At 44.4% G+C, this 288,358-nt stretch overlaps 4 protein-coding genes across 6 annotated transcripts in view; 1 reads left to right on the forward strand and 3 right to left on the reverse strand.

The window, feature by feature from the left end:
* Positions 1–35,226: 35,226 nt before the first annotated feature.
* Positions 35,227–37,732, reverse strand: LOC147462640 (uncharacterized). Of its 2 annotated transcripts, XM_086484698.1 has the most exons (2): positions 36,229–37,732; positions 35,824–36,070 (listed from the first exon to the last, which is right to left on the reverse strand). In XM_086484698.1, exons 1-2 carry the CDS (start codon positions 37,621–37,623, stop codon positions 35,963–35,965), a joined length of 1,503 nt encoding a protein of 500 aa, XP_086340824.1. In that variant the 5' UTR covers positions 37,624–37,732; the 3' UTR covers positions 35,824–35,962. The 2 variants fall into 2 exon arrangements, with proteins under 2 accessions (XP_086340816.1, XP_086340824.1); XM_086484690.1 differs by having other exon boundaries at positions 35,227–37,732.
* A 21,470-nt stretch (positions 37,733–59,202) lies between these two features.
* Positions 59,203–60,758, reverse strand: LOC147462641 (uncharacterized). The gene has a single exon (XM_086494243.1). The coding sequence runs from the start codon at positions 60,646–60,648 to the stop codon at positions 59,203–59,205; it is 1,446 nt and encodes a 481-aa protein (XP_086350369.1). The 5' UTR covers positions 60,649–60,758.
* Positions 60,759–79,965: 19,207 nt separating this feature from the next.
* Positions 79,966–206,644, reverse strand: LOC147462642 (Zn-dependent exopeptidases superfamily protein). Of its 2 annotated transcripts, XM_086484708.1 has the most exons (13): positions 206,291–206,644; positions 178,111–178,349; positions 177,866–178,022; positions 168,175–168,252; positions 166,928–167,002; positions 117,806–117,925; positions 117,554–117,721; positions 96,420–96,996; positions 96,168–96,324; positions 93,577–93,686; positions 81,153–81,265; positions 80,545–80,929; positions 79,966–80,461 (listed from the first exon to the last, which is right to left on the reverse strand). In XM_086484708.1, exons 1-13 carry the CDS (start codon positions 206,588–206,590, stop codon positions 80,130–80,132), a joined length of 2,811 nt encoding a protein of 936 aa, XP_086340834.1. In that variant the 5' UTR covers positions 206,591–206,644; the 3' UTR covers positions 79,966–80,129. The 2 variants fall into 2 exon arrangements, with proteins under 2 accessions (XP_086340834.1, XP_086340842.1); XM_086484716.1 differs by lacking the exon at positions 177,866–178,022 and having other exon boundaries at positions 178,221–178,349; positions 206,291–206,638.
* An 81,471-nt stretch (positions 206,645–288,115) lies between these two features.
* LOC147462643 (uncharacterized) overlaps positions 288,116–288,358 on the forward strand; it is a 348-nt gene continuing 105 nt past the window's right edge. The window contains exon 1 of the mRNA XM_086494253.1: positions 288,116–288,358. This exon is cut by the window's right edge and continues 105 nt beyond it. Within this exon, the coding sequence (XP_086350379.1) occupies positions 288,116–288,358 (243 nt within the window).

Below are 288,358 nucleotides of genomic sequence, written 5' to 3' on the forward strand. Positions count from 1 at the left end.
TCATGGGTATAACCTGCTGCTCCTTGGTGTCCTTGATAAAGGACCCAACTTGAAGGTGTGGTAAGCGGAGCTCCTCCAGATCAGGTTCCTCGCTCACCAAGAAGATAAATGTTGCGAGCCGAGAAAGGTACTCCACCCCCAACTTGCGCTTCTTGAGCGCTGACACCCCAAGGGCTTGCTCGTCCAAGTAATGGCCTGCATCGGTTGCAATTTCGTGGAATTGTTGCAACCGCTTGGAGAATGGGCGATCACCTTTGTGTATAAAGCGCAAAAGATCGCAAGGCACCCAGATCCCTGCATGTGGGGGTATAGATACAGAATACTTTATGATGTGCTCCTCCATGAACGCAAAAATCTCCTCAAATGCATCCATGTGAAGGGCAACTGTGGCGTCAAGGTCAGGGAGACGAGTAAAAAAGGTGTGGAGGTCCAACTTCCCTTTGCATTTGGTGTCCTCGAGGAAGAGGATGAAGCGTGACAAAGGGGTGGATGTGGGTGCAGATGCAGAGGCTGTGGCAGCATCCATGTCTAGCCTGGGGTGTAGATAGAGAGCGGAGGAGCTCAAGAGTTGCAAAAGTGAAAATAGTGAATGAGTTAGGTGGCCCGACTTTTATAATGGACCCTTTTTTTAAGACATTAAAAAAAAAAGGCACTTTCACCAAAAAATGATTTCTCATCCCAATGCAAAAAATTATATTCAAAGGCATGATTTGCCGAAGCAAATCATGTTAATTACAGCGGGGATCAATATGAAAATTGCAAGAGTTACAAAGTTATAAGATCGATAGAATAGTTCCATCTATCCCCCAATCCTCCTCGACCTTCAATTTGTCTTCCATTCTCTTCCCAATCTGCGGACATTCATTACAATAAGCATCCAATGATCGACAAACCATGATGTATTGAAAATGTGGTGGAAGTATTCTCACCTTGTGACCTTGTAAACAAAATTGTGCTTGTTGAAGGGCCTCAAAACCCATAATAACCAAATGTTCTCGAACATTACTGAGAGTCCAATGCTTGTTCACTTAACCTGCCTCCAAAGCCTCGTTGGTCATCTTCACTGCAATGTCAAAGCTTTCAATAGCGCCGTCTACACTCTGTAAGGGATTCCACACTCCAAGCTCGCACATCCAACGATCATAGTGAAATCGTATGTACAAGGAGGTGCAGGATTTCAAATAACGCATTCCAATACCTGAAGCTCCAACCTTACAACGGTACCGGTCCCCGTTGTGCATGCCCTCCACAAAACCCCACTCCTCTTCTAAAAGCCTTCCTAATTCCTCGTAATGCGTATCTTTACATACAAGCATTGTGGTAGTCTCCACAAATCCAAACTCTTTAAAAATGTGCACAAAACAATGAATAGGCAAACACCAACTCAAGCCCACAGACCTAGAAGCTTTAGAGTATTTCAAAGAGTTTTCGACATCCATTATCATCTTTTGCTTGAAAGATGCTACCGACCACAAATCTGGGACCGGCCACTCCATACTTAATAAGGAAGTTACTTTGATGGGTTCAAGCGTTCCAAACGCTTGTGTAGAAGTAGGGACAATATAGGAGTGAGAATAGAAGAAAATCCTTCTTTGAACGAGTTTGGTTGGGCAAAGATGTGGGAACATTATTGCTCCAATATCCGCATGTATAGCATTGAATGTGTCGGAGAGACTATGTAGTGGCTGCTCCTCCACCAACGTGGATGAAAATATGACTATAAATGCATGACAAATGTTAAGTATGAATCCATAATAACATTACACTGTGATTTCACACCTAGCTTTGTATTCTCAAAACATGTACTTACAATGTGTTGGAAATCGAGGTGGTTGTTGCAAGTGCATGGTTGACATTGAGAAAACATGTTGCACAATGGCTACGGTCCCCTTGTCTTTGCGGTTCTTGAAGCCAAGGAGCTTTCCTTTCCAATGAAGATCCAAGTTTGCACAATCCCGCACACGATGAGGGCCAATAGCAGATGGTTGCATGTATACCCAAGCACCTTTGGTGAACTCTTGTGGCACCCACTCATCATCTACACCTCTAGTGTTGTGGCATGCAACTGCTATGACCTCATCCTTTGGCCGCCTTTGCGAAGTAGAGTTGGCCATGGTTGAGCAAAGAAAACTAGGAGGAGGAGAAGGACCTTGCTTGTTGCTGCAATGTAGGTGGGATAAAGTGATATGAGAAGGTGGTTAACCCTTGTGGCAATGGGAGGAGAAGGTGGATAACCCTTGCTTAGTGTGGCAATGGAAGGTGGTAGGGGAGGAGAGAGGAGCTTCCTTGCTGCAGTAATGGAGATGGTATAGAGAGAGAGTGTTGGAGTAGAGGATGAGTGCGATGGTTGCAACCAAGGAGAGGTTGGAAAAGGGGTTCTAGAGAGAGAAAATCACTTTTTGCCTAAGAACTACTTTTGGGGTAGCTCTGGATAGCAAAAACATATTTTTCAAAAGTTTTTTTTAAAAATTGAATTTTAGGGTTTTTGGATGCACGTTTTGACTTTTTGAGATCAAAAAATGCTTTTTTGACCATAAAATAGTTTCAGAGGGGTTTTCAAAAGATAAAATTTGAGTTTTGAAAATTTTGAAAAATTTCAAATTTTTGGGATTTTTTCAAAACCGGATCAAAAAGGAGGGAAGTTAGAGATTCCATATGGCCCACTCACCCCCCCCCCCCCCCCCCCCCCCCCCACCTTCTCACTAGGTAAGAACCCATTTAAGAAGTGTAAGACTACTTTGTCCCCCTACATTTTTCAGGGCATAGAGTGTGTCCACCACCCTCTTCTTATTGGCTGGCCTCTAATTAACCTTAATCCCAAAGGGCCCTTAGAGGGTTCATATTTTTCCTAATGTTCATCTTCATTACACTAGCTAGTCTTGAAGAAACACAAAGAATTGTATTGTACAATGTCTCTCTTGACGGGAGAAACCATAATACAAAGCCTTTTGGAGGGGGGACCGGCTCCATGCAAATCCGGTCCTCAACTGTTGTCAATAGCTTAATTTCTCTCTCTTTTGAAAGTATTGTTATTTCTATCTAACTAGGTGTTATGCTTTTTGTTGCTCTCTCCACCCAAGCACTCTTGTAATTCTCATTAGGAATCTATTCTAATGAAATGCCCACTATGTTCATGCTAATTTCCGCTACACACAAGTTTTTAGGCCATTAAATGTTACATTGGTATCAGAGCACTGGGTTTCTCTTTTCTTGCTCAAGAAGGGAGGTCCTCAAGCTAGCTATAAATGGTTGGTATTATTAATTGCCTGTGAGTAAGTAGAATAGGGATTTTTCAGCCTTGCAGTGCTCCTGCCTTCGTGCAGTTAACGGGGCATCACCGTCGAGCGCTATGGTCTTAATAGTGGACTCCTACGGGGCTTGCCTACGGCTTAACCACTATTGAGCTATTAGAAGCTTGACAGGAGCCGGTGTTATTTTGGTGTTGAAAGACCCTCTCTTCTATTCCTTGCAATTAATGGTATTCGAGCCACGGGTACAGTAGCTTGAGTGCTTTTTCTAAAGGGGTAAAGAGGAGTAGCAACTAGGGCTTGAAGTGCCAAAGTACACCTAAAAGTTGTTAGAATGGCTGACAATAGTAAAGAGAGTGAAATTAATGTTGAAAACTTTGATTTTGCTAATGAGCAAGCTACTAATGATGCTCCGATGCTTGTTAACTATCTTGTTTCTAGGCTTCAACAAGCCATGGGCAATCCATCTCTCCAAAGTGAAGTGCAACGGCAGCTCCGTGCTCACGGGATTCTCCAAGCTCATCACCATGACGAGAGAACACCTAGGAACAGGGATTTTAATTACGCGATGACGCATTTTGTTAAATGTTAATTATTGTTGTTATTATCACTATTTTTTTCATGTTAATAACATATCTAATGTCATGACCTACGAAAACCGGTAGAAAACGTAGAACCGGCGGGGCAACCAACAAACCCCGGCAAGCCTGGCGGGCTTATTATGAAACCCGGCGGGCCCAACGGGCAAAGCAAGAATCCCGCCGGCCCCGTCATGTACCCCCTCCATATTTGGCGGCTCTATATAACCCTGTAGTAGACATCACATCACATCACATCACCGCTTCCTCTAAATTTGGTCATCCTAGAAGAAAAACTAAAGGTAAAAAAATAAATAGTCTTTAAAAAAAATTAAAACTTAATGAAACTCTGATCATGGATCATTAGTTCTTTTTTGGACTGAACTGATTCTTGAAAGGAGGTAGAAAGGTGAATCTTTGGGTCGGTATCTCTACATTTGGGATGGACTAATCTCATGTTTGGTTCACCATTATATTTGCTAAATTGATTTCTATATTGATTAGAACTTCTATCATGGGTCATTAGTTCTTTTTTGGACTGAACTGATTCTTGAAAAGAGATAGAAAGGTGAATCTTTGGGTCGATATCTCTACTTTTGGGATGGACTGATCACATGTTTGATTCACCATTGCATTTGCTTGCTATTTCGATTAGAGCTCCAATCATGGGTCATTAGTTCTTTTTTGGACTGGAGTGATTCATGAAAGGAGGGAGGAAGGTGAATCTTTGGGTCGATATCTCTACTTTTGGGATGGACTGATCACATGTTTGATTCACCGCTGTATTTGCTTGCTATTTCGATCAGAGCTCCAATCATGGGTCATTAGTTCTTTTTTGGACTGGATTGATTCATGAAAGGAGGTAGGAAGGTGAATCTTTGGGTCGATCTCTCTACTTTTGGGATGGACTGATCACATGTTTGATTCACCGTTGTATTTGCTTGCTATTTCGATTAGAGCTCCAATCATGGGTCATTAGTTCTTTTTTGGACTGGACTGATTCATGAAAGGGGTAGGAAGGTGAATCTTTGGGTCAATATCTCTACTTTTGGGATGGACTGATCACATATTTGATTCACCGTTGTATTTGCTTGCTCATGCTTGAGTAGATTGAGGTTTATTCCCTTCAGGCTTCACTACTACGCTTGTGTGTGATATTGATTATAACACTAATGTTTGGTTTGAATAATACTTGAAAGAAGAGATAGCATACTGAGCTATGTTTATTGGTATTACAGGCATCCAATAAGTATGTCTTCCACCGGGAATGTGAGCGGTGATGTTGGTGTCTCAAGCCTGGCTTCCTTGAGGAGACCTCCTACCTCGATGCCAGGTCTTGCTTCGCAGGGCACCACTTCGCAGGGCAAGCGAAAGGCAGGTGGAAAAAGTCCAGGACCCGAGTGGAATTTTGCCACAAATTTAAATAAGTATCAAGATTGGAATGTAACTTTTGTGGCGAAGAGAAATCTGGAGGAGCACCAAGAATAAGGGATCATTTGCTAGGTAGCAATACCAGAATCCAAGGAGGAAAGTGCAAGGGCTTAGGTGCAGAAGAAGCAACTATGCGCTTAAAAGCTTTAATTGGTAAGCTAATTTCCACGAGAAAAAGATCAAAACTGTCTACTTTCGACCATCACACCCCGGTATCGATAAGATCAAACCAGTATGAGGGATCATTGGGTGTAACGCCCACCAATGGAAGCACTCAAAGCAAGGAACCAACTTCTCATATCGATGGAACTACACCTCCAAACCATGGATCTTCTGACTTTCAGGTAGGATCGTCAAAAAGTAGACAAGTTATCTTACAGACGAGCTTCAAAACACTTGCCTTAGAATAAGCACAACTTGCACTAGCTAAAGCCGTCTATTTCACTGGAGGATCATTGGCCATTGTCACCCGTGATGCATGGAAGTCAGCTTGGAAACGCATTGGGGAGTATGGTGCTGGATTTACCCCTCCAACATATCACCATATGAGAAACCAACTGTTGGATAAGTGTTACACAAGCACACAACAGGATATTCAAAGGGTAATATTAAATGCAACAGAACAATCTGGATACACCATAGTTAGTGATGGTTGGTCCAACATTCAAAGGCGGACATTGATCAACATCATGCTTGTATGTCCTCGTGGTGAATGTTTTATCAAAGCTGTGGATAGCTCTGGTCAAATAAAGTCTGGCAGTTTTATAGCTGACATCATTGGCGACACAGTTGAGGAACTTGGAAAAGAAAATGTTGTCGAAGTAATCATGGACAATGCCAAAAATTGCAGGGCTGCAGGTAGGATACTTGAAAGTCGCTTCTCTCACCTATATAGTGCTGGTTGGAGTACACACAGCTTGAACTTGGTATTGCAAGATTGGTACAAGAGGGAGGACACAGAGTGGTTCAAATGGATAGTAGACAATGCTCGCTTAATAGTCAAGTTTGTTTTGAAGCGTCAGAGGGTTCTTGATATGTACCATCAGAGGATGTCTACTATGTTAAAATTGCCGTGCGAAACTAGATTTTTCACCAACTACTATACGGTAGAATCACTAATAAAAAATAAGAATGCTGTGATGGAGACATTTGTTTGTGCCACTTTTTCAGAATGGGAGGCTGATCAAAGGGAGAAGATAAAAATCAAAATAGGGGTGATCAGAGATCTACTAGCTGATCGCCACTTCTGGGATGATGTGGTGGATGTGCACAATGTCATGATGCCAATTATGCTCGCATTACGCCAACTGGATTCTGCCTTGCCTAACATAGGTAAGGTGTGGATGGCTTGGTGGACTGTTCAAGAAAGCCTTGCAAATCCAGAGGAGCCCCAGGAGCCAATTGTGAAGCCTTGGAAGACACCATTCACTCAAAAGAGGAGAGAAATTTTGAGAAAGTATGTGCATGGTCGATGGGTTGGAGCACATAGTCCACTACACAGCGTAGCTTTCTTATTGGATCCAGAGTATTGGGCAATGGAAATAGACAAACTTGATGAGGAGGTGCTGGAAGACTTTTATGATGTGATAGGAAGATTTTATGATGATCCTGATGAGCATGCATCAGCTGTTACTGATCTTACGAAGTTTAAACTCAAAGAGGGTAAGTTTGGTATAGAATTTGTGCAGAAACTTGCCACAGAGCAACCAGCGTGGAAGTGGTGGATGATGAATGGTGGTAGTGCACCCACCCTTAAACGCCTAGCTATTAGAATCCTAGCCCAATTTGCATCCAATTCAAGTTCTGAGAGAAACTGGAGTACATATAAATATGTACATTCCACCATCAGAAACCGCCTTCTAAATTCAAGAGCTGAAAAATTGGTGTATATGTACTGCAACCATCGACTATTGGCAAGAGTGCAAGCTGAGAACTACAAAGAGGAGATGCCGCCCTGGACTTATGATGTAACCAATGATGAGGTGGACGAAGACAGTGAGCTGCAAGGGGAATCTCATGAAGTAGAAACTACATGTACTTTAGAAGAGATTGAAGAGAATTTGGAAATTGAACCAACTTTGACCCGTCGATGGTTTAATTAATAGATTATCGGATCCATTGAGTGACTTCTGTTTAAGTTCAAAAATTGTTTATCTTATAAGCTTTTTTTTATATTTAGTTTAAGGTTTAGACATTTGCTTAATAATAAACGAAGCCCTTAAAAACCTTTACAATGCCACAAATCACTATTAAAGCTTCATAATATACAAAGCCCTAACAAATCTTTGCATTATCACATATCATAATTGAAGTTGAAGTGAAGACAATTCACAATTCACTAATAAATTCTCGCAAGACAACGAGTAAATGTTTTCAAATGTTACAAAAACTATCTAAGTGATAAAGAAATATTTGTGAGAATATCTTCATTCTCCTATTCACGCTGACCTTTAAGCTTATTATAGTCTTCAGAAATTTTGAACATTGCATATAGCTTTTTGGATATCTCAAACTCACATATAGCACAATGAAAGTTATTCATCATGCTTTGCATCAAGCATGATATATGATACATATGTCCGCATGGCAAGCTGAAGTGACCACACCACTCATGAAAGAATGATCTACATATGGGGCAAGGACCACCATGCTCACCAGAAGCTGGAGGGGCCTCAATAGATGTTGGGTGCTCAATCAATGTGGCAACATTTTGTTTTTTTATAGTCGCCTCTAACTCTTTTACGTGGCAAGATAGCACCTTCACCTCCCTTTGCAAGTCTCTATTTAGGGTTTCTTCTGCATGAGAGCTTTGTGTAGCTTGTGATGCTTGCCTGCGTTGAGTTTGAAGCTCCTCCTTAACTTGGTGCACTTCCATTGATGCACCTTCTAGTGCCAATGACATCTCTTGCCGTGTGACGGTGATTGCAGTACTGTGAATGTCCTCAACCGTCATGTGAGGTGTCCTTGAGCTAAAGTCCACTACTTCACCCAAGACATAATGCATGTATAACATCTTGGCAAACCACAATGGACAATCCATATGATGCATAGGATGACCCATAACATCGAGATATATGTTCTCTCCATTGTCTCGTATGTCTGCATTAATGCATTGTGATAGCTTGAGTCGGCTTTTCTTGATGTTGTCATCTGCAACGCCTGGCCATATGGATTTGACCATTTCTCGGTCAATCCTAGTGTTCATCTCTTTCCATTGTGTACCCACTGGGTTGGCCCACTGGGAGCAACGAGCTTCAATTCGAGCGGTGTCGTTCACTCCACTGCAACGCCTGGCCATATGGATTTGACCATTTTTTGGTCAATCCTAGTGTTCACCTCTTTCCATTGTGTACCCGCTGGGTTGGCCCACTGGGAGCAACGAGCTACAATTCGAGCGGTGCCGTTCACTCCACCGCCTTGACACATGGATCTGAGACGCTCAAAAGTGCACTTAGCCCTTTGATTATCATTATCCATATCTTGATTTAACACTATACTTCAGTTACGGCATACAAACTTAATGATAATCAATTGCTATAAGAGTAACCACCATTTTACGACAATCAATTGATATTAGAAGAACCACCATCTTATGACAATCAATTGATATAAGAGTAACCAGCATTTTTTAAATCAATGAATGACAATGAGTGACTCCACATGGCTTATTCCTTGAAACTTAAGAGAAAAAACAAAACTCATAGAAAATTTGGTGTCTATTGAGATATAACAAAGTGTTTTTATTACTCATACATCATCCATGGCGCATAGTACCCAATTTTTAAAAGTGCTTTTATAAGTCAAAAGTCTCAGAAAACCCTGCTTCATAAAGTACATCATATATCCATCAAAAAAAGGCTACACTCATTTCAGAGGGAGGGCGTAAGCATCGTTCTGGCTGGGCTTCAAATATTTCTAATTCTTCGTCCAAAAGTGCCAAGGTCTTTCTGTCTGTGGATTTCTTCCTCACCCAACCTTCCACAACAATCCTAGATATGGCTTGTACCTCCACTGAAACCTTATGTTTGAACCAATCTGTGTTGTAGTAGTCAGAGAACTCTTCACAAAACTTACAAAATTTCCATATCACCCATCCTATGGCATACACATATGTGGCCTTGGTCCATGGGCATAAATTCTTGACATCTAGTAACTCAAGAGCTCGCCAAGGATGAAGCTTTTGCCAGTTTTCATCGGTATTGTTGGTCTTTTGTGTCTCTAAGCCAACACGCAGAGCCAATCCCCAATCAATTATTCCAATACGGGGAGTGATATCCTTGGTAAAGTCCAACATGATGCTCCATGGATGGATCATTGCGTATCACTCCCTTGTCATGTGCGAATCGCAATGCCTTCACCAAGGCATGGATCAACAAGGGAGCATGATTGCACAGGCTCTTGATTCGTGTTTTCTTGTCTTCAGAGGTCTGCTCCCATTCAAAGTCTTTAGGGATCTTTCCTTTCCCCTCTTGATGCGCTACAAGCGTCGTGAAAGAGCCATGTGGAAGGGGCACTGTCTCCATAAGATCACCTAAAGTTCCCCCATTGAAGTAGGGGAATATCAGAAACCATGGCAACGTTACAGAGTGGGCAATACTCCTCACAATCCCTCTATGGTTGAGATCTACCCCACTTTCTGATGCAAAGCTTTTCCACTGATGCTTGGCCTGTCCTTTGAACTCCTTGGCACAATAAGTATTCGTTGCAGGAAGGAAACTGATCCCTTTGATTTGAACTTGCCACCCTGTGCCATAAGCCCCTGACCCAAGTTTCTTGATCTTCTTAATGGACTTATTTGGAATGCCCAAAGTCTACTACATTCAGAATTGTATATACTGTTCTCCAGGTGACTGACAGAAGCAGTAGAACCCGATGTTCCCTCAATGGCAGCCTCCTCAATAAACGGTTCTCCAACTTGGCTGCTCCCCATAACTTTGGTGATAGCCATTTGCATTTTCTTGCTTAGGCCAAACTGTGTGTCTATGTGAGATGCTCGCCTTGACCTCTCCTTTTCAGCTCTCCATCTCACATTCCAATTCTCTAGCTTACCCTTGTCTACTTCTTGAGGGCATTCCTCTTTCAAATCAGAGGCCACCTTGGGCAAATTGCCCACCCAACTGCTTAGTAATGAGATTATTGATTCGGTTGTTTTGTCTGGATATAACAACAACATTTTGCGGGCAATCTCACTGTATAATGATTGCAATCTAGACTCATCTGCAACAATCTGCGCTATATCGTTGGGATCTAGTGCACTGACGATTGTAATCAACAATTGTCTAATTTTCTTTTTGAACTCTATCATTGAAGTAGCAGAAGGATCCATTTTTCCTGCAATGGTATTATTGCAAACAACACATTGTGAAATATAACTATGTGCCACTGCATTTGGATCTTTTCTACATTAAAGAAAAAGTGTAGTACAGACCATAGATATCGTACGCTTTTGCAGTGACACACCTAATCGCAATTGCAACCATGTGCCAATGCCTCACCGTACAACAACTTACAAACAGATGCTCCTGTCATTCTAGCAGCAACACACCTAGTCGCAATTGCAACCATGTGCCGAAGCATGAATGACTGGGAGCAACATAAAACATAGTCACCCTACGCTTTTGCAATGACACACCTAGCTGCAATTTCAACCATGTGCCAGTGCATCCACGCACGGTGACTTCTTTCAAACAGATGCTCCTGTGATTCTAGCAGCAACACACCTAGTCGCAATTGCAACCATGGGCCGAAGCATGAATGACTGGGAGCAACATAAAACATACTTACCCTACTCTTTTGCAATGACACACCTAGCCACAATTGCAACCATGTGCCAGTGCATCCACGCACGGTGACTTCTTTCAAACAGATGCTCCTGTCATTCTAGCAGCAACACACCTAGTTGCAATTGCAACCATGTGCCGAAGCATGAATGAATGGGAGCAACATAAAACATAGTCATCCTACGCTTTTGCAATGATACACCTAGTCGCAATTGCAACCATGTGCCAGTGCATCCACGCACAATGTCGTCTTTCAAGATTCAAGCATATGAAACATTATGAAATTATTTGAGCACACATTCATGCATTAGATGCTACCGTCAATCTAGCAGCAACACACCTAGTCGCAATTGCAACCATGTGCCGAAGCATGAATGACGGGAAGCAACATAAAACATAGTCATCTTGCGTTTTTGCAACGACACACCTAGCCGCAATTGCAACCATGTGTCAGTGCATCCACGCACGATGACTTCTTTCAAACATATGCTCCTGTCATTCTAGCAGCAACACACCTAGTCTCATTTGCAACCATGTGCCGAAGCATGAATGATTGGGAGCAACATAAAACATAGTCACCCTACGCTTTTGCAATGACACACCTAGCCGCAATTGCAACCATGTGTCAGTGCATCCATGCACGGTGACTTCTTTCAAACAGATACCCCAGTCATTCTAGCAGCAACACACCTAGTCGCAATTGCAACCATGTGCCGAAGCATAAATGACTGGGAGCAATATAAAACATAATCATCGTACGCTTTTGCAATGACACACCTGCCACAATTGCAACCATATGCCAGTGCATCCACGTACGATGATTTGATAAAAAGAAATTTTATACCTTTAAGTTTTAACGCAAAAAACTCAAAAAAACATCAATAAAATAAGGAAGGGATTAAAAAATTACTGCTACACTGCTTTGAGAATGTGGAAAGCTGCCAGAAAGTTTGGTGAAGAAGACTTTTTAATGTAGCTCTCTTGTGAAAAAGACAAGCACCGGCGTCGCCTTTATATAGCCACGGTGGGCCGGGCGGGAAAATTGCTTTACCTGACGGGCCAACTACTTAGCCCGGCGGGCCTCGAGCCGGTCTCCAAGTCTCCTTGCAGGTCAAAAAAGATGAATGTCAATTAACATAATATTTGTTATTTTGCATTTCTATTGTTATTAACCTGAAATTATAGTGTGATCACGTCATTTTGAAATCCCTGCCTAAGAAGCCTCCTTGTGAGACTCCCAAAAGAGGTCTCTCTCCGATTCGGGAAGAAGAAGAGAATCCATATGAAGGGCTCAAGAATTTACTTCTTGATGATGTATCTCCTTCCCAAAGGAGAACTCAAGAGCCTCCACCGAAGGAACGAGAAAGAAGTGAGTCTCCCGCCACCTCGACGGAGATGGATCCACGAAGACGGCGGGCTAAACGCTCTCCATCACCACCAAAGCGGAGAAGACCATCACACTCTTCTCCACACCATAATTCAAAGAGGGATTATAAAAAACAAGACAAGAAAAAGGCGATAAAGAGTACACCCTCTTCTCCATCTTCTTCATCCTCTTCCGCTTATGAAAGTGATGGTGAAGACGACGAAGATCAAGACAAGAAAACGGCGAGAAAGAGGTCACCCTCTTCTCCACCTTCTTCAAATTCTTCACCTTCTGAAGAAAGTGATGGTGCAACCTTTGAACCATCAAAAAGAAGAGGCCATAAGAAATCCTATGCCGCATGGAAGAGGTCATCCAAGCTGAAGAAGTTCAAAGAGGGAGGGAAGAGCATCTCTTTCCTTACCTATGATGGCACCTTTGGTGCTACAGACAAAGTCTTGGCCTTTATCCACCAATTTGATGCGGCATTTGGAGATGAGGGCTTCACGGAGTCCTCTAAGCTACACCATGTAGTTATGCACTTTCAAAAGTCCGCCAGACAATGGTGGTCTAGCCTACGAGCCAACGGTGAAGCTCCGCGGACATGGAAAGCTTTAAGAGCTTCCATTATGAAGCAGTTTTCGGCCACCGATGCCAAAGACAAAGTACTCACCGAATGGCGAAGCTTAAAGCTCTCTCCCTATGAATCCATCCACAAATATGTAGACAAGTTTTGGGACCTACAACTCAAAGCCACTGTCTTCAAAAAGTTGGATTTTGGAGAGCAAAAGCAACAATTTTGTGCGGGCTTAACCGAAGAAATGGCGGAGTATGTCAACTCCCAAAGGCCACGTACCATATCGGCAATAATACACCATACTATGGTGGCCTCTCAAATCAATTTCCAAACGGGGGCTAAAAGAAATAATAAGCCCATGGAAAACAAGGGTTCCAATGCGCCTAAGGGGAAGGACAATGTCCAAAAGTCTCCTAAGGGCAACTCCAACAAAGCTAAAGAGAAGGGAGTTTACAAAGGTAAGAACAAACTCTCTCCTGAAGAGCTTGAGCGTTATCGTAAGGATAACCGGTGTTTCAAGTGCGGCGAACAAGGGCATGCGTACCGCGCTTGTCCCCAAAAGAACAACCGCCAAGATCCTCCTAGAGCTTCCTTCGTTGAAATCCAAGAGGAGGAGACTCACCAAACTCACCACAAAGGATCTCCTCTATGCCATGCTTGGGGAAAGGTAAGAGAACATGATGCTTTTATTCTCTTTGACCATGGTTCTACTCACAATTTTATATCTATAGAGTTGGCCACCAAGCTAGGCATACAAGCCTACGAGATGGGAGATGTCCTACCCGCAGACAGTGCTTTCAAGGGGCAAGAAGCTTCAGTCACTCCCTTAATCGAGAAATTGAGGCTTCATGTCCAAAGCTATGTGGACAAAGAGGACTTATTTATCTCTCCTCTCAAGCATGAGGATGTAATCCTAGGGGCACCATGGTTTGATCGTCTAGCTGCCAATGTTAAATTCCCTAAAAGGAGAATCTCCTTTAAGTTTAGGGAAAAAGACATTTATATAGATGCTAAGGAAATGGGTAACACTATCCCCATTGTACATACACCAGCTTTCAACAAGTCAATAAAGAGCTCTATTTCTGTGTACATGATTTTTGTTAAAGATTCTCAAAATGAACCTAATGCTTTAGCAAAAGAAAATAAAAGCAACCAAAAGGAATTAGAGTTATCCAATTTTCTCAAGGGGTTTCAAGATGTTTTTATTGACGACATCCCTTGTGATCTACCTCCTAAACGAGGTAATGATGACCATGCAATTGAACTTCTTCCAGGAAGTTCACCGCCTAACAAACCTCCTTATAGAGTTTCTCAAGCTCAACAAGAGGAGATTATGCGTCAAGTGCATGAGTTAGTTGAGAAGGGCATGGTTAGGCCTAGCTCATCTCCATTTTGCTCACCTGTGCTATTAGTGCAAAAGAAAGACGGCACATATCGTATGTGTGTCGACTATAGAGCACTAAATAGGATCACTATCAAGAGTAGGTTTCCCGTTCCACGAGTAGAAGACCTATTTGATAAGCTACAAGGATCAATCTACTTCAGTAGGATTGACCTAAAAAGTGGCTATCATCAAATAAGGATAGTTGATCAAGACATTGTAAAGACCGCATTTCGCACCACATTTGGTCTTTATGAATACATTGTCATGCCTTTTGGCTTGACCAATGCACCAGCCACATTCAACCGCTTGATGGAGAAGCTGTTGAGGCCTCATCGAACCTTCACTGGAGTGTTCTTTGATGATATTATCATCTACTCTAATTCATTAGACGAACACAAGCAACACCTCCAGGTAATATTTCAAGTTTTAAGAGAGAATAAACTTTATGTTAATCGAAAGAAAAGTGAATTTTTCTTGCAAGAGATTCAGTATTTAGGTCACATTATCTCTCAAGATGGCATCCAAATGGATCCATCAAAGTTAGAGTTAATAAAAGGATAGCCTAAACCAAGGAATCTTCATGAACTAAGAAGCTTTATAGGTATGTGTGCATACTATAGATGCTTCATAGAAAAGTTCTCACAAATTGCGGGACCATTACATGACCTAACAAAGAAAAGCGTTAGGTATACATGGTCTGCTAAGGAGAACAATGCTTTCAAAAAGCTTAAAGAAAATCTTATCTCTCAACCTGTGCTTACACTACCAGATCTCTCAAAACCATTTGAGGTCCAATGTGATGCTTGTGGTGATTGCCTTGGAGCTGTTTTGCTCCAAGAAGGGCACGCCATAGGCTATGAGAGTCAAAGGCTCGACCCTGTTGAGCAAGCTCTAGGCATATATGAAAGGAACTCCTTGCAGTTCTACATGCCTTAGACTCATGGAAGCACTATTTATTGGGGACTCCTTTCATTCTGCGAACGGATCACCAAAGTCTTAAGTACTTCATGATGCAGACCAAGCTCTCCGACAAACAAATGAGGTGGGCAAATTTCCTTTCGCAATTTCATTTTCATATTGCTCACATTGCTGGCAAGCATAATCAAGTAGCTGATTCACTCTCAAGACGGCCGAGAGTGAATGCGGTTTCTAACAATTCTCGATCTACTAAAAGCCTATGTAACGGAAGTAGATCAAAGATCCCAATGGGATAAGTACTTACCCTTAGTGGAGTATGCTTACAATAACATTGTACATACTTCCACGGGAAAAGCACCTTCCGAGGTAATTGAGGGAAGATCAAAAAGTCCCTTGCTATTTAAGGTACATGGGAAGATCTTCACTGCAGATGAGTATAGCCGAGACCTACAAGAATCTTTTCAAAAGATTAAGGATGCTATCTCTATCTCACAGCAGAGGAAAAAGGTTGTTGCTGACAAACACAGAAGATCCCAAGCCTTTAAAGAAAATGATTGGGTCTTATTAAAGTTTCCCAAGGCTCGATTAAGGCACACGATGGGCAAGAATCCTACAGGACACCAAAAGTACTATGCTAAACTAGCAAAAAGGTACTATGGTCCCTTCCAGATTTTTAGGCCAATCAATGAGATGGCCTATCAACTCAAGTTGCCCAATCATTGGCTCATACACAATGCTTTCCATGTGAGCCTATTAAAGCCTTACAAAGGAGAGCCACCTCAAGAACCAACTATTGAAGACCCACCGGAGATCGAGGACCAAGAGGAGGTGCTGCAGCCCGAGTCCATTCTCCGACATGAAGACAAGGTATTAAGAGGCGGTAAGACTATCCGACGATATCTTATCTAGTTTAAGAATTATCATTTTGAAGATGCTAGATGGATGCAAGGCATACAATTAAAGGATAACCTAAGAGGCGGTAAGACTATTCGACGATATCTTATCTAGTTTAAGAATTTTCATTTTGAAGATGCTAGATGGATGCAAGGCATACAATTAAAGGATAACCTAAACCTTGTCAATGCTTACAATGCTTCCCAAGAGTAAGAAAATGTACAAAATGTTAAAATGAACAAAGTTTTTGTCTTATAAGACTCTCTTTTTCTTTATTGTGCACAAAAATGAAGTAGTATGCATGCTTAGATCAAGTTTGTGGAGACGACGTCTCCCAAACACCAAGTAGAGCTTGTCACTCTACTATGGAAGATTGATAGGACTAATGTGCAGACATGCTTGCGGCAGCCTCAGGCTCTCAAGCGCCAAATGGACTAGTCATCCATTGTGGAATGATGTCGTAGGGTAACATAGGGATCCTGTACCCTCTAAGAAAAGGACTCATGAATATGCTTTATCTTCTCTACACCATAGTCGAGGACGACTATGATTTCAAGAGAGAGGTAATGTCATAATAATCAATATCTAATTCTCCTAAATGATTTTCTCATGTTAAACTGATCATTTAATATGGGAAAGTGCCAGGGGAGAAAAATCTAGAATATTGGTTAAGCTAGCAGACCGGCCATAGTAGGGATCCAAAGGAGGAAAAATAGGGATCCAAAGGGGGGACCATCTGCAAAAGATCCATGTGCAACAATGGGCTAAAAATACCCTAAGGTTCAGCCCATTAAAACTTGCAAAATGCTAAGGTTCCAAAATCCAAAGGTCAACCATAGGGGAATTGGATGCTTTGTGTGTGTCCAAAAAAGTCTTTGCACATCCCTACATAGGAGGGGGCGAGCCTAGCATGTAGGGGATGAGAGAGAAAGCCACACACACACACACACAATATCCCTTTACACAAAGGGAATGAGGGACACATGTCAGCTCCCTAGGCCAGATGCCCACAAGGTGTACCCAATTCCTATTGGATGGCCTTGGAGGTGGACCAATGAGAATTAGTCTAGAGTAAATCTAGTTTAATTAATTTAAAAACAATAAAAGAACCAATGATAATTAAGTCCTCTAGAAGACTATTGGACAGTCTCCCAAGGGGTCCAATGAGCATTCAGCAGCCCAATGGCTTGTTTGATTCCTATTGGCCAAGAGGCAAAGGGGTCCAATGAGAGTTTAGTTGAATTATTAAATTACCTAAAGCTCTCACAAAAGGGGAAAGGGGGACACATGTCAGAAGGCTATCACTTATGATGCTTAATAGTCATTGGCTAGCCCTAGGGAGGTCAAATGGGAGGATAGCGAGAGCAATTAGCAAGAGGGCTCGCCCAAGAGAGAGAGGGGGCTGATTTTTGCAAGGCATTATCACACACACACTATCACACAGTCTATGTGAGAAGCAAGAAAAAGACTATCTCTTCCCAAGCTTTAATGGAGAGCTCATCACCTACTCCAAGCTTGTGGGATAGAAGCCTACATCGACACACTCTTGGCATGTGGATGCAAATCCAACCAAGAGCCAAGCTTCAATGCATGCTCATCTCCTCTACAACGCTAATTACTAAGCTAAGCTATGCTAATATGAGTGATTATGTGAGGAGATGTACATCTTTCTCGTAAGATACTCCTTCTTCCTCTCAATCTACTCTCATACCCTGCTAGCTCTCACCATCTTCGAAGGTGTGTGAGGTCTTGGGTCTGAGACCGGGGATAATTGATGTTGTGTTTGCTAAGTGTTTTGCTTAGTGCATGAAGCTTTCATCTTCATTGCACTAGCTAGTCTTGAAGGAACACAAAAAATTGTATTGTACAATGTCTCTCTTGATGGGAGAAACCATAATACAAAGCCTTTTGGAGGGGGGACCGGCTCCATGCAAATCCGGTCCTCAACTGTTGTCAATAGCCTAATTTCTCTCTCTTTTGAAAGTATTGTTATTGCTATCTAACTAGGTGTTATGCTTTTTGTTGCTCTCTCCACCCAAGCACTCTTGTAATTCTCATTAGGAATCTATTCTAATGAAATGCCCACTATGTTCATGCTAATTTCCGCTACACACAAGTTTTTAGGCCATTAAATGTTACATGTTTCCCATAATCCAAGAGTTCATCTGGGTTTTGTTCCCTAAAGAGAATGCCATTGGTGTGAACGTGTAATAATCAGCCACACCACCACCTATGTACCCTGGAAAGTATCCAAAACATTCTCTCACAAAAACAATATCGACGATGATAACTTTGTCTGTATTTTGTGGTAGCATTGGTCAGCCTATGAAGCATGAGAGCGTTGTCATGTTGTGGCACGTACCTAGTGGGAACAAATGCTAGAAGATTTTTTTTGTGAATTTTAGATACATAAGTATATTTCCCATAATATAAATATGTACATGTAAGTATAATAATAAGATTTCTATCTCATCCTCTTATTTATCTCAAGGGTAACATATTCTTACTTTATCGTTAGAAAGTACTATGTGAAAAAGCGTTAATTGATAGCTTCGCCTCTTTAACTTGGGGCAAAAGCCATTGGTTATTTCTTTCTACTATCTCATTATCATCTCACACCCTAGCTAGATCCTATATCTGGGGTAACTTCCAATATATATATATTTTTTATTAATTTTTTATATTTCATTTTAATAGCTACTAGGAAGGAATCAAATCCTAGTGGACACTAGCATGGATGATTTTCAAAGATACACCTATTTTAATGAATTATTGTAAGGATGCTTACAAAAAAAATTCAAGGAGCAATGTCATGCTTTCATATTGCATTAGGTGTTCATTGGAATAAAATGAAAGTCTAGTTTAAGGGGACCAAAAAAAGACTTATTCTGCCAAAAAGGTATCATATTTTGATGACTTTTACACAAGGTTCCAATCTCAACTGGAAAAATTTTGTAGAATGTGGATCATAGCTTTATGAGCTGAATTTTGTGCCCCTAGTTTTACTTTTTTATTTGGATCCACTCACTGTTGAGGAGATATGATCAAAACGATGGAGCCTACTCTGCCCACATCATGCAAGGACAATCCATTTCAAAGTTTATCAATTCCTATTCACATTGGCTCTTCTCTTTCTTGTGTAACTCTTGGGGGTTCCCTTCACCCATAAAAGGGGACCTCGTCTTCCTTGAAAATCATTCATTATAGAGTGAGAGGTTTAACACTAGGTTGGTAACCTAACAGGACATAAAAGTGTCCTTTCAGGGTTTTGAAAAAAAACCTCCAAAACCATAGTAGATCCACTCATTTTGTAAAATCCTTTCATGAGCTTATAGTTCAAGGCCTACTACACATGTAAAAAATAAGAAACTTGTAAAATTTCTCATCTTTTGGTCACACCAAGCCTCCAAAGTTGATGGACCAGTACATTTTCATCAAAACAGTCATTTCTTACGTTTTGTTGCATAAAAATAAGACTAGGGATTTTTGTAGGACTTGAGATAAATTCCCTAGTTAACTTCAATGGGTTGGTGATCAGAACATATAATTGCTTATCACTCACTATTTTTTGTTTTGCCAAAAGAAATAGGTAGAAAAAAGCTGAATTTTTACCATTCTGCAAACCTATCATCAAATTTCTATAGCCATGCTCAATACAAATAATATATGCATGTTTTCTTAGTCCTTTAGGTTCATAAGGAGCCATGGAGCATGTCAAAAGAATAATACATCTCTTACCAAGGGGAATCTTGGGGACAAAGATGCAGTGCTAAATACAGCAAACATGAAAAAACTGGGTTCAACATTATGAGTTGTAGAATCCCATAGAAACTATTCAATATCTAGCCAAATTTGATCCTTATGACTAGATATGGTTACTACCTACAAAATGCATGTAGTTGTCACAAGAAACTAACAATATTGAAAAAGATATACTTGATATACTAGAATGTTTCGTTTTCTTCTATAATTGAAAAAATCAACCATCGTTGTCTACTATGCAAAATAGGGTATTAAGTGCCCCAAAACTCAAGGAATATTAGTTTTATTTTCCAATGTGGGACATAGAAAATCAAAACTGCATTTGGATATCATGAAAGCCACCAAAAAAATCATAGAAGAGCTCTAAAAAACAGGATTTGACAATTTTTGTAATTTGGTCATAACTTACAACTTTAACATTTATTTCTCCCTAGAAGCATCAGAACATGTTGAGGACTACTAAATATAGTTCTCTAGCATTATAGACCTCACAAACATGAATTCTAGAGTGGTATAGTTGCAAAAAGTTGAAAAAAGCACCCGTTTTTTCACACAGTTTAGGTTGTGAAATGTTGTGCAAGGACAAGGTTAAAGATGGAATTGATATTCCAAAAAAATGTCGAGTTTTTTTCAGCTCATGAGACAAATTTCTAGACAGATAGCACCTCAAAATCCATTTTGAAACTCTTGACATAATTCAAGGAAAATGGTCACTTAACAGGATATAAAAGTGTCCCAAGACACAAAAGTGTCCCATTACCAACCTAGTGTTAATGCCTAATTGTACTTAGCCATAATCATAAGCCTAAGCCTACACTTGCTCCTTGAGGAGGACTAGCCAATTTTGTAATCAATCCTTGTAAGATAAACTCTAATGAAAGAAGAATTTGGATTTGGTGCATCATTCCAAGTTGGAAGTATTCCCTCTCCTTATCTCTCCATCAAATTGGTAAATAAATCTTGAAGGATTATCAAACAAGGTGTGTTATTTATTTGTGATTTTGTTGGTTTCTTGATGTTTTGCTTTAAATCTCTAGCCAAAACCCTTACCACTATCTCTATTTCCAAATCTATCCCCTAAACTAGCTATTATCCACTTCTAATTATACACCTATCCTTATCTCTATCTCTACATATATTCTCTATCTCTATCCTTATCTCCATCTCTCTTGTGTCCTAATTACTGAAGGCATTCAAGCTACAACACTCCGCCAAAGCTATGATCAACCTTCTTGGAGAGCTATCCTAATACACAAGGTTACTAACCATATCTTTACACTCTCACAAATGTCTCTCTTGTAGAATCTCTCTCTCTATTCAAACTCTTGGTTCTCCTTGCTACATGTACATCTCTCCCCGCAGTATCCTTATTGCCTATGGGCAAGAATAGGGATTGGGAGGGAAATAAATTTGGGAGGGAAAAATTTATTCTCTTAACTTCTTTGATATCTACATTTTGCACATAATAGAATTATCATAGACAAGTAATCCACATGATTTGAATTTCTATCACTTTCACTCTATGCCATCTAATACAATTAACGTACGAATTAGCCATAAAATACGCTTCCAGCAACGTATAGTGTTTCTCTTTGGCCTAGAAAGGCTTAGTGAAATACTTCTTTCATCGGATCCCGTCATACGACCCCTTCTAGACTATAAATTTTCTTTTGATATAAATGTAGTTATTTTGCTATGAAGCAAGAGGATTTGTACACACAATTAATCCCAATCACTAGACAAAACATATATGAGCACGACAGCCACCACCACGGACCACTCAGAAGAAAAAGAGATGGATACAGAGAATTGTGGCTCTATAGAAGATACAAAAATTCCTAAAAGCACCCCTTTCACGAATAGTCGATGAAATCATGGATGAATATAGTGACACAATGACTAGAATACAAGCATTGTATTAATGGCCTTTTAGGATGCAAGGGAGGATATTTTGGTGAAGCTATTGTATTATGGAGTGTCTTGTACGGCCCATGCCAAGAGGGAGGTCACTTTGAAGGCCATTGATTTACGTCTAGCATTAGTTTGCAAAATGATGGCTGATGGCTACCTCCATAAGCTTTAGGCTTTTCCCTTGTAACCACATTCTTTTGAGAGATGTAATTATTTCATATATCATTGAAGATTGCCGTTCTTGTATTTTTTTTCTCAGCTCTTCTTGTGCTTGCTGCTCTTCAAGAGTTATATTGGCTTTTTTTTCTCTTTGCACATTTCTTTGGACTTGTGGGATCTTTTGGGAATTGAAGCTCCCAACTTTAGATTGTTGTGTAGCTCAAGCATGATCGTCAATGGCTTTTTACTCTACCTCTACCCTTGCTTGCAAATTGGCTTGGTGGCTCTCTTGTCCTCGGCCCTCACTTTTCCCTCCTCTTCCTGCTTCTCCTCTCCTCCTCCTCTTGAATCCTCTACTTCTCTTGCTATGCTTCTTGTTTCTCCTTTGTTTTTTCTTCCACTCTTTGTAATCTCTTTACTTTCCTCTTCTTTGAAATAGGGTCACTCTCAATGACCTTCCTCACCTTTTTCTTCATGCATGGAAGAAATTTTTTGGTTTCATTTGCTAATGTTGTTTGTGTTGTAGGTTGGGTTTCTTGTGATATTGACTCTACCTTTAGAAGAGGGTCATTGTGCTCTCGTTTCCCCTCATCCCTTCTTTCCTCCTCCTCCCTCCCTCTAGATCTCCAGCTACTCTTTCATTTGAAGTACATCGCGTGTGCGGAAGGGGGGGGGGGGGTCGCATAGCAAGGGCGTTTGTGTGGTTTGCATTAAACATGGGAGATGCCAAAAATTTGTTGCATAGTTAATGATTCATTGGGATTTGGTGGAGTAAAGGGTTTTCGTAGACTCAACATGTGACAAAGGTGGTGGGTTTTCAGGTGTATGTTCTGCCATCCATAATCCACACACTGCTACAAAAGTGCAACTGAATCATCAACCTGCTACCCATCGGATAGGTAGCTCCGTCGACAATTCCAAGAAAGATGCGCATTTGCAAAAGGCACAACAAATCTGTCAATCCAGCTCCTCAAAGGAAACAGAACCATAGAAACCTCCTCCAAAAGTGAGGAAGAAGATCCTATTGTTGTCCAAACACTTCTCTTAGAAAAAGAAGTTAGAAATGAATAGCTCCCCCTCTCATAGTTGCATGGAATGGCCAATTTCAGGTCTTCATTCCTTGTTCCCATCCCAATTTCCCGTTTCGGATCCCTGCTCTGTATTTCGGACATGAGTATCTAAAACAGGGAATGGCATTTCATGCATGTTGCCATTCCACGTTCCCCGTTCTAATTTCCCGTTTCGGGTAACTGCGCCCCTCTAGATCCAACAACCGCATGAATGCCCCGACGGTAAACGTTCTATGGCTCGGTGGACTCGATTAGTCGAGTAACTTTTCAAACATTCTAGTTAGGAATACCTCACCTTAGGGGAAGGAATTCTCAGCCGTACCTCATTCCTAATGAGGAAAAAGGCGACAAGTTCTATGAACCAAGGGTGGATCTTAGGGGAAAGAGTTCACAGCTGTAACCTGCATTTGATGGGGGGAAAGGCATGAATTCCATGAATCAAGGGTCATTTGGATGGGATATTTGACTATCTTAAGACCATAAGGCTGCTTAGATCTCTACGTTTCCCCTACAAGATAGGGCCAGGGTTCTCTCATGCACTCGCTTTCCAGCCTCCAACATGGGCCTGGGAAGTATTTGTGTGGGATCGGGTCGAGCCTTGGTTGTCTATCAACAAGTTTGAGTCTTTGGGGACTTGGGTACGTTACACATATAATCCCATGAGCACTTGATTGTGATGGCCCCTTCTGGATATTCCAACATAGAGCATGTGTTCCTTCAAATAACCATGTCCATGGGTGTTGTGTTTGCTCAATATCGGACATGGGTGTTGTGTTTGCTCAATATCATTGAAAATTTCAATTGTGGTGACTGTCATCTTCATAATTTTCACCATCATGATGCAAGAGAGATCTCGGATGCCACAAAACAAGTTAATGATGCTATCCACCATATATTTTCATGTTGGTTTTCTGTTCAAAGGCGATATGGCATCACCTTTTGATTGGGAAAAATGAAGGGTCATTTTGCAACTCTTGTGGTGCTGAGACATAAAAGATTTTATCTTTAGGTCATTTCTCTAGCCACCTTTTGTGACATGTAGGCTAATTCTCCATGATTTGTATTGCTTGCTAGTCCTCAATAGGCACATTGGCATAGCTTCCAAGCTCATTGGTTGTACACTCTGGCAAAAAGTCATTTTTCATCAACGTTATCTCTCTCTTGAGGAGGGGGTATGGCAAAGTTGACATGTGATAGTTAGATGTCGGCTTAGTGTGTGGGAGTGAGGTAAATGATGCATACCGAGTGTAAAATCCTCTTCTCCCACTCCATGCACTCCTTGACCGTCCCATTTACTTCAGCTTGTATCCTATGGATAAGCTCTTTTTCTTCATCTCTAACTACCTTGGATCTATCAGTGTGTGTCCCATGACTGAGAAGATTACATATTTGGAGGCTGTAGACCTAGCTGCACTTGTGCCTGCCATCTGTGTCTTGAGGTAGTGGATCAAAATCAAATGGCTTGTTGAGAGGTAGATCCATTGGAGTAGGAAGTGGCCTTTCTTGCAGCATCAAGTCTTTTTTCTTCCGACTCCTTCTTTAGCCTTGCCACTTCTGCTATGAGCTCTTCAATTTGTTTGTCCTTGGTCTTTTTGCATGAAGTACTAGAGGAGTGTGAGTCTTTGAAAATTATCCATATCCAGTTGTTGCTTAAGATCTTTGACTGAATTGATAAATGGAAGGGTAATACAAGAATATGATAGCATACTATATAAGCGACCTTATGAAATTTTGAATGTAAGAATGACATTTATGTAAGGACTAAAGTATGCATTTACCATGGTTTTTGCCCATGGTTTTGAGTTAGATTCCACCTTTGTTTACAATGATATTTACTCATGGTTTTAGCATATGGTATTTAAAATTTTCAAGATTCCATCTCTTTTTAAGAAATTCTTTATTCCAAGAAATATTATTATATATGTGTATTTACAATTCTATAAATGACTTGTCATCTTATAAACAGAGTTATTATTTTTTTCTTCTCCTATCAAATGTCCTCTTTGATAGTCTACATTGTTAACATGTCAATCATCTCTGATTTTGATCTTGCTAAATACTTGATGAATCTAGAGGTCTCCACCATTTTTGAAGAGGAGGATGCTTCCATGTCACATAATGAAAGGACATATAGACAAAATATATGCTCTCATCATGTAAGGTTTTAAAAAAATCTTAGCCAATGCATTGACCATACAACTATGGTGAGATTTGTTTTTGTTGGAAGAAAGAACAACATTACACACATTTTCTCTCTTAATGGTATTTTGTACTTCTTTGTAGTGGTGTGGTGCCAATAGAGCTCAATTTTCTTTGCATGTCCTTGGAAGACGTCGAGGTGATCCCACAATTCTCCCTAAAGATCATGCAATGGCCATGAGTTTTGCAAAGAACATTGAAAACCATCGTGCAAAGATAGTTGGAAGTGTTTTGAAGTCTCCCTTGCTGGATAACAACATTAAGACCGCTATTGCTATTTAAACATGTTTACTATGTAATGCCAAGTAAAAAAATTATATGTAATGCCAAGAAACTATGTTATTTTGCTATGATGTAAGCCTTTCTTGTCAAGTAATGTAAACCCTTGGTTTAGTTATGATTTTGTACGTGATTGCTTTTCAAGCAATCATATTAAATTTCTTGATATTTGAAATAGTGATTAATGAGAGTATAAGTTTTATAATTTTAAAGCATGGTTTGTGCTTGCTAATTATGTGTACAACCAAGTGATGAGGTCAGATACCCCCTACATGTTGATGCTGAAGGATTGCAATCCTTCAAGGTCTTCATACATGTATATTTTGACTTTCAACTATGTTCCCCACCTCATGGCCATGCTTTGGCTGAGTTTTTGGCTTCTTTGAAGCCAAATTGAGCAAGTTAATTTCTTTTTTAATGCTTTGTAGACTCGAAATCATGCAAATGAGCCTTTTGATAACAATTTTCTTGTTTACCTTGGTTGATACTTGCCCTTAGCATGTCTACCATATGTTTGATACGTGGATGAGGTTAGATACCCCCACTTAGAGGCAGTTGAAGGGTTGCGATCCTTCAAGGTCTTAACACTTGCAAATTTACAACTTCACAAATGTTGTATCTGCTATCTAGAGTCCCTTGAGTTGGTTTTCCTTCTTGTTTGTGCTCTTTTTCTTTTGGTTTTTTGCATGTTATTCATGTGTTTGTGTTTAGGGTTTTCCCGCCCCATGCGCATGTGATACAGCTAACGTAACATGAATTACATGAATACCACATGAAAAAAACTATTCTTTATATATAGTGTAGAAATACTGATCGCTCTAGGTCATGTTAAGTATGGAGCTTGATTTACCCCTTGTAATTTTTTGTGTTAAAAACGCACATTTGTAAGGCCCCCATTATGATGAGAAGCCATCGTGCTTAAGAAAAATAACTCACCGAAAAATAAAATCACTCGCCGGAAACCAAAATTTTTCATGCCCAAGCTCGAGATTGGCTTCGCCGGAATATTATGGCCAGACGACAGCCGGAAAGTGGTCGGAAAACAACCAGTCAGTTGGTCAGTTGGCCGGTGGTTGGAAGTCAATGGCCGGTGAGACCGGTGGTCGAATTCAATGGCTGGTGGCCGAATTCAAAAACGGATTTGTCTTCTCAAGGGCGACCACATATGGACGGATTGGAGGGTCCGATTTGGATTTATCTACACAAGGGTGGCTACACATGGCTGCCTCTCATGAGAGAGGGTAGCCCTTTTGGCCTATAAAAGAAGGCCTCTTCTACACACAAAAATGGAGTGTGAAGCATTGTGGTGCATTGTGAAGTTGGTGTGAGGTGGTGAGAGTGAAGCAAGACGGGAGCTCTATTAAGGGTAAAATCCCTTTGTAATCTACTTCTTGTTTGAAGTACTAAAGCCATTGAGCGGCTGCTTTCCCGTGGATGTAGCCCACATTGGGTGAACCACATATATCGTGTGTGCTCTCTCTCTCTCTATACTCTATAAACTTTCGTGTGTGAAAATTTCTCTCTTCCCATTAAGTAAGATACTCAAATGTCTATTTAGCTACGTCATATTTCCTAACAACTGGTATCAGAGCAAGGTTTCCTCGTAGCTAAATTATCTCAAGGAAAGGATTCCTTGAATTGAGTGGGAGTAATGGCGAAGGAAGGGAAGCTCAAGATCGAGAAGTTCAATGGAAAAAACTATCAACATTGGAAGATGCAGATTGAAAACTATCTCTACCAGAAGGACCTCTATTTGCCACTAAGCGGTCTTGCAAAGAAGCCCGCAACGATGGCAGATGAAGCATGGATTATGCTTGATTGAAAGGCACTGGAACAATCCTGTTAATCTTGGTGTCAACGGTGGCCTTCAACGTTTCGGAGATGAATACCACGGAGGACTTGATGAAGTCACTTGACGACTTCTACGAGAAACCATCGGCATCCAATAAGGTATTTCTCATAAAGCGCTTGTTCAATCTAAAGATGGCAGAGAATGGTTCAGTTGCAAAACACCTAAATGACTTTAACACAAACATAAGTCAGCTTCGATCAGTGAAAATCAATTTAGATGACGAATTGCAAGCTCTCCTTATACTATCATCTCTATCTCTGACACAAATACTCTTAAGTTTGATAATGTTGTGGGTGTTCTCCTAAGCAAGGAAATGCGAAGGAGAAGCACAAGAGAATCATCAAGTGTTGCACTGTCAGTGGAAACAAGAGGAAGGCCTAAGGAGAGGTTCAAAAATCAAAAGGGTCGTGATCGCTCAAGACGGAGCAAGTCACGCACAAAGTCGGTTATTGAATGTTGGAATTGCAGCAAGAAGGGCCACGTCAAGAAGGATTGTTGGTCCAAGAAGAAGAAGGAGTCGGACTCTCAAAATAACAAGCCAACATTAGAGACCAATGTGGCAGGTAAAGTAGAGCAAGATGCTCTAATTCTCTCATTAGGAAATGTGTCTAATTCCTGGATAGTAGATTCCGGGGCTTCATTCCATGCGACACCACACAATCAACATTTCCAAGATTACACCAAAGGTAATTTTGAGTATGTATACTTGGGAGATGATGAAGCTTATGAAATTGTCGGCAAAGGTACAGTTTGTATCAAAATTGCTAATGAAAATGAATGGAAGCTTAAAGATGTTAGGCATGTTCCTTCTTTTTTGCAAAAATTTGATCTCTACGGAACAATTGGACGATGAAGGTCACAACATTGCATTCGGAAGCAAACGATGGAAGATCTCAAAGGGATCTTTGGTGGTTGCCAAGGGAAAAAAGGTTGGTACACTTTACTTTTGTACTGTTATCTCGCAACCTTCAACTTGTGCAACAACTACAGAAGTCGACAGTGTGGTGTGGCACTATCGGCTTGGGCATATGAGTGCCAAAGGAATGCAAATTCTTCAAACAAAGAAGCTTCTACCAGGTTTGAAAGAAGTGGACTTAAAGTTTTGTGAAGATTGTGTTTATGGTAAACAAAAGAGGGTAAAATTTTAAAAATCTAGAAATGAAAGAAAAAATAAAAAACTTGAGTTGATTCATTCTGACGTTTGGAGTCCTACAAGTACACCATCACTTGGTGGCTCATTGTACTATGTAACATTCTAGACGATGCGACAAGGAAAACATGGGTTTATGTAATGAAGAATAAATCCGATGTGTTTTCCATATTTCAAAGGTGGAAAGCCTTTGTGGAGAACGAAATAGGTGCTAAGGTTAAATGCCTCAGATCCGACAATGGAGGTGAATATTGTAGCCAAGCTTTTGAAAACTTTTGTGTTAACAATGGCATTCGGAGGCAAAGAACAACCCCAAGGACACCTCAACAAAATGGCATTTTTGAAAGGATGAACAGAACAATCATGGAGCGAGCACGAAGCATGCGGCTACATGCAGGCCTACCGCTTGAGCTTTGGGCGGAAGCTGTAAGTACGTCTGTGAACTTAATCAACCGGTCACCCTCAACGGCATTGGATGGGGGAGTTCCAAGAGAGGCATGGACAGGTAAACCGGTGAATTTTGCATTTTTCAAAGTATTTGGGTGTGAGGCTTTCATGCACATAGATAGAATCTTAAGATCAAAGCTAGATGCAAAGTCCAAAAAGTGTTTCTTCATTGGCTATGGAGAAGGTGACTTTGGGTATCGCCTATAGAATCCTGAAGATGGTAAAATCTTAAGGAGTAGAGATGTAATTTTTAACGAACAAAATATGTACAAAGATTACTTGGAAAGGAAACAAACAAAAGAAACAAGTGATGAGTACATGGAGCTGAGGACAGTGAAGACTCAAGGACTGCAAAATGGTGACAATGTGCAACAACGTCAACCAAATGAGGAGCCTCAACCTATTCCCTAAAGATCTACAAGAGCAAGTAGACCTCCAGAAAGGTTCGTTCCTTCCTTCAACCATCTCTTGATCTCAGATTCTAGAGAGCCGGAATCATACGAAGAAGCTATGCAACATGAATCCAAAGAAGAATGGACGAAGAGCATGCAACTGGAGATGGACTCATTACATCGCAACCAAACATGGGAGTTGGTTGAGTTGCCTAAAGGTAAGCGGGCACTTCAGAACAAATGGGTGTATAAGTTGAAAAAAGAAGAATGTGAGAAGAAAAGGTACAAGTTTACGCTTGTGGTAAAAGGGTTTTCTCAAAAGAAAGGTATTGACTTCAATGAAATATTTTCTCCTGTTGTAAAAATGAACTCAATTACGCTTGTCTTAAGCCTTATAGTTGCTCATGATCTAAATCTTGAGCAAATGGATGTATATATGGCATTCCCTCACGGTGACTTAGAGGAGGAAATTTACATGCTTCAACCAAAGGGGTATGAAGTAAAAGGTAAGGAGAAAATGGTTTGCAGATTAAAGAAGACCTTGTATGGTTTAAAGCAAGCATCAAGACAATGGTACTTGAAGTTCGATCGATGGATGTTAGATCATGGATTCAAAAGATGCAACTCAGACCATTGCGTCTACACAAAGAATTTGCGAGATGGAAAGTTTATCATCCTAATGTTCTATGTTGATGACATGCTGATTGCAAGTGCTAACATGCAGAACATCAAAGACCTAAAAGAAGAGCTGTCTAAATATTTTTCAATGAAAGATTTAGGTGCTGCAAAGAGGATACTTGGTATGAAGATATCAAGGGAAAGGATGAAGAAGACAATCAAGCTATCTCAAGAGGATTACATCAAGAAGGTACTAGAAAGATTTGCAATGCAAAATGCAAAAATGGTCTCTATACCTTTGGCTGGTCACTTTAAACTAACCAAGGATATGTGTCCAAAGACACAAGAGGAGATAGCCTATATGTCTAAAGTTCCATATGCTGCAGCGGTAGGTTCTCTTATGTATGCTATGGTCTGGACAAGACCAGACATTGCACATACAGTAAGAGTTGTAAGTAGGTTCATGGACAACCCAGGTAAAGAGCACTGGCAAGCTCTGAAGTGGATACTTAGGTATCTAAAAGAGACAACAACAAATGCTTTGTATTTTAGAGGAACTGATATTTTTCTAGAAGGGTATGCTGATGCAAATATGGCAGGTGACAAAGATACTCGAAAGAGCACTACTGGCTATGTCTTCACGGTTGGAGGCACATCAATAATCTGGGTTTCAAAGCTGCAGAAAGTGGTCTCACTTTCTACCACGGAAGCAGAGTATGTAGCAATGACGGAGGCAACCAAAAAAATTCTATCTTGTACAGTGATAGCCAAAGCGTTATCCATCTTGCAAAGAACTCAGCCTTTCATTCAAGGACAAAGCACATTGAGATGAGATATCACTTCATACGTACTCTTTTGGAAGAGGGACAGCTAAAGCTAGGAAACGTGCATACAAGTGAAAATCTTGCAGCTATGTTTACAAAGGTGGTCAACAAGGAGAAGTTGAGTTTTTGCTCATCTTCAATCGGCATTCGAAGATAAGAAGCCACGAAGGAAAGCAGTCACAAGTTTGGTTTGGAGATCAGTCTTCAAGTGGGAGATTGTTAGTATGGAGCCTGATTTACCCCTTGTAATTTTTTGTGTTAAAATCGCCCATTTGGAAGGCTCTCATTATAAGGAGAAGCCATCGTGCGTGAAGAAAAATAACTCGTCGGAAAATAAAATCACTCGACGAAAACCAAAATTTTCACGCCCAGTTTCGAACCCAAGCTCGATACTGGCTTCGTCGGAATATTATGGCCGGACGATAGCCGAAAAGTGATCGAAAAACGACCGGTCGGTTGGCGGGTTCGCCGGTGGTCGGAAGTCAATGGCCGGTGATTTGGCCGGTGGCCGAATTCAAAAGCGGACTTGTCTTCTCAAGGGCGGCCACACATGGGCAAATTGGAGGGTCTGATTTAGATTTATCTACACAAGGACGGCTTCACATGGCTGCCTCTCATGAAAGAGGACAGCCCTTTTGACTTATAAAAGGAGGCTTCTTCTACACACAAAAATGGAGTGTGAAGCATTGTGGTGCATTGTGAAGTTGGTGTGAAGTGGTGAGAGTGAAGCAAGGCGGGAGCTCTATTAAGGGTATAACCCCTTTGTAATCTACTTTTTGTTTGAAGTACTAACGCCATTGAGTGACCGCTTTTCCGTGGATGTAGCTTACATTGGGTGAACCACGTATATCATGTGCTCTCTCTCTCTCTCTCTCTCTCTCTCTCTCTCTCTCTCTCTCTCTCTCTCTCTAATCTCGCGTGTGTGAAAATTTCTCTCTCCCCATTAAGTAAGCTACTCAAATATCTATTTAGCTACGTCATATTTCCAAACAGATCACACAAGCTCTCTCTCTCTCTCTCTCTCTCTCTATATATATATATATATATATATAGAGATATATATATATATATATATATATATATATATATATATATGCAAAAATCACACAATGAGCTAACCTAAATCACACAAGCCCTAGGATTCAAACATAGTCTATGCATGTCAGAATTTATGATATGCAAGAAAAGGGTCTTGGAGCAAATATGGTCCAAGGGATTCTACTATTGAGGCTCGGATATGGCCTATATTTTCTTTTGGGTTTTGTGCTTGCCAAATGTTTTCTCCATTGCTCTTCCAACTTCTTTCTATTAAGAAACATGAGTGTACAAGCAAGTTGGCAAAAGCACTATTTGAGATATCTATACTCGTAACATGATTGCGTGTCTTCTTTTGTTCCATTTTACCTATTTTAGTGGTTCTCATGGAAGTTAAAGCTCATGTGGTGAGTTGATTAGCTTTGGGTACCTGTGATTGGGACATAATTATTGGGGTTGCTTTGGGTTTGCTTGGTTTGTGTTCATGTCATTGCTTGTGCCAAACTTTGTGTATTGTTTCTAGCTTTCTAGTTCAAGTTGGAGATGGGATATGAAGTGATCATTTGTTGCTTTTGGGGATCCAAATTGATGTATGTTCTTTGTAGTAGCCCTGTTCTTGGAGTATCGCTCCTAACCCATCTACATCTGTGGGATTATTTAGCCTTAGACGAGCTCGGTTGGCCATCTGCTTCCTATTTCCTCCTTTAGATGTGGGTTGATCCACAGGTCTTGTTCTCTTTTCCCGTGGAGTATGTTGGGGTAAAGGCCAAAGTGGCCAACCGCCCATCTAACTCACTAACCCTAATAGATGTGTACACTGTATACTCATTCTTTAAGTGATAAGGCAATAAGTAGTGACTCATACATTGTGAGCTAGGGTACCACTAAACATCGCGTCTCCATCTCCTTCTTTGCACATACGCCAGGCACCGCACAACTCTCACAGCTGGTATCAGAGCAAGTGGGAGAATCTACACAGCGCTGTAGGGCCGCATAGGTGATTTTCCTTTACTTGCCCTGAAATTTGGTGTGCGCAAGGTGCAGCATAAGGTGTGCAGATTAGCCCAGAGGACTTTCCTACTGTCAAAATTGTGGTTTGAGCTCATGTCGGCCTCCGTTTGGGCCTGCGAAACTCAAAACATGTCATTTCGACACCTCGCTAACGGGTCAACTATCCGTAATTTCTGTATATTTGGGCGTTTTTATTGTTTAGAGCAGTATTTGGTGGCTGAATGCAATTCTTGTCTACACAGATTACAAGGCTCGACTTCGACATTCTAGGTTTTAGGTGTTGTAGGTTTCTTGCAGGGTGTGATTTGCAAGTTTTTTCAACATCTGTAGTCATATGCATTGACAGTTGATGTATGTGTTATTGTAGGTCCATTTATTGGACAAACCAATTATTGACAGTGAGGTATTGTGGAGATGTATGGACAATGTGGTCTATGTATGAGACATTTATGCAACCTTTGTGAGGGTCATGGTGGTGAGGTTTTGTGAAGCTAGCTGGTACCCAAGGTGCAGACCAGTTTGGTGGATTACGTACTAGAGCAATCCCTTGACTAGCCTCGCCAAAGACCTTGTATGCCTTTGTGTTGCAAGATGATGGGTGTATGATTTATGTGGTCAGGATAGCATATGGTGTGCATCTGCTTATTGCCATGTGGCATTGTTTAGAGATGCAATTTTAACATGCCTTTCAGCTTACTCGTCAGTGACATTTTTTGATGGTCACAGAGAGAGTTTTTTGTGTATATAGTCTATCAGTGATACATAATGTTTATGGTAAGAGATTTGTGACTTTTTTTATTTTTTCAGTGTTGATTTATTGCCAGGTTGTTGCCAAGACTTTTCTCATGCATTTGTGGTGAAACGGTCCACTTTGGGTTATGGCTTCTTCTTCAAGTGAACGCAAGCTCTTAAACATCAGGAAATTTGATGGAACAAATTTCAGTTCGTGGAAAGAGCAAATTCAAGACCTTTTGGTTTGAAGCAGTTCAAGCCTATTGCAGGTATTACTGCTAAACCAGCAAACATATCAAAGGCAGATTAGGTAGAACTAGATGCTTTGGCAAAGTCAACTATCAGATTACACCTTGCAGAATCTGTTTATTTCACAGTGGTGAATGAAACTACATCGCATAATCTTTGGAAGCAGCTGTGTAGCACATACGAGAAAGAGACTGCCTCAAACAAGGTGTACCTGATGAAAAGGCTATTTGAGCTTCAGATGAAGGTATACCTTTGCAACAGACAGCCGTAGCTGAAGCCTGGCATAGATAGTTATTGCAGCCTTTGCAGACACTATTGAGTGCCATAAGGGCTGCAACAAACGCATAACTATTGCAAAACCACAAGTACATAATTATGAGATTGTATACATGAAAAAGAGAAGAGAGCCCCATGTAGGAAGCTTGTATCAGCAACTCCCACTTAACAAGAGAGTTTGATCCATAAAGTCAAATCTTGTTCAGCTCCTTGCTGACTCGAGCTTCATTTCAGATGAGGTTAACATGAATGAGGAAACAAAGATTAAGATCAGACAATAAAGGGCTGCAGCAAACGGGTAACTACTACAAAACCACAGGAAGTACATAATTATGAGATGGTGTATTATAGGAAAAAGATAAGAGAGTTCCCTGTAGGAAGCTTGCGCCAGCGACTCCGGCTTACAAGCAAATTTTTCTATTTCAGCCCATAAAGTCAAGATGTACAGATCCTTGCTGACTCAAGCCTTGTTTCAGATGAGGCTGACATGAATAAGGAAACAGGAATTAAGATCAGACGATCTAGCCTAGTAAAAAGTGCTTTTGACATATATACAAGCCCTAGATCAAGTTCGCCTTGATTAGGGATCCTTGCCCGGAGTGAAAAATACGAATGAAAGAACCCACTTTGAGACACTTGTGTATTAGAACATGGCCTAAACATCGTTTTGAGTAGAGCGTCAGGCTACCTGGATATTTCCCAAAAATGGATCCTCCTATCTACACAAGTGTTGCTGAACACATGGGCATCTTGGGGGCTAGATCTGTATTCCTTGTGAGAGAGAGAGAGAGAGATTATATTACCATCTCTAAAAGGCCAGTGTGTCCTAAGGGACCAGAACTTTTAATACAATCAAGGTTTGGTCTGTTCTCCAAGAAATGAGAACAAAATAAAACATAGGCCTAATAACGAACTGTCTAGTAGTAGAAGCATCCAACTAGCAAACATGGCATTCATTTGAAGCATCTATAGTCATCTGTAACCAATAGCATAATTGTCCAAAACAGGGTGAACACACATGCAAAATTTAGATCACAGTGCACCAAACACAGTATTCAAAAAATGACAACACAAAGCCACCTGCAAATGTCTCATAACAGCAGTTAAAGCCGCACGCCAAAGCATTGCATCACGCTCTTCCACAATTATAACCAACCAACAGAATATAACTGGCAAAAAGCACAAGCACTCGGTATCTAGACCAAGACTGAATACTACACATAAGCACACACTGGCACAGACCAGCACGATATATCCTTTCTTGGCACATCATTTCTCAACCACAGCTGGCTGGATAATTAAGTATGCAAAACTCGGCACCACCATGTCACATCCTTTCACAGCACATTATTTCTCAACAGCTACTGGCTGAGCTCAGAACAAACCAAAGTGAGCATGCAGAAATTAAGACCCACAAAACTAACTGCTGAAGTCATAAAAACAGCAGCTACTGGCAAAGGTGTCCAGACAGTCATACCATGATAAATCATGGTACCAAGTCTGAAAGGCACATCTGGCCGCTCCAATGCTGGAGTTGCTGGACAAACACATCTCTTTGCCCTGTGAAATTCACAAACGTGACAGTCACTGAGCTGCTACTGGGCTGGAAGTTGACAGAACAGAATATTATGGAGTCATGCTTTGGGACGACTATGTGCTCATCAGCCATGTCCATGCAAAAATTGATGACAAATACTTGGGCTGAGTGCTGGTCGTGATACGTGATTGCTCTAAGTATGTGCTCTCTTATCTGATCCAGAGTACCATTAGCCAGAAGCTCTGCACCAAACTTGGAAAAACTGGGGCCATCCCTGATGAGAGTATCAAGACGCATCAAACTCCGCATTTCCCCAGGAACAACTACTTCCTTTACTTCTGGCAGCACTACAGCCCCAAGAAAAGGGTAAGCTTGTCTGAGGACCGCCTTCAACCTGCACATAAATAAGAACTGATGAGCATACTCTGAGGGGCCTTTTTCTCCAGCTCTCATGCATTCGGGCCAACACATGATTTGCCCATCAATAGTCTTGACTGCTTGCACAATAAGCCACTTGCGATCAAGAATGTGAGGGGACGGAGGTGGATCAACCTGACTTTCACTTGTGATCATGCAACCACGAAGTAAAGCCGTTCGCAACAGGGGTGTCGAAATGCATACATAGTGCATCCCATCCTCAATCTCATTCGCAATCAAGACACCATTTGCAATAAAGTCTCGCAACTTCACCAGCATACGGTCCTCATAGTAAAGCCCCTCTGATTCTAGCAATTTGAAGATTAAGGCATGGGCTTCAGAAATGCCTTCTTGGCCCTTGACGAATGCCAACATCCGACTATAAGTGGCCTGTCCAAATATGTATGTACCCAGCCGATAAGACTCTGCCCTGCGAATCCAGTCTTTGAAGGTCCATAGTTGCTCCTGGACTAGATATGCCAAGCATGTACCAGTCAAGCCCTTGTGCCCACCCGTCCACTGAAAGATGGAGGCGGCGATCTCCTTCACATCAATCCTCACACTTGGTCGATCTGCAGCAGCCAGTTGTAGCAGAGACTCTACATCCTCGAGGGTAAACCTTGTTGACGTAAGCACATGGTCATGCGGAAAAGGTGACAACATGGTTGGAGTTGATCCAGGCATGTATTCTCGCCCTTGTCCCAAGGCATCCTTCACTCGGCAGTGATATTGACCTTCCAAAAGATCACGTACCGTCTCCACTCCAACAAGTAAGAATCCAAAGAGATTGTAAGCACTGTTGTCATTCTTAAGCGACCTGACTGTGGCAAAGAACTCGCTGATACAAGATGGAGACAGATGCAGCAAGGAATCCGCTTCATCCAGGACAAGCGTAACTGGCATTTGCAATCTGTTTTTGAGAAAAAGTGACTTGAACTGTGCCGCACTACTAGCTAGAGAAGACCGGTCTGGAAAAAAAACGGGACACTTAGAGTGCAGACTGTCCCAAAGATAAGCCCAAAGGTCATTACTGTCCCACTTCCCTTTTGCACCCTCTAGTCCATCCAAGTAAACTATATGTGCTTCTGACACAGCTGACAGCTGTCTCATTGCAGCCATGACAGAGGTAGACTTTCCACTTTGCCTAGGGCCACAAAGCACACAGAACTTCCCTTGCCTTAGGTCTGCAACAAGCGAATCGACCACTGGATGAATGTAATAATAGGCGTTTGGCTCTACTGCAACACCTGCTCCAAAGCGTCTTTGTGGCATTGATTCCATCCTCACCCTCACAGAATAGCGGCAACCAGCAGCAAGGTTGGTGCTCTTTGACAAGATAAAGGGGGTTTGTCCATCATCCCTCGGCATCATCTCCAGAAACAGGAAGTCCAAACTTACCCCAATTTCACGAGAGATGTGTTCCATGACTTCAACAGCAGGGATGCCGCTGCCAAAAGTCCATTTCCTCCCTGCATTGTACACCTCCACAGCCTCCATATGCTGCTCAGCTCCTCCTGAGCACCGCTTCATGTTCAGTCGACACTGAAGATCCGCCCTCAAAACGCACGCGACCACTAGCTCGCTTCTCCATCTCCTGCGTCCAAGAACTAGGTCTACCGTATCGCCTACCCAAAAGCAAGAACTTTCATGCTACATACTTTTAAGGGGAAATTACCAAAATACGCCTTAAATTTCAAAATTTTCAAAAATTCCCAAAATACCCTTGTATCTATTTTAGCTGGATTGTTCACGATTTCCTAGTCTTTATTCTTTTTTGACAATGTATATCCGTTTTTTAGTGCTTAGCATGTAATTTGTCACAAATTACCTCCCAAAAAAAAGACAATTATGTCTAAAAATAATGAAGCAATTCATCTCCAAAGCCTACATAACCAACTCAAATTCTAGTTTTAGTATCTTGTATTCATAGACAATCAGTCTTCTTAAGAAAAGCTACAATTTTTTTTAATTTTTGGATAAATTTACTCTCACAACCAAGGGTATTTTGGAATTTTGGAAAATTTGAAGGGCATTTTGAGAAATTTTGACAAAATATGAGGGGTATATTGGGAATTTTTGAAATTTGAAGGGTATTTTGGGAATTTCCACAAATTAGAGGGGTATTTTGGTAATTTTCCCTACTTTTAATACATCTCTCTCTCTCTCTCTCTCTCTCTCTCTCTCTCTCTCTCTCTCTCTATATATATATATATATATATATATATATATATATATATATATTATCTACTAACATAATATGGCAGAAGGGGGAGCCCTTTACACGTGTCGCAATCTGCGACCTGAAGGCTAAAGTCCAAAACTAAAAAAAGCCCCTTTGCACGCGATAAAGAGGGAGAGAGAGGGAGAGAGAGAGAGGCCGCCGAAGGCGGTTGGCCGTACTAGTATATATTATGGGGAGAAGTTGGGGGCCATGTGGTTGCATATCCCCCCACACACTCTCTCTCTCTAACTAGGGGTGTGTGTGTGTGTGTGTGTGTGTGTGTGTGTGTGTGTGTGTGTGTGTGAGAGAGAGAGAGAGAGAGAGAGAGAGAGAGAAAATCTGATGTGCTGAAGAAGAGAGAGAGAGGGAAAAATTAGCGCAATGATGAGAGAGAGAAAGAGAGGGAAAAATCTTCTCACATCCAAAGGACGGATCACTCCACTCGTATTACTAATCAATATACTAAATATATATGTCTATTACCTTTTCACTTGATTATATGACATTGATTCGAAATATCGTTACACTTGATTATCTGACATTGATTCTTCGAAATATGAAAGGAGCTTAGGAGAGATATCCAGTTGGCAACCAACCATTGGTTTAAAGAGAGCAAAAGAAAGCCTCCTGCACCATAAACTAAGCCCAAAATATTTCACGCAAAGTTGCAAGTAGAGCTACTCACCTTGCTCTAGGAGCTACTATGATAAAATTGAGAATAATAGCATTGCCAGCAAGACAAGCAATTGCCAAGCCAGTTCTAATGCGATAAGATTCTATTGGACAAGATCCTTGTGTGGCTGATGGATTACGATGGGCTCATGGTTGTGCCAACTTTTGTTGAAGAGGCCTGCCGCATTCAAGTTAGTGCACAGTTCAGTTTAGCGAGTCAAGTTCTACTGCTAGATGCCTATCTCAAAGATTAAAAAAAATCCAGTGATAGAATATGTTCGTTTTCTTTTGTCGCTCCTCTCGGTTACCATTGCTCTTAGCTTGAATTTTTGTGTCACACACAGAGAAGCCGCAACCTTGTGTTCGTGATTAGAAGTCTCTCTCTCTCTCTCTCTCTCTCTCTCTCTCTCTCTCTCTCTCTCTCTCTCTCTCTCTCTCTCTCCCTGCTGGATTTAAATTGCACTGCATTTTCTCTCTTTTCCTCTCCTCCTCTTAACCTTCTTTGTCTCTTCTCTCTTCTCGTCCTTTCCATGTTTCTCTTCTTTTTCTTCATTTATTCTTGTCTTTCTCTTCATCCTTTCTTTTCTTCTCCAATATAAGTTAAGTGTTGTGTTTCTCTCCATAAGCAGTTCAACTTCGACCGATTACAAGGTTACGAGATAGATCAATTCTATGTGATTTTCTTCAAAGAATAATGGCATAGACTCGGGTTTTTAAATATAAGGAGAATGCTTAAATGGATCCCAATGCTCAGATTTTTCTTTGCAATATATAACACGGACTCGCGTTTTTAAATATAAGGAGAGTGCAAAAATGGATTTCAATGGTCAGATTTTTCTATGTGATATACAACACTTTATAGGTAGTGAAACTTAGCATCATAATACCACTAGGTCTACATCATAGATTTTCATTGCACCATGGAAAATTATGATACTACAAGATTTTGAATTTGAGGGTGGGGGTGTTAAGGTAGTGTTTTTTAGAGGTGGTAGAGATCAAGAAGCCTTAGAGCTAGGTCATAGAAGGGGAGAACGTATAGAGATAAGGTCAGTAGGTGAGTATATAAGTGTTACTAAAATGAAGGAAGATACTAGTTAGAAATGATATGTATGAGTATTACTAATGAAGGGAGGTACTAGTTGAAAATGAGATAGAGGAGGTGTAGAACTAGGTGTTGGATTTAGGGTTGCAAAAATGCACACACAAAGCTTGAAAAAGAAGAAGAAAAACTAAAGAGCACACAACACAGGAAGTGATATTGATAGTGTGTAAGTACAAAGATAAGTTAGCCCTAGAATGATGGGCGTATATACAATGCATGGGGGGAAAAACCTCCTAGTGAGGTAAAAAGTGCCCCGACAGTCCTAAGTGTGTTCACACACATCATTGCCTATATATGGAAACAAATCCCCCCTGGGAGTGATGGTGTGAACGAGAGTTGGCACTCATGTATACGGAAGTGACATGCCCTATGTAGATCAGTCCACAAAGGCGAGCAAGCCCAAAGCTTTGTGAAAAGCTTCGAACTTCTCACGAGGAAGCACCTTTGTGAAAAGATTGGCGAGGTTGTCCTGTGTTGGCACATAGGCCAAGCTGGTCTCTCCTATGTTGAGAGTCTCTCCTTGACATTGTGATAATGCACCTCAATGTGCTTTGTGCGAGCATGAAAATTTGGGTTTCTCGCAACTGCCAATGCGCTCTGACTGTCAACGTAGATAGTGGTGGCAGAATCCTATCCAACACTAAATCAGCCATAAGCCATCTAAGCCATACACACTCAACCATAGCTGTGAAAGTTACTCTGTACTTAGCTTCACAGCTAGAAGTGGCCATAGTAGGCTGCTTCTTGCTCAACCAAGATATGCATGAGCTACCAAGCATGAATAAAAAACCACTTGTGGACACTCTTGTGTCATAGCAACTAGCCCAATCAGAGTCTGAAAATGCATGTAAATTTGGCGGCAATGATCCCCCCTTGGGATAAAACAACCCAAGATGTATGATGCCACTCAAGTAGTGAAAGATCCATTTAAATGCCTTCCAATGCTGAGACCCTGGACTATGCATAAACCTGCTCACTTGTGAGACCAAAAATGCATACATAAATGAGGCAACCAACAGCTGTTTAATAGAGTGTGACATCAAAATGATCTCCAGCATCATGAGAACTAAGCTTTAAACCTGTCTCCATAGGAGTAGCAAGAGGCTTGCAGTCCTCAAGGCCGAATCTATGTAACAATGTCTCAATATACTTTGTTTGACACAAAGCAATACCTCTATCACATAGCTTAAACTCTATCCCTAAATAATGATGCAAATGCCCCAAATCTAACATCTCAAAAGAGGCATTCAATCAGCCTTAAAATCAGCAATATAACTCTCATTCGGTCCTGTGAGTAGCTGATTAGATGTACATCATCCTCACGTTTTACATACAAAGTGCTCTCAGCTGGACTATTCTGAAAACCATGCGCAGTCAACTACGCATGAATCTTCTCATACCAAGCTCGTGGAGCTTGCTTTAGACCATACAAAGCCCTTTTTAACCTGCACACTTTGTTTTCCTACCCTTTTTAAACAAAACCACGAGGCTGCATAACATACACCTCCTCATGTAAATCTCCATTCAAGAATGCAGTCTTTATGCCCAATTGATGTGCATTCCAACCTTTATGAGCTGCCAATGCACAAATACTACAAATGGTAGTCATACGACAAGTAGGTGCAAAAGTCTCATCAACATCAATGGCCTTTTCCTGAGCATAACCTTTTGCAACAACTCTCGCTATAATTCTTGCAACCCTAATTGATTTATGTGAGCTTTGGCGAGCGTCTGCAGGTTGACAAATATTTTTGGAAGAGCTCGTAGAGTTTGGTGTGCTCAGACTTTTGATGAGGGCTCATTTCGGCCTCCGTTTCCACTACAAATAGTACTGTGCAGGCTATTTTGTCGTTTTGTGAAAGTTTCTGTCAGTGCCGTTTTCTGCATAACAGGTCCCCTACAGTCTTCTACTGTGAGACCTAGGGAACTGAGACGTAGGATCCTCCTCCCTATCGCCCCTTATATAGGCCTAGCTCCTAGCTCTTGCCCTAAGCAGATCCCCAATCCACACTGGTCCAGTCCACGCCCTTGGCCTAGGTCCCTGACCCCCTAGGTTGGGCCTTGCCCCTTAGGACCCTTGTCGTGACATTACTCCCCCCTTAAGGAAGAGTTTTTGTCCTCGAAAACTAGAGTGAAAAGAATAAGTTTTCACAAAAGTTGTAAAGCAATAGACTTGACTGTAGACTACTCAAACCATCTTAAAACTGTACCCTAAGAATCATATCAAGGATACCATTGTGAGACCTAGGGAACTGAGACGTAGGATCCTCCTCCCTACCGCCCCTTATATAGGCCTAGCTCCTAGCTCTTTCCCTAAGCGGATCCCCAGTCCACACTGGTCTAGTCCAGGCCCTTAGCATAGGTCCCTGACCCCCTAGGTTGGGCCTTGCCCCGTGTGCGCTCCTTGCCGCACTGTCGAAGCAAGGGACTTGCCAATACACCGTATGCGAGCCACAAACGGCTCCAAGCACACAACAAGCCTAAACTAGCAAGCTCAAGAAAACAAAGGGTGTGTCACTCACCGCTCTACGCTCGCCTTCGTGGTGGATTCCTCGCCGCGATGAAGAAGAAGCTGCAGTCGTGCCGCGCTCAACCGCTTCGCCGCCGTCGTGCCTTCGTAATGCTCGATCGCACACACACTCTCCCTCTCTCTCTCTCTCTCTCACACACACACACAAGGAGGTGAAGAAGAAGAAGATGGAGATGGAGCAAGAGCACTCTTCAATTGCACAAATGAGAGAATGAGTAAAAATTAGGTTTAGTTGGCTTTTATAGGAGCTCACCCCATTCACACTTGGGCGCCCATGCTTAACCAACTAATCCCTTGAATGTCCAAGTTAAAGTGCGCCTCTCATCGGCGATCACTCTACCTTTCCCTATTGGTCCGACAAGCCCGGTACCTGACTCTACCAAATACATAATACGCGTCCATCGTAGGTGATGGGTGTCCGTGTGCCGTGAGGGTTAACATGCCCCCCTTCCTGATGTAGATTCCGTCCTCGGAAGCTATTGAGTTGAAGCTGTGTTGTGGGTTAGGTCAACACATGAACATCATACACAGCAATAATAACCATCTACTCCACCATACTTCATTAACAACAATTCAGACACAGTAAACATGACTACTCTAAATATCAGAGTAAGCAGAAAATACACTGAATAGTTGCTGCACTGCACCATCATCATCACATTCATATCAGAGAACAGATACCTCGTGCGCAGATACATTCCCCACTTTTATAGATAAATCCGACTTAACTACCCAGTCACAAGACATTCAGCAAACTGCAACTGAAAGACAGTTACATCCGACTTAGCAAAATACAGCTCAGTAAATATCCGATAAGTCAAAATCCGACTTAGCTATTCAGAGTCAGTTTCTAACATGTGCCTCTCAACACATGGCACGCCCCGGTGGTAGATTTCGCAGAAATCTGACCCGGATCCACATATCCCTTGATCACGAATCCACCCTCTGCTGCCTAGCTTCTTCCTTACTCTAGTCCTCAGCATTCACTTTATAATCCACCAGCTCTGCTTCCTTTACTGCATCTGATTCTGCTGCATCATCTTTTCCCATTTCCACCTCTTGTGCTCTATCTGCAATCTCAGTATCGATCTGCTCTTCTGCCACTTTCTCCTCAGCTACATCCTGCATCAAAAAACTATTAGTAAAATTCTCCTCTTTCTTTTCTGCCTCTGCAAGCTGCTGTCTCTTATTCTCTTCCATCTGCTGAACCTGCTGCTTCAAACAGTCTCTCTCCTTTTGCAATTCCTCCACTTCCTTCAACAATTGTGCTTCTACCTCATGCACTAACCCTGCCTTTAGCACCTCATATGGATACTTAATGACAAATCTCATTCTTTCCTTGGTCTTTTGCCACATCTCCTGTGCAACCAAAGCTAACTGCTGCTTGAGAATAGACACTTCTCCTTCTTTCATTAATACTGCACTCAAGCTAATTTCCTCTTGTGCCAACATCTATTGCTCTAGTATCTGCAAAGGTTCTAATCTCAACCTCTGCATCTCCACAGTGACCTGTAACTCTGCATTCCTCTTTGCCATGTCTTCCAATTCCAAAGCAACCGCTGCCTCCACTTTCTCAGTCCATTGCTTAAACTCCCCCAATGATCTCTTCACTTTTGCTAACTCCATCTTCTGTTTCCCCACTGTTTCCTCCATATCCTGCTCATACTTTACTTTCATCATAGCTATCTGCTCTTCAAACTCTTTCACCTGTGACACCTGTCCTTTAAACTCCATCAATTTTTCTGCATTCCTTTCAGCTTGCATACTCTGAACCTTCAGCATATTATTCTGCTGCCTCACAAATTCCTGCACCTGCTGCAGCATCTGAACTACTTTATCACTGTCCAATTTCCCAGTATCTACTGATACTCCAGAGACTTCCTCAGCACTAAAGTCTAATCTGGAAAACACTCTGCTGACTGGTTCAGACTTCTTCCTCTTGTTGGATAATGTGAAAGCCTTACCAAGCTTTATTGGTGTTTCCTCTGCCTTTACCTGCATTGGTGAATCAACATCCATGGTGCCAAATTCTGCAAATTGCATTTTTGCTGTGATTTCTTCAAAGGCCTCTCCTGGAGTATATTTGGCTTTCACCAAATCCTCATAAGCCTCCATATGCTTAGCATTAAACTTCACAAATCCTGTCTTTTCAGAATGCACCATGATGGGATGCTCAATCTGAACTGGCTGCTGCTTCTCCTGCACCAGTTTTTCTGCTTTCACAGGCCACCTTGCTTCACCATTCTGTACTCTCTGTGCAAAAAAAAATAATGCTGACAAGTAACCACATAACCTACTATTTGCCTGTGTCTTCCTCTTATCTGAAGAATGAATCTCTGCTGCCAACTTTTCATACACCCAGTGAGCCCAGCTCACTTCTCCTCCCTGCTCTGCATAGCTTAATGGTGCAAAGTTTTCTTTTGACATATAATCAAACTTCACAATAAAGCATAGCCTCTCCAAGTACCACTTAAGCTGCTCTCTCCTAGCATATGCCACATTCTTTAACATGTAATACTGCCTGCCTCCTTCTCTTGGACCAAACTCCTTTTTCAGTGCTTCCTCTGAACACTTTGGAATAGGTGTATTAGGATGCAAAGGCAGCTTGAACACCTCAGACACCAACTCCACATTGAGTACCACATGCGGTGACACTCTCCCCTTAGTCTTCCTAAGTATTTCCAACTGAGACTTTGCATATACATTGTTTTTACATTCTTCCCAAGGCAGAATGGCAAACTCATACAATCCTACCTGCTGCAACCATATGGCGTTGCGCTCTGCCTGACAATCTATGTCAACTTTGAAATCCATAAAAGGATCCATTAATGCTTGCATCACCTTACCTTCTGACACAGGAGTCGGCATTGGCGTTTCCTCTTCTGCAGAGTCACTGTTTTCGTCTGCACTGCTAACGTCAAGCCGCATAGGCAAAGCTTTGCTTCTCAAACGTTGCCCCGAACCTTCAGTCTGCTCCTCATCAGGCTGTGGTTGCATGGCCATCAATTGCTTTGCTTTCGGCATGGCAGGACTGAATAAAGCTTCTTCAAGCGAAAACCCGAATGCTCCGCGCTGCTGCATGTGTACTAAACTTTTGTTGCATGTATGATTATGCTCGCTGCACCATGCACACATATCTCCACCCAGTATCCTTGAAGTGCTACGAAACTTCTTTTCAGCACACTCCCCGAAGTTATTAGTCCAGCCTAATAATTTCTTATTAAAAATTCCGACTTGGTCAGTTCCGACACAGGTACTCTTCCAACATCTACAATGTTGAATCGGATGTGCACTTTGGAACTGCCTACTTCCTCCAACCCGTGAATTATATGGGATACTATGAAAAGACCTCCTCAAATCCATGCAAACCAGCATTTTTCCTTTTCCTTTTGCTGATTCTGAATCTCCTGGCTGTAGGGGTATTACAGTTATGCAGGCTACACTTGGCCAGTCCAAATGAGGTGGCTTTCCCTGAAATTTCTTCAGCCTGAAACCATTAACTGCCTTTTCCACTCTTGTACCAAACACATCAGCTATGATGAATGTCCCTTGTCCTTTATCCTGCACAATCTGATATGGTCCCTGATATCTCAATGACAATTTACCAGGATGTGGTCCTAGCTTAGAGTTGTACAACATTACCCAATCTCCAACCTGAAAGATCTTGAACTTCACATTCTTTGTCACCCATGCTTGTCTTCTTCTTTGTATGACTTCAGTAATGTAAGAGCTTACCAACCTATCCTCCTCCAGCTGCATCAGATATTTGTTCCTGTGTAGTACTGACAACTTGGGAGACTGCTTCTCTGCTGAGACTCTTAAACTTGGTACCACAAACTCCATAGGAACCACAGCTTCCAGCCCATACACCAGCTTGAATGGTGTCATACCAGTAGTGACCTTGAAAGCTGTTCTAAAGGACCATAAGGCAGAATCCAACTTATCATCCCAATCCTTCTGATTCTCTGTCACAATCTTTTTCAAAATCCTTACCAGTGTTTTGTTAGAGCTCTCAGCCTGACCATTAGCCTGTGGATGATATGCTGTAGACTTCTTGTGCATAATCATATGTGTCCTTGTTAGCTCTGAAATTACTTCATTCAGAAAATGAGTTTCTCTGTCACTTACCAGCTCCACTGGACACCCAAACCTTGTCATAATGTTATGATAAAGAAATCTGGCCACACTTGAAGCTTTATTATCCTTCAATGCTACTGCTTCTACCCACTTAGTGCAATAATCTGTAGCCACTAAAATGTATCTGCATCCCCTCTTGGAAGTTGGTTTGACAGGTCCTACAAAGTCCAAACCCCACTTTTGAAAAGGTTCCAAAGGCAAAATAGGATGATCCCCCATCCTATCCCTGTTTGAATCAGGTTGACCTGTTTTCTGACAAATTAAACATCTTTTGGCATAATCATGTGCATCCTTTAAAACTGTAGGCCACCATAATCCAGCCTGCAAAATCTTCTTCCCTGTAGTATCTCCAGAGAAATGCCCTCCTGCTGTGCCTGAATGTGCTTCCTGCAAGACTGCACTTTGCTCAAATTCTGGTACACATCTTCTTATCACTTGATCAATGCCTTTCTTATATAGTGCCCCTGCAATAACTAAATAGGGTCTGGTTTTCAGTGCAAATTTTCTTCTCTGATCAGCATTGAACTCCCTTGGTATAGTTCCATCAGTCAAAAACATCAGCAATTGATCATACCAAGACTCAGTCACAGCAGTCTGCACATCAAACAGCTGAGCATCAGGAAGTGCATCATCTACCCCAGTAGGTGCTTCACCTGTTTCAATCCTGCTTAGATAATCTGCAATTACATGCTCCTTCCCAGGAGTATGCTCAATCTGAAAGTCAAACTCCTGCAATAACAACATCCATCTTGCAAGCCTTCCAGTAAGAAGTGGCTTCTTGATCAAATACAACAAGGCCTGATGATCAACATGAAAAACTATCTTGTTCCCCAACAAGTAATGCCTGAACTTATTCAATGCATATACCATCCCTAAAGCTTCTCTTTCTGTCACAGGATAGTTTCTTTCTGCACCTGTGAGAACCCTGCTTGCATAGTACACAGGTCTGAACCATCCCTTCTCCTTCTCCTGCATCAGTACAGCTCCTATTGCTATATCCGAGGCATCAACAAACACATGAAAAGGCAATGACCAATCAGGTGGCTGCAAAATTGGTGCTACTGATATCATTTTCTTCAACATCTGAAATGATTTCTGCTGAGGTTCATCCCATACAAATGCCACATCCTTCTTTGTTAATTGAGTTAATGGCAAGCATACATTAGACAAATACCTCAAATATCTGGAGTGCCACTTTGTCTGTCCAACAAACCTCATTAACTCTTTAACATTGGTAGGAACTGGTGCTGCTTGAATGGCTTCTATTTTCTTGACATCTATAGCCATTCCTGCTTCTGACACCACATGTCCTAAAAGTATTCCACTCCTCACAGCAATTACACTTTTATAAGGATTCAGAGCCATCCTGAATTGTCTGCATCTTTCAAAACAGAGCTTCAGATGTAGCAGATGTTTATCCTTCTTTCCAAACACTGAGAAATCATCCACAAAGACTCTCATAAAGTCCTGTAAGTAAGGTTCAAACACCTTATGAGCAACAAAATTAAATGAAGGTGGTCCATTGGTTAACCCAAAACTCATCACTGTGTAGGCAAAGGCTCCCCATTCAGTTATAAAAGCTGTTTTATGCTGATCCGACTCAGCAACACTAATCTGATTATAACCAGAAAATCCATCCAAAAAGCTGTACATTTCATGACCAGCTACTGCATCCAACACAGCATCACAAAATGGCATAGGAAAGGGATCAGTAATGGTTGCTGCATTCAATTTTCTATAATCCACACATACTCTTAAAGCTCCATTTTTCTTTGGCACAACCAGTATAGGAGACAACCATGATACTTCATGTACAGGTTTAATGAACCCTACTGCCAGGAGCTTATCAAGCTCCTCCTTCACCTGTTTGGCAAAGTTAGGATTCATTCTATATCTTTGCTGCCCAATTGGTTTTGCACCCTCTTTCAAATTAATCCTATGCTGATGTAGTGCTGGGTCAATGCCTCTCACCTGAGAATAATCCCAAGCAAACACATCCTTATAATCAACCAATAATTGCAACAGCTGTGCCAGAAATTCCCCTTGAATGTGTGCACTCACTCTGACCATTCTTGGTTCTGCCTCTGTTCCGAAATTTAGCTCCTGAAGCTCCTCCTTTTCTACCCTGCTTGATGCCCCAAACTTCTTTTCATAAATTTTCTCAGCCATATCCCTGGCCTCCTTTTCTTCCTGCTGAATCTGTTCCTTATCAGACATAGCATATTTCTGGTCCACTAACTGTAACAGTTCCTTACCCTGCACTGTCTGTCCTGGTGCTAAACCTGTATCTGGCTCATCTTGTTTCTTACCCTGCTGTAACATGCTTTCCACATCTACTTCAAACACAGGTACAACAGTTGGATTGGCCTTCAAGAACTCTTCCTCTTGGTCATCTGTGACCTCATCAGCAAAATTAATAGTCTGAGCAAACAGTGGTTTCTCACTTAATGGAACCATCTTCCTTCCCCTCATAGGTATGGTTACTTTCTTTTTCCCTTTTTTCAATATGACAACATTTTCTCCCCAGTCTTGTCTTACTTTAGCCAATCTGAACCAAGGCCTTCCTAATAGCATTTCATATGCAGCTACTGAGTCTGACATTCTGAGTACCACAAAATTAACAAAAAAAGATAATCCTGACACCTGAATTTCCTGTGCTTTGAGAATTCCCAAAGGTTGTACCCTAGATTGGTCTACCATTTTCACCTGAAAAGGTGCTGGAGCCATAGCTCCCAACTCCATTCTTTTGTACACTGCCTCTGGTAAAATATTCACCCCAGAGCCTCCATCCAATAACACATCATCAAAATTTTCTCCAAGAAAGTGTACTTTAATAACTGGTACCACAAAGTCCACATCTGCTGGATCAATTCTATTTACTGCTGCTGAATAAAACTGCCTGTCCATTGTGCCAAGTCCATTCAGGTTCTGCAGCTTTCTGAACAATCTGTCTTTGAAAGCTGGAACCAATTGCAACAACTGATCCAAAGATAATTGAAGAGGTGAGCTAATAAGTATTTCAAACCAATCCTTATCCTGTTTATTTTCCATCTCCTTACTCCCTTTATTCTGCTCTTCCTTTTCTTTTGGGTCATCCTCAATATCCACCTGCTTTGCCTGGTGTTTGGCAATCCTTTTTGTAACCTGGTCTCTTACCCCTTTTTGCTCCTTCCAATCCAAAGGTGCTTTATCCTTAGACCTAGTCACTGCTAGAACTTCAACATGATCCTCCTGCACACATTGGTTACAGTCACAAGCCCATTGATGTTCCTCTTCATTCCCTTGCTGCTCCTGTTCTTGGTCAGTATCTTGCATCTGCTTATCTTGAGAAAACACATCAAACAAGATTACATTTGCCTGAGCTGCTGGCTGATTTTGCTGCTGCTGTTGTTGCTGATTTTCAGGTTGATTGGGCTGATTATATCTCACAATGGGCATTCCCCTTTCTTCCCTATGCTTCACCCATAAAGCACAATTGGGACCTACCCAGTGATCTGGTGCACCACAGTACACACAGGGTCTCCTATTATTATTGTTCTCCTGCTCTCTCCAAGGAGGTCTAGGAGGTCTTGCCCTCTGAAATGGTGGTCTTCCCCTAAATGGTACTGCTTGATTTGCTCCAATTTCTGGTCTTCCTCTTCCTATGTTAGGTGCTGTCTGCCCTCTATTCTTTGGATTATACCAACAGCTAGCAGTACTATGTCCATCCCTTTCACAAATGTGACAATACACTTTTTCTTTAGGTGCTACAACAGAATAACCAAACTTTTTAAGTTTGCCTACCAAATCTTGCTCAATACTCTGCTTTTGCTTAACTTTCTTCTTCTTACTGCTCTTTTTCTTCTTTCTTTTTTCTGTTTCCTCATCACTGTCTGATGGTGAGTCTGAATCTGAGTTCCCACTGGAATCTGTGTCTTCAGATGCTTCTTCTGAATCTGAGTCACTGTCTTCTTTTCCTTTTGCTTTGGTCATGCCAAGTCTCTTCTCCACCCTTGCAGCAGCAGTAACAAGGTCATTTAGACCTCCAGCAATATCAATGCTAGCTACTGCTCCCTTTAAGCTGCTTCTCAATCCTTTCAAAAAATAACCTGCTAACATTTCATTAGTGGGTCTTTCATTCCCCTGCAATCTTTCTACTAAAATTCTGAACTTCTGTGCATAGTCTTCAACCAGCATCTTATTTTGCTTAATGTCTCTGAGTTTTCTCAGGACATCAGTCGGAGTCTTCTCCTTTCTAAATCTCTGCAGAAATGCCTGCTTCAAAGCATTATAAGTAGCAAAATGTGCAATGCCATATTGGCTGAACCAACTCATGGCCTTTCCTTCCAATGTGGCAGCAAACTGTTCCATCTTTACTCCATCAGCATACATCACCTGATAGCCACTTGCCTGCCACTTAGTTTCAAACTGTGCCACATGACAGTCAGCATCTTCCTTACTCCCTGCTCTAAACTTGGCTGCCTTGACCTTTGGGTTGGGTGGTGGTTGAGCCATTGGAATGGGTTGTGGTGGTCTCCTAGGTCTTTGCCTGGTAGCACCCTGAAGTGGGTCAAACTGGATCCTTCTCCTGGTGGTTCTTCTTGCCAGGAATAAAGCTCCAATAAATTGCCTCACTCTCTCTTCTCCTGCTGCTCCTGATCCTACCCCTCCTTGGTCTACAGGTTGCTGCCCCTGAGCATCGGGTGATTGTTGATTGTCATGATCATAGTTAAATGGATCAATGTTTCCAGCCTGTGCTTGAGCCCTTGTGTAGTACACTCTTCCTACTCTCCTGTCTCCCTCTGACATGCATCATTACTTGAAAATAAACGTTAACCCAGCGGATCGCCAAATGTGTTGTGGGTTAGGTCCACACATGAACATCATACACAGCAATAATAACCATCTACTCCACCATACTTCATTAACAACAATTCAGACACAGTAAACATGACTACTCTAAATATTAGAGTAAGCAAAAAATACACTGAATAGTTGCTGCACTGCACCATCATCATCACATTCATATCAGAGAACAGATACCTCGTGCGCAGATACATTCCCCACTTTTATAGATAAATCCGACTTAACTACCCAGTCGCAAGACATTCAGCAGACTGCAACTGAAAGACAGTTACATCCGACTTAGCAAAATACAGCTCAGTAAATATCCGATAAGTCAAAATCTGACTTAGCTATTCAGAGTCAGTTTCTAACATGTGCCTCTCAACAAGCTGGTTCGTCGAGGTGGAAGAGCATTTGAGATGAATGTCCTTAGCCTTCTTTAGTCACTGCAAAATCAAACAACATTGGCACAGTAATTGCATTCTCTTAAAAAGCATATGCAGTTTTAGGTAGACACATTGATTGGTAAAAGAATTTCAAACAATTTGTTAGCAATGAACATTAAATTGCAATGTAATCAAATGCATAAACAGATGTAAAGGCAAAAAATTAAACAAGTCTGGGGTCGCTAATTTGACGGTCGAAAAGCACTAGAGATCGAATATTAATACCATGGGTAAGCTTCTTAATTTTCTGTGGTCAATTAAGTTGTTTAATCGCGAGAGCCAAGTATTCATGTTCGAGGGCTGACTAGAGGCTATATCTAGAAAACTTTGTAGTTAAGCTACCATAAAAGGAATTTCTCATGAAATCATCGCCTGACTGATTACTTTTTCTTTGACCCCCCAAAGTCTTTTCACATTGATTCAATTATGAAGTGGGTGCTTATTTTGTATGCCTTGGGTTTTTTGCTTTTCAAGGAAAAGCGCCCACACTGGGAACCTCTAGGGCTCTAGTACCATAGGCAATACATGTGAGTGAAGTACCAATTCAAGCTGAGATTTCTCTTCCAGCTTAAAATTTTACATTGTGGCACTTTGATTTTTTGTTTGTTCATTTTTAGCATTTAAATTTTGTAACTTTGGGGGGTCATATAACACTGATACACTCCCCAGGCTCATCACATTAGTAAACTCCCTTTATAATACTTAAGCTAAAGGTCACTAGTGTTAAGCCCACTAGAAAGCCCTAGTACATTTCACACAATGCTGCCTAAATCGGATTAAGAACCTAAGTAACCATTGCTTATTAGGAAGGCATTCCCCATGGTATTAAGAGAAGATCTCTAACACCTAGCTTGGTCAAAGTAGCTTAGTCGGACTGCTTGATTTTTACACCTAAACAAGTGATTATGACAAAACATTACATTGAATTAAATGTTTGATACTAAGCCAATGCGCTGAATATTATGCTACCAATCACAATCAAAGCAAACAAACATGGATGCAAAAAGATAAGGGCAATGCTAATGGACAAGAAACACCTGTTTGTGTTGATGGTCGCGCTTGATTTGAAGTGTGAACGAGAGAAAGGTTCCATGAAGGTCCAAATCCTATCAATAGCAACACGCTCCTGTACACACTAGGAAACAAAAGGAATACCTCCAGGAGGCACATTAGTGGGAAAAGAGAACTTCGCTAATCTCTCAACTCTAAAACAGTCATGACATAGGTTTCTGTTTCAGTGTACCAAATGTGACATGTGTAGGTCCGAGTCAATGTTTTGACTTTAATGTGCATACTCGTTTGCTAATTGCTCTTGCTCCTTTTTTTTTTGTTTTTTGTGAGTATAAAGCTTTATATGTACATTCCCTAAGATCGGAGATTAAGAGGTCAGGGAAAAAGGTTGAGAGGGAAGCAATTGAATGATGACTGTCAGCAAACACTCCCCCCTTCTTTGGGTAGATCATACCGTTTGAAATGAGCTTGTCACCCTTTGAAACCAATTGTTCCAGTTGGTAATAGGTGAGGATTTTTGCCAGTAGTTTTCTATTACCCTAGGTGCCTCATCAAGCTGCAAGGGTGGTAAGGTACTCTCCCAGGATCGAACTTGAAGTGGTTCATTAGGTGATTCTTGAACACTGGGAGGTGTGGATTCTTTTGTAGCTTCATTGAGGTCCACTACTATAGATGGAGGCGGTGTAGAAGCTTTTACCTCTATGGATGTATTACATGAGGAGCTAGAATCTTCATGGGACTCCCCCCTTCCTGAGCTAGGTGGAACAAATCGTTCTTTCTTTGGTACCCAAACTAGCTCGGGAGCGGGTGTGTAGCATTCTGTGATTTTTTTCTTTCCACGATCATTGATTCGTTTTGGAGCCACAGGATTGGGTTTACATGGGTCAGGTGATAGGTAAGAGCACAATCTACGTTTTGGAACCCAGATTTGGTCATTCCCTTGATAGTAGCCTTGGGCTTCCAATAGTCGTTTAGGGATCCATCGCAACATTTTCTTACTTTTCTTGGAGCGAGTGGTACGTTTCTTACAAGGCTTCTGTTTTTTAGCACTAGTTATGGTCACTAAAGAAGCTTTAGGGACCCACTTGTATGTTTTCTTCGTTACATTAGGATGAGTCTTGTCGGAAGCGATATGCATTGCTTGTAGCATATTTAAGGGTATAGGCATTTCATCCCCCTCAGGTGTTACCCAGGTTGTCCCCCTATTTCCCCAAGTGTCTATGGTTGATGCTAGGTGGACCTAGTCTACATTGTCCGACTCAGTCATCCCAGGTAGGATATCCATATAAGGAGAATCTTGGCCAATGTCTGTATCCTTCTTACAAGTGTAACAATATTGTAGTGGGGCCGAGTGAACTGTGGTGTCAGAGCGATGATCAATAATGGTTTTACTCCCTAAGGGGTGTACCTTACCAGTCACCAAATCCACTCTAAGGACAGAGTCTTGGAATTGCAAATAGACATGATTTTTAGACCAATCGTGAACCATTTGTGCTTCCCTCATGAATGGTCGTCCTAAAATCATTTCATATGACATAAGGTGTTTAGAGAAATCCATTACAATGAACGTATGTCGTACCTTGTGTCCTAGAACTTTGATCTTAAGATCCTTGAGCATCCCCATAGGTTTGGCTATGGTACCATTTGCCATCTTTACCACAATGTTAGTAACACTGAGGCGGGGTTTTCCCATGGATTCCCAACAATCTTTTGTAATGATGCTAACTCCCGCACCACCATCAAGAATTCCCTTTATAGTTAATCCCTTGGTAGTGATGGGTAGGGTCGCATTAGACTCGTCGCCTTCAAAATACTGCCCTAATTCGTTAATGGGTACCTCGATCACAGACTCGTGTCCATCTAAGTCAAGTGATTGCACATGATTTTCCTCATCAATCATAATCGAGTCAGGCCTATTTGGTTGCGCAAACTGCGGTAATCCCGTTCGTAGCTCTCCATTAAGGAATGCTCGAAGTGCAAGGAATAACTCAGGATCTCCATACAGCTTTGCTATGATCGTGGTTCGGACCTCAGAAGACATGAAGTCCACGAGTTTGGCAACATTCATTGGCGTTTTGCAGGGTGTAGGTCCTTGACTAGGAACTGGTGAGGATGGAATCTCATATTCCTCAATGGGATCAAGTATTCCTTCGTTAAACATCCTTTCCAACAAGAAGGGTGTATGCTCACTTTCTGATGTCCCGTCCTCACTCCCTTCTTGGATGATACTAGATATGGCTAACGGTCTATGGTTCCTGTGGGGTGGATGAACTTGCGTGGGAAACACTGTGTCATGAATTTTGACCTGCATGGGTTCTGGTTCTAGTTTCCTTTGAGTCTCCTCCACTAAACCTCTTAGATGTTTCACCTACTTAATCTCGTCTACTGGGTTTGGGTACGTCCCAATCTTCTTTTTACGATTCTTCCCTTTTTGCCCCTGCGGTTTATCTTGGGGGTCTTGGATTGGATTTGGAAACACTTGTGGTGTTTTCAGAGGCTCTTTATGGTTTTCTCTTATTCGGTTTTCATTTGGTTCCATGTTACGGTTTTCCTTGTCGGTCTTTCCCTTTGTGGTATTGGTTCTAGTCTCCATTGTCTCGACTGAATCTGAATCATCCTCGAGGTCATTCATATACACGGGGTCATCTCCTGTTCCTATGTTTGTTTTGGAACTTGGCTTTGAATTTTTCGTATTCTGCGACTTCTTCCTTCGTGTCTTCTTTTTCTTTGCTTGGATAACTGACGCGGTATCTCTCTCTTCGAGGATATGGCCTGGCCCTTGAAGCATGGACCGTGTAATCGCATAAGCGGGTGCGACGGGTGGTATTGGCGACGTCACACTAGCAATTTCGACCAAATTCAGGGGTGTGATTTTAGGCGCATTTGGGTTATAGGGGCATTGGGCAATCAAGTGATCTATGCCACAACGATTACATGTGAGTATTGGCATTGCAGACGTGCTCCCTTGATTCACTTGCATCTGTGCAGCATTCTTTTGTAGCCTAATAGGGCACTCCGCTACTCGATGTGGTCCACCACACTCGTAGCATTGAAGAGGTGGCCTCCTAGCCTGGGTGTTGATATTTTGACCTCTGGATGCGAGAGCAGCAGCTTGATAAACCGGCTTGACTTGCCCCCAACAATCTTCCATGTAGTATATAGGACACTCTTCCAATGTATCAAGTCCGTAGGCAATACTAGTGTCTATTTCCTCCTCACAGCCATCTGCATAAACATTTGATGGCTCGCAACCCACTTAGTTCATAGGGGCGACTCTTGGATGCGGGGGCTGCGGTCCTAGCATAGGAGGTGGTAGCGGTGTAGCTTGTACAACATTTTGAGATCTAGGGACCATGTGTTGCGGTAGTTGCTCAACAGGTGGAGTAGGCATCAATACAGGAGCTCGAGGCGCATCCGTCCAGGCTACAGGTGGTCTATTTGCCATCATACGTTTGATCATTAAACAATCCTTAGCTTGGTGACCATACCTACCACATGCGTTGCAAGTTCCATTAAATTTTACTCTAAACGTAGGGCACTCACTAGTGCTATGTGGACCTAAGCAAATGGAACACCATTGTTGCTCCCTTCTTGGATACATGTGACTATTTTGAGGGGGTCGATTATCCTTAAGAGACTCTTGGATTGCCTTGGTGAGGTCTGTCAAGAATGTCTCAAATACCTTTGGCTCATTGGCAATGGGCTTTGCAGTCATGGGTTCATACTCAATGGCTTGTGAGCTAGTGGATCTCGTGTCAGTAGACACCCTCATGCCTGCTATCATCAAGTTGTCCTCTAATTGGATTGCATTGGCAGTGACATCTTCCCAGGTTGTGATACCTCTAATCACTAGTCCATTATAGATTCCTTCATTCCTCAACCCTCGGATGAATCGATCAAGCAGTTGGTTATTGTTGAAGCGCTCATTTACAGGGCAGCGAGAGTTTAAGTGCTTTAGACGACTAATGAAGTCCCTTACTGACTCTCCTTCCTTACGTTCGGCCTTCTGTAGCTGAGATGCTACACCCCAAAGCACACCTTCTCGTATGTACTCCTTTAGAAACAACCTTCGAAGGGTAGGGTAGATTGTTTTCTCGTCCACCCTTAGGGTCCTATACCAATCTCCAGCCTTCCCCCTTAATGTCAAGCTTAAGGCATTGCACTTATGTAGTTCGTTGTGTTCCCCTAAGGAATCACATACTTGTTCAAACACTTCAATGTGTTTCCTAGCATCTTCGTCCCCATTGAATTTTTGCGTGAGTTTGGCAATTTGTACTGCCTTACTTCTAGGCTCTCTATCAGATGCATGACGCATATTTTCCGCGATAGATCGACCTATGGTTTGAGCAAACGCTGCCAAGTCACCTATGTGAGGAGGCAGGGCCGGTGGAGGTACTCTTGGAATCATATGTGGGAGAGGAACGGGTACCGGTCTTGGCATATGTGTAGATGATGCAGGATATGGAACATAACCGGGCATAGGTCCACTCGGATAAGAGCTAGGGAGCGGCACTCGAGGAGCATAAGCAAGTGGTACAATTGGAGGTGTGGGGGCCATGTGTGCATAAGGGGCTAGAGGCACATACGGTCGAGGCCCCATATTAGGTACTACGACACTAGGTAGTGGCACTGCGCTAACCGTAGATGTCATCGGTACATTCTCTGTCAGGCTTATCCCTGGAGTGAGCACTGTGTTTTCCTTAATAGAGGGTTGAGCCAAGTTAGGGAAGCTAAAGTTTTCGCTCGGAGGCTCAGATTGCATAGAGACCCCAGGTGAAATGACGTAAGATGGGTCCATGGGGCTCATTAGAGGAGTCTCCATTTGTGATAGAGTATGCTGTTGAGCCTTGCTCGTATCCAGAAATCTCATGGGGCCAGTTGAGAGTATATTTACCCCTCGGTTTTGCCTTTCTGATTGAATAATGCCATGGATAACATTACAGATCATTTTCTGTTGATCTTCGATGCTCGTGGCACTAGAGGTGGATTGTACAATCTCTATCCATCTTACATGGTAGGCGTGGCCAGAGTGTAGATCCGTCAACACCTCAGTGTGGAGGTCGTATGTCCAATGATCATTAATGAACAATCCTTCTAGAGTCGACGTGTTAATGGTTTCTTGTGAGGTAGAAGCAATGTTGCTCCCCGTGGTTTTACTTGTCACCAACGGTACTCTAGAGGGAACTTCTGAAGGAGGCAGCTCAACAGGGCCTTCTTGGTAAGAAGTTGGTAGGATATCCACATGGACACTCTTTGGGGGTGTGGGGTCCACGTGCGATGTGAAAGGAGAGTCCACTTCCCCACCCCCTTCGTGTGCTTCATTTGCATCAGGTTCCGAGCGAGTAGCTCTACCTAATGTTTCCATGAAACGGCTAAACATACTAGTACTAGGCTGTGGAGCTTCGGGAGGTGCATGGCCTTCTCTCTCAGTGTTTTGGGTAGGGTATGCTTCCATGATTTCTGAGTCGGAGGAGGAATCACTAGCGGCTATTTTAGGGTCTTGGGTGGTGCTACCTTGTGTCCCCGCTGAGGGTCTAGAGCTTATCGTGGATGGGTAATGGGTGTCCGTATGAACAGAGGCACCCTCAATATGCTCGTGTTCTAGCACCCGCCCAGAGCGTAAGTGCATGTGCTTTTGATACCCTAAGGTGTCAAAAAGTTGCTCTAGGAGGCCTTGTGACTAGTTTTTAGCGTGTTTTTTGTTTGTTCTTTTGCTAGATTTTTTAGAGCGTGTCGTGGAATGGGCCGTGTGATAGCTCGAAACGAGCGTATCGGTCAGAGGGTCGTGCCGTGCTTTACAGCCCTCCGTTTGGTCACTCTATGCCCTCGGAATCCCTAAAACTGTCAATTTCCAGTAGGGAACTAGGCCCAAACTAGAAAGTCTAAGGGTGCAAGTGGGAAGAGAAAGGAGGAGAGTGGAGGACTTGTCCCACATGCTCTCATTCTCTCTTGAGGGAGTAGGGTATATATATAAGAGTGAGTCTAGTATATATCATAAGATCGAGGACTGAGGCTTGGGCTTGGGCTTGGGCTTGTAATCCCGATCCCGATCTACCTTTTATACAAACCAACCCGTCCGTTTTAAGAGACACGTTTTTTATTTTCGAAAAATTTCGCCGCCCGCTCACTCGCGTTTTTAATTTCCAAATTTTTTTTTTCAGATTTATTTTTTTTTTTTTTGGTGCAGAAAATACAGAAATTGAAAACGCAGATATGCAGAAATTTCAGAAAACGCAGAAATTGAAAAAACGCAGAAATTCAGAAATTGCAGAAAATTGCATACATAGTGCATCCCATCCTCAATCTCATTCGCAATCAAGACACCATTTGCAATAAAGTCTCGCAACTTCACCAGCATACGGTCCTCATAGTAAAGCCCCTCTGATTCTAGCAATTTGAAGATTAAGGCATGGGCTTCAGAAATGCCTTCTTGGCCCTTGACGAATGCCAACATCCGACTATAAGTGGCCTGTCCAAATATGTATGTACCCAGCCGATAAGACTCTGCCCTGCGAATCCAGTCTTTGAAGGTCCATAGTTGCTCCTGGACTAGATATGCCAAGCATGTACCAGTCAAGCCCTTGTGCCCACCCGTCCACTGAAAGATGGAGGCGGCGATCTCCTTCACATCAATCCTCACACTTGGTCGATCTGCAGCAGCCAGTTGTAGCAGAGACTCTACATCCTCGAGGGTAAACCTTGTTGACGTAAGCACATGGTCATGCGGAAAAGGTGACAACATGGTTGGAGTTGATCCAGGCATGTATTCTCGCCCTTGTCCCAAGGCATCCTTCACTCGGCAGTGATATTGACCTTCCAAAAGATCACGTACCGTCTCCACTCCAACAAGTAAGAATCCAAAGAGATTGTAAGCACTGTTGTCATTCTTAAGCGACCTGACTGTGGCAAAGAACTCGCTGATACAAGATGGAGACAGATGCAGCAAGGAATCCGCTTCATCCAGGACAAGCGTAACTGGCATTTGCAATCTGTTTTTGAGAAAAAGTGACTTGAACTGTGCCGCACTACTAGCTAGAGAAGACCGGTCTGGAAAAAAAACGGGACACTTAGAGTGCAGACTGTCCCAAAGATAAGCCCAAAGGTCATTACTGTCCCACTTCCCTTTTGCACCCTCTAGTCCATCCAAGTAAACTATATGTGCTTCTGACACAGCTGACAGCTGTCTCATTGCAGCCATGACAGAGGTAGACTTTCCACTTTGCCTAGGGCCACAAAGCACACAGAACTTCCCTTGCCTTAGGTCTGCAACAAGCGAATCGACCACTGGATGAATGTAATAATAGGCGTTTGGCTCTACTGCAACACCTGCTCCAAAGCGTCTTTGTGGCATTGATTCCATCCTCACCCTCACAGAATAGCGGCAACCAGCAGCAAGGTTGGTGCTCTTTGACAAGATAAAGGGGGTTTGTCCATCATCCCTCGGCATCATCTCCAGAAACAGGAAGTCCAAACTTACCCCAATTTCACGAGAGATGTGTTCCATGACTTCAACAGCAGGGATGCCGCTGCCAAAAGTCCATTTCCTCCCTGCATTGTACACCTCCACAGCCTCCATATGCTGCTCAGCTCCTCCTGAGCACCGCTTCATGTTCAGTCGACACTGAAGATCCGCCCTCAAAACGCACGCGACCACTAGCTCGCTTCTCCATCTCCTGCGTCCAAGAACTAGGTCTACCGTATCGCCTACCCAAAAGCAAGAACTTTCATGCTACATACTTTTAAGGGGAAATTACCAAAATACGCCTTAAATTTCAAAATTTTCAAAAATTCCCAAAATACCCTTGTATCTATTTTAGCTGGATTGTTCACGATTTCCTAGTCTTTATTCTTTTTTGACAATGTATATCCGTTTTTTAGTGCTTAGCATGTAATTTGTCACAAATTACCTCCCAAAAAAAAGACAATTATGTCTAAAAATAATGAAGCAATTCATCTCCAAAGCCTACATAACCAACTCAAATTCTAGTTTTAGTATCTTGTATTCATAGACAATCAGTCTTCTTAAGAAAAGCTACAATTTTTTTTAATTTTTGGATAAATTTACTCTCACAACCAAGGGTATTTTGGAATTTTGGAAAATTTGAAGGGCATTTTGAGAAATTTTGACAAAATATGAGGGGTATATTGGGAATTTTTGAAATTTGAAGGGTATTTTGGGAATTTCCACAAATTAGAGGGGTATTTTGGTAATTTTCCCTACTTTTAATACATCTCTATCTCTCTCTCTCTCTCTCTCTCTCTCTCTCTCTCTCTCTCTCTCTCTCTCTATATATATATATATATATATATATATATATTATCTACTAACATAATATGGCAGAAGGGGGAGCCCTTTACACGTGTCGCAATCTGCGACCTGAAGGCTAAAGTCCAAAACTAAAAAAAGCCCCTTTGCACGCGATAAAGAGGGAGAGAGAGGGAGAGAGAGAGAGGCCGCCGAAGGCGGTTGGCCGTACTAGTATATATTATGGGGAGAAGTTGGGGGCCATGTGGTTGCATATCCCCCCACACACTCTCTCTCTCTAACTAGGGGTGTGTGTGTGTGTGTGTGTGTGTGTGTGTGTGTGTGTGTGTGAGAGAGAGAGAGAGAGAGAGAGAGAGAGAGAAAATCTGATGTGCTGAAGAAGAGAGAGAGAGGGAAAAATTAGCGCAATGATGAGAGAGAGAAAGAGAGGGAAAAATCTTCTCACATCCAAAGGACGGATCACTCCACTCGTATTACTAATCAATATACTAAATATATATGTCTATTACCTTTTCACTTGATTATATGACATTGATTCGAAATATGAAAGTCGTTACACTTGATTATCTGACATTGATTCTTCGAAATATGAAAGGAGCTTAGGAGAGATATCCAGTTGGCAACCAACCATTGGTTTAAAGAGAGCAAAAGAAAGCCTCCTGCACCATAAACTAAGCCCAAAATATTTCACGCAAAGTTGCAAGTAGAGCTACTCACCTTGCTCTAGGAGCTACTATGATAAAATTGAGAATAATAGCATTGCCAGCAAGACAAGCAATTGCCAAGCCAGTTCTAATGCGATAAGATTCTATTGGACAAGATCCTTGTGTGGCTGATGGATTACGATGGGCTCATGGTTGTGCCAACTTTTGTTGAAGAGGCCTGCCGCATTCAAGTTAGTGCACAGTTCAGTTTAGCGAGTCAAGTTCTACTGCTAGATGCCTATCTCAAAGATTAAAAAAAATCCAGTGATAGAATATGTTCGTTTTCTTTTGTCATTTATTGATGCTCCTCTCGGTTACCATTGCTCTTAGCTTGAATTTTTGTGTCACACACAGAGAAGCCGCAACCTTGTGTTCGTGATTAGAAGTCTCTCTCTCTCTCTCTCTCTCTCTCTCTCTCTCTCTCTCTCTCTCTCTCTCTCTCTCTCTCTCTCTCTCTCTCTCTCTCCCTGCTGGATTTAAATTGCACTGCATTTTCTCTCTTTTCCTCTCCTCCTCTTAACCTTCTTTGTCTCTTCTCTCTTCTCGTCCTTTCCATGTTTCTCTTCTTTTTCTTCATTTATTCTTGTCTTTCTCTTCATCCTTTCTTTTCTTCTCCAATATAAGTTAAGTGTTGTGTTTCTCTCCATAAGCAGTTCAACTTCGACCGATTACAAGGTTACGAGATAGATCAATTCTATGTGATTTTCTTCAAAGAATAATGGCATAGACTCGGGTTTTTAAATATAAGGAGAATGCTTAAATGGATCCCAATGCTCAGATTTTTCTTTGCAATATATAACACGGACTCGCGTTTTTAAATATAAGGAGAGTGCAAAAATGGATTTCAATGGTCAGATTTTTCTATGTGATATACAACACTTTATAGGTAGTGAAACTTAGCATCATAATACCACTAGGTCTACATCATAGATTTTCATTGCACCATGGAAAATTATGATACTACAAGATTTTGAATTTGAGGGTGGGGGTGTTAAGGTAGTGTTTTTTAGAGGTGGTAGAGATCAAGAAGCCTTAGAGCTAGGTCATAGAAGGGGAGAACGTATAGAGATAAGGTCAGTAGGTGAGTATATAAGTGTTACTAAAATGAAGGAAGATACTAGTTAGAAATGATATGTATGAGTATTACTAATGAAGGGAGGTACTAGTTGAAAATGAGATAGAGGAGGTGTAGAACTAGGTGTTGGATTTAGGGTTGCAAAAATGCACACACAAAGCTTGAAAAAGAAGAAGAAAAACTAAAGAGCACACAACACAGGAAGTGATATTGATAGTGTGTAAGTACAAAGATAAGTTAGCCCTAGAATGATGGGCGTATATACAATGCATGGGGGGAAAAACCTCCTAGTGAGGTAAAAAGTGCCCCGACAGTCCTAAGTGTGTTCACACACATCATTGCCTATATATGGAAACAAATCCCCCCTGGGAGTGATGGTGTGAACGAGAGTTGGCACTCATGTATACGGAAGTGACATGCCCTATGTAGATCAGTCCACAAAGGCGAGCAAGCCCAAAGCTTTGTGAAAAGCTTCGAACTTCTCACGAGGAAGCACCTTTGTGAAAAGATTGGCGAGGTTGTCCTGTGTTGGCACATAGGCCAAGCTGGTCTCTCCTATGTTGAGAGTCTCTCCTTGACATTGTGATAATGCACCTCAATGTGCTTTGTGCGAGCATGAAAATTTGGGTTTCTCGCAACTGCCAATGCGCTCTGACTGTCAACGTAGATAGTGGTGGCAGAATCCTATCCAACACTAAATCAGCCATAAGCCATCTAAGCCATACACACTCAACCATAGCTGTGAAAGTTACTCTGTACTTAGCTTCACAGCTAGAAGTGGCCATAGTAGGCTGCTTCTTGCTCAACCAAGATATGCATGAGCTACCAAGCATGAATAAAAAACCACTTGTGGACACTCTTGTGTCATAGCAACTAGCCCAATCAGAGTCTGAAAATGCATGTAAATTTGGCGGCAATGATCCCCCCTTGGGATAAAACAACCCAAGATGTATGATGCCACTCAAGTAGTGAAAGATCCATTTAAATGCCTTCCAATGCTGAGACCCTGGACTATGCATAAACCTGCTCACTTGTGAGACCAAAAATGCATACATAAATGAGGCAACCAACAGCTGTTTAATAGAGTGTGACATCAAAATGATCTCCAGCATCATGAGAACTAAGCTTTAAACCTGTCTCCATAGGAGTAGCAAGAGGCTTGCAGTCCTCAAGGCCGAATCTATGTAACAATGTCTCAATATACTTTGTTTGACACAAAGCAATACCTCTATCACATAGCTTAAACTCTATCCCTAAATAATGATGCAAATGCCCCAAATCTAACATCTCAAAAGAGGCATTCAATCAGCCTTAAAATCAGCAATATAACTCTCATTCGGTCCTGTGAGTAGCTGATTAGATGTACATCATCCTCACGTTTTACATACAAAGTGCTCTCAGCTGGACTATTCTGAAAACCATGCGCAGTCAACTACGCATGAATCTTCTCATACCAAGCTCGTGGAGCTTGCTTTAGACCATACAAAGCCCTTTTTAACCTGCACACTTTGTTTTCCTACCCTTTTTAAACAAAACCACGAGGCTGCATAACATACACCTCCTCATGTAAATCTCCATTCAAGAATGCAGTCTTTATGCCCAATTGATGTGCATTCCAACCTTTATGAGCTGCCAATGCACAAATACTACAAATGGTAGTCATACGACAAGTAGGTGCAAAAGTCTCATCAACATCAATGGCCTTTTCCTGAGCATAACCTTTTGCAACAACTCTCGCTATAATTCTTGCAACCCTAATTGATTTATGTGAGCTTTGGCGAGCGTCTGCAGGTTGACAAATATTTTTGGAAGAGCTCGTAGAGTTTGGTGTGCTCAGACTTTTGATGAGGGCTCATTTCGGCCTCCGTTTCCACTACAAATAGTACTGTGCAGGCTATTTTGTCGTTTTGTGAAAGTTTCTGTCAGTGCCGTTTTCTGCATAACAGGTCCCCTACAGTCTTCTACTGTGAGACCTAGGGAACTGAGACGTAGGATCCTCCTCCCTATCGCCCCTTATATAGGCCTAGCTCCTAGCTCTTGCCCTAAGCAGATCCCCAATCCACACTGGTCCAGTCCACGCCCTTGGCCTAGGTCCCTGACCCCCTAGGTTGGGCCTTGCCCCTTAGGACCCTTGTCGTGACATTACTCCCCCCTTAAGGAAGAGTTTTTGTCCTCGAAAACTAGAGTGAAAAGAATAAGTTTTCACAAAAGTTGTAAAGCAATAGACTTGACTGTAGACTACTCAAACCATCTTAAAACTGTACCCTAAGAATCATATCAAGGATACCATTGTGAGACCTAGGGAACTGAGACGTAGGATCCTCCTCCCTACCGCCCCTTATATAGGCCTAGCTCCTAGCTCTTTCCCTAAGCGGATCCCCAGTCCACACTGGTCTAGTCCAGGCCCTTAGCATAGGTCCCTGACCCCCTAGGTTGGGCCTTGCCCCGTGTGCGCTCCTTGCCGCACTGTCGAAGCAAGGGACTTGCCAATACACCGTATGCGAGCCACAAACGGCTCCAAGCACACAACAAGCCTAAACTAGCAAGCTCAAGAAAACAAAGGGTGTGTCACTCACCGCTCTACGCTCGCCTTCGTGGTGGATTCCTCGCCGCGATGAAGAAGAAGCTGCAGTCGTGCCGCGCTCAACCGCTTCGCCGCCGTCGTGCCTTCGTAATGCTCGATCGCACACACACTCTCCCTCTCTCTCTCTCTCTCTCTCACACACACACACAAGGAGGTGAAGAAGAAGAAGATGGAGATGGAGCAAGAGCACTCTTCAATTGCACAAATGAGAGAATGAGTAAAAATTAGGTTTAGTTGGCTTTTATAGGAGCTCACCCCATTCACACTTGGGCGCCCATGCTTAACCAACTAATCCCTTGAATGTCCAAGTTAAAGTGCGCCTCTCATCGGCGATCACTCTACCTTTCCCTATTGGTCCGACAAGCCCGGTACCTGACTCTACCAAATACATAATACGCGTCCATCGTAGGTGATGGGTGTCCGTGTGCCGTGAGGGTTAACACCCCGTAGGACCCTTGTCCTGACATCTACGGTTTGTGCTATATAGCACGTGTTGTTCCCACTTCATTTCTCCTCTTTTCGACAGTTTTCACATCAGGTGCAAAATTTTCCATGACTGACAACAACACATATGTGTTCAAGATGCTTGTTGCTACTGTTGATGAGGATAGATTGGATGGGGACAATTGTACTATGTGGGTTTATATGATGCAACATGTCCTTATGTCAAAGGGTGTCTGGAATATTGTGCAGGGCATTGATGTACATCCGGGTTCTGAGGATGTAGGCGATGTTGAGGATGTTGATTTTGGTGGCAGGATTGCTACTGCCAAAGCTGTTTTGCCTATGGTTGATGAAGCTCGTTTGGATGTAAAAGAGGCATAGGATCATGCATTGATTGTGTTTTCTATGAAGTGCACTATCGATCCTCACATTTGTTCAACGAAATCTGCAAAATAGGCTTGGGGTATTCTGGCTGGTCTTTATGCAAGTCGTAATGAGGTAAAAATTGCATTGTTGCGCGAAGAGCTGGAGTCAAAGATTATGCATGAGGAAGATGATATGGACACTTTCCTTGTTGGTGTCAAGGATATCAATGAGCAACTTATTTCTGCAGGCGAAGTCAATTCTGACAGTTCCGTTGTGCAGACTGTTCTTGATGCTTTGCCAGATTCTTACCAGACTTTTGCTAGGTATTCGAGACTTATGACCCAAGGAAATTGAGAATTTGTCAAGGTTGATGCATTATGCACATTGTTGTTGCAAGAGTCACTTTCCAAAAAAAACAGGACTAGACAGTGTGTTGTTGAACATGCCTTTATTGTTGCTCAAAGAAAAGGTGGTAACAGCAACATCGCCACTTCTCATGGTTCTTTTATGAGTGGTAAATCACCTATTCCTAATGCTTCTACTGGAAGCAATTCTTCTAGGAATTCAGGTGAAAGGGCAAAAAGACGATGTGTTGCCATTATTGTAAAGCTTATGAAATCACTTGATCAAGCACTTTCCTAAGTTGAAGGCCAAAGAGGCTAAGAAGAAAGAGGCTGATTCCACTACAAATGCTGGTTCTACTACAAATGCAGCTATTGTTGAGTCTTCTATGATAGGAGACAGTGATGCTGATGTTGATGCACAATGGGCTTTCAGTGCAGAGTGCACTTATGATCCTTATGTCCATGATGCATGCATGTCAGTTGTTGCAGATTCACATGTGTGGTATTTTCACAGTGGTGCTACAAAGCACATTATCTCACATCGTGATTTGTTTACATGCCTTGAGTCTGTCCCTCATGGGGATTCAGTCACTTGTGCCAACAATGCCTCTTATACGGTTCAGGGTGTTGGAAATATTATGCTTACTACTGCAAATGGAAGTTTTTTTACACTTGTTAATGCATTGTATGTAGATGGGATCAAGAATAATCTTTTGTCTATACCTGCACTTGCTAAAGTTGGTCTTGTAGTCAAATTTGTGGATGAGAGATGTACAATACATGATCTCAGTTTTGGTGATGAAATTATTGCATATGGCATTTTATACCATGGGATGTATAAGCTCACTTTGTACGACAAGTGTGGACCGAATTTTGCAAATGCAATTGTGGATTCTAAGGCTATTTCAGATGCAAAACTTTGGCATGCACGTTTTGGGCATCTGAATTTTGCAAGTTTATTGCATTTACAGAAATTTGATATGGTTGCTCCTTTGCCGCCTCTTGAAGCACCTGTCAAACATGTTTGTGAAGTGTGTATTTTGGGTAAGATGCAACATTCGAAGTTTCCAAAGGATGGTTCCGTTAGGGCCACATGCAAATTGCAGCTTGTGCATAGTGATGTTTTGTGGGCCCATGCAAACTCCGTCCTTGGGCAATAACCTATACTTCGTGACTTTCATTGATGATTACTCCACGCATGCATGGATGTATCCACTTAAGGCGAAGTCCGAAGTGTTTTTATGCTTCAAGCAATTTCTGGCTATGGCTAAAAATGTCTCGAAATGTAATATGGGCACCCTCTGTTCCGATCAAGGGGGGGAGTATATGTCTCATGAATTTAATGCATTTCTGACTAGTATTGGGATAAAACACCAATGTACAATTCCGTATACACCTCAGCAAAATGGGGTTGCTGAGAGGAAAAACAGGTCTCTTGCGGAAATGGCAAGATGTATGGTCAAAAGTCAAGCTTTACCACATTTGTTTTGGCTTGAGGATATTATGTGTACAACTTATGTTTTTGTTCTTTGAATGTGTGCTTTGATACGCATACTTCAATTGTATTGCCATGTGCATTTCAATGCACAAATGTTCATGTTCAACATGCAACAACAATTTTAGTGAACATTAAACCTTCTGTTTATCATAGGAAGTCAAGCACGTCCACTATTTTTGGACCTTGAGCTTAGTATAGGAGGTAGAATCTAGATGATAGCTTAGGCAAGTCAGCCCAGTCATTTCCCACGTATAGAAAAAGCATATTGTGCACCAAACATTTCTAGAAATTTCCACAGGATGCAATGCATGTCTTGTCTGGTGGTCCCATTGAGGCTTTGTTACAGGATCTTGTTCAAGTTACGTTATTGAGTTTGTTCAACCATTACAGGTCCTAATGCTTGGTGTTCAAGATCCAAGTTGATTGGGAATCGTTTTATATACTCAAGCAAATCTCATGGATGAGTTCACCGCATCAGCATGTCACTGAGGCAAGAGATGATGGATCCTATCGATTGCCTTCTTGATACCCCCTTGTATCAATTTTCAGAATCCACTATCACTAAAGGAAGAGCTACTTCCTACCTAGTGTGCCTCTTAGAGCAAAAGGTCAAGGCACATTCCATGAAATGAAAGGTTGAGTTTTCCTTTTCTAAGAAACACAATGAGCTTGTACAAAGAAAGCACCCAACAAGAAGAAGATTGTAATCCCCAAGCCAGTAAAGGTTGAAGAGGCTTTAATGGACTTCCTCAATGAGGCAAGAGCCTCTATATTATATTATGAGCTAGTGGAGAGGTTCAATATAGAGGTGCCCTACTCTGCTATTATCCAAGAAAACATGGATTACTACAACAAAGAGTTCAAGTATTATGAAGTCCAAGGGGATGAAGGGCAACTTAATCCTTCAGATATAGATTGTGTGCCTCTTTTGGATTGCACAAATAACAAGAAGTAAAAAATCTCTACAAGAGATTTCAGCTTCTTGTGGATGACCATAAGACTTTTTGGTGTGAGATATGTACTCAAAGAACTATAACTTGTGCCTTTTGGAATGGGCTTTTTTATCTACCTTCAATGTCTGTATAAGAATTTGCCAAACACAAAGGTGGAGCTTCTGTGATGAGCGAGAAGGGGACACTAAGGAGGAGGGATCTAAGATAGAAGGGGAGATGGACACAATGGGAGTGGAGGAGGAATTCTTTATCGCTAAGGAAGAGTAGGAGACTAAAGCTATCAGAGTGATTGATATCTTCAATATGGTGTCACAGGTGCCTGAACATATGCAAGATCTTAGCTTGCTTGACCCTACACTCCAATTACCTATATCTACCTGATCATCATTGGGAGAAATCCATACATCTTCTTTAGTGACATATAGAGGTATTATCCATAAGGGAGCAATTCATATTGGTAGAAATTGCAAAGAGAAAAAAGGAGGAGGATGGTTTTGTATTCGATGATGACATGGAGGATTTAGCCCTAGAGAAATATTTTGAGACAATGCTTGCGGTTTAACATGGTGGACAAAGACAACGGTGGAATAAAAATTTAGGGACCTTCAAAAACGATTGGGTTATGATAAGCTAAAATCTTCCTATGATCATTTCATGGAGCAATTTCCATGGGAGGCCGCAAGTAGTATGGACCTTGAGAAAGAAAAAATCCTGTTGTATGATGAGAAACTGGAGGTACATGTATTTCATCATAAATTTAATTGGTTTTCTTATTCTAATTTCCATTGGCTTGCTTATTATATTACTAAGTGTCATTGGTTTGCATTACTTGGATTTTTGTAGAGGCTCATATGAGTTTCTTATCACGCACAAAAGAAATTTCCATGGACGTGATGCAACCCTTCATCACTACTTATCAAAGATCCTTGTGTACCACAACAAGCTTAGTGACGAAGGAACAATGGAAACATATTTTTTCGAGACATTTTCCTAGTTTCTTGGTGGCATGGCCATCATGAGCACTTACGAGAAGGTGATTTTAGTGGATAAACATATGGCCTTGGATGTCAGTGTCTATTAGGATACATCTCAATTTTCTAGAGGGGCCTATTTTAGTGCTTATTTAGGGCTTGCTTTAGCATTAAGAATAAAAGATAGTGAGCAGTTGTAGGCTTATGGAGATTATGGTAAGGACAAATTGATACAAAGTAAGAGAAAGGAACAACCACTTTAACTTGGATTTAACACATCTAAGAAGGACAAAAATGTACAAGGGTTTTCAAAACATAAAAAGTTGTACTTATGCTACAAGATATTCATTGGTTTCCTCCACAATGCCTTTACCCACATCGATGGTTTACAAAGTGCTTTTCTTGTCTCCATCTCTGTTGTGATTGAAGAACATTTGATTTTCTGAAGTCTTGGATTTTCTTCTTCGTCTTTGAATGGACTTCCCTCAATGCTTGTACAAGCTTTGATGATCCTAATGTCTCTTTTGCATAAAGTTGCTACATTACTCATCCATCGAACCACTGGAAGAGTTCTCGTAGTTATTTCCTTTGTGACTTCCACCACCATGTTGAGTATATCTAAAATATGCATTGCACTCCATGCAATGCGACCTCTCCATTCCTTGAGTGTTCTGTATGCTTGGATTATTGTACTTTCTAATGAAGTATGGTAAATGCTTATAGATGATGTTGTTGCCGCAAAACCATTTGTGAGTGGATTTTGTAACTTACCATGTAATGTGTGAACCATGCTCTAAGTGGATTTTGTAACTTGCCATGTAACGTGTGAACCATGTTGTAAGGGGATTTTGTATTTTATGATGTAATGTGTCATGTTATTCTCTATCCAAGCTGTTGTGAACTTTTTTGAATTGTTGAAGTGAAGGTGTATTTGAAATCTTCTGTTATTAACCATTGACCAAGACTCCTTGTCACACATTTTGAAAACGTTATCTAGCACATGCCAAACCTCCACTTTTTCATTTCTAGATGGAGCCTCCTGGCCCTTTACTACATTTTGTAGCTTTCTCCACTGCTCATAGTCAATCTTGCTTATGTGATTTCTTGCACACTTTCCAATTGTCTTGTTTATTGGTCTTGAGAGGAACCACCTTGCCTTCACACCTTGCATGGATACCTTTCTAGGAAGATCCTTTTCATTGGTTGAGAGCTTTTGGTCTTGCTCAATTTTCACATTTCCACCATGAAGTCTTATATTTGATAAGACCTTTCAATAGTTGCAATTCCATCATGGTGCTCATATTGATTTATGATCTTCTATAAAAACCCAACGTAAAGGTTAATTATTTTTTCTATGACATGGAACAAAGTGTGCATAGTACAAATATGAGCATTTCTCAATGGTATATAAAAAACTAGTTGGAATATCTTGTCCAACAAATGCAGGTTTGGCATCTTGGTCCACCTCTTTTGATCAAGGGCTTTTGTGAGCTCCATGTTGTAGAAGCATGGTAAGCTCATGGCTCCTCTATTGCAATTGTATAAGCATTTCAATGTCTTTAGATTAGAGGTCAAATCTCAAAGAACCCAAAAGATATCTTTGTCTTCAATAGTAAGAGTGGTTTGCCCTCTCATCTTCCCACTAATAATATCTAGAATGAGGGTTTGGTGAAAGAGACATTCCAATACCTCGAGATCCTTAGAAAAAACCCAAAGCAAAAGAAAATAAGAGACCAAACCGGAATTCAACCATGTCATTCACTTACACGAAATAGGACAAACATTACTCACAAGAAAACAACCAAGCCACCACAAATTCATCTCTGATTGTACATTAAAGTACATTGGATCATCCTTTGTCATGTTAATCATAGCTTTGCGCATGAGAGTTATGGATATCGTCTCCATCTTCTTATCATTGAGAATCTCACACTCGTCTATCTTTAAACAAAGTTGAGTACACCATTTTGTTTCAACACGGGTGATGTCATAAAACTCAAATATTCGCCTCTGCAATAGCTCTAGCTCCATGAAGATGTTATTGTGCTCATTGTATCCATCAATGCCTCTTTTCCCTTTGAATTCATTTTCTATGTGGTAGAGGGATCCAACATACTTATTCTGCTTCTCACTAAGCCTCCAAACATGTGTAGTTATTGGTAAGAGTTTGGTCTTGATTCCTTTAGTTTTGAATGTAGATTTCACAGCCGTTTCGACTTATACCACTTTAAAATTATATCTTTCTAGCATTCAATAAGAATTATATACATTTTAATTTTTCTATCTTTTGGTAACAATTATACTCCAATATTAAATTTACATTCCTTCCATGTTTCAAATCAATGACCTTGTAATTCCATCATCAAAGCATCATATTTGTATGTACACAATCACTTTGGATAAATAAAAAATTCTTACTATCGAAGGAAAAAAATTTGTTGAATGAACATCAAATATTTTTCTATTAATCTTGCCATTACAAAGAAAAGAGATGCCTTCTTACCTGTTAAGCTTCTCCCCAAGCTCTACTTTAATTTAGAAAGAACATTAACATGTGGAATTGACAATTGCTTTACAGAGTTTGAAGTGATAAGAAAAATTAAATGTGCTATATGAATAGGTTTCTCTTGCTTATTCAGCATGCTAAAGATGTGATAGACTACACATTTGTTAGCATTGGATACATTTAACAGGTGTCAAAGAACCTATTAGTTGTGGTCCATGTCGTACTTAAAACCTATTAGACTAGATACCATCCTAAGAAGCGGTATAGCTTCTTCTTTTCTTTATTTTGAAAAAACCAGTTGTCCCTCCATCATAAGGCCATCACCACTTGACAAGGATAAGAAATCTTTATGGTAAAATTTCTTTCTATTTTTCCTTGAAATACTTAAATTTTCTTTGTAATTTTTTGGATTACCATCAAGAATCATTTTGATATATGGCAACCAATGTTCAAAAAGGTCATTTATGAAATTCTAGCTTTCCCCTTTCCCACAAGAGGTTTTATGAGTTATTATACTAAGCCATCTTTACATGCTATTAGAGTAGCATCCAACTAATCAAAAGAAGCAATCAGAGTAGCATTCAACTCTTAAAATTTTAAGTTGTTCAAACTTCACCACGCCAAGCTCATAGAAGGTAAGTGTTGTTAAACTTTTAACCATAACAAATAGCATTAGTCAAGCATTAGCCCAACTATGAATGGTCTAACCCAAGTTTCTAGAGAACAATGACCTATATGCTATCACATGTAACCACATAAGAAATCCTTTACATTTAACCAAATGTTAAGGCTTCCATACAATGATCTTGTAAAGAAATAAATCAAACTTGCTAGCAACTAAAGTTGCTCATAATCTCTAACCAATAAAAATCATCTGTAAATTTTGTTGATCTTCTAAAGAAACTTTGAATAACATCAATATTTCAACAATAATCCCACAAGAATTGCTTAGTAGAGCCAATGGGCAAATGATATTAAAGCAAAGAGGCCCTAGGTGACAAAAAACATACATATAGTCCCAAACCTTGTGTCTAAGGCAAGCCCATTCTACCAAGAGTAATCCTTGTGCATATTAGTCAAGCAGGCTAAGTTCCAAAAAAAAGGAGTATAGACCTAACTAGATTAGGCCAACAACAGACACCAATAGCAACAGCTAAAGCCCAGACCATTACTTGGAGAGCCATGTAGTACTAGAATATTTTTCCTTTAAAAATTTCAAAAAAACATCATTTTAGATTTAAAGAGAAAATTTGGTGACAACTTTTGATTTGCTTTAGAAGTTTCCAAATATCCAACCACCATATGGTAATGAAGGATCCACTATTTCAATAAATTGTGAGTTTAAATGTCAAAAATACACTCAAAATTGTATCCCATATTTGAAGCTTCTAGTATTATATCAAAATCAAAGTACCCAGCAAGTCCAACAATCACTTCCTTACTGGATGAAACAATTCAAAGCTCTGATAGTGGCATTGCCTTAGTACAAGAATTTTTAATAAAGATTCAAAGTTTCATTATCTCTCATTTTACACCTAGTAAGAGAAAGTGTGGAGCCAAAATTCTCAACACATAGCTAGTTAGCAACCCCATAATCTACAATCTCAAGAGTCCAAGTTAGTCAACGTATAGCAACTAGCATAATTTCAGGCTTATTTGTTGTATGTTTATCGACTTGATGAGACAATAAGTACATACTCAATGGGATCATTGCCTGAACACTGAGTATTGTTCTTGGGAAAGGGTGGACACATACACACCTCACTTTGTCATTATATTATGGTTCATTGAGTACTCTACCTAGCTATCAAAACTTGCAATCTTGGGATCTAAACTATGCCTAAAACTAACTTTTTCCAGGGTGCATAACTTCTCCCATCAGTCTCATGACCACTATGAGTCTTCTTAATAGATTCCTTAAAAGAATTAGTACTAGCTTCTATTCCCCTACCTAAATAAGAGTTATACTCTCCTTTCTAAGGCATGGCTAATGATTCTTACCCATACATTACTAATACAATGAATTGCCTCTATCTAAGTAAGGTTTGGCACAAACACTATTTTCCTCACTCTTGGCTCATTTGGAATAGTCATAATAGTGTTTCACATTCTGACAGAGTGTCTGTGACACAATGTGAATCTCACTTTGCATTCTCTAACTAGCCACACCTTAGGCCTCGAGACTCATTGAAGATAACAACATTAGAATCTAAACTATGCATAACCCTTGCCTTGTCTCAAGAAAATTACTAATCCATATAGGTCCTTTGGCCTCTCTAATGCTTCCTTGGGCATGCATGCCTAAAAAAGAATCAGCATACTTAATACTATCAATTGTTCTACTTAGAGATTGTAGTATGAACCCCTTCTAGGTCATGAATAATGGATGCTCACCCTAAATCATGATCGTATTGCTACAAGGAAAAACCTTTTTTTGGATTAGGTTGGGCATCGACACTATTTCCGTTACTATGAAGACACTTATGAAATAACCCTAAGTAATATAGAGAAATCTCTAATGAAGAAACACGATGTGAACATCACTTGGGCATACCCTGACTTTCCTCCTTAAAATTTGGGACACTAAAGGTTCCTTTGCTCTTGGATTCTCTTTCCTCACTTCACCCATTAGTGTGAATCCCTTAAATTCTATTGGAGCTGCTTATCATGAAAAGGACCCTTCCCCCTAACTTCACCCAAAATCACCTAACTTGTATGAAAGCTATCATTTTTTTGATGACTTCTTATACCCTCTTAGTCTTGCATAAGAATCTTCTTCCATTATTGTGGGAACCCTCTTAGCTATTGAAACTTCTTGCCCACATGGGAACAAGGCTTTTTGATGCCTCCCGCCTTGATTTGAATTCCCCTTGAAAGTGGCAACTCATTAACTACCACATTGGGACGATGTGCTCTCTTTTGCTAGCTACACCGAGACTTTATCTGGATTTGTGGCGCACTCACCTTAAACTTTGTCTAAGACGGGCCTTTATTTGCTCCTTTACAATACCGGAACCTCTATCTCATGATGATGAGTTATTGGTTGTATGATTCCCTTGCTATTATGTAGTATAGGACTCTTGGCATAAGGTTCTTCCCCAATCACTTTCCTTACTTACACAGTATGAGATGCATGTTACAGTCTCTCCCTTGCAATGGACCCTTAGGCTTTGAATGGCATGGAATTATTAGAACCATCATCTCCCCTTCCTTGATCATGGTATGTACACACAATTATTTTGATTTATTTAATGTTATCACTACATTGTGACCTTCCTATGCATGTCTATGACTATTGTTGTCTTTGCCTACTTGCAAGTCCCTTTTGAAAATTGAATGGAGTGCTTATATTACCTAGTGTGCCATAGATTAGCTTGGGAAGGTGTAAAATCGGCATGGCTTGTTGCTCCCTTCCAATTTAAAGACTCTATAAAGATAAAGTATTTCTATCCCTCATTTAGCCTTGTAATGTCTTCATGTTTGCTTGCCAAGAAATAAAGTATGCAAGGGTGAGGAGGTTGTTTCATACTTGTTGTGATTGGCTGTGTAGTATGGTTTACCCATCTCTTGCCATTACGGAACTAATGAAAGCGTGTTTCTCTCAAATGTCTACTTGATTACACCAAATTTTGATTGTTTTTAGTTTAAAAGGCTTCACTAGCAATTGTCTTTGGATTTGATCTTCCTACATTGCTACTCTATCCTTTGCTTGATTTCTTGGTTGACTGGTTTGATTCTAATTTTTCGGCATGACATTAAAATTATGGGATTGGTTCTAGCAACATGTTGTTTGTTGGGACTGATCTTCTTGCTTTTTGTTTTTTTGTTTTGTTTTTTACTTGGCTCCTAGGGCAAAGGATTTGCTCAATTGCATAGATGGTATCATGTTTTCACCTATCCCTACCTTGATTCCTATATGATTTTTCGATGCATGTGCTTAGCTTAAAAGGGTATGGATGGAAGAATTTAACTCTCTTTTTTGCATACGAACATTATACTCCAAATGGAATTTTAAGGCTTTGTGAGCCACAATATGTCAATGTAGAAGAATCCTATTCACGTGGTCATTTAGAAATAGTATTTCCATGAAATAAATTTAGATTCAAAATCGAACAAGAGGTAACTTAAGAATGGTAGCTCCTATCACCTAGAACCAGCTACGTCAAAGGATCGAAATGATTGTGAATAGAAACTTCATCCATACTCCCAGACACCACCTACCAACCTATCCACCTAAGGAGAATTTACCAAAATGGGTTTGTCAAGGCTTAAAGACATAAAATAAGCCAAAACCAACATCTTGACCTACCCATTTGCCTAGAAAGGCCCTGTGTCTAGGGTGTGTGTGTGTGTGTGTGTGTTGTTGTTGTATCAAAGATAATACTTATATACAAAAGAATTCTTTGTACAAAAGACAACTAGCTTTAAACACAAGAAAGATATTTGCACAAAAACAATTTTGTGTTCAACTCATTTTTGTACAATATGGTCAGAATGAAGTACCATTCTAGTTATCCTATATATCATGACTACAAAAGTTTGTGGAAGAAATACACCTTCCTCTTCAATGTCAGGATTGCAACTAAGATAAATCTCTTTAAGCACAAATAAAAGGCTCACTTGCATCCATATAAACAAGGCAATAATTATTTTAGCCATGTATACATTTTGTAGGTGTCAAAGAACCTATCAATTTTGATTCATGTGGTATTTAAAAATTATTAGATTAGACATCATCCTATGCAGTGTTAAAGATAGTTTCTTTTCTTTATTTTAAGAGAACATGCTATCCTTCTGTTATAAGGCCATCAACACTTGAGAAGGATAAGGAATCTTTATGGTAAAACTCCTTTCTATTTTTTTGAAATACTTAAATATTCTAACTTTTTAGATTACCATCAAAAAACATTTTGATATATGGTAGCCAATTTTCAAACCAGGCATTTGTAAAATTCTAGCTTTTTCCTTTTCCTCAAGAGATTTTATGAGTTAGTATACCAAGCCGTCTTTACATGCTTTCAAAGTAGCGTCAGAGTAATCAACTTTTACCACTACAAGCTCATAGAAGGTATGAATGGTCTCAAACAACCAAATCCAGATTACTTGTATGATGTCACAGCACATAAGAAAATCCTTACATTTGTCATAAAATGATCAAAATTTTGTGAAGAGGTGAACCAAATTTGTTGGCAACTCAAGCTACTCATAATGTCTAAGTTGTACAAATCATTAGCAAAATTTTGTTAGTCCTCCAAAGAAACTTTGAAGAACAAGAATTAGACAATAATTTCCCATGAACTGCTCAGTACAACCATTGACGAAATGATATCAAAGCAAAGAGATACTAGTAGGTAATTAGCAAACCTACAAATAGTTCCAAACCTTATGTCTTAAAGCAACCCCATTCTGCTTAAGCCTTGTGCATATCACTCAAGTAGGTTAAGTTCTCGACAAAGGATCCTAGACCTAATTCGATCAACAAACAATTGACACAAATGGAAACAATAAAAGGCCAATACAAAGAGCCATGTAGCCTTGGAAGATGAATTCTTTTAACATTTCAGAAAAGCATCAATTTAAGTTTAAACAACAGATTTGCTAGCAGCTTTTGATTTAACTCAAAAGTTGCCAAATATCCAACCATCATATGGTAACAAAGGATCCAATATTTTAATAAATAGTCAATTTGAATGACAAAAATAGTCTCAAAAATGTAGGCCAACTTTGAAGCATCAAGTATTTTATCAGAGATCAAAGTACCTAATATGTCCAACAAGAAGCACGCACTTACCAAAAGAAATAATCCAATGCTAAGATAGTTGAGATCCCATGGTTGCATGTTTTGATAGCTAGGGGGAGTAATCACCAATGACAATGTGTATGTGTTTATAAATTTCTCTCAAGCATGTGATGTTGCCATTTACAATTATCATCAAAATTTAAATTCAGAAATAAATGCAGATGCAAACTTCGAAGCAAGAAGAATATCTCTACATTCAGTGCATGTAGTACCCTACACAAATCATTATGGTATAGGGAAGGGACCGTTGGCATCCTTTCCTTGTAATCATTGTGACCAAATGGCAACTGGCAGGGAGCTGGCAGATGGTTGGAGCAAAGCTTACAGGGGAAAGGGCACTAATGGTCCCTTCCCTACACCGTGAAGTATCTGGGGAAGAGGAGCAAGCAAGATGAGGTGGCAGCATGTCCAAAAATTGGGGTGCATTCTGAGCAGTGTAAGCTTTGCAGTTGTTGTCATGCTTTAATTCGATACAGGCTTACATGCAGGGTTTTTATACGACGTACTATGGCTGCTGATGTGCCATTCATCTAGCTATGCACAATGGGCATTCCCAACAGGAATGGACAGCAGATGGGCCGCCCCTTGACCCGAACCATGACGAGGTGGGGAATCTCCCTCACCCCCACTGTTCCGGGCTGGAATAGGCAAGGCGGAGGCCGAGCCTGTTCCCTGTCCCGGAACAGTGGGGGTGAGGGAGATTCCCATCCGTCATGCATTTTTCCTATTCATTGTTAGAATGCTAATGCATTGGACGGTTGAGATTGCTTGATGTGCTGGAATACACAGGCCCAAGGCATGACAGATCAAGAATACTTCACATCTATTTCACCTGTGGTCAATTCTGCTGACCAAGCATGCACTTCATCCTGTCCTATATGTGGAATTACTTGCAACACCTTCTCTGATATGATTAGATAGGAGAGGCGATATGGCAATGTTCATCTACCAAAGAGTCACAATTGCTTTATAGTTGTGTATTAAATTGTGTTGAGTTTCATGGGTCCAATATACAAGTTTCATATGATTGACATAAAGCATGTTATTTACACATGCATCGTGGTACATAGACATGTATGCTACCAAAAGTAATACTTCAAATAATAATTATTGATGTTCATGTTAACTACCATAATTACTAAAATGTAATCATTGCAAACAGGATTCCAAACAACCAGTCAGTATTGTGTGTTGAGGCAACATGCTTTGATTTTTGAACAGGGCAAACAACTTCATGCATAAACTCAGACAATAATCTGATTGCCCAATGTTCACAAATCAAGTTTGACAATCTTGAATGAAAATATTTGGATTTGTGAACAAATGGAATTCCCTCAATTGTGCTCGATGTGTAAAATTGACAAACTACGTAAATCAGACAAATTGAATTCCATCATTGTGCTCAATATGCAAAATAAATGCAAATGCAATATTTAAACCAAGAAGCATATATCTCCATTCAGTGCGAGTAATACCCTATACAAATCATTATGGATCAATAATAATTTAGATGCATTTCACCTGTGGTCAATTTTGCTTACCAAGCATGCACTTTTTCCTGTCCTGTATGAGCAATTACTTAAAGCACCTTCTCCCCTGCTGGGAAGGTGATCAGATAGGAGAGAGGATATGGCGATGTTGATTTACCAAATAGTGAAACCCAACTTGGTAGCTTTTCCAGCGTCCTCTTCAGCTTGGATGTTGTTTTGTTTACATCTGTCCTCAACTTCAGCAACATGCTCTTATACGATGTCTCCCTTAAATGATTCTGCCCTGACACTGATGTCAAACCAGACCAGGTAAGGGAGAGCTCAAAATTTGAAGGGCCATCTTGATTTGTAACGAACTGCATGATATGCCATCCATCCACAGACTCCGGTGCTTGTCTCAGAGCAAGCACCTCTTTCTCACCTGTGCATATGCACCTGATGTCAGTTTTTTGACTCATAAAGGATTACTCTATAAAGGTGAACAGAGTAAGAAAGACCAGGTACCTGGTGCTCCTTTTATCGCATCAAGTTGAAAAGACTTCAAGTCAGTCGTGTTGATGGCCATTACCCAACGCCGTGCAGCCTGTGCATTCAGACGAAATATTGCAACTCTCTCACCCTTCATCTCTTTCTCCTCTTGCAGTTCCAACATAGGATACTCCGTCAAGTGGCTTTCCTCCCTATCGAGGTCAGTGAAACTTGTACATCCGTACTTAATAACATGCGTGACCATGTCAATTGCAACACCTCTCTCGCAGACAAACCCTTCTTCCTTGATGAAAGACCATTCCTTTGTCAGCTTCCCAGGAGTAAGAGAGGAGAATGAAACATATGAAGAAGTTGGCCTTAGCACACCATTGCTCGAGCCTACTTCAACCACGTGAACCACCTGTCAACCAAACACACATATGCAATATTAATCCTCAGAATGCTGGCATGATGGATAAGGCTTATATTAATAGCACACCAAACAGACTGGAATATGGGTTGTTATGCACGAAGGAATAAGTGATCCGTTATGCAATTGAAAAAACCTTGACTGCATTAAATTTTCAAAAACACACCACCACCACCACCATAAACCTCTCAGAAAGTAAATGACACACACTTACATTTACAGCTCGACCTGTGTGTTCGGTGAAGGGTGGAAACACCTCCAATGCAACCAAAGACACAGCTATGGCAAAAAGAAGCATAGTTCCACCTAAAATCCACTTCAAGCCACCTGACAGTTTCACACCAACAAACAATCACGCAACCAAATTTTATTCTGCCATGATTAGTGAGTGCAAAGAACATCTACAACTGTTGTGTATGAATGCTTGATTTGCACTCCTCTTTGGATCTTCGCTGCCTCTCTGCTGATTCTTGCAAATGGAGCAATATACTGTGTATAAGAGACCTCTGGAATGCTCAGTGGGCCCATCTCCCACAGGAATTACAAACAGTATGAGTGAAGATCTGGTCGCATGAATGTCAGTTTTTATTGCAGGCTTAGGCATAGGATTCGTGACAGTGCACATGCAAGGTTCCTTTCTTATTAATTTTACTACTTTTAGATACTCAATTTAGCAGTCATGTTTCACATGTAGATATTGCACTGAGTTAGGCTTTGTTTACTTCCGCTTTAAGCACATAAAATATCAACAGAGAACAGTCTTCTGTGTGTGCACCTGCACACATGTGGGCGTGGCTGCATGTGTTTGTGCCGCATGTGCCTGTGTGTTCTGTGTGTGCGTCTGTATGGTTTCTCTGTGTGCAGAACTTGTTCAATTTATTTTGTTTTACAAAGTGGCCTTTTCACTATTCAATTTTTGAGCTCTCAAAGATAAAATCCATACTGGATAAAACAACAATTTAGTGCTCGTTGTTTTCACGAGTGCTTTGTCATTTACAACAAGCAAATGATGTAAGAACCGCGAGCAAACTAGAAGCTGCTCCTAGGCCAACTTCACCCTTGATAGGGGAGGCCAAGGTACATCATGTCATCCTTGGTGAGGAAGCAAGTTGTTGCAATAGTCTGAGTATCTTGAGCAAATGTGTGTGGACTGACAAGCAGGTCGGCATCCTTTATGAGGATGCAATTGTTGTCACCTTTGGTGGCATTTTGAAGATAGAGCGAGAAATGGAGAGAAGATCTCTCGCCAAATTTTGAAGAGCAATAAGCTCTTAAAAGCTGTCTTCTTCACAATGTAGTATTTGCTTCATACTAGGTATGCATGTATGTCATATCCATGGAAGCACAGTACAAGCATTAGCTTTATATAGCTACAAGGTTCCAGACATTGGCCTCAAAGATACTAAAAGCTCTAGAACTTAGATTGCCTCAAAAATATGTGCATCATTTGCATGTATCATCAAGGAAACCTGGCTGGGCAAAGGAAGTGTCTACTTCCAACAAACGCAACCAAAGCAACATTGTTTACGAAGGTCGTGTCAGCTTCCACAACCTATGCATCCTTTGTGACGAAACAAACCTTAACCAAGACCAAACAATTGTAAACTGTGCCTCACTCTTGTGTAGGGGTCGATTGTCTGCCTGGGGAATCTGCTCAAAGGAAATGCATGCCTGCCACTGGTCTAGCAAAGTGCGTTTGTAGTTTAGAGTAGTGCATACAAGTTTTTGTGGTCACATACTGGCCAGAATCATAGAGCATAATGTGTGCGAGCATGTTCATATCTCACCCAGTGTCTTTGAAGGTACACTTGGTGCCTGTCCAATTGGAAGACACTTGGTGCAATTTACTGAGTTTTTAGTTGATATATTTTTGGGTGAAGACAATGTTAAATATATTTGTTAGACCTCCACCTTTAAAACGATATGGGAACCAGGGGGTCCTTTTAACCCTTGAAGTCAAGTAAAGAAGAGACATCAGTTGGGGATGCCTCACTCTCCACTACCACCAATGTTTTTCATTCATTCTGGCATTTGTAGCAGCCCATAGTAGCCATTTCAGAGGCAATCCCATCAACCATAGCTTGCAGACATCAAGGGAAATTCCTTGTTGCGTTAAGTCGGGGAAACTCTACTGGCATGCACCTTTTTCTTGCGTTCTTGAAGCGCAGCAGGGTTGATCATCAGCAGCCAGGAGACCCTATCTGGTGCAAACTGATGCAGAGAAGTTGCAAACTTTAGCCATCTCCATCTGCATTGGTTGCAGCCAGTATCAGCCTTCTTACATCCAATATTTCAGCGTAGCCTCAAATGAAGCCCAAAAGTAGTCAACTGAAGCCCAAGATAAGAAAAATCTCAGTTATCAGCCCATCACTAGCTAGACCCTCACCTACCCAAGCATACAGCCAATGGTAAGATCTACTTGGTTCTATGCGGAAGGTATCATTATCATCGCATGGGCATCAAGGTACAGTTCTTGTCCACATCTCCTGTCACAAACTGCTGATGTATCAAGCTACCGAAGAACGGAGACAACCTGCAGATCCCGGCCGAGGGGCCTAAACCCTAAGAAGAAGCAACAGCAACAGAAGAAGAAGTCCTACGAACTTATGGGATTTTCATAAATTATGTTGGGCTGCTTTTGGAACCAGATGCTTTTGAGTTTGAAGAATTTCATGTAGCTGCTTTTCATAGCCAAGGGAATTTAAATATGAGCCAAGGGCTCATTCTCTGGCAGGGATTGGAGTACCGGCGATGTATTGAGTTCAAGGAATGTAAAGAAATACCGAAAGGGGCATCAAGGTTTGGGGCCAATGCTCTCTCAGGGTGGAACTCCATCACTCCCCGTCTTGTGTGTCGTCTCTCTTTCAGTTCAATTGTTATTTGAAGTGCTTAAAGTTGCTCAGTCTGTTCTTTTCCGTTGGCACATGGTGCCCATCTTCTGACATCCCTAAGATGGCATTCACCTCTTTCTCATTGTTTCTTTGTGAAGGTCAAAGACCAAACAACTAAACGAGCAAGAGTACTTTTGTTAATATGACATGTGTTCCTTGTGTCAAGCTTCTCATCCATTGTGTCTGTTTGTTGTCATGAGCCCTTGTTGAGCAATGCTACATGCTTCCAAAAAAGAACACATTCAAGGCACTAGGCACAAGCTTTTGAAAGGACAAGTATTGGAACCATAGTCACATGGGGACGGGGACGGGGACGTGGCAAAACAAGGGACAGGGGACAGGCTAGGGGACGCGCATTAGAAAAAACTTGTTTATTCCACCATGCCCATGTGAAGTTGGGGGAGGAAGGGGGTTGAGAAGCCATGGTGGGGCAGAAGGGAGGAGAAGGAGAAGGGCTTAGAGAAGCTCCGGATCCATCTTTAGATGCCATAGATATTAGAGAAAAATTAAAATGGAAGCTCGGAGATCCGGAGAGAAGGAGAGAGGGGTAGGCTTCAAGGCTTCAAAGTCTCGACTTCAAGAGGAGGAGAGATGGGAAAGAGGGGAAGGAGAGACTCGAGAGGGGAGGGCAAGGCTCAAGGCTCAAGAGTCAAGCTTGAAGCCCTTGGGACCTGGGTATGTAGTGTGTAGTATGACTCATGAGGCCTTAGCAAGCTAGCTTGAAAATGTGTCCTCCTTGGGCCTATTATATAGAAAGACCCCCCAAGTGAAACGAACACAAAACCGCTCTGTTTTGTACTTTTGAAATTTGAAAAAGTCTCCCCTGGCGGCCCTTGCCCGTGTCCCATCCGCACCCATCACCGGGGACGCACGTCTCGGGACGCGTCCCGCCTGCGCATCCATGTGAGGGACATATGAGCGCCTCATTCCCACATCTCGTCCCCCATTCGTTGGTCCCATGTCGCGTCCCCGCCGTAAAGGTCCCCGTCGACGGGTCCCCTGTTTCTATGATTGTTGTGTCTTTGTGAGCTCTGTTGATGTCTATTGTTTCCTTTCTATTCAATCTGTTTGAGTGAGATTGTCACGCAAATTGTAAAGCAGCCCCCACAACATAGCAGCACCAGAGGCATACTGCTTGATCGGGCGATATAGTTGGGGCGGTTCCGTCGCCCACGGATGAGGGGGCCCTCTCGACATCGATGCACATTGAGACAGAGGATCCATACCATAGTGGCACGACATAGGAGCCGTCAAGATAGAGTGCTTACCGTGGAGGCCATTGAACCTCTACAACCTTTTGGATACTGGTGTCTCTACTATCAGAGAGCACCATTGTATCAGCCCCCCCCCCCCCCCCCCCCCCCCCCCCTTTCCTCCTTTGTATTAGCTTTCACCCCACCCCTATCCACTATTTTCTTTTCAGTTCTTTGTACTTTTTGTACCCAGACTTGGTATTAGATTCACCACATGTAATCTTTTGGTCTCATAGGTCATTTTGGCCTTTTGAAGACGTTAATATTACATTTCATTGCATTTCATCTCATCTCATCTCATCTCTCTCTCTCTCTCTCTCTCTCTCTCTCTCTCTCTCTCTCTCTCTCTCTCTCTCTCTCTCTCTCCGCGCAATGGAAGAAGGAGAAAGAGGACTTGCACGCAGAGCTACAAGCACTTAACGAAGAGGTCTCAGCCCTCAAGCGAGAGCTTGCTAATAGAGCAAGCAAGCAGTGGACTAGAGGAAGGGGAACTCCAACCATCGGTGATCGAGGAAATCAAGGTCATCAAGGAGCAGGTACGGATGATCAAAGAGGAGGAGAAACAGAATGTGGTAAAGACGTCTTCGTGGATGGATGTGATCACGAAGACAAAGAAGAAGGCAGATGAGGCCGAGAAATGGATAGAAGTCGCTAAGAAAGGGAACAGGAAAGAAACCACATCTGTCCCCACTCCTACAATCATCAACATGACTTTAGAAGAAGAGCAACGAAGGAAAACTAGAGCTTTGCATATAAGAGTAACCGGCCTAAAAGACCGAGATGATGTGGAAGGGGAAGTCGAAGAACTTCTCCGCATGATGGGTAGTGAGGCTACTCATACAAAGGCAGAGGGTAGGGAAGAAGACACAAGGAAATGGGGAGACTTCAAAAGAGAGAGCTTTAATCATCCGTTTCCCATCCATGGAGGCAAAGGACTTCTTGAAGAGGCGTCCTACACTAAAGAAGACGGGCATATTCCTTGGAGATGACCTCACTCTCAGACAACTTGCGCATATGAGAGACGTAATGCCAAAGATTCAAGCGGAAAATGGATCTATGCGCCTTGATGTGGGTGCTTTTCAGGATAGTTTTACGGGAAGAGACATCGGCTTCTACTCTGAGACACATCAGGCCCCTGGGCACTCTATGCCTCACATTAGTGGATATAGATGGAAGACAGCCTGTAGACAGGAGACACGATCAAAGCACAGAGGGCAGAGCTCACGAGGAGTGGCAGTGTGATTCAGGGAGGAGTTGCAGCCATTGATACATATAGCCCGAAGGGATGAGCAAGCTAGGTACATGTGGGTGAGATTGAGAGCAGAGACAGGTAGATATCAGTACATTGCTATTTGCTACTCTCCCCCGAGAACGTCAGTTTATGCACCATCCAGAGAACAGTCCCCTTTTCTATTTTGGATGATGACATATAGGAGTTCTCTAGAGATGGTGGCATCATCATTCTAGGGGATTCCAATGCTAGGACTGCCCATCATCAGACAGTATTTTATGATACTTCACAGGAGATGCTGAGAGAGCTGGATGTTGCAGAGACGGGCCTATCCAGACTATCACAGGATGGGGAACACACTGAGTATGGACGACACTTGATAGACATGGGGACTGCACATGGATTGGCCATCTTGAATGGCCTACAGAGATTTCCCACTGCGGGGGGTTTTACATGCTTTCCACACAAATATGGAGCCAGCACAGTGGATTATGTCATGGCACATCCGAGCCTCATCTCTAGTATCCAGGATCTCACGGTTGGGTTTGGTGTGGCAGTGGATCATGCTCTTTTGTCGTTGACCATCTCTTTTCAGTTTAGTGTAGCACACAGGCCACGGGCAGTAGCCCCTACTCGCTACACCTTCACGCGGGAGACGGACTCTATATACATAGATGGGATCTACAAACGCCTGTGCACAGAGGAGCCAGGGCGACCTCTGGAGGAGCTTACTACTATACTGACACAGAAAATACATGATGCAATAGTAGAGGCATACCCACATACCCAGCTTGAGCAAAGACGCTGTTCAGGGAGCATGCCCCAGAACAGTTGGTATGATGAGGAATGCCGGGACACTAGAGCTAGACTTCACAGGCAGGTGCTTTTGGGGGACATCACTCACAGACAGTCAAATTGACTCCTGATGCCTAGTGCGGTGGAAGAAGAGGGCATTTTTGGCTCGCCTAGAGTAGGATCTATACCAGCTATTCTTGAGTCAGGACTCACGTGAGGCATGGCGGCTCTTTCATGAGCACTCCCCCCCCCCCCCGCCATCACGTCTATAGAGGCTTGGGGCTAGTACGCATCATCTCTATACACAATTCCTGAGCAGCCCCCCCTTCCCAAACCCCCCCCCCCCCCCCCTCCCCCCGCCCCCCCCGATCCATACCCACACACATGTGCTTATTTCACCGCTGAGATGGTGAGGAAGGCCATTGACAGAATGAGGAGTGGGAGAGCATATGATCATGATGGCTTAGTGGCTGAGCATTTCACGCATGCTAGAGATCTAGCAAAGCTTCTAGCAGTTATGTTTAACCGTGCCATGTGTGAGGGCTTGCCTGATACTTGGAGCCTATCTACTATTGTACCTATCTTCAAGTCGGGAGACCCTATGGAGCCTGGGAATTATCGCACTATCATGATTGGACACATTGGCACGGTTGTACGAATCTATTCTTGAGCAGCAATTGAGTAGATGGGCAGAGAGGGAGGGGATACGCGCAGCCGGGCAGGCAGGGTTCAGGAGGGTTTTTTCTACTCTTGACCATATCTTGACACTTAGAGCCATCATTGAGGAGAGCAGATCACATGGGAGACGGATCTATTGTAGCTTTGTGGATTTCCACAAAGCATTTGACACAATGCCCAGAGCTAGATTGATGCGCAAATTATAGTAGATGGGAGTACCCACAAAGCTCATTTGGGGGGTCATGGCATTATACAAGTCAGTAGTGGGGCATGTACGCACCTCAGAGGGGCTATCCACACCGATTCACTCAACTATTGGGGTGAAGCAAGGTTGCCCGCTCTCTCCTACTCTATTTGGTATGTATGTGGATGAGGTTTCTAACTACATTGAGAGAGATGGTGAAAGAGGTGCACAGCTGGCAGGGACATGGATTCCACTATTGTTATATGCTGATGATAGTGTTGATCTCTGACTCTCCCGAGGGGATGCAACGTCACTTGGATGCTTTGCATAGGTTTGCCCACGAAAGTGGTTTTGTCTGTCAACCTTTGTAAAACGAAGGTCATGGTATTTAATACCACCCCACAGTGGATCAGGAGGTCAGCGCCCACATTCACATACGGCCAGGAGACAGTGCAGTATACAGATGCTTACACTTACCTTGGAGTGGTTTTTAGTGGGCCAGCATTTTCATTGAGGAAGGCAGCAGAGATTAGATTGACCAGAGCCCATGTAGCATTGGGTAGATTGGAAAGGATGTGTTCATAGGTTCAGTTTCAGGAGAAGCTCTGGCTCTTTGACACTTTGGTGGCTTCTGCATTGCTTTATGGAGCAGAGATTTGGAGACCTTCATTGGATCATCACGGGAGGACAGGGCGCACTGATGGATGGAGGAACATGGAGAAGCCTCTGATCTCTGTGATCTTGCGGCTCATTAGAGTTAAGGCTTCAATACCACGTGCTATTGTCCGAACAGAGCTAGCTGCCCCCCCCCACTAGTGGTTGAGGAGCTCACCAGATCTTTCTCCTTCATACACCGCATGTGGAAATTCCCCAAAGACAGATATGCCCGCCTTGCACTTGAGTGCTCTCGACAGTTATCCATGCAGGGAGATACGACATGCTGGTATGGGGAGATGACATCATGGTTTCAAGCACATGGGTTTAGCATAGACAGATTGCCTCCTTTCCAGTACTCACTGGATGCACCCTCTCTGACTCTTACACAGTCCGAGATCACCAGGCTCATCTGCCAAGACCTGACTCAGCTAGACGCCAGGAGGACATGAATACAGCCAGCATAAGAGCTGGGCACGAAGATGGCTTTCTACAGAGAGCATCTTCTCTAGCTTACAGAGGACGGTTTTGTGACGAGGCCCAGATACATGGACACCCACTTGTCTCATGGGATACAATGTGCTATTGGCGAGATACGCACATCTTCACACCAGCTGCGGATCAAGACTGGGAGATACAGCGGAGTACCAACAGAGACCAGGACATGCCCCCTGTGTGACATCGAGCCTGAGACAGAGTTGCACTACAGAGACATCATGCCACTGCCCCGTCTACTACGAGATACGAGGCCGCTTCCATTGCTTGTTCAGAGAGGGCTTTGCACCACTCTCAAGAGTCATGCAGTATGAGGATCAGAGATGTCAGGGTTTGTTTTTGCTCGAGCTGCGCAGACACAGAGAGAGCTTGATGAGAGGAGAGGCTAGCCAGTCTAAGAGACAGATTACAGACTTCTTCAGAGCTGCGAAGGACACCCGGAGGAGCTACTACCACAGCAGAGCTTGTTGCCTCAAACCAGAGGTACACTGATCGACCGAGCTGGGGAGATCCAAACACCCACGACTACGGAGGACTACACAACATCGACAGAGGCTGCATCGGAGGATTCATATCACTTTAACCCGACATGCACGACGCCCGGTCAGACTACTGACCATGGAGGAGATTGATGAGATCCGCCAGCGACCGATGCTGGATCTCTTGTGATCTAGCTATCCCAGCTAGCTGCTTAGTTCAAACCTAGCAGTTTAGGATTCCATAGTACTTTATTTTGTCATTTTGTCATCTTGTTACTTTGACTTCGTATCAGATCCACCACATTGTAACTATCGGGTCTCATAGGTCACTTTGGCCTTTTGAATGTGGGTGAGTTGGGGCTTGACAGATGCTCAGATGAAAGAGAGCAAACGGAGTATGGGAGATACCTCATGGAAATGACGACTACACATGGATTACCCATACTTAATGGCTTACAGCGATTTCCTGGAGCAGCCGGTTTCACATGCTTTCCACATAGACATGGGGCCAGTACAGTGGATTATGTTATGACACAACCGAGCTTTATCCCCTGCATTCAGGATTTCACAGTGGGAGCCAGGCCAGTGGGCATAGCAGTAGATCATGCTCTCTTGACACTATCCGTTAAATTCCACTATACTACAACCAAGACATCGGGAGGCAGGTCACACACCCGCTATAGATTTTCTCCAGAGACTGATTTCGTTTATTCAGAGGAGATCCGGGACCGTCTATGGGAAGGCACAACTAGCACAAATGGTACAGGCTTCTCAGTGGAGGAGTGCACCACGCTACTGACTAAGACATTGCATGGGGCTGCATCAGTGGCATACCCACACACTCAACCGGGGAAGAGACGACATTCTGGGAGCATGCCCCAAAATAGTTGGTATGATGAAGAGTGCAGAGAGCTGAGAGACCAGCTTCAGAGGGATCTTCTTTTAGGAGTCATCACTTACAGACAGTCTCGGATTGCTCTCCGACGCCTTGTCCGATGGAAGAAGCGAGCTTACCTAGCCCAAATGGAGCGAGACTTGTATCAGATGTTCTTGAGTAGGGACTCAGGAGAGGCATGGCGTCTCTTCCACGAGCACTCCCCTCCCCCAGTGATTACTTCACCTGAGGTGTGGGGCCAATATGCGACATCATTATATACGATTCCTAGACAGGAACCCCTTCTAGACCCTACCAAGCCTTGCCCAGCTACGAGCACTTTCTTTACACCTGAGATGGTACAAAGGGCCATCGACAGAATGAAGACCGGGAAGGCATATGATCATGACGGTCTAGTATCGGAGCACTTTATACATGCCAGGGATATGCTGATGGAGGTTCTCGCAGTGTTGTTCAATCGTGCCATGTGTGAGGGATTACCTGAGACTTGGAGATTGTCTAATATTGTGCCCATCTTCAAGGCTGGTGACCCTACAGAGCCTGGGAACTACCGCACTATCATGGTTGGACACACATTGGCACGGTTGCATGCATCCATCCTGGAGCAACACTTGAGTAACTGGGCAGAGGGCGAGGGGGTACGAGCAAAGGGTCAAGCCGGCTTCAGGAGGGGTTTCTCCACTATTGATCATATTCTGACACTCAGGGCCATCATTGAGGAGGGCAGAGCACATGGGAGACGGATATATTGTAGCTTTGTGGACTTTCGTAAAGCATTTGACATGGTACCAAGAGCTCGATTGATGCGCAGACTACAGGAGATGGGGGTGCCCATAGAGGTGATTTGGGGGATTATGGCTTTGTACAGATAAGTGATGGGATGGGTACGCACTCTGGAAGGGGTATCTGATTTAGTTCACTCTACCATTGGAGTGAAACAGGGCTGCCCATTGTCTCCTACTCTATTTGGTATGTATGTTGATGAGGTGTCTGATTACATCGATAGAGAGGGTGACAGAGGTGCACAGCTGGCAGGGACGTGGATCCCATAGTTGCTATATGCTGATGATATTGTGCTGATATCTGACTCACCAGAAGGTATGCAACGACAGTTGGATGCACTACGCAATTTTGCAGAGGATAGTGGATTGTGTGTCAACCTAGGTAAAACCAAGGTTATGGTGTTTAACACCACACCGCAATGGGTCAGAAGATCAGTACCCACTTTCAAATATGGTCAGGAGATTGTGCAGTATACAAATGCATACACTTACCTGGGGGTAGTCTTTACTGGGCCGAGATTTTCCTTGAGAAGAGCAGCAGAGACTAGACTAACTAGAGCTGGTGCGGCCCTGGGAGGAATGGAGAGGATGTGTTCGCAGGTTCAGTTCCAAGAACCTAGGACAAAGTTATGGCTCTTTGATACTCTGGTTGCCTCTACTATGTTATATGGGGTGCGGGTTTGGGGGCCTTCTGTAGGCCAGGAGGGTTGGAGGCGTATGGAGAATCCCCTGGTATCCATGATCTCTCACCTGATTAGAGCCAAGGCTTCCGTACCACATGGTATCATTCGAGCGGAATTAGCTGCCCCCCCTATGGAGATTGCGGCGCTGACTAGATCAGTCTCCTTTGTACACAGTCTGTGGGATACTACCAGAGACAAATATGTCAGGGTGGCTCTAGAGTCCTCCAGACAATTAGCTCTTAACGGGGATATATCATGCTGTTATGCACAGATGGCATCATGGTTTCAGACACATGGTTTCACCATGGACAGGTTGCCTCCTTTTCAATACTCTCTACAGGCACCCTTGAGGTCTTTGACGCGGGTAGAGATTAATAGACTCATTCGTCAGGATCTGATCCAGCTAGACACGAGGAGGACATGGATAGAGCCGATACAAGAGTTGGGCACTAAGATGGCTTTTTATAGAGAGCATTTTCTCCACCTCACGGGGGATGGGTTTGTGATCAGACCTAGCTATATGGACAGGCATCTTTCTCATGGTGTGCGATGTGCCATTGGCCAGATACGAACGTCCACTCATCAGCTCGAGATTGAGACTGGCAAATTCAGAGGGACACCAGCAGATAGTAGGATATGCCGCTTATGCCATCTAGAGCCAGAAACAGAGGTACATTACATATGTCACTGCACAGTGTACTATGAGATACGAGGTCGTTTTCATTGTCTATTCAGAGAAGGTTTTGGGCCTCTATCTAGGGTCATGAGATACGAGGATCAGAGATGTCTTGGGCTTTATCTACTTGAGCTACACAGGCATAGAGAAACTTTACTGAGGAGAGCTAAAGAGAGACAACCCCAGAGACAAATCACAGATTTCTTTACACTAGCTATTGTACACCCAGAAGAACAGACAGAGGAGCAACCAACAGTGGAGAGGTCTACCCGCACTACTGGCATTCTCATTGACTGAGCATTGGAGCTAGGGAGATCTAGACGACCCCGATGGAGAAGAGGAGCTACACAGTTTCGAAGGAGACTACAACAAAGGATTCGAGCCATACTTTTTCGTCGTCCAGAGTGCAGATGAAGATGGATCTCTATGAAGATAGATCTCTACTTCCCTCCCAAATTGTCTACACATTGTATAGCTCTGTTCACACATCTCACGCCTTTCGCCTTTCACACCTATCCGCTTAGTTTAGGATTCCGCAGTATTTATATCTTGTTATCCCTAGTTGGATTTATTTTGTTAATCTGACTTGGTATCAGATACACCGCATTGTAACTTCCTGGTCTCTTTGGTCACTTTGGCCTTTTGAAGACGTTAATATAACATTTCATTTCTCTCTCTCTCTCTCTCTCTCTCTCTCTCTCTCTCTCTCTCTCTCTCTCTCTCTCTCTCTCTCTCTCTGTGTGTGTGTGTGTGTGTGTGTGTGTGTGTGTGTGTGTGTGTGTATGTAGATATGTATATATATATATATATATATATATATATATATATCTATATATATATATATATATATGTACATATCTACATACATGCATACATATACATTGGGAGAGTCCTTATCCGAAAAAAATGCAAACAGTACAGCCAAGCTTTAAGTAGACTCACCTGCCCGATGTGCAAATGGAAAAAGAAACATCAAAGACAGGCAAACAATGATTGCTGTCAGAATAGCCACTGTTGAATTTCCAAGCCAATCAGGATTCATCCCAGGATTCCTGTGCAGCATGTAACAAAGGATATGCTTAACCTGAGGATCTACCAAACCAGAACAAAATGTATTGTGCATGCTGGCAGTCCTATGCATCACATAAATTCCTTAATGAGTTGTACAACATGCCATTTTCTTTATTTCCCTCTCCCTACAGTTTGCAGCAGGGACAGCAAGGTAGCCCATGAATGCCATGCAATTTTCTTTATTTCCCTCTCCCTACAGCTTGTAGCAGGGACAGCAAGGTAGCCCATGAATGCCACTTGCTGCATAGTTTGATGAGACTTTAATGGTTTATGGATGATACGCTTGCAAACATTTTGGGATTGGTTACCGATAGTTTCATTTTTCATGCAATGCCCTAGATTCACACCTTTTCATGTTTATATTTAAAATGTGCACATTAACCTGGTCAGTGGTAACCCCCAGGCTCTGCTGACTTGTTGAAATTACAAATGAAGTTTTTAACCGACCATTGGGAGGCTGAGCTGAAATTCACAGGTAAAGGAGCGTTTTAGGCCTCCCTTTTTCAGCAATGCTGAGAGCAATCCTCCTGTTGTTATGGGAGACATGAAAGTGCATTTGTAGGTTTTGTTCACAAAGGATCAGTTATATCAGGCCTTTTGTGCTCTTGAAGACCTACTTAGTACCTCGTTTGGAGTCTATGTCACATGCAAATTGACTTAGGGCGAAAGTCAGAGAGCCATATTTGAGAGGCTAGGAAAGGTAGGTAATCTTAGTCTGGCACCTTTAGGAGCTTGTTTGTTGCAGGACCTGTATGTCCAGACAAATTCAATGATTAGTTACCGAATATGCACGGCCCTCGTGCAGAGACTTATAGTGAAGGCATATGTGGCGCTCATATATCCAATGTCATGCCCATTTGGAGTAGGGAATCATGAGATTTGCACTAATTTTCACCAAAAAACAATCATTTGTAGGTGCTTAAAAAGGATGGCCAAAAATAACCTATAAGCCCTATGAAGCAGAACACTAAGGCAGCCTATAAGACAGCATGCTAAAGTTGTTTTAGGTACTGTTTAGGACACAGTTTCAACTCCCATACCTCTCTTCCCCTACCCACCTCCTTTTCCCCTTCCTCCCTCACGCATTACCTCTTATACTTACACCTGCATACGCACCACACACACATTCACTTAAGCCTACATGCATATACACATACCCATGTTCATATCACTCGCATGCGCACCACACACACATTCAGTTACGCCTACATGCACATGCACATGCATATACACATACCCATGTTCATATCACTCGCATTCTCACATGTATGCATACGCTCCCAGTAGCACGAGCATCAAAAATGGAGGACTCGGGTCTTACGCCTCGGGACGCTGATGCAGCCTGTCTCATCCCGCTCCAGCTAAGACTAACATTTGACTTACTTTGTAGCCGGAGGAGGAAGTGAGCTTCGCCGTAGAGGTCGAACATCTCCAGGAAACCTCAATTATTTGCAGGATTCTAGACCCACCCCAGAAGAGGGGAGGTTTGGGATTTGGTGCGGGCTTGCCTATTGATATAGGTTGGCAAGATCATCGATATACAGATCTCTGGCGAATAATACTATTAGATGGAGTTGAGGAGCCACATATGGTGGCCAAGGTGCCTCCGATAAGCACCGTGACATTGGCTCCATGGTTTTGACCTTGCAATTGATGCAACTGCCGAGGAGGCACAGTACCCACTTTCGGTAAGCTTCACAGCTCTGCACCGAAAGAACGTCTCCATGCTGCCTCTGATGGGGGATTGGTCAAGCAGCGAGTTGAATCCTTGGGGCTACTAATCAGCGCTTTATGCCCCGTCAAATGGGACATCTGGCAAAGGTCTCATTGGAGACCCCATACTCAGCTTAGAACTGGCAGATACAACTGCAAGTAGCGGCAGCTTCGGTAGATCCTCAATCATCGGTCTCAGTTGCAGGAGATGAGCAGGGTTCGCAGGAGGCTGTTACCTATCGATGCCGCCAGGGTCAGCACCCTAGGTCTCGAAGAGGCTGGCAGTGATCTGAGAAGAGGGTTACTACTACAAACCATTGCAACCCCTTGGATCGTCCTGAGCAAACTATGCATGAAGAGCTACCCTCAGCTGTCCAGGAAGCAGCTCTGCCACCATGCCCCAGCCTGGAATTAGCTCCACCTCCATCTTCACCTCCAGCAACCGCTTCCACCAATTCCAGCTCCTCTTGTTCCTCTACTTCCACCTGCAGTGGTACTCTGATGTTCTAAACAAACTGAAGTCTCTAGCTAGCAGGTCTTGAGTTCATGACTCATCCGATCTATCGTTCCAGTCTCTTGGGATTGTTCCTGCGAGATTAAAACTTCTCCTCTACTAACTATGCTCTTTTAGAAACATTCATATCTAGTGTAGTTAGGCACAGGTATGAGTTATCATAATGGTTTCACATGTTCGTTCTGTACATTTTCAAAATATAATCAGAAACCAAACAAAATGTTCTCTTATATACCTGTCAAATCGCACCAAGCCGCCTACTATGAAATTGAAAAAGCTAACAGCGCTACCAGCACAAGCAATTAACGGTACTGGCAAGGCTGCCAATAAAGTCAAGGTCCTCAATTCCTGCGGAGCTCTTTGTGGTGAGAAGGTTGCATCTATCAAGCCATCTGCCCAAAGCCAGCTTTTGAGATAAGAAACCAGCTTTTTTGGAATGAGTAGGGACATTCATGAAAACATTTCTGCTTGTCAATACAGAACTTACATGCTAGAGCCGGAGAGACAACCCAGAGCATTGCAATATAGGATGCTCCAACTTCAAACCAAGTGCCTAACGCTAAAAGCACAATCCACTGCAGAAAAGCTGTTTTAAACAACCACCTTTCTGTGTCCCAGGCTGCCAATCTCATGTCTCTTTCAATTGATGCTTGTTGCAAGTCTGTGAGCCTCAAGTCAGTTTTCTTGAATTCCTGCTGCAAACTCTCTGTTCTCAACTTTCGAGCCTCAAATAGGTACGACTTTAAAATTTTGAATCCCAGATGGTGTCCAACAAGAGCTCCAAACAAGGCTGGCATACCAAACAAGATGACAGCCAGCCATGGGTGTGCTAGGTAAGGTATTGTGGAACTGCTTATGTAAGCCAAGCCCACACTTGTTAAAAATGAAAGACTCAACGAAAAGAACCAAGAGAACACAAGGCACTGAGCGGAAAGAACCAGAGCCTTTACTGCAGTCCATCCTCCTTGGCTAAGCGACATAAACAGAAGAAGCAGGGATTGAGCAATAATAGACACGTACAATTGTTTGGCAAAAGTTTTAGAATATCTGACAATAAACATTCCCTGCAGCAAAATGTTTATTAGAGCTCTCTCTCTCTCTCTCTCTCTCTCTCTCTCTCTCTCTCTCTCTCTCTCTCTCTACAGTGCACCTACTTTTACATATGGCCAGGAGATGGAGTATACAGATGCATACACCTATCTTGGGGTAGTCTTTGATGGACCAGCATTTTCATTGAGGAGAGCAGCAGAGACTAGATTGACGAGACCTTATGCAACCTTGGGAGGTTTGGAGAAGATGTGTTCGCAGGTTCAGTTTCAGGAACCTCGAACAAAGCTTGTTAGGAATAAAGGCCTAAGTGCCTTGTACTTATAACTTATAAGTTAAAAAGACTTATAAGTGAGGGGGCCCAAGTGTGAATGGCCCCCTAGTCACTTACTCATATACTCAAATGTGAAGCCCAAAAGAAGACTAGCGTGGTTTTTCCCAAAAATTCAACGAGCTCTCTCTCTCTCTCACGTTTTCTCTGCGTGTGCTCTTTCTGCGCCAATCTCCTCTTCTCCTTCACTCTCATTGCATAGGACAGCAAGTGGGCTCTCTCTCTCATGCTCCCCCACACATGGTATCAGAGCTTTAGGGTTTCCAAGAGAGCCATCTGCGCAACACAGATCAGAATTCTGTTTTTGCTCGCTGCGGGAAGGATATTCAACCGTTTTCGATCAACTCTGTCGCGAAGGGATCCTCTCACCGTGTAGAATCGACCTCCGGTGACAGTTTCCCCAAAATTAGGGTTTCAAAAACTGGCGAACAGCAGCCTATTTCTGCTGAAATTGACCAATTTCGGGGTCAATTTGATGCAATTTCATTAGGGCAAGTCTCACAGGTCAATCTTACAGGTGTTTCCACCAACGAGGTTCTGAAAATTCAACAAAATAGGTGTTTACAGGTCTGATTTTTGCCCTAAAACAGGGAATTTCAGCAAGCAAATGATGTATACACTTTGTGGAAACCTTTGGTAAGGGTTTGGCAGTGAATATACGCTGTTTTGGGGTGATTTCGCGTGAAATTTGCTCGCTGTTTTTCTGTAACAGCAAACTGTTTTTTGCCCGATTGCGCACATTTGGACGTGTTTAGGTCGGCAAAACAGGGTTTCAGTGTTTGCAATCACTCAGAATGGCTTCTAGTAGTGAAAGTGGCAATTTGTTGCACATTCGCAAGCTTGAAGGTGCCCATAACTTTGCTATATGGAAGAAGCAATGTTATAATGTGATGTTGCAGAAGAAACAGACGAAACCTATTAAGTTACAGGGTGTGAAACCGGTTGATATGGAGGTTGAAGAATGGGAAGAAGTGGACGAGTTGGCTCGTTCCACGATCATGCTTTCGGTGTCTGACAATTTACTCTTCAATGTAGAGAATGAGCAGACGGCATGGGGCATGTGGAAGCGTTTAGACGAGTTGTATGCACAGCAGAGTGCTGCCAGTAAAGTGTATTGGCTTAAGAAGCTTATGGATCTCCGCATGAAGGAGGGCACGCACATGTCAGTGCACCTCAATGAATTCAATTCTATTTTCAGCCAACTGACAGAGCTGAAATTCACGATTGATGAGGAGTTCAAAGCTACTTTTATGCTATGCACATTGCCCGAGAGTTGGGATGTATTCCGGACAGCTCTTAGTAACTCAAGTGCGTCACTTAAGTATGCAGATATAGAGAGTTCTCTCTTGATGGAAGAGATGAACAGGAAGAACACCACAGGTGGGTCTTCTAATGCATTGCACTTGAGAGGCAGGTCTCAACAGAGGGAGAAATCTGACAGTAAGGACAGGGCACGCAGCAAATCTCGTAGGAAAGATGTTGTGTGTCATCATTGTGGAAAGAAAGGGCATTATAAACGGGAATGCTATGAGTGGAAAAAAGAGAAGAACAAGGGTGCTGAAACTGATGCAAAGGACAAGGGAAATACCAAGAAGAGCACTGTGTTGATTGAGGAAATCAATGTTGCTAGTAGTTGTGACAGTGATAGCAGCACTGATGTACTCAATGCCTCTTCTGTGGATGCACATACCCTTGCTATGGGTTCTAATGTGGACATGCATACTTGGATTCTTGATTCAAGTGCCTCCTTTCATGTAACACCTCATAGGGATTGGTTTACACAATACTCAGGTGAGGTGCAGGGCACTGTTTATTTGGGAGACAACTATGCATGTGACATTGCAGGTATTGGCAGTGTCCAGTTTTCCTTTGCTGATGGTATGACTTTTGTTTTGCACAAAGTGCGCCATGTGCCACAACTCAAGAAGAGTTTGATTAGTACAGGGCAGCTAGATGATGCAGGCTATCACACCACTTTTGGTGATAGCAAGTGGAAAATTTGTAAAGGGTCCTGGATTGTAGCCAAGGGTTGTAAATCGGACACTTTGTATCCTTTGCATGTATCTAGTGTGCGTGACCATGTTGTCGCCGTAACCGAGCAGCCAAGTGTTTCTTTGTGGCATGGCCGGTTGGGACACATGAGTAAAAGAGGAATGGAAACTCTGTCTCGCTGTGGTTATTTGCCGTGTTTGAGGTATGCTGATTTTTCTCATTGTGAGCACTGTATTTATGGTAAGCACAGTCAAACACCGCACAAAAGGTCTCTTTCTTTGAAGTCTGACAGGTTAGACTTAGTGCATTCCGATGTATGTGAAATGCCACACTTGTCCTTAAGGGGAAAGAAATATTTTGTCTCGTTTATCGATGATGCTACACGTAAGGTGTGGGTGTATCCAATACGTGCTAAAAGCGATGTTTTGGATACTTTCAAGAAGTTTCTTGCGTTTGTTGAGAATCAAACTGACAAGAAGCTTAGGTCTTTGCGCTCAGACAATGGGGGGGAGTATGTATCAAAAGCATTTATTGACTTTTGTGCTACTAAAGGTATTAAAAGAGAGCTCACGGCTCCTTTTAATCCCTCTCAGAATGGAGTTGCAGAGAGGTTGAACCGGACTATCCAAGAGAAAGTTCGGAGTATGCTGTCACATGCTGCATTACCTCATGGTTTTTGGGCAGAAGCTGTGCAAACACCTATTCACTTGATTAATCGCTCACCTAGCAAGGCTTTGGGTGGAAAGGTGCCTGAGGAGGTGTGGTCTGGCAAGCCACCCTCATATGCACATTTAAGAGTGTTTGGTTGTGAGGCCTATGTTCACATCCGGAGTGAACTGCGCACCAAACTAGAACCAAAGTCTCATAAATGCATTTTCCTAGGATATGGTGAGGATGGTGAAATGGGGTATAGATTATGGGATCCCGCATTACGGAAAATCATACGTAGCAATGATGTGATCTTCAATGAGAATTGCATGCACAAACAGCCCACAAAGGTCGAGGAAGTGCGCCGGGTTGTTTTTCGTGAAGATGTTACATATGGACAGCCAAGAAGGCCCAATGTTCAGCAGCCTTTACATGCTGAAAATGGTGCTGAAAATCAGCCATTAGCTGCTGAAAATCAGCCCCAACAAGTTGCCATTGATGCACCACAGGTAGAGGAACAGGTTGATGCTCCTAGACCGCCCGTTGTTGCGATGCAACCGACTGAACAGCCTGCTGTTTTTGATGGTTTACAGGCTGAAAATCCACCTGTTATGGATCATTGGGTGCGTAGGTCTACTCGGGTGACAAGGCCCCCCGATAGATATGAACCGTCTTTGGACTATGTCATGCTTACTGATTGTGGTGAGCCGTCTTGCTATAAAGAGGCTATGCAACGTGAAGACAGTAAGAAATGGTTCAAAGCAATGGTTTCGGAAATGCAGTCTTTGGAGAAAAACCATACATGGGACTTGGTTGATTTGCCTAAAGGGCATAAGGCTCTGCCATGTAAATGGGTTTACAAGACCAAGGTCACATCTGATGCTTCTTCTAAGTACAAAGCACGTTTGGTTGCTAAAGGGTACAAGCAAAAGCATGGTGTGGATTTTGATGAGATTTTTTCTCCTGTTGTAAAGCTTGCCACATTACGTCTTGTTTTAGGCCTGGTTGCTTCTGAAGATATGGAGTTAAAGCAAATGGATGTCAAAACAGCGTTTTTGCATGGCGATTTGCTTGAGATGATCTATATGATGCAGCCAGAAGGTTTTGTGTCAAAGGGGCAAGAGAAGAAAGTATGTTGACTCTTGAAGAGCTTATATGGTTTGAAACAGTCTCCCCGTGCATGGTATCACAAGTTTGATACATTCATGAGGTCTCAAGGATACAAAAGAAGTAATTCTGATCACTGTTTGTATATCAAAACGGCAAGTGATGGATCTCTTCTATTGCTGATTTTGTATGTTGATGACATGCTTATTGCGGGTAACAATGTCACGGAGTTGGATGCACTACAGCAAAGCTTAAAGAATCGCTTTGACATGAAGGATCTTGGTAATGCTAATCATATTTTGGGCATGCGTATCTCTCGAGATAGACTCAACAGGCGTCTGTATCTATCTCAACGAGATTATGTTAATAAGGTGCTACATCGTTTTCATATGGATGGGGGAAAGGCACTTGGTACTCCGCTGCCTCCATATATAAAACTGACTGTACATGACTGCCCAAACACAGATGATATGCGGGCTGAAATGGCCAAGATTCCTTCTGCATCAGCCGTTGGCAGTTTGATGTATGCTATGGTTGCTACACGTCCGGACATTGCATTTGCGGTGGGAGTAGTAAGCAGGTACATGAGCAATCCTGGCAAAAAGCATTGGGAAGCAGTGAAGTGTATCTTGAGATACTTGAAAGGCACTAAAGACTTGTGCATTTGTTTTGGGAAGAGTGAGACATCTGTGCATGGCTTTACAGATGCAGATTTTGCTGGACATCCAGATTGCAGGAAGTCTACCTCTGGATATGTGTTTACATTCACAGGAGGTGCAGTTTCTTGGATTTCTAGACTGCAAAAATGTGTTGCTTTGTCTACCACTGAGGCTGAGTATGTGGCTGCCACTGAGGCATGCAAAGAAGCTTTGTGGCTCATGCGTTTGGTAGAAGAGCTTGGCATTAAGTCACCGGTTCCTGTGCTACACTGTGATAGTCAGAGTGCTATTATGCTTGCAAGGGATCCTGTTTTTCATGCCAAGACAAAGCACATAGAGGTGAAGTATCATTTTATCAGGAGTGTGCTTGATGACAAGAGCATTACACTTGTCAAGGTGCACACAGATGACAATCCTGCAGATCTTTTGACCAAGAGTCTTCCAGCAGAGCGGTTTGCATATTGCCGTCAGATGATGGGTGTTGGATGAGTAAGTGCATGATCAGCTGTTTATCATAGTTAGCTGATTCTTTGATCTCCCAAGGTACATTGCCTTTAGGTGGGAGGTTGTTAGGGAATAAAGGCCTAAGTGCCTTGTACTTATAACTTATAAGTTAAAAAGACTTATAAGTGAGGGGGCCCAAGTGTGAATGGCCCCCTAGTCACTTACTCATATACTCAAATGTGAAGCCCAAAAGAAGACTAGCGTGGTTTTTCCCAAAAATTCAACGAGCTCTCTCTCTCTCACGTTTTCTCTGCGTGTGCTCTTTCTGCGCCAATCTCCTCTTCTCCTTCACTCTCATTGCATAGGACAGCAAGTGGGCTCTCTCTCTCATGCTCCCCCACAAAGCTTAGGCTTTTTGACACTCTAGTGGCTTCAACTATGCTCTATGGGGTTCAGATTTGGGGGCCCAGTCGACTACCAGGGCAGGTCTGGTAGCACTGATGGATGGAGATGTATGGAGAGGTCTGACTTTGTATCAGATCCACCACATTGTAACTTTCTGGTCTCATAGGTCCCTTTGGCCTTCTGAACACGTTAATATAACATTTCATTTCATCTCTCTCTCTCTCTCTCTCTCTCTCTCTCTCTCTCTCTCTCTCTCTCTCTCTCTCTCTCTCTCTCTCTCTCTCTCTCTCTCTCTCTCTCTCTCTCTCTCTCTCTCTCTCTCTCTCTCTCTCTCTCTCTCTCTCTCTCTCTCTCTCTCTCTCTCTCTCTCTCTCATTCTCTAGGCCTCACCGTAATGGATCCACGTAATGGATCCACTTGAAGAAGACCTTGGTTCTTTGGGCCTCACCGTAAGGGATCCACTTGAAGAAGACCCTGCACAGGACACGGAAGCCGCCAATGTCTCACCTGTTTGCAAGCCACGAGCAAAGGCAACCTTCGTGCTCACGAATAAGCGGATGGTGCAGATGGAGAGGGAAATGAAGGAGTGGAAAACAGAGATGGAAGGATGGTGGAAGGAGAAGGCCAACCTACTTCAGATGGTCTTCAATGAGGGCGCACAGTGGAAGAAGGAGAAAGAGAGCCTTAACGCAGAAATACGGACACTCAAAGAAGAAGTCTCAACCCTCAAACAGGAGAACCCAAACGCCGAGATACGGGTACTCAAAAAAGAAGTCTCAGCCCTTAAACAGGAGCATGCTGATAGAGTAAGCAATGGACTAGAGGAAGGCAAATTTCAACCCTCGGTAATAGATGAAATCAAGGAAATTAAGGAACACGTAAGGATGATCACAGAGGAAGAGAAACTGAGTGTGGCAAAGACATCTTCATGGGTGGAGATGATAACAAGGACACAGAAAAAGGCGGACGAGGCTGAAAAATGGATTGAGGTCGCCAAGAAAGGGAAAGGTCAAGAAACTCCTTGTACACCGACGCTTATCAACATGACTCTCGCAGAGGAACAAAGAAGGCGGATGCGAGCACTGCATGTGAGAGTGACCGGTCTCAAAGACATAAACAATGTGGAGAAATAGGTCACAAGCCTTACATCCATGATGGGGATGGAAAAGCCTCTGCACACAAAGGCATGGAGGGTAGGTAAGAAAAGTGATGGCACGGGTGAGTCTTTAAAGGGGAGAGCTCTCATACTACGCTTTCCCTCGTTTGAAGAGAAGAAGGAATTCTTGAGGAAGAGGCCTACTCTCAAAAAGACAGGAATTTTCCTCCGTGATGACCTGACTCTCTCACAGCTCGCACATATGAGAGGGGTAATGCCAGAGATTACAGTGGCAAGGGAGAAGGGAAAGATAGCCTTCTTCAAAGATGGACGGGCGTCGGGTGATGATTTTAGAGCGGCGTACTGCATGATGGTGCGAGACCTATAGGACCACACTGAAGATGGCTACCTGGAACTGTAATGGGTCTATGAGGTTGGACGTGGGCGCATTTGAGGAGAGTTTTAAAGACAAGGATATTGTGTTCTTCTCAGAGACTCATCAGGCCCCTGGACAGGTAATGCCACATGTGGTGGGATATAGATGGGAAACAGCTCACAGGACAAATGCGAGATCTGAGCACGGGAGTGGAGGTTCAGGAGGAGTAGCAGTGCTATTCAGGGAGGAACTACAACCATTACTGCATATTGTACGAAGAGATGATCATGCTAGATATATGTGGGTGAGACTGAGACCTGACACAGGTCGATTCCTATATATTGCCATATGTTACTTTCCTCCTAGTACATCAATGTATGCCGCATCCAGAGGGCAGGCGCCTTTCTCTATCCTAGATGATGACATTTGGGAGTTTTCTAGGGATGGTGATATCATTCTCCTAGGGGACTTCAATGCCCGAACGGGGAACTCGCAGACAGTCTTCTACGACACTTCAGATGCGATGCTTAGAGAGATGAATGTGGGTGAATTGGGGCTTGACAGATGCTCAGATGACAGAGAGCAAACGGAGTATGGGAGATACCTCATGGAAATAACGACTACACATGGATTAGCCATACTTAATGGCTTACAACGATTTCCTGGAGCAGCCGGTTTCACATGCTTTCCACATAAACATGGGGCCAGTACAGTGGATTATGTTAAGACACAACCGAGCTTTATCCCCTGCATTCAGGATTTCACAGTGGGAGCCAGGCCAGTGGGCATAGCAGTAGACCATGCTCTCTTGACACTATCCGTTAAATTTCAGTATAGTACAACCCACACATCAGGAGGGAGACTGATTTCGTTTATTCAGAGGAGATCTCGCACCGTCTATTGCAAGGCACAGCTGGCACAAATGGTACAGGCCTCTCAGTGGAAGAGTGCACCACGCTACTGACTGAGACATTGCATGGGGCTGCATCACTGGCATACCCACACACTCAGTCGGGCAAGAGACAACATTCTGGGAGCATGCCCCAGAATAGTTGGTATGATGAAGAATGCAGAGAGATGAGAGACCAGCTTCAGAGGGATCTTCTTTTAGGAGTCATCACTTACAGACAGTCTCGGATTGCTTTCCGACGCCCTGTGCGACGGAAGAAGCGAGCTTACCTAGCCCAAATGGAGCGAGACTTGTTTCAGTCTTCAGATGTTCTTGAGTAGGGACTCAGGAGAGGCATGGCGTCTCTTCCACGAGCACTCCCCTCCCCCAGTGATTACTTCACCTGAGGTGTGGGGCCAATATGCGACATCATTATATACGGTTCTTGGACAAGAACCCCTTCCAGACCCTACCAAGCGTTGCCCAGCTACGAGCACTTTCTTTACACCTGAGATGGTACAAAGGGCCATCGACAGAATGAAGACCGGGAAGGCATATGATCATGACGGTCTAGTATCGGAGCACTTTATACATGCCAGGGATATGCTGATGGAGGTTCTCGCAGTGTTGTTCAATCGTGCCATGTGTGAGGGATTACCTGAGACTTGGAGATTGTCTAATATTGTGCCCATCTTCAAGGCTGGTGACCCTACAGAGCCTGGGAACTACCGCACTATCATGGTTGGACACACATTGGCACGGTTGCATGCATCCATCCTGGAGCAACACTTGAGTAACTGGGCAGAGGGCGAGGGGGTACGAGCAAAGGGTCAAGCCGGCTTCAGGAGGGGTTTCTCCACTATTGATCATATTCTGACACTCAGGGCCATCATTGAGGAGGGCAGAGCACATGGGAGACGGATATATTGTAGCTTTGTGGACTTTCGTAAAGCATTTGACATGGTACCAAGAGCTCGATTGATGCGCAGACTACAGGAGATGGGGGTGCCCATAGAGGTGATTTGGGGGATTATGGCTTTGTACAGATAAGTGATGGGATGGGTACGCACTCTGGAAGGGGTATCTGATTTAGTTCACTCTACCATTGGAGTGAAACAGGGCTGCCCATTGTCTCCTACTCTATTTGGTATGTATGTTGATGAGGTGTCTGATTACATCGATAGAGAGGGTGACAGAGGTGCACAGCTGGCAGGGACGTGGATCCCATAGTTGCTATATGCTGATGATATTGTGCTGATATCTGACTCACCAGAAGGTATGCAACGACAGTTGGATGCACTACGCAATTTTGCAGAGGATAGTGGATTGTGTGTCAACCTAGGTAAAACCAAGGTTATGGTGTTTAACACCACACCGCAATGGGTCAGAAGATCAGTACCCACTTTCAAATATGGTCAGGAGATTGTGCAGTATACAAATGCATACACTTACCTGGGGGTAGTCTTTACTGGGCCGAGATTTTCCTTGAGAAGAGCAGCAGAGACTAGACTAACTAGAGCTGGTGCGGCCCTGGGAGGAATGGAGAGGATGTGTTCGCAGGTTCAGTTCCAAGAACCTAGGACAAAGTTATGGCTCTTTGATACTCTGGTTGCCTCTACTATGTTATATGGGGTGCGGGTTTGGGGGCCTTCTGTAGGCCAAGAGGGTTGGAGGCGTATGGAGAATCCCCTGGTATCCATGATCTCTCACCTGATTAGAGCCAAGGCTTCCGTACCACATGGTATCATTCGAGCAGTATTAGCTGCCCCCCCTATGGAGATTGAGGCGCTGACTAGATCAGTCTCATTTGTACACAGTCTATGGGATACTACCAGAGACAGATATGCGAGGGTGGCTCTAGAGTCCTCCAGACAATTAGCTCTAAACGGGGATGGATCATGCTGGTATGCTCAGATGACATCATGGTTTGAGACACATGGTTTCACCATGGACAGGTTGCCTCCTTTTCAATACTCTCTTTAGGCACCCTTGAGGTCTCTGACACAGGTAGAGATTAATAGACTCATCCGTCAAGATTTGACCCAGTTGGACACGAGGAGGACATGGATAGAGCCGTTACAAGAGTTGGGCACAAAGATGGCTTTCTATAGAGAGCATCTTCTCCACCTCACCGGGGATGGGGTTTGTAATTCGACCTAGCTATATGGACACACATCTTTCGCATGGTTTGCGTTGTGCCATTGGCCAGATACGCACGTCCTCACATCAGCTCGAGATTGAGACTGGCAGATTCAGAGGGACACCAGCAAATAACAGAATATGCCGCTTATGCCATCTAGAGCCAGAGACAGAAGTACGTTACATATGTCATTGCACAGTGTACTATGAGATACAACGCCGTTTTCAGTGTCTATTCAGAGAAGGTTTTGGACCTCTATCTAGGGTCATGAGTTATGAGGATCAAAGATGTCTTCGGCTTTATCTACTTGAGTTGCACAAGCATAGAGAAACCTTACTGAGGAGAGGTGAAGAGAGACATCCCCAGAGACGGATCAAAGATTTCTTTACACTAGATACTGTACACCCAGAAGAACAGACAGAGGAGCGACCAGCGACGGTGGAGAGGTCTACCCGCACTACTGGCATTCTCATAGACCGAGCATTGGAGCTAGGGAGATCTAGACGACCCCGAGGGAGGAGAGGAGCTACACAATTTCGAAGGAGGCTATGGCAAAAGATTCAAGCCATACTCTTTCGTCGTTCAGAGTGCAGATGAAGATGGATCTCTACTCCCCTCCCATATTGTCTTCACATTGTACTGCTTAGTTTAGGATCCCGCAGTATTTATATTTTGTTATCCTAGTTTAATTTATTTTGTTAATCTGACTTTGTATCAGATACACCGCATTGTAACTTTCTGGTCTCATAGGTCACTTTGGCCTTTTGAAGACGTTAATATAACATTTCATTTCATTTCTCTCTCTCTCTCTCTCTCTCTCTCTCTCTCTCTCTCTCTCTATATATATATATATATATATATATATATACAGTGCACCTATTTTTACATATGGCCAGGAGACTGCGGAGTATACAGATGCATACACCTATCTTGGGGTAGTCTTCAATGGACCAGCATTTTCATTGAGGAGAGCAGTAGAGACTAGATTGACGAGACCTTATGCAGCCTTGGGAGGTTTGGAGAAGATGTGTTCGCAGGCTCAGTTTCAGGAACCTCGAACAAAGCTTAGGCTTTTTGACACTCTAGTGGCTTCAACTATGCTCTATGGGGTTCAGATTTGGGGGCCCTCAGTCAACTACCAGGGCAGATCTGGTAGCACTAATGGATGGAGATGTATGGAGAGGCCTCTAGTCTATATGATCTCTCGGATGATTCGGGCTAAGGCCTCAGGGCCACATGAGATTATTCGGGCTGAGCTAGGTGCCCCTCCTCTAGTAGTTGAGGCCCTTACTAAATCAGTTTCCTTCATGCATAATTTATGGGACCTTCCCAGAGACAGATATGCTCGGCTAGCACTTGAGCCATCCCTACAGCTAGCGCTACAAGGGGACAGCATGTTGGAATGGGCAGATGACATCATGGTCCTCTGGCCCCTCTCTTGCCCCTTGTCCAGCTTTTGCCTCTCACTCTCTTGTCGTCTTGCCCTTAGGCTCTCGCCCTCACCACGCTGTCCAGCCGTTCGCCCTTCGTCCCTCTCGCCCATGGCTACTTGCCATTCGCCTTCACCCATCGCTCGCCTTTTGCCTTTCGACCATCACTGCCTCGCCCTCGCCCTCGCCCTCAAGCCCATTGCTGCAGTACACTTTCACCCTTCTCCATTCAGCACACGCATTTAAAAATTTTCCATTGGCCCTTAGCCCTCGTCTTCTGCCCTTCCCTTGAATACTGACCTGGCCTCTCGCCCCTCTTTATGGCCTCTCGCCCCAAGCTGTCTTCGCCAGTGGCCATCTTTCACTCTTCGCCTTTCTTTTTCTCGTCTTCGACTGTTTTAATTCAACCTACATGGCAGTTTTAAGTGCAGCCCAGCAATTCAAATTATTAGGCGTGCATCCCAGCAATTTTATTTTATTTTTTGCAAATCTCACAATATATGAGAGTTTATATTAAAATGAGAAAAATTCTTACTTTAGCACCATGCTCAATTGGAGCCATGGCCACATATATTCCATTGAAGACTATAGTTAACCCTCACAATGTCATGGACTTGACGCAAAGAGTTATCCACTTCCATTCTCCAGAGGTTCTGTTTTTTCCAATCCCTTGGATAATAACCTTGCTAGCTTGGATGATCTATGCATAGCTGGCTCGAGAGAGATCATGGGCAAACGCACGGCCATTCCTGGCCGGGGAATGGACTTTACAATGCCTGAAACGCCGGAACAGCGTTCTAGCAGGCCGCAGAAGCAAGAAACGCCCCGAAACGTCTGGGCGTTCCAACAGACAGGCACTCACCGGAACGACGGGACCGGAACGGCCAGTCAACGGACAATTCTCGACGCTATAAACAGGCAGAAATGAGCAGATCCTGGGAGTCTTCTTTGTGGCGGCCCTTATAAATCCCCCCCCCCCCCCCCCACCCCCAACCCTTTCATTCACAAGTGCAACAAGCTCTCAAGCTCTCTCTCTCTCTCTTGCTATCAAGCTCTCTCTCCCTTGAGGCTTGCTCTCAAGCTCTACCCTCGGGCCTCAAGCTCTCAAGCTCTCTCCCTTGGGCTTGCCCTCAAGGCTTCAATGGAGTCAAGCCTCTCTCTCAACTTTCAAAGGGTTCCATGTGTTCTTAGTAGACGCCAGGCACCGGGCCTCTGGCCACTGCTTGCCCCACTGTTTATTAAGGGGGGCGAACCAGTCGACCCTATGCATCAGGCCTAAGTAAATGCCCTTGGTGTGTGGTTTAAGAAAGTGGCTACTCTGTGGCCATCGACAGGTTTTCCACTCAAATTTAGGAGCGCTAATGGGCATTATTAGACTGCCCGAGCTATCTAGAGCTCTGTTAATCAATAGCCTCTCTGTGCCATTAAGGTGGAACTGGGTAGCCACCAGGTCTGCCTCTCTCCAATTCAGGCTGATGTCGTCCCATAAATGGGTAAGACGCTGCACTGCTTTGTTGTACACCTTTCCTAGCAATTTCCCTCCAGTAAGGATTCAAAAGTAGCCCAGCTACTGAGAGCGCCAAGGGGACCAGAGTGATCTAGAGTTCTGGAAGTATCTGGTAATCTCCCCCCACTGCAAGACCTTTGTTGCCTTGTTGCACTTGAGCACCATCTCTCCCGTAGTGCCGCTCATCTTCAAGTGAGTCCACTGAGGGGTAAGAAGTTTTTCATGAACTTCAATCCCTTTCCACACACCTCCCCCTCCCCCCCCCTCTGAGTAGAGCTTCGCTCGGTCCATCAAATCATCTGTACATATCTAATGGGGGGAGGGATTCCCGCCCCCCCTCCTTGCGACTCGTCAACACCTCCTCTGTCCGGTGGTGTGCCTTGGAGCCCTGCGCACTCAGCGGGAGAAAGAATAGCCTGCGCGAAGAGAGAGAAAGAGTGAAACCGGCCCGTAGGGCGGTAGGCGTTGGCTTTCACCCAAAATTCTTTACTTTATGCACACACACAGAGCACTTTGCAAAGAGAACCTGCGACGGGAATTAACACTTAAACACACACACGGCTCGGAAGCTAGAATGCTCCGAGCAGACGCCGACAACCTGTAGGCCCCAAAATTGGCGCCCCTTTCGGTATTTCTTTATTCTTTAGGAGGGTAAATTACAAGGTAAGGTCCTGGGAATCCTTCACGTGTATCCACCTAAATACCATTTGATTTGGCCAAATTTCGGCAGCATAACAGCCCCAAAACTTGCGCGTAACCAATTCCCCTGCTGAAACTCGCTTGCACTGTCGTATACCCTCTGATTCCAGTCCAAAAACAGTAAATTCAGCACGCTGTATTTACTATATTTTGCCCTGTTTTCAGCCCCAAACAGTCCCCTAACTGTCCTTTGCCAGTGGGGCACGATTCCCAATGATCCTGGCGTCCGTATGGCTGAAAAACAGTCAAATTACAGCGCATACACAGCGCTGATTTTGCACCTGTACGGTGAGGTTATGACCCTCACCAGTGCCTGCTTTGGAGCAGCAGTTAACTACCCCTGTTCCTGCTCAAGGAGGCTCTTGCCTCAGCACAAAAGCATGAACCCACACAACTGTACATCATTCAAATGAGTAGCCCTCTTGTGGGGCATCACATAACTGCACGTAGGGGAGAAAGAGAGCAGTATGTAGCATGCAGGGCATCACTCCCGTCACCATACTGTGCATAGAGGGAAAGGAAGCACTCCATAGCTCTTAACCTGTGACAAGTTCTCAATGAAGCATCCTCCCAGCATAAATCGAGCGCCCCCTCTGCTGCCCTTGACCTGTAATGCATCTATGAACAAATAGATGCAAAAAGGGGAAGATTTCCATGGCTGCCAAAACCTGCGTATCGCTGACAACGCAGCAAAACAGCCCTGTAAACACGCATCTGATGCCTTCCAATGCTGAAAATGAGCTCCTTGGACCTAGGCAAAGTCATGGGAAGCTCAAAAATGGAGAGAAATGGCTGAAAATCCAAGTTAACAGCCTCCAAAACTGCTCTCAAAAGTCAGTTACGGGTTCTGTTCTCCCAGACTTGGTAAATTGACCACAAAGTGCCACTTGGCACTCATACATACAATTTCCCCGCATTGGGCTTCCTGCTTAAAAATCTCTTAACTTGTGCATCAGTTGACTTTGCAGCAGAGTACTAAAATGTTCCCTTGGTCATACCGAAGGTAATGACGCGAACACATTTCACGGCCCAGAATAGCAGTTCCCTAATTTTTAGGAGATGCTTCCGTCGGGCTCCCGCTGGTCTTCTGACCATCTATCCTCATTGGGACTGCATCCAAAAGTGCAATGTGGCCCAACTGTCGGATACTTTCTGTTGGTGATCCCACCTTGACTTTATGCCTTTATTGAGTTCACTTCCTAGTATCCACCAACTTGCTAAGTGCGACGGGGGGGACCTGTATGATCTTGCTCTGATCCTAGACATCCTCTTACTGTACGAATTCCAGTGCCGACCAACTTCCCGTCTGCGGGTGAAACTACCGTTCACATTGGCCATACAATGTCCGACCATTTGCAACTTCAAAAAGAGGGTCTCAAAAATAAAACAAAAATCATTGGAAAGAAACCAACAACTAAGGTTAGCAATTGCCACGTCCTCGTGACATACCCCCCTCTTGAAATCGCAAACGTCCTCGATTGCATACCATAAATACATGCCATAGATGATCTTGTCTGGTAAGCACCCTTTTATCATCGCATGTATCCGCAAGAAAGACTGTCAAAACATATGTACAAATGACTTAATGAGACCTTCATACTTTTGTCAAACTGTACACTGCTGTTGCACTGAATCCATGAGTACATTTGATGTGCTAGCTCTATCATTACCCCTCATTTGCAAACATTGGGTTGGGACATACGTAGGCTGTAACCCAAAGGCCTCAAGGTAAAGCTGCAATACATTTGGTGACTCTGACAGTTCATGCTCTTCCATCCACTTTGCATCCATAGGTGGATAGTTCTTGAACTTCACCATATCATCTTGCAACCTGTTCCTTAACTTTTACGTGTTGCAAAAGGCTCTTGCCTCTGCAAACGAACATAATTCCACAACCTGACGTACCACCCACGACCAAGCAAGCTCAAATTTCAAGATGATTTACCAATGCGTCATAGAATCCAAGCAATCGCCTCAGAGAATCGGCAAGCAGCATGTCACCTGGCAAACCCACATCACTCCCGCAGGAGATCTAGTGGCCAATCTACCACCGTGAGACCTCTCCCTATCTCATCTTGGTTCATACTTGCAAACCCTAAAACGCAGTAGAAAATCAGCCCTAATTTGACCACTTTTTGGCAGGGCGAACATGCGGAATTTCTTGTCTGTCTTGTAAAGAGGAACCCTCTTCCATAATTCCATTCCCTTTGTCGGCCATAGTGTAATCCCGTATTCCTGCACTGTGTGTCTTTACCCTGAACAATCCAGGCTCACTCTTTGAGGAAAAAGTGATTGATATCCCGGCAGCGAAACCATGCAACCGGCCCGTAGGGCGGCGGTAGGCGTTGGCTTTCACCCGAAATTCTTTACTTTATGCACACACACAGAGCACTTTGCAAAGAGAACCTGCGACGGGAATTAACACTTAAACACACACACGGCTCGGAAGCTAGAATGCTACGAGCAGACGCCGACAACCTGTAGGCCCCAAAATTGGCGCCCCTTTCGGTATTTCTTTATTCTTTAGGAGGGTAAATTACAAGGTAAGGTCCTGGGAATCCTTCACGTGTATCCCCCTAGATACCATTTGATTTGGCCAAATTTCGGCAGCATAACAGCCCCAAAACTTGCGCGAAACCAATTCCCCTGCTGAAACTCGCTTGCACTGTCGTATACCCTCTGATTCCAGTCCAAAAACAGTAAATTCAGCACGCTGTATTTACTGGTTTTTGCCCTGTTTTCAGCCCCAAACAGTCCCCTAACTGTCCTTTGCCAGTGGGACACGATTCCCAATGATCCTGGCGTCCGTATGGCTGAAAAACAGTCAAATTACAACGCATACACAGCGCTGATTTTGCACCTGTACGGTGAGGTTATGACCCTCACCAGTGCCTGCTTTGGAGCAGCAGTTAGCTACCCCCGTTCCTGCTCAAGGAGGCTCTTGCCTCAGCACAAAAGCATGAACCCACACAACTGTACATCAGTCAAATGAGTAGCCCTCTTGTGGGGCATCACATAACTGCACGTAGGGGAGAAAGAGAGCAGTATGTAGCGTGCGGGGCATCACTCCCGTCACCATACTGTGCATAGAGGGAAAGGAAGCACTCCATAGCTCTTAACCTGTGACAGGTTCTCAATGAAGCATCCTCCCAGCATAAATCGAGCGCCCCCTCTGCTGCCCTTGACCTGTAATGCATCTATGAACAAATAGATGCAAAAAGGGGAAGATTTCCATGGCTGCCAAAACCTGCGTATCGCTGAAAACGCAGCAAAACAGCCCTGTAAACACGCATCTGATGCCTTCCTTGGACCTATGCAAAGTCATGGGAAGCTCAAAAATGGAGAGAAATGGCTGAAAATCCAAGTTAACAGCCTCCAAAACTGCTCTCAAAAGTCAGTTACGGGTTCTGTTCTCCCAGACTTGGTAAATTGACCACAAAGTGCCACTTGGCACTCATACATACAATTTCCCCGCATTGGGCTTCCTGCTTAAAAATCTCTTAACTTGTGCATCAGTTGACTTTGCAGCAGAGTACTAAAATGTTCCCTTGGTCATACCGAAGGTAATGACGCGAACACATTTCACGGCCCAGAATAGCAGTTCCCTAATTTTTAGGAGATGCTTCCGTCGGGCTCCCGCTGGTCTTCTGACCATCTATCCTCATTGGGACCGCATCCAAAAGTGCAATGTGGCCCAACTGTCGGATACTTTCTGTTGGTGATCCCACCTTGACTTTATGCCTTTATTGAGTTCACTTCCTAGTATCCACCAACTTGCTAAGTGCGACGGGGGGGACCTGTATGATCTTGCTCTGAGCCTAGACATCCTCTTACTGTACGAATTCCAGTGCCGACCAACTTCCCGTCTGCGGGTGAAACTACCGTTCACATTGGCCATACAATGTCCGACCATTTGCAACTTCAAAAAGAGGGTCTCAAAAATAAAACAAAAATCATTGGAAAGAAACCAACAACTAAGGCTAGCAATTGCCACGTCCTCGTGACAAAGAGAGGCGGCCGAAGGCCGCCGGCAATACTAGTGGGTCATAATAGCCCATGCCTGGTTTTGTTTCGCAATCGAGACCACAACCTTGGCACACAGGGCCTCCGCATGAACAGCCGGGTTGAGGATCCCTACCCCACCTTGCTCTTTGGGTCTAGCAACTACGTCCCATTTTGCTCATTGCCAAGGGGTCGAGGCTTTGGTGTTATTTTTCCATAAAAACCTTTTGACTGGTTCCAAGAACTCTTTCGAGTTACTTTTGGCTATTTTGAGGAGCGGGTTGACAAAGGCGGGATCATGAAGGAGTTTATCACTTTGACGCAGCTAGGGAAAGGCAGCAACACATCCACCTTCTCATCTTGCTCCTGACCTTTTCAAGGACCCACTGGAATCTTTGAATATGCGTTAAGCCCACCCCCAGTGGAGCTCCGAGATGCCGAAAGATCTTACCTCTGGAGACAATCTCTCTTGTCCAAAAAGATGGGTCAAATGATTCGTTCTCCGTCAGAGAAATCAGCCTTGATTTATCAAGCGTACAACCTGTGAGACATTTTTTAGAAAACCGAAGGAAGCCAAAACACCCCTCTGTGTAGCTACTCATCGGTTTCCCTCTCTACGCAACAATACAAGAGGACAGCACTATCCCTGCACATAGCCTGATTCGCAGCTTCCTTGGTCTCTAACAGCCTCCAGCATCACACAGACAAAGAGGCACTTCGAGAGACAAGAAGATCTTGCAACACGTTCAAAGTATATGAAGGGCAAAGAATTCAAAGCTAACATATGGGGATTTTGCAACTGTATCTGAATGTGCTTAAAATATAAACATTCTATTTCACCTTGCGTAAAATTTTGCCCAGTGAATTCATTATCTATGGCAGTTTTCCCTAGTTTTTACAGAGTCAGTATTTCACTATACTACCACTCTCCGAACGGTGAGTGGTCTTGTGGCAGGCAATCTGTAGCAAGGCTACAGTGTCAATTGCACGGGAAAGGCAGTTACGGTGGTCGTGGTTTCACACTCGGTGGACCCTTGTCTAGACAGTGACACGTGGCAGGAGTGGTGGTCTAGAGGACACTGTGGCTAGTTCATCCCCACCACAGTTTGGAGATAAGTACAGCTTGACTATCAGGGATATTTTGAGTTATACAATGGCTGCCCATAGGGTGTACATATGCTCAGTTTGTTTTAGTCTTGGTAGGCTGTTCTAGATGGTTTTATGAGTTTTGAGTCCAACGTCATGTGTTCAGTCTAGCACCACACATCTGCACTCTCCCTGTACATTGGAGCCTCGACACCTCCATTGTACCCTTGAGTCCTGGGCTTGGAGCTGAGTGTGCTGCCAGCCAGAGTCAATACTTGTTCCATGAGTTAGTCAAGCCCCATGCTGTTCGGAGTCTACTATTGAGTCATTTGAGTTCGCTCTGTTGTTTCATTGTTTACGGTGTTTTCATTCCATTGGAGTGAGGTTTTATGCACATTGCACTGAGGAGCACCCACAGTAGAGAACACGACACACTAATATTGCTACAGTAACAAAAGAGGGTGGATGACCGGAAAACGAAAGCCGGGAGGGGGGGGGGGGGGGGGGATCTGATGCGCGCCAACACAATCGCACAATCACGAGCAGGCATGGGCAGCGTGGCACCAACCATCAGCATGAAATATAAGCTCGTGCATAGACAAGCGATGTTGTGCCACGGCACGTACACAATGTGCAAAAAAATGTTCACCTTACTTTTTATACTTTTTGATACATGGGATCTTCAGAAACACAATGTGCAAAAAAATATTCACCTTATTTTTTATACTTTTTGATACATGGGATCTTCAGAAATGTTGTAATTAGCTGTGGATTGGATTGAAAGAACAATCAAGTAAGCTCTACTACCAATGAAACCGACTGGCCCTCCAAAGGTAGGCAATAGATGACTACACAAACTTGATAGCATAACAAGAACTGCAAACAACTCACACAAGACAACATTTGCAAGAGACAAGGGAGGCACAGTTCCTCTTTGATTGAGATGCATTGGACTTCGAGGTAGAGGCCCCTAGCAGTATTTTATATTTCATTATATCGAAGATCAAGAAAACAATACAACTGCTCTTTGCTCAGAAGAGTCCACTCTTAAAATCTGAGTACAACGGACAAGCTGGTGTTTACAGCTCTTATTGCTAAAAGCTGCTACTCACAAGGCAATTCCTAAAAGCAACTCATCTGGTCAAACAACTTGCTACACAAAGAAATCCAGGTAGGGGGCTTTAAAAAAAGTATTTGAAATGGGAGCCACCACGTCAGCGCCAGAACTGCCATGTCGACAAGTCCATACTTGCATGTTTGATACAGCCTCTGTCAGGCCTTTAGGCTAGCCATGCCATCATTCGGCAACAGTGCGCCAGACAAGATCTATCAGGGGACTTCTGTGTAGATTGCAAACGAGCTCACCCCTCTTCAGTTAAAAACTCGAGCATCAAGTTGGCGAAATCAAAAAGCAAGTAAGATGGGAAATGGAGAATGTACAAAGGATGTCAAGCTGTGATACAAAATTTCATCGCCCCGTCGCCAGATCCTTCTTATTAAAATTGTGACGGTTATATGCCTCTATTGAAACAAGAATGGGATCTCTTTAAGAAGATAGCTCTTGAGTGATTGGTTTTCTTTGCCCCCAGAGAGAAATGTACTACAAATGATGTGTCCGATTTTTCCTATAGGTCGACTATGACCTCTAAAGGACATAACTACAGATTCTTATCATCTTTCATTCCCACACACTGATGCAAAGATGCAGCAATGCTAGGCACGCAAGCATCCACACAAAGTCTTGTAAAGCTGGAATCACTCACAAGAATGTCAAAGAAGACGCTCTCCATCTTTGACGATGGTTCAAATGTACTCTTGTCAGATCCAATCAATGGTAACTTTTCCGATATTGAAGCTTCCAATAGCAATGCCAATATATTGTCTCCAATATGTTGTAATGAGCCAGGTGTCAACAGCTCTATCTTATCATTCTTCATCAAACAAACAAAACAGTTGGCAATCCACAGTAGCTTCTGAACCCCAACGGGGCCAACTTATTAAGCACAATTACATACCTTAGTATGGTATACTGCTGCATTCTGCATGAAGGCAAAATCCAGACCGGACAGATTGGCTACTTCTTTGTACACTTGAAAATCTGTTGCTGACTTTACCAAACCTGAAAGGAAAAAATCCTGAATAACCAGATTGCACACTTCAATACATATAAGAGAACTTGCATCAACAAAAGTATCTAAAATGCAGGTAGAGGCATGTTTTTAAAACAAAAAGGCACATGATTTAACACGCACGCGCGCACACACACACGCACATGTCCAGGTAGAGGCATGTTATTAAAACAAAAAGACACATGATTATAAAAACACACTTTTTTTTTTAGTACTATCATTTGATTTACTAATGGGAAACCAAAACGAGGAAAACCCATAGAAAACATTACATGCAGTAAATCAAACACAATCAAAGTAGAGCTCGTAGTGAAAAGGGGAGAGTTCATCCAAATCCCGAGCAAATTTAAGTGACTGGCGAAGGGAGTTTTGAAGAGGAAAACATAATCCACCTGAACCTATTTGGAACATGAGATAATTACGTGCTTTCTAAACTGTCCAAAGCATCCAGAATCTAACCCAATCGAAAAAGTAAGCATATGGCCGAAGCAGTGGCGGAAGCACTCCAAAAATCCAGAAACATCGGCCAAAATGTATCCCAAAAAGAGGATTGCGAAGACATGTAGAGATGGAATCCACAAATCGCTGCATGTGAGAACAAAACCACAACAAATGTGGAATATTCTCAGTACTGGCACCACAACGAACGCATCTTGAGGAGGCCATTCCTCTCAAGTGAAGAAATTTACGAGTTGAGAGAACCCCGATAATAGATCTCCATATGACAATCGCTCATTCAAGTGCCACACTTTTATAACTTTGTTGCGCCACCATGTAGTACCTTTATCCATACGTCATACCTTATTTACAGTGTTCCTCTAGCCAAGGAGATGACTGAAAATGGCAATATACCTCTTTTGCAGATAAAGAGAGGATCAAGGATCCTGCATAATGCCAATCACAAAGTCGATCCTCAACGACAAGTGACGGAATGGGAGATCTAGAATCAACAATATCCTTGATGATCTGCCATGTGTGTCTGTAATGCATTCCAAGACCAAGAGTAAGAGCAGCTTGTCGAAATGAGAGTACATGCCCATCATTATCTACAACATCCGATATCACATTAATGCCTTTCAAGGAGAGAAAATATGCATGTCTTGGAGTTGCAGTTGTTGAACAAGGGTTTGATCGACAGCCAAACTCTCAAAGTCTAAGCGAATTGCCACTCGTAGCATCCCTACCCTCGCATACTGCTTTGTGACTTGTTTCCAATCCGCTACCAGACTAGAAGCAAGGGGGCAGCCTTGAATTGTAGCTTCAAACTTTCCAAAAAAAACATCCCATTAGAAAGGCTGCCAATGACCAAAAGTAGGTGTAGAAACCGCATGAGAACACAAAAAAGCAAACATGAACGTCCAAGGCTATTTTTGTTCTACCAATACCAATAACAACGTGGCCCTCCTTGCAGTACCATGAGCACATAAATGTAAAATATTCACACCACCACACTTCTTTGGAGTACATATGCAAGTAGTCGCAACCCTTTTTTATGAGAGCAGGTAGACCAAAAATGATCCAAAATCCGAGACATGAAAGCACCAACGAGACTCGAGTTGGCCAATGCATCAATGGTAATACATGCCATCAAGATCAACTACTCGTCGATCTTGATCTTCAAGGCTGGTTGCTGCTCCTGCGCGCTCCCCTCCCCCCCCCCCGCCAACTCCTGCTCCCCCTCGCCATAGCCCCCCTTCGCCTTCGCCTTCGCCTTCGCCCTCACGCTGCCCCCTGCCTGCGCGTTGTCTGTCCGCAAGCGCTGCTGAGCTTGCACCCAGCCTGCGCGCAGCCCAGCCAGAGTGCAGCCCTGCCCCTTGCCCCCCTCTTGCTCCCTGCCCGCTGCCCTCGCCTCTCCAGCCCCTTATCCTCACCCCCCCCCCCCCCCCCCCCCCCCCCTCCGAAGGCCTCGCTTGAATTGCATGGCAGTGGATTCTCAGTTGGATTCTTCTTGCCGAGCTCTCAAGCGTTAGCCTTCTCGTCCGCCCTTCTCCTTCAGAGCAGCAGACACTAATGGAGGCTCATGCTCCACCTCAGAGGGACTTCTCCGAAGCCCCCTCGCCCGACTCCGCTGAGCCCACCATTCGACTTGCTCTTTCACCCAAAGAGCAAGCGAGCCCAGCCGCAGAGGTAGAGCGTTTGCAGGCGACCACGGTCATTTGCAAGATTCTCGGCACCCGACCCAGCAGACGAGAGCTTCGTGACCTTCTCCAGGCCCGCCTTCTCGCAGAGGTGGGCAAGATCTTGGATGTCCAGATTCTCGAGCGGGGATAATACCAAATCGAGTTCGAGACCTCTGAGATGGCTTCCAAGGTCATAGCTATGAGACCACTGGCCATCCGAGCATCACGCGCCCACTTTCAACAGTGGCGACATGGTTTTGACCCGACTTCGGATGTGCTAGTAGAGGAGGCAGACATCCCCATCTCAGTCTGCTTTCCGGGTTTACGGAGGGAGTACCTTACACTTCTCTCCAGGATTGGCTCCGCCATCAGGACTATCCTGGAGACACCTCGTACGGCAGTATCAGTAGCTGCCAAGGCGGCTGGCATCCCCTCAGTTCGAGTTTTGGTCAGAGATACCCACACGCTCCCGAAGGTCATCCTTCTGCCTCGGGTGAGTGGGGGTTAGTTTAGACAGAGTGTGGACTACTCGGGTCTCCCGAACCAGTGCTTCATTTGCAGACAGATGGGCCACCTAGCGAAGGCCTGTCCACGACGGAGGCCACGACCTGAGCCTCAGCCTGAGCCCCAGCCTGCCAAGGCTAGGCCGCAGCCACAGCCAGCGGCACAGAGCACAGATTCAGAGTCACCCTCCGAGCCTAGGGCTCCAGCGGAGGAGGGGTGTGGCAGCAGGCCCGTGGCCGTCGACGCCAGGGGCCACAGAGACAGCCTGGCACTCAGAGTGGCCCTCAGGTGCCTACTCAGAAACAGTGGGTTCCCACGGGGAACCGCTTTGGTCCTCTTGAGCAGGAGGAGCCCCCTACGCCAGCCTCCACCTCCGCTTCACCCTCGCCAGCCGTCCCCCCTTTAGAGTTCCCCTCCTCTTCATCCCCCCCCCCCCCCCCCCGCCCTCTGCTCCCGTCCACTCCCCCCCACCCCGCCCCTCTACCTCTTTCGCCCCACCCCGCTTTTCCTCCCCTTCGCCCCCCCCCCCCCCCCCCCCCCCCCCCCCCCCCCCCCAGCTCCTTCCCCCCCCCTCCTGCTCCAATTCCACAGTCGACGCAGGAGACTGGTCCCTCACCGGTGGCTATGAGATCTATTGGCAGCGCCTTTGCCACGAGTCGCCTAGCGAGAGAGGGTCAGCCCTTCTTGCGGCCCTCTCTGCAGATTCAGACATCTTCCCTTGCAGCTATCCCTCGTGGTCTGACGAGCATTGACCTCCGACGCCACTGGGATTTCTTCGACTACGGGTTCACTCGCTTTCTCGGCGATTCCGCAGCACACCATGAGGCAGCCTACTCCAGGGTCCATGCTTTGTTCCTCGCCGCTAGGGGGACAGAGACCTTGGACTCAGCAGTTGGTTTCTCCTTCCCCCTCTGTGGTAGGACTGAGACAGAGTGGTCCCTCGGCTCAGTGGTGGGATGGCTGCATACACAGGTTCTCGAGTTTTCTCACCACATGGGAGAACTTCGAGTTACACATTTGCTACAGACTTTGTAGCCACTAGCCAAGTTTGCGTTGACACCCCCAGCCCCAACAGGATGTAGGCACATTGTGGTGTACTTTTTTGCTGATACGCAGTGTTTGACTTGCTATGTATACATTCATGAGGACTCCTGGATAGAGGAGGTTGCTTTACGCACGGCTCGCTCTGCTTGGGCTCGGGCTAGGCACTCACTACAGTCTCGCCTATCTAGAGGACGCTCGGATGCGGACTACTCCCCATCCAAGCCAGCCTCGAAGATAGCCCGTCTTGCTGCTGCGGTAGCATCTGTTCTCTCTCGCTCCCGATGAGGATCATCTCGTGGAACGTGCAAGGATTAGGTGGACCCCAATTTCAGGGGCCGATTGCGTCAGGAGCTTCAGCGTTGCCTTGTGGGAGGAGAGATTGATCTCCTTATGCTACAGGAGCACCATCTGTCCAAGAGCCGCATTCGGCGATGTGGGCAGATGTTGCGTGGACGATACGATACCTTTTGGTCAGCTGCTTTTGGACCTGGAGGCATCCAGGGTGGGGTATGTATGACTATTGCGGACTCATTGCTGCAGGCCATTGTGGGCAAAGGGATTACTGTGCCAGGCAGGGCTCAGTGGATTACTATGCAGGTTCGGGGTGGCCTTGTGGGCTTCCTGAATATCTATGCGCCCAATGTGCCGAGTGCTCGTGCAGAGTTTTGGTCACAGATTGTTGAGTCTTTGCCACAGACTGACCATTGGTGTGTAGGAGAGGACTTCAACATGTTGGAGGACCCTTCTGATAGGATTGGAGGCAGCCATGCTACTGTGCATGGAGTCGAGTTAGCAGCCTGGGAGAGGTTGTGTATGACTTTGAGGGTCTCGGATACATGGCAGCACTCTAGCTTTGTGAGGCCTCCAGAGAGTCTTGCCTTCTCTAGGTCGGACCGCAGAGTGGGAGGAGTGAATCTATCGCGGATAGATCGCTTCTACACTAGTGACCACTTCAGTGACTTGGGGGGATCAGTGGGCATCCTTGCAGGGACATCCTTCTCGGACCATGCACCAGTGATCCTCACAGTGGCAGACAGGCAGAGGAGTGGGAGCACGATGCTTCGCATCCCAGAGCGGGTCTTGTTGGACTCAGCAATCAGAGAGAGGGTAGAGGCTCTTTGGAGAGAGGGCATGGACAGCCAGGCTCTGCCTGCAGAAAGAGTGTTCTTAGGCCTAGCTCAGCTTAGCCACTTTTTTCTCCAGGAGTCTCTTGCTCGACGGGCTGCAGCGAGAGAGGAGGAGCAGCGTCTCAGACGAGGCATTGCTTCACTACAGAGGATAAAGGAGCAGCATCCACACAGTCCATGGTTGGAGGAGCAGTTACAGCAGGCTCGACAGGAGCTTGCTTGCACAGAGGAGAGGCGTCGTGAGTTTGCCTTTCACCCGACAGGCATCTCAGTGGACTCAGGTGGGAGACAGAGTCACAGGTGTTTTTTTTGAGACAGTGGGACCTCGACACTCGCATGCCAAGGTCAATCAATTGAGGAGACCCGATGGGTCAGTTGTTTGTGAACCCGAGGATATGCGTGCAGTTGCTACTGACTTTTACCGTGAGCTACTGTCGGCTGAGTCCCAATCAGAGCGGCAGGATGCATGCAAGGAGCAGGTTTGCGCACAGATGCCTTGTCTTGTGACTGAGGAGATGCGCCAGAGGCTAGAGATGCCTCTTTAGCATGGGGAGCTGCACACGGCTCTTAGGGCCCTCCCTCGTGGTAGCTGTCCAGGTGAGGATGGGCTGACTCCCAACTTCTTCTTGGAGTACTGGGACCTGCTTGGCCCAGATCTTTGTAGTACCTGTCAGTACATTCTGCACACAGGAGTGATGCCGGATAGCATGAGTGCGGGTCTGATTTACCTCATTCCAAAGGAGGGTGGCTCCTTGGATGAGATTCGACAGTGGCACCCCATCACCATCCTCAACTAAGCCTACAAAATTCTTGCCAAGGCTCTGAGTTTGAGGATTCAACCACTTTTGGAGAGCCTTATACATGGGACTCAGACAGGTTTTGTCAAGGAACGCAGTATCCTTGACAACACCTTCACTTTCTGGGAGGCTTCTGCCCTGGCACGGCTCCGTGGGGAGAACTTTGTGATTCTTCTTCTCGATTTTGAGAAGGCATACGACAGAGTTGACTGGGACTTTCTAGAGGGCACTCTACGCAGGATGGGCTTCTCAGATGCTTGGATCAGAGGGGTGTCAGCTTTGTACAGACAGGCTGACAGTCAGGTGCTTTTGACAGGAGGTAGAGGTGAGCGCTTCATGCTCACACGATCGGTCAGACAAGGTTGTCCTCTTGCCCCCTTTCTCTTTCTGTTCTATGCGGAGGCGATGAGCAGATTTTTGGTGTCACAGCAGGTTGGCCTGAGGGGCTTAGCACTCCCTATACGGGGAGATGAGCTTCTGGACACTAAGTTTGCCGACGACTCAGCCTTGTACTTAGAGGGCCAGGAGGCCAATCTACACAGATGTGAGCAGGCTTTGGAGACCTTCTGCTGTGCATCGGGCGCACTGATAAACTAAAGAAAGACAGTGGCTTTCTCGGTTGCCGGTGCTCCTGTGCCAGAATGGATGCCAGGAGAGGGTTTCAGGTCGTTTCCTCCAGGGACTGCAGTTCGGTACTTGGGTTGTCAGGTTGGTTTGGACTTGTCCCCCGAGCAGCAGATTGCTCCTCTTCTCCTGTCTATCAGGAGAAAGCTGTTACATTGGAGCTCAGCACGACTTTCGTTGGCTGGTAGAGTAGTAGTAGACAACGAGGTGTTGTTGGCGACTATGTGGTACATCACTTCTTGCTGGATCTTCTCGAGTTCTTGAATGAGCCAGGTAGAAAGGCTGATCAGGAACTTCCTTTGGTCAGGTCGTGACACTCAGATTGCCCGAGCCAAGGTGGCTTGGTCGGTCATTACACTTCCTTGTTCTCAGGGAGGGCTTGGGATCATTGATCCAACACAGTAGAGCAAAGCCCTTCTTGGGAAGTTCGTCGTCAGAGGACTTCTTCCAGGCGACGAGCCCTGGAAGGAGTTCTTGCTACAGAGGCTTCTCGCCAAGGTGCCTCAGTCAAGAGGCCCTTGGCAACCTTCGACCAGATGGATCTTTACAGAGTTGCGCCGAGTTGGTTTGAGTAGGAGACTGGAGGACCGATTCGCTGTGAGTTTGCTTCGATCTCACTTACGGCGTGGCCTAGAGCAGACACAACCGACATGCACGGAGGAGCGCCTACGGCAGCCCCTCGTTTGGAACCCCATGGTTAGCACTCAGAGAGGCCACTTGGTTGGGAGTCGGTCTCATGTTTCTTGGGGTCCCATGGTAGCAGGTCCGACGGGCTCTCTAGGTGACTGGCTAGAGTTTACAAGTTTGTCAGAGGAGGTGCAGGGTGTCCAGCTAAAGGGCATGCGAGGGGTGCAGAGCATGTGTCAAGACATCTCAGAGTCAGTTCCAACTGAGTGGCTCACGCCTCTCGAGCTAGTAGCACCCCGGTGGATGGGAGCCTTCACACGCCTGGAGGTTCTCATTTCAGTCAGGGCCTCCTCAGAGACTGTCCCTACCTTGTTCTTCGAGCTTCAGGGTGGGGGACGATTACAACGAGTTGCAGTAGAGGCCCCGCAGGTAGCAGAGTGCTGTTTCCAGAGGATCCGAGTTGTGGACATCTATGGGAGGACTTGCGTTATAGACCCTGACCCAGCAGCTGTTGAGACTGGACACTGGAGGCTATGGGCTTGGGAGTGTTGTCCACTAGCACGAGTACAGTGGGATCCTGGTGAGCTATGGAGGGACCCCTTCTCTTCTGCAGACCGCCCAGGAGTCCCCTTCTTTCAGTACACTGTTCGGCTTGGACGTCATATACTTGCAGCACAGAGAGAGGCCCACCCCGCTGCAGCACGTCATTGGTAGGAGGAGGGCCTCACAGTCGAGTTCTTGGCAACCTTTTGGCAGAGGCTGTGGGACTCCAGACAGCCGAGGCGCGTCACTTTGTTCCAGTGGCTGGTTGCACACAGAGCCACAGCAGTAGGGAGCTGGCTTGTGCATAGTGGTCTCTCGGCCGCATGTGCAGCCTGTGACCAGTTGGTGGAGAGTCAGCGTCACTGTCTGTGGGACTGTCCCTCGGCCCAGCAGGTGTGGCTACGAGTTCTTCCGCTGATGCCTGCCCTCTCCACGGCTCGACAGTACACTTGGGGGGCAGCGGCTTGCTCCACCCTCACGGGCCTGGCACTTCAATTTGAGCTATCTTCCACCAGCAGGATGATATGGATATAGGGGTCCCAGCAGTTCTTGAGACAGGACACTGGAGGCTATGGGCTTGGGAGTGTTGTCCGTTGGCACGAGTACAGTGGGATCCTGTTGAGTGGCTATGGAGGGACCCCTTCTCTTCTGCAGACCACCCAGGAGTCCCGTTCTTTCAGTACACTGTTCAACTGGGACGTCATATACTAGCAGCACAGAGAGAGGCCCTCCCCACTGCAGCACGCCATTGGCAGGAGGAGGGTCTCACAGTCGAGTTCTTGGCAAACTTTTGGGAGAGGTTGTGGGACTCCAGACAGCCGAGGCAAGTCACCTTGTTTCAGTGGCTGGTCGCACATAGAGCCACAGCAGTAGGGAGCTGGCTAGTGCATAGTGGTCTCTCGGCCACATGTGCAGCTTGTGACCATTTGGTGGAGAGTCACCATCATTGTCTTTGGGACTGTCCCTTGGCCCAACAGGTGTGGCTACGATTTCTTCGGCTGATGCCTGCTCTCTCCACGGCTTGAGAGTACACTTGGGGGGCAGCGGGTTGGTCCACCCTCACGGGCCCGGCACTTCAGTTTGAGCTATCTTCCACCAGCAGGATGATAGTGATGCAGGGGGGGCGACCTACACTCCAGCCTGCTACAGAGCTTACTCCACAGGAGTGGTGCAGTGAGAGAGAGGAGTGTTGGGAGCTCATCAGTGGCCTAGCTCTCTGGTTCATCTGGCAGGCCCGCTGTTTCCGCATCTTTGAGGCTCGCCCTGTGCCACCAGCAGAGACTGTTCGTAACTTTTGGCTAGAGCTGATCCATACTCTCAGAGGACAGCTTGAGGGACTACAGGGCAGCTCCGACCGCATGCAGGAGCGCCGCGAGGCTTTCCTTCGACTTTGGCGCCTTGGGCCTTTTTACACCATAGTCTAGGGGGTGCTAAGATGGCACTACTGTCCACCTGTGTGGCTCTTCCCTCCTCCCATCTCTTGATTTAGCCTCATTGTATATATGCTGTTTTTTCATTGGGAGAGTCTCCCCATCATGCTTGTTGTAGCCCTCTCTTGCAGAGGTGGTTGTAGCCCTATGGGCAGTTTTCATTAACTAATAGAAGGATCTTTTTCTCGGAAAAAAAAAAAAGTGATTATTAGCTTTACAATAATGGCAACGCATAGGAACATGTGATTTAGCACTCACAGAAGAACCATGAGAAGTTGCTACATTGTTGTTACCACTTTTTCTTTGCAGAGCAATAAAGGCCTCTTTAACTGCACGTTGTTTAGCCTTGTTCTTTCTCGAAAGTGACTCTTGCAACAAACAGCAAAGTGCATAATGCATCAAACTTGACAACATCAGGATTTCCTTGAGTCAAAAGTCTCCAAGTACTAGCAAAAGTCTGGTAAGAATCTAGTAAAGCATCAAGAACTGTTTGCACAAGGGAACTCTCAAAAATGACTTCGCCTGCAGAAATAAGTTGCTCATTTATATCCTTTACATCGGCAAGGAAAGTGTCCATCTCATCTTCGTCATGCATAATCTTCGACTCCAGCTCTTTACGCAGCAATGCGATTTTAGCCTCATTGCGACTTGCATAAAGACCAACCAAAATATTCCAAGCTTGTTTGCAGATTTAGCCAAGCGAATGTGAGAAGTAATAGTGCGCTTCACAGATAATGCAATAAATGCATGAGCCTGCACATCTCTAACATCCCAACGAGCTTGCTCAGCTGTAGGTAAAACAGCTCTAGCAGTAGCAACCCTGCCACCAAAGCCTGCAACATCCTCAACATTGCCTGTATCCATAGAACCAAGACGTACATCGATGTCCTGCACAACATTCCGAACGCCCTTTGACACAAGGACATTTTGCACCATGTAAGCCCACATATGGTAATTGTCCCCATCCAATTTATCCTCAGCAGCAAACATCTTGAACACATCTATGTTGTTGTCAACCATGGCGAATGCCTGCACTTGATATAAAAATTATCTGAAAAGAGGAGAAACGTAGCGAGACCAATACGTGCTATATTGCACAAGCCGGCCGTCGAAGACTATAAGAGACATGCTATGCAAAAAATGGCACTGACATAATGTCTCCACAAAATGATGAAAGTGTCTGCGCAGTACTGTTTGTAGTGGAAATGGAGGCCGAAATGAGCCTAAATGGAAAATCTCACAAAAATTTGAGCAAGTGAGTAGGCATCTGCTGGCGATGCTCACGACTAAGCCCGAGAGGACGCAACCTGCTCTGATACCAATTGTTGGAAATAGGGTTGAAGGGAAGCACACCCACCTTGCAGAAGACAAAGGAAGCTCAAGGCACACAACAGAGAGTAGTATTGCTTAGTGCACAACGAAAGATAAGTTAGCCCTAGAACGATGGGTGTAAATACAATGCACGGGGGAAAAAACCTCCTAATGAGGGATAAAATGCCCCGAAGGTCCTAAGTGTGTTCACAAACATCACTACCACATATGTATGGCAACAATTTTACACACACATCCCCCCCCTCCACACCATCAGAACAGCATGGAGCTCATGCATTCTCACGATTCTACTACCCTAAGCATATAGACATGCATATACATCCCTAGTGATAGAGCTTCATCCCCCCCCTTCTTTTTATCTTGTACCCCCCATGGATCCCTATACCATACATGGTCTTTTAGTCTTACTTTTGCACCAGTTTGGATCATTTTGTCTTTTCCAATAGATAGAGGACATTTGATTTGTCTCATAGGCGTCGTATAGACATATAACCTTTTTTTTTCCCGAGAAAATGATCCTTCCATTAGTTAATAAAACTGCCCAAAGACCACAATCACCTCTACTAGAGAGGTCTAAATCAACAGCAAGGAGAGACTCTCCCAATGAAAAAACAAAATATGTACAATGGGAACTGAATCACGAGATGGGAGGAGGAAAGAGCCACACACGTGGACGGTAGTGCCATCTGGGTGAACACTAGACCAAGGTGAAGAAGGGCCCTAGGCGCCAGAACCGCAGGAAAGCCTCTCTACGCTCCCGCATGCGATCGGAATTGCCTTGGAGTCTCTCTAACTGGCCCCTGAGAGAGTGGATCAGCTCCAACCAAAAACCACGAACAATCTCTGCCGGTGGAACAAGGCGAGCCTCGAAGACGCGGAAGCATCAAGCCGCCAAATGAACCATAGTGTCAGTCCATAGATGAGCTCCCAACACACCTCTCTCACTGCACCACTCCTAGGCGTTAAGCTTTGTGGCAAGCTGAAGTGTAGGTCGACCCCCTGTATCACGGTCATCCTGCTGGTGGAAGCCAACTCATACTAGAGCGCAGGGCCCGTAAGAGTAGCCCAGGTTGCAACACCCCACGTGTACTGTCGAACTGTGGAGAGAGTTGGCATACTTCGAAGAACCCGAAGCCAAACCTGTTGTGCCATGTGGCACTCCCACAGACAGTGTCGCTGACTCTCCAAAGGATGACCACAAGCTGCATGGGCTGTCGAAAAGCCATTGTGTATACGCCAGCTCCCAACTGTTGTAGCTCTATGTGCAACAAGTCACTGGAACAAAGTGACTCTCCTTCGTTGTCTGGAGTCCCACAACCGCTCCCAAAAACCTGACAGGAACTCACCAATGAGATCCTCCTCCTGCCAATTCAGTGCTGCAGCAGGACGAGCCTCCCTCCGTGCTGCCAGTATGTGACGCCCCAGTGGAACTGTGTACTGAAAGAAAGGGATCCCAGGGTGATTGAGTGAAGAGAAAAGGTCTCTCCAGAACCACTCTCCAAGGTCCCACTCCACTTGTGCCAGAGGGCAACTCTCCCAAGCCCAAAGCCGCCAATGTCCTATCTCAAGATATGTGACACAGGTCCTCCCTCTGATGGCTAAAACTTGTATTCTCTGAAAGCAACACTCTGCAACTTGAGGAACCTCTATTGAAACTCTGTGAAGGCGACCTTCACCCTGGATCTCAAAGAACATGTGAGGTCCGGACTGCGAGCAAGCCCAAACTGCGATGAGGACCTCCAATCGCATGAAGGCTCCTATCCATCTAGGAGCTGCTGTCTCTAGTGGGGTAAGCCACTCCACTGCTAAGGCCTCTGTAATGTCCTGGCACATGCTCTGCACACCTCTCATACCCCGTAGTAGTTGGATGCTCTGAGACTCCTCGGACAAACCTAAAAACTATATCCAATCACCCCAAGAGTGCGGGCTTGACTGTCCACCGTGGGGCCCCAAGAACCATGAGGCCTACTACCAACAAGGTGGCCTCTCTGTGTGTTGACCATGGGGTTCCACGAGAGGGATTGCCTCAAGCAATCCTCCGTGTAAGTGGGCTGATGCTTCTCTAGGCCACTCCTCAACTGCTTCCAAGATCTAAGCAAGCTTATAGCAAAACGGTCCTCTAGCCTCCTATTTAGACCAACCCTGCGCATCTCTGTGAAAATCCACCTGATGGAGGGGCTCTAAGGGCCTCCAGTATGAGACACCTGAGCTCGAAGTCGATGAAGGAACAACTCCTTTTAGGACTCCTCCCCTGGAAGCAATCCTCTGACCACAAACTTCCTAAGAAGGGCTCTGCTGTGTTGTGCTGGGTCAATGATCCCTAGCCCCCCTGAGAATGGTAAGGTGATGACCTACCAGTCTACCTCCTGGGGACATGAAATAATTGCACTGCTTCAAACTTTCTTAAAAGATCCTTAACTTGGCGTAGTTGACCAAGTAAAACCTGATTTTTACAAACCCAAGTGCCGTTTATCTGCTTTATCAAAAGCAGAGCATCGCCAACACATTTAGGCGTTGAATCCCTTGCAAAACACACTGTTCTAACACAAGAATTAAAGGTACATACTCTGCTTCGTTGTTGGAGTGGGAGTGTAATAGCTGCCTGATGGAGATATCCTTTCATGTTGTTCATTGAAAATGACGATGCCAGCTGCAGATTGGTCCACTGTTCTCTTATATACTTCGTCAAAGAAAAGAGAGTGAGCTCTTTCTAGCTTAGGACTTTCTACCATTGGTGTCTCTTCTTTTGCTTCCGTGTTGACCTTCAGCTTCTTCTCATAGTGGCGATGAGTAAGAATACCTGCTAGACTAGCCCTGTAGGAGTTTTCTACTTGCATGGTGTAGTCAAACTCTTGTAACCTTACTAGCCATTTAGAGATCCTAGATGAGACATCCATGTGTCACATTACATACGGAAAAACCTCCTCCATTGTCAGAATCACAAAGGGTCTAGGCAGTAGATAGGAGCGGAACTTTGTGGTAGCAAACATTAGTGCGAGCACCATGTGTTCTACTGCGGTGAATCCCTTTTCTGATGAGGTCATGACACGACTAGAGAAGTAGATAGGACGCATGAAAGAAGTTTGGGGATCCTTTTGCATTAGTACGGCTCCAACTGTATCACTTCCTACACTGGGGTTCACATAAAATGGCTCGTCCCATCTGGGGGGTGAAATAGTGGGAAGCGTAGCTAGGATTTGCTTTACCTTGGTAAATTGCTGCTCATTTTCTTCACTCCATGAGAAGACATCCCTCTGGGTGACTTGTTGTAGAGGGAGAACCACTTGAGATAGCAAGTGAATGAACCTGCTTAAGTATCTTACCTTCTGAAGGAAAGAAACCAATTGCTTAGCGGTGGTGGGTGATGACAAAGATACCAAAGCTTGAATCTTGTTAGGGTCAGCCTCAATCCCTTTTGCTGATATTACATGGCCAAGGAGAGTAACTTTGCTTTCACCAATGTGACACTTATCCACGTTGAGCTGGCCACCCAAGGTTTGCAGCCTGGTCAGGCCATTGTAGACTTTGCTCAAATGGAGGGAGCGTGAACTATAGATGCAAAAATCATCTATGAAGACCCGTATTGACGTTCCAAAGTATGGTTGGAAGACAAAAGTTACATAGCGCTGGAATGTGGCCGGAGCATTGGTGAGGCCAAAAGGCATCACCCTAAAAGCAAAGCATCCCCAAGGTGTTATGAAAGTTGTCTTTTTCTGGTCTTCTTCCGCAATGCTAATCTGAAAGTCTCCTGAGTAACCATCACATACTGTGTAGCGCTCATGACCTGCCACTTCATTGAGAATTTCATCTTGGAATGGGAGGGGAAAGTGATCCCTCTTTGTGGCTGCATTGAGAGGGTTATAATCCACACACTCTCTACTTGCCATTCTTCTTTGGTGTGACTACTACTGGAGAGACCCATTCGGAGTCTTCGACGGGGTAAATGAAACCTGCCTGTAGCAAATTCCTCACTTCTTTGAGTAGTGCCTCTTGTTGGATTACCCCAAGTCTTTTGAGCTTTTGCACTACGGGTTTACTTCCTTCCTTGAGTTTTATGCGGTGTTGTACTACTGTGATTCCTGTGATCTTATCATAACCATAAATGAACAATGTGGTGAAGTTACCTAGCATGGAGACATATTTCTTCCTCTCTTCATCGGTTAACTCATTGGAGAGCATCCGATGTAACTTACTTGTATCCTCAAAGGATTGCGTACCTGATGGTTCCTCTCGGTTTGTCGGGGGTGCTTCAAATTGTGTCAATCTTTTTGGGTCTTTAAGGATGACCCCTATCACTTCGATGTTACTGTCACTCTCTTCAGTTGTTGTTGTCTCTTCTCCTGAGGTGGATGAATAGTCACTGGTGGACTCATCTTTTGAAGCCTCCAAGATCATGTTGCGTTGCTTCCCAGTCCTCATGTCGTAGAATATGGACTTCCCTTTAGCGTCCTTCATCTGAATCATTCCGGTACTCCAGTCTTGCTTAGCTTCCATAGCCATGAGCCAAGGTCTCCCAAGAATGATAGGGTAGCCCTCCCCTTTGTGTGGCATGACAAAGATGTCTACCTCCACTTCTGTATTGAATGCCTTTACTTTGACCGCATTCACAATGCCTACGCATTTCACTCTTACGTTATTTGCCATTTTGGCTCGGCAGGGTGCCGGCCTACTCACCTCTAGGCCTAGATGGTGCATCATTTTTTCACTCATGACATATATTTGCGCGCCACCATCTATGTAGACGTTTGAGATTCGTTGCCCCTTGATGTGGGCGTCCATGGTTGGTAGGATGTCGTCGAGATCCCTCCCAGAGATAGCCCCAGCTATCCTTGGTCTTGATTTTCTTGTACTTACCATCTTCGTCCATTGCCTCCTCATCCTCGGTGCAAGATGGAGTAATTGGGGCCAAGTTATCTTCGGGCCGTGCATCAACACATCCTGAACCAAGTCATATGGTTTAGCATACTCACCTAGTGAAAAATCCACGATGTCTATCTTCCGTCACGGCTTAGATGTCTGCTTGCTTGACTCGCCTTTTCCTTTCATTTTCTCTTCTTTTTGAGAGGCTTCTTCGTGCCTGGCACGCTTCACCCCCATGGCATCCACTTCTTCTACTTTTGCTTTCCCTTTGTGCTTCTCTCGAACTGGTTCTTCTATCTTTATCTTCCCTTTAGCTTCCAAGCTAATAACACTCACTGCTTGGTTTACAGCAGGTGGTGGGGGTAGTGGTGGAATAAGAGGTGGTGGTGGTGGTGGTGGTGGTGGTTGTTGCACAGGTGGTCGAAGGATTTGGACCGGTGGAATCGGCCTTGGTTGCCTGGGTGGTGGTGGTCTTGCCCTTCGCGGAGAGATCTGATTTTGTCTCCCTCCTCTATTGAAGTTCTGCCTTCTTGGATGTGGGCAGTAGTACATGCCATGGCCGTCTTCCCCGCAATTTTGTTGAGCGCAAGGAGTGTGTGAGAGCAGGAGGAGATGGGCACACACTCCAGGAAGTAGGGTGCGGAGCAGATCGAAAGAGAGACAGAGAGAGCTCAACGTAAGAAACCCACGATGTTATGTTTTGAGGGTTCTTTGTTTTATTTAAGTACACTTATAAACTTTGGCCGGACACTTAATAAAAATGTGTGTACTCACTTATAAGTGAGTTTCAAGTATAAGTATGTGTACACTATACGAGAAAGGGGGCCACAAGGGGCCTTTACCCCCAACAACCTCCCACTTAAAGGCCCAATGTGGTACCTTTAAGCAACTCCCACTAAGCGTATGCAATGCTCATGTTGAGACTTTGCAAGACTTTTAGTGAGGACATCTGCAGGGTTGTCTTGTGTTTTGATCTTTGTCAATGAGACAAGCCATCATCCAAGACTTGTCGTATAAAGTGGTGCCGCACATCTCTGTGTTTGGTACGAGCATGAAACATGGCATTCTTAGCCAGGCATACAGCACTCTGACTATCACAACCAAGCACTGGAGCATGTGCAGGAAGATCAAAATCCCTGACCAACCTGCCAAGCCATATGGCTTCCTTAGAAGCCTCTGTGGCTGAAATATATTCAGCCTCTGTAGTACTCACTGCGACAATCTTTTGCAACCTTGAACACCAAGAAATAGCACCTCCAGCAAGTGTGAAGACATACCCACTCGTAGACTTCCTAGTGTCAAGATCACCTGCCATGTCCGAATCACAATAACCCCGCAGCGCAAGTGTACTCCCACCATAGCATATACATATGTCCTGTGTACCTTTCAAATATCTAAAGATGCAGAGAATACAAAGGCTCAAATGCCTCGGGAGTTGACAAGAATGCCAAGGCATAAGTAATCCGGACTGGCTCGCTGCTGCTGCACGCTCCCCCCCACTTGCGCCATCGCTGCCCCTCACCCCCCCTCTCTCTCTCGCCCTCGCGCTGCCCCCAGCCCCCCCCACGCTGCTCCCCCTCGCCCTTGCGCTGCCTCCCCATGCCCCCTCTCGCCCTCGCGCTGCCTCCCTCACCCAGCCAAGCCCGCCACCACTGCCCCCTGCTGCCCGCCGCCCTCACCCCTAGCTGCCCCCTAGCCCGCCCACCCCCCCCCCCCCCCCCCCCCCCAAACCCCCCCCCGCCCGCAGCCGTTGTACCCTCACTCGCCTCTTCCTCCTTCCCTCCATCCCCCCCCCCCCCCCCCCCCCCCCCCCCCCCCCTATTCCTCATTGTCCCCGAAGGTTTTCTGCACCTGGCTCTGCAACATTTTCTCTTCGGACAAGTGTTCGGCGTACTCGGTTGCAGTTTTTCTTCACCGTCCGCTTCTTCCACTCAGCAGTAGACACAGATGGAGGCTCCAGCTCCGCCACAGAGGGACTCGCCTGAAACCCCCTCGCCCGACCCCGCTGAGCCCACCATTCGAGTTGCTCTTTCGCCGACAGAGCAAGCGAGCCTTGCAGCAGAGGTAGAGCGCTTGCAGGCGACTTCTGTCATCTGCAAGGTTCTCGGCACCCGCCCTAGCAGAGGAGAGCTGCGAGACCTTCTCCAGGCCCGCCTTCTCGCAGAGGTGGGCAAGATTTTGGATGTCCAGATCCTCGGACGGGGGTACTACCAGATCGAGTTCGAGACTTCCGAGATGGCCTCCAAGGTCATAGCTATGAGTCCACTGGCCATCCGAGCATCACGCGCCCACTTTCGACAGTGGCGACATGGTTTCCACCCGACTTCGGATGTGCTAGTAGAGGAGGCAGACAACCCCATCTCAGTCTGCTTTCCGGCTTTACGGAGGGAGTACCTTCCATTGCTCTCCAGGATTGGCTCCGCCATCGAGACTGTCCTGGAGACACCTCCTACGGCAGCATCAGTAGCTGCCAAGGCCGCTGGCATCCCTTCAGTTCGAGTTTTGGTCAGAGATACCCACACGCTCCCGAAGGTCATCCTTCTGCCTCGGGTGAGTGGGGGTTGGTTTAGACACAGTGTGGAGTACTCTGGTCTCCCGAACCAGTGCTTCATTTGCAGACAGATGGGCCACCTAGCGAAGGCCTGTCCACGGAGGAGGCCTCGACCTGCACCTCAGCCTCAGCCCAAGCCTGGCAAGGCTGGGCCGCAGTCGCAGCCTCAGCCAACGGCACAACGCACAGATTCTGAGCCACCCTCCGAGCGTGGGGCTCCAGCGGAGAAGGCGTGGCAACAGGCCCATGGCCGTCGACGCCAGGGGCCACAGCGACAGAGTGGCCCTCAGGTGCCTACTCCGCAACAATGGGTTCCCACGGGGAACCGCTTCGGTCCTCTTGAGCAGGAGGAGCCCCCTACGCCAACCTCCACTTCCGCTTCACCCTCACCAGCCACCCCACCTCCAGATTTCCCCTCTTCCTCCTCATCCCCTCCCCCGCCCTCTGCTCCCGCCCACTCCCCAGCTCGCCCCCCTATCTCTGTCGCCCCACCCCGCTTCTCTTCTCCTCCGCCCCCTCCTCCTGCTTCAGTACCACCGTCGACTCAGGAGACTGGTCCCTCGCCGGCGGCTAGGAGATCTCTTGGCAGCGCCTTTGCCACAAGTCGCCTAGCGAGAGAGGGTCAACCATTCTTGCGACTCCCTCTGCAGATTCAGACATCTTCCCTTGCAGCTATCCCTCGTGGCTTGACGAGCATTGACCTCCGACGCCGCTGGGATTTCTTCGATTATGGATTCACTCGCTTTCTCGGCAATTCCGTAGCAGACCACGAGGCAGCCTGCTTCAGGGTCCACGCTCTGTTCCTCGCCGCTAGGGGTACGGAGGCCTTGGACTCAGCAGTTGGTTTCTCCTTTCCCCTCTGTGGTAGGACCGAGACAGAGTGGTCCCTCGACTCAGTGGTGGGATGGTTGCATACACAGGTTCTCGAGTTCTCTCGCCACATGGGAGAACTTGGAGTTACAGATTTGCTGCAGACTTTGTGGCCACTGGCCAAGTTTGCGGTGACACCCCCAGACTCAGCAGGATGTAGACACATTGTGGTGTACTTTTTTGCTGATACGCAGTGTTTGCCTTGCTATGTATACATTCATGAGGACTCCTGGTCAGAGGAGGTTGCCTTACGCACGGCTCGCTCTAGATGGGCTTGGGCCAAGCACTCACTACAGCCTCGCGTATCTAGAGGACGCTCGGATGCGAATTACTCCCCATCCAAGCCTGCCTCGAAGATAGCCCGTCTTGCTGCTGCGGCAGCATCTGTTCTCCCTCGCTCCCCATGAGGATCGTCTTGTGGAACGTACAGGGATTAGGCGGGCCCCAGTTTCAGCGACAACGGGGCCGATTTCGTCAGGAGGTTCAGCGTTGCCTTGTGGAAGGAGACATTGATCTCCTTATGCTTCAGGAGCACCATTTATCTGAGAGCCGCATTCGGCGATGTGGTCAGATTTTGCGTGGCTCTGGAGACCTTCTGCTGTGCATCGGGCGCACTGATCAACTGGAGAAAGACAGTGGCTTTCTCGGTTGGCAGTGCTCCTGTGCTAGATTGGATGCCAGGAGAGGGTTTCAGGTGGATTCCTCCAGGGACTGCAGTTCGGTACTTGGGTTGTCAGGTTGGTTTGGATTTGTCCCCCGAGCAGCAGATTGCTCCTCTTCTCCTGTCCATCAAGAGAAAGCTGTTACATTTGAGCTCAGCACGACTTTCGTTGGCTGGTAGAGTAGTAGTTGCCAACCATGTGTTGTCGGCCACTATGTGGTACATCACTTCTTGCTGGAGCTTCTCGAGTTCTTGTATCAGCCAGGTAAAGAGGCTGATCAGGAACTTCCTCTGGTCAGGTCGCGACACTCAGATTGCCCGAGCCAAGGTGGCTTGGTCAGTCATCACACTTCCTTATTCTCAGGGAGGGCTTGGGATCATTGATCCAGCACAGCAGAGCAGAGCCCTTCTTGGGAAGTTCGTTGTCAGAGGACTTCTTCCGGGCGAGGAGCCCTGGAAGGAGTTCTTGCTGCAGAGGCTTCGTGCCAGGGTGCCTCAGTCAGGAGGCCCTTGGCAACCTTCGACCAGATGGATCTTTACAGAGTTGCGCAGAGTTGGTTTGAGTAGGAGACTGGAGGACCGATTCGCTGTGAGTTTGCTTCGTTCTTGGGAGCTCTTACGGCGTGGCCTAGAGCAGAGACAGCCGACGTGCACGGAGGAGCGCCTACGGCAGCTCCTCGTCTGGAACCCCATGGTTAGCACTCACAGAGGCCACCTAGTTGGGAGTAGGCCTCATGTTTCTTGGGGTCCCATGGCAGCAGGTCCAGCGCGCTCTCTAGGTGACTGGCTAGAGTTCACAGGTTTGTCAGAGGAGGTGCAGGCTGTCGAGCTACAGCGCATGAGAGGGGTTCAGAGCATGTGTCCGGACATCTCAAAGTCAGTTCCAGCTGAGTGGCTCACGCCTCTCGAGCCAGTAGCACCCCGATGGATGGGAGCCTTCACACGATTGGATGTTCTCATTTCAGTCAGGGCTTGCTCAGAGACTGTCCCAGCCCTGTTCTTCGAGCCTCAGGGTGGGGGACGATTACAACGAGTTGCAGTAGAGGCCCCGCAGGTAGCAGAGTGCTGTTTCCAGAGGATCCGAGTTGTGGGCATCTGTGGGAGGACTTGCGTCATAGACCTTGACCCAGCAGCTCTTGAGGCAGGACACTGGAGGCTATGGGCTTGGGAGTACTGTCCACTGCCACGAGTACAGTGGGATCCTGGTGAGTGGCTATGAAGGGACGCCTTCTCTTCTGCAGACCGCCCAGGAGTCCCTTTCTTTCAGTACAATGTTCGGCTTGGACGTCATATACTTGCAGCACAGAGAGAGGCCCGCCCCGCTACACCACGTCATTGGCAGGAGGAGGTTCTCACAGTCGAGTTCTTGGCAACCTTTTGGCAGAGGCTGTGGGACTCCAGACAGCCGAGGCACGTCACTTTGTTCCAGTGGTTGGTTGCACACAGAGCCATAGCAGTAGGGAGCTGGCTAGTGCATAGTGGTCTCTCGGCCGCATGTACAGCCTGTGACCAGTTGGTGGAGAGTCAACGTCACTGTCTTTGGGACTGCCCCTCAGCCGAGCAGGTGTGGCTACAAGTTCTTCGGCTGATGCCTGCCCTCTCCACGGCTCGACAGTACACTTGGGGGGCAGCGGCTTCGTCCACCCTCACGGGCCCAGCACTTCAGTTTGAGCTATCTTTCACCAGCAGGATGATAGTGATACAGGGGGGGCGTCCTACACTCCAGCTTGCTACAGATCTTACTTCACAGGAGTGGTGCAGTGTCACGAGGACGTGGCAGTTATTAACCATGTCACAGAGATGTGGCAACTGCTAACCTTGGTTGTTGGTTTCTTTCCATTTTATTTATTTTGAGACCCTCTTTTTGAAGTAGCAAACGGTCGGACATTGTATGGCCAATGTGAACGGTAGATTCACCCGCAGACGGGAAGTGGTCGGCACTGGAATTCGTATGGTAAGAGGATGTCTAGGCTCAGAGCAAGATCATATAGGTCCTCCCGTCGCACTTAGCAAGTTGGTGGATACTAGGAAGTGAACTCAATTAAGGCATAAAGTCAAGGTGGGACTACCAACAAAAAGTATCCGACAGTTGGGCCACATTGCATTTTTGGATGCGGTCCCAATGAGGATAGATGGTCAGAAGACCAGTGGGAGCCCAACGGAAGCATCTCCTAAAATTTAGGGAACTGCTATTTTGGGCCACGAAATGTGTTCGCGTCATTACCTTCGGTATGACTAGGGGAACACTTTACAACTCTGCCGCGAAGTCAACTGACGCACCAGTTGAGATATTTTTAGCAAGGAAAGCCCAAACTAGGAAACTGGGCGACGTGTCAGCTTGTGAGCGATTCTGCCACTCTGGGAGGCGCCATTTTCATCCACAGGCGGATTGCAACAGGTACAGAAGCTATGGAATGCTTACCTTGCCCTCTATGCACAGTATGGTGACGGGAGTGATGCCCCGCACGCTACATACTGCTCTCTTTCTCCCCTACGTGCAGTTATGTGATGCCCCACAAGAGGGCTACTCATTTGACTGATGTACAGTTGTGTGGGTTCATGCTTTTGTGCTGAGGCAAGAGCCTCCTTGAGCAGGAACAGGGGTAGCTAACTGCTGCTCCACAGCAGGCACTGGTGAGGGTCATAACCTCACCGTACAGGTGCAAAATCAGCGCTGTGTATGCGCTGTAATTTGACTGTTTTTCAGCCATACGGACGCCAGGATCATTGGGAATCATGCCCCACTGGCAAAGGACAGATAGGGGACAGTTTGGGGCTGAAAACAGGGCAAAAACCAGTAAATACAGCGTGCTGAATTTACTGTTTTTGGACAGGAATCAGAGGGTATACGACAGTGCAAGCGAGTTCCAGCAGGGGAATTGGTTTCGCGCAAGTTTTGGGGCTGTTATGCTGCCGAAATTTGGCCAAATCAAATGGTATCTAGGTGGATACACGTGAAGGATTCCCAGGACCTTACCTTGTAATTTACCCTCCTAAAGAATAAAGAAATACCGAAAGGGGCGCCAATTTTGGGGCCTACAGGTTGTCGGCGTCTGCTCGGAGCATTCTAGCTTCCGAGCCGTGTGTGTATTCAAGTGTTAACTCCCGTCGCAGGTTCTCTTTGCAAAGTGCTCTGTGTGTGTGTTTAAAGTAAAGAATTTCGGGTGAAAGCCAACGCCTACCGCCCTACGGGCCGATTACATGGTTCCGTTGCCGGGACATCAATCACTTTTTCCTCAAAGAGTGAGCCTGGATTGTTCAGGGTAAAGACACACATTGCAAGAACGCGGGGATTACACTATGACCGACAAGGGGAAGGGAATTATGGAAGAGGGTTCCTCTCCAAAGGACAGGCAGGAGATTCCTATGGTTTTTGAGATTGGCGAGAGCTCACGGCCACGTCAGTCTGTACCTCCTGTCAACGTGAATGTCCCTCCAGTAGTACAGGGCTTTATGACAGGGCAACTCGAGGATGATGCGTTTAAGACTCAGTTAGTTGCCGCGGTGAATGTCTTTTCGCAGCTGGTGCAGAATCCGAGGTTTATGGAATTCTTGCAAGCGCCACCAGTGCAACATCAAAATAGGCAACCTACGCCGCGTACGGAGCTTGTTGAAGCTCAAGCCCAGGTACTTCATGAGGCGCAGGAGGAAAGGGAACACTCGCATGTTGCGGAGTCGGGGGCTCCAAAGCAAGTTCATCCCGTGCTTGAACAGGTGGCTAGAACGCCTATTCCACAGGTTATGCCAGTTCAGCCCGCCACCTTTCAGAGCCAGCATGCTGCCTTGAATGGACAGGGAGCTGGATACCAGGCTATGCACTCAGTTTTTCCACCACCCACGGTACATCCTGGGTATTTCGGGGGTGGATCAGTGTTCCAAAGTATGGCTGGTTATGCGTCTGGAAGTCAGCCGTACATGCCAGGAACAGTGTTCGGGGGTATGCAAGGCATCATGCCAAACCCCATGTATGGTACTATCGGCATGCAGCAAGGTTTCCACGGCTACCAGGGCCAGTTTGGGGTGCCACAGGGTCATTTTGGCATGGCTGGTTTTTCTGGACAGCAGCCAGATATCGCACCTCTGACGCAAAATGTGAATGGCCAACACGTGCCGATCATGCCTAGTACAGTGCCCATGTTGCAGACCATTCCGTATGACAATTTGGGGGCACTAGAGAAGCCGAAGGCTTACAAAGAAGGTGGTGCAGCGGTAAAGTTCAGTACCTTCAGTGGTTTCGAGGACAAGACAAAGGCACTCACTTTCCTCCAGCAGTTTGATACAGCTTATGCGGGAGGGAATTTTACAGAGGCCTCGAAGGTCAGGAAAGCTGCCACTTTCTTAAAGGACAATGCGCTTACATGGTGGACGACATTGTTAATGCAAGGACAGGCACCCGCCACTTGGGTTTACTTCAAGCAAATGTTTGCATCTGCTTGGCTATCAAATGAATTTGAAGCCGATGTCTTGACAGATTGGCACCAGCTTACGGCAGCTTCATGCAAGAGCTTGCTGGAGTACAATAGGAGGTTTTGTAAAGCATTACTCTCAGTGACCTCCTACAGATTTGTGCCATTGACAGAGCAGATAGAGAAGTATTGTTGTGGGCTGCCTAAAGGGCTTCGCGATTACTGTACAAAGAATAGAGTGGCTACCCTTACTCAGCTTATGGAAGTTGCGAACACTGGTCTTGCCCTGTTGAAAGGAGAGGACAGTGGATTTCCGAGCAATGATAAAGGAGGGCAGCAAAAGAAAAATTCAGCGAAGAAGCCCTTTGTGAAAACGGCTCCTAATGTGTCACAGGGGTCAGAACAGGCCACCAAAGACAAGGATTCAGCTGGGACTTCTGGAGCGCAGGCAAAGAAACAGAAAAGGAAGCCTTTTGTGCGCAAGTCGCTCGAGGAAAAGAAGGTCCTAATGGCTGAGAACAAATGCTTTATATGCGAGCAGCCTGGTCACTTTTCTATCAATTGTCCACAAAGGAAAAGGCCAGCTGACTCAGAGGATAAAGAAGACCAGAAAGGCAAGAAGCCTAAACCCACGGCAGGTTTAGTGCCAGACATGGTCGGTGACAGGCCCAGCACAGATGCCAGTGAGTTATGCAGGGCATGGGGTAAAGTTAGGGATCAGACGGCACTCATCTTCTTTGATCCAGGTGCCAAAGCCAACTTTATCTCACCAGAGTTAGCTATGAAGCTCGGCATCAAAGCTGAAGAGATGGGGTACACCGCAGAGGCAGGGTTGGCATGTCCTGGCCACTCAGAGTGTGTTACTCCCATCATTGGAAAACTGCGTCTGCATATTCAGTCGTATGTGGACACTGAAGAGTTTTACATCATGCCGCTGGAAGGTTGTGACGCCTTGTTGGGGATCCCGTGGATGTTCCGAGTGCATGGAGTCTTGGATGCCTACAACAAAAAGATCACTGTACAGCATAGGGGCAAAACTCACATCTTGGATGTAAAGCTTAAAGGAGAGTCAGTCCCTATTGTATCTGCTTCTGCTATCACTTCTGTAATAAAGAATCATCTTTCTGTGTACTTGATTTTTGCACGTGATGTCTCAGATAGGGATCAGTCAAATTTATCTGTGTTAGATAAAGAAAGGTCAGCATTTTTGCAAAAGTTTAGTGACTGTTTTTCTGATTCATTACCGTCGCAATTACCGCCAGAGAGACCTGAGGACCATCGGATAGATTTGGTGCCAGGGTGTAGCCCACCAAATAGACCTCCCTACAGGGTTAGTGCGGCGCAGCAGAAAGAGATTATGGGCCAGGTTGAGGAGTTATTAGAGAAGGGGCTGATTCAGCCTAGTTCTTCACCCTTTTGCTCCCCAGTGCTCCTAGTGCAGAAGAAGGATGGCTCATGGCGCATGTGTATTGATTACCGTGCGTTGAATAAGAATACCATCAAGAATAGGTTTCCTATTCCTCGCATTGATGATATTCTCGATCGTTTAGAGGGTGCTGCAATTTTCAGCAGGATAGACCTGAAGAGTGGGTACCATCAGATTCGTATAAGCCCAGAGGATGTGCACAAGACTGCGTTTAGAACGACATTTGGTCTTTATGAGTTTCTAGTGATGCCGTTTGGGCTAACAAATGCTCCAGCCACGTTCAACAGAATGATGGACCGGATTTTCCGCTCGCATCAACAGTTTGTTGGAACATTCTTCGATGACATGATTGTGTATTCGAAGAATGAAGAGGAGCATAGGCGTCACTTGACCATTGTGTTCGAAGAGCTGCGCAGTCACAGGTTACTTGTCAATCCTAAGAAAAGTGAATTCTTCCTTGAAGAGATCCACTTTCTGGGCCACATAGTCTCAAAGGATGGTGTTAGAATGGATCCCGCAAAGCTCGAAGCTATCAAGACATGGCCAGACTTGAAGACTGTGCACGATGTCAGAAGCTTCTTGGGATTGTGTTCCTACTATAGAAGGTTTATCAGAAATTTTGCAGAGATAGCATCGCCTCTTCACGCATTGCAAAAGAAAGAGGTCACTTTCAGATGGACCCAAAAAGAGATTTCAGCTTTTAGTCTCTGAAAGGAAAAGTTGACTTCAGATCCAGTTATTGTTCTGCCAGATCTCAGGAAGTCATTTGTGGTCCAGTGTGACGCGTGTGGCAGTAGCATCGGAGCAGTGCTAATGCAAGATGGACGGGTAGTAGCCTATGAAGCCGAATTTTGCAAGGGCCAGAGAGAACTATGCAAGTCTATGAGAAAGAGCTCTTGGCCGTGATTCATGCGCTTTCTAGCTGGAAGCACTACCTCTTAGGTGCTGATTTTGTTGTCCAAACAGATCATCAGACCTTGCGATACTTCTTGACACAGTCAAAGTTATCCGAAAAGCATATACGATGGGCAAACATTCTTTCCATGTTCCACTTCCAGATTATGCATGTGGAAGGCAAGAAGAATGTTGTGGCTGATGCGTTATCAAGAAAGCCACAAATTTCAGCTGTGTCAATTCCTTATCATCATGAGTTAGATGACATGAAGGAACAGTATATTGCTGATGAAGATTTTGCAAGGATCTTTGAACAGTTACAAGAGGGGCAACATCACGAGCACTACCTCCTCAGAGATGGTTTTATGATGATGCATGGCAGACTTTGTGTCACTAGGCCACTGCGACATAAGGTCATGGAAGAGAGTCATGTCCCACCGTATGCAGGGCATCGTGGCATTGATGCAACAGTTAAAGCGGTAGAGACGTTCTTCTATTGGCCTACCTTGAGGAGAGATGTGGATGCCTTTGTGCGAGCATGCATAGTTTGCCAAAAGGTCAAGTTTGACAGGCAAAAGGCACCAGGGTTGTTACAACCACTGCCGATTCCGGATAAGCCATGGGAAAGCATTGCTATGGACTTTATCTTTGATCTTCCAAGGACACCAACAGGGAATGATGGTATATGGACCATTATCTGCAGGTTCAGCAAGCAGGCCCATTTTATCCCTGTCAGGAAGAAGATAAAATCTGATCAGATGGCACGCTTGTTCATGTACAATGTGTTTAAGTACCATGGTATGCCACAATCGATTATCAGTGATCGTGATCCTCGCATGACCAGTTTGTTCTGGAGAGGATTGTTTGAGAACATGGGTACTACGCTCAAGTTCTCGTCTTCGTTTCATCCACAAACTGATGGACAGTCAGAAGAGGCCAATTCTACTGTCTTAGATCTGCTGAAATGCTATGTGTCAGATAATAAGGGCAAGTGGGAACAGTATTTGCCTATGCTTGAGTATGCGTACAATAATACACTGCATTCGTCTACTGGCAAAGCACCTTTTGAAATTGTTGAAGGCGGCAAAAAGGTTCCTCCCATTTTGCACACAAAGGACAAGATCTTTGAGGCAGATCGATATGTTGAGAACATGGATGAGATGTATAAGAAGATTAAAGTTGCCTTGGAGAAGACTCAGGCAAAACAGAAAAAGGCTGCTGATCGTCACCGTCGTGAATTGCTACTATCACCTGGTGATTGGGTTCTCTTAAGGTTCGAAAAGGCGAGATTAAAGAAGATGAAGGGCAAGGAACGGCTGTTTCCTAAGCTCAGCATGCGTTACTATGGGCCTTTTCAAGTGCTTGACAAGATCAGCGATGTGGCTTACAGGCTGAAATTGCCTGATGCGTGGAAGATTCATAATGCGTTTCACGTGAGTCTTCTAAGACCCTTCGTGGGTGATGTGCCAGAAGATATGCCAGTTGAGGATCAGCCAGAAGTTGAGGAACTTGATGAGATCCTGGTACCTGAGCAAGTTTTGGCACATAAGGACAGAAAAGTTAAAGGACAAGTTGCAAGACGCTATTTGGTGAAGTTCAAGAACTATCCGCCTATGGATGCAAAGTGGATGGAAGAGCATGAACTGTCAGAGTCACCAAATGTATTGCAGCTTTACCTTGAAGCCTTTGGGTTACAGCCTACTTATGCCCCAACCCAACGTGTGCAAAGGAGGGGTAATGATAGCGCTAGTACATCGAATGTACATATGAATTCAGTGCCATAGATAGAAATGGCAAAAGTATGAAGGCCTCATTAAGTCATTTGTATCTATGTATGTTACGACCTTTCTTGCGGATACATGCGATGATAAAAGAGTGTTGATAGCACATGATCATCAGTGGCGTGTATTTATGGTATGCAATCGAGGACGTTTGCGATTTCAAGAGGGGGGTATGTCACGAGGACGTGGCAGTTATTAACCATGTCACAGAGATGTGGCAACTGCTAACCTTGGTTGTTGGTTTCTTTCCATTTTATTTATTTTGAGACCCTCTTTTTGAAGTAGCAAACGGTCGGACATTGTATGGCCAATGTGAACGGTAGATTCACCCGCAGACGGGAAGTGGTCGGCACTGGAATTCGTATGGTAAGAGGATGTCTAGGCTCAGAGCAAGATCATATAGGTCCCCCCGTCGCACTTAGCAAGTTGGTGGATACTAGGAAGTGAACTCAATTAAGGCATAAAGTCAAGGTGGGACTACCAACAAAAAGTATCCGACAGTTGGGCCACATTGCATTTTTGGATGCGGTCCCAATGAGGATAGATGGTCAGAAGACCAGTGGGAGCCCAACGGAAGCATCTCCTAAAATTTAGGGAACTGCTATTTTGGGCCACGAAATGTGTTCGCGTCATTACCTTCGGTATGACTAGGGGAACACTTTACAACTCTGCCGCGAAGTCAACTGACGCACCAGTTGAGATATTTTTAGCAAGGAAAGCCCAAACTCGGAAACTGGGCGACGTGTCAGCTTGTGAGCGATTCTGCCACTCTGGGAGGCAAAAACGAGCTGCATATCATCAAAGGGGGCGCCATTTTCAGCCACAGGCGGATTGCAACAGGTACAGAAGCTATGGAATGCTTACCTTGCCCTCTATGCACAGTATGGTGACGGGAGTGATGCCCCGCACGCTACATACTGCTCTCTTTCTCCCCTACGTGCAGTTATGTGATGCCCCACAAGAGGGCTACTCATTTGACTGATGTACAGTTGTGTGGGTTCATGCTTTTGTGCTGAGGCAAGAGCCTCCTTGAGCAGGAACAGGGGTAGCTAACTGCTGCTCCAAAGCAGGCACTGGTGAGGGTCATAACCTCACCGTACAGGTGCAAAATCAGCGCTGTGTATGCGCTGTAATTTGACTGTTTTTCAGCCATACAGACGCCAGGATCATTGGGAATCGTGCCCCACTGGCAAAGGACAGTTAGGGGACTGTTTGGGGCTGAAAACAGGGCAAAAACCAGTAAATACAGCGTGCTGAATTTACTGTTTTTGGACAGGAATCAGAGGGTATACGACAGTGCAAGCGAGTTCCAGCAGGGGAATTGGTTTCGCGCAAGTTTTGGGGCTGTTATGCTGCCGAAATTTGGCCAAATCAAATGGTATCTAGGTGGATACACGTGAAGGATTCCCAGGACCTTACCTTGTAATTTACCCTCCTAAAGAATAAAGAAATACCGAAAGGGGCGCCAATTTTGGGACCTACAGGTTGTCGGCGTCTGCTCGGAGCATTCTAGCTTCCGAGCCGTGTGTGTATTCAAGTGTTAACTCCCGTCACAGGTTCTCTTTGCAAAGTGCTCTGTGTGTGTGTTTAAAGTAAAGAATTTCGGGTGAAAGCCAACGCCTACCGCCCTACGGGCCGGTTACATGCAGTGAGAGAGAGGAGTGTTGGGAGCTCATTAGCGGCCTAGCTCTCTGGCTCATTTGGCGGGCCCGCTGTTTCCGCATCTTTGAGACTCGCCCTGTGCCACCAACGGAGACTGTTCGTGACTTTTGGCTAGAGCTGATCCATACTCTCAGAGGACAGCTTGAGGGACTACAGGGCAGCTCCGACCGCATGCGGGAGCGCCACGAGGCTTTCCTTCGACTCTGGCGCCCTGGGCCTTTGTACACCATGGTCCAGGGGGTGCTCAGATGGCACTACTGTCCACCTGTGTGGCTCTTCCCTCCTCCCATCTCTTGATTTAGCCCCATTGTATATATCCTGTTTTTTCATTGGGAGAGTCTCCCCACCATGCTTGTTGTAGCCCTCTCCTGCAGAGGTGGATGTAGCCCTATGGGCAGTTTTCATTAACTAATAGAAGGATCTTTTTCTCGGAAAAAAGAAAATATCTAAAGATGCATTGTACTACCTCCCAATGTGGTTTGCCAGGGTTGGACATAAACCGGCTAACAACTCCCACTGCATGAGCAATGTCTGGACGGGTAGCAACCATGGCATACATCAAAGATACATCAAAGAACCACAAGCGAATGCATAAGGAATCCCTTTCATGACTTGTTTGGCAGCATCATCTTTTGGGCAATCAAGCTTGCTAAGCTTTGTGTGGGGCGGTAAAGGCACACTAAGAGGCTTAGCATCAGCGATATGAAAAGTTCAAGTACCTTCTTGATGTACTTGTTCTGTGAGAGAAACAACAATCGTTTCTTTCTATCTCGCTTAATGCGCATGTTCAAAATATTTTCAGCTGCACCCACATCCTTCATAGAAAAGGCTGAATTCAGCTCTTTCTTCAATGCATCTAATGTCGCTCTATGCTTTCCTGCAAGTAGCATATCATCCACATAAAGGACCAACACAATAAGGCTTCCATCCTCAGCCTTTTTAGTGTAAAGACAGTGATCTGCATGACTGCGTTTGAACCCATGGTTGAGCATAAAAGTATCAAACTTCTTGTACCACTGTCTAGGGGATTGTTTCAACCCATACAAGCTACGTTTCAATTTGCATACCAAATGCTCTTTCCCTGGAATGACGAAACCCTCAGGCTGCTGCATATACAGCTCCTCATCCAAGTCACCATGTAAGAAAGCAGTGATCACATCCATTTGATCCAACTCCAAATCCAAGATAGCACATAAAGCAAACAGCACACGGAGAGTGGACATATTCACCACAGGTGAAAAAATCTCCTGGAAATCAATGCCTTCCTTCTGTGCATAACCCTTAGCAACTAGACGTGCTTTGTACTTGGGTTTGTCATCAACACATTTGACCTTATAGGCCCACTTGTTAGGAATAGCTTTCCTTCCTTTGGGCAAAGGCACAAGCTCCCATGTATTATTTGCATACAATGATTGCATCTCAGATTTCATAGCAAGCTCCCACTTACTCTTATTTTCACATGACTGGGCCTCTTTGTATGTAAGAGGCTCTCCCTCATCTGTCAACAAGACACAATCCAAAGAGGGCTGAAACCTCTCTGGTTGTCTTCTTACACGTGTAGACCGCCTCACCCAATGATCTACATTAACCGGAAAGGGTTCTACATCATGCGGAACATTAACCCTATCAAATAGAGGATGATTTTCAGCATTTATATCCTGCTGTAATTGATTTTCAGGCTGCTGTAATTGATTTTCAGCATGCTGATTTTGACCCTCAAGCTGAATTTCAGCATCCCCTTGCTGTCGATTATCATCTGGCTCAATGATAACACGCTGACCCTCATGACCAGCATCAAAAGGAGCTGAATTTTCAGTAGGAAATGGCTGTGAAAGTGACTGATCATGCTGAAATTTCAGCTTTTTCTTATCAAAGTCACTGGATGTGGCATTTTTCAGCAGCTTAGGTTCATTAAATACCACATCCTGGCTGCGAATTACCTTATGTGACCCCGGAATCCAAACTCTATATCCCATTTCACCTTCATCTCCATAGCCCAAGAAGATGCCTTTCAAGGATTTCATATCGAGTTTGGTCCTCAAGTCAACAGGCACATGTACATAGCATTCACAACCAAAGACTTTCAAGTGGTCATATGAAGCCGGTTTGCCAGGCCAAACCTCTTCAGGGATGCCATCATTAAGTGCACGATGTGGAGATCGGTTGCATATATGCACCGCGGTTTTAAGTGCCTCTCCCCGAAACAATTGCGAGAGATTAGCTGTAGACAGCATGCACCGAATCTTCTCACATAACGTGCAATTCATACGCTCAGCCACACCATTTGAAGATGGATTATAAGGGGCAGTGAGCTCCCTTTTAATCCCATTCTCATCACAAAAAACATTAAAATCTTTAGAAACATACTCCCCCCCATTATCTGTACGTATGCATTTAAGTTTCAAACCCTTTTGAGTACAAACAAAGGCATAAAACTTTTTAAAAGCATTTAAAACCTCACTCTTGTCCTTGAGCAAATAAACCCATAGCTTACGTGAACAATCATCAATGAAAGACACAAAGTAACGAGAACCACCATGAGTTTTTATTGGCATTGTGCATACATCAGAATGTACAAGATCCAAAATACTGGCCCTTTTAGAGGCTCCATGAGAGTAAGAAGCTTTTACATGCTTCCCAAGTACACAATCATCACAAAAATCAAGTTTAGAGCTTTTTACATCAATCCTACCAAGGGAGGAAAGAGTCTGCAGCCCCTTATGACTCATATGTCCAAGACGCTTATGCCAAAGCTCCATGTGTGATTGCACTTCTGCAATTGCAACAAAACGACCAGGTAATGCCTTGCAATACAGATAGTATAAAGTACCCTTCTTACTGCCTCTAGTCACAAGCATAGATCCCTTTTGGATCTTCCACATGCCACCACCAAATGTAGTGAAGAAGCCTCTGCTATCCAACTGCCCAACTGAAAGCAAGCTCTCCTTGATACCAGGCACATATCTAACATCATGAAGGGTGAGTTCCTGGCTATTATCAAGTGCCAGGCGTATGGTGCCAACTCCCTCAATGTCACAAGCATAGTTATTGCCCAAATACACTTTTCCAAGGTTTCCTGCAGTGTATGAGGCAAAACGCTCCAAAAAGGGAGTTACATGAAAAGAGGCACCACTGTCAACAATCCAAGATTGTGACAGGCCATCATGAGTAGAAAGCAAAGCATCTATCACATCATGCTTAGTGATATGCATATCCTCAACAGTCATGACATGTGGATCTAAAGATGCAACATAAAGATCACTAGTGTCTTCATTTTCATCCATCTCTTTAATAACAACACTAGAGATCACATTTGCCTTTTCAGGCTCACTTTCCTTAGGGGTAGAGCTGCCCTCTTTGTCATTTTTCTTGCCTTTTGCATTCATTTGCTTCTTGCGCTCCTGCTCTTTCTTAAAATACCTGCAATCGGGCTTTTTATGCCCCTTTCTTCCGCATTAATAGCAAGTGATGTCTTGTTGTTTTTCCTTGCTTTTGCTGCGATTTCTTTGCTTATTTGCAACATTGCCTTTTTTCATTGCGACCACGCACATTATAGGCTGATCCACTGCCACTCCCACTTGACTTGCGTCTAATCTCCTCATTGAGGATAGAGCCACGCACACCATCATAGGTCGAGTTGGAGTTGTTACTCAAAGAAACAACCGAGCATCCCAGGACTCTGGCAGTGTCATAAGTAGAAAGATAGCCTTGAGCTTATCATCCTCAAAAGCCTGCAAACCTGAATCGCTCAATTGACTCAAAATCCCACCAAAGGCATTCAAGTGATCAAAGACAGATTTGGACTCATCAAGCTCTAAGCTTACAAGCTTCCTCATGAGATGGACCTGATTTACAGGAGTCGTATTCTCATAAGTAGCCTTAAGCTTATCCCACACAGCCATAGTTGTGTCAAGTCCCTTGATGTCAACAAGGATATCATCAGTCACAGCCATCTTGATGTAAGTAATGGCTTTCCTTTCTCTATGCTGGTGCTCGCTGCTGCTGCACGCTCCCCCCCCCCCCCCCCCCCCCCCCCCCCCCCTACGCCATCGCTGCCCCTCACCCCCCTTCTTCTCTCGCCCTCGCGCTGCCCCCAGCCCCCGCCGCGCTGCCCCCCCCCCTCGCGCTGCATCCCCTGCCCCCTGTCGCCCTCGCGCTGTTTCCCTCGCCCAGCCCAGCCCGCCACCACTGCCCCCTGCTGCCCGCCGCCCTCGCCCCTAGCTGCCCCCTGCTGCCCGCCGCCCTCGCCCCTAGCTGCCCCCTGCCCCCCATTCCTTGGTTGTTTTTTGGCGAAACAGCTTGAACCCCCCCCCCCGCGCAGCCTTTTGTACCCTCGCTCGCCACTTTATCCTTCCCTCCATCCCCCCCCCCCCCCCGGTCCTCTTTGTTCCCGAAGGTTTTCTGCGCCTGGCTCTGCAACACTTTTTCTTCGGACAAGTGTTCGGCGCACTCAGTTGCAGTTTTATCTTCACCCTCCGCTTCTTCGACTCAGCAGTAGACACAGATGGAGGCTCCAGCTCCGCCACAGAGGGACTCGCCTGAAGCCCCCTCGCCCGACCCCGCTGAGCCCACCATTCGACTTGCTCTTTTGCCGACAAAGCAAGCGAGCCTTGCCGCAGAGATACAGCGCTTGCAGGCGACTTCTGTCATCTGCAACAATCTCGGCACCCGTCCTAGCAGAGGAGAGCTGCGAGACCTTCTCCAGGCCCGCCTTCTCACAGAGGTGGGCAAGATTTTGGATGTCCAGATCCTCGGACAGGGGTACTACCAGATTGAGTTCGAGACTTCCGAGATGGCCTCCAAGGTCATAGCTATGAGTCCACTGGCTATCCGAGCATCACGCGCCCACTTTCGACAATGGCGACATGGTTTTGACCCGACTTCAGATGTGCTAGTAGAGGAGGCAGACATCCCCATCTCAGTCTGCTTTCCGGGTTTACGGAGGGAGTACCTTACACTTCTCTCCAGGATTGGCTCCGCCATCAGGACTATCCTGGAGACACCTCGTACGGCAGTATCAGTAGCTGCCAAGGCGGCTGGCATCCCCTCAGTTCGAGTTTTGGTCAGAGATACCCACACGCTCCCGAAGGTCATCCTTCTGCCTCGGGTGAGTGGGGGTTAGTTTAGACAGAGTGTGGACTACTCGGGTCTCCCGAACCAGTGCTTCATTTGCAGACAGATGGGCCACCTAGCGAAGGCCTGTCCACGACGGAGGCCACGACCTCAGCCTCAGCCTCAGCCCCAGCCTGCCAAGGCTGGGCCGCAACCACAGCCAGGGGCACAGCGCACAGATTCTAAGCCACCCTCCGAGCCTCGGGCTCCAGCGGAGGAGCGGTGGCAACAGGCCCGTGGCCGTCGACGCCAAGGGCCACAGCGACAGCCTGGCACTCAAAGTGGCCCTCAGATGCCTACTCAACAGCAGTGGGTTCCCACGGGGAACCGCTTTGGTCCTCTTGAGCAGGAGGCGCCCCCTACGCCAACCTCCACTTCCGCTTCACCCTCGCCAGACACCCCACCTTCAGATTTCCCCTCTTCTTCCTCATCCCCTCCCCCGCCCTCTGCTCCCGCCCACTCCCCACCTCGCCCCCCTGTCTCTGTCGCCCCACCCCGCTTCTCTCCCCCCCCCCACCCCCCAGCTCCTTCTCCCCTTCCTCCTGCTCCAGTACCAGAGTCGGCTGAGGAGACTGGTCCCTCGCCGGCGGCTAGGAGATCTCTTGGTAGCGCTTTTGCCACGAGTAGCCTAACAAGAGAGGGTCAGCCCTTCTTGCGGCCCCCTCTGCACATTCAGACATCTTCCCTTACAGCTATCCCTCGTGGTCTGACGAGCATTGACCTCCGACGCCGATGGGATTTCTTCGATTTCGGATTCACTCGCTTTCTCGGCGATTCCGCAGCAGACCACGAGGCAACCTGCTTCAGGGTCCACGCTCTGTTCCTCGTCGCTAGGGGGACAGAGGCCTTGGACTCAACAGTTGGTTTCTCTTTTCCCCTCTGTGGTAGGACCAAGACAGAGTGGTCCCTCGACTCAGTGGTGGGATGGTTGCATACACAGGTTCTCGAGTTCTCTCACCACATGGGAGAACTTGGAGTTACAGATCTGCTACACACTTTGTGGCCACTGGCCAAGTTTGCGGTGACACCCCCAGACTCAGCAGGATGTAGGCACATTGTGGTGTACTTTTTTGCTGATAACCAGTGTTTGCCTTGCTATGTATACATACATGAGGACTCCTGGACAGAGGAAGTTGCTTTACGCACGGCTCGCTCTGCTTGGGCTTGGGCCAGGCAGTCACTACAGGCTCGCCTATCTAGAGGACGCTCGGATGCGGATTACTCCCCATCCCAGCCTGCCTCGAAGATAGCCCGTCTTGCTGCTGCGGCAGCATCTGTTCTCTCTCGCTCCCGATGAGGATCATCTCGTGGAACGTGCAAGGATTAGGTGGACCCCAATTTCAGGGGCCGATTGCGTCAGGAGCTTCAGCGTTGCCTTGTGGGAGGAGAGATTGATCTCCTTATGCTTCAGGAGCACCATTTGTCTGAGAGCCGCATTCGGCGATGTGGGCAGATTTTGCGTGGACGTTATGACACCTTTTGGTCGGCTGCTTTTGGACCTGGAGGCATCCAGGGTGGGGTATGTATGACTATTGCGGACTCATTGCAGCAGGCCATTGTGGGCAGAGGGATTATTGTGTCAGGTAGGGCTCAGTGGATTACTTTGCAGGTTCAGGGTGGCCTTGTGGGCTTCCTGAACATCTATGCGCCCAATGTGGCGAGTGCTCGTGCAGAGTTTTGGTCACAGATTGTTGAGTCTTTGCCACAGGTTGACCATTGGTGTGTAGGAGGGGACTTCAACATGTTGGAGGACCCCTCTGACAGGATCGGAGGCAGCCATTCTACTGTGCATGGAGTCGAGGTAGCAGCTTGGGAGAGGTTGTGTATGACTATGAGGGTCTCGGATACATGGCAGCATTCTGGCTTTGTGAGCCTCCAGAGAGTCTTGCCTTCTCTAGATCGGACCGCAGAGTGGGAGGAGTGAATCTATCGCGGATAGATCGCTTCTACACTAGTGACCACTTCAGTGACTTGGGGGGATCAGTGGGCATCCTGGCAAGGACATCCTTCTCTGACCATGCACCAGTGATCCTCACAGTGGCAGACAGGGAGAGGAGTGGGAGCACGATACTTCGCATCCCAGAGCGGGTCTTGTTGGACTCAGCACTCAGAGAGAGGGTAGAGGCTCTCTGGACAGAGGGCATGGACAGCCAGGCTCTACCTGCAGACAGAGTGGCCTTAGGCCTAGCTCAGCTTAGCCACTTTTTTCTCCAGGAGTCTCTGGCTCGACGGGCTGCAGCGAGAGAGGAGGAGTAACGTCTCAGACGAGGCATTGCTTCACTACAGAGGCTGCAGGAGCACCATCCAGACAGTCCATGGTTATAGGAGCAGTTACAGCAAGCTCGACAGTAGCTTGCTTGCAAAGAGGAGACACACCATGAGTTTGCCTTTCACCGACAAGCATCTCAGTGGACTCAGGTGGGTGACAAAGTGACAAGTGCTTTTTTTGAGACAGTGGGACCTCGGCACTCGCATGCCAAGGTCAATCAGCTGAGGAGACCCGATGGGTCAGTTGTTTGTGAGCCTGAGCCTATGCGTGCAGTTGCTACTGAATTTTACCGTGAGCTACTGTCGGCTGAGCCCCAGTCAGAGAGACCTTCTGCTGTGCATCGAGCGCATTGATCAACTGGAGATAGACAGTGGCTTTCTCGGTTGGCAGTGCTCCTGTGCCAGATTGGATGCGAGGAGAGGGTTTCAGGTGGATTCCTCCAGGGACTGCAGTTCGATATTTGGGTTGTCAGGTTGGTTTGGATTTGTCCCCCGAGCAGCAGATTGCTCCTCTTCTCCTCTCCATCAGGAGAAAGCTGTTACATTAGAGCTTAGCACGACTTTCGCTGGCTGGTAGAGTAGTAGTTGCCAACCAGGTATTGTTGGCGACTATGTGGTACATCACTTCTTGCTGGATCTTCTCGAGTTCTTGTATCAACCAGGTAGAGATACTGATCAGGAACTTCCTTTGGTCAGGTCGCGACACTCAGATTGCCCGAGCCAAGGTGGCTTGGTCGGTCATCACACTTCCTTGTTCTCAGGGAGGGCTTGGGATCATTGATCCAGCACAGCAGAGCAGAGCAGAGCCCTTCTTGGGAAGTTCGTCATCAGAGGGCTTCTTCCAGGCGAGGAGCCCTGGAAGGGGTTCTTGATGCAGAGGCTTCGTGCCAGGGTGCCTCAGTCAGGAGGCCCTTGGCAACCTTCGACCAGATGGATCTTTACATAGTTGCGTTGAGTTGGTTTGAGCAAGAGACTGGAGGACCGATTCGCTGTGAGTTTGCTTCGTTCTTGGGAGCTCTTACGGCGTGGCCTAGAGCAGAGACAGTCGACGTGCACGGAGGAGCGCCTACGCCAGCCCCTCGTGTGGAACCCCATGGTTAGCACTCAGAGAGGCCACTTGGTTGGGAGTAGGCCTCATGTTTCTTAGGGTCCCATGGCAGCAAGTCCAGCGCGCTCTCTAGGTGACAGGCTAGAGTTCACAGGTTTGTCAGAGGAGGTGCAGGCTGTCCAGCTACAAGGCATGAGAGGGGTTTAGAGCATTTGTCAGGACATCTCAGAGTCAGTTCCAGCTGAGTGGCTCACGCCTCTCGAGCCAGTAGCACCCCGATGGATAGGAGCCTTCACACAACTGGAGGTTCTCATTTCATTCAGGGCTTGTTCAGAGACTATCCTAGCCCTGTTCTTCGAGCTTCAGGGTGGGGGACGATTACAGCGAGTTGCAGTAGAGGCCCCGCAGGTAGCAGAGTGCTGTTTCCAGAGGATCCGAGTTGTGGGCATCTGTGGGAGGACTTGCGTCATAGACCTTGACCCAGCAGCTCTTGAGGCAGGACACTGGAGGCTATGGGCTTGGGAGTACTGTCCACTGGCACGAGTACAGTGGGATCCTGGTGAGTGGCTATGAAGGGACCCCTTCTCTTCTGCAAACCGCCCAAGAGTCCCTTTCTTTCAGTACACTGTTCGGCTTGGATGTCATATACTTGCAGCACAGAGAGAGGCCCGCCCCGCTACACCACGTCATTGGCAGGAGGAGGGCCTCATAGTCGAGTTCTTGGCAACCTTTTGACAGAGGCTGTGGCACTCCAGACAGCCGAGGCGCGTCACTTTGTTCCAGTGGTTGGTTGCACACAGAGCCACAGCAATAGGGAGCTGGCTAGTGCATAGTGGTCTCTCGGCCGCATGTACAGCCTGTGACCAGTTGGTGGAGAGTCAGCGTCACTGTCTTTGGGACTGCCCCTCAGCCGAGCAGGTGTGGCTACGAGTTCTTCGGCTGATGCCTGCCCTCTCCACGGCTCGACAGTACACTTGGGGGGCAGCGGCTTGGTCCACCCTCATGGGCCCAGCACTTCAGTTTGAGCTATCTTTCACCAGCAGGATGATAGTGATACAAGGGGGGAGTCCTACACTCCAGCCTGCTTCAGATCTTACTTCACAGGAGTGGTGCAGTGAGAGAGAGGAGTGTTGGGAGCTCATTAGCGGCCTAGCTCTCTGGTTCATTTGGCGGGCCCGCTGTTTCCGCATCTTTGAGACTCGCCCTGTGCCACCAACGGAGACTGTTCGTGACTTTTGGCTAGAGCTGATCCATACTCTCAGAGGACAGCTTGAGGGACTACAGGGCAGCTCCGACCGCATACGGGAGCGCCTCGAGGCTTTCCTTCGACTCTGGCGCCCTGGCCCTTTCTACACCATGGTCGAGGGGGTGCTCAGATGGCACTACTGTCCACCTGTGTGGCTCTTCCCTCCTCCCATCTCTTGATTTAGCCCCATTGTATATATGTTGTTTTTTCATTGGGGGAGTCTCCCCATCATGCTTGTTGTAGCCCTCTCCTGCAGAGGTGGATGTAGCCCTATGGGCAGTTTTCATTAACTAATAGAAGGATCTTTTTCTCGGAAAAAAAAGTAATGGCTTTTCTATTAATCTTAGTCCAATCTGCATGTGACATACCCTCTGGCTTATTTGCAGACAATGCATCATCGCACTCTTTCAAGAAAAGAATGCCCTGTATGCGATCCTTCCACAAATCAAAACCTGTACCATCAAACCTACGGACCTCAAAGAGGCTCTTAGAGTCCGAGGATGACGAAGTGTCAGCCATAATGAGGCAAAACAAAAAACTGATAATTTTCAGCCAAGAAGTAGAATCACTGTACCGCAAAAGCAAATGCAAATATACACTGTAAAAGTGTATGCAAGAGTAAATATAATGCTGTAATTTACTTCAAAAGTAAAGTTTCCAGCAAGATGACATATTGAGCATGTCAAACTCAACGCATAGAACAACCTCACATCAAGTATACATCACTAAATGCATTTGCAATGACCCCAATGATGTACATGCCACAGTTTCACCGCATAAAGTACATTTGGCAATACACATAAGAGGTGAAAGTTGCTCAAATAATTGAATAAACACCTGTAGGCTCCACAAGCCTCAATCTCTCTGCTCAAATTGACCACAAATGTAAGTACATAAGTGAAATTTTGCAGCAAAAAACCACAAATTCTCACTGCGCAATTCTCCACTGTAGCTTTGCCACCTACACCTGTAAGGAGTAAACTTGGTAGTTTTTGCTGAAATTAGCAAAAGCCCCAAGTTCTGTCGCGAATAATTGCTGAAATTTGACAAATTTCAGTAAAGTGGTAGAAAACCCCAATTCCAAACATGAAATTGGGTTCCCAAAGTGCCCTGTGACAACCTGTAAACCTGTTTTTGTTGTTTTTACACCTGAATATGCAGAAAATGGCCTGTTTTTAGCCAAAAACAGTCCAAAAACACCTGTTTTGGACCTGTAATTCCCTGTTTTCAGCGTGTAAGCAACGGTAATCGACGTACCGTACTTGGAGAAGAGAGAGAAAGCTGCTGCGCTGCTGTTTCTAGAGAGAGAAAATCTGCGCAGGAGAGAGAAACTCCTTCCTACGCGCGAGAGATTCGCCCAAGACACGTAGCCTTGCTCTGATACCAGTTTGTTGAGCGCAAGGAGTGTGTGAGAGCAGGAGGAGATGGGCACACACTGCAGGAAGTAGGGTGCGCAGCAGATCGAAAGAGAGAGAGAGAGAGAGAGAGAGAGAGAGAGAGAGAGAGAGAGAGCTCAACGTAAGAAACCGACGATGTTATGTTTTGAGGGTTCTTTGTTTTATTTAAGTACACTTATAAGTTGTCCGGCCAAAGTGGCCGGACACTTAATAAAAATGTGTACTCACTTATAAGTGAGTTTTAAGTATAAGTATGTGTACACTATACGAGAAAGGGGGCCACAGGGGGCCTTTACCCCCAACAAATTATAGCAATGGTACTCTTGGTTTTGCCTTCGTTGTCCTCTCCCTTGCTCTGGATTTCTGACAGGTGCATGTCCTTGCTGCACCAGATGCACGGATAAACTCTCGAGTTGGGTAGTGATGCGACTCAGCAGGTCTTGCTGCTCTTCTGATGCCTCTTGTGGTTGGACTCTATGAACGGCTGTTGCAGTCATTGGGGTTAGTCGGACTAAGCTCGATTCCTCTGACTCGTTAACTCTTGCTTGCATGCGCAGCTTCTTGTCTTTAAGGCGGGCTACTTCCACTGCCAACTCATATGTTGCAAGAAACCTTACCTTCACCTTCTCCTTAAGCGGCGACCACAGGCAACAATGAAACGGTCTTTCTTCAGGAAATTAGGTGCTCCTTCACTTCCTCCAGTGAGGCAACCCATCTCTCCCACAAATCCACAAACTTGGATTCGTAGGTGGCATACTCTAGCAGACCTCCCTACTTTAATTCCATCAGTAGCTGCCATAGCTTTTCTGAGGTTGTGCCTCCACCAAACCTCTTCACAAAGGCAGCTCGTAATACATCCCATGCATTTTTGATAGCTTGGGGCAAAGCATTGTACCAAGACTTGGGCCTCTACTTTCATCAGTAGAGGAAAAATTCGTAGTGGTGAGGCGTCGTCATCCTTGTTGGAAACCACACAAGCGATGTCGAAATCATCCAGAAAGTCGGTGGTGACGTCTTCTCCCTTCTTTCCACTGAACGTGGGGAAAGAAACACTTGCGATGGTAGTGACTCGGGAAATTACAAATCTTTTTTTATTTGTTTTTAAGATTTTAATGACAGTAGCGGCTCATAGCGACTTTTTACAGGGTTGGGTGGATAGATTAAAACAGGATAAAGATGGAAACAATGAAGGAGTGGTGGTAATCCAATATGGGGAGAATGATAGGGTTTGGGGAGCTAAGGATTTCTCCTAACACCGCAGCGCCGAACAAATACACAATCTTCTGTTGGTAGAAGATTTTCCTATCTACATAAATATTCACATGCATATGCTGCAGAAATCTAAACGGGAACCCTGTTGGCCCGTTTTCCATCATGCACAGAGGGTGGAGCACTTACTTATACTCTTATTGTGCCGATGTTGATGAGTCGGCACATCCACAGGAGGTCGTCGCCTTTCATAGGCTCTACTTTTCCTTCGTCACTCAGCACGTACTGGGTGATGGCGACGCGTTTGAATACTCCCAGCCTTTTGGCTAGCAGCAACTGCAGATAATTACCATAGTTGGCGCGTTGCGTGAACTCCACTCCATTCAGCTGTAACTCGTCTCCAGCCCACTGGGTTTCACCCGTGGTGGAGAGCTTCTGCAGAATAAGCTGTATGAGAAGAGGAGAAAGACCCTCTACCCATCCTCCAAAACAGCGAGAGCAGTAGCCGAACCACTCCTCCCTAGGGCATGGAAACCTTCTTACCACTTCTGCTTCAGAATTGTCGAAATGGACTGGCAGTACTCGCATGCGTCATGCGAATCGGTAAGCGACCTTCCGCCATTTAGCCTCGAATGACCTTCTCTTTGGCAAACTGGGTACGACCTAGCTTTCCAAACTTGAAGCACTCGCTTGGCCAGATACTTCTTCCTTTGGGGTCATGTGTTTCCAAACTGGCTTAGCCTTTCCTTACCTTTGGCTCGAGCAGCCCCTTTAGGCCATTTTGAAGTAGAAGTTATACCTTTGATTGCAGTTTCCTTAGGAAAGAGAGGCCTTACCGTTTTCTTTCCTCCTTTGATATGGACGACCTCCTCGCGGTGAATGTCGATGTAGACGATTTCAACCCCTTCACTGCCTTCGTTGCTGGCACTCATTGACAGTGTGTTTTGGTTGACAGCAGTGATAGCACTTCATAGGCCTCCCACCTAATGCTCTCAATTTGTGGTTAGAACGAGCAACACGAGATGGGGAGCTTACCTCTTGAATACTGACAACACTACAGCCTGACAGTAGTACTTCAATAAAAGCGGCTAGTGCCTCCTTAGTCTCCTCCTCTTCCGTCTTCCAGTTGGAGAATTCCTTCAGTCATTCGTCGATGATGTGCGTTGCTTTCAGCATTGTAAACTGAGAGTGTTCGAGAAGCCCTCCTCCATGGGGACACCAAATGACGAGCGCAAAGCGCAACACGAACCCCGACGGCCTCGAAAACGCCGAGAGCCGATGCACGCCGCAAGCCGGTCACGGTGAAGCGAACAGGAGACACCACCTAGCTTTGAGCGGCTAGGACACAGACAACGATGATTTGAAATATAACCGACTCTACACACACACACACACACACACAGGTGATGAAAACCCTCGGGGGTGTGAGGGAGAACTACTTTCTTGCAATATTTACAGCAACCTTATTTCCGACAAGGTGACAATCATGGCGATAGAGAGATAGAGGGAGAGATAGTGAGCCTACTAGTGCGTTCTCTAGGGATGACTCACCGACACGAAAACCTTGCTAGTATGAGCATGTGTGTATCGACCATTGGAGTCGAGATGTAGACATAGTTTCTTTTATATAGTACAAATTCCCAAAGAAAATCGCTACACTAAGTCCCCTCTCTTGTGATGCAAATGTTTGTCAATCCCTCCCACCAAAATACTACCAAGTGCTGACCTCTGATGAACTTGCCCCCCCCCCCGGTAGTGACCTCTCAATGCCTTTTTATAGGTGTTGGCTGCTTTAGATTAGGGTAATCTGGTTTGATTAGGATAATCTAATCAGGGGAGACAAAGCAAGGCAGTGGGTCCTGGGTGGTTGACTCTTGCTTTGTCTTGGGAAATATTATAAGAAAAACCTCTAGGTGGGCCTTTGTGACCATCACCTAGAGAGATGAGAATTTACAAATTTGGGATTTTTTTACAAGATTTGGTTTGAAACTGAAAAAAATGATGACAACCTACGGGTTTTACTGAAGAGGGCGTCGTGGACACGATGTCGGTGAATGACGGCCTAGCTGGTGCGTCGGTGTAGCACATTCGTCACTTTCGGGATCGGCTGGGACATGCCTTCGGCGCCTTTGCTTGTTTTGGTGTTGGCGACGCGAGACTTGACCATCTCCTTTCTTTTTTTGTTGATGTCGTCGATGTCCTTCGGTTTGTTTTTGCTTTTTTTTTTTGGGTGTGTACGTATACGCGTGCATGTGTATGTGTATATTTAAACTCGTGCGTGTAGGCGTGCGTGCTATATATGTTATTGTTTGCGTGTATGTGTGTGTATAGCTTGGGGTTGTGTGTGCCGTGTGGGTGAGTGTGTGTGAACGAGAATGTGTATGTGGAAATGAGGGTGTAATAAATCATATATTATATTTTAAAAATTCCTTTTTTTTCTGGCTCGCAGGCTCGCCGACTGCACAGAGCGAGGGAGAGGGTGAGAGAACGTGAGTGAGCAAGGGGGGGGGGGGGGGGGGACAAATGGCGGGATGCTGAGGGGATTGAGGTGTGTGTGTGTGTGTGTGTGTATGTGGGTGTGTTTAAGAGAGAGAAAACGGTTCGGTGCCATGCTGCGCCTTCGAGCCGCCGACTCAGAGGGAGACAGAGAGACAGGGCGAGTGTGTGAGGGTGTGTGAGGGTCATGTGTGGTGTGAATAAGAGAGAGAGAGAGAGAGAGAGAGAGAGAGAGAGCGTTTCTACTTAATGCATGGCGGCCTTCGAGCTGTGGGCTCGACACAGAGAGAGCGCGAGATGGCGGGGTGAGGGAGCGCTTGGCTCGGGTGAAGGTGAGGGTGAGGGTGAGGGTGGATAAGAGAGAGAGAGAGAGAGAGAGAGAGAGAGAGAGAGAGAGGGCCCTGGTATGGCTGCTTGCGGCCTTTTGGCTTGAGCAGAGAGAGCGCGAGATAGAGAGTCTGAGGGAGAGATGGCGGGGTGAGGGAGCGCTTGGCTCGGGTGGCCCCTGGCCGACAGAGAGCGAGAGGGGGGGGGGGGGGTGTGAGAGTGGTCAACGGAATGGGAAAAAAGGGGGGGGGGGGGTTAGTAGTTGGAGAGAGAGAGAGAGAGAGAGAGAGAGAGAGAGAGAGAGAGAGAGAGAATAATATTGTGGCGGGTTCCCACCTGTGGGAGAGAGTGTGCGAGTGGGGGGTGTATAGACAAGAGGTTATGTGGAGGGGGAGAATTGAGAGAGAGAGAGAGAGAGAGAGAGAGAGAGAGAGAGAGAGAGTGTCATCCTATTTCATGCCCGCGGGGCCGCTCACTCAAAGGGAGAGAGAGTGAGAGAGCTAACAGAGGGAGGGGAGGATAGGGCGGTGGTCCGCCGGTGGGAAGAAAACAAGGGGGGGAGGATAGGGAGGAGAGTGGAGCGGAGGGGGTGTGGACGAGAGGGAAGAGGGAGGGGTGAGGTATGGCGGCCCGCTGAGCTGGGATATGGACGAGCGAAGAGAGAGAGAGAGAGAGAGAGAGAGAGAGAGAGAGAGAGAGAGAGAGAGCTTGTGAATAATGAAAGAAAGAGAGGGAGAATTTACAAAACTGGCGGCCCGCCACGGAATATAGGAAATGTCTTTTTTTAATGTGCCCATTGGGCCGGGTGATGCAGCGGCGGCAGGGTAAGTGAGAGTGTGGCGGAGCCGAGCACCACGAGAGAGAGAGGGCTCTGTCTTCTGGCGATAATGGAGAGGTGTGGCCATAATGGAGAGTGTGGCCATATTGGTGGCGCCCCGCCAATGGTTAAGCCTAGAGGGGTGGTGAATGTTAAAGAAAACTTTTTTTCTTTCTTGGTAATATGCTCTCCCCTTCTTGGGGTTTGGTTCTCGCGGTCACGATTTCGAAAACCGGCCGTCACTGGTAACGAGCTTAAGTTGCCAAAAGTTTATGAGATGTGGGTGTTGCACTATGCTTCAGGTGAAGCTCTAGTATGTTGTGAAGCCCATCAATGCTATGTGATCTCAATGGTGTTTGATCTAGGGGATTCTCAGGATATTCATAAGCAGATTGAATATGGATGGATACTCTTAAGTATGCATAGTAATTGCATGCTATTTGAACCACGGGTAGCATATTTGCACCAGAAATGCTTGATGTTGATTGATACAAAAATGTATGCTCATGTGGATATTATGATGCTCCAATGTGTGGGCAATTCCTTATTATTCCATTTGATCCTGGGGGCTACTGAAGTGCAAGTTGCAGATGCAGAGGGTACCATATGTCTGTTGTGGCAGGTTGCATGGTACATGTTCTGTTTTTTGGATTTTGCTAAGTCAACAGAGTTTTTGGTTATGCATTCAATAAGATTACATGGATGCTTCCAGTTGACTTCTTTGGACAATTGATGAAGATCTTCACATCTTTTGAGTTGATTCTGCTACCAGAACTTGAGGTAAAGGACTTGATGGCCATTCTGTGTGCAAACAGAGTAAGGCATACTTGAGCTTGACAGGGTTCCCTAAAGCGAGCTTAATGGTCAAGCCGTGTGCATCATTAACTGGAGCACTTAAGTCTAGCGGGGTTCACTAAACAGGTCTCAATAATTGAATGCTTTGGAGATACGGTTCAAAGATTTTTTGATGGACAGCTACCTAATAATTAAGCTAGCACATTGATAATAGGGTGTAAGCTTTATTTTACTTTTCATATGTTTATCAGTTAAGTTAGTCTGAGGATGGCAAAGAGCTTAAGGTACCTTTAGCAGATGCAGCTTGAAGTACATTTGGCACAGACCGGAGGCTGTGCAGGTTCAGGCCGCTGCCATGAAGAGAAAAAAAGAGCAGAGAAATGCAAGTTAAGTTTCTTTGAAGCCTACACATTTAGTGAGCAGTGATCAAGGCTTGTTAATAGGCCAAGTTGAATGATTAATGTATGCTAGATGCGGCTTAAAAGGGCCAACAAATGCCTTAATGATGCCAAAAATGAGTATGCTTAAAGTGAGCATAGATGGGAGATTATGATCTAGAACTACAGTGCTTGAAGTGCTCTATTGGCCTGTCTTTACGGCTCGTCGATTGGAACTACGGTGAAGAAGTTATGGCAGTTTGAAGTTTAAGTCGATTGCAGATCCGTACCCGATTGGGCAACTGCAATTGAGGTGGCAAAAATGAAATGAATGCACGGGCCTGAAGTGCTCACTTTGTGGAGTGCGTCGATCTTTTCAGATCAGCGATCGGAGTTCCGATTGCCAAGTTATTGGCCGTTAAAGATTAACCAGGGGCCAGTTCCGTACCAGTCCGGTCCGCTCGATCGGAGTGCCATCTGGGAGTTTTTGGCTCTCGACTGGGTTTTGGAATGCAATGATTGCGAGGAAAGGCCAACACGGCTGCGGCTTGCTGGAGAAAAATGAGCTGCTAAGCAATGCTTGGCCGATGTGTATACTAAATGTAATGCCGTTACGAAAGCACAAAAAGTGCTTGTAGAGCTTCGTGTTCGAAATGTGGTCTCTTGGAATGCATTGACTACAGTATATACCCAACAAGGCAGGGTCAAGAAGGTACTTGCATCTTGAAGGCGTAGTGCACTAAGAAGCTGATAAGGGCATTAAAATTCTCGAGTCGATGGCTACTGGAGAATGTTGTTGATGGCAATGCTTTAATCGATATGTATACCAAATGTGGTGCCTTACCATATGTGGTGCCCTTACAAAGTGCTTAGGCCGCCCAGTCGATGTGTTTGCTAAATGTGGTGCTCAAGTGTGGTACCCAAGGGCCCATAAACTATGGCTGCCCACTAAGGCCGCCCACCTTGTAAACTAAAAGGGCTTTAGTGTGTAAGGGGAAGAAAAGAGAAAGGAGATGGCGAGCAGGGGCATCGAACAGAGGTTGCGCAGAAGAAAAGGCGTCGCACCGGGCTGTACGAGTGTCAGATGAGGGTGCGGTGCCACAGAGACGGGAATTCACCAGCTTACCAGTGCGCTCAGTTTCGGAGCCACTGGCGACGGTTTTTGCGCTCCCGAGACCTGCCGACTGCCACATCATAGGGGTTGTTTTTTGCCTCCCTAGCAACGACGGCATCGTCGTTGCTAAGGGAGAGGGAAGCTATTAATAGCGGGATTTTTTGCATGAGGAGCATTCCATTGCATGCGAGGAGGGGATTGTGAGAGGACGAGCAAAGGAGGTGCTGCGAGCTTGGAGAAGAGCAGGGCTCTCTCTCTCTCTCGTTTGCACAAGGAGCGTTCTCTCTCTCTGTCTCTCTCGAGTTTGCACAAGGAGAAAGCTTGTTCTCTCTCACTCGTTCTCCAACCAAAACGAGGAGAGGAAAGGTGTGGGGAGAGCTATAAGCATAAAAGCCAAGGCGAGGAGGGTTTTTATGGCATGCAAGAAAGGAGGAAGGAGCTTGCTCTCGAGCTTGAACAAAAAAAGCTCCAAGCTCTCTTGCTCTCAAGCTTGAACAAAAAAGCTCCAAGCTCTCTTGCTCTCGAGCTTGAACAAGGGCAAGGCAAAGATCTCTCTCTCTCTCTCTCTCTCTCTCTCTCTCTCTCTCTCTCTCTCTCTCTCTCTCCACTAGATGTACATTGATTTGTCTCATAGGCCGACTTCGGCCTTTAGAAGACGTAAATAAAGCTTTCTTTCTTTCTTTCTTTCTCTCTCTCTCTGTGGTTAGAGAAGCAAAGTAAAGCAGGGGAGAGATAAGCAAGGAGTCGAAGGCAGAAGCAAAAGGGTTAGAGCTCAGCAAAGCAGGAAGTTGCAGGATAATTGATGATAACTGATGCTTGATGGTTGAGGTAATGGGCAGAATTGAAGCTTGCAGAATGCACGAGGTAGTTGAAGCAGTTAAAGCGGCAAAAGAAAATTTCCATCACCGTCCTCAACTAGGGATTGATTAAACATTCTGTTAAGCCTGGTGTCGTTAACGACCCGGTTAATCTTGCTAAGGATTAAGTTGTACTCAAGCATTAATCAATTAATTGACGATTATGGTATTTGCCAGATCTTTCAGTGTCTGCTATTTTCTCTCTTTCAAACCTCCCACAGCCAAAGGCCCGACGCCTGCCCGGCTCACGTTTCGAACACATATCCCCCGACACCGTTTCCCTACTTCAAATTTTCGATGGTCAGGCGACACATTTTGCCTATGATACTGGGGCCTATAGAATTTATTTTGACTGTTTCTAGCCCTTGGAGCCCCATGCTGCTCCACCTTTTGTATCTTTTCTGATTGGTGGGTTTTTCTTGCTTTGAGGTTTTCCACTTGTAATTTACATCAACAAGATTAGCAAAAAAAAAAATTGTGTGTGTGTGTGTGTGTGTGTGTGTGTGTGTGGCGGGTGGGGGTGGCGGGGCGGGGGGGTAGATCACACATAGCATTAACTTTTGTCAAAGTCCAAAATGACCTAGGAGAGCAATCATCAATACCACTCATAAATGATATAACTGATAGAACAAAAGGTTTGGTGGTGGTGGTGCTTGGACAAGGGGTGAAAAGGGAATTGCTTTTACCTGTGCTAATACTTGAGCCGAAGGATGCTTTGCTACCTTTGCGTATAATTCAACAATTTCTTTGTCGGGCCCCCCCTATGACAAGAAAAAACACAGATCATTAGAATAGTTGCATCATAAATTTCTATTTTATAAGTACAAACAAAAATCACTTGTCTATTTGACAATACCCAGAAAAGGACAACATGTACAAAAATTTTGCAAGTAGAAGCCCCTTTCCACACACCTATTTTGTAAGAAGACGTATCATCCAAATACTCTTAAAATAGCTTGGAAACACAATCAACCTCTGGTTGCAGCGCACATATGTGTTGTGCATGGAGAGCTTCGCAACCAACCTTCCCCATCGAACCCTTTGTTCCATAGACACTAGAGACCGTGTACTTTGTCTCTCGATAGAGATGGACAGACTTTATACTTGGGGGAGACCTGCAATTCATAGCCTACTATGAGCATGATGTCGCTGCTTTGCTCTGCTCATTCACCTTGGGGAGGATCTCCCAGTAGTCATGTCAGACCACAGTTGGAAAAAAGGCTTGATCACACTAGCTCGAATGCAACAACGGTAAGAGGTTTTTGTTCAAGCTAAAGGCAAGGCCTGCTCCTAGTGGAGACTAGCGGGTCCATGATCCAAGGTTGCATAAATTCTGTGAATTACTGTTCAAGACATAAAATTCATACCATCTCGGTCATCCAATACTAATGTACTGATTGTGTTTTGACTTCTAAATGTCGCAAGAAAATTGTGATCAAATTTTGCATGCCTTGAAAGTGTGAAATTTTATTATGTTTCTAAGTGTCTCTAATCAGCAAACATGCTTTATATACACATACAAGGTCTTACAGATACACGAGCATACATATTAAATATATATATATATACGGTTTAGTACTTAGCGTATTTTATGATTCAAAGTTGATGTTCTGTACCGTACAACATTTTTTTCGGACTTACGTATAGTATTTAACGTCTCTATCCACCTTGGGTCCATCTGTTGGCTCTACAAGCCACTTGATTGCCACATTCCCCCAGATATCATAGTGTGCGAGTGTGCTGTCTTTGAGGGGGAACAGCTGAAGGCTTTGTCTGCTTTGTTATTCCCTTTACCAGGACAAGATACGAATAAGGTAACGGAAAGATATTTTATGTATTTCCATTTCAAGAAGCTGAGATTATTTCAGTATCATTTGGTTGACCTAGAGTGAGTACGATCATAAAATAACTAAATCAAGACAAGTACTCAAACCTGAAATAATATTGATTTTCCACCAACTCCGATTGCTTCCAGGTCAACTGCAGTCCTAATTGTTGTGCTCCAAGGGTGCTGCAAGTCACACAAAACATGAATCCATAAGATATTTGACAACTCTGATGAAGGTGCTACATCCATGATACCAGAGTGATAATTATCTCTTCCCAAATGTCAGCTAGGACACAGTGACAATAGAAGGGCTGCCTCCTAATACTGAGCTGTCTCTCCAAATAAACCAGTTTGTGATACTAGCCACAATGCCAAAGGAAAAGTGTAAATCTCTCAAAAGGGCCCCCCAACAGCGCAGGTTAAGGTGTAATGCTACTACTCGCATCCTTTAAGGTATGATGCCCTCTTAAATAAAGAAACCAAAAATCCAGTACATCTGCCACAATAATTAACATGCCTAAAGACAATCAATTAAAGTTGCCCCAACAGATGTCGGTTAAATTCTTCAAATCCTGCATATACCTCTCCAAGTGAAGTCACATGACCATAAATGATGAGGACTCCTCAAAAATAGGTAAGTACAACTCACGCAGTCCTGAACATCATCTGAACCAACCAGCCTCTAACAGGCAATCTTTGATGAACAATCTCCAGACAAAGAAATTCTTATTGACCTCCAGAATGAAGTTTGGACCAGAAATTTCTAATCATCTCCATTCCATTGAGTATTTTTTGTCATTCTGAGTAGGTAAACTTTAGGCAAACTTAAGCTCAGTAAGGATTCCCAGCTTATTGCGACTTTAAGCAAAAGCATCAGAGACTGCTATAAGAAAGTAGAGGGCCAAGTCCACTCCCTTAGATGCATGCATCAATAGGCTGAAATTTATTACCGAATTGCAAATTTGAACCACTACTGCCAAAACGTTACATCACTTTGAGACATCGGCAGATGAGGCCAGAGTAGCATTGGCACCGAGTACTCTTAACTTTAGCAGAGCTTATTGTCATTTGTATAGATGGAGCAAGGGTGTAGGGTGTACAAAATACCATATCGTACAAAGAGGGCGTACACTACAACCGTACTGTATGACCGTATGATACAACACACTGTACAACATTACACCATACAACTCTTAACCTTGTTCGCCAATCTCCAAGAGGGTCTAGTAATTATAGCAAGATTTACAGCTCTACTGCCAAAAATTCAACCGCATATCACAGAGGTTAACAGTAGTCTTGGTGTTGTTTTGAGTGAAAGTGGTGCATTGCCTGGTGGTGTCAACACCCCAACCCTCCGATTAATTCTTCCTCCCTCTCCCATGAAGAACCAGTCTCGATTCATCTCTCCCCCTACTATACATGGAGGTGACATACAGTAGAGAGTATTCAATTACACAGACACTATTTTGTATGTGCAAATCAGGGCATATGGCAGCTAGATGCACTTGGACCATAGAGCTGTCAAAGTCGACGATGAGGAAGCGTAGAGAGAGAGAGAGAGAGAGAGAGAGAGAGAGATGAAATGAAATGAAATGTTATATTAACGTCTTCAAAAGGCCAAAATGACCTATGAGACCAAATTGTTACAAAATTGTGAATCTGATACCATGTCTGGGTACAGAAAGACTAGAACAAAAATACTACTACTACTAGAATCCATCCTCATTTGCACTCTAGATGTCGAGAGAGTATGGCTCGAATCCTCTGCTGTAGTCTTTGTCGATGTTGTGTAGCCCCTCTCCTTAATCGTGGCCGTCCGGATCTCCGTAGCTCCAGTGCTCGGTCGATGAGAGTGCTGGTAGTGGTCGAATGAGTGGGGGCCGAGCTCTGCAGTGATGGCTGCTCCTCTGGCTGTCCCATATCTAGTGAAAAGAAATCTGTAATCCGTCTCTGGGACTGTCTCTCTCTAGCTCTCCCGAGTAAAGTGTCTCTATATCTGTGTAACTCAAGTAGATATAGCCCAAGACATCTCTGATCCTCATAACTCATGACCCTAGAGAAAGTACCGAAACCCTCTCTGAATAAGCAGTGGAAACGGCCCCGAATCTCATAGTACATTGTGCAATGACATATGTAATGTAGCTTTGTCTCTGGCTCTAGCTGGCATAAGCGGCATATCCTGTTGTCTATTGGTATCCCTCTGAATCTACCGGTCTCAATCTCCAGCTGATGTGAGGATGTGCGTAACTGACCAATGGCACACCGCAAACCATGGACATATGTGTATCCATGTAGCTGGGTCGAATCACAAACCCATCTCTTGTGAGGTGGAGAAGATGCTCTCTATAGAAAGCCATCTTGGTGCCCAACTCCTGTGGTGGCTCTATCCATGTCCTCCTGGTATCTAGTTGGATAAGGTCCTGGCGAATGAGTCTAGTAATCTCCACCCATGTAAGAGACATCGAGGGTGTCTGAAGAGAGTACTGGAAAGGGGGCAGAATGTCCATGGTGCAGCCATGCATCTCAAACCATGATGTCACCTGTGCATACCAGCATGAAGTGTCCCCCTAAAGAGCTAACTATCTGAAAGACTCAATGGCCAGTCTAGCATATCTGTCTTACCACAAGCTGTGCACATAGGAGACTGATCTGGTAAGCGCCTAGGAGGGGCAGCTAGCTCTGCTCGAATGATAGCATGGGGTACGGAGGCCTTGGTTCTAATCACTTGAGAGATCATAGAGACCAAGGGCCTCTCCAATGGTTTCCATATGTCTCCAACCATCTTGGCCTACAGAAGGTCCCCATATCTGCACTTCTCCTAGAGTATCAAAGAGCTATAACTTTGTCCAAGGTTCCTAGAACTGAAGAGCCTGAAGCTGCTTATACCATGTGAGTGCGCGTGTGCGGAAGCGTGAGAGAGGTGAGAGAGAGAGACACTAGACCACAAACGCAAGACATGGTGAAGAGGGGACGATCAGCCCCCCATGACTACCATGAGCAGAAGACCCGTACAACGATCAGACGTGTGATCTCTGTGAGATGTGGAAGTGGGTACCCCCTTGGCCCTTTAAATAGGTGCCCAAGGGGAGGTAGGGCAAGGCTTGATAAGAATCCCCACGACCCAACAGAAAAATGATATATGGAATTATATGTAATCACCCGGACAAAAGTGGGCGACCGGTCCCAAACTCGTGCGGCCGGACCAGGAGCAACCTAGGCTATGGGTGGCCAGCCTGGAGACATACTAGTCGTACATGTATGCCCTAGACCTGTGAAGAAGCAGAGTGGTGTAAGTCTAACAAGCAGGGGGCAGTGGGCACGTGATCGACGGGAGGGCAGCGTGCAGTGCAGGAGATGGGCGGGGGGCAGCGCGCTAAGGCCTGGCGCGCAAGGCGCAGCACACTAGGGCGGGCAAGATGGAGCGCGCAAGAGGAGGGGGAGTCGAAAACAGCAATGGCGAGGGCGAGTGTGAGCAGCAGCAGCAAGCGATCCGGTTAAGCATATGAGAAGGAACTTATGGTTGTGATTCACGCCTTGTCTACCTGGAAGACTATCTTCTAGGAGCAGATTTTGTTATCGAAACCGATCATCAACGTTTGCGGTATTTCCTCAGCAACAAAAACTATCTGAGAAGCAGATGAGATGGGCCAACTTTTTGTCCTAGTTAAGAGAGCAATTTTGGGCTCTGAAGAAAAACATAAGAAAGATGCGGACAAGCACCGAAGGAATTTGGACTTAACAGTCAGTCTATTGTCTTACTCAAGTTTGAGAAGGCAAGACTAAAGAAACAAGCGACTCATAAAGGAAAAGTGGTAAAACTTTCCGATCATTATCACGAACCGTTTAAGATAATTGACCAAAGTGAACGATGTGATGTTCCGATTAGAGCTACCATCTAATTGGAAGATCCACAATGCTTTCCATGTCAGTTTACTCCGGCCATATGTGGGACCGCCTTCAAGTCAACCTATTGCTGAGGAACCTCCTGAGGTTAAGGAAACAGAAGAAATACTCCAACCGGAGCAAATCATTCATCATCAAGAGCAGAGCAGCCACTCAAGTCCGGAAAGATTACATGGAACTATTCTGTAAAGTTCAAGATTTATTCTACTTTGGACGCTCAGTGGATGAACGAGCAAGAATTAGCAACTTATCCCAAGTTTCTAGAAGAATATGCACAAGCACTACAGTTGAGGACAATTGTTTAGAAGCCAGAGAGATGTTGCTAAATGGACTATTTTCTTTTTTTTGAGTAATTTCTATTTTTTGAAATTAGGATATTTAAATGTGTGCACTTGAACTGTAAGGTTAGGAATTCTAAATCTACTGGAATTATTGAAAGCCATCAAGAACGGACAACTCTGATGTGTCATATGATGGGTGACACTAGCATCGCGAAGGGGTTGTACCGTTAGTTCGGTAGGAGAGACCGGGAACGGATATTCCTAATGGGTGACGGGAGTATCAAAAAGGGAATATTCCATTGGTCTCGTAGGAAATCCCGCACTGGAAAAAAAAATATGCGTAAGGACGCAAGCACAAGATTGAAGATAGGTTCAAAGAAGCTTTTTATAAAAAGCGGAGTATTTTTAAGAGCTTTCCGAGAAGAGCAGATACTTTCCCGCCAGGAATCTGTGTTTACATTGTATCCGTGCCTAAGAATTGCATCCGACGATGCCTAGAATGTGTCTGTGTAGCATCAATTTTCAGCTCTCTCAATTTTATTGAGTTTGGTCCAGGTTCGTGGTCCAGGTTCGCACTTTTTTTAAAAAGTGACCGGCAAGGACTAATATTAAAAAAAAACCAATAATCTCTTCTTACGGCTGAACAAAAACCAGTGCTCACTCTCTCTCCTCTCTCTAAATTTTCCGAAAGGTCTTAGAATCCTCCGGCTATTCCCAGCACCCCTATGGGATTCACTATTTCAGCTAGAAACCGGGCGGCTATTCCTGCAGCGGCCAAGAAGCTATAAAAGCATCACAACCCCCTCTCTACTCTCAGAGGTTGCCAACGCTAGCAAAAAGAAACTCTACCACCAAGAGCGCGCAAGTGTTCGTGTGCAGACAGAGCACGGAGGTCGCTTTTCCGTGCAAGGAGCGACAGGTACTGATTGTGAATACGCCTTACGAGTTTTTGCTTTGTGTGTTTGCTTTTTGCAGGCCTATGCTCAGAGATTCCGAAGACGAAATCAAGAACGGTCTGTAGGGCTTCATGCTCTAGGTATAGACAGAAACAAAATTGAGAACTCGTCTCTCAAGGATTTCCCGCACAGGAAGGAATTGACCATCAAGTCTGATGATTTAGAATGGAGGGGTCACTCCGGTTCTTGTGCTTGTAAAAAACGATTCTCCCTAATAAAGATTCTCTTTAGGGGGGGGGGGGGACCAACCCATCTTCTGGTCCCAAATACCGTGTCGATCTTCTCCCTTGTCTCTTTTGGTTGAAAATTCATTTATTTTCAGCTTGTTGATTAATTGTGTGCGCCCTCGTTTGTGACAGATGGAACCCAATGCCGTTGAGCTACTACACGTCTGCCAACCGGGGGGGGGGCGTCCCTGTCGACAACAATCGGGCACTTGCTGCAAGCCATCAGCTCGCTGGTCTCGCTGGCCTCTGTCGAAGTGCGAACTTGTGTGCCCTGGATACCTGTCTGTTGGGCATGTTCAGTGTTCAACCTTGGGAAGTTGATCATGCGTTGTGGGTCGAGGTCTCCTACGAGGGCAGACCTTCGCTAAGTGGCCCATCTACCTGCAAATGAAGCATTGGTTCGGGAGTCCCGAATACTCCCCCCTCTGGCATAACCACCCACCACTCACCCTAGGCAGAAGAACCACCTTCGGGAGGGTATGAGTGTCACGAACCACAACGCGTACTGAAGGAATAAAGTTGTATTGTGAGTAGCTCTACGCGTCGGCGTGAGCGTCCAAAGGCAAGGAGGCGATGGCGGGACGCAGGAGCACGAGCGGGAGAGAGAGAGAGAGCAGGAGAGCCAAAATGAATTTCTCTGTAAGTTTCTGCAAGTGTCTGTAAGTGAGTTTTTAATAATGTGCAGGTTTCAAACTTTACCTTAAAAAATTAAAAGTATCCAGGTCACACTTAAAAACTCACTTGGCCAAGTTTTAAAACGAGGCCACTCAATAAAAATGCAATGAAGAGAGAGAAGGGTAGTGTAAAAAAAATCCAGCGCTAGGAAAATTCAGCCGTAAGCCTTGGAGTGACGCGTGGAGAGAAAGGGGCAGCAGGCCTACGCGTGCCTGCTTGTGCCCAGCACGCAAAAGAGATGCCACATAGGAGCCAGCGCAAGATACCCTCCACGCTGGGGAAAAGTAGCACCCTTGGATGCAACAAAAAAAAACCTTGCGCTACTCTCTCTCCCAACCCTTTCCTCACGCTTCCCTGCAGATCCTACAGGAGAGAGGTAACTTTCTCTCTCTCTCTCTCTCTCTCTCTCTCTCTCTCTCTCTCTCTCTCTCTCTGAGCTTCGCATAGAGGAAGGGAGAGTCACAGAGAAGGATGAATGAAACTACTGTATGCTGATTTTTAATGTAAAATCAGCAATTCAACAAAAAATTTACTGATTTTCATCGAAAACCAAAAAAATTAACACAAATCTTCTAATTTTCAGCACTTTCAACTGCTAATTTGCTGATTTTTATCAAAAATCAGCAACATAGTATCGATTTGCACCTGCAAACATGCTCATGAGAAGAAAAGCAATTAATTAAACAACCATTTCATCAAAAATTGCATGAAACAATGATTATCCGACTCTAACCAACCCGTAGGTGTGCACATAATCCTTCGTGCAGCCAAGCCGGCTCTGATACCATGAAACCAACGCAGGGAGTGGATCTCCCGGCTACACGGACCGCCTACAGACACGCGTCAGACAAACCACCCAACCTCAGCTACCATCCAGCAGCGCTCCCCCGTGCTGGGGCAGCGTCCGAGGACATAGGCGTGCACCTGTAAGACCAAGCGTCCCATACTACCCGGCATCACCTCCTCGAGATGACCTCGCGCACTCCTAGCCTCGCGGGCTAACCACTGGCACTCTGCCAGTGGGGGTCGATAACTATCAATGAGGCCTTGACCTCCCTTTTATAATAATGGCGGGCCACACTGGTCGTGTTCACACTACGTCCGCCCGGACACTGGACGCCCATCCCGACAGCGTATGGGCTAGATCCCCTCTCCTAAGAGCGGGACATAACAGCATGAGTCTTAGCTTAGGACTGAGTTTGGCACCTTTGTGAGCCTCTAGCAGGACGTGCATGTCCAGGCCGGTCGCACTTGCATACCCTCTCTTGCACAAAACAATTATCCCATCATGAGCATTTTCTAGAGCATAGAACCCTTTTTTCCAAAGTACACATTTTTCACTTATTTATTAATAAGTGACTTTTGTCGGAACAGTAGGTAGGGCAAATTGCCAAAGAATCTATAAAAGAAACCCATTGGGCACTAAGTAGAAGCAGAAGACAGAAGGGAACTGAAGTGCACAATCTAGCCATATAGTAGATCAGTGTTTTCTCAGCAGTTTGGCCAGCGTTTGTGGATCCATCTTGAGCGTTTTTCAGGCAGCAGTCTAGCGTTTTGCAGATCAACCCAAGCCCCTGGCGGTTTGCAGATCCAAGTCGGAGCATTAGCGTTTTGCACATTTCAGCCCAGATCTGCCAGCGTTAGTACTTTCAGCCCCTAGCCTCGTCAGATACGACCCGATCTGGTAGCAGATCCTCGCTGCAAGCCCCGGCATGCTGCAGATCTGCCGCATTCAGTTTTCAGCCCCAAATCAGCCTAGCGTTTTGCAGATTCAGCCAGATCTGCCAGCGGTTTTGCACTCCAAGCCTTGCCCGCGTCGGTGGTTGCAGATCAGCCCCCTAGTGGCACATCGTTGTGTCTGTGACGGTCGTCGTCGTCGACATCGTCGTCATACCTCTAGTCCCCAGCATCAATACCCATTAGCATCAGCATCATTGTAGTAGCATTTGTGCAAGAATAAAGAAAGTACTTGCTCTGCAACAGAGCAAGGGGGCCCTTGAGGATTGGAACCCGACATCCTTGTGTCATCTCTTTTCTCTCTCTTGTCTCTCTCTTTCTTTCAGTTCAGTTCAATTCAGTTCTTTTAAGTGAAGTAAAGTGTCCCTTGTACTTGTGTGCGGAGTACTAGATCCGAGCAAATCCTTATTCTCTTCCGCAGCACCTAACATGATGGTATTTGTAGCTCCTGAAGTCGCTGAAAGAGTCTCTCTTTGGGATAGTATCAAAGGCCTTGCGGAAATCCACAAAGCAACAATAGAGCCTCCTCTCCCATTCCTTCGCTCCATCAATCAAACAGCGAAGTACGAAGATGGAGAGAGAGAGAGAGAGAGAGAGAGAGAGAGAGAGAGAGAGAGAGAGAGAGAGAGAATTTTCATTTGATCTTTGAAAACTTTGCTTGAAGGCTTAGAAGCTTAGAATAAAACTCTGCTTGGCTACCTATGTGTACCACCTCTCAACAGAGGACAAAAAAACTTTTGCTACCTGGGGCACCACCTCTTTATAGAGGATAGCACTAGGAGGATCTTGTGAGAGCACCATCTAGCAATAGAGAGAAATGGTGCTCTTCTTTGATGGGCCACCGGGTGTGGGATTCTTTGCATTCGGACCCAACTTGGACATACGCTCGAGTTGAGATGAAGGTCTCACCCAAGCTTGTGGTAAAAAGCCTTATACTTGTGAGAGCCGGTAGTTCTAGCGGACCCAAAATTTCATAAATGCAATTCACCACCACTGTCAAATGAGAACGCCTTTCATCCCCTCGAAACGAAACGAAAAATGGAACACTCGAAATGTTCAAAACAAACTCAAAACAGGCGAACGAAACTCGTTTCTCAGGTTCAACAAAAAAGGTCTAAATTTCAGAACTCAAAATTAGCCATATAGTTTGTATTGTGCAACATGTTTTACCACTTGTATAACCATGTATATAGGATGTATCCACCTACTAGTTTCCTAAGCATTAACATCTAGAAACATATGCATTATCATGTTTCACCTTGACATTTCCAAAAAAAAAAACACCTCGAAACGACGAAACTCTTGTTGTATGGTTCCTCACAATGTAAAAGAGATAGGCGGAGGTAGGTGTTAGGTGTGTGAAGGTCATACTGGAAAGAGTGTATTCCAAGACATGCTAAGCAACTGTGTCATTTTCAATGACCATCATCCATGATCCTGTCTCCTCTCTACAAGCTGACTACATGCCTTAAAAGACTATGCAGGAGTGTACTAGGAAAATTTTCTCTGACTTTGTGTATGTTGTTTGAAATGGTCTCTAAGAACGTAGGTGCAGCAAACTCGCCTCGGACAACAGCGTGTGGTAATGATAGTTTGTTGCACATTCATGACAGTACCAAGTGAGCAAACTGGAGTGACGGAAAATATCAAAGCAGGGACAACCAGTGTGTCCTCCTCCTCGTTGCTCTAGACAACCGCCATCTCCACCTTCAACAAACCAACTTCCTCTTTGAACCCGTGTTCAAGTGGTTGGAGGTTGTAGTCTTGCCTCAAGAACCGTTATAGGGATAGTCTTCAAGGAGATATCAAGGACCTTGACCTTCTCTTAGAAGCTCCGAGGCATGCTTCTGCCATCAAGGGGTTAAGTCAATCAAACTAGTAAAATCGGTGAGACCTCGGGCCAGCGGGGCTGTGTATTTATGAACCAGAGCCACCTTGACTGAGTGCAACCATGATCCTGCGTCATAATTGGCTACTTTTCTGATCTTCATCCAGAAAGACTTGACTAAGTAAAAACCTGTGTGATAAATCCATGTGCACCATCCAAGCCTTCCTCTTCTCCAGTATTAAGGAGAAAAATGACAGAATGCTTGAAACCATGTGCCCAATGGGAAACCGCTCTCAAAAGCTCCAGCATGACTCCTATATTAGAGTTGCAATCCCCCGCTCCAGGCCTGTTGAAGTACAAGAATCAACAGTAAGTCTCCATGATAACTCGCAACACAGAAACCAAGAACCTACAATTGCTTATTTAAAACTCACGAAGTAATCACTGTGTCAATATGAGAGGATATAAGAACTGAGTTCTTTTCAGCCTCAGGCACAGAAGATGGCTTTACTCTGACAACAATATGTTTTAAATTTGAATATACCAGAGTTTTTCCTTTGAAAAGACCTCCCACAAGGCTCATTGCTCCAGGTTTTGTATGGAAAAGATCTATCTCGACATCAACATCCCATGGTGCTTCTGCCTGAACCTCATCAGCCTTGGACAAAACATACTGCAAACAAGAAAAATTAAACTCCCTCAACCAGATGATTTAATCAATACACAAAAAGAAATGACGACAAGAACAGCCAAAACCAAGATACATCACTCAAGGTTGAACGCTGCTGATGCAGTTTTATTAAGTAAATTACACACCAACTGATGTACACAGCTATCTTTGATAACAAGGACCGTTTGCAACTAAACCAGAGAAACAATTGGCCCCCATTCAACCCATCTCTGTTGTCCCAAGAACACCCCCATGAATACAAGAAAGTGTCCAACAAAATGATATAGAAACTTTAATCCATTGACAACTTCTAACATGCTTTGTCAGGCTGCCAAATTTCATCGTTCAACTTCTCTAATTGTACATTTGGTTAATATCAGACTCAGTGAACAAAAGCATGACTTTGTGCATGTGAGAGTGAGCAGCAGAAAGGGTGTGAGCACGCGCGCCGAAAACGCTGGAGGGGGGGGGGGAGAGAGAGAGAGCACAAGTGCTCTGCAAATGATGCTCTCAATACACAATCTCAATCTGAATGACTACAAGACCATAAGCATTCTATTTATAGAATCTTAGGTTGAGGTAGGGCAAAATGTGTAACTGATGCAAAAAACATAAAAGCCCAAAAATGGCTAAAAATGTGTGCAGCTAGCCAGGCTCAGAAAATGACTGCCGGACATGTGCAATCTACATGATGTGCGATGGGTGGCCAACCTGGGACAATCACCAGTCATACAAAATGGCGAAGCAACGGTGGTGTAACTAACAGCCCCTCTCAACACCGAATGCTAAGACAACATACATGAGTCGAAGGTGAGAAACCAAGGTCCGTTGAGGTACAGCCTTCGTGAAGATGTCTACTGCATTGTCCGCTGTAGGAACATACTCCAAATGAAGATCTCCAGGTAAAACCCGCTCTCGAACATAGTGGTACTGCACCTCAATGTGCTTTGTTCGAACGTGAAAGATAGGGTTCTTGGCAATAGCAATGCAACTTTGATTGTCGCACAAAAGACGATCGTAGCAGTCTGGGGAAAACACAACTCTTTCAATAATCTCCGTAGCCATATGGCCTCACAAGCAGCATAGCAAGCTGCTCTGTACTCCGCCTCTGTGGAAGATAGCGCAACGGTGGGTTGCCGCTTACTGCTCCATGAAATGGGTCCCAAGCCGAGTGTGAAAACTACTCTTGTAGTAGAGCACCGAGTATCTGGATTTCCTACCCAATCTGAATCACACCAACCAAGTCAAGTGCAACCCTTGGAGCGATCATAGAACACACCATGGTCCAAGGTGCCACTACTGTACCGCAAAGTACGTTGGGCACACTGCCGCTGATGAGGTCGGATGTTGAAGGAACTGAGGACAGAAACTGTGTAACAGATGTTTGGTCAGGAATAAGTCAGCCATACAAGGCAGCCAACAACATTCCTATACTGCTCCGGGTCAATTTGTGGGGAAGGATCGTGAAGCGAAATGTTTTCTCCGGGCTCAAGAGGAGTGCCAATCGATCTGTAGCCTATCATCTGGTATCTCTCCAGGATAGCCTTTGCATACTTCCGCTGAGAAAAGAAGATGTCGTCTGGTGGTCTGAAAAATCTCGAATTCAAGAAAATAGTGACGAAGCCCAAGATCAGTCATCTCGAAACGTGTCTCCATAGCTTTCATGATCGACTTGATCCTGCTCGTCCATGAGCTTGTGAAAATGAGATCGTCCACATAGACAATCACTATCGCAACCAAAGAGCCATCAGAGACAATATAACAGTTGGAATCTGATGAGGTACTCCGTAACCCCAGCTTCACGAGAAGATGGTCAAGTGTGAGGTACCACTATCGTCTAGCCTGCTTCAGTCCATACAATGCTTTCCACAATTGATAGACCCAATCCTCCTTGCCTGGTATACGAAATGCTCCACATAAACTTCATTATCCAAATCTCCATTCAGAAACGCATTGTGCGTATGGTAGTCATGCGAGCGGTGGGAGTAAAGGTCTCCTCGAAGTCCACGCCTGGTCGCTGTGTGAAACCCCGAGCAACAAGTCTCGCCTTGTGTTTGTCGAGGGAACCATTGGCCTTGTACTTTGTCTTGAAAATCCATTCCGTAGAAACCACCTTCCACTTGTTGGGCTTGGGAACCAAAGTCCAGGTTTTATTCCGATCGATAGCGTCCAGATCTGTCTGCATGGCACGCTTCCAGGAATCATGATGGAGTGCTTCCTCCACCGAGGAAGGCTCAACTGGTCAAGCCTGAATCTAAGACATGAGTGCAAAGTTCACAAACTCTGCGCCGTCATAAACTTGCCTCTGCTTGAGGCATCCAGAACGTTGAGGCTGGCCAGGGTCTGGCGGTGCTGGTAACTTCGTGACTCCAAAGGAAGAAACCGTAGAGTACAGCCAACCAAGAGCTAACTTCTCCTTGCAAGGTGGGACCGCCTCCACCGAAGGAGAACTATCATCCACATCAAAATCGGAATCTAACATGGCATGATCGGGTGAAGTAATTGGCTACGGTGTAGAGGATACAGGGATAGGAACAAGGATAGGGGTAGGATCAGGTGTAGGAGGTGGACGAGGAGGAGGTAGGGAGGGTATAGGCTTGGATGTTGCCCCCTCTACAGGTGTGCTGAAAAGCTCCATGAAGGTCTTGGCGTCACGATCATAAAGCCGGTATCCATCAGACTCGTTAATAGCCCAGGAAGATGAGCTTCTTCGCCTCGAAGTCTAACTTCTGTCGCTTCTCCTTTGGCACATGGACAAAGGCCGGACACCCAAAACTCGAAAGTGTGAGACGGAGGGCTTGCGCCCGTAGTAAGCCTCATAAGGAGTCATGTCCTGCAAAGCATGGGTAGAAGAACGGTTATGGATGTAAACCGCCGTGTTGCACACCTCTACCCAGTAAACCTGGGGCAAAGAAGCATGTGCAAGCATCGCACGAGCCATCTCCATGATAGTCCGGTTCTTACGCTCAACAACTCCGTTCTGGGAAGGAGTGTAAGGAGTAGTCAGCTAGCGCTGGATGCCCTTTGACTTGCACCACTATACAAAGTCCTTTGAGGTGAACTCACCCCCTCTGTCTCAGCGAATACAATTGGCATGCAAGTCCTCCTTTTCAACCAACATCTTCCAATGTCGAATGAAACGAAAAGCCTCCGACTCGAGCTTTAAAAACGAAGCCCAAGTGTACCTGCTGAAATTATCCACAAGCACAAGCAAAAACTGTGAGCCAAAAAATGAAGGAGTGCTCATCGGGCCACATAGATCAATGTGAACCAGTGCGAGTGGTGCCGAAGCTCTGTCGGATGCTTGCTTCGGGAAGGCAACCATGTGTTGCTTGCCCATATGGCAAGCCTCGCATAAGCCTGATGAGGAGTGTATCGTTGATGGACCCTCCACCATAGAGGTCCTAGCAGCCTGTTGAAGCTGCTGATAGCATAGATGTCCAAATTGTGCATGCCATAGAGAAGAAGACTCCGTGGTCCGAGACAGAAGAGCAGTGAGGCAGTATAGGGAACCATTGCGCTCACCGCGTGCAAGGATAGTACCTGTCGTAGAATCAGAAATGGTCACTGTGCCACTCCCAAAGGGTATGTCAGCTCCCTCAGAGTCCAAACTCGACACAGAGAGGAGGTTGAAGGCCATGTACGGAACGTAAAGCGCCTCCACTGAACTGAACTTCGGTTCTAAGGTAGAACGAAAGAGGGTAATCTGGCATGTGCCGGACACTAGAATCTCATGGTTGTCACCCATAGTGGCGGTCTACCCGTGAGTCTCCCTGAGAGAGGTAAACCAAGACTATTGCGGAGTCATGTGAGTGATGGCTCCACTGTCAACAACCCAAGTACCTAACTACGATGTAGCAAGAGCGTGGTCTATGTCGCAACAGCAGCCATCCCCGCCGTCTCGTGAGAGGCTACAACTGCAGTCGAGGCTGTCTGTTTCTCCCTGTTGGCCTCGTCTCGCTTCTTCTTTCTGCATTCTGATTCTCTGTGCTCTTTCTTGTGGCAGTGGTAACATTTGATGTCCTTCTTCTTCTTCTTCTTCTTATATTTACCTTTCTTGTTGCCTCCTTGAGCTATCAAAGCTCATTTTGCATCAACAGCACCTCCGGCTCTAAATGCAAAGTGCCCCTCGATCTGTCTGAGGGAAGGGAGAATCACGTCCCACATGGGAAAAGAGGAACGTCCAGATGTTCTCTGAGAGTAGGGATCAAAGCGTGGGGGAAGCTTGAATAGTAAGAGGCCAGCCATGCGTGCCAAGGTGATGTCGCCTCTAGCAGAGACAAGGTCGTCCCAGAGTTCCCGCATGCGGCGGGTCAACCCATCGAGTGAGTTGAAATCCTTGAACTGGAGGTTGTAAGACTCCCGTTCAAGTGTGATCTATCTGGCAACGAGGTCTCCTCAAACTGGTCAAGAATCCATCTCCACAATGGATGTGCATGCTCCTCTTCAGAAACTTCCTTCGTGATGCGGTCCGAGAGGTTCATCATAAGAAAGGTTAAGACTTGTATGTCCCGATCCACCCACTCGTCGATCTGGTCCCGAGTGGCGGTGGGAAGGGAAGGCTTCGTAATCGAATGGGTGAAATCATTCAACCATTCCCACAGTCGATGGTAGGCAATGATTGTGCGGACTTGTGTCCTCCACACAGAATAGTTGTGTAAATCCAACTTCTTCTCCTCAGCAAATTGGGTGAGGGCATAATTGTTGGATGTAGCATTGGCAGATGCCGACATAGGCACAGAAGTGGAAGTGGACGTAGTCGCTGAAGACAGTGGCCCCTTCTGGGACTGTTGTTGTTATCTTTTTTGCTTCGAAGTCGACATGTCGCGTGCTCAAAGAGTAGTCCCAGAGGTAGATCGATAAGATTACAAGTTGCCGATGAAGGTACCGTCTCCAATGTTGTAGCGATCCAAAATAACCGCTCAAACAACCACTGGATGGTGTCCTGACGAGCAAGGGAGTGATCAACCGGTGTCCAAGGTGTAGATCTGCAAGTGCCTATGAGTAGAAGGGTCTCCCGTACAAGTCTTGGCCGCTCTTGGTGTCGCAAGAGGCTTAGCCTTTGCAGAAAACGCAGCAACCTCAAAAACACAGCAAGTGCACAAAAAACACAGCAAGATCTGAAAACGCAGATCCGTCCAGAAAACGCAATAACGCAGGCTGATCTGATGCCGATTTTGGGTGCGTTTTTGTTGCTGGAGGGGAGCGCTAGAGAGGGAGGTTGCAGATCAGACCTGAGATAGAAAACGCTGGCTGTTTTGCAAAAGCACAAGGGGTCCAAAAAACGCTAGGTGAGATCTGGAGTTTCTTTGCGATGGAATGGTGCAGATCTGCTAGCGCTAGGCCTTGGGGAAGAGATCGATGCAAATTCTGTTGGTTCTCGCGACTGATACCATGTGAGAGTGAGCAGGGAAAGGGTGTGAGCCACGCGCACCGAAAACGCTAGAGAGAGAGAGAGAGAGAGAGAGAGAGAGAGAGAGAGTACACAATTGCTCTGCAAATGATGCTCTCAATACACAATCTCGAATTGAATGACTACAAGACCCTAAGCATTCTATTTATAGAATCTTAGGTTCAGGTAGGGTAAAATGTGTAACCGGTGCAAAAAACATAAAAGCCCAAAAATGGCTAAAAATGGGTGCACCCAACCAGGCTTAGAAAATGACTGGCCGGACACGTGCTAAAAGTGTCCACCCATGCAATCTACATGATGTGCGATAGGTGGCCAGCCCAGGACAATCACGGCCGTACAAAATGGCGAAACAACGGTGGTGCAACTCTAATAATGCACACACGGGCACGCGTGCGTGTGTGTGTGCGTGTGTGTGTGTGTGCGCGCGCGTGCTGCCAATGTTTATGCTCTATTACAATCTGATGTATAGATTGTGCGGCATGGTAATCAATCATGGTCTCTCTCCAAATGAGCCTTGTAGTGGAAGCAAACCTTGGCTGGAATCTCGCACAATCATCTACCTTTGAAGGAACGTATTTTCTTGTGGCACTGCTTGGTGGGAGTTTTACCTCTTAGCAGCTTGTTACATGCTCGACATATTGCGCCTTCTCATTGTCTCAAATGTCAAGATACTGAGGAGACTGTGCCGCACTTAATATGGGGTTGTCGCTGCTCCCGATCCTTCATTCGTCGACAGGTGTCTACCGCTCTTCAGTTACGTTTTCTCTCTGCCACTTTCCATAGACGTTTTTGGTTGTTTGGGGACCTTCAGTCTCTACAGTCACAATTCACAGTTTTCTTTAGCTGGATCAGATTTTGGGTTCTCTGGACCAATTGGCACCATTGCAACTCCTTGATGTTTCAAGGCGTTGTTGTTGACCCGTTTCCCTACTTCAAATTTCGTTGGGTCAGGCGTTGCAATTTGCTCATGATGCAGGGGACATTTCTCTTTATACCTACAGGATTTATTTTGACTGTTTCGAGCCCTTGGAGCTTTATGCTGCTCCACTTTTTGTATCTTTTTTGCTTGTATCTATTAGATTAGCTATAGTTCTATTCATAAAAGAATGCTGCTCCACTTTTTGTATCTTTTTTGCTTGTATCTATTAGATTAGCTATAGTTATATTCATAAAAGAATGCTGCTCCACTTTTTGTATCTTTTTTGCTCTATACTACTAAAATAGTATCAAAGCTATCATAGGAGTCCTCTTTGCAATTTTAATTCATCATAGAGGGTAAACTACCCAAAAGAAACCATTCCTAGTGATCTATTGCATAGAGTTCTTTCAACTTTTTACTTTTTAATCAACTCATTGATGAAAAATTCTGCCAGAATATATAGCCATTCTACATTCTACATGGTGACAATATCACCAAAAAAACCAATTCAATACCAGAATGTTCAACCAAGTACTTCATGAGTAGGTTCAATTCAATCGTAAACAATCTTACACAGTTTTAATAGTAGTAATTTTTAAAGGGAAAATTACCCAAAAACCCCTCTAATTTGAGGAAATTCCCAAAATACCCCTGATATTTTGTCATAAATTCCCAAAATGCCCTTCAAATTTTCCAAAATTCCCAAAATACCTCTGGTTGTGAGAGTAAATTTCTTGAAAAATAAATTTTCTTGTAGGTCTTCACAAGAAGAGTGATTGTCTATCGTACAAGATGCTAAAACTACAATTTGAGTTGGTTACGTAGGCTTTGGAGATAAATTGCTTCATTATTTTTAGACATAATTGCCTTTTTTGCGATGGTAACTGGTGACAAAACACATGCTGAGCACTCAAAAACAGATCTCAATTGTCAAAAACGAATGAAGATTATAATATCTTGAACAATCCAACCAAAATAGATACAGGGGTATTTTGGGAATTTTTGAAATTTGAGGGGTATTTTGGGAATTTCCTCAAATTAGAGGGGTATTTTGGTAATTTTCCCTTTTTTAAAACAAAGTCAAAACCAATGATGCTGAAAAATCTTATGTAAAGCACCTTTTTCCTTATAGTCAAGTAATCCTTCTCAAGTCCAGATACCAAGCAACCCTAATCATCACTTAAGGTGGTCAAAACCTATGCTTATTCACCATACAACCAAGCCAATCCTCACAAGGATTCCTAGACATCATCAAGAGTTTTATTCACAAAGAAGTATCACTTTTAATGTCATCTAAACAAGATTTTGTTCCAGAGAACTTCTATGAAAAGAAACCAACAATGTAAGACCACATTAAAAAACAGTCATATCATGAGGGTAACACAAAAATGCTTCAGAAAATTTTATAAAGGACAGTTTAATACTGATTATAACCAAAGTCAAGAGCCCCAAGAAACCATAAAAATCCAAGAAAAAAGGTCATATGTCTAGTATAAAAGAGAATTCTATCTATATAGTTGAGTTGCCTTCTATTGAGTTGTGGCATAGCCAACTTGGTCATATGAGTCAGAAGGCCTATACGATGTGCCATTGCCTGTAGGTTGTTCCCGGGCATGTACGGTGGTGCCGGGCATGTACGGTGGTGCTAGGGGCCCGAGTTGAAAAGAGACGGTTCGCTGCTTCTCTGCGTTTTTCACTCATTTGGGGCTGATTTTGGCTGTAGTGGGCAAATTTGAAAATTTCCTCTCTTCTACCTCGACCTAGCCTCATCACCGGCATGAAAAAGTAGAGAAGCTCGTGGAGGAGAGAACTGTGCGCTACGAAGTAGGTTGGAGAAAGTGAAGTGAAGGATCGGCATTTTAAAACGCGAGAGCAAGGCCTCGTGCTTGCTGGCGTTCCTTAGCCCCAAGGTCTGCGTTTTTGAGTTGGCGGTGTTCTGTGTGAGTTTTGAAAATGCAAGTAAAAGCTGCTTGGTGGGGCTGGAGCAAGGGAAGCTAGCGTTTATCACTAGCATTTTGATATGCTAGGAAAATCGCCACCTCCAATACCGCTAGTCAAGTGAAGCATGGCCCCTATTCTCAGGACCTCGCGACAGCATTTTGAAATGCCAGCAAGGCAAGCTTCAAGTTTCGGACAGTGTTTTGGGGGCGTATTGAAAGGGGTCTGGATGGTGGCCTTTGTGTGCCCGTCTCCGTGTTGAGACGTAGTCCAACGCCCAAGGAGGAGACACTGTACATTGGCAAGAAGTCATTGCTTTGACTGTAGGAATATTGAAACGCAGTGCAATGAGAGCCATCGACAAGCTATTGGAATGTGCGTTTTGAAACGCCGGCAATGCAAGGCCGAGATTTCGACCAAGGTTTTGAAGGGCGCCTTAGAATGCTACAATAGAGGGTACTCATGGCAGTGTTACGCTGAGCTTTTCCCTCCCCCCTTGGGCCAACATCAGAAACGCTAGGCAATTGGTGGGGCCTAGGGATAGCTTCCAAGAGTCAAGGCCAAAGAGGTACCCGCATGTTCTTGGCTTCTCCAATGGCTTAAGTGACCAACACCAACGACACGGCTATGGATGGTGACTTAACCATCGAATTAGCCGCCTATGCATTGACACAAATCTCAAGGAAACCGGAAAATTGTTCGGCTCAAAATTGTGGAGCCAAAAGCCAATGCCCGAGTTCGCTAGAGGACAAAGGCATAGGTCAGCTTGACAAGGATGGCAGTACCAGTACTCAGATAGCTGCCCCGGTACCACGAGGTACGACCACAGTTGTTATCAATGTGACTCGACGCTTTGTTTGGCTCAGGAGTTTAAAGCCAAAGGCAAAAGCAGGAACTCACAGATAGACAAAGTAAAAGGCAAGTTGGACAGAGATTATGGTAATAAAGATTTGACAGAGGAGATCGGCATGGCACACGTGGTGGCGGCCACAGTGGCCTCGACGTCAGATTTCTAGTCAAATTGCAAGTGTCGCCACTAGCTTCAATCAGAGAGAGGCTTGTGTGTGGCAGAGAGGGACAAATAGTACTCCGTATAATTAATTTGGACCCTTGTGTTGGAGTTCAAGTTATCAGTGTTTGGACCCGTAGGTCGGAGTTCAAGGCACGTGTATCTGGCAAGGAACCAATCAGACGTATCTAAAACACTATGGATGAGTGCACCAATCCATTGTTGCTAGTCGGATTATGGACAATATGTGTTTCAAAGTTCATTATCTCGAAAAGTATTTTCGGACATGATGTGTTCATAGTTCATGAATGGGAATTCTTGGACGTAGTGTGGTCTACAGTTCAATTTTCTAAAAGGCAACAGATGCTCAAGATATTCTTCTAAGGTACAAAGTTGAGGGTAGCACAACCGAGGTGTATCCAGTAGACTGATCAACTACCGGGGTGTCCATGGTAGCTTCTTCATCAACTTGGTCTCACTATATATGTCCACTATCATCTATGAGCTGCAAAGAGGGTGTTAAGAGTTTTGGCATCTCAAGTGAACTGCCCAATGTGATCCCATTATTTAGTTTGGCTTTTAGGTATTTATTTTACTTATTTGTCAAAGTCAGGGTAGGGCAATTAGTATGGTTGCTATAAAAGCAACCCTCAACCCCCATTGTATTATCATCAATTCATTGTCAGCTTCAGCTCTCTCTCTCTCTCTCTCTCTCTCTCTCTCTCTCTCTCTCTCTCTCTCTCTCTCTCTCTCTCTCTCTCTCTCTCTCTCTCTCTCTCTCTCTGCTTGTGTACGCTTCCGCATCGTCGACTTTGACAAGTCCCCCCCACCCACCCCCCTAAACGTATATTTATTACTAAGGAGAAGTCTATACAAGCACTTGAACCGAACGTATTACCACGTTCATTCTTGTCAGGTGCAACGGAAGAGAATAAGGATTTTGCTCGGGTTTAGTACTCCGCATACAAACACGAGGGACACTTTACTTCACTTGAAAGAATTAAACCGAAGTGAATGATAGAGAGAGACGAGAGAGAGAGAAAAGAGACGACACATGGATGTCGGGTCCCAACCCTCAAGGGCCCCCTTGCTCTGTTGCTAGAGCAAGTATTTTCTTTATTCTTGCACAATGCTGCTACAATGACTAAATGTTGAGATGTTGATGCTAATGGGTACAAATGCTACTAATGTTGGGTAATGAGGTATTGAAGGGGACTATGTCGAAGACGATGTCGTCGACGACGGGTACTGCGGGTTCTATGTCGAAGACGGGGAGGTCGACGACAGGTACTGTGGGTTCTATGTCGAAGACGGGGAAGTCCACGACGAGGTACTAAGGGTCTTTGTCAACAACGACGAAGTCAATGATGGTATTGTGTCGAAGACGATGAAGTCGACGACGGTTCTGTGTCGAAGACAATGATGTCGATGACGGGGTCTATGCCGAAGACGCTGATGTCGACGACAACCACTGCTTGTCTATGTCGACGACAATGATGTCGACGACGACGACGATGGTGACTGTGACGATGACGATGATGATGTCGTCGTCAAGTTCGGAACTGCGATGATGATGACGAAGGTGTCATCGTCAAGATAAGGATCTTTGATGACGATGGAGATGGTGTCGTCATGTAACAAACTACTGACGTGTGGACCTACTGAAGAACCGAGCTACCGGCCGAGGGGCCTAAACCCTAAAAGGAACAAGCAACAGAAGAAGTGTCACAGAGTGATGACATGGTTGCCCGAGAGCAGAAACCCTAACCCTAATTTCTGTCAAAAACCCTAACTGCTAAAACCCTAATTCTGGAAACCCTAACCCTAAAACATGCAAACCCTAATTCTGAAAACCATAACCCTAAAACCTGCAAACCCTAATTCTGAAAACCCTAACCCTAAAACCTGCAAACCCTAATTTCTGCCAGAAACCCTAACTGCTGAAATCCTAACCCTAAAACCTGCAAACCCTAATTTCTGCCGGAAACCCTAACTGCTGAAACCCTAATTCTGGAAACCCTAACCCTAATTCTGCTGCCAGAAACCCTAAAACTGCAGAAACCCTAACCCTAACCCTAAGGACAGATTTCTGTGTTTTGCGACGTGGCAAGCTGTACGGATTTCCATGATTTACGCTGGCAGCTTTTTGGCTTTGCTTTTGAACCAGAAGCTTTTGAGTTTTAAAGGCTTTTTACTATAACTACTTTTCAGGCCAAGGGCCTTTAAATATGAGGCTAGGGCTCATTCTCTGGCATGCTTCAGTACGAAGCTGCAGAGTCTGGAGTACCGGCTTGTACTGTGTTGATGCAATATAAAGAAATACCGAAAGGGGCGCCAAGGTTTGGGGCCAATACTCTCTGGGGTGGAATTCCACCACTCCGTGTCGCGTGTCGTCTCTCTCTCCATTTCAGTTCAATTGTTATTTGAAGTGCTTAAAGTTGTTCAGTCTGTTCTTTTCTATTGGCACGTGTTGCCCGCCTTGTGACAGTGGTATCAGAGCATAAGGCGTGTGCTTTTCTGAAAGCATACCGGTCCTACAAAAGAGGAGACAGAGCTATTGGAATTTGATTCGAGGTATCTTCGCCCTCCAACCCCCCTCCAACCCGGACTTATTATCCACTCCCACCCTTACTTCATCGCGCATGCAGATGTTGATGTCTACAGCTACCAAGCAGCATACTCCAAGTACTTGGCAAGCTTTCAAGAAAATTTTTGCCCGAAATTATATGGTTTCTGACATCTTCCTTCGGAGTGCAACTTCTGGCAGAGTGGGGTATCCTGAAATGCTTGCCATAGAAACCCTAGCAGATTATAGCTTGGAATTTCTCGATATCTCCCAGTAGATGTCTCTTCACAAGCAGGAGATCCAGTGTGATTGCTATCTTGGGACTACCATCGCCGCCAAAGAAACATTGTCTGTCCAAGAGCTGATGGACCATGCCGTGCTCGGCTACAACCTTATGAAAGAAACCTAACCCTAATTTTTGGTGCAAGTTTCGGGATGGAAAGTCAGTCGACTTTTCGAGCTCGACTCATGTCGAGATTGCTTTTTAAGTTTGAGTTCTGTTTGAGCTTGTTTGGTGATCCTGTTTGGAATTTGTTTGAAATGGATGGTATCTGTTTTGAACGTGTCTTGGTGCCGATTTGAATTGTTTGACTCTGGTTTTAATACTGGTTTCAATGATTGGTGATTTTACTCTCGGGTGGAGTAGTGAGAAATTATGTTTGAGAATGCTTGTTCATACTCATGGCCCTGACCCTTGTGGTTATTTGCGGGGGGAGTATTGAATGATTGAAAAAGTGTTGTTGTTACTCATGGCCCGGACCCTTGTGGTTATTTACGGGGGGAGTATTGTTGTTGTTACTCATGGCCCGGACCTGGATGGTTATGCGGAAGGAGTATTAAGAAGTCTGAGCAGTGGTTACTCTCAGCACCTCCAAACGACGCAGGCTGTGGTCTTGGGGGGGGCGTTTGCTTGTAAAAGGCCTCTATATCTCATGGCCCGGACCTTTTTAGGTTATTTGCGGGAGGAGTGATGAGGGAGTCGTTGAACAGCTCATGGCCCGGACCTAAATGGTTATTTGAGGGGGAAGTGTTCATCGGCGGCTTTATGTTTCTATGTCTTGTAACATGCATATGTGAGCATTTGTGTTGCATTGTGATGTGCCAACCACTGAATATTCCTAATTGGATGAGATTGCCTGGGTATGTAATTTTAGTGCATCAAGACACTCGAGGAAGATCAGTACGGTCTAGGTGTGATGGCTAATTTTACTACGCCGGAATATCAAGAGTTCCGATCTGGACGAAAGGAGAAGCTAACTCCTTGATCAAAACAGCCGATAGGAGCAGCTAACTCCTTGATCAAAAGAGCAGAAAGAAGAAGCTAACTCCTTAATAAAAAGAGCAAACTGATTGTCCCTCGGAATGACCCTCGAAAATTCTTGAACTAACTTGAGTTGTTTTGCAGATATGCTGTAATCGCGGACGATTACTCTCTTTCAAGAAGGGGAGATGTAACAAACTGCTGACGTGTCGACCTACTGAAGAACGGAGCTACCGGCCGAGGGGCCTAAACCCTAAAAGGAACAAGCAACAAAAGAAGTGTCACAGAGTGATGACGTGGTTGACCGAGAGCAGAAACCCTAACCCTAATTTCTGCCAAAAACCCTAACTGCTGAAACCCTAATTCTGGAAACCCTAACCCTAAAACCTGCAAACCCTAATTCTGAAAACCCTAACCCTAAAACCTGCAAACCCTAATTTCTGCCAAAAACCCTAACTGCTGAAACCCTAATTCTGAAAACCCTAACCCTAAAACCTGCAAACCCTAATTTCTGTCAGAAACCCTAACTGCTGAACCCAAATTCTGGAAACCCTAACCCTAAAACCTGCAAACCCTAATTCAGCTGCCAGAAACCCTAAAACTGCAGAAACCCTAACCCTAACCCTACGGACAGATTTCTGTGTTTTGCGACGTGGCAGGCTGTACGGATTTCCATGATTTACGCTGGCAGCTTTTTGGCTTTGCTTTTGAACCAGAAGCTTTTGAGTTTTAAAGGCTTTTTACTATAACTGCTTTTCAGGCCAAGGGCCTTTAAATATGAGGCTAGGGCTCATTCTCTGGCATGCTTCAGTACGAATGTGCAGAGTCTGGAGTACCGGCTTGTACTGTGTTGATGCAATATAAAGAAATACCGAAAGGGGCGCCAAGGTTTGGGGCCAATACTCTTTGGGGTGGAATTCCGCCACTCCGTGTCGCGTGTCGTCTCTCTCTCCATTTCAGTTCAGTTGTTATTTGAAGTGCTTAAAGTTTTTCAGTCTATTCTTTTATATTGGCATGTGGTGCCCGCCTTGTGACACATCAAGATAGGGACTTGGACGACGATGACGATGGCAACGACGACGATGGTGTCGAGACTCGACGACGACAACGTCAAGGCTGAAAACTGAAAACGCTGGGCTGTCTGCTGAAATCTGAGAACAAAATCTGAAAACGCCAGGCTAAACTGGGTCTTCTTCTTCTTGAGAAAACGCTAGGGCTCCTGCTGAGGTGTTGTTTGTCTGCTGGGTGCTTGCCTCCTTGAGTCCCTGCTACTTCTGCTTCTACTGAGTGCCCAATGGGTTTCTTTTATAGATCTTTAGCAATTTGCCCTACCTACTTTTCCAACAAACTTACAAAAAGAATTCTAGAAGTCACTTTTAATAAAATGACTTATAAAAGGTGGTTCACGCGGTAAAATGCCAGCATGATGAAATGAATGTTCTTGTGCAAGAGAGGGTATGCAAGTGTGACTGACCCGGACATGCATGTCCTGCTAGAGGCTCACAAAGGTGCCAGGCTCAGTCCTAAGCTAAGACCCATGCTAGACTATGGCAGAAGCGTGTCTACGTGGTGCAAGTGAAGTGCGCACGTGACAGTTCTAGAATAAAACTCGGTGGTTCCTAAAAGCCTCAGCTTCCTATTCCTAGGGAAGAACCCTATTCCAAGGAACTTCCGTTCCCTATATGGAATCCTCGAGAACCAAGGTTCTCGCCTCTGGATCTCACCTTCCAGATTCAGGGCATGGCATCCCTACAACTCTTTTCCCAAAGTCCTCTTCTTGCAGAACAACTCTGCTTTCCTGGACGCAAAGTCCTTTCTTGGGAATCTCAACTTCCGGATCCCAACTCGAGAGTCTTACCACTCTCAAGTCCATGGATCTACTCCCAAACTCAGGGTGCGAAACCCTTGGGCTGATCCGATTCTAGTTCCTCAAAGCGCTTTTCTCCTGCAGAGGCTCATGCCTTCCTCTGTTCCTACACCCTCGTGAAGAGGAAGTACACCTCCAAACAAATACTAAGAGATCATAACATGAAAAACGTTACCTTGGAAGTCTCGACACTCGAAACGCAACTCGGTTCTTGAAAAACAACTCCTTGGAAGAGATCTCTACACAGAGAATCCTCTCTTCCAATCAGAGATCTCTTCCAATCCTACACACAAAAGAGGTGTATTCTCGGGTTCCCACTCAAAAATCAGTCCCATCTACGACATTCATGGGCTGAAAACAGAGAAAAACAGCAGCTTGTCGCGATGGAAACGCTCTCCGAAGGCACTTCTTCGCGATGGAACTGGCCCACTCGGTCTTGGTGACGTCTTGTACACTTGGGACAGCCATAGGGAGCACCGGCAGTGTCATCTTCGCGGCTGATAATCTGCAGCAGCCTGTCACAAACGGGAGCACATAACAATATAAAATATACTCGGATAAATAGAATTTATCACTTAATATTGAAGCCAAAGGATATAGAGATAAATAAATAGAGAGAGAGAGAGAGTGAGAAGATCGACCCAGTACTGGGGACCAGAAGATGGGCTGGTCCCCCCCCTTAAAAGGATTCTTTATTAGGGAGAATCTTTTTACAAGCACAAGAACCGGAGAAAACCCCTCCGTTCTAAATCTTTGACTCGATGGTCGTTCCTTCCCGTAAGGGGAAATCCAAGAGACAAACTCTCAATCCTTTTTCCGTCTGTACTCGGAGTCGAGACTCCGCAGACAATTTCCGAATTCCGTCTCGGAATTCCAAAGAGTAGGCCGAAGCCTTCTCGCTTCTCCTTCGCGATGAAGTACCTGCAAATACACACGCAAACACGCGACAACAATTCGTATGGCGAATCCACAATAGATACCTGTCGCTCTTGCGCGGGGAAAGCGACTTCCGTGCTTCATAGTCTTGCGATCTCTTGCGTTATCTGGCGGCAGTCTTCTCTTGCTGACGTTGGTAACCTCCTTTCAGTGAGGGCATGTGGTGCTTTTATAGCTCCTTCGCCACGGCACGAATAGCTGCTCGCGTAGAGATCGCGGCCGTTTTTCTTTTTCTTTTTCTTTTTCAAAAAAAAAAATCGTTTTTTTTTTCTGTTCTACCCGAAATAGGGAGAGAGAATTCACTGGCTGGTTTTGCTGCTTTATTTTCTAAGTGGCTACCCACTTATTAAGTGGACGGCCAGCATATTTTAAAATTGGTCTGAACCTGCCCAAAAACTCAATAAAACCTTATAAGTTTAAAACAATGCTTTTTCCACAACACTTCCCAGGCATCCCTTGATGCAACCACATGCACAAATGCAATGCAGATATACATTCCTCGCGAGAAAGCGTTTGCTCTTCCCGGAAAACTCATTAAAATATTCCGCTTTTTAAGAAAAGCTTCTCAGAATCCATCTTTATTCTTGTGCTTGCGTCTTTACGCGTATTCCTCTTTCCAGTTCGGATTTCCTCTCGACTATGGATATCCCCTTTCTGATGCACCCGTCACCCACCTTGTGACGCATCATGAATACCCATCACCTAGTCCTTTCCTACCGAACTTACGGTACAATCCCCTTCACGATGCTCTCTGTCACCCATCCTATGACGCATCAGAGATGTCCGTTCCCGGATGGTCGGATACTTCTTCCCGATGCTCTCTGTCACCCATCCGATGTGACGCATCAAAAGTACCCGTTCTTGGTGGCCTTACAGATATTCCCGTTCACAGTGCTCCCGTCATTACTTTGAATGACGCACTAAGAATACTCTGTACTCGAATGTCTCTAGTGAGAAAAACCCTCTCACTTAAAATTCCAATAATTCATTTAGAATTATTTTTCTTGGTGTTCCAAGTGAGAAAACCCTTCTCACTTATAAATCCAATAATTCATTTAGAATTATTTTTCTGTTAGATAAAGCCAATTTAGCAACATCCCTCTCACTTATAAACAGTTGTCCTCAACTGTAGAGATCCAACTGAACTGCCGGGGAGAAACCGGAAAATTTCAAATCTTGCTCAATGGTGAGTTGAGCCAGTCCTTTCTCAAAAGAGAACTTAGAAATTAAATTAAACAAAAATTCAATAATTCAATACTTACCTTGCCAGTTCATGTCTTCCTCTAGTACCTCGAGGATATCCTTCACCATTCATTAAACTTACGAGCCATGTAAGAACTCGTCATTCGCGTCTTTTCGAGAATCTGTTAACTCAATTCCACCTTCTCAATCCCGAGAAGAATCATCCTCCTAAAAATAAATTTAGGTCTATGTCCTTGCGCATAACCTTGCGCTATTAGTCCTGAGGATATTAAACCTCTTGTGTCCTCCCACATAGGGAATGCCCAAATCATAAGAGTATTAATCTCGATGTCTTCCTTCACAAACAAAGTGTGTGATCACCTTAAAGAAGGTTCTTGTTTTGGATCGTCACTCAACGTAGGCGGACGGTTCCAATCCGAAGATTCCTTGTGCACGGCGCACTTCCTTCCAATCTTTTCCTCCTTGCAAGCATCAACGACGCCTTGCAAAATCTCAGGCAGATAGGATTCTAGCCATAGCATTTTCTGAACGTACGTTCAAACCCGGTTCACAATAGAGAGAACCCTCTTTGATTCTCAGGGATATTCTCCCATATGTAATTCTTACCATTTTGAAACGGTTGGCGAATTATATTCTTACGAACAAAATAGTTCAAATTTATTCCAGCAGCGTGTAAATGCTACTTGACCTGCTCATGGAGAAACATATACCGCAACCAAAAGTTGCTACTGTAATGGTAAAAGCACATAGCGTACTCAATGATCAACGACCATCGGAAAACCTCTTCTCCGTAGAGAAACTCAAATTCCTTCTACCAAACACATCTCAAATAGAGATTCTCGTGTTGGAATACTCTTGCGCGCAAAAAGGCGCTCAAGAGAGTATAACAAACTCTCGTCCAGTTCCTTGGCATAGGTCTGCATCTTCGTGTGTTATCCATGTACTCAAAAGTGTACATAATTCTTAAGCTGTGTTAAGGTTTCGGTGAACCTGGGAAATTACCTTCCCTTCGTAAGATCCTTAGAGCGAAGACGCTCAACCTGACGAGCCCTTGGCTCGATCTTAGAGCAAAACCCGCTCATCAAATAAACTAGGATTTCAATCTTTGGATTCCTCGAGCACAGGCTGTAGTCGTCGCTTGTTCCTTCCCTCCTAAAGAGAGTGTTCATTCACTTGTGCAAAAAGCACTACTATATCTTCCCTTACCGTGTAGGGGGTGTGGGCTTAAAGAGTACTCAAGCTTCATTTTGCTTGAAAGCTCAGAATGGTTCCATCATAATTTCCTACCCACAGTAGCAGGTAATCTGTTCGAGAATTACCGGATACCAGATCAATAGTTGACCTTCCGGCTAGTTAAGCAAACCAATTCATCTCAGAAAACAATGTTTCAACTTGATCCTGCTCTCATAAACACTCGAGAGTGATTGTCCTGGTTAGACACGTGCATATCTCGTGCATAAAAGCAATACACAGTTGATGAGTGTCTCAAAGATTTAACTTTGATTAAAGACCTGCCCTCCCACTTTAAGTTTGAAGGTCTACTATTCAAAAACTTAGGAGTTAGATTGAATTCCCTTACTTTCTCCGGATAGCAACGTATCCTTCGAGGAGAGGTAACAAAAATTCATTGTTTCTGTGTTCAATGGTTCCCGTCCCATTGCGGGGATTAAAGTCTATGTACACTAAGGTGTACACTTTCAGCTTTTATCGCTGACTCCACCATCTGCTGCAAAGCATCTTGCAAATGCGTCTACAAAATTCGGGCAAAAGTCCTTCGTTGAATTTCATCTTTCCTTCCTCAGAGAGGATCGAGAGTGGAGCTCCCTTGGCAAGAGTGAACCACTACTTGCTTTGACTCACTCGTGTTCCTATTGGGCAAAACCATCCCAATCTTCTTGGATGCCTTCCTCAAAGTATAGAGGAAAAAAATTTGTCGAAAAATTCAGCCTTGAATTGAATCCAAGTCTTGTTGTAAGTTACTTGCAGAGCTTTGGTATACCACCAAGTACTTGCAATTCCCTTGAGGTGTTTAATCACATGCCTCATCTTCGACGCTTTTTCAGAAATTGCCGTTTGCAAAGGCAACTTCAAACTTGTCGAATCAAAGCGGTAGCTTTCGGGGCATCTTCCCTTCCGTCAAAAGTATCAAACTTGACTGGAAGTGTTCCTAGGTCTAGAGACCTTCTTCATATCCTTCCCGAAATGACAGGATTTCATGGCTATAGTTTTGGATTAACGTTCATGGATATTTTCTGGATTCTGAAGAATCTCGAGCATTCCGCTCCTTGGATTCTCTAGGTTCTTGAGCATCATGCTCTTGTCGCCTTCTCAAAGAATCCAAAGCCTTGTGTCGACTTCTTGCAGAGAGAAAAAAAAATTCCAACTCTGCGAGCTTTTCCTTGCAGGACTTAGGGTTCCGCCTGCTTACTTCTCTCTTGGCTTGTCATGGCTTCTTCCCGTATCTTCCCACAGTCGTCCTCCTTTACAGAGAAAGAGAGGAGACCATGCTCTGATACCACTGTCACAAACGGGAGCGCATAACAATATAAAATATACTCGGATAAATAGAATTTATCACTTGATATTGAAGCCAAAGGATATAGAGATAAATAAATAGAGAGAGAGAGAGTGAGAAGATTGACACAGTACTTGGGACCAGAAGATGGGCTGGTCCCCCCCCCCCCCCCCCTTAAAGAGGATTCTTTATTAGGGAGAATCTTTTTACAAGCACAAGAACCGGAGAAAACCCCTCCGTTCTAAATCTTTGACTCGATGGTCGTTCCTTCCCGTAAGGGGAAATCCGAGAGACAAACTCTCGATCCTTTTTCCCTCTGTACTCGGAGTCGAGACTCCGCAGACAATTTCCGAATTCCGTCCCGGAATTCCCAAGCGTAGGCCGAAGCCTTCTCGCTTCTCCTTCGCGATGAAGTATCTGCAAACACACACGCAAACACGCGACAACAATTCGTATGGTGAATCCACAATAGATACCTGTCGCTCTTGCGCAGGAAAAGCAACTTCCGTGCTTCGTAGTCTCGCAATCTCTTGCGTTATCTGGCGACAGAGTCTTCTCTTCCTGACGTTGGTAACCTCCTTTCAGTGAGGGCATGTGGTGCTTTTATAGCTCCTTCGCCACGGCACGAATAGCTGCTCGCGTAGAGATCGCGGCCGTTTTTTTTTTTTCCTTCTTCTTTTTCAAAAAAAAAAATCTTTTTTTTTTCCTGGTCTACCCGAAATAGGGAGAGAGAATTCGCTGGCTGGTTTTGCTGCTTTATTTTCTAAGTGGCTGCCCACTTATTAAGTGGACGGCCAACATATTTTAAAATTGGTCTAAACCTGCCCAAAAACTCAATAAAACCTTATAAGTTTAAAACAATGCTTTTTCCACAACACTTCCCAAGCGTTCCTGGATGCAACCTCATGCACAAATGCAATGCAGATATAGATTCCTCGCGGGAAAGCGTTTGCTCTTCCCGGAAACCTCGTTAAAATATTCCGCTTTTTAAGAAAAGCTTCTCAGAACCCATCTTTATTCTTGTGCTTGCGTCTTTACGCGTATTCCTCTTTCCAATTCGGAGTTCCTCTCGACTATGGGTATCCCCTTTCTGATGCACCCGTCACCCACCTTGTGACGCATCAGGAATACCCATCACCTAGTCCTTTCCTACCGAACTTACGATACAATCCCCTTCACGATGCTCTATGTCACCCATCCTATGACGCATCAAAGATATCCGTTCCCGGATGGTCGGATACTTCTTCCCGATGCTCCCTGTCACCCATCCGATGTGACGCATCAGAAGTACCCGTTCTTGGTGGCCTTACAAATATTCCCGTTCACAGTGCTCCCGTCATTACTTTGAATGACGCACTAAGAATACTCTGTACTCGGATGTTTCTAGTGAGAAAAACCCTCTCACTTAAAATTCCAATAATTCATTTAGAATTATTTTTCTTGGTGTTCCAAGTGAGAAAACCCTTCTCACTTATAAATCCAATAATCCATTTAGAATTATTTTTCTGTTAGATAAAGCCAATTTAGCAACATAGCCCCTCATGGATACTAGCGCTGGCCTTTTTTGATCGCTGCAACTGTCCCTCACACCCACAACTGAGGGCACTAGGTTGCTTTTGTAGCTCTTGGCAGCCCGGCAAGAATAGTAGAGGTCTGGCTGGCAAAAATAAGGTAGAATTGGGGCGCCTGGGGCTAGCAAGAGAGATCGCCTTGTTTTTTCTACTCAAAAGAGGGAGGGAGAGAGGGCGCCCTGATTTGCTGCCCTACTTTTGCAGATGGCTGCCCACTTATTAAGTGGGCGGCCAGCCAATCTTTTAAAAATGATTTGAACCTGCCTGAAAACTCAATAAAACCTTATAAGCTGAAAATGAATGCTTACACTGCATTTCCCAGGCATCCCTGGATGCAACAACATGCACAAATGCAATGCAGACATAGACTTCCTCGCGGAAAAGCAACCTGCTTTCTCAAAAAGCATCTGTTTTTCCTCAACGTTTCCTCTTAACCCATCTTCATTCAAGTGTTGTGCACAATTCTAACACAATTAGGAATTTCCTCCCACCTATGGAATATTCCCTTTCAGATGCCCCTGTCACCCACCTTGTGAGTAGTGACGCGTCAGGAATACCCATCACCTAGTCCTTTCCTACCGAACTTACAGTACAATCTCCTTCGCGATGCTCTATGTCACCTATCCTATGACGCATCAGAGATGTCCGTTCCTGGATGGTCGAAGACTTCTTCAGAGAAGATCCATGTCACCCATCCGATGTGACGCATCAGAAGTACCAATTCCCAGTGGCCTTACAGATATTCCCTTGACACTTCTTTCGACGTTCTTCTACAGGCCCAGATTTATACATTTACATTGAGGGAGAATTGGTGACTCTGTTATCCTCTATGTGGACAATCTTGTGATCACATGTAACCCATGTTGAGCACATCCACGGTATTATGGAGACCTTGGCTAAGGAGTTTGAGATGACAAATCTCCTTGCTTCACTGTTTTCTTGGATTGGAGATATGGCAGATAGAGGGGGGCATCTTTCTCTTTAAGGAGCGTTATATCCAAGAGTTGTTGGAAGCATTCGGTAGACTGAGTATAAATCTATCTCAACCCAAGCATACATCACTGAGCACTCATGTGTGACATTAAGACAAAAATTGCTCATCCAAAGCCAATGTCAATGTCGCTGCCGAAAGCAACGCCGATGTTGATGTCAATGTTGAAAGCAATGGCGATGCTAAAAGCGATGCAGAGAGTGTATGGGTGCGTTTGGGAAGAGCGTCAGGCTAATCTGTGTGTATGCCAAAATCAGCCCCTCTTCTCTCTCTCTGATGCTAATACCGAGAGAGAAATCAACTGGGAGAGATGTCGATGCCGAGAGGGAGACCAACTAAGAGCTTCCTGTTGGGGTAAAGCCCCATGTGGCCAGTTAGGCCAGGTGCCCGCCCACTATACTTATTCATTATGTACATAATAGAATAAGGGGGCTCACATGTAGAGAGTGAGTTTTAGCCCCTGCAAACACAAGGTCTCCTCTTCTCCTCTCTTCTCCATCGCTGCGCGCACACACACACGCTCTCACTCACGCACTTCAACTGGTATCAGAGCTCAGGGATTGGGAGCACCATTGGAGCTCAGCCGGGAAGCAGGCAGAGAAGCAGCAAAAACTGCAACACGTTTTTGCAGATCTGTTTTGACCTACCAAAACGTTTTCATTCAAACCGATTCCCACTACCCCTGACCTGTTTTTCGTCCTCTTCAACTTTGCAAAAGAAAGTTTTCTCAAAATCTTCACCAATTTTGAGATACGTCACTCAGACTACCTGCACGTATAGGATACACAGGTGCAGATTTTTACAGATCTGTTTTGACTTGTATAAACAGCACATTTCAGGTCCATTCCCGCGAAGCCCAACCGTTTTTGCGTGGTCTACAACTTTGCAGAAGGAAGTTTCTGCAAATTCTGAGCGGTTTGGAAGATATGAGCTGACAAATTGCAGGGTATTCGAAAAGTTGAAGATTATGTATGCATATTGTGGTGATTTGCTACATTCAGAGAGCTCGGATTGAGCTTTTGTCATTCTCTTGTTTTGCGCATTGATGTTTTTCTCTCAGTGAAGAAAGTGTGGGTTGATATTTTCAGCACATTTATGCGCACACATTGCGAACAGTTCGTGGATGTATGCATTCTTGTGGACTCTAAGGTTCGAAAGTGGTTTCATCACAGGTTATGTGCATTGATTTATGCGATTGAGCAGATTTCGGAAAGTGTGGTGCACGGATTTGTAGAGAGATTTGCAAGCATTTATAGCATGATTGTGAGCTGAATTTTCAACTACTTTGGATGCTCTTTGATACACATTTGGTACATGCTTGATGCTCGTTTATATTGCCATGTGGATGCACATGATGTGCGCTTTTCGGCGGATGGTATTCTTCGCCTTGCAATGGCATATGTGGGCTGATTTTCAGCTGTTTTGAGCATCAATTTGTGTCACATTTTGGTTGATTTGCATCCAAGTTTATGCTAGTATATGCTTCGCTTAAAGAGTGCGGTTGATGCACTTTGTGTTTCGGATTACAGGATTGTTTTCCAAGTTTAAGGAGTTGAGACTTTAGGGCAGCTCATGTATACTTGAGTGCGGATTTTGCGCATGATTTGCTCATGGTTTGGAGCATATTTATGGCATGTATGGTTATTATGGTTAGATCGCCAAATATTGCCGAAACTCTGCCGGATTTTTCTTGCGAGTTTATTTGTTTATGCGCATGGTTTGCGATCGTGTTTTGATTGCATTTGGCACTCAGTGGTTGCTTTGCCATAGTGTTTTGGCATCGCATTGTGAGAGTGTTTGCTCACCGGATTATGTCATTTGACATACATGTGGTAATCTCTTGAGGAGGGAGATTGTTGATGATAGTTTCATCGATTACCACATAGTGCTCTTAGATTAGAGCGGGTGTTTTGGCATCATTTGAGCGGTTTTGCTCACTTGTTTCGTTACATTGATCGCCATATTTTATGATACTTCTCTTAGCCAGCTTATGTTGTATTTTGACAGTAATTGGTGTATGAGTTAGCCAGGCTTTGGCTATTGTCAGTTGATCGATTTGTGCTTGGTCTTGTCACAGGTTATCGCCATGGATTTGGCATGTACATCATTGTCAGGGTTTGTGCTTTTCCATACAAAGTTTGATGAATCAAACTTTGAACATTGGAAAGCAGGTATGCATGATGCATTGACTCAGTTGGGCCAAGTGTTGCCACTACAGGGCATGGATGCCAGGCCAAAGTCAATGACTGACGATGAGTGGGAGGACTTGGATGAGCTTGCACGTTCGACGATCATGTTACATCTTGGTGAGTCTGTCTATCGCATTAGGTTGGATGCATGTACAACTAGAGAGTTATGGCAAAAGATTGTACAGTGCTTTTGGCACAAATGAGTCTAGAGAGATGCCTACAGTCAAAGGACGATCTTGCAGACATAGAGATGTTGTGTGTTGGCATTGTGGTCATACAGGGCATGTACGTAGGCGTTGTTTTCGGCGGATGAGACAGCGCAGGAGACAGCACAAGAGAGATGCTATCACTTTGGATGATGTGGGAGCAGATGTAGCGTATGTGGCTACACATGACGGAGATGTCGACTTTGCTTCCATATTTACTCTTGACTTTCTTATGTCGGTTTTAGACGACACATTACCTTCGCATTGGATACTAGATGTGAGTGCTAGGTTTCACGTCACGCCAAGTCGTGAGTGGTTTAGCACATATGCTAGTGGTATGCTTGGACATGTGTGTCTAGCTGATGGTTCAGTGCATGACATAGTTGGTGCAGGAGATGTCAGACTATCGTTGCCGAGTGGTGCATCATATGTGTTGCGAGATGTACGCCATAAGCCAGGTTTGACACAGAGCTTGATCTCTATGAGTCAGTTATGAAACAACGGATGCCAGGTAGTGTTGGATGAGCACAGTTTCCGATTGCATAGTGGACAACTAGTCATAGCTAGAGGTGCTAGTGTTGGCACGATTCATGCGATGCGAGTACGTCATGTGCGAGACGGGACAGTTTTCGTGAGTACGCAGCCATGCAGAGAGATGAGGCATGTCTCCTTTGCGGATAGGTTGCATGATGCTCCAGCTTGGGAGCATGTTGAGCCAGTTGTGCAGACAATTGTGCAGCAGGGCATGTCATTTGTGGATACGATGACAGATATGGATGGCTTGAGTGCTGAGGATTCAGCTGTGATTTAGTCATTCATGGATATGCTTAGGCCAGAGGCTGATGTATGTGAGTTAGAGCTAGGCATTGCTCTTACCACACAGGGTTCAGGACAGATAGATGCTCTTGGTGCGCATGTGACATGCGATGGACACAAGGATGGATTCCAGGGATCGGAGTTCGGGTGTCAAGGTGATTTCCATGAGTGGAGTTCTGAGCCAGATTTGACTGAGATGGTCAAATTGGCGGATATTGCTAGGATTGCATCAGCATTCGGGATTCTCATGTAGGAGATACTCATCTCGCGACCCGACATAGCATTTGCAGTAGGTGCATTTGCAGTGGGAGCAATTAGTCGTGCAGTGACTGACGTTGGCCTTGAGCATAGGGGTACTTTGCAACGTATGGTGAGATACCTACAGGATGTGTGCGGCTTTGGTGAGAAGTATGGTGTCGATTACTCTATACTTCCTCTACAATTAGAGCTGGATGCACACAGATTCAGTGAGCTAGTGGCGTTGGCTGAGGTCATACTTGTGATGGCCTTGTACAAGTTTTGTATGGTTTTCTCTTCTCTCTCACGGCCACATTGGCCTTTACGTGGGAGGTTGTTGGGATAAAGTCCCTGTGGCCGGTTAGGCCAAGTGCCCGCCCACTATACTTATTCATTATGTACATAATAGAATAAGGGGGCTCGCATGTAGAGAGTGAGTTTTAGCCCCTGCAAACACAAGGTCTCCTCTTCTCCTCTCTTCTCCATCGCTGCACACACACACACACACGCTCACTCGCGCACTTCACTTCCCTCTCTCTTCTCTCACTTCTCAGAGTATGTGTGTGTGTGTGACAAGGAGGCCAGGCACCCGCAAATCGACAGCACGCTCAGGCATCTCCAACGTTTTCTTCAGAAGCAGTCCAGTGTTTTTGCACCAAGATGACCAGCGTTTTCAGCATTTAGGACCAGCGTTTCCAGATCAACCTCCGCCTCGCCGCACCGCACCAATCCGGTAGCAGAACCTCGCCGCAAACATTCTTGTTGCCGCAGATCATCTAGCGTTTTCAGTTTTCAGCCCAAATCAGCCAGCGTTTTATGTTTTCAGCCCTAAGTAGATAGCATTTTTGCATTCTCCACCCTTGCAGGCCTTGGCGGTAGCAGATCAGCCTTTGCCTCGCAGCAGTAGCAAATCCATAGCATCAGAACCTAGTGTTTCTATTTTCAGCCATCAGCCTTCATCGTCGTCGTCAAGTACCACAGCATCTAGAAGCATTGTACCAGACTTTGTGCAATCTATAACAAATACCTCTCTAGCACTAGAGAGGGGGGCCCTTGGAGGAGGGTTTGGGACCCCATCTGGTGTCCTCTCTCTCTCTCTCTCTCTCTCTCTCTCTCTCTCTCTCTCTCTCTCTCTCTCTAGCACTCTCATGTACTTTGCACTCAGTTTCCACTCTCTTAATTTTGGTCATACTCTCATTAAGTCAAGGAAGGCTCTCCCTTCCCATCAGTAAAAGGTCCTATCCGGTAGTATCTCCAAGGAGCACGTTAGGAAGTGAGGGTTGTTTTGTGACTATGCTCGGCCGTATCCAAGGTAGACATACCTTTCTCGACGATGCACTCCACGGTGTCGCCCACCCGGTAGGCTAGCATGAGGGGGGACCCCCATTCCTAGGGTTTCCTAGGGTCAAAATCTCAAGTCTTCTACATCTCTGCTACTAAATGTGTGTCCGGTCACTTTTAGTGAGTTCACATATTTATTAGCATTTTAGGTCATTTATCAAGATCCTGGGGTTTCTGGGCAGGTAGGGCAATTTTGGGAATGCCTATATATGCAAACCCCCCCCCCCCCCCCTCCCTTGTATTTTTGGCATATTGTTCAATGCAGAGTTCCAACGTTTTTGGGCACACTCTGTCTCTAGCGTTTTTGGTGTGTGTTGCTCACTCTCCCTTTCTGTCGTGTTTCCATCACCATCCATCTCTCTCTCCAGTGTTCTCTCTCAGCCATCTCTCTTCCTCTTGCTAGCTAGACACGCTATGCCATTGCCTGCACGTTGTTCCCCTGCCCATACAGTGGGCGGTTCACTCTAGGAGCTTGAGTACGAGGAGATCTATTGCAATAGATCCGATATCCATTGGCCGCCCCGTCCCGAGAGGAGGTTTGCTTGCGGTTGCAGACAAGACAATATAGGGAGTAACCAAGGTAGACTCATCTTGGCCTATTCTTGTGCACACCACAATATACAAAAAAACAGGTTTTCACATCAAAAACAGGTTTTATATAGAAGTGCCAAGCCTTAACTTTCCAAATGACTTGGGACGTTTTGCTCCCAACAGAATTATACTTTCCTTTCCATCCCACCCATCTTTTTTACATCTGTACATGTTTCCAAAAAAATTATAAGTTTTTTTCATCTCGAGAAATATAATTTCAAGCGCCATCCCACCCACATCTGTAAATGTTTGGAAAAGAATAAAACATTGTTCAATCTGGAGAAATAGTCTCTCTCTCTCTCTCTCTCTCTCTCTCTCTCTCTCTCTCTCTCTCTCTCTCTGTGTGTGTGTGTGTGTGTGTGTGTTGTGCAATACCTCAAGAGCTTTGTCGAGAGCTTGAGAGCCCACCGGATGGGGGCCAAGGGCTGTGAGAAATTTAACATGACTGTATGCACGGTGCTCAGAAAACCCTCTTTTGCCAGCATCTGAAGCAGAGAGAGGAACGGGCAACCTGAGGTACTGGAAGAAGTAAACGAACCAAGAAGCTTGAAATATGAGGAAAAGCAAGGCAGCAAAAAGAAGTGCAGCTTGTCGGGAAGTTCGAAGAGGGGAAGGGGGAAGGTCTGCTGCTTGCTCTGCCGTAGCCGCAGGACGACGAGCTTTAGGCCGCATCATGTTCTAACTTCTTACTGTTTTTGGTCTGCAGAAGAACATCGTGAGGTGGGTGGATTTTGGGTGCAAATTATGGACCGTGGATGTAAGTGGATCGGACGGAGGACGCTTATACAATTGCTAGTTTTTTAATATTTTTTTTAGATTTTTGTGAAAGGTGTTGACATTCGTGTGCCTCTTTCTTTAAAGAGGACCATTGAAAATTGGATCACACAAAGTCTTTTTCCTCCTCTTTCACTTTTTTTTTGTTATTTTAGTTTGTAAATCATTTCATTTAAGAGCATGGACTCCATTTCATTAAAAAATTTATTTTATCTTTGTTTATTTAGACTGCTTTTGAAAACCTTAAAGAACAAAGCATTAGTAGTACATTCATATAATTTTGATCCTATGATGTGAAATAATATAATATTTTGATTTGCAAAAAATTCTTTTCATTTAAGACCTCTTAAAAGGACATGATGTGAAATAATGTAATATTTTGATTTGTAAAAGAATCTTTTCATTTAAGACTTCCTAAAAGGACATTTCATAAAAATATTTTTTTATTTTTTATTCTTATTGAATCTACTTTTTCTTAAGAATTTGTTTAATTATTATATATGCTTATTAGATATACTTTTTAGTTTGTAATGGAGTCTCTTTATTTTGTTGTTTTTTAATTTTTTTTAATTTTTATTTTACTTTATTTTATTTTAAAATGTCATTGTGATCTTTTCACATTGTTTAAGTAGATCCATCGTAACAGACAAGGCGTCTCTACTACTTCTTTATAGAGTTTGGCAAAAATATTTTTGGCCTGCAGAAGGCCATAGTGGGGTGGGTGGATTTTCGGTGCACTTTCAGGGGCGTTGATGTAGAGCCATTGGATGCTTGACATGTGTAGCCGAAGGGTTTTGTTAATGCTTTAGGTCTTTTTCCATGGCGTGACCCGAGGAGCTCTGCGTTAATGGAGCGGCACTGAATGTAGGGTCGTAGCACCTACAGAGCAGGTTCCGACGTGCATCGAATGCAAGCACCAAATGCAGAGTTGTACGAGCTACAACGAGATTCTCCCATTGAACGCAGGTACTTGTCGTCTTGTGCATTATTTTGTGTGTGTGCCTGTGTGTACGAGGCTACAACTAGACTTGCCACACGTCACTCACATTGACGATAGGGAGGGGCTGAGTGAAGGTGGCCATCACTTCTCACACAGGAGGAGGTGAAAGGGGTCGCCTCAGTGCGTGCAGAGCCTTCTTGCTCCTAATGCAGGGTCGTAGCACCTATAGTGCAACAATGCGCAGGGTATAGTCAGTGAAGTATTGTCATTGTTGCTCCGAAGGTATAGGCCATGTTTTGCACTGTGCAGCATTCTCAACTTCTCTGTGTGTGACTGTGTATGCGCGTGCGACGGCTCCTGCCTAGGAGTGCGTAACTATCCACGCAATTGATCCGTACAGAGGCAGATCCGTAGCTGTGCGCAGGCTCAGGTCCGTAGCTGTCGTGCCCTTGGTGTCCACACCTGTCCGTAGAGGCTGCAGCGTGCCATGCCATGCTGTCATGCAAAGAAACGCCATGCTGTCATGTAGAGAATCGCCATGCTGTAACTGCTCACAGAGGTTGCCCAATGCCAAGATGAAAATTTAGAAAGTTTTTTCACCCCTTTGCACTATTTCTCTCTATTTTGGAGTGGAATTTCTCCTTTTTCCCTTCCCCTCAAACGACAATTTTGACGTTAAGCTGAGACACGTTTTTCATGTACACTGCCATGCTACCTATGTTTTTGCTCTTCTTTGAAAATCTTGTCTTCGAATCTATTTTCAAGGCAATTTTTAATGTTTATGAAATCGATGTTTGGCGAATATTGTTGCAGGTGTTCCATCGAATATTGTCTATTCCGCGAAATGGGAAAAACTGTGAAGATTGCAATGCGGTTTTGTGAAGCAGTCGGCGGGTTGTTGAAGGTAAGTGTGCAACGAGTTGTTGTGTCGTTGTCTGCTATTGCCGTCCACAGTGCGAGCATAGAGTTTCCAACCTTTTGATATTCATTAAATGAGCCAGTGAAGTATTGTCATGCCTGATACGATGTGGCAGTGGGAATTTGGGCAAAGGCTTTTGTATGCATTCAAAAATTGACATTTTGTGTACTACCTGATGGTAGAGTTTGGGGAATTTTGGGATGCATTCAATGAGCAATCACACTATGTAGTGTAGGTATCTTTGGGAATTCGGACATTAGGATGAATGAGTAGCTCTTTTCGTATGGATAAGCTTCTCACATAGTTGATCGATCCGACTTTAAGAATATGTATATCACTTCTTTATAAGTGGCAAAAATGCCTTTGTTTTTATGTGAACACACAGTTTAGAGCTTGAGGAGTTTTGTGTAATACTTTGTTTGCAATGGGTTCTAAACGCCTTGCTGGTCCCAGTGTTGAGGAGTGGTATGTGAGTAGCGATGAATCTATAGGCGCGGAGAGCATGGACTTTGAAGAAGGTCAATTGTTGTAAAGTGTCGGACATTATTACTGCATATTATTGTGTATTTGTTGGATTGATTATGCTACTTTGTTCTAAACTCAAATTAAAACTCCAGTTACGCTTTATCAAAATGAGTTACGCTTTATTAAAATGATGTTACTGGTTAATTTTTGTTCCGTTTGCTCTGCTTTTGTGGCAGATATTAGATGCAAGCGATAAAACTGTGAGTATTATTGTGCATCTGCTGGATTTATTATGCTATTTTGGTCGAAACGCGCATTAAGACTCCTGTTACTTTCTTTAAAAATGATGCTGCTGGTTACTCTTTGCTACATTTGCTTCGCTTATGTGTCGCATAATAGGTGCAAGCAATGAAAATTGAAGCTAGTGATTCTGAGTATGTTATGTTGGTTGTTGTTGTGCCGACTAGTATTGTAGCATGGCTGGGACTATTGCTACTATTGTAGACGCGTTGCGTTGCTTTTGCAAACAATGCTTCTGGGTTGCATGTGAGCGTTTAGGTGTGTTTGAGATGAATTCCAACTTTCTACTGCATATGCATAGTATCCTCAAGTTCTCAACTTGTAGAATCTACTTCCCTTTCGTTCTCTTCAATTGAAATTCATGGTTTGCTCACGCACGTACATATGGCAGTTTTTGTGTAACTTGAGGAGACCCATATGTTCAAATCTCTCTCTCTCTCTCTCTCTCTCTCTCTCTCTCTCTCTCTCTCTCTCTCTCTCTCTCCCCAATTTGCTTAAGCAATTTTAAGTTTATATTATTCAAGTTATTTTCAAATTTTATCTAGCTCCCTTTCGTTCTCTTCCATTGAAATTCACAGTTTGCATGCGTACACATACATATAGCAGTTTGTGTAGCTTGAGGAGACCCATGCTCAAATCGCTCTCTCTCTCTCTCTCTCTCTCTCTCTCCAATTTGCTTAAGCAGTTTTAAGTTTATATTATTCAAATTCCAAGGTTCTTTCCAAATTTTATAGAGAATCTCTCTCTCTCTCTCTCTCTCTCTCTCTCTCTCTCTCTCTCTCTCTCTCTCTCTCTCTCTCTCAGTTATTATACATTAAGTCATATGCGAATCGTAACTACTACCGGTCAACTTCGACAAAACTTGAGGATTATTCTAATCATAACAAAAGTAAATTGTTGAGGTTGAAGCTATCATGGCCTTGTTGATTCAATGTCGTACTTGATTGTTGTTGAAGAGGTGACGGCACCATAGTATGGTTTGGGTTGTTGCTATTCTATAGATTGTTGCTAGTTGTGGTGTGGTTTTCTTGTTCTATGTTCGAGTTTCGTGACCTTCTAAGAGCTCAATCCTCACATATTTTGTCTTGTAGAGCTTCGAAGAATCACGGAAGGCTCTCTGCACCAAAGTGGGAAGACTGTTGTTGACTCTCCCGTTTCTCTCGCTTCACGCTCCTCACAGAAAAGGTCAAAGCACGAACTTCACAATCCTTCCAAGGTTGTCTCACGCGAATTATTCAGCTTGGATAAGTCCATGAACTTTGCAAGTGAGATATTGATGTTGACATTACATTTTATGTTTTGAGTTTTGCTTCATGAAGTTGTAGAGACGTATGCTTATTGTTTTTTGCTTGAGTTTCGCAGCCAAGGGAGTGGTAGAAGAATCCATTAATGCTGAGAAGGAGACAAATATTCAATTGCCTATTCCACTTCATGTAGTGAATGAGACTAGAGCCATAGATATTGAGCCTTCTCTACCACAGCAAGGCACAATACTCCCGGATCATATTGACATTATACCTCTAAACATTGAGAATGATCCAAGCCCCATTGAAATTGAGCCTAAGGTCCAACCTTCTAGTCAATATGAAGTGGGTGAACCATCTCATCTAGATAGAGAGAGTAGTAATCTTGATATTGTTCCATTTGGTGAAAATATTCTTCCACAACTCTTGATTGTTGATATCTCGGACTCAAGTCCATGATTTTGTATAAAGGGCAAGGTATTAAATGTGTATGGAACCTACAAAATTGGACTTGATCAATCAAGATACAATCTCTTCTTGAAAGTTGACTTAGTTGACATAGAATGCAATGACACTATTACAGTGGTGGTAAATGATCCATACATAGAGCTTTATGTTGATAAGCTTTACCCAGGTGTGTTTGTTCTTATTGATAGCCCAGTTGTCAAGCGGAGAAATAGGGTAGATGGAGGCTCTGCATTGTACTCATTGTACATTGATGCCACAACTATGTTGACTCCTGCAGAACCTTTCCCTATATCTCTTACGTTTTCTCCCAAATGCAAGATACGTGTATTTCTTGATGATGTAAGTGTGCAACAACCTTCAAGTGGACGTCCTCAACTAACCACTCTTGCCTTTGTTATATTACAAAAGCACAACTCACATTCAAGATTCGGTGGATCTGTTGGTGATCTTTTGGTTGCTGATGGTCCTATCCCATCAGATAGGGCAGTTGTAAGATTCTATCTAGCTTCTTCTCATTTTGTTTTGTTATTGAGTTGAAACCTTTTTTGATTGCTTGTTGTAGCTCTAATTTTCTCCACATTTCGATTCCTCTCTTGCAGGTAAGTTTTGTCAACTCTCGTAAGAATGAGTGTCAGGAATTGCTCGACGAAATGGTTATCAATGGTCCTGTTGTGTGTGTTGCAAGGAATATTGGCCCATTTCTCGGTAAACCCAACACTTTGTCTGTATTGGATATTACAATTTTGGTGCCGGTTCGTAGCGCACGACTCAGACAAGAGCTTGCTAGTGTCCTCGAAGTTCAAACCGAAAACTTGGGCTACAACCGAGAGGTGACATTTCACAAAAAAAAAGTGATACATTGCATACCATTTCTCTCATTTTCTAACAAGGTGAACTTGTTTAGGTTGTAGGTACCTTGCGCTTTGTGAACATCAACAATGTGTTAGTGGAGAAGCATTGTACAAAATGCAGATCCACAAAAGTGTATAGGACTAGGGGAGGGCCTTGTTGTCGATTGTGTAACAACACCACCACTATAATCACGACTGCAAAGTTGGAAGCACGTATCACAAATAAAGACAACAAAGTTTTTGATGTCCAGCTTGTTGGTGCAACAGTAGATTTGGTACTTGCATTGGATAGAAGCTTCAACGAGATTTATCTCGACTCCGTTCCTGAGGCACGAGATACTCTGGCGGCAAGCTCACGTGTTGGTCATTTCAAAATTAATGCAAGTAGGCACGTAGTGGCATATGAGCATGGACCTTAGTGTTTTGGATTACTGCATATCATCTACATCTATCTTCACTTGCATGTTTGTTATAACTATATGTTTGAATCTGACCTATGTGCCTGTCATGCTCACTACTTTCTAGCATACATGTGCACACTTTTGGTTGTGCATTTAAATATTGTAATCTTTGTACTTGCAATTGAGATTTCAAAGAACTGCACTCTCTCTCTCTCTCTCTCTTCATCTCTAAGTGCACAACTACCTTCTTATCTAAAGCCATGTACACACAAAACACACTATTTCTACATTCATGAATATTGCTGTACCGTCTTGAAAACAACAAATGATTTCCTCTCTCTCTCTCTCTCTCTCTCTCTCTCTCTCTCTCTCTCTCTCTCTCTCTGTGCCTTTGATAAAAATTGTTAGAAATACTTGCGTTAAGTATTTAACATTTTGTTCTTGTCTCGCACACATAAATACACACACACACACACACATGCACACACACACATAAGAGGAAGAAAACTCTCTCTCTCTCTCTCTCTCTCTCTCTCTCTCTCTCTCTCTCTCTCACATATGCACGCACGTACAAACAATCACGCATACACATACACAAACAGGAGATTTTCATAATCATGGAAAATGCTCTTAATTTAAATATTCCAAGTGACATAAACATTGACATAGCCTTTATGCAGACAAATCCTTTCAATCAACAACTATTTTTAATACTGCATCACATATTGCAAATGGGCATAAGTGTCGAGGCATTTACAGCTGCGATTTTGGAAGCCCTATTTGAGAACTACTCGACAAATTTCATAACAAAACCTATTGGCCCATTGTTCTTTGCATCACGACTAGACTCATCAACTAAAAGCATTGCGACATTCAATGCTTTGTACAAAACTTGTAGTACATCAATGAGTCTAACAATGGAAGTTATTAATATTTTTACTCACAAATTCAAAAAAGCGCTTATTGTCATCCTTCATAATGCTACAACTGGAGAAAGAAATCAAAAAACAGTTGGAAAATAACTTGCACATTTTAAGAAAGGCCTTGTAATTATAGATACATCAACTATGGGTTTAATATATTATGCTTTTACAACTTTGCATTCACAACGTAAGCTCATTCATTGGACAACCGAAGAGTGTGACACGTTAATGCACTTATGGAGAGAGAACATAAATAAATCAACAAGTCAAATCGCAAATTTATTTCTTGAAAAGCACCCACTTTGTCAACATACACACTTTGCAATTACAACAAAATTAAAACGACTAAGAAACTTAAAGTCTTTGCAAAGTGCCCCATCGAGCCGAGATCATTTTGTTCATCCACATCAAAAATCTAAGTCTATAAAAAAAATAATGAAGGCACTAAACGACACGCCTATCTATCCGTGCGAAAAATGTGGACGCTTGCTTTTTCGCTCGCAAGTGACACAAATGTGCCATCCAATATATCCACATAATAAAAGTAAAAAACGCAAGAGAGACTATTCTAAATACTATTGCCGTGCATGCAACCACAAAACGAACCATTCTAAGCTACCGTTTGAGAGCTTGCAGATGTTAGGCTTTAATGAGCCTTTACCACCAATCACACAACTTAACTCTATCGAAGCACGGCTTGTCTCTATTCGTATACCATTCGCAAAGATTCGTGAACTCACATATGATGGTCAATATGGCTTACGTGGGAGTGTTGTTAATGTTCTCGCAAACATTGAAAAAGCACGACGAGTTCTACCTCGATTTATCCAAGATGAAGCTTCAGTGTTGGTAGGCATTAAACGCAAGTTGGAGTTTACACATTGCTATTTGTCCGGACTCGTGAGACCATTATTGACATTAAAGGCCACACATGCTCTTCTTAATACCTCTCTATATAAAAAAGAGAACATAAAAATAAATGATAAATGGCATACACACTTGCAACAAATCTCAAAAACATCAATTTCCTTGCAAAACAACATGCATGAGATTGAAGATGAGGACAATACAGACACTGATGTTATGTTACACAGCATCACTACCGTTGAACAAGTAGTTGATTACAACGATAAAATTCTACCATCGGAGGGCAACACCCCACTTGGCTTATTTGCTGATGAGTTTTGTGAAGAGCTTAGCTTTCCTGCGATCTTCTTTGGAGAGCCTAGAAAGTATCATCATCACTTGTCAAAAAATTACCAAAGAATAGCTAAATGGGAGCTTATGCACAAAGATAGACGTTTTGCTCTCAATATTGAAAACTTATTCTTCAAGTCTGTGAAAATCATGACACAAAAGATAATATCCTCCATTTGGATACGTCTTCGTAAGGCAAAACTTGACGGAGCAACATTGTGCGCTAGGCAAGTTTGTTGAGACACAAACATTGAAAAACTGCTCTCATCACGACTTGGCTATAGAGATTTTGAAGCGCTTCGTACTTCACCTGACTATAAAGAAAAATTTTAAAAAAAATCGCTATGATTCGACAATTAGGTCCACCAACTTTCTTCATTACATTCTCTTCAGCCGAAAAAAGGTGGAAACCCATTCTCGATGCATTGCACCAAATAGTCACACTTGAACGAGAGCACAATGAAAGCGATAGCTCCTTCCACAGACGTCTAATCTGTGCAGATCCAATAACAACATCTCGCTTTTATCTTAACCACTTCACATCCATGAAAAGACTACTACTCAATGATAGTACTATCTACGGAAAAATTATCGACTACTTCTTTGTTACAGAGTTTCAAAGCCGTGGTAGTCAACATGATCATGGACTTCTATGGGTTGAAGACGCTCCTTCATTCAATCATGACACAGATAGCACCATCACTACATTTGTGGATAAACACATAAGTACAAATAGCTCTAAACTCCCATTAGAGCTTCAAGAAATACAACGACATCGACACAGAAAAACTTGCCTTAAAAAAGGAAAATCTTGTCGTTTTGGTTTTCCAAGGTTTCCCATGCCTTTCACTATTATTTTAAGACCCACTTCCAATGATCAACAAAACCAATCTAGCAGCAAAAAAACTTTGAAACGGATAAAAAACAACCTCGATACTGTTAGTTCAAATAATGACATCCCTTTCGATAAATGGTTACAAAGCTTACAAATATCTTTTGAAGAATACACTTTGGCAATAAGTGATACGCTTTGCACTGCAACAATCTTCTTGAAACGACATGTACACAAACAATTTCAATGCTACAATTGCAACAATATGGGATGCAAATACTGACATTCAATTCGTCTTGAATGCACATGGTGCAGCAAGCTATTGCACATCATACATGACAAAAATGGACAATACACTAATCCAAGCAATTAAATCCCAGTTCGACATATGTGTGGCTAATAATGCAACAACTATTGAGAGACTACACAAGATAGGCAACACTATTTTAAACACTCAACAAATTAGTGCGCAACAAGCAGTTTATATAACACTATCGTTGCCACTCCATAGTGCAACTAGTGACTTCATGTACATAAACACTAACTCTTCCGATCAACGTACATTGGTCCTTAAAAGAAAATCCTCCTTGCAAAAACTTGAGCCATCTAGCAAAGACATATTCTTTCAAACTCGTTTTGATAAGTACTCTGAAAGACCGGAAAGCCTCCACCATCTATGCTTGGCTGAATACGCATCAACAATAAAACAAGATGGAAAAACATACAAAACACTACGTAAGGGTAAGATCATACGGTTTGTAAAATATAATATCCTCAAAAGCCCAGAAGAGTACTACAGAGAACAATGCTTGCTATACCTCCCTTGGATCACAAATGAGGACCAACATCTAAAAAAATCTTCTTCATGGAGGAACACATATGATGAATATTCACAAATCATAAAACCAAATGAAAAAAAGTTCAATAAAGATAGCACGCCAATAGAAAAACTAACAAAACAACACATTCTCTCCCTAACCACAACTAACTCAACAAATAACAATCCACAAGAATCAGATCAAGTAGATATTCTCAATGACTTAAACATGCCACAACGCTCTAAAACGCAAATGCATCTGCACAAATTTAAGTACCTCACAATGAAAAATGATGACTACTATGCAACCATTGAGAAACTTAACCCCCAACAAGGCCACATACTCGATGATGTAATGCTCAAAAAACGAATTCATCCTAGCAAAGCAATACATTTGTTCCTCACAGGAGGAGCGGGAACAGACAAAACTTTCACTTTGTTGTTACTAGTAGAAGGACTACAAAGATTTTATAACCATAAAATGCCACCAAACCCAGATTTTCCAACGGCACTGCTAATGGCTTACACTGGAAAGGCAGCTTTCAATATCGGTGGCACAACTATCCACTCTGCTCTTCACTTGCCCCTAGTTGCATCTTCACAAACAAGTTTAAGCGCCGAAAAATTGGATGCACTTTCCCTTCTATACAAAGATCTAAAAGTTGTAGTTTTTGATGAAGTGTCTTTAATCGGATCTAGCGTGTTCTCCATGGCCGATTCACGCTTGCGTGCAATCAAACGAGTCCATGATAAACCATTTGGTGGATTGGATGTCATTCTTTGTGGCGATCTATGCCAAGCAAGCCCTGTAAAGGATGCATGGATCTTTGCAAAAAAGTTTACACTATTAGAAATGGTGTGCCCTTCATATTGGCATACATATCCAAAGTGCTACGAACTCACAATAGCTATGCGACAAAGCAATCCAACATTCATAAACATCCTTAATAGACTTCGAGTTGGGCAACATAATGATGTTGATTTAGAATACCTTAACAAAAACTATTATATACCTGTTCCAAACAACCACCAAGTTTCTCATCTATTTTACTGCAATAAAGACAAGGACACCCACAACCTCCAAGTATTCAACCAAATAGAGGGAGAACCACACACTTTCATCGCCATCGATAAAAGAAACACCTCATGCAACAAAACAATAAATATTCCAGCAGATCCCAAATTGACTGGAGGGCTACACTCCACTCTAAGCCTAAAAACAGGCATGGTTGTCGAGCTATGTGCAGGAAACTTTGACATTCTCGATGGATTGGTTAATGGCGCAGAAGGTGAGTATAAGAATTTCACAAAAACAATAAACAAAACAATACTCTGGGTTGATTTTGCAAACCCAATCATTGGAAAGAAAAAACGCTATGAAAATCGAACATTATACTCATTCAGCATTCCAAGAGAATGGACTCCAATAGAACATGTGGTGCGTGAGTTTCATATTGGTAAAAATTACTTGAATACAATGTCACGATCACAATTTCCACTACAACCAGCTAGTGCACGAACAATCCACCGTTCACAAGGCCTCACATTGCAAACACTAGCTTTCAATCCCAAACACATAGGAACACATGGCCTTACATACACAGCACTATCACGTGTCCGAGACCCTTCAAACCTTCACCTACTTGAAAGAATACAACCTTCCCATATCAAGGTTGACCAAACCGTGCTGGAAGAATTAAATCGCTTGCAAGTACAAGCCAAGTGGATCCCCACCCAAAAGACATTGGAAGATTACTCAAACACACATATCATCATTCAATCACTAAATGTCGTGTCTTTTAATAAACACATTAAAAAAATTATGGCAAATTCCACACTAATGGCATCACATGTGCTCTGCTTACAAGAAACACCACTAACAACTAACTTGCCACATGCCATACCAGGCTACTTGCAACACCAATTTAATGCAAATATGGGTGTCTCGCTACTCCATCGACAAAATCTTTGCCACTTGAAATCTTGCCATATCTCTCGTCCAGGAGTAGAGATATTGCATGCAAATATTAGGATAACGAATACCATAATCATTGAGGTCGCTTCTCTTTACAGTTCCCCTGCAACACCCCTATCAAATTTGGTTGATGCATTATCTCTAATTCTCCAAAATTGTGAGGTATCAATTCCAATCATTATCTTGGGTGACTTTAACATTGACATTCATGCTCAAAACAATTCATACAATTCTTTGTCCTCCACACTAAACAAATGGGGCATCAAACAATCAATAACAGATGTTACAACTATCCATGGATCATCACTGGACCACATCTGGACTACCTCCACAATCTCCACCTATGAAACAGGAACAAATTTCATGTACTGGTCAGATCACTCCTCTACATACATCATGATTCCTTATCAACACCTTCAATATTTTCATTCCACAATCATTTAACCTTGTGCAGGCCACCGTGATTCTTCACCTTGTTTTTCTCGTTTATTATCCAGATTCATCGGTCAAAGTCACTTGGTGGGTCGTGAAGGTCAAAAGATTTTAAAAGCCTCCACAGTCAGCTGTCCCCTGTATTTTTGGCTGTGGGTGGGGCGTGGTTGACCTAGTGGCTATAACATATTACTCCTTAATGAGTGGCACTTGGATTGTGTGTATCAGTGTTCACAGAAACTTGACCTTCAATGTAGTTTTAAAGGACAAAAATTGAAAATTCATGACTAGTTTGCAGGGTCACCTTGATGGAAATCAGCTAAATTTGGAAAGTTTTAGTGTAAAAACCAATAAAAGTCCTAAAATTGTCACTAAAAACCGAGAGATTTCCAACACTCTTCTTTTTTCCATTGGTTGTTGAAAAGTTTTTGGTGAATATTGATGCATATGCTTTTGGCCACTAGTATGTGACCCGTTGTCATGCAGCTCCGTTTCCATGGAGGGAAAGTGATAGAAGGATGCAAATTAAGCTTCTTTGAAGGCTATGTGTTTATTGATCAGTTTCCAACGCTCTTCTTTTTTCCATTGGTTGCTAAAAAGTTTTTGGTGAACACTGGTGCATATGTTTTTGGCCACTAGTATGTGACCCGTTGTCGTGAAGCTCTGCTTACATGGAGGGAAAGTGATAGAAGGATGCAAATTAAGCTTCTTTGAAGGCTATGTGTTTATTGATCAGTGGTCAAGGCTTGATAACAATCCAATTTTAAGCTAAAAGTATGTCAAATACGACTTTAAAGGGCCAAAAGTTGTCTTGTTAATGCTAAAAGAGAGTATGCTTGAAGTGATCATAGATGAGAGTTTATTGATTAGAATTGCAGTACTTGAAGGCTCTATAGGCCTGTCTTTAGGCTCGTCAAATGGAGCTACAGTTAAGAATTTATGGCAGTTTGAAGCTAGGATAGATTGCAAATCCATACCAGATTGGACAATTGCAGATGAAGGTATAGGCCTTAAGTGAATGCGTGGGCTTAAAGTGCTCATCTTGTGGAGCGCGTCAGTCTTTTCAGATCGGCAATCGGAGTTCCGAATGCTAAGATATTAGCCGTTAAAGTTCCAACGGGGGCCAGTTTTGTACCAGTTTGATGACCTCAGTTCGTGTGCCATCTAAAGATTTTGCAGCCTCAGCCTCGCTAGGGATTGTATGCATAATATGTGGTGATTAAAGGCCATAGGAATTTTGGGCACATTAATCAAAGATCGGAGTGCAAAGTTACAGCCTGTCAACGTTGGCAATTGGCAGTGGCCACAGTGGATCTAATCATTTTGGGACAGTTTGGTACGCGTTGTTCAAGGCAAGGCCGTCGAAATGTAGAGGTGCATAGAAAATGGAGGGGAGTGTAGCCCGGTGTGTAGGGTTGGAGAAGGTTTTAATGGTGGGTCTTATGCAATAAGTGACAAGCAGTTGAAATTAGGGAAGAAATTGAATTTTGGAGGGTTTTTTTAGTGTCCTTAAGACGCTCTTGGAGGGTGGCCACCCCTAGGAAACCCATATGCAAAGGAGGAGGGCCGCCAGGCAGGCTTTATAGCCTAAGTTGGGGTATGCAGCGTGGAGAGAGAGCTCTGAGCTTCGTGGCCATGGAAGCCTGTGAGGGCATTGTGGTGGTGGTTATGCCAGGCGGCGCGGCCGTCATGGTGGTGTTGAGCGGCATTGCTGCTATTGGCGGTGATTTTCGAATGCACTGCAGGTTGATGACGTGGTGCCCGCTGGGGCCTGGTCCCATGTCCGACATCTCTTTTGAAGGGAAAAGGGGAGCCCCACTAGAGATATCGCTAGTGCCAAGAGGTCCTCCTTGCGGTGCACAAAGCACACACACACACACACACACACACACACACACACACACACACACACACACACACACAGAGAGAGAGAGAGAGAGAGAGAGAGAGAGAGAGAGAGAGAGAGAGAGAGAGACAGAGAGAGAGAGAGCCCACTCGTCTATTAAGAGGTAGTTCTACATGCAAAAAGAGAAGTTTAAGGGGACAAGTGTCCGATGTTTGTGGGTTTACTAAAAAAGGAGCGGCTGGGCTATAAAACAGAATTTTTGACATTTTTTGGAGGGTATTCAGAGATTTTATGCATAAAGTTTTTTTTGGAAGCAATAACATAAGGATTTGAGAGAGCAAGAAGAACAAGAGGAAGAGGGTTTTTTTTAAGGTCAATACGGCGGCAAACCTTACCGCCATTGAGATCGCAGTGGGCTCTCCATCTACTTACACTTCTTCTACGTAGTTTCTTTAACTATTTTCTCTATTACCAATATTCGATCGGGTTAACCCGTTGTAAGAAGGGAGCTTGAAACTCCTTAATCTTTAGCTAAATTACATTATGGTGTTGTTAACGGTACCGCTTGGGCAACATGCGTCTTATCTTGTTCATGTTAGCAAACCTATTTGTTTTTACTTAATTTCATTTCAAAGCAGCTATTAGCTACTGTAGGGTGTGGTGCTTCTTCTTCTCCTCTCTTTTCCCACAGCTAGTGTCATAAAATCTAATATCTAACCAACCCAAATGATTTTCTCATATTAAACTGATCATTTAATGTGGGAGAATAAATGGGAACAAGGGTTAGGATATAGACATGTGCTTATAGATCTATCTCAACATGGGGCCAATGGTAAAGGGGCCCAAATGAGAGATGGTCTCTCAAAGAGCTAGTCTAACCAATGGAGCATAAAAACCTTAGGGTTAGCTTCATTGAAGACCTCCAATAGTTAGTGTTAAAAGTCCTTTGACCTTAGGTAACCTTAGGTAAGCTAGGGTTGTGCTTGAGGTGGGAACCTGGCCCAAGCTTGAGGTGTTTGTCATGCCTGATGACTGAGATGCTTGAGATGCTTGAGCATAAAGACCTTAGGGTTAGCTTCATTGAAGACCTCCAATAGTTAGTGTTAAAAGTCCTTTGACCTTAGGTAAGCTAGGGTTGTGTTTGAGGTGGGAACCCGACCCAAGCTTGAGGTGTTTGTCATGCCCGATGACTGAGATGCTTGAGATGCTTGAAGTGCTTGATGTGCTAGAGATGCTAGGGTTGTACTTGAGGTGGGAACCAAGCTCAAGTTTGAGGGGCTTAAAAGTCTCTGCTTGTGATGAGAATGGCCCAAGGTTGAGGGGCTTGAGGTGGCACAAAAGTCAAAGAAAATCCCTACAAGGAGGGGGAGAGCCATGCACAAAGGGGGGGTGGTTGCTTGACCACTCTCTCTCCCAAAGGGCACCCCTTTCCCAAGAGGCAAGCAGGACACATGTTAAGCCCCTAGCTAGGTTACCTGCATGGTGTGCCTAAAGCCTATTGGTTGGCCTTCCAAGGGGTCCAATGATAATTTAGTGGATTTAATTAATTGTTTTAGCATTTATCAAGCCCTCTCTCTCTCTCAAAGGGGAAATGGGGACACTTGTCCCAAGGCTACCCTTGTTGCTTGGTATGACTCTTGCTTGTGGTTGGCTAGGCCTGGAGGGGTCCAATGAGCTACAAGGGGGGGTCGACCAAAGCATGCTAGGGGGTTGCTTGAGGGATATACTCTCCCACACACACACACACACACACACACACACACACACACACACACTCATTGTGTATTGTGCAAAGTGCAAGAGCTCCCTCTCCTTCTCCAAGCAAGTAGAGAGGTTGAGATCCTACACCAACACTCTTGGCTATGGAATGCAAATCCAACCAAGAGCCATGCTTCAATGCTTAAGCTTGCCATCTTCTCCATCTTTATTACTACGCTATTATGTATGCTAGCAAGAAGAGTGATGATAAGTGAGGAACTAATTCTTTCTCCTATGAAATGTTTCTTCTTCCTCTTCCCTACCCTCATTCCCTGCTAGCTCTCTCCACCTTCGAAGGTGTTTGAGGTCTTGGGACTGGGCTCTATTATTGGTTTTGTTGAGCCTAGTATGTGGGATATGGTGCACACATTGGGAGCTTTGGACTTAATAATGGGATCTTTTTAGACTTGCCTACGGCTTTACCATTATTGAGCCATAAGAAGTTTGAAAGGAGCTAGCCCTGGGCAATTCTGTAATATTAGACCCACTCCACTCCTCTCTATAATTAACCACTTCGAGCTGTGGGTGTAGATACTTAAGTGCCAATTTTCAAAGGCTAAGAGGATTAGAAACTAAGGTTTTGAATTGCCAAAGCATACACTAAGTAAGTACATAAATTTTGTTAACATGGCTGATAATAACCAAGAGAGTAGAATGCACATTGATAGCTTTGATTTTTCACATGAAGGTGCTAATGATGATGCCCCCATGTTTGTCAATTATCTCGTTACTAGGTTGTAGCAAGCTATGGGCAACCCTGCTTTGAAAACCGAAGTTACTTAACAACTTTGCGCTTATGGGATTTCCCTTCCTCTCCAAGAGGACAGAGAGCTTAGGAGGCCTCTTGAAGAGACCCCCAAAAGAAGACTCTCTCCCATACGTGAAGAGGAATCCAAAGAGCAAGAAAGCAATGAAACTTTAAGTTCCTTTGAAGATGTTGCTCCACGTAGACGACAGTCTAGACGATCGCTAACTCCTCCCAAGAGGAAAAGATCAACACACAATCCTTCTCCTCGTCATTCCGAAAGGGAAGAGAGGAAACAAAGGAAGGAAAGGGCAAGAAAGAGGTCACCCTCTTCTCCTTCTTCTTCACCTTCCTCCTCTTCCGCCGAAAGCTATGGCTATTCTCCTAGAGAATACAAGAGGGGAGGACATCGCAAATCATACCCTGCATGGCGAAGGTCACAAAAGCTCAAGAAGTTCAAAGAGGGAGGAAAGAGTATCTCTTTTCTCACTTATGATGTCACCTTTGGTGCCACCAACAAAGTGTTGGCCTTCATCCAGCAATTTGATGTGGCCTTTGGATACGAGGGCTTCACAGAGTTCTCCAAGCTACGCCATGTAGCTATGCACTTCCAAAAATCGGCTCGTCAATGGTGGGCTAGCCTTTGTGGCAACGGTGAAGCCCCAAAGACATGGAAAACTCTATGAGTTTCCATCATGAAGCAATTCCTTGCAAGCGATGCAAAGGACAAAGTGCTCATTGAATGGGGCATTTTGAAGCTTCTCTCTCATGAGTCTATTCACAAATATGTAGACAAGTTTTGGGATTTACATCTCAAGGCTACCGTCTTCCAAAAGATAGACTTCACAGAGCAAAAGCAACAATTCTGTGTGGGATTACCTGAAGAGATGGCCGAATACGTAAACTCTCAACGGCCTGGTTCTATCACCAAAGTAATCCATCACACCATGGTTGCTTCACACATCAATTTCCAACAAGGGGCTAGAGGAATGTCAAGCCCATGGAAAACAAAGATAAAAATGATGCAAAGGGGCAATAAAATGCCCAAAATTCTTCCCAAGGCACTTCCAACAACAACAACAATCGATCCAAGGAGAAGGGAGTTTACGAAGGCAAAAACAAACTCTCTCCTGAAGAGCTTGAAGCTTTTCGCAAGGACCATAAGTGTTTTAAGTGTGGGGAGCAAGGACATGGCTATCGTAGGGCCAATGGTAAAGGGACCCAAATGAGAGATGGTCTCTCAAAGAGCAAGGCTAACCAATGGAGCATAAAGACCTTAGGGTTAGCTTCATTGAAGACCTCCAATAGTTAGTGTTAAAAGGCCTTTGACCTTAGGTAAGTCAGGGCTGTGCTTGAGGTGGGAGCCCGGCCCAAGCTTGAGGTGTTTGTCATGCCCGATGACTAAGATGCATGAGATGCTTGAAGTGCTTGATGTGAGAATTGGGCCCAAGGTTGAGGGGCTTGAGGTGGCACAAAAGTCAAAGCAAATCCTACAAGGAGGGGGAGAGCCATGCACAAAGGGGGGGTGGTTGCTTGACCACTCTCTCCCCCAAAGGGCACCCCTTTCTCAAGAGGCAAGTAGGACACATGTCAAGCCCCTAGCTAGGTTACGCTCATGGTGTGCCTAAAGGCTATTGATTGGCCTTCCAAGGGGTCCAATGATAATTTGGTGGATTTAATTAATTTTTTTTATCATTTATCAAGCCCTCTTTCTCTCTCAAAGGGGAAAGGGGGACATTTGTCCCAAGGCTACCCTTGTTTCTTCGTATGACTCTTGCTTGTGGTTGGCTAGGCCTGGAGGGGTCCAATGAGCTTCAAGCATGAGCTACAAGGGGGGGGTCAACCAAAGCATGCTAGGGGGTGATAGCGGGAAAAAGAGCAGTGCAATTGGGTGGCCTCTGTACTCGTGCACACTCCACAAACCATGCCTCATGCAAACAAGCAAAGAACAAAACAAAGGGGCACCACCCTAAATTAAGAGGTTTAGGGACCTCACACATAGTGCACATAGGCAAGTGAGACTTCTGGCATTATGATGGCATCAAAACATATGGCAAAACACATAGAAACGAAGCTTAGGGACCTTATGTAGCATATATATACACAAGACATCAGCTTAACAATACAACGGCATCTGATCATACATAACAAGGATATAGAGAAGCAAGCCAAGGATGGCATAATCCCTTGTCAAAAACAATCAACCCAGCAAGTAGGTATGATCCTACTAGCAACACATCAATACCTTAGAGAATGATGGCGAGGATGGTGGCCATGGAGCATGAGAGAAGACTCCTTATTTAGGTTTTAGGGCTAGTAATGTAGCATACTAGAGGGAGAGAGAGAGAGAGGGAGAGAGAGTAGAGCTCCATCCATAGCTCCTCGTTGTGAGCAATGTCGTCATAGCTTCATTGCTTGGTGTAGTGGGTGAAGTGTTGTGGTTTTGAGTGAGAGAAGGCCTCCTTATATAGGTTTCTGAGAGGGTTTAGGATTAGGGATAAACATGCTTAAATCCGCTGATTGGGGTTACTTTTTGCTCAGGGTGGTCAACAGATTGAGGTCACCTGATATGTCACCATCAAGATATTCTCTAGAGTGATGTGAGAGGGGAGGGTAAATGCTGATTTTTCTGATTGTGACACATGGGGATAAGGCCTTGACCAGCATTTAAGAGCAGGTGAGGTGGCTGTTGAAACTGGAGGTTCTGCACATGTCAGGGGGGGACCTGCTGGGTCCTCTTGAATATCAAATTCTCAAAAAATCCTCAACCATGGCTTCTTTTGACATGTGTTCTTTGAAAAAATCAGCATGTCTCTTTTCAACTCAAAAGTCTTTATCCCTGTTGACTCACCTTTACCATAAGATTTTTCCCTTTTCTCCTCATGTAACTGCATTGTTGATGCCCAATCACTGCTTCTAGTAACAGTCAACTGTTACCTACCAAATACTTATGGTGTAGTAAAAAATATTTAACATGGGTAAAAAAAGTTACTGTAGGTAAAAAGTGATTTGTATTTACCATGTAGGTGAAAAATATTTACTGTGGTAAAAAATATTTACCGTCGGTAAAAAAGTGAAAACGGAGTATGCTGTGTTGTGAGTCCACACGAACATCCTCGTGTAAATTTCACTAGAAATTCACACCTAGAATGGGCTATTCTGTAAGATATAGGTTGTATGCATGCATAAGAGCTCGTTCCCACGTATCTTCTGTCCATGGCACTTTTTACTCTTTGGTGCTTGTGAAGTAGATTTTTCTTCTCTTTCGAGATCCCTTGGACTAGAGTATCCTCATCTCCCCAACAACTGACTGTGCCTTTATTGCATCTTCAGAAGGGGTCCTAAAAACCATGCATCATATAGCCCTCCCCCTTAAGCTAGAGGTATTTGATGCCTCTAGCTGTAGGTTGTGCTACAATAGGGTTCTCTTGAATACTTACCCACCTGGTACCAATTGAATTTGCCATGTTATTGCTTTCTTGGCTGATGCACCCTGTTTAGTCCTTTCTGATGAATAATTGTATCCATCCATGACTAACAACTGGTCTCCTAGACCCTTGAAAGCCATACCCCATCCATTGTCAATATCCGCTTTCACTGGTAGCATTCTCTTTTTTTTTTTTTTTCTTCTCTTTTTTTCCTTTTTTTTTTTTTTGCCCAACCCCTCGTTGAGCATTCATGCTCAACCATAGTATTATTTAGGTAAAAGATGACTGTATAGAGAGAATTATATAACATAGAGCTATAGACTGTATAAGAAAAATGATAGTATAGTGGCTATATAGATAGGATAGAGATAGAGAAAAAAGCATCTGCTACTGCATCACCCTCCAGGGTCAAATGGAAAGCTCAAAGCTCCCCCACGCATGGTGTAGAATCCACCTGGATCAAAAGTAAAGCATTGCTCATTGCCATCAACCTGTAAAACATGTATATTCAAGCCTTCCTTTGCACTTGTAGGCCAATAGACAGGCCACCCTTCCAGCTCTTTATAGCACGGAGCTTCGTCACCCTGCATCCATAATCCTTCGTGTCCATTATAAGCATACTTGCCATCACTTCAGAAACCTGAATCATAAGCAGCTATCCTACCATCTGCTACAGAACCCTCCAGGGTCAAATCCACTTCAAAAAAACCTCGCCATTGACACAAAAATATATGTAAAGCAACCTCCAATAACACATGTATCCATAACATCACATAACATAGCAAGACCCTGCCATTTGCCTCCACTTGCTGCATAGCCAAGCAAACCTGATCACTTTTCAAACCTGTATCCAAACCCTCTGTAAACGTCTCCACAACCATCTCTTTATACTCAGAAACATGACCTACTAGAGCTTCAACCTGTGCAAATACCTCATCACCAACAAGGTTGACGGCACCTTCCTTTAATTGGATATGGTGTTGGGTTACCGTCACTCCTTTAATGTGCTTGTAATCAGTTATAAAGAGGCCAGCATGCTTCTTTAGTACCTGCAAATAGGGTTCTCTCTCTTCTTCTAGTAGGTCCTTAGCTAGCATCTCCTCTAAGCCTGTGGCTTCTTCCTTGTTTAGAGAGTCTTGACCACCTTCTCCTTCTGGGTTTCGCAGTATTATACCCATGACTTCCAAAGAGCTAGCATCCTCCTCAGATGACTCATCCTCAGATGAAGAGCAGCTGCTTGTGCTCCATTCATCCATAGAAGTCTCCATCTCTAGGTCTTGTTGTCTACCCTGCTTCATGTCATACACAATTTTTTGTTGCTTGCCACCTACCTTATGATTCGGTCACAACTCAAGGGAACCTGTCTCCCAATCTTGCCTAGCTTTCATAGCCATAAGCCAAGGTCTTCCAAGGATTAGCGAATAGCCCTCCCCCTTAGTTGGGATCACATAAGCATCAATTGGGATTGCCACACCAAAAGCTGAAACCTTCACTCCATTAACCTTTCCCACACAAGCCACCCTTACATTATTTGCCATCTTAGCTTGTAAGGAAGTTTACTCGTTTACTTCCAAACCCAACCTGTGCATTAATTTCTCTGTCATAACACAAATCTCGGCTCCACCATCTACGTACACATTGGAGACTCGCTGACTCTTAATCTCTGCATCAATGACTGGCACGATATCCTTCATGCCTCTTGCACTAATAGACCCAACTGACTTTGCCTTAGCCCTCCTGGTGCTGACCATCTTAGACCAGGTTCTACGCATCTTTGGGGAAAGGTGGAGGAGTTGCTGCCATGAAATCTTTGGTCCTTGCTTACTCACATCTGCTACCAGGTCGTAAGGTATGGATCCTACCCCAAGTGGAAAGTCTTCTACTCCTATGTGCCTCCTTGACCTACTCTTCCTTTTCTTGTCTCCTATCACTTGGGAGGAACCCTCATTCCCTTTATCCGGCTCTAAAGCTTCCATTTCATCAGTTCTTTGTCTCCTAACTCTCTTTATTGGCATGGTAACAGCTTCCTCCATTTTTTCTTTCCCTTTATCCTTACCATTGTCAAGACTTATGACAGAGACAGCCCTGTCCTCCCCTCCTGATGGTAGTGGAGGGATCTTTGCTGGTGCTTGTGGTGGTGGAGGAGGGGGTCTCAATATTTGGATTGGTGGAGCCACGTGTGCATTTTGTCCATTTAGTGGCCTAGCTCGAGGAGGAGTGACTTGCTAGCGAGGAGGCCGTCTTTGATTACCATTTCCTTGATAGCGTCGTGGATGGGGGCAATAATACATACCGTGACCTACCTCTCCACAGTTGTAGCAAATGTACTCACGTGCTTGCCTTTGTCCTTCTTGTCTATTTCGTTCATTTCTTGGCTCGGGAGCCCTTACACCTTGAACCAGATTGATGGACAGGCTCTCTAGTTGATTGGTGATTTGTTGAAGTAATTCTTGTTGAGAGGACTCTTGGTCTGTTGCTCCTGTCCCTGCTACTACCCTTGCCGTAGGTTGAGCTAGCGGTGGAGGCTCCATTCCCCCTTGTAGTTGAGCTTGGAATTTTAACTTCCTATCCTTCTCCGTTGCATAAGTCATAGCTTTATCAAAGGTATCCGGGAATTTACCTTTTACCTTTTCTCGAAGGATGGGGTAAAGCCCTGTCAGGAAACAATCCTTCTTTAGGCATTCTGGCGCCCTTTCTCCTTCACTTAGTGATGCACACCATTTCTCCCACAGGTTGGAAAACTTTCCTTCATAGCTTCTATAGTCATTGGGTGATGTTTGGCGTAGCTCTAAGAGCTGTCTCCATATCTCCCCTGGAGGCTCATGGCGGCGAAATTCTTCGATGAAGGCCATCTTTAAGGACTCCCAGTCTCTTCTTTCTTCAGGTGCCAAAGTTTGATACCATAATTTTGCACCTTCCCTCAAGACCAAAGGAAAGGCCCTTAACTTAGTAGCTTCGTCATCCCTTCCCGATACCAGAAAGGCCATTTCCAAATTATCCAAAAAGTCTGGAGCAACCTCCCCAGGCTTACCATAAAAATTAGGGAAGGCCATAAGTGAGAGAGTAAACAATTACACAAACAGCTCCAATTTATTTTAAAATAGAGTATGGTAATTATAATTTGGAGCTTTAGCACAACTTCACTCAAAATAGGATGAAGATCGACACATCAAAGGAATGGTAATAGTCTAGTAAGGGTAGAATGACAGGATGAGGAGAGCGCAAGATTTCCCCAAGTCTCTCGGCTCCAAACAACAGGGCTATTCTTTGCTGATAAAAGATTTTTCTATCAATACAAATATTCACACGGATATGACACACAAAATGGAAAGGAAACATGCGGGGATCATCATTCTCATTATTGGCATCCATACTTACACACAAGAGCCTAGCTTAGTTGCACCACCTTGGGACCAATGAGCCTGATCAGCCACAGAAGGTCAGCACCTCGGATCACTTCGACTCTTCCTGATGCATCTGTGAAGACGTAAGGCGTGATGGCAACACTTTGTACAATGCTGAGCCTTTTAGCAAACAACAATTGGATGCTATTACCATAATCAGCATGACGAATGAAAGTGACACCATTAATGTGCAACACATCATCAACTAAGATAGTTTCCTTAGATTGAGATAACTTCTTGAAAATTAGCAGCAAAGGTAGGGCAGGGAGGCTTTTCACCCGGTCTCCAAAGCACTTTGGACAATATCCAAAGTGATCTTCACGCGGACAGGAGGTTGGCTTGGGATTGGTGGTGTCTGGATTCACAAAGTGCACTGGGAGCACTCGTAGACGGGCGGCAATCTTGTAGGCAAGCCTTCGCCTCTTTGCTTTAGGAGGATTTAGGGGTGAGAGTCGTGGTTGCAAGTTGGAGGTTGAGGTTGGTTGCTCACTAGCCTTTTTCTTGCCTGTAGTGGTCATGTAATCCCTTATTAATGAGATTAAGCCAAATGTTACCTTACGCTTGAGCACGCGCTGCGGCCTTGGGCCACTTAGGTGTAGAGGTGATCTTCCTCCTCTTAGTCGGCTCCTCAGGAAAGAGAGGTCTGGTGATGCTTTCTCTTCTCTTAATGTGGGTCACAATACCTTCGTGTATGTTGATGTAGAATATTTCAAGCTCGTGTGCGTTGGAGGTTTTTGGAGCACTCATAGGTTGAGAGGAGAGGTATATCAAGCTCTTCTTCTCACTCTCCTTCGCTGGCGACGATCACGAACAAGGCATGTAGAAGAACTTACTTCTTGAATTTCAATGACACTGCAACCTGGTAACAAGACCTCGATGAAAGCTTTTAAGGCCTCTAAAGCCTCCTCCTCTTCTGTTCTCCAATTTGCAAACTCCTCACGCCATTCGTCCATGTTGTAGATTGCACATCTTCATTGCTTGTGGACTGAAGGTCTGTGTAGCCCTCCTCCGTGGGGGCACCAAAATGATAGCGGAAAAAAGAGCAGTGCAATTGGGTGGCCTCTGTACTCGTGCACACTCCACAAACCACGCCTCTTGCAAACAAGCAAAGAACAAATCAAAGGGGCACCACCCTAAATTAAGAGGTTTAGGGACCTCACACATAGTGCACATAGGCAAGTGAGACTTCTGGCATTATGATGGCATCAAAACATATGGCAAAACACATAGAAACGAAGCTTAGGGACCTTATGTAGCATATATATACACAAGACATCAGCTTAACAATACAACGGCATCTGATCATACATAACAAGGATATAGAGAAGCAAGCCAAGGATGGCATAATCCCTTGTAAAAAACAATCAACCCAGCAAGTAGGTATGATCCTACTAGCAACACATCAATACCTTAGAGAATGATGGCGACGATGGTGGCCATGGAGCATGAGAGAAGACTTCTTATTTAGGTTTTAGGGCTAGTAATGTAGCATACTAGAGGGAGAGAGAGAGAGGGAGAGAGAGTAGAGCTCCATCCATAGCTCCTCGTTGTGAGCAATGTCGTCATAGCTTCATTGCTTGGTGTAGTGGGTGAAGTGTTGTGGTTTTGAGTGAGAGAAGGCCTCCTTATATAGGTTTCTGAGAGGGTTTAGGATTAGGGATAAACATGCTTAAATCCGCTGATTGGGGTTACTTTTTGCTTAGGGTGGTCAACAGATTGAGGTCACCTGATATGTCACTATCAAGATATTCTCTAGAGTGATGTGAGAGGGGAGGGTAAATGCTGATTTTTCTGATTGTGACACATGGGGATAAGGCCTTGACCAGCATTTAAGAGCAGGTGAGGTGGCTGTTGAAACTGGAGGTTCTGCACATGTCAGGGGGGGACCTGCTGGGTCCTCTTGAATATCAAATTCTCAAAAAATCCTCAACCATGGCTTCTTTTGACATGTGTTCTTTGAAAAAATCAGCATGTCTCTTTTCAACTCAAAAGTCTTTATCCCTGTTGACTCACCTTTACCATAAGATTTTTCCCTTTTCTCCTCATGTAACTGCATTGTTGATGCCCAATCACTGCTTCTAGTAACAGTGAACTGTTACCTACCAAATACTTATGGTGCAATAAAAAATATTTACCATGGGTAAAAAAAGTTACTGTAGGTAAAAAGTGATTTGTATTTACCATGTAGGTGAAAAATATTTACTGTAGGTAAAAAATATTTACTGTGGTAAAAAATATTTACTGTCGGTAAAAAAGTAAAAACGGAGTATGCTGTGTTGTGAGTCCACACGAACATCCTCGTGTAAATTTCACTAGAAATTCACACCTAGAATGGGCTATTCTGTAAGATATAGGTTGTAGACATGCATAAGAGCTCGTTCCCACGTATCTTCTGTCCATGGCACTTTTTACTCTTTGGTGCTTGTGAAGTAGATTTTTCTTCTCTTTCGAGATCCCTTGGACTAGAGTATCCTCATCTCCCCAACAACTGACTGTGCCTTTATTGCATCTTCAGAAGGGGTCCTAAAAACCATGCATCAGGGGGTTGCTTGAGGGATATACTCTCTCTCTCTCTTTCTCTTTCTCTCTCACACACACACACACACACACACACACACACACACACACACACACACACACTCATTGTGCATTGTGCAAAGTGCAAGAGCTCCCTCTCCTTCTCCAAGCAAGTAGAGAGGTTGAGAGCCTACACCAACACTGTTGGCTAAATCCAACCAAGAGCCATGCTTCAATGCTTAAGCTTGCGATCTTATCCATCTTCATTACTATACTATTGGAGTTGTGAAAAGATTTGGGATCATAGTTTCTAATGTTATCTATGTTGCTCTCTAGATGCCTCGCTTGCATTTATATCTATGTTTTGTGCACAAACATGTTAGTGGTGTACATCATCGCCTAATCAAAACAATGCATAAGCATCTTAGTACGATACAGTGTACACTATTTTTTCATGTACACTTTCACTCCATTTGCACCTTAAAATGTGTAGAAATGAAAGCAAAATAAGGTAACTCAATTGTTCCTTTTTGTAGAAGTTTTGGCTACTAGGGTAAACATAAGGACATGGTGCAAAATTGAGGCTCTGACCTAAAATCATGCATGTCATTGTTCTCTCTCCCCAAATTACAAAAGCATGTTCATCTTTGAGAGAGGAGATTGTATTTAACCATTTACATGCTTGTGTATATTTCCTTAGGCACAATCTATACCATATCAACCATTTGGCTTAGAGACAGGACATTGAGGCAGTGTAGGAGAGCCTCTTTTTACATACACATTATGTCCCTTGAAAATTTAAGAGTATGGGCATCATATTCTCCCCCTGAGTGCTGAGATTTTGATCACAACAAATTTACTTTTTTTTAAACATTTTAGCCCAAACCATGGACTACATTTACCAGAAACCTCATGGGTTCAATTTGTCATTTGCCAACATTATATCCATAGTCTTCAAGCATGCTACATGTTGTATTTGGCTCCATTGGTCAATCTAACCTTTGAGGGTGATGAAATCTCTCTCTCTCTCTCTCTCTCTCTCTCTCTCTCTCTCTCTCTCTCTCTCTCTCGAACTTTGAGGTCATTGTAATTGTTTCCACAATATTAAAAATCCCACCCCCCTCTCCCTTCTTGAGAAGGTGTGCAAGCATGTAAGCACTTGTGCTCAAGAATCAAGACTCATTGGCTACATTTTTTAGGTCTCTTGTGTACTTCTTCTTCTTATTATTCTCTCTCTCTCTCTCTCTCTCTCTCTCTCTCTCTCTCTCTCTCTCAAGCACTCAATCTTCCTCCCCATTGAGATGTACACCAAAAGTACTAGTAAAATTTATATTTTTAGAGCATTTTTGACTAATTTTATCCTCTTTAATTCTTACTAATTTGGTTTGAAATTGGCTAATCTAGACTCTCAATCGCTAAGCTTAGGCAAACCTTCTCCCAACATTGTTGGCAAGGAGTCATCGTATTGCATAGCTTAACACACACACACACACACACACACACACACACACACACACAAACACACACACACACACACACTCGCGTACACATCTCCTCTTTAGTCCATATCATATTCCCAAAGTAGAGTGACAAATTCTACTTGGTGCTTGGGAGATGTCGTTATCACAAACATGATTCTAAGCATGCATAGTACTTAAATTTGTGCACAATAAAAGAGAACTAGTATCATAAGACAAAAGCATTGTTCATTTAAAAGTAATTTACATTTGCTTACTCTAGTGTAGCATTGTAAGCATTGACAAGGTTCATACTATCCTTAAGCTGTGTTCCTTGCATCCATCTAGCATCTTCAAAAAGATAATTTTTGAATTTAATAAGATATCGTCAGATAATCTTACCACGTCTTAGTACCTTGTCTTCATGTTGAAGGATGGATTTGGGCTGGAGCACCTCTTCTTGATATTCGATCTTATTGGTTCTCTTGGTGTCTCTCCTTTCTAAGGCTTAAGTAAGCTTACATGAAAAGCATTGTGTATGAGCCAATAATTGGGAAACTTTAGTTGATAGGCCATTTTGTTGATTGGTTTTAATATTTTTAAAGGACCATAGTATCTTTTTGCTAGCTTAGAATATTACTTTTGGTGACCCGTAGGGATTTTGCCAATAGTTTTCCTCAATGGAGCCTTGGGAAAATTGAGTAGGATCCAATCATTTTCCTTGAAAATTAAGGGCCTTCTGTGCTTGTTAGCAGTAGCGTTTTGCCTTAGTTGTGAGATGGATATAGCCTCCTTAATCTTTTGAAAAGATTCTTGTAGGTCTCGGCTATACTCATCAGCAACAACGAACATCTTCCCAAAGTAGCAAGGGACTTTTAGGTCTTCCCTCAATGATCTTGAAAGGTGCCTTCCCTATAGTAGTATGGACAATGTTATTGTACGCATACTCTACAAAGTGTAGGCACTTCTCCCATCGTGAGTGTTGATCTACTTCTGTAACATAAGTCTTGAGTGGATCTAGAATCGCAAGGTTAGCTATTTTACTTTGGCTATCCGTTTGTGGGTGATAGGCCGAAGAGAAATTTAACCTTGTTCCTAGATTTTCAAAGAGACCTTTCTAGAAATTATTGGTCATTCTAGGATCTCCATCTGACACTATGGATGTTGGCAAGCCATGGTGTTTGAAAATCTGAGATATGAAGAAGGTTGCCATTTGATGTACCTTAATAGTATTTTTGACAGTTATAAAGTGTGCTTGTTTGCTAAGCCTATCGACTATTGTCCATATTCCCGTATTCCCATGGATAGACTTGGGTAATTCAAAGATAAAATCCATGGATATGCTCTCCCATGGTGAATTAGGAATTGGAAATGGCTGGAGTAATCCAGGTTGCTTCCCTCTATCATACTTGGTCTTTTGGCATACCACACATTTTGAAACATACTCTTGTATGTCTACTAGCAATCAATCCAAGAAGGGAGTGCTAGAAAGAGTAGATCTTTTATGACTGTAAGTGCTCCTGGTTTATGTAATCTGTAAACAACAATATCCACCCTAGCTTTATCTATTTCAGAGCGAAAATATACCATGTAGATTCCTAAAGTGAACCTAACCCTGGGTAGGTCATGAAATAGATGTCACCAAGGTATGCAACATAGATATACTGGGTAAGTTAGATACTAGGTGAAACAGTCCAATAAGTCAGCATGTTTTGAGAGAAAAATACTCCTACATTTTCCATTATTCAGACCCATTGAGAAGAAGTAAATCATATCAGGGGCTACCAAAAGCACCCCGAAGGAGTAAATGGTCCAAGCATAACAATCAGTATAAACTTAGTTTTTTTTAATAATAGGAAATTTAACCTAAATCCGAGAGGATTATGGGAAAGAGCCAACCTTGCTCAATCAATCCCAAAATTATCAAACCTTAGGTATAATACAGTTAGTGCAAAACCAAGAGATAACTGTGATTTATACCTTTGTTGAAAACAACATTTCACAATTCCATCCCAATAATCATAAGTAAGATCAGTCCACAAATATAAACAGAATATCTAGGCATGCTAAATCAAGAAATCTCAGCATTAATCTTGTCACAAGCGGGGTCAACTAAAAAGGGCCGCTCTATTGAAGAAAAAGGAAGCATGGTTGACCAAAATTCTAAGGATACAACTTTGAGGTGAAAACCCTCAAGGACTACAAGAGGCTCTTCATATTAGCGACGCTCACATAGCGACGCTCCAAAAAAAAATTCCCGGCGTCGCTATGAGCGTCGCTATAAGCGTCGCAAATTTACAAAGAAATTTGCGACGCTCATAGCGACGCCGGCTAGGGTAAAAAAATAACCGAGCGCGCCCAAAAACTCAGATCTCAGATCTGAGTTTTTCGGCGCCCTCAAGCAAGGAGCAGGTAACGCTCTCCCTCACTCTCTCTCTCTCTCTTTTTCTTCTCCACACACACACACACACACACACACACACACGAGGAGAGGAAGGAGAGCCAGGTATGCTCCTTCCCTCTCCTCATTCTCATGTTCCCTTCCCCTCTTTCTCTCTCCCTCTCTCTCTCTCTCACACACACACATACACACACACATAGTGTTTTTGAGAGAGAGAGAGAGAGAGAGAGAGAGTACAAACAAAAACAAAAACGCGCACACACATACATAAACAAAGAATGCACACACACATTGAGAGAGAAAAAGAGAGAGAGAGCATGCATAAACAAAAAACGCACGCATTGAGAGAGGAAAAGAGAGAGAGAACATGCATAAACAAAAAACGCACACATTGAGAGAGGAAAAGAGAGAGAAAACATGCATACGATCCAAAAAAACGCACACACATTGAGAGAGAAAGAGAGAGAAACTAATTTAACGTCGTAGGAAACTAATTAAAATTAAAAGACCTAAAGATCTAGCCGACGAGGAGTTGAACTCAAGACCTATTATTCAAGAGGGAAATGGCATAATCAATCTATCATACTTGGCATGGGTGATAGAAAGGTTATACCATTTATCTCTTTTTATTGGCACACACATCCACACACGCGCACACACACAAGAAGAAGAGAGTTATAACGTCGTAGGAAACTATCTTAAAAGACGTTAAAGATTAGGTTATATGTAGACTTACATTAAATTAGATTTAGGTTTATTTTTAACTAGATTTACGTTTATTTAAGCTAGATTTAGATTTACGTTATATTAGATTAGATTTAGGTCTCCATAGACTGCGATGCCTGCATGAAGCGGGTGAAGAAAGCCCTCAATGGAATATAGGGTATTGCTGCCTTCACTCATGGTGGGCTCCGTCGATCCAAAACTACTGGTGAAATGTCTTCAGAAGATAGGGAAGAAGGTGGATCTTCAGGGCGGCAAGAGTCACTACATCCCCGACACAATGACCATCTAGACAACCTCTAGTCATTAGACTTACGTTAAATTAGATTTAGCTTTATTTTTAGTTAGATTTATGTTTATTTAGATTTACGCTTATTTACGTTAGATCGAGTCCACGCAAGAATTACTTACGGTTTAGGGTTTAGAGTTAGACGAACAGTGAAAAGATCTACTGTGAAAAGATGTTAAGATGAAGTGAAGTGCTACAACTAGAGAAGAGGCAAAGGGGTTTTGTCCACTACATGCAGTATCATGTAGACGTGGGTGTGTAGATTTCTTGTACCCACAAATATAGGTATTGACCAATAAAGACGAGATTACAACCCAGTGGTTCTGATCTCCGTGCACCTCTAGACCGAGGTGTGCGGGGATTGGACATGACTAGAGAATGTGAGGTAAAGAGAGAGAGAGAGAGAGAGAGAGAGAGAGAGAGAGAGAGAGAGAGAGAGAGAGAGAGAGAGATAAGACGAAGAATGCCAATAGAATATTAAATTTGTTGTCCAGGTTATAAGTTTTTTATCCTCATTATGAGTAGCGCCGAGGATGTGGGACCGTCCAACCGAAACACCTATCTCTCAACGAGGGTCTTATGTCCTTGTAATCAATGCAAGCATGCTGTGCGACGGACAAGACGTGTTTCTTTGCAGCACGTTCGCAAATTTGGCGAGTTCGATCCATCTATTATAGATCGAGTTGTTGCCAATTATAACTCGTCGGACTCTGACGCTGGCCAACAAGCAGCAATCTTGCAACCCAATAGACGTGTTCGCAGGCGCTTTGGTCAAGCAGCATATGTGAGGCCACAAGATGTAGCCTCTGTCAGCTCGGGGGATGATCATGCAGAGCACATTCCCAACGAGGCAATGTTTGAGCTCGAGATTGATGAAATGATCGAGACAATCATGGATTCAGAAAGGCTTATCTATGATGATATGAAAAGTGAAGCCGATACGCCATTGTATAATGGAGCACGTATGTCTAGATTGAAAGCACTCCTGGTTCTTCTCAACATGCAGGCAAAGTTTGGATGGAGTGACACTAGCGTCACAGCGCTTTTCAGGTGATCTATTACAATTAGTTTACTTTAATAGAACTCTAAATGTATAATGATCTGATAGATTTTTATACGACTGTATCATATTTTTATGTTGTGTAGATTGCTGAAAGAGCACATACTATCAGCTGACAATGTGATGCCAGATTCCTGAGATGAAGCAAGAAAGATTTTGCGAAACTTGGGGATGGATTACAATTCTATCCACGCTTGTCCTAATGACTGCATTCTTTTCAGAGGGGAATACATAGACATGGAGAAGTGTCCGAAATGTGATTCCGAAAGATATCGAGTAGATCTCCACGGGACAAAAATTCCACAAAAGGTTTTGCGACATTTCCCTCTGCTTCCTCGCATCAAGCATTTCTTCGAATGTAAGTCCATGGCCGCCCTAGCATCATGGCATGAGGAGAATAAATCTTCGGATGGTGTGCTACGAATTCCTGCAGATTGCGTAGCGTGGAAACATATAGATGAAACATGGTCGGATTTTGCCAGGGAAGCTCGAAATTTGCGCTTAGGCCTGGCTATGAATGGCGTAAATCCATTTGGTCAAAGATCAACATCTTACAGTGTATGGCCCGTTGTCATCGTCAACTACAACATTCCCCCGTGGTTGACTACGAAGAAGGGGCACCTATGGCTAAGCTTGATTGTGCCAGGGCGATATAAAGTGGGGAATATGGATGTGTATCTTCGTCCACTATTGGAAGAGCTGGTACAATTGTGGATTGGCATAGAGGTGGTGGATATGAGCCGACACACAGGACGACGGAATGCTTTGATCAGAGGCATTCTAATGTGGACCATGCATGACTATCCCGGGCTAACAGAATGCTCAGGTGATCTATTGACACTCCTCACTCAGACACTGTAAATCTTGTTTTTTCCCATAGTTGATCTATTATCATGTGTATACATGCAGGGCTTCAAACAAGCGGATACAGAGCATGTGTCACATGTGGACCTAGACTGAATGCACGTAGGGCACCCTCACTGAAGAAGCAAATCTATGAAGGTCATCAAGCGTATCTTCCAGAGAATCATGTGTTACGCGACGGCTTTTTGGGAAGAGAGCCACCAAGGATGTCTGCACAAGCATGGTTAGAGCAAAAGGAGATGTGCGATGACGGATTGCCTCCAGGGATGAAGAGACTATCTTTATGGTACGAGTTACCATACTGGCCCCGACTCATGATCAATCACTTGCTCGATCCAATGCACATATTCAAGAATGTGGGTAATCTACTATGGGACCATTTGACCGGCAAGAAAGATACTTTGGGAGCCAGAGTTGACCTTAGAAATGTGGATCGTATGGAGCAATATTGGCCGCAAACAGCGTCTGATGGATTGATAAAACTCCCTAAAGCACCATGGATTTTCACAGGAGCCCAAGAACGCAAAGTAAAAGAGACCATTCGATCTTTGCGGACCCCCACTGGCGTAATGCACTCGCTCCGAACGTGTTTTACTAAAGAAGGAAAGCTTACCGGTTTGAAGTCACACGATTGGCATAAAATGTGTCAGGTACGTTCATAGTGGACTTTAATATCATTGCATAAAATGTGGACTTTAATATCATTGCTGCACATACTTTACAGTTTATTTTACCGGTTGCCATTGAGGGATGTTTGTCTCTCGACATCCGTAACACAATCTACAAACTTGCAAAGCTGGTGCAATGGATCTCACAAAAGGAGATCAACGTAGACTCCATACCATTCGCCAAACTAAATGCTGCGGAGCTTGTGTGCATGTTTGAGAAACATTTTCCTACTACAATGCTAACCATTCAGGTGCATCTTCTTGTTCACATAGTTGATGAGGTGGAAATAGCTGGCACAGTTCATTCCAGATGGATGTTCTTCTTAGAGCGTTTCATGAAAACGCTTAAGGGATATGTGCGTCAAAAGGCACGTTCGGAGGGTAGCATGGCAGAAAGTTGGTTGGTATCAGAGTCCCTAGTGTACATTGGAGAGTGGCTAGACGGATTTGATAAATCCCGGGACACGCTATGGCGAACCATAGATGATGAGCGCATATCTGGGATTGTCATGTGCAATCTCGGTGTTGAGAAGAAGATGATGGAAGATCTAGAGGCTAAAATCAACCGATTTTGCATGCTTCACAATCCAGTGATGCAAAAGTGGATTTCACAATATGAGGATGCAAAGCAAGAGCGACAAAGGGCACGAATCGAGTGGAGACGGGGAAGACGACCACCGATGCACTATCCAGCGGTTCTGGAGAGCCTACCAACCTTCATGAGCTTAAGATGGTTGCACAACCAATTGAAAAGCGCACAACAATGCGGTGACGAAGTGAGTGAAGAAGAGTGGGAGTACTCTCGGGGTTGCGCGACCAAGGTAAGTTTGCAATGTACGACTAGCAAGTGACTTTATTTATAAACGTTTGAACAGCCACTCATAATCTTTGTTCGTTGTAGTATAATTTATACACAGCAGCATGGTGTAAAGGTCGACATTTTAGGGTGGAACGAATCGACAAAAAGCGTTTTACTCAAGATTGTGGAATCATGGCAAAATTTGAACAGTCTAGTCGACGATGTTCCTCTGATGCAGATCCTGTGGTGGCGGAACTCACTTACTTCGGCACGCTGCAAGAGATTTTGAGGATTGATTACAGAGGATTTTTTGTCGACTTGTTCGACGTGCAATGGTTCAAGATAATCATGGAGGGTCGCAACGCTACTGTGCGTAGAGGAGAGTCTGGTTTTCTTTAGGTGGATTCTACTAAGAAATGGACTGACCTAAGAGACACTTTCGTACTACCCGAGCATTGTGAACAAGTAAGTATGTAAATAGTTAACATCCCCCTTTTACAAGTTATGTGCTTGAAAGCTCTCATGTAAGTTATGTGGCTCTGGCAGGTAATATTTCATCCTACAAAGTCTACATCAAACTGGTGGTACGTCATAGAGGTAGCCCCTCGTAGTGCAAGGACGTATGAAGGCTACCATGTGACAATCACAACGACATCAATGAAGGAGATAAGAGAAGATGCTCACTCAGAAGCCGCTGCGGTGGTGCCAGACGAGCATCAAGATGCTACTACTCTATATGGGGTGCATGCAGAGGAGCTACAAAATGAAACAGAGGATATGTGTTTAAACGGAGAGCTCTATATAGATATAGGAAGTTATGCTGAGTTATGCGAGGATGAGAGAGAGATCTCTTAAAGCCACAAATATTGTATTTGAACAATTTTGCTCCGTTGGTTAAAAGCTCTGGCTCTCTAAGTACCTTCCATGGTGTATAACGCTCTTTTCTACTCGCGCTCACATCTTTTGATTGAAAATTCTGAGTTTTCAACTTGCCTCTTCTATCACTCGATTCATTGCGTCATTGTATTTATATGCGTCATTACGTCATTGTATTTAATGGTCTTTGCGTCATTGTCTACTCTATTCATTCAATATTAAGTTTAAATATTCGTGTGTTTAATGCAGGTATGGATGATGAGGAGTTTCTTTCTTCTTTGTCACCGCAGTAGAGACAGTGGTATGTGGAGCGTCATCGCTCTGGCGCATCATCGCGCGTTCCTACTCCATCCGCATCTCCCTCTCTTTCGGAGCATTCGGCGCGCTCCGAAGCTTCGGCGTCGACGAGACGAGCTTCACACTTGTCTAGACACCGGCGCTCTAGTGGTGGCGGTGGCGGTTGTTGTGGGGATTCCGCCACCGATGCCTCCACACCGCCTCGTGTTCGACGAGGCTCTTTACCCTCCCCTTCTTTGCCCGCCCCCACACCAGCCACAGCATCGCCATCTACGCCAGGTTTTGCACGACTGACTGTTCCTAGAAGCTACACACCTCTACCTACTCCGCCAGGAGCCACCCCACTCGACACTCCTCGCTTCGGGGCCCAGACGCCGGTGGAGACACCTGACGTCCGTACCCCCATCGACACGCCGCTAGAGACCCCTGCCAGGACACCCAGGTTCACGCGTCACCGGCCAGAGGGCTTGCCTTACTTCGTCGACATCAGCGGCGGCATCATCATGGATGATGACGGTAAGAAGGTGATCTCGCGCATGCGTGGTCTTTGCTCTCAGCTGTTTAGACACTACATACTAAACAAATGGAGTGAAGTACCAAGTGATTTAAAAAACAGAGTCATCAGCATACTTCATGATGAGTTTCCCGTTCCAACACGGGATCAGCGCTTCAATGAAGACCTGATGAAGATTCGAATGCGCGAATACTGCAAACACAAGCGTTCCGAAGTGCAAAAAGCAATCAAGAATGGGTGGAACAGGCCAGATTGGCTGGCCAAAGAAGATTGGAAGAATGCGAAGAAAGCAGCGCGCGAGAATCCCGACAAGTGGAAGCAACAAAAGGATGCAGCCAGAGCGCGAGTAGAGGCAGGGAGCTCGCACCACTTGGGGAGCGGTGGATGGGCATCATTTGAGGCCGATTTTGTAAGTGTTTTCACATTGCTCTTTATGCATGTTCGATAGTTTAGGGTTTATGAGTTTTTTAGTTCTAACATAATGAAATCTTTGTATGTTTTGACAGTGGTCGATGACAGGACGTGATCCCACACCGTACGAGCGCGAGTACGCAGGCAAGAAGGGCTTAAACGCCCTGATGGACATTCTCAGTTCTCGCGGCGGCATGGTTAGTATTAGGGTTTACTCTTTTTTATTTTTTGTATTGTTTTATAAATGTCGTTATATGTTTATACTTACTGAAAGCTGTCTTATTGTCTTTTTTTGCAGAATCTGACAAATACGCCGCTTGGACGCGATGAGACGTCTGACTAGACGACGTCAGTTTAGCCGTAGCTAGATAGCATTAGTTTAGGGTTTCTCATAGCTTATGTATCATGAGACGGATTTTATACGTCTTTTTGAACCATGTATATTATTACATTTGTCACCGCAGTTCCTTTTGCCAATCAATTCTTTATGCCTATGATGTTGTACAATTGTCATTATTACATTTGCCAATCAATTCATTTTGCTTATGATGTGTACAATTGTCAATTTTGCAAACAATGCGTCTTGTGGGTGACTATTTTGGGTCTATTATCTACCTTTGCACTTTTTTTAAAAAGTGAATCAAGTACAATATGGTTGATGGGTGGCAGGGCATTCAATGCCCTGCCACCAAAAAAAATTTCTCTCGGGCGTTGCTATTTATGGCTCTGTAGCGTCGCTATGAGCGTCGCTATGAGCGTCGCTATAGTCTTCTGCTATAGGCGTCGCTATATGCGTCGCTATATAGCGACGCTTATAGCGACGCATATAGCGACGCCTATAGCGATGCCTATAGAGACGCTCTCGTAGCGACGCTCGTAGCGACGGTTTTAGCGACGCCGGGGGTTATAAAAACCCAATGTATTTCCGTCGCTAACAGCGTCACAAGAGCACACAACCTCTTGTAGTGAAGGCAGGTGAGATCAGAGCATGATCTGTGTAGATAAAAACAAGGTAGCAACGAGTTCTGCAGCTCTCAGACCAGGAATATCTTTTGCAAGCATCTTGAAGGGTCCTGACCCTAAGGTTTGCATTGGAGTCGCAATTTCTAAGACTTCAGTTGATACAAGCCATGAAAATCTAAAGAATGTTAAGACTCGGCTTGAACAAGAGCTTAAGGAAGTTAACAAGCAGCTAGATACCATCTTGAATGGTAACAAAAGAACTTGCTTACATGCAAAAATCAGTGGGGTAGTCGAAGACGGGCTGGCAGATCGAGCCTTTTTAGTGCTCTAAAGAAGTCGCTACCACAGTAGGTGGAGGCCGCGGAGGCTGTCACTGTTGCAATTCTGCCAACTCTGATTAAAAATTAGCTAGCCATGCAAGCCCAACTGATGCTTGAGTTTGTCTTTAGTGGGATAATCCCGAATATATATAAGTTGATGCAATGGATCAGGGGCCGCAAATCCTTGGGCATGGAGGAGCAATTGAAAATACTACTTATCTAGCCAAGGAATTTTGCTTAGTTGGATTCAAGGAGGTATTCAATGTTTCAAAGATCCTTGGTAAGGGTCCCCTTACATTTAACAGGACAATAGTCCGTGTTTAACCATGGGAGCCAATGTTTGACTCGGCAGAGTCCCTCAAGGGGACTCATCCTATCTGGGTTGAGTTTGCGGGCTTGGCTAGTTGGCTCTGGGATAATATCAGGATGCTTGCCAGTCAACTGGGCACCCTCTTGTTTGTCCTTAACAAGAGGGGGCTAGGAAGGTCCTCTAATTGGGTTTTTATAGGATGGAATGGGTCTAAGACACAACCAAAAACTATAGTGATCAATGTTGGAGCTGGTCTTGTTACTATTCCGCTCAACTTCGTGACTTACTGTGGGGCGTGCTTTGAGTGTAACAACTTTGGGGACTTTGCCAAGGATTGTGCCATGAGGACTAAAGCCAACTCTGAGCGTATAACCCAGGCTCCCAATTCAGGGAATATTAATCATGTCCCTGTCAAGGAAACAACAATGGAAGAGGGTGAAAAATAGGTAAAGAGCTCCAAAGGGACAAGAATAGGGGAGGAAAAAGAGGCTATGATTTGTCACAATGAAGTCACCAAATTGCAAGAGAAGACTGTTGAGGTGTAGAGATTCACAATGCAAAGCCCCAAACACCCTTGCAAAGATAATCCGTTTGTCTTTCTTGCAAGTACACCTAAGCTTCCAACAGTAATAACTACGTCGACTGTGAACATCTTAGGATTGAAGAGGGCCAAAAGGGTGAAGGTGGTGGCAAGAGAATACATATCACCGAGGACTAACGGAGCCTTGAAAGGGATAGTCTTCTCCGCACTCCCGTCCAACTAAAAGGGGTGACTGGTGCCATCCCGCTCCACAAACCCGTTTGAAGTGCTGCAAGAAAAGAAATCCCCTAACCCTCAGGAAACTCCAGGTTCTCCTAGGGTCACAAATGCAAGGACCGGGCAAGGTCAATATTCAAGATTTTGTTCCCCTCTCCCTGTTAGAATTAGGGTTGCAAAGAAATGCACACAGCTTGGAGAAGACGAAGGAAGCTCAAGGCACGCAATAGAGAGTGTGTTACTTAGTGTGCAATGGAAAGATAGATAGCCCTAGAGTGATGGGCGTATATATGATGCTCGGGGGAAAAAACCTCCTAAGAGGGAAAAAATACCTTGGTGGTCCTAGTGTGTTCACACACATCACTACCACATGTATATGGTAACAAATCCCCCCTGGAGTGATGCGGTGAACGGAGCTGGCACATGAGTAAAGGGAAGTGCCATGCCCTGAGGACATGATCAATCCACAAAGGGGAGTAAGCCCAAAGCTTTGTAGAAAGCATCAAGCTTCTCACGAGACAATGCCTTTGTGAAAAGATCTGCAAGGTTGTCTTGTGTTGGCACATAGCCAAGCTGATCTCTCCTACTGAGAGCCTCTCCCTGACATAGTGGTAATGCACCTCAATGTGTCTTTGTGCGAGCATGAAACCTGGGTTCCTTGCAACTGCCAATGTGCTCTGACTGTCAGTGTAGATAGTGTTGGCAATGTCCTGTCCAACACCCAAATCAGCCATAAGGCATCTGAGTCATACACACTCAACCGTAGCTGTGAAGACTGCTCTGTACTTAGCCTCACAACTTGAAGTGTCCACAATAGGTTTCTTCTTGCTCAACCATGATATACATGAACTGCCAAGCATGAAACAAAAACCACTTGTGGACACTCGCATGTCAAAACAACCATCCTAATTTGAGTCCGAAAAAGCATGTAAGTCTGGCGGCAATGATCCCCCCTTGGGATAGAACAAGCCAAGATGTAAAGTGCCACTAAGCTAGTAGAAAATCCTCTTGACAGCCTGCCAATGCTTAGACCCTGGGCTATGCATAAATCTGTTGACCTGTGAGACTGCAAACTGAATATCCGGCCTCGTGTTGCATGCATAAATGAGGCATCCAACAACAGTTTGGTAAAGAGTGACATCACCAGGATCACCAGCATCATGTAAACTCAACTTCAAACCCATTTCCATAGGAGTGGCAATAGGTTTGCAATCCTCAAGTCCAAACTTACATAGTAATGTCTCTATGTAACTTTTATGACACAAGGCAATACCACCATCACACTGCTTAAACTGTATACCCAAGTAATGATGCAACAGCCCCAAATCTTTCATCTCGAAAGTAGCACTCAAATCATCTTTAAATTCAGCAATATATCTCTCATTTGGTCCAGTGATCAGTAAATTATCTACATAAAGAACCCCAATGAGAAGGACATCACCCTCACTCTTTACATACAATGTGCTTTCTGTTGGAGTGTTTACGAAAGCCTTGTTTAACCAAATGAGTGTCAGCTTTCTCATACCAAGCACGAGGAGATTTCTTCAACCCATACAAAGACTTCTTACATCTGCGCGCTTTGTCCTCTTGTCCTTTCTTGACAAAACCGCGAGGCTGCGCTACATAAACTTCCTCATATATGTCACCATTCAAGAAAGCAGTAACAATGTCTGATTGATGTACATCCCAACCAAAATGAGCTGCCAATGCACATAGAAAACGCACAGTAGTCATACAACAAGTGGGAGAAAAAGTCTCTTCATTATCTATGCCTTTTTGCTGTGCATAACCCTTTGCAACAAGTCAAGCCTTATGGCGATCGATCTCACCATCCAACTTGCGTGTCAACTTGTAAACCCACTTCGTACCAATGGCCTTTTTGCCAGGAGGCGAATCACATAAAGTCCATGTGTCATTTTCTATAAGTGCATCATGTTCTGATTGCATGGAAGCCATCTGATTTTCTGAATTCTATGCTCCATTAAAAGACAGAGGCTCTGCAACATCATTGCCCAAGGACGGAGTTTGCATGGGCCCACAAACATCACTATGCACAAGCTGCAACCTACATGTGTCCCTAACGAAACCATCCTTTGGAAACTTAGAACACTGCATTTTACCCAAAATACAGCCTTCACAAACATGTTTGATAGGTTCTTCAAGAGGTGGCAAAGAAGCAACCATATCAGATTTCTGCAAACGCAGCAAACTGGCAAAATTTAGATGAACAAAACGTGCATGCCAAAGCTTTCCATATGAAATAGCCCTTGAATCTGCAACTGCATTTGCAAAATTTTGTCCACACTTGTCATACAAAGTGAGCTTATATAGCCCACGGCACAAAAGCCAGATGCAACAATTTCATCACCAAAACTGAGATCATGAAGTGTACATCCATCATCCACAAATTTGACTACAAGTCCAAGTCTAGCAAGTGCAGATACAGACAAGAGATTCTTCTTGATCCCAGGTACATAAAGTGCATCAACAAGTGGGTGAAAGAACTGCCATTTGCAGCAGTAAGCACAATCTTTCCAACTCCCTGAACCGAATAAGAGGCATTGTTGGCACAAGTGACTGAATTCCCATGAGGGACAGACTCAAGAGAGTTAAACAATTCACGATGTGAGATAATGTGCTTTGTAGCACCACTGTCGAAATACCACACATGTGAATCTGCAGCAATTGACAAGCATGCATCATGGACATCATGATTGTAAGTGCACTCTGCACTAAAAGCTCATTCTTCAACTTAGGACACGACTTGATCAAGTGATCATTAGCTTTACAATAATGGCAACACATCTTCTTTTTGCCCTTATCACCAGAATTTCCAGATGAATTGCTGCCAGAAGAAGCATTAGGAACATAATTTTTGCAGCAGGACCATAAGAAGTGGCTGCATTGCTCTTACCACCCTTTCTTTGAGAAGCAATAAAAGATTGTTCAACTGCACGCTGCCTAGTCCTGTTTTTATGGGAAAGCGACTCTTGCAACAGCAATGTGCATAATGCATCAAACTTGACAACATCCTCAGAACCAGGACATACATCACTGCCCTGCACAATATTCTAGACGCCCTTTGACACAAGAACATGTTGAATCATATAAGCCCACACAGGGTAGTTGTCCCCATCCAACCTGTCCTCAACAACAAACATCTTAAACACATCTGTGTTGTTGTCAGCCATGGTAAATGCTGCACCTGATGTGAACACTGCCCAAAAATAGGAGAAACGGAGTGAGAACAACACGTACTATATAGCACAAACTGTAGAAGACTGTAAGGCACCTGCTATGCAAAAATTGGCACTGATAGAAATTCTACACAAAATGACAAAATTGCCTGTGCAGACCTGCCTGTAGTGGAAACGGAGGCTGGAATGAACCCGAATCAAAAATCTGAGTAGACTTGGCTCTATGAGCTTTCCCAAAATATTTGTCGACTTGCAGACGCTCGCCAAACCTCACTGAAATCGGAGAAAGTGAGCAGGCGGGTGCTGGAGCAGCTGACGACTAAGCCAGGGAGGACGCAACCTGCTCTAATACCAATTGTTGGAATTAGGGTTGCAGAGAAATGCACACAGCTTGGAGAAGATGAAGAAAGCTCAAGGCACACAATAGAGAGTGTGTTACTTAGTGTACAATGGAAAGATAGATAGCCCTAGAGTGATGGGCGTGTATATGATGCTCGGGGGAAAAAACCTCCTGAAGAGGGAAAAAATGCCCCGGCGGTCCTAGTGTGTTCACACACATCACTACCACATGTATATGGTAACACTCCCAATGATGGAAGCCCGGGTATTTAGTCATGGAACATGAAAGGATTGAAGGCCCGAAAGAAGCATGCCATCTTCTAGGAGGAACTTATAAAGAAGAAGGAAGTTAATTGTTGGGCCATCCAACAACATCATCTAGATGCTCGCAAAAAAAGAAAACAGGCATTGGGAAAGAAGTTGGTGTTCTATGGAGAGGGAGTGGACGGATTCAGTGTCCTCTCTATTGTGGACAAGGACATGGAGCCCAAAAAGGTTCTTAATCATCCCTCTGGGAGAGCCCTAGGAGTGAGAATTATGTGGGCAGAATATCCTATCACTATAGTAAACATATATGGCCGTTGCAATGCAAATTATGGATGCACCTTAGGGATTCCCCTATTGAAGGAGAGTGGCTATTGATTGGTGACTTTAATATGGTGGAGAAGAGCAAGGGTAGAACATGCTCAGCCAGTTTGTTGGTAGGTTCTGAAAAAAATAATTGGCTAGGTCTCTGTGAGAAATGGGCTTTGACGGACCTATGGGAGGTGGGTCCATGGAATAGCACGTCGGGCTTCTCGTGCACAAGCCTAGTATGCCCGCACGGCTTCCCGCCTTGACAGGTGCTACTGCTCGCACAAGGCTGATTGGATCTTGTCGCTACTCGAGATGAAGATGCTACCAACAAAGAGGATGTTGGACCATATACCATTACACTTGGAACTCAAGAAAGCCAATGGAGAGGGGTAGACACCCAAGGGGAGTAAGAAGCTACTGGTTACTGGGGCACACCTATTCAAGGACCCTCTATTTAGAAGTCTTACCAAGAAAGCTTTGAGCAAACTCAATAAAGATGTTAATCTTGAAAAACCTAAAGCTTGGGACCTCTTTGCTCGAAGTATTCAAAAAGCGATCAAAAGCTCAGGCCCTCCGATGAAAAAGGCTTGGGGAGAGCACTGGAAGTAGCTTGAAGAGGAGGTTGCTAGTCTGACTTCCAAAAAAGCTTCTGGGGTAGTAGCTCGAGGAGGTTAAGAGGGTGAGACTGATATCCAAAGATTCTTCCAGCCAAAGGCCACTAAACATGCACATTTTTTTATGGCCCTAAAAATCAAGAAGAGCCGCGGATCCGTCCACTCGCTCACATATGAGAATGGGAATGCTACAGAAGACCAAGACATAATGGCTAGGATGATGCTAGATCACCTTAGTCAAATCATTGGCCAACCAGAGAGTGGATGAAGCCAGAGTGATCTTGCTAGAGAGTGTCAACAGGAAAGTTTGCCAACCTAAAGCCAATCGTCTTGAGATGGCCTTCTCTAAAGATGAATGCTCCCTTGCATTGCAAGCTCTTGGCAAGGAGAAATCCCCTAGCTGGGATGGTCTGACCAAGCACTAAATTCTTCAGGGAGTTCTGGGAGGATGCCAAGGTCCCGGTGACGTGTATGAATAACCAGGCTTTGGTCAAGGTGTCCTTGGATCTCAATGTGAAAAGAGGGCTTATCAAGCCTATCCCAAAACAGGTTTGCTACTCCCAGCTTAAGCATTGGTGGCCCATAACTAATGTCGGTGGCATACAAAATCATTGCCAAGGTAGTTGCTCGTAGAATGGTCCCGCTACTTGGCAGAGTCATCATGAACACAGGTTTAGCAAAGGAAGGTCAATATATGACAACATCTTGCAGCAATGGTTGAGTACGTAGCCTTCACGAAGCAAGAGTGCATTCTACTTCAGCTAGATCTGGACAAGGCTTATGATAGGATTGTGTGATCCTTCATTGATGATATCTTGCAATCGCTGGGCTTTGGGCCATGCCTCTGTTAGCTTATACACACTTTGGGTGCAGGTAGCCTATATGAGGTCTTATTTAATGATAGAATTGTGGGCTCCGTTGAAGCCAAAAGATCGACGATCAAGCAAGGATGCCCCCTATCCCCTCTTCTCTTTGCTATTGGGTTGCATCCTTTGATAACGATGCTCAAAGTTACTGTTGAGTGAGGGGAATACAAGGGTTAATTTTGCGCGGTAACAACCAGCTCCTGGCCAAGATGTTTGCGGATGACTCACTTGTCTTCTTGAAAGCCTTCCCTCAGGTGCTTAGGAAGGCCCTTGAGATTGTGTAGACATTTGCTATGGCTTCTAAGTTGAAGTGTAGTATCGAGAAGTCTAGACTGATATCCTTAACGGAAAACAACTCATTTGACCCATGGGTCTGGTCAGTGGAGATTGTGTCTAAAGGTAGGATTTTTAGGCATCTGGGAGCCCCTGATAGCGGGAAAAAGAGCAGTGCAATCGGGTGGCCTCTGTACTCGTGCACACTCCACAAACCACGCCTCATGCAAACAAGCAAAGAACAAAACAAAGGGGCACCACCCTAAATTAAGAGGTTTAGGGACCTCACACATAGTGCACATAGGCAAGTGAGACTTCTGGCATTATGATGGCATCAAAACATATGGCAAAACACATAGAAACGAAGCTTAGGGACCTTATGTAGCATATATATACACAAGACATCAGCTTAACAATACAACGGCATCTGATCATACATAACAAGGATATAGAGAAGCAAACCAAGGATGGCATAATCCCTCGTCAAAAACAATCAACCCAGCAAGTAGGTATGATCCTACTAGCAACACATCAATACCTTAGAGAATGAGGGCGAGGATGGTGGCCATGGAGCATGAGAGAAGACTCCTTATTTAGGTTTTAGGGCTAGTAATGTAGCATACTAGAGGGAGAGAGAGAGAGGGAGAGAGAGTAGAGCTCCATCCATAGCTCCTTGTTGTGAGCAATGTCGTCATAGCTTCATTGCTTGGTGAAGTGGGTGAAGTGTTGGTTTTGAGTGAGAGAAGGCCTCTTTATATAGGTTTCTGAGAGGGTTTAGGATTAGGGATAAACATGCTTAAATCCGCTGATTGGGGTTACTTTTTGCTTAGGGTGGTCAACAGATTGAGGTCACCTGATATGTCACCATCAAGATATTCTCTAGAGTGATGTGAGAGGGGAGGGTAAATGCTGATTTTTCTGATTGTGACACATGGGGATAAGGCCTTGACCAGCATTTAAGAGCAGGTAAGGTGGCTGTTGAAACTGGAGGTTCTGCACATGTCAGGGGGGGACCTGCGAGGGGGAGGTGGCAGCTGGGTCCTCCTGAATATCAAATTCTCAAAAAATCCTCAACCATGGCTTCTTTTGACATGTTTTCTTTGAAAAAATCAGCATGTCTCTTTTCAACTCAAAAGTCTTTATCCCTGTTGACTCACCTTTACCATAAGATTTTTCCCTTTTCTCCTCCTGTAACTGCATTGTTGATGCCCAATCACTGCTTCTAGTAACAGTGAACTGTTACCTCCCAAATACTTATGGTGCAGTAAAAAATATTTACCATGGGTAAAAAAAAAGTTACTGTAGGTAAAAAATATTTACTGTGGTAAAAAATATTTACTGTGATAAAAAATATTTAATGTCGGTGAAAAAGTGAAAACGGAGTATGCTGTGTTGTGAGTCCACACGAACATCCTCGTGTAAATTTCACTAGAAATTCACACCTAGAATGGGCTATTCTGTAAGATATAGGTTGTAGGCATGCATAAGAGCTCGTTCCCACGTATCTTCTGTCCATGGCAGTTTTTACTCTTCGGTGCTTGTGAAGTAGATTTTTCTTCTCTTTCGAGATCCCTTGGACTAGAGTATCCTCATCTCCCCAACAACTGACTGTGCCTTTATTGCATCTTCAGAAGGGGTCCTAAAAACCATGCATCATATAGCCCTCCCCCTTAAGCTAGAGGTATTTGATGCCTATAGCTGTAGGTTGTGCTACAATAGGGTTCTCTTGAATACTTACCCACCTGGTACCAATTGAATTTGCCATGTTACTGCTTTCTTGGCTGATGCACCCTGTTTAGTCCTTTCTGATGAATAATTGTATCCATCCATGACTAACAACTGGTCTCCTAGACCCTTGAAAGCCATACCCCATCCATTGTCAATATCCGCTTTCACTGGTAGCATTCTCTTTTTTTCTTTTTTTCTTCTCTTTTTTCCTTTTTTTTTTTTTTGAAAAGACTATGTACATGATTGTTACCTTAGTTGGAGCTCGAATATGATGAGCTCTCCTCTGAACCATCCTTAGGATTGATTTCACCAGCATATGGCTGTGAAAGACGACATTGGTAGGCCTTCAATCGCCAACCATTTACCGGGGTCTGATGTACCTTACCATCTAGGTCACCTAGTTGGTAACTACCATTTGAGAACCTCTGTATCACTACAAAAGGGCCTTCCCACTTAAGCAAGAACTTACCATCCTTCCTGCGATCAAAGCGATTTTCGTATCTGAGCAGTAAAGAACCTTCCTTGATACCTTTCTTGACAAGGTTGCGATTGAACTTCTTTCGTTTCTTCTCTGCCTGGGCTGCATAGTACTTCACTGCTGACTCTCGATCTAGCCCTAACCTCTCCAAATCGATGATTCTTCCTTCCACCTACTTCTCTTGACTATCCTCTTGATGTGCTTTTAGAACTCGGAGGCTCGCTAGCTCCACTTCTATAGGCAATAGTGCCTCTTGCCCGTAAACCCAGTGAAAAGGTGTATACCCCAAGGATGTTTTAAAGGATGTTCTGTAGGCCCAAAGTGCTGCATCTAGGTGTTTGTCCCATGCCTTAGGATGTAAATGCACTTGCTTAGTGATGATTTTATATATAAGACCATTTACCTTTTCCACAAGACCATTGCACTGAGGGTAGTATGGTGTAGAGTGCCTGCGCTTGATTTTTAACTTGCTCATCAATTGCCCGACTAAATCAGCTCGAAATCCCGGTCCCCTATCCGAGAGAATCTCCAAAGGTGTGCCAAAACGGAAACAAATGCATTTAAAAATGAAATCACTCACGTCCTTGGCTGTGATGCGCTTTGTGGGACAAGCTTCTGCCCATCTGGTCATGTACTCCACCCCCATAATGATGTATTTCTTCCCTGATTGAGTGCAAGGTAGTAGCCCTATTGCATCTATCCCCCATTTTTCAAATGGCCCATAGGTTTTGATTGGATGCTGATTTTCATGGGTAAGACGCCTTGGTCCAGCTTTTTGGCAAACCTCACATGTGCGGCACCAATGTTGTACATCTCGATGGAGGCTTGGCCACGTGAACCCTGCTTGTAAAATCTTTCTGCTAGTAATCTCTTGTGCAAAGTGGCCACCACACACACCTTCATGACAACTAAACAAAATATCCTTTATCTCTTGGGATGCAGGAACTCTCCTTAAGACAGCATCTTTCCCTCTACAATACAAGTCCTCATTCAGTAAGCTATAGCTGGTAGCCTTTTTTGCCAACCACCTACGTTCACTTTTACTCATACCAGAGGGTGCTTCACAATGCTCAAGAAAGTAAAGTAAATCATGCAGCTCCTCCTTTCCCTGGTATAAAGGACTTTTCACAAGGATAGCACCTACTATGAGAGTTTGTAGTTCTTCACTTGCTAAGGCATCTTCTTCTCGATTTTGATCTCTAGGTACAAAGTGCACTCGAACTTCTTTAAAACCCTTCAACAAGGCCTTTGCTTCCCTCATCTTAACAGACAATTTGTCATTTTTACAGGCCCATACACCAACCATTTGCTTAACAATCAACATGGAGTCACCAAAAACATTTAGCTTTGTGATGCCCTGAGAAAGACAACATTGCAACCCTAAAACAAGGGCATGGTACTCTGCTTCATTGTTAGAATGAACCTCTTTTAGATGAAACCCTTTTGCCAAGATCTTCTCCTTCTCTGGACCTAATATTACTATGCCTGCTCTGCTTCATCGTTAGAATGAACCTCTTGTAGATGAAACCCTTTTGCAAAGATCTTCTCCTTCTCTGGACCTAATATTACGAACTGCTGATGCCTTGTCTTTGGTTCTCTTGTAAGCCCCATCAAAATACAGACTGTGTGCTCCCAGTAGAACTTCAGGCTCTGGGATAGGCGGTACCTTACTAGGTGCCTCTTTCTTGGCCTTCTCATAACACCTTTGTGTGAGGACATCTGCCAAACAAGCACGGGTGGAATCCTCTACTTGTAGTGTGTAGTCAAACTCTTGAAGCTGCACCACCCACTTTGCTATTCTTTGAGACAATTCCATGTGTTGTAGGGCATATGGAAAAACCTCCTCAGTTGTGATCACCACAAATTGTCTTGGAAGTAAGTAAGCACGAAACTTCTCCACTGCAAACTTAAGAGCTAGCACCAATTGCTCAGTTGCGCTGAAACCCTTTTCAGCAGCTGTCATCACTCTACTAGAGAAGTAGACTGGTCTCATGAGAGATGTGTTTGGGTCTTTTTGCATCAAGACAGTTGCGCTGAAACCCTTTTCAGCAGCTGTCATCACTCTACTAGAGAAGTAGACTGGTCTCATGAGAGATGTCTTTAAGTCTTTTTGCATCAAGACAGCTCCTAGAGCTTCTGGACCTACACTAGGATTTACATAGAATAATTCACCCCATGTGGGTTGTAGGACGACAGGCAATGAGCTCAAAATGGTTTTAACTTCTTGAAAGCACCTTTCACCCTCCTCACTCCATGTCAATGTAGTGTGTTTAGTGAGCTGCTGCAAAGGATAGATTGCCTGAGAAAGGAGATGTATGAATCGTCCCATGTAGCGAACCTTTTGAATGAAGGAGACTAGTTGCTTCACGTTTGAGGGAGTAGGTAAAGCTAACAATGTCTTTACCTTTTCAGGGTCAGCCTCAATACCATCTTGAGACACAACATGGCCTAGTAGAGTGACCTTGCTCTCACCTATGTGGCACTTGTCTTTATTCAATTGCCCACCCAATTGGGCCAGACGGGTGAAACCTTCATCAACCTTGGACAGATGTACTTCCCTAGAGCTGTAAATGCAAAAATCATCAATGAAGACTCGTATGGCATTAGTTAAACCAAAAGGCATAACTCTATAAGCAAAACACCCCCAAGGTGTTATGAAGGCAGTCTTTCTTTGGTCTTCATCTGCAATTCTGATTTGGAAGTAGCCTGAGTACCCATCACACACTGTGTACCTTTCGTGACGAGCCACTTCATTTAGTATTTCATCTTGAAAAGGCAAAGGAAAATGGTCCCTTTTTGTGGCTGCGTTTAGAGGCTTGTAATCCACACATACCCTCCACTTTCCATTTTTCTTTGGTGCTACCACAATTGGAGACACCCACTCAGAATCTTCCACTGGGTAGATAAACCCTGCCTTGAGTAATCTTTTTACTTCTTTTAAGAGTGCATCTTGTTGCACTAGCCCTAATCTCCTTAGCCTTTGCACCACTGGTTTGGCACCTTCCTTTAATTGGATATGGTGTTGGGTTACCATCACTCCTTTAATGTGCTCGTAATCAATTATAAAGAGGCCAGCATGCTTCTTTAGTACCTGCAAATAGGGTTCTCTCTCTTCTTCTAGTAGGTCCTTAGCTAGCATCTCCTCTAAGCCTGTGGCTTCTTCCTTGTTTAGAGAGTCTTGACCACCTTCTCCTTCTGGGTTTCGCAGTATTATACCCATGACTTCCAAAGAGCTAGCATCCTCCTCAGATGACTCATCCTCAGATGAAGAGCAGCTGCTTGTGCTCCATTCATCCATAGAAGTCTCCATCTCTAGGTCTTGTTGTCTACCCTGCTTCATGTCATACACAATTTTTTGTTGCTTGCCACCTACCTTATGATTTGGTCGCAACTCAAGGGAACCTGTCTCCCAATCTTGCCTAGCTTTCATAGCCATAATCCAAGGTCTTCCAAGGATTAGCGGATAGCCCTCCCCCTTAGTTGGGATCACATAAGCATCAATTGAGATTGCAACACCAAAAGCTGAAACCTTCACTCCATTAACCTTTCCCACACAAGCCACCCTTACATTATTTGCCATCTTAGCTTGTAAGGAAGTTTGCTCGTTTACTTCCAAACCCAACCTGTGCATTAATTTCTCTGTCATAACACAAATCTCAGCTCCACCATCTATGTACACATTGGAGACTCACTGACTCTTAATCTCTGCATCAATGACTGGCACGATATCCTTCATGCCTCTTGCACTAATAGACCCAACTGACTTTGCCTTAGCCCTCCTGGTGCTGACCATCTTAGACCAGGTTCTACGCATCTTTGGGGAAAGGTGGAGGAGTTGCTGCCATGAAATCTTTGGTCCTTAAGGTACCAGGTCGTAAGGTATGGATCCTACCGCAAGTGGAAAGTCTTCTACTCCTATGTGCCTCCTTGACCTACTCTTCCTTTTCTTGTCTCCTATCACTTGGGAGGAACCCTCATTCCCTTTATCTGGCTCTGAAGCTTCCATTTCATCAGTTCTTTGTCTCCTAACTCTCTTTATTGGCATGGCAACAGCTTCCTCCATTTTTTCTTTCCCTTTATCCTTACCATTGTCAAGACTTATGACAGAGACAGCCCTGTCCTCCCCTCCTGATGGTAGTGGAGGGATCTCTGCTGGTGCTTGTGGTGGTGGAGGAGGGGGTCTCAATATTTGGATTGGTGGAGCCACGTGTGCATTTTGTCCATTTAGTGGCCTAGCTCGAGGAGGAGTGACTTGCTGGCGAGGAGGCCGTCTTTGATTACCATTTCCTTGATAGCGTCGTGGATGGGGGCAATAATACATGCCGTGACCTACCTCTCCACAGTTGTAGCAAATGTACTCATGTGCTTGCCTTTGTCCTTCTTGTCTATTTCGTTCATTTCCTGGCTGGGGAGCCCTTACACCTTGAACCAGATTGATGGACAGGCTCTCTAGTTGATTGGTGATTTGTTGAAGTAATTCTTGTTGAGAGGACTCTTGGTCTGTTGGTCCTGTCCCTGCTACTACCCTTGCCGTAGGTTGAGCTAGCGGTGGAGGCTCCATTCCCCCTTGTAGTTGAGCTTGGAATTTTAACTTCCTATCCTTCTCCCTTGCATAAGTCATAGCTTTATCAAAGGTATCTGGGAATTTACCTTTTACCTTTTCTAGAAGGATGGGGTAAAGCCCTGCCAGAAAACAGTCCTTCTTTAGGCATTCTGGCGCCTTTTCTCCTTCACCTAGTGATGCACACCATTTCTCCCACAGGTTGGAAAACTTTCCTTCATAGCTTCTATAGTCATTGGGTGATGTTTGGCGTAGCTCTAAGAGCTGTCTCCATATCTCCTCTGGAGGCTCATGGCGGCGAAATTCTTCGATGAAGGCCATCTTTAAGGACTCCCAGTCTCTTCTTTCTTCAGGTGCCAAACTTTGATACCATAATTTTGCACCTTCCCTCAAGACCAAAGCAAAGGCCCTTAACTTAGTAGCTTCGTCATCCCTTCCCGATACCAGAAAGGCCATTTCCAAATTATCCAAAAAGTTTGGAGCAACCTCCCCAGGCTAACCATAAAAATTAGGGAAGGCCATAAGTGAGAGAGTAAACAATTACACAAACAGCTCCAATTTATTTTAAAATAGAGTATGGTAATTACAATTTGGAGCTTTAGCACAACTTAGCTCAAAATAGGATGAAGATCGACACATCAAAGGAATGGTAATAGTTTAGTAAGGGTAGAATGACAGATGAGGAGAGCGCAAGATTTCCCCAAGTCTCTCGGCTCCAAACAACAGGGCTATTCTTTGCTGATAAAAGATTTTTCTATCAATACAAATATTCACACGGATATGACGCACAAAATGGAAAGGAAACATGCGGGGATCATCATTCTCATTATTGGCATCCATACTTACACACAAGAGCCTAGCTTAGTTGCACCACCTTGGGACCAATGAGCCTGATCAGCCACAGAAGGTCAGCACCTTGGATCACTTCGACTCTTCCTGATGCATCTGTGAAGACGTAAGGCGTGATGGCAACACTTTGTACAATGCTGAGCCTTTTAGTAAGCAACAATTGGATGCTATTACCATAATCAGCATGACAAATGAAAGTGACACCATTAATGTGCAACACATCATCAACTAAGATAGTTTCCTTAGATTGAGATAACTTCTTGAAAATTAGCAGCAAAGGTAGGGCAGGGAGGCTTTTCACCCGGTCTCCAAAGCACTTTGGACAATATCCAAAGTGATCTTCACGCGGACAGGATGTTGGCTTGGGATTGGTGGTGTCTGGATTCACAAAGTGCACTGGGAGCACTCGCAGACGGGCGGCAATCTTGTAGGCAAGCCTTTGCCTCTTTGCTTCAGGAGGATTTAGGGGTGAGAGTCGTGGTTGCAAGTTGCAGGTTGAAGTTGGTTGCTCACTAGCCTTTTTCTTGCCTGTAGTGGTCATGTTATCCCTTATTAATGAGATTAAGCCAAATGTTACCTTACGCTTGAGCACGCGCTGCGGCCTTGGGCCACTTAGGTGTAGAGGTGATCTTCCTCCTCTTAGTCGGCTCCTCAGGAAAGAGAGGTCTGGTGATGCTTTCTCTTCCCTTAAAGTGTGTCACAGTACCTTCGTGTATGTTGATGTGGAATATTTCAAGCTCGTGTGCGTTGGAGGTTTTGGAGCACTCATAGGTTGAGAGGAGAGGTATATCAAGCTCTTCTTCTTACTCTCCTTCGTTGTCGACGATCACGAACAAGGCATGTAGAAGAACTTACTTCTTGAATTTCAATGACACTGCAACCTGGTAACAAGACCTCGATGAAAGCTTTTAACGCCATTCGTCCATGTTGTAGATTGCACATCTTCATTGCTTGTGGACTGAAGGTCTGTGTAGCCCTCCTCCGTGGGGGCACCAAAATGATAGCGGGAAAAAGAGCAGTGCAATCGGGTGGCCTCTGTACTCGTGCACACTCCACAAACCACGCCTCATGCAAACAAGCAAAGAACAAATCAAAGGGGCACCACCGTAAATTAAGAGGTTTAGGGACCTCACACATAGTGCACATAGGCAAGTGAGACTTCTGGCATTATGATGGCATCAAAACATATGGCAAAACACATAGAAACGAAGCTTAGGGACCTTATGTAGCATATATATACACAAGACATCAGCTTAACAATACAACGGCATCTGATCATACATAACAAGGATATAGAGAAGCAAGCCAAGGATGGCATAATCCCTTGTCAAAAACAATCAACCCAGCAAGTAGGTATGATTCTACTAGCAACACATCAATACCTTAGAGAATGATGGCGAGGATGGTGGCCATGGAGCATGAGAGAAGACTCCTTATTTAGGTTTTAGGGCTAGTAATGTAGCATACTAGAGGGAGAGAGAGAGAGGGAGAGAGAGTAGAGCTCCATCCATAGCTCCTTGTTGTGAGCAATGTCGTCATAGCTTCATTGCTTGGTGAAGTGGGTGAAGTGTTGGTTTTGAGTGAGAGAAGGCCTCCTTATATAGGTTTCTGAGAGGGTTTAGGATTAGGGATAAACATGCTTAAATCCGCTGATTGGGGTTACTTTTTGCTTAGGGTGGTCAACAGATTGAGGTCACCTGATATGTCACCATCAAGATATTCTCTAGAGTGATGTGAGAGGGGAGGGTAAATGCTGATTTTTCTGATTGTGACACATGGGGATAAGGCCTTGACCAGCATTTAAGAGCAGGTGAGGTGGCTGTTGAAACTGGAGGTTCTGCACAGGTCAGGGGGGGACCTGCGGGGGGGAGGTGGCAGCTGGGTCCTCCTGAATATCAAATTCTCAAAAAATCCTCAACCATGGCTTCTTTTGACATGTTTTCTTTGAAAAAATCAGCATGTCTCTTTTCAACTCAAAAGTCTTTATCCCTGTTGACTCACCTTTACCATAAGATTTTTCCCTTTTCTCCTCCTGTAACTGCATTGTTGATGCCCAATCACTGCTTCTAGTAACAGTGAACTGTTACCTACCAAATACTTATGGTGCAGTAAAAAATATTTACCATGGGTAAAAAAAAGTTACTGTAGGTAAAAAGTGATTTGTATTTACCATGTAGGTGAAAAGTATTTACTGTAGGTAAAAAATATTTACTGTGATAAAAAATATTTACTGTCGGTGAAAAAGTGAAAACGGAGTATGCTGTGTTGTGAGTCCACACGAACATCCTCGTGTAAATTTCACTAGAAATTCACACCTAGAATGGGCTATTCTGTAAGATATAGGTTGTAGGCATGCATAAGAGCTCGTTCCCACGTATCTTCTGTCCATGGCACTTTTTACTCTTCGGTGCTTGTGAAGTAGATTTTTCTTCTCTTTCGAGATCCCTTGGACTAGAGTATCCTCATCTCTCCAACAACTGACTGAGCCTTTATTGCATCTTCAGAAGGGGTCCTAAAAACCATGCATCAGCCCCCTTAGGGGTGGATGTTACGCATAAGCAAAGGTTCCAGTGGGTCCTTGAGAAGATTCAGAGGAAAATGAGAAGGTGGGAGTATGCGTTGCTTCCCTTATAGAGTCGGGTCAAAGTGATCGATTCATTTCTACTTCCTTATATTGCCTTCACCAGCCCTCTCCTAATAGCCAAATGTAAATGGGAGGAGTTTTTGAAGCCAGCTAAAAGATTCTTATGGATGAAAAACACTAAAGCCTCGACGCCGTGGCAATGGGCAAAGTGGGAAGGTATTGCTTGACCGTTGGTCCAAGGTGGCCTTGGAATTCTCAACCTTGTTAATCATGTTGAGGCCATGTGTGCCAAGTTTGTGGTCTCAATCGCAAATCAAGACAAGTCTTGGGCTATCATGACCGAGGATATGATTGACAAGGCACAACTTTGCTCAGAAGGTGGTCAATGGAAAGGGATCGAGGTGCACGACACAATCTTATCCCCTGGGTGGGCTAGCTTAAGACTGAGTGGCATCACAGGAGAGCTGGTGCAAAGGTGCAATAGAGCAACATGGACACTGGAATGGGGTGAATTAACCAGATACTTCTAGAACTCCATCTTGCACTGGTCCCCCTAGCTGCCTAAAGCTGTTGGGGTTATCACGAACCCTTATTGGAGAGAAATTGAAAGAAGGATAAACAATAAAGGACTTTCCTCGCTAAGCCACTTCTAGGATAGAAATAGCAAGCGCTGGAAATCCTTTGACCAGGTGGTTTCCCAGTTTCAACTCAATGGCACTGAGAAGCTACTTGTCAATAGGGTTGTAGAAGGCCAGGACCGTGTTCTAATGCCAATATTACTTTTGAGTGGAAATCCTGGAAATGGCCCATGAGTAGTTGATTCTCTAAACCCCATACCAAGGGCATTTACCAAGTGTTAATTCATGAGGTTGATTGGTTCGCCCCTTTAAACAAGCAGTGGAAGAAGCAATGGTCGGAGGCTAGATGAGTAAAGGTCACGAAGAACATCTGGAATCCACAGTGGCCTCAATTTATGAAGATATTTTTGTGGAAGGTACTTTGGGGGGCCTTGCGGACAGGCGTCAAGATTCAAGCGCATGGTATCGGACCCGATAGATGTTCAGGGTGCAGATTGGCTAGCGAAGACCTCGACCACCTTTTCATGAAATGCCCAACTATTAGAGGCCTTGCAAGAAAGATGTGCAAATGGATACAAAGGACGTGGAAGATAGGGTTTTTCAAGAGGGATTTGTGCCTTGGTGACAAACAGTTTCAAAGTTTTGCACTTCTAATTTGTACTCAAATTGTCAGATATTGTTTCGTCAGTAATATCTGGAAGGCCGGAAATTGTCGTGTCTTTGATAGCGACCTCTCTGTGGCTAGCTTCTTAGAGATTGTACAAGAAAGCAAGGAGATAATATATGTGGTAAGTAAAAGGGATAGCTCGGATGATTGGCTTAGGGAAACCCTCGCCATCTGGTTGAGCTCTGCTTTGTAAAGGATTGGATCGTTCGCAATAGTAAGCTATTAGGTACTTGTAACTAAGCTCGGATGTAACGCTCCGTCCCTCAAGGCTCAACCTGGAGCTTGAGGCTGATTCGTTTATCTATTAGTGACTTTATAATACAATGACTCACAATTGTGAGTTTTGAAAACAAAAAAAAGAGACACGATTTTTCAAAAGTGTCACTAATACAAAGAAAAAAGTGAATATTAAGTGTACTACTAAAATTTAGGAAATTGCCTTCATCTCATTAATCTCAACAGCAGTAGGCATGACACTTATACAAGCATATTTTTTTAATATTGCAAATCTTAGCCTAGAGCCGTTTGAGACTGGGGAAAATAGTTCCTTTCAATTTTTTGGCCAAAAAGTTAATCTACCTGCTCTTATACAAATAAATAGGAAATTTCTATGTCTACAATATTGCATCACGAGAGAATATCCTTCTTATGCTAGCTATGAAAGGAAATGATGTGCGCGTGTGTGAGGTGGGGGGGTGTTGAGCCAGCAGAGGATCACACCCGCATTTTTGCTCACACCCATCATTTTGTAACCATTGATTGTAATAAATGTCTTTCCGACATTTAATTTTGATTTGAGCCATTCATTAAGTAACGGGACTCAATTGAGTTTCCAGCTTGTAATCCCGACGTAATTTCACCTGCTGATGTAAATAATTAGAGATGTTTTCACCTCCAAGGCTGAGGTATATAAGCCAAAGTTTTGTAACCTAAAGGAGATTCAATTATTAATCAAAGTGAGTTTTTGAGCGCCGTGACTGTGTCTGAGAGAGAGAGAGAGAGAGAGAGAGAGAGAGAGAGAGAGAGAGAGAGAGAGAGAGAGAGAGAGAGAGAGAGAGAGAGAGAGAGAGAGAGTCTTATCTCCTTGCTACGCGAGCTACGGGACCGCCATTGGAGAAGCGACACCACCATTGCGTTAGCAACGGTGAGAGCTACGCACAGATACCAAGAGTGCGCGCTATCGGCTTCTACGTGTGGTAAGTTCCTACGAGCTTCGGTGTGAGTTTTCTTCCAACTCGTGTGTCGGAATAGAGCGTGCAGCATATCTATAGAACCACAACGAGTAGAGCTACACATTAGTACCATCGGGGTCAAGTTTCGGTCACCTGTATTTTTCGGCCTGTCTTCATACGCGTTTACCGCACGGAGTGATTATAGGTTGATTTTGCAGTTCAAGTCTTTAGGGTGTTGTTCTTACCTAGTGTATGGACTTCCCCTTGAGTTTGAGATCGATTCGATGATTCTAGATCCTGTTTCGTATAGCATTCGTTCGTAGTACGGATTTCAGTCACTTGCGTATTTTAGAACTTAGATTTGATTTCCTTAGTAGTGATTGTCATTAGAAGGTCGAGTAGGTGAATTGACACCCACCTAGTTGTTTCCATGCGCCTGCGGGTCAAGCTCCGTCCTCGTCTGACAAATTCTGTTGTTGGTTGAGTTCTCGCTATTTAGCTTCCGCTAGCGGCGTAACCGCCTTAATATTTGGCTAGGTGAATTGACACCCACCTAGTTGTTTCCATGCGCCTGCGGGTCAAGCTCCGTCCTCGTCTGACAAATTCTGTTGTTGGTTGAGTTCTCGCTATTTAGCTTCCGCTAGCGGCGTAACCGCCTTAACATTTGGCGCCGCTGCCGGGGACGAGAGCCCTAAGTAGGTGACCTTAGACTAATCCTACGAGGTGAGTCGTATAAACTACTTTGTATACTTTAGTTAGAAAAGATCTAGGAGTGGTGGACTCCGAAGGTCTCGAGAGATACTAGGAAGTGGGGTATTCCTGGGTCTTCCGTGTTGACAGTATTTTTAGTTTAGCTTAGATTAGATTGTTTTTGATGGTGTTTAAGTGGTTGTTGACATAAAAAGCATTTGCTACTCCTTGTGTGGTAGTAAATCTCTTTATATTTTCAATTGCAAAAAATCCATTTTATGATTAGAAGTAGCTTAGGTAGGGCCTGATTTGATCCTGATCTAGAGCTATCAATTGGTGTTCTATTTGCTTGATGTGTTTGATTGCATGTTAGATCACTGAAAAAGTCTCTTTGGTAGTGAAATATGCAATAAACAAAGTTCAGAAAAATTTTCTGTGTAACTGATTGTTGCTGAGCACTTAAAAGAGCTATTGGAAGAGTTCTGTGCTGAAAAACTGGAAATCTGCAACTTTAGACATCATACGCGTATGATGTCTTAGAACCTAAACAGAGACTAAAATTGAAAATTTGACATTGCCAGAGTGTTTAGAAGGGGGGTTTTACCCTAAGATCAACTTAAAACAAGAGCATTAACACTCAAAGAAACCCAAAAAGACAAGTCGGAGTCCAAGAAACGCAAAGAATAGGAAATTTTGGATTCAGATCTTGTTTTTACATTCAAACCTGACAAAAACACTTGAAACTCAATTATAAACATTGGAGAAAGCTTAAAACCAAAAATAGTCAAAATCTGTGAAAAAAAAGACATCATACGCGTATAATGTCTTTTGGCACTTCCACTGCTTATTTTTGAAATCTGACCTGACAAGATTGTTACAAACACTGTGGAAAGCATAAATATCAAGTTTGGACCCAAATTGATGAAAAAGACATCATACGCGTATGATGTCTTTGACCTAATTTTGGACATATTTTGATACTTTGCTAACACATATCCATTGTAATAGCTGTCTAGAGGTTATATTTCAAGTTTCATCCCATTTTGATCACAATTGACCCAAAAAACAAGTCAAAAGCAGAAAATTGCCAAGAAAAGCCTGAACTAGCCATAGCTTGCTCAAACAGAGTTCAAACTAAATTTTGTGAGTGAACAGAGCATAAAGGGGCCATTGAGAGTGAGCATAACCAAAATAGTCAAAATCTGTGAAAAAAGACATCATACGCGTATAATGTCTTTTTCAGCATAACTGCAACAAAATTCTCACTTGATGAAACAGAAGTTGTCCAACTGACAAGATTAAACAATTGACCAAGTATCAGTCAGTTTGGATCAATTCTGACCACAAAAACTTGGTGGATTACCTTCAAATGGCATGTAGAACACTTCTGTTTGGTGGTTGAAGCCCTGAGGTGCCAAATGTTAAGGCGGTTACGCCGCTAGCGGAAGCTAAATAGCGAGAACTCAACCAACAACAGAATTTGTCAGACGAGGACGGAGCTTGACCCGCAGGCGCATGGAAACAAGTAGGTGGGTGTCAATTCACCTAGTTGTTTCCATGCGCCTGCGGGTCAAGCTCCGTCCTCGTCTGACAAATTCTGTTGTTGGTTGAGTTCTCGCTATTTAGCTTCCGCTAGCGGCGTAACCGCCTTAACAGGGGGGATTTACCAATATATCCCTCTAATTTTTTGAAATTTCCCAAAATACCCCCAATATGCAATTTTCCCTACATACATACATACATACATACATACATACATATATATATATATATATATATATATATATATATATATATATATATATATATATATATATATATATATATATATACATATATATGAGAGAGAGAGAGAGAGAGAGAGAGAGAGAGAGAGATATTTAATTTTCTAGTGATGCATTAGAATTTAGACCTTAAATCTCCGCTAGTAGGTTCGTTCCCCCAACTTTAGAAAAATAAAAATTCATATGTAAAGCTGTGTTGAGAGCCAGGCTAACTCAAAATTGGAAAGTGAAAGAGTTCTGGAAAATCAAAGCGATGGTTGGGCTGCACAAAATCTCCCTTATGAGGGCACCGATGAGAAAGAACAAGAAGAAAAAGAGGGCTACATCTCTCTCTCTCTCTCTCTCTCTCTCTATCCCTCCCCCCATATCCGAATATCTATTACATCTCTTTCAATTTCTTGTTTCTAGAACTCCAACTAGAGTGCTTCGTTAGCCGCATTTGTATTGGACTCAAGTGAGTCCAAGAGTAAGAGAAAGCAAGAACCTAGAAGAGAAGCTTGAGAGAGAGAGAGAGAGAGAGAGAGAGAGAGAGAGAGAGAGAGAGAGAGAGAGAGAGAGAGAGAGAGAGCTTGTGCTTTTTTTTCAATAAATCTTGTTACCTCATGTTGACATGGTCTGGTGTTCACAATGCCATGATCTACATGCCCCAACTTTGGAGAGATATACTTGTTTTGCATCCGCTAAAAACAACCTAGAGCTTTTTATCCCTGATCTTGTCGTGCGTATCCCCCAATCAGTGCATTCCAAGAGGGGACATTCCGAATGGGAGCTCCTCAAGCATTTTTTGTGCTTTCTCAAGTACACCACATTTGGCATACATATCGACAAGGGCATTGCCAAGCACGACATCTTCTTTTAACAATAGTCCCTGACTAACATTATTAGCCTGGAGTTTTATGCCCATATCAACATCTTGTGTAGAGCCATATGCCATCAAGATGCATGCATAGGTGGTTACATCTACTAAACATAGACTAGAGATTTATGCCGTGGAGCAAATCATGCAGACATTGCATTCCAAGAGTCCACACTCCGGATAGGAAGCTGAAAACAATCTAGAGCTTTCTGGCCCTGCTCCTGATGTGTGTATCCCGCAACCCGTACATTTCGATGCTTTGCATCGGCTAAAAACAACCTAGAGCTTTCTAGCCCTGGTCTTGTTGTGCAAATCCCGCAATCAGTGCATTCCAAGAGGCGACATTCCGGACAGGAAGCTCCTCAAGCACTTTTTGTGATTTCTCAAGTGCACCACCTTTGTATTACATATCAACCAAGGCATTGCCAAGCATGAAACCCTTTTTCAACGACAACCCTTGACTAACAATATCAGGCTGAATTTTTATTGCTATATGAGCATCTTGCGTAGAGCCACATGCCTTCAAGATGTGCACAGACTAGAGCTTTCTCCTAAGGCAAATCTTGCAATGGGTGCATTCCACAAGTCCACACTCCAAAGAGGAAGCTGAAAACAGCATAGAGCTTTGTGGCCCTGCTGCTATTGTGTGTATCTTGCTACCAGTGCATTTCGATGCTTTGCATCGACTGAAAACAACCTAGATTTTCTAGCCGTGCTCTTGTTGCGCACATCCTGCAGTGCATTCCAAGAGGCAACATTCGTGACAGAACTTCTTGTGAAACGTGCACTACATCTTGCATACATATTGACCAAGGCATTGCCAAACACAACATCCTTTTTCATCAATAGCCCGTAATAACAATATCAGGATCAAGTTTTGTGCCCATACAAGCATCTTGTGTTGCGATTGAAATGATGCATACTTTCCTGGCCAACCGATGGAAGTGGTGGAGAGTCGTTTCCACTCCTTGACCCTGACAATAGCTTGGATCACCCAAGGCTCCTTAATGAGCTTCAGAGTCAGCTTCAGAGCTATAGAGATGAACATAACCACTTAGCTAAAGAAGCACTTCAGAAGTTCATATCAGAAAATAATCTGGCAACTGATTCGCATGCATGTGTCCTTTGCAAATCTTGTCCAATCTAATAAATTTTTTAAAATTTAAAGAAACCTGCTGATTCCACCTGGGATGCCATTATTTTGGCCCAAGCCTGACAATTAGAGAGAGGCCTTTCCTTCACATATGGTAAAAACAGCCCAGAGCTTTCTTGCCATAGCTAGGTTGGGTATATCTTGCAATGAGTCCGGTCAGAAAAGAAAAACCTATTCCTTCTAACTCCTCATCATGCTCTGCTTGTCTATTTTTCAACAGCCTCTAACCAACAATATAATTGTGAATTTTTGTGCCCATATCATCATCTCACATATAGTCACAAGATGCATGCGTAGGTGATTGCATATAGAGAGAGGCCCTCGCTTCGCATCTACCAAAAAAAGACTAGAGCTTACTAGCCCTACCCCGTGTCACGTGGGGAAAATCTTGCAATCAGTGCATTCCAAGAGTCCACACTCTGAACAGAAAGCTCTCAAGCACTTGTATAGAGCCACGTGCCTAAAATATGTAAGCATAGACTTCAAGACGAGAGTGTAGGTAACTGAATTTGGATTTGCTAAAAATAGCCTAGATCTTTCTGGCCCTGCTCTTGCTGCGCATATCCCGCAATCAGTGCATTCCAAGAGGCAATATTCTGGACAAGAAGCACCTCAAGCACTTTTTGTGCTTTCTCAAATGCACCACATTTGGCATACATGTCAACCAAGACAGTGTGAAGCATGACATCTCACCCATTGAAAATAGGTGAGAGCTTTCTAGCCCTGCTATTGTTGCGCTCATCCCGCAATCAATGCATTTCAAGAGGCGACATTCCGAACAGGAAGCACCTCAAGAACTTTTTGTGCTTTCTCAAGCGCATCATATGTGGCATACATATCGACCTAGACAGTGCAAGCACGACATCTCACCCACTGAAAATAGCCTAGAGCTTTCCGCCCCTGCTGTAGTTGCACATCCCGCAATCAGTGCATTCCAAGAGGCGACATTCTGGATAGGAAGCACTTGTGCTTCCTCAAGCGTACCACATTTGGCATACATGTCGACCAACACAGTGCCAAATAGGGGGGAAATTCTTGCAATCAGTGCATTCCAAGAGTCCACACTCTGGACAGGAAGCTCCTCGAGCACTTGCGTAGAGCCACATGGCTTTAAGATGTAAGCATAGCCTTCAAGGAGAAAGTATAGGTGACTGAATTTGGAGAAATACACTTGCTTGGGACCCGCTGAAAACAGCCTAGAGCTTTTTGGCCGTGCTCTTGTTGCACACATCCCGCAATCAATGCATTCCAAGAGGCAACATTTCGGACAAGAAGCTCCTCAAGCACTTTTTGTGCTTATTCCGGACAAGAAGCACCTCAAGCACTTTTGCCAAGCACGACATCTCATCCGTCGAAAATAGCCTAGAGCTTCCCCGCTCTTGTTGCGCACATCATGCAATCAATGCATTCCAAGAAGTGACATTCTGGACATGAAGGATCTCAAGCATTTTTTGTGCTTTCTCAAGCGCACCATTCATATCAGCCAAGAAGTGCCAAGTACAACATCTCACCCATCAAAAACAACGTAGAGCTCTCTGGCCCTGCTCTTGTTGCGCATATCCTGAAATCAGTGCATTCTAACAGGCGACATTTCGCTTGTGCTTTCTCAAGCGCACCACATTTGGCATACATATCGACCACGACAGTGCCAAGTACACCATCTTTTTTCAGTAGCCTCTGACTAACAACATAATTGTGAATTTTGGTGCCCATATCAGCATCTTACGTCCACTTGAAGTTTTTGCCAAAGGCCACATGGAGAAAGGTCTTCCCTTCATATCAGGGTGAAATAACTTCCTTAATGCCAAAGCCATGTTGGGCATATCCTACAATCAACGCATTCAAAATGACGACCTTCCAGAGAGGATGCCCATTAGAATTTTTTGTGACGCACCACATTTGGCATACATATCAAACCAAGCATCATCAAGCACATTTTTCTGAAACGACGGCCCCTAAGTAGAAATCTGATAGTGAATTATCTTACACATATGAATATCTTGTGTATGCCACATGCCTTGAGGTGAAAACGTAAATGATTTTATTTCAAGAGAGGCCGCCCTCCTTTCAGTACTGTTCAAAAATACCTAGAGCCTCCTTGCCACATCCATGGTGGGGCATATTCTGCAATCAATGCTGTCCAAATAATGAGATCCTAAATAGAATGTGCATCGAGACCATTTGCTCTTTTGTGAGGCACTTGCAATTGAAATACATATCAACCAATGCATTGTTACACACGACATCTTCATTTAGCAAACTCTGACTGGCAATCTCATTCTGAATAGTCTCACCGGCCCATGTGAAGGTCTTGCCACATCTTTAAGGTGAACAACCATAGCTTCATTTTTCCTAGCCATGTTGGGAATTTCTTGCATTTGACTGCATTCTCATTGACCAAAGCACCACCATTAGGACATCTTCCTTCAATAGCCCTTGACTACAAATCTCATCATGAAATCTCTTGCCCATGTGAAGAAGGCCAGCAAGGAAGAGTGATTGCATCTAGAGGGAGGACTTGCCTTTGGAGTTGGTGGAAAAGCCCAAAGATTCCTTGCCACAGCTATATTGGGCATATCCTGAAATCAATGAAACCTAAGTCACGACATTTTGGAGAGGATACCTACAAAAATTTTCATCCTTTCCCAATGGCACCACATTTGGCATACATATAGACCAAAGCATTGCAACAACGCATGCTCTTCCTGTCTATGCTTGACTTGTGTAGTGAATATTGCTTCTTCTCTGTAGTGGATTTACTGTGGATACAAAATGTGTGATTCTTTTCAATGGAACAAAGAAGCCTACACCAGAGTGCTTTCTTGCCACTACCATGCATTCCGGCAATCACTGCATAGCAAAATTCAACATCTCGGATAAGAAGCCTATCAAGAACTTCTCAACATTGTGCTCTTTGAATATGCGTCTATACTATTGTGAAGCTCAGTGACCAGTTCTTCTAGCTCATGTCTTGTTTGGGGGGGGGGGGGGGGGGGGGGGGGGGGGGGGGGGGGGGGGGGAGACAGGGGAGAGAGAGAGAGAGAGAGAGAGAGAGAGAGAGAGAGAGAGAGAGAGAGAGAGAGAGAGAGAGAGAGAGAGAGAGAGAGAGAGAGAGAGACCAAGCAGTGCATGCGTTTTTTTTAAAGGCACAACGAGAAGAAAAAAAAAAACAAGAACGCCAGAGACAAACCTGTAGACAAAGCTCGGAGCTGCTTCTGGCAACCTGCGAGTTGCTTGTGGCCGCAACTTGCGAACTACTTGTGGCTGCTTCTGAGAACCTGCAAACTGCTTGTGGAGAAGATCGAACTGCATAGCAAAATTCAACATCCCGGATAAGAAGCATAGCAAGAACTTCTCAACATTGTGCTCTTTGAATATGCGCCTATACTATTGTGAAGCTCAGTGACCAGTTCTTCTAGCTCATGTCCTGTTTGGGGGGGGGGGGGGGAGAGAGAGAGAGAGAGAGAGAGAGAGAGAGAGAGAGAGAGAGAGAGAGAGAGAGAGAGAGAGAGAGAGAGAGAGAGAGAGAGAGAGGAGAGAGAGAGAGAGAGAGAGAGAGAGAGAGAGAGAGAGAGAGAGTAGTGCATGCGTTTTTTTTTATAAAAGGCACAGCGAGAGAAAAAAAACAAGAATGCCAGAGACAAACCTGTAGACAAAGCTCGGAGCTGCTTCTGGCAACGTGCGAACTACTTGTGGTTGCAACTTGCGAACTGCTTGTGGCTGCTTCTGGGAACCTGCGAACTGCTTGTGGAGAAGATCGAATTGCTGCTGAGAGCAACCTAGAATCCTTTTTTTATTTTATTCACTTGGTAGCTTTTGACATTGTAGTTTTTTTTTGAGCTTTTCATCACTGGGTTTTTAAAAAAAAAGGAGGAGCCACATGGGTTAACGAGAGGCCAGGGATAGGAAAATGCCTCCTACGCTATACTTGCATCTTGTTTTGAAAGAGTGTGCCACCGCTCAAGATGCTGATACAGGCAAAAGAATTCACCATGATATTGTTAGTTAGGGAATGATGAAATAAAACGTCGTGCTTGGCAATGACTTGGTCGACATGTATGCCAAATGTGGTGTCTTTCAAAACTCCCTTGAAGAGCTACCTATCTGGGATGATGTGTCTTGCAATTCATTGACTACAGGATATGTCGAACAGAGGCAAGGCTCGAAAGCTTTAAGGTGTTTTCAGAATATGCAAAGCGAGGGCATGTCTCCACATGCAATCACTTACGCTTGTATCTAAAAGTCATATGTCACCACTCAAGATGCTAATACCAAAAAAGGAATTCAAGATGAGATTGTTAGCCAAGGGATGTTGAAAGAAAACATCCCGAAGGTGTGTGCCACCACTCAAGATGTTGATACGGGCAAAAGAATTCACGTTAGTCAATAGAAATTGAAAGAAAATGTTGTGCTCCGCAATGTCTTGGTCTATATGTATGCTAAATGTAGTATCCTTAAGAAAGCACAAAAATTTCTTGAGGAGACACTGTATGGTACATGAGTCCACCATCTTCTAGAACTTTGTTGAGGCTTAAGAGATGCCAGATGGCATGATTCCCCATGCGGTTGACTTGGCCCATAACTGGCCCCCGGAAAAACTTATGATGGCCATAACTTTCTATCCATGGCTCTGATTAGCAATCCGAAAAGACAGGCATGGTCCGTAATTTGAGCTCTACACATCTATCTTCTGACATCTGCCTTGGCCATTTGTCCCTAGCTGCCCTGTCCGTCGGGGGTCTGCTAAACCTTCTAACTTTGAACTGCAATATCTTGAGCTAGGGGCTCCGTTTTACGAGCATTCTGGACCGGCTTTTAGAGCACCTTCAAACTACATTCTAGAGCACTGACTTGGCACTTTGGGAACCTTTACCTGCTATCCCATCTAGATCATCCTTTAGCCATTTTGGCCTTAGCAACCGCATTAAGCATACATTTGTGCTACCCTTTGGCTGCCCAGGACCTTGATACATGCTCTAGCCTTCTGCACTGCACCTGCTTGCAGCCTTTTCCTGGCATATACCACTTCCTAGCTCGAACTGCACCATCATTGCCCAGACCCCTCATCAAACATTTATGTTTGCCCAAGCATATTTAAAGAACTCTAGAAACTTGCACACTAGACTGACAATTGAAAGCACTCGCAAAATCACAACCCTATGTAGAGGCTATGTACAAAAAACTTCATCTCCTTTCACACACTGCATACTTAAGGTGGGTTGCCCACCTCCCTTGGCTACAATATGATGCACCTTAGGCACTAGACTTCTCTCAAAATACAACTTGAGCCGCACACCGTTCATCCTTTTTCTAAGAAGCTTGCCATTTGCTCTTACCAGCTGATATGTTCCATTCGAAAAGGCCTTCTGTAGTTTATACCAACCTGTCCACTTCTTCTTGAACTTCTTCTGGAATGTGAAATCGAGGTAACTTGGCACTTCATGACTAGGTCTCGTTCTTCTATCCTCTTGTCTGGCAGGTTCTGATTGAACTTGGCAACCCGCTTCTCTCTCTGCTTTACATAGTAGTCTGCTGAATCCTCTTTGTCCATCTGCAAAGCCTCCAAACTGGCTATCCGATCCTGTAGAACTCCTTGTTGAGTGGCATTGACACACCACATACCTTTTAAAGCTCCTAACTGTGCATGCACGGGCAACACAGCCTCCTTACCATAGACTAGCTCAAGCATCGTCAAATTTGTAGCTACTTTATAGGACGTCCTATACGCCCGTAGACACTTCTCTAGATTTGTTTCCCACTGAGTTTCCTGCTTATACACGTACTTGTTAACATTTTGACGATTTGCCCATTAGCACTCTCGACTAGACCATTGCATTGGGGGTGATAGGGTGAGGAAAATCTATGCTGAATCTTTAGCTTTTCCACTAATGCACAAATTAGTCTGCTTCTAAACCCCTGAACCCTATCAAAAACCAACACCCATGGAACACCAAAACGACAACAAATTGTCGAACACAAACCACATTAGCATTTAATTCCTTTACAGCCTTGGGCTTGACCCACCTTCTAAGGTAGTCAATGGCTACCACCACGTACTTCTTACCGCTTGTAGACTTTGGGAGTGGACCTATGGCATCCAGAATCCACTTCTTGAAAGCACTTTGTGCAATGATGGCACCTTGTGACTCTGCTACCAGTCGTCTTTCACCTATGGTCTGACAATCATGGCATGTTTTGGACCAGTAGTGCACGTCCTTCACTAAGGAGGCCACCAAAAGCGTGCTCTAAGCACTCAAAATAGAACCTGCTCTTTGCCCTGATGTAGAATTTCTTTGTGCACGCATTGTTCTAGCACCATACCCATCTCTTCTTTATACATCACCCTCCTTAGCACTCCGTCACACCCATAGTTCATGAGATCTTCACCTACGAGTGTAAATTTGTGGGCCTTCTACACCACTCTTTTTCTTTGCAACTTGGACAAACCCTCTGGACACTGCCCTATAATAAAAAACCCTTCAATCTCCTTTAAAGTCTCCTTGCTTGCATAAGTGGCTGGGGCCACATATAGACCTGCAACATGCACCTATACTTTGCTACTTGCTAACTGGTCTGCCTCTTGGTTCTGCTCTCTCCTTACATGCTTGAGCTGAACCTCTTCAAAAGACTTTAGCATTTCTTTATGAAAAAGAACCAATGCTTCATCCTGATTTACTTACCATTGGCCTAGTAGTTGCTTGATGACTAGCAACACATCTCCCTTCACCACCAACCTAGAAATGCCGAGCTCTATACACTGCTTCAAACCCAAATGCAGAGTGAGATACTCCGCCTCATTATTGGTGTGGACATCCTCCAGATCATACGCCTTCAAAAATATAGCTTTGCTGTGTGGGGCGTGTATCACCACACCTCCTCCTGCCTTTTGCACTACCCTTTGATATGCTCTATCGAACCACATTGTAAAAGCATTCTCCAAATTAGGCTCCTCCTTAGCTTCATCTCGCACCACCCTTGGATAGGCTAGCAAGTCAACAGCCTTGTTGACAAGAATTTCCGCCAAGTGAGACCAACTCATGTGATCTACTTTGAACTCAGACTCAAACTCTTGCAGCTCCAACACCCACTTCATGATCCTCCTTCCTGGCGTCAAATGTAGCACTACCTATGGCAAAAAATTGTTAGCTGTCAACACAAAAACACTCTGAGAGAGAGAGAGAGAGAGAGAGAGAGAGAGAGAGAGAGAGAGAGAGAGAGAGAGAGAGAGAGAGAGAGAGAGAGAGAGAGGCAAAACATGTTAAGTATGGAGCCTGATTTACCCTTGTAATTTTCTATGGTAAAAGCGCACATTTGTAAGGCCCCCATTATGAGGAGAAGCCATCGTGCGTGAAGGAAAATCACTCACCGGAAACCAAAATTTTCACGGCCAAGAATCAGGAAAATTTTAGGGGCCTCGGGGGCAGAAGCCCCCGAGACTTTTTTTTCCCTCGCCAGAATATTCCTTTTCGCTGGAATATTATGGCCGGACAGGTCGGAAATCGACCGGTTGGTTGGCCGATGGCCGTTAGTCAATGGCCGGTGGCCGGTGGTCGGAAGTCAATGGCCGGTGGTCGAATTCAAAAGCGGATTTGTCTACACAAGGGCGGCCACACATGGGCGGATTGGAGGGTCCGATTTGGACTTATTCACACAAGGACGGCTACACATGGCTGCCTCTCATGAGAGAGGGCAGCCCTTTTGGCCTATAAAAGGAGGCCATTTCTACACACATTTCAGAGTGTGAAGTTGATGCAACAAGGTGGGTGTGAGGTGGTGAGAGTGAAGCAAGGCGGGAGCTCTATTAAGGGTATAAACCCTTTGTAAACTACTTCTTGTTTTGAAGTACTAAAGCCATTGAGTGGCTGCTTTCCCGTGGACGTAGCCCACATTGGGTGAACCACGTATATCGTGTGTACTCTCTCTCTCTCTACTCTATAATCTCGTGTATGTAAATTTGTCTCTCTCCATTAAGTAATCTACTCAATTATCTATTTAGCTACGCCTTATTTCCTAACAAGGTTTGCTCGTAGCTAAATTATCTCAAGGAAAGGATTCCTTGAATTGAGTGGGAGTTATGACGGAGGAAGGGAAGCTCAAGATTGAGAATTTCAACAGCAAAAACTACCAACATTGGAAGATGCAGATTGAAGACTATCTCTACCAGAAGGACCTCTATTTGCCACTAGGCGGTCTTGCAAAGAAGCCCGCACCGATGGCAGATGAAGCATGGATTGTCCTTGATCGAAAGGTCCTGGGAACAATCCGGTTAAGCTTGGCGTCAACGGTGATGAAGACCACGGAGGACTTGATGAAGTCACTTGATGACTTCTACTAGAAACCATCGACATCCAATAAGGTATTTTTTATGAAGCGCTTGTTCAATCTAAAGATGGTAGAGAATGGTTCAGCTGCAGAACACGTAAATGACTTTAACACAAACATAAGTCAACTTCGATCGGTGAAAATCAATTTCGATACGAAATGCAAGCTCTCCTTATACTATCATCTCTACCGGATAGTTGGGACAACCTTGTGATGGCTGTAAGTAATTCTATTTCTGGCACAAATACTCTTAAGTTTGATGATGTTGTGGGTGTTCTCCTAAGCGAGGAAATACGAAGGAGAAGCACAGGAGAATCATCGAGTGCTGCACTGTCAGTGGAAACAAGAGTAAGGCCTAAGGAGAGGTTCAAAAACCAAAAGGGTCGTGATCGCTCAAGGCGGAGCAAGTCACACACAAAGTCAGTTCTTGAATGTTGGAACTGCGGCAAGAAGGGCCACGTCAAGAAGGATTGTTGGTCCAAGAAGAAGAAGGAGACATAGTCTCAAGACAACAAGCCAACATCGGAGGCCAATGTGGTAGGTAAAGTAGAGCAAGATGCTCTAATTCTCTCATTAGACAATGTGTCTAATTCCTGGATAGTAGATTCCGGGGCTTCATTCCATGCGACACCACACAAGCAACATTTCCAAGACTACACCAACGGTAATTTTGGGTATGTATACTTGGGAGATGATGAAGCTTGCCAAGATTGTCGGCAAAGGTACAGTTTCTATCAATTCTGCTAACGGAAATGAATGGAAGCTTAAAGATGTTAGGCATGTTCCTTCTCTTCGGAAAAATTTGATCTCTACAAGACAATTGGACGATGAAGGTCACAACATTGCATTCGGAAACAAACGGTGGAAGATCTCAAAGGGATCTTTGGTGGTTGCCAAGGAAGAAAAGGTTGGTACACTTTACTTGTGTACTGTTAGCACACAACCTTCAGCTTGTGTAGCAACTACAGAAGTTGACAGTGCGGTGTGGCACTACCGACTTGGGCATATGAGTGCCAAAGGAATGCAAATCCTTCAAACAAAGAAGCTTCTACCAGGTTTGAAAGAAGTGGACTTAGAGTTCTGTGAAGATTGTGTTTATGGTAAACAAAAGAGGGTAAAATTTCAAAAATTAGGAAATGAAAGAAAAAATTAAAAACTTGAGTTGGTTCATTCTGATGTTTGGGGTCCTGCAAGTACACCATCACTTGGTGGCTCATTGTACTATGTAACATTCATAGACGATGCGACTAGAAAAACATGGGTTTATGTCATGAAGAATAAATCCGATGTATTTTTCATATTTCAAAGGTGGAAAGCCTTTGTGGAGAATGAAACAGGTACCAAGGTTAAATGCCTCAGATCCGACAATGGAGGCAAATATTGCAGCCAAGCTTTTGAAAGCTTTTGTGCTAGCAATGGCATTCAGAGACAAAGGACAACCCCGAGGACACCTCAACAAAATGGGATTTTGGAAAGGATGAACATGACAATCATGGAGCGAGCACGAAGCATGCGGCTACATGCAGGCCTACCGCTTGAGCTTTGGGCGGAAGCTGTAAGTATGTCTGTGTACTTAATCAATCGGTCACCCTCAACGGCATTGGATGGGGGAGTTCTAGAAGAGGCATGGACAGGTAAACCGGTGAATTATGCATTTCTCAAAGTGTTTGGGTGTGAGGCTTTCATGCACATAGATAGAAGCCTAAGATCAAAGCTAGATGCAAAGTGCAAAAAGTGTTTCTTCATTGGCTATGGAGAAGGTGACTTTGGGTATCGCCTATGGAATCATGAAGATGGTAAAATATTAAGGAGTAGGGATGTAATTTTTAATGAACAAAATATGTACAAAGATTACTTGGAAAGAAAACAAATAGGTGATGAGTACATGGCGCTTGAGGACGGTGAAGACTCAAGGACTACAAACGGTGACAATGTGCAACAACGTCAACCAAATGAGGAGCCTCAACCTATTCCCCAAAGATCTACAAGAGAAAGTAGACCTCCAGAAAGGTTTGTTCCGTCCTTCAACCATCTCTTGATCTCAGATTCTGGAGAGCTAGAATCATACGGAGAAGCCATGCAACATGAATCCAAAGAAGAATGGACGAAGAGCATGCAAGTGGAGATGGACTCACTACATTGCAACCAAACATGGGAATTGGTTGAGTTGCCTAAAGGTAAGCGGGAACTTCAAAACAATTGGGTGTACAAGGCGAAGGAAGAAGAAGGTGGGAAGAAAAGGTACAAGTCTAGGCTTGTGGTAAAAGGGTTTTCTCAAAAGAAAGGTATTGACTTCAATGAAATATTTTCTCCTGTTGTAAAAATGAACTCAATCATGCTTGTCTTAAGCCTTATGGTTGCTCATGATCTAAATCTCGAGCAAATGGATGTAAATATGGCATTCCCTCACGGTGACTTAGAGGAGGAAATCTACATGCTTCAACCAAAGGGGTATGAAGTAAAAGGTAAGGAGAAAATGGTTTGCAGATTAAAGAAGAGCTTGTATGGTTTAAAGAAAGCATCAAGACAATGGTACTTGAAGTTTGATCGATGGATGTTGGATCATGGATTCACAAGATGCAACTCGGATCACTGCGTCTACAAGAATTTGGGAGATGGGAAATTTATCATCCTAATGTTGTATGTTGATGACATGTTGATTGCAAGTGCTAACATGCAGGACATCAATGACCTAAAAGAGGAAATGTCTAAATCTTTTTCAATGAAAGATTTAGGCGCTGCAAAGAGGATACTTGGTATGAAAATATCAAGGGAAAGGACGAAGAAGACAATAAAGCTATCTCAAGAAGATTACATCAAGAAGGTACTAGAAAGGTTTGCAATGCAAAATGCAAAACCAGTTTCTACACCTTTGGCTGGTCATTTTAAACTAACGAAGGATATGTGTCCAAAGACACAAGAGAACATAGACTATATGTCTAAAGTTCCATATGCTGCAACGGTAGGTTCTCTAATGTATGCTATGGTCTGGACAAGGCCAGACATTGCACATGCAGTGGGAATTGTGAGTAGGTTCATGGACAACCTAGGTAAAGAGCATTGGCAAGCTGTGAAGTGGATACTTAGGTATCTAGAAGGAACAACAACAAATGCTTTGTATTTTGGAGGAACTGATATTTTTCTAGAAGGGTATGCTGATGTAGATATGGCAGGTGACAAAGATACTCAAAGGAGCACTACTGGCTATGTGTTCACGGTTGGAGGCACATCAGTAAGCTGGGCTTCAAAGCTACAGAAAGTGGTTTCACTTTCTACCACGGAAGCAGAGTATGTAGCAATGACGAAGGCAAGCAAAGAAATTATGTGGCTTCACAGATTCTTAGAAGAGCTTGGATTCAAACAAGACAATTGTGTCTTGTACAGTGATAGCCAAAGCGCTATCCATCTTGCAAAGAACTCAGCCTTTCATTCAAGGACAAAGCACATTGAGGTGAGATATCACTTCATACGCACTGTTTTGGAAGAGGGACAGCTAAAGCTAGGAAAGGTGCATACAAGTGAAAATCCTGCAGACATGTTTACAAAGGTGGTCAACAAGGAGAAGTTGAGCTTTTGCTCATCTTCAATTGGTATTCAAGGATAAGAAGCCAGAATGGAAAGCAGTCACAGGTTTGGTTTGGAGATCAGTCTCCAAGTGGGAGATTGTTAAGTATGAAGCCTGATTTACCCTTGTAATTTTCTGTGGTAAAAGCGCACATTTGTAAGGCCCCCATTATGAGGAGAAGCCATCGTGCGTGAAGGAAAATCACTCACCGGAAACCAAAATTTTCACGGCCAAGAATCAGGGGCAACTTTAGGGGCCTCGGGTGCGGAAGGCTCCGAGACTTTTTTTTCCCGCACCGGTATATTCCTTTTCGCCGGAATATTATGGTCGGACAGTGGCGGAATAGTGGTCGGAAATCGACCGGTCGGTTGGCCGGTGGCCGGTAGTCAATGGCCGGTGGCCAAATTCAAAAGCGGATTTGTCTACACAAGGACGGCCACACATGGGCGGATTGGAGGGTCCGATTTGGACTTATTCACACAAGGACAACTACACATGGCTGCCTCTCATGAGAGAGGGCAGCTCTTTTGGCCTATAAAAGGAGGCCATTTCTACACACATTTCAGAGTGTGAAGTTGATGCAACAAGGTGGGTGTGAGGTGGTGAGAGTGAAGCAAGGCGGGAGCTCTATTAAGGGTATAAACCCTTTGTAAACTACCTCTTGTTTTGAAGTACTAAAGCCATTGAGCGGCTGCTTTTTCGTGGACGTAGCCCACGTTGGGTGAACCATGTATATCGTGTATACTCTCGCTCTCTCTCTCTCTCTCTCTCTCTCTCTCTCTCTCTCTCTCCTCTATAATCTCGTGTATGTAAATTTGTCTCTCTCCATTAAGTAATCTACTCAATTATCTATTTAGCTACGTCTTATTTCCTAACAAAACAAAGAGAGACAGAGAAGTTCTTTGAATCCTCAACACATGCACAAACTGCACAATACTTAAAAGCACAATCAAAAGTGTGCAAAAGCATGTTACAAAGAAGCAGAGACGATAGAAGCATAGCTTTGATCTGAAGACCTAGATACAACAAGCATGCAAAATTAAAAGCACCTAAAAATTATAGGTGGCATTCGTAAAACTAAGGTTCAAGTTCATATGCCACGATGTGCCCATTTGCATTGCTTTTGAAGTGACCAAAGTGTGAGCTTGTTGCCAAGGTATTTCTTGCCTCGATTACAAAGTCAAGGTAAATCTGGTCGAAGCTTCTATCCAATGCAAGAACTAAATCCACCACTACACCAATGACCTGCACGTTGGTGCAACCAAAGTTGGATCGAACTCGGAAGTGATATATGCCGATAAAAGGGTGCAGGCAGGTGCAGTCTAGAAGGCTAGAGCAAGTGTCAAGGTCTTGGGCAGCTAAGGGTAGCGGAAATGTATGCTTATTGCGATTTTTAAGGCCAAAAGGGCTAAAGGATGGTCTAGATGGATAGCAAGTAAAGGTGCCTGAAGTGCCAAGTCACTACTCTGGAATGTAGTTTTGAGAAGCCGATCCAGACGGCTTGTCAAACGGAGCCCCGATCCTCAAGATATTGTAGTTCAAAGTTAGAAGGTTTAGCAGATCCCCAACGGATATGGCAGTTGTGGACAGATGGCCCAGGTAGATGTCAAAAAATAGATGTCTAGAGCTCAAATTATGGAGCATGCCTGTCTTCTCGAATTGCTAATCTGAGCTCTGGATAGCAAGGTATGGCCATCAAAAGTTTTTTCGGGGGCCAGTTATGGGCCAAGTCGACCGCATGGGGAATCATGCCATCTGGCATCTCTTAAGCCTCAACAAAGTTCTAGAAGATGGTGGACATCATGTGAAGATAGCACAAATTGACAACCTGTCAATTGGATGCTCGATCAGTGAGATACGGCGAGTCGAAATTGGTGGCAGATGCTAGAGAGTAGAATGCAGATAATTTTCTCTGTTTTTTGCGGCTTTGGATAGCAAGCTCAAGGGAGTCAGAAGACTGTGAATTTGCACAGCCCAAGAGCAACACGATGAGGATCCGGCACGGCTTTGCGGCTCAGCCATCGGTATGGGAGCAGTGATGGCAACTGTGGGAAGCAACAAGGAAAAAAAAGAGGTTCTTTTGAGGGATTTTTTCCAACCCACCCCAAGAGGGGGCGCCGTATTGTGCTGCCACGTGGCGGGTACAAACCCCACATGCGAATAGCCGGCCTCCCGAGGTGGTGTACTTATCGAGGGCCATGAGTCCTATAAAGGGTGTGCAAGTAAGGGAGGCGAGCTCCCATTTAGCGTAAGCTATGGCGGGGGCGGCCGGAGGTGCTGCACGAGTGGTCTTAGGTGGCACATGGTGGTTTTTGTTGATAGTAGTGGCACAATGGCCGCTAGCATTGGCCGGTGGCAGTGCGTACGTTGTCTACCGGTGGTAGATGATGTGGCATGGCGCCCAATGGGGCCAAGTTCACACGGGCAGCAATCGCCCCCAATCTTTGGAAGCCCCCCCCCTCCCCCCCCCCCCCCCCCCCCCCCCCCCCCCCCCCCCTCCCCTTAGAAGGCGAAGACAGTCTCAGCAGGCGAGAACTGTCCCTTGGAAGGCCGAACAGTGGATCAATCACACATCAATAATTATTGCAGGAAGTTACTACATTAACTCCTAGGAGCTATAAATAGGACCCATTACATTGTAATTGGGCTTCTTACTCTTAGTTCTTGGCTTAGTTGTTTACCTTTTGACTTTATCTTTCTAAGCATTCTCAAATTACGAGCTTTTCGCCTCTAGCTTCACTCTGTAATCATTACTGTTGTAATCATTTGAGCTCAAACTCATTACACACTGTACTGATTTTCCTCAAACTATTAATTTGAATCTGAAATACTTTTCCAGTCTTTAGTATGTCTCTCATCTCAATGTACTATTTTAGTTCAGTTAACTATTTCAGTCCAGTCTGTGTTCTATTCCAGTTTAACTAGCTGAACCAGTGACCTACCAGTAGCTTTAGATTCTAACACAGGAATCAACTATCTGAAGAGATCAGCTCCAATTCCAAATTGGAAATCATGGTGGTTAGAGTTGTTTGCTCTTTGATCAGAATACTCCTAATTCTTGGTTAAAATTTTCAGCAGTACTGATGGCATCCAAAGCCAGTCGTGGTCACAAACCGTCAACCCGGTTAGGCATTGATTCCAACTGCATTGACCCTATTCCTAAGGACTCAGAAAAAGAGTCTGATCCTAAGAACCTGGTGACAGAGACTGAGGCTCAGGAGGAGCACAATCATGCTGATGAGGCCAAGGACTCTCAACACTCCAGTCAGTCCAAGAGGAGAAGGGCTGAGCGGGAAGAACGCAAGGCCAGAAGTTCTTGGACCACACATAGGGATGCTGGGGCCAAAGGTAGCAAGGTAGTTGTCACAATTCCAGTAGAAAAGCAAGAGAAGAGACAGAAACTAAGACTGAAGAAGAAATTGACTGGGATGCTGATACAGACCACTACAAGAAGTCTTCAAGACGGAGTCAGGTTCCTAAGGTCAGAAGAGGTAGAGATGATGCTGACCAGCATGATTATACCTCTTCAACGAAAATTTCTTTCGCATTGTTCAAAGGTGGGAAGAAAGATGATCCCGATGTTCATATCCAAGCTTTTGAACAGTATGCTGAGTGGAAGAATATTGATGAAGATGACTGGGCGAATACTTTTCTCAAACACTAAAGGATGCAGCGAGGAAATGGTACTACCATTACCCAGCTTGCCAACTCAGATCATACAACAAATTGCTCAAGGCTTTTAGACTGGAATATTCAGACAACAGGGGAGATGAGGACATCCTCTATGAGCTAGATAAGATTAAACAAGAGAAATTGTTAGTAAGAAGTTATAATGAAAAGGTCAAGGAGTTAACCAGGCAGTTGTACACCATTAGAAAAGAGGCTACATGCATGGTTTCTAAATGGGTTCCGTAGTAAGAAGATCAGAGAACAGGATGTGCCTGCACCAACAAAGAAATTTAATGATTTGGTGCAACGAGCTTTGAAGCTTGAACATCAGGCTAAGAAGGAGAGGAGTCACAAGAAGAGGAGGTCCAATAGTAGCAGTTCTTCCACTGAGAACTCTAATTCCAGTGAGACCTCCAGTAGCTCTAAAAGCAATTCAGATGAAAAGAGCAAAGACAAGGCCAAGAAGGGGTCTTGGTCTAGAAATATTGATGAGATGGCCCGGCAGACTACTGAAATCAGCCAGACCAAAAAACAAGTTAGAAGAATGGAAACCTGGTGTTCAAGGTGCAAATCTAAAGATCATGTTTCCAATGAGTGTCCACAATGTACTTATTGCAAAGAATATGGTCATTTATGGAACAATTGTGGCATTCACATTCATCACTTCAAGAAGGGAAAAGATTTGTCTGTAGTGGCATTTACCAATGTTGAACCAACAAGAGTGGAGACAACCAGTGTACCCCAAGAGGATAAATTAGGTACCAGTGGCATTGGTACTGGGTGCGGTATGTACTAGGGAGGTACTGGCCGGGGCCTGGCCGGGGCCGTGTCGTGGTAACTTTCAAAATCGGAGCCTTAACTATTATACTTGTGGCAAGTATGGGCATTTTGCAGCTCAATGTCTAGAAGCATCTAGCACGGCAGCTACTACTGAGGCGAAAGCCCTAGAGCCAGTTCCAATACGAGCATTTACACGCAGTAAAGGGATAGTCATTGAGGAAATTCCAGATGAGCCGGTAAAACCATTCATTTTGAAAAGTAGCAAATGGGCTCAATAGAGAGAGGTGTGGAAGGCAAAGGGTAAAGAAAAGGTAGTCAATGAATGGAAGAATCAGAGAGAACTAGCGGCTAAGATCACGAAAGATCTAGCCAAGAAGCTACCAGAGCAGCCATAAAGTTTTGACGCCTGGCTCATTCAAAAGATACCAACCCAGTATTATGAGAAAACACAACCAAATCAGTTAGGGTCTAGAAATCCTGAGACCATGTTGGCTGCAGTTCAAGAACTGGCGGAGGAACTAGGGAGTGTTAAATCAGAAACAACTGCAACAGGAAACACTGGAAGAGGCACTGTAGGTATCAGAATAGAGGAATGGCACTGTGCAGATAGTCCCAATCCTTCAAGTTCTGATAAACTCTGTTCAAGAGAGAGAAGAATTTCATGTCAAGATTTGTGAAAGAATTCAGAAACTAACAGTTGAACTAGATGAAATTAGAAAAACTTTGCCTGAAGCAGCAAAATTCATCAGAAATCGAAGGAAGGCTGAAGCGGAAGCCAGAGCAGTTGACTTGGCTGTTGTCAGAGACGATGAAGTGTCAGTGCTCCAGGTAGACTACAAGGTTAGGAAAGAGTGGGAGCCACTATCTGGTGTCATACTGAATGAAGGAGCAGGAGTAAATATCATGGGGACACACCTTCAGCAAAGAATGGGTATCACAAACCTGAAACCAGCACCCTTCAAAGTTCGAATGGCGGATCATCGAGTTGTGCAGGCAAGTGGGATGATAGAGAGTATGCAGATAAGGGTGGGCAAAGAAAAGTTCAAGACCAGCTTCCTAGTACTAGATGTGCAAGGTTCATATGGGATGCTACTGGGGGCGCCATGTTTGCAAACGACACAAGCTCTTCACGACTATGCCAATCAGACTCTGACAATACAAGGCACCAGTAGAAGAATTCAGATTCAAACCAATAATACTAGAAGCTGGAGAAAGGCACTGCGACTAGAAGAGCTTTGCCAAAAGTAGGGGGTAAAGAAAATTGAGAGGATGCTGGCATCAAGAATATATTTCGATTAGCTAAGATAGATCTAAATGCAGTATTATTTGACAAAGATCAAGCTGAAAAGCAAAGGAAGCAATTTCCAGGTCAGTTCACTGAACTTAATTTTGGAGAATGACCAGTTCAGCTAACTGGAAGGCAAGAAAAACCAGTTGGCTCTACATAAGAATTCTCAAATCCCAGTATGCCAGCGACCTCTAAACAAGTACACTCGGAGGAAACTACTGAAGATCAGAAGATGGTTCAGAATTAAGGGGTCCTTCTTGGGATTACACTGAGGAGTCAACCAAGAGGAAGGGAGGTGGGCCTAACTGGTTGCTTCCAGATGATCAGGAAATCAAATAAGGGAACCTGGGGTCTGAGGAAAACCCTAGATTAATCAAAGTCAACAAGCATCTAGACCTAGGAATGAAAGAGAAAGCCAGAGACATGTTTCAGAAGTACAAAGACGTATTCGTATGGAACACACTGATCTAAAAGGAGTAGATCCTAAAGTCTGTCAACATAGAATACCTCTGAAACCGGATGCCAGACCAGTGAGACTACAACAATATCGAATGAATCTAAATTATGCCAAGAAGTTTAAGGAAGAGATAGGTAACCTCCTGAAGACTGGGTTTATCATTGAGATCGCTAGTAGTGACAGGTTATTTCCTATTGCAGTAGTGCCCAGGAAAATGGAAAGCTCAGAGTTTGTGTGGATTATCAAAATCTGAATGCTCAGACCATTAAGGATCCTTTTTTATTACCATTTATGGAAATGCTTCTTGATGATGAAATTGCACGCCACAAGATGTATAGCCTTATGGATGGATATAATGACTATAATCAGCTACAGATTGCCCCTAAAGACCGGAGTAAAACTACTTTTATTACTGAGTGGGGAGAATTCATGTATCTGGTTATGTTGTTTGGTCTTTGCAATGCTCCAACGACCTTCCAAAGTTGTATGATGGAAATATTCAGTGAATTTCTCCACCGATTTCTCGCCATATTCATGGAGGACTTCACTATCTACTCAACTGAGGAGAATCATTTGCTCTTTCTGGAAATGGCTTTCCAACGCTGCAAAGAAAGGTGGATTTGTCTAAACCCATTTAAATCTGTTTTCTTGGTCTGGAAAGGACAACTATTGGGACACATAGTGTCCAGGAATGGCATAGAGATGGCTAACAACAAGATCCAGTATGTCCTTCAAGCTAAGGCACCACACACTGCATCAGAGTTAAGTTCTTCCTTGGGATATATCAATTTTAATAGAATATTTGTGCATATGTTTGCTTCCAAGGCATTGCCTTTGTATGAGCTCACATGAAGAACAACAAGTTGAGTTGGACTTCTAAATGTGATGAGAGTTTTCAAGATTTGAAGAATGCCATTATCAGTCAGCCAGTTCTTCGACAACAGAATTGGGGTGTTATTTTTCATGTGCATGTTGATGCTTCAGGACTGGCAATGGGAGCAATATTAGCTCAGCCAGAGGGGAGGACTGATTACCTAGTGTATTTTGCTAGTCGAAGATTCAGTCAGGCTGAAGAAGGATATACAACTACGGAGAGCGAAGCCTTAGAAATGGTTTTTAGTGCTACTAAATTTTGTCACTATTTGTTGGGAAAGCTATTTCATTTTTATGTGGATCATCAGGCATTAATATTTTTGATTAACAAAGTCATTATTCAAGGTAGACTGATAAGATGAATGATGTTCCTAATGGAGTTTGAATTCAGAATATAAGCATGGTAAAACCCATTGTGGTGCTGATTTCCTATCTAGGAGTACTGATGGTTACTCCGAGGTATCCTTAAGAGATGATCCAATGGATGCAGAACTATTTCAAGTGACAGCTGAGGAAAACACCGATCCAGAATGGTCAATGTCATCTCCTTTCTAAAGGAGGATTCCCAAAAAAATTGGACTCAGAATCAGAAGAAGGCTCTGATTTTTAAGAGTTTGAAGTTCACCATCATAGGAGGAATGCTCTATAGACTAGGAGTAGATGGGGTTCTTCAAAGGTGTGTATCGATGGAAGGCAAAATGCAAGTTATTTCTGACGTACATGATGGGGATTCTGGAGGACATTTCTGCATTGATATTACTTACAAGAATATTTTGTAGGCTAGATTGTGGTGGAAAACTCTAATATCTAATGCTAGAAGCTTTTGCAAAACATGTGATATATGCCAGAGGATGGGCAAACCAACAACAACTGATATGACTCCTCTCACTCCAGTTCAACCACTGGGGTCTAGATTTCATGGGTCCATTCAAGAAAATTACTCCAACGAAGAAACGATATATATTGATGGCCACTTGTTATGTCACCAAATGGGTGGAAGCTAAGGCTCTTCCAGACAACACCACGAAGTCTACTGTTGTATTCCTATTTGAAAATATTATTTGATGATATGGATGTCCTGTGGAGATTGTTTCTGATCAAAGGAAACACTTAATACTATGGATATTCTGATAGAAATACTCTAAGTCAAGCATAAAAAATCAACGCCATATTATCCCAGGTGCAATGGGCAAGCAAAGAGCAGTAATAAAACCATCAAGACCATTCTTATCGAAATTGTGCAGAAGGAGCCACACTAGTGGATGCAAAGCTCTAGACTACTCCATGGGCCTACAAGACAACTTATAAGGTCACTACTGGACTAACAACGTTCGGAATGGTGTATGGTACTGAAGCTGTAGTCCCTATGGAGTTTGTGATTCCCAGTCTCAGGATAGCAGTAGAGTATGGATTGGATTTCAATCATAATCTAAAAAATAAACTGGAGAAATTAGCACAGTTGGATGAGTTAAAGCAATGTGCTATGCTACAACAGGAAATGGTTCAGCAAAGAAAAAAACACTGGCATGATAGACGAATCAAAGTCAGGGAATCCCAGAAGGGCGACTTGGTTCTACTC

Source organism: Adiantum capillus-veneris, chromosome 2 (genome assembly GCF_014529385.1).
Source record: "Adiantum capillus-veneris isolate H3 chromosome 2, ASM1452938v2, whole genome shotgun sequence".
Classification (NCBI taxonomy): Eukaryota; Viridiplantae; Streptophyta; class Polypodiopsida; order Polypodiales; family Pteridaceae; genus Adiantum; species Adiantum capillus-veneris.

Bases quoted from the DNA above. Each gene is read 5' to 3' on its own strand.
- LOC147462640 (XM_086484690.1), bottom strand. From the start codon at position 37,623: ATGAAGCGGTGCTCAGGAGGAGCTGAGCAGCATATGGAGGCTGTGGAG.
- LOC147462641 (XM_086494243.1), bottom strand. From the start codon at position 60,648: ATGAAGCGGTGCTCAGGAGGAGCTGAGCAGCATATGGAGGCTGTGGAG.
- LOC147462642 (XM_086484708.1), bottom strand. From the start codon at position 206,590: ATGATGCGGCCTAAAGCTCGTCGTCCTGCGGCTACGGCAGAGCAAGCA. The intron at 117,722-117,805 runs GTATGTAATTGT...TGTTTGATGAAG, and splicing joins CAGCAGTATACCATACTAAG to AATGATAAGATAGAGCTGTT. The intron at 81,266-93,576 runs GTGAGTCTACTT...TGAAACTGTCAG, and splicing joins TCCATTTGCACATCGGGCAG to GTGGCTTGAAGTGGATTTTA.